This window comes from Lutra lutra, chromosome 2, assembly GCF_902655055.1.
Source record: "Lutra lutra chromosome 2, mLutLut1.2, whole genome shotgun sequence".
Taxonomy (NCBI): domain Eukaryota; kingdom Metazoa; phylum Chordata; class Mammalia; order Carnivora; family Mustelidae; genus Lutra; species Lutra lutra.
This window is the reverse complement of record NC_062279.1, coordinates 58,875,998-59,163,611: the sequence shown is the minus strand read 5'-3', so window position 1 is coordinate 59,163,611 and position 287,614 is coordinate 58,875,998. Positions and strand designations below refer to the sequence as shown.

Genomic DNA, 287,614 nt, shown 5'->3' with positions numbered 1-287,614 from the left:
CTTGAGGAATCTCCACACTGTTCTCCAAAGTGGCTGCACCAACTTGCATTCCCACCAACAGTGTAAGAGGGTTCCCCTTTCTCCACATCCCCTCCAACATATGTTGTTTCCTGTCTTGCTAATTTTGGCCATTCTAACTGGTGTAAGGTGGTATCTCAATGTGGTTTTAATTTGAATCTCCCTGATGGCTAGTGATGATGAACATTTTCTCATGTGTCTCGTAGCCATTTGTATGTCTTCATTGGAGAAGTGTCTGTTCATATCTTCTGCCCATTTTTTGATATGATTGTCCATTTTGTGGGTGTTGAGTTTGAGGAGTTCTTTATAGATCCTGGGTATCAACCTTTTGTCTGTACTGTCATTTGCAAATATCTTCTCCCATTCCGTGGGTTGCCTCTTTGTTTTGTTGACTGTTTCCTTTGCTGTGCAGAAGCTTTTGATTTTGATGAAGTCCCAAAAGTTCATTTTCACTTTTGTTTCCTTTGCCTTTGGAGACATATCTTGAAAGAAGTTGCTGTGGCTGATATCGAAGAGGTTACTGCCTATGTTCTCCTCTAGAATTCTGATGGATTCCTGTCTCACGTTGAGATCTTTTGTCCATTTTGAGTTTATTTTTGTGTACAGTGTAAGAGAATGGTCGAGTTTCATTCTTCTGCATATAGCTGTCCAGTTTCCCCAGCACCATTTATTGAAGAAGCTGTCTTTTTTCCACTGTATATTTTTTCCCTGTTTTGTCGAAGATTAATTGACCATAGAGTTGGCAATGAAGAAGTCAAACTCTCTCTCTTCACAGATGACATGATTCTTTATATGGAAAACCCAAAAGACTCCACCCCCAAGCTACTAGAACTCATACAGCCATTCAGTAACGTGGCAGGATACAAAGTCAATGTACAGAAATCAGTGGCTTTCTTATACACTAACAATGAAAATACAGAAAGGGAAATTAGAGAATCGATTCCATTTACTATAGCACCAAGAACCATAAGATACCTGGAATAAACCTAACCAAAGAGGTAAAGGAACTGTACTCAAGGAACTACAGAACACTCATGAAAGAAATTGAAGAAGACACAAAAAGATGGAAGAACATTCCATGCTCTTGGATTGGAAGAATAAACATTGTTAAAATGTCTATACTGCCTAGAGCCATCTATACTTCTAATGCCATTCCGATCAAAATTCCACCGGTATTTTTCAAAGAGCTGGAGCAAATAATCCAGAAATTTGTATGGAACCAGAAGAGACCCCGAATTGCTAAGGAAATGTTGAAAAACAAAAATGAAACTGGGGGCATCACGTTACCTGATTTCAAGCTTTACTACAAAGCTGTGGTCACCAAGACAGCATGGTACTGGCATAAAAACAGACACATAGACCAGTGGAACAGAGTAGAGAGCCCAGATATGGACCCTCAACTCTATGGTCAAATAATCTTCGACAAAACAGGAAAAAATATACAGTGGAAAAAAAAGACAGTCTCTTCAATAAATGGTGCTGGGGAAACTGGACAGCTATATGCAGAAGAATGAAACTCGACCATTCTCTTACACCATACACAAAAATAAACTCAAAATGGATAAAAGAGCTCAATGTGAGACAGGAATCCATCAGAATCCTAGAGGAGAACATAGGCAGTAATCTCTTCGATATCAGCCACAGCAACTTCTTTCAAGATATGTCTCCAAAGGCAAAGGAAACAAAAGTGAAAATGAACTTTTGGGACTTCATCAAAATCAAAAGCTTCTGCACAGCAAAGGAAACAGTCAACAAAACAAAGAGGCAACCCACGGAATGGGAGAAGATATTTGCAAATGACAGTACAGACAAGAGGTTGATATCCAGGATCTATAAAGAACTTCTCAAACTCAACACACAAAAAACAGACAATCATGTCAAAAAATGGGCAGAAGGGACGCCTGGGTGGCTCAGTTGGTTAAGCAGCTACCTTCGGCTCAGGTCATGATCCCAGCATCCTGGGATCGAGTCCCACATTTGGCTCCTTGCTCGGCGGGGAGCCTGCTTCTCCCTCTGCCTCTGCCTGCCATTCTGTCTGCCTGTGCTCACTCTCTCTCCCCCTCTCTCTGACAAATAAATAAAATCTTTAAAAAAAAATGGGCAGAAGATATGAACAGACACTTCTCCAATGAAGACATACAAATGGCTATGAGACACATGAGAAAATGTTCATCATCACTAGCCATCAGGGAGATTCAAATTAAAACCACATTGAGATACCACCTTACACCAGTTAGAATGGCCAAAATTAGCAAGACAGGAAACAACATATGTTGGAGGGGATGTGGAGAAAGGGGAACCCTCTTACACTGTTGGTGGGAATGCAAGTTGGTGCAGCCACTTTGGAGAACAGTGTGGAGATTCCTCAAGAAATTAAAAATAGAGCTTCCCTATGACCCTGCCATTGCACTACTGGGTATTTACCCCAAAGATACAGATGTAGTGAAAAGAAGGGCCATCTGTACCCCAATGTTTATAGCAGCAATGGCCACGGTCGCCAAACTGTGGAAAGAACCAAGATGCCCTTCAACGGACGAATGGATAAGGAAGATGTGGTCCATGTACACTATGGAGTATTATGCCTCCATCAGAAAGGATGAATACCCAACTTTTGTAGCAACATGGACGGGACTGGAAGAGATTATGCTGAGTGAAATAAGTCAAGCAGAGAGAGTCAATTATCATATGGTTTCACTTATTTGTGGAGCATAAAAAATAGCATGGAGGACAAGGGGAGTTAGAGAGGAGATGGGAGTAGAGGGAAATTGGAAGGAGAGGTGAACCATGAGAGACTATGGACTCTTGAAAAACAATCTGAGGGTTTTGAAGGGGCAGGTGGTGCGAGGTTGGGGGAACCAGGTGGTGGGTATTGGAGAGGGCATGGATTGCATGGAGCACTGGGTGTGGTGCAAAAACAAGGAATACTGTTATGCTGAAAAATAAAATAAAATAAAAATTTAAAAAATTTTTAAAAATTTAAAAAAATATTTAGGCATCATGTCATTTTCCCATACATAATGAAAGACATCCATAAAAATATGACTATGTAACTGTGATGCCATTAGCACACCTAATGATTAATAATCATCTTTTTGTTTCATGTAATACAAGTCCATAAAAAATTTTTCCCAATTATCTCAAAAGCATTGTTTCTACATTTGAATGGTTCAAATCAGAATCCAAATAAGGTCCATTCGTTACCTTTGGTTGGTATGTCTTCTTTTTTTTTAATGTTATGTTAGTCACCGTACAATATGTCATTAGTTTTTGATGTAGTGTTCCAAGATTTGCTGTTTACGTATAATACCCACTGCTCCATGCAATACCTGCCCTCCTTAATACCCATTGCCAGTCCAACCCATCCCCCTGCCCCCTCTCCTTTAAAATCGTCAGTTTGTTTCTCGGAGTCCACAGTCTCTCATGGTTCATCTCCCACTCCAATTTTCCCCCCTTCATTTTTCCCCTCCCTATAACACTGTAATTGCATTATTGGGTATTTACCACAAAGATACAGAAGTAGTGGAAAGAAGGGCCATATGCACCCCAAGGTTCATAGCAGCAATGTCTACAATAGCCAAACTGTCGAAGTAGCCAAGATGCCCTTCAACAGACAAATGAATAAAGAAGATATGATCCATATATACAATGGAATATTACTCAATCATCAGTAATGATGAATACCCAACTTTTGCATCAACATGGATGGAACCGGAGGAGATTATGTTGAGTGAAATAAGTCAAACAGAGAAAGTCAATTAGTGTATGGTTTCACTTACTTGTGGAACATAAAGGAATGGCATGGAGGCATTAGGAGAAGGAATAGTTGTTATGTCTTAAAACTTTTTCAATCTAGAGTTTTCCTTCCTTCCTCTTCTCCATGCCAGGCATGGACATATTGCAAAGACCAAGTCAGCCATTTAGAAAATGTCCTACAGAGGCACCTGGGTGGCTCAGTGGGTTAAGCCTCTGCCTTCGGCTCAGGTCATGATCTCAGGGTTCTGGGATCGAGCCCCACATCGGGCTCTCTGCTCAGCGGGGAGCCTGCTTCCTCCTCTCTCTCTCTCTGCCTGCCTCTCTGCCTACTTGTGATCTCTGTCTGTCAAGTAAATAAATGAAATCTTTTAAAAAAATGTCCTACATTCCAAATTTGCCACCTTGGGGTCTTAATTTGTTCCTCTGTACTTATGTTCCCTGTAAATGGGAATCAACTAAGTTTGATTAGATTTATTTTCAACTTTATTTTATTTTTTGCAAGAAAATTTATTGGTTGTGCTGTGAGATGATGTTTGGACTTCCCACAGTTAATGATGAGTGATTAATGAATGGATTCAGCAGGTGGGGTCTGATCCTACCCCACTCTCCATTAGAAAGCTCCCCACAACTTTCACCTAGTGCTTTATCTAATGGTGATCAGTAACAATTGCAAAATGATAATTTTAGGATTTTGTTATTTCTTCCGTCACATTTTAGCTGGTATTTCTCTATGATAAAGAGTTCTTTTTCTCATCATTCAAGGCTTTCTGATAACCCAGAAATATAGCTCATAAGAAAAGACAGCCTAAATGTCTCATTCTCTCCTTCTAATTTTCGGTGTTTTGAGTAAATTGTTTTTGCTCCAGTTACTTCCAGTGGTGTTCACTGAATTGTCCTTCTGGGTTTTTTGTTTTTGTTTTTGTTTTTTTAAGATTTTATGTGTTCATTTAACAGAGAGAGAGAGAGAGAGAGACAGGGAACACAAGCAGGGGGAGTGGGAGAGGGAGAAGCAGGCCTCCTGCTGAGCAGAGAGCCCAATGTGGGGCTGGATCCCAGGATCCTGGGATCATGACCCCAGCCAAAGGCAGACGCCCCGTCCTTTTGTTTTTTTAAGTGTCACTTTGAAACTCTGGGTTTTTAAGGGTGCCTGGGAGGCTCAGTGGGTTAAAGCCTCTGCCTTCAGCTCAGGTCATGATCCCAGGGTCCTGGAATCGAGCCCCGCATCGGGTTCTCTGTTCAGCGGGGAGCCTGCTTCCTGCTCTCTCTCTGCCTGCCTCTCTGCCTACTTGTGATCTCTATCTGTCAAATAGATAAATAAAAATAAAAATAAATTTTAAAAATCTCTGGGGTTTTTTATAGTCAATGTTTTCAACCAATTACATTCATTATATTTTCAAATATTCAAATGGTTCCATCTTTGGTTAATGGGAACCCCTTCTGGAAGCCCTATGTCTTTTGAACATGCATCGTTTTTAGTCCTCTGTGACTTCCTTATTTTCTAGCATAATGCAGTGTTCCAGGGTTGTGGAATACCTTTCCTTCCCCATACCTGGGTACAATGATTCGTCTAGGATCACTGATTTTTCCAGTAGGGATAGTGTTATGAGGTCAAAATCTCAGTCATTGCACTGTCATTTCTCTTAAAACTTTACAGTGAGCCAATCTATAAAAGGTATAATTGAATGTAAAAGATGTAATAGAAATTAAAATTTAAAAATTGAAATTAAAAAAATTTGAATGTTCATACTAATATTTCCTATTCAGATGTTATAGATTTTTTTCACATACCCTTTTTTATAACTGTACCTCCTTTATCTTACACTGAATGTTACCGTCAAACATTCTAAACATAATTACCTATTTTCATTCTCTTTCAATATGCACAAGAGATTAAAAATAATAATTCCAATATTACCACTAACAAACACGGAATGGAATTCAATATATTATAGCTCCTTTATGTCTCCTTACTATACACACTCTAAGAACATAGAGTGACAATACTAACCTTTAAAATTACATAAAATCTTTCTTTTTCTGTGTTTTCCTTTAATTATGTGTTTAGGTTGATTTTAGCTTCTTTTCCTTTCCATGGGTGACCGTTAAATCAGTGTTCTCTATGAGCTCCTGGACTGCAGTTGAGAGGAGCGGTAGCCTCTTCATGGCACATTCAATGTCCACAGCCAGGACCAAGATCTGTAGGTCTATTGCCTGACAAATGGATGGGCAAGGTGGCAGAACTAAAACCAAACAGGACTGTAGCTGAGTCCTCAGGGATATGGTACTGTTTTCAGGTCTAGAGCTAGGACCTGGGTCAGCAAATCCACCTCCTTGGTGCAGGCATGTGTTTTCAAAATGGCTCTCCTCATTCTTAGACCAAGGCTTTGCATCTCCTACCTGGATCCCACAGCTCCCAGAAAAGCACTTTTGTCCATGGATGGATGTTAGATTGATGTTTTTGAGAGGGAGATATGAGCAAGGGATGTCTTATTCTGCCATCCTGCTGTTGTCACTCCTGGATGTGCCATTTCTCTTTGATTGAACTAGTCTTCTCTGCTTTTGGTATTAAATATTGTTTCACTGCGCAACTGTGTGCATTGGTTATTTTACAGCTTTTCCCTATGTATCTTTGGGATAGACTCTCAGAAGTGAAATTGCAGAGTAAAAATATCAATGTCTGTTACCTTGCTAGGTGCTCCTCCTTAGGAATTGTACCATTTTGCATTCCCATCAGCAATTAATAGACTGCCCATTTCCCTGTAGCTTACCGACAAATCATGTTGTGAAACTTTGGAATCTTTAGATCTTACTAATAAGTGGCTTCTCATTGTAGTTTTAGTTCTTGCTTTGTATAGCAGTAAGATTGAATATATTTTTTCATATGTTAAAAGACCATTTTCATTTATTCTTCTATAAATTGTCTGGATATATCTTTTGATGATTTTGCAGAAGCTCTTTTAAAATATTCTAACTTCTATTTTGGTTCCATTAGCCCCCAAATTGTACTCTACCCTGGACTAAGAAATCCATCTACAAGCTATTTCCATTCTCAAGGTTTGTCACTATGTTGCCCAACAAAGAACAATAGAGAAGCTTGTAAAAACTACACCAATGAAGTCAAAACTACAATGTCAGCAGTATAAAATGCCTATTCTATTAAATTGTACCTTCATAGCATCTCTATGAAGAGAATATTACAATTACCTCCATAATAAGTTCAGGAAATTAAATTTTAGAAATATTATGTAACACATCTAAGATTACACAGTTAATAAAGGACAGAGCCAGGACTCAATTTCACTTCTATTTTGTGCCAAATCCTATACTCTTTGTTACTAGGCCTGGCTTTGTATCATCTGCTTTATTATTGTTTTAAACTCCACTTTCTAGTTCCATTGTTTTTAACCTTTTAAAATATTTATGTCTAGTTTCCCAACTATATTATACACTATGTAAGGTGGTATTTTATATGTAATTGTTTCATTCCATCTATTAAGTTTAAACTGTGCATAAACCATAAACATATGCTTTCTTATAGATAGATAGTAACATTCTGTTCTTGTAAATCCCTCTGTCTATATTACTAGGAAATGGTGTGTGCATAGAATGGTGAGTAAACAAGATAGTTCTGGAGAATTAAGAATTACAGTAAGACTACAGTAGGGCTGGCTGATCAACATTACTCTGTTATTGGGAATGAGTTTCAAAACATTGGGTTAATCACATATCCCAGGAGTGCAGTTGACAGTTTAAACTAGATCACACAATTCAAATGAGATGGAGCCTCTGAAAAACCACACCACTTTTGAGAATGCATAAAAAGGAGAGGGAAAACAGGTAATAACTCTGTGATCACCCTGTGAGTATTAGAGTAAATGAGGGGAGGAATATCATTGCAGGAGAGCATCAGAGAATGAAGAAAAGGAAAGGACAAGCGTGTGTTGTTTATCTCACTGAATCTAGGCCCAACTGGAAATGGTTACAAGCGCCATCAAGATGCAAGGGTCCAGATCCAGAATGGGTAAAAGTGAAAGTCATTTCTGAACTAACGAAGATCATAATCATAAGATACAGATATGGTATACACAATGTCACCTACATGTAAGTGAACTTCTTACCTTTAAAGGGATGGGGTGCTCAAAAATACCATTTTACCCAACTCTGAAAACAAGACATTTCAAAAATTTAAAATAGGCAGGTAAATTCTATTAAAAATAAAATCCAACTATAAATTTACTTAAGAGTAAATTTATAGTTTACATGTGGAACATAATGGTGTATAGTTTACATGTGAAACATAATGGTGTGAAAAGTGTAAAAGTTAAGAGTCTGGCAAAGGTCAGATTGTGCAAGAAAAGCTAAAAGAAAACAAAGATTGCATATTAATATCAGAGTTGAATATAATGTAAACAGCACTGAATGAACCAAGAATGCCACTTGAAATTGGTAAAAGGTATAAATCACAGTGAACACATGTCATGAGTGTTGTGTGCTGAACACGTCATCTCCCACTATTCTCTCCCTAGCTCCCTCTGCTCCAAGCACACTGGAGGACTTCTTTTGAACACACCAGGCATGCTCCTGCCTCAGGGCCTTTGCACTTCCTATTCCTTCTTCATGGAATGCTTTTTCCTCAGATAGCTACAAGGTGGGTTCCTTCACCTCCTTCAGATCTTTGCTCAGCTATCACTAGATAGTGAGGCCTTCACTGGACACCATATTCAAAATTGCAACCTTCCCCCTGACTACAGCTTGTCTTTCTTCCCTACTTTAATTTCCTTTATAATCCATATCCCTACCTAGAATGCTATTTGTTTTACTTATTTATCTTGCTTATTGTATGTCTCCTTCTACTAAAATACAAGGCCCAAGACAGCAGGGATTCTTATCTATGTTGTTATTAGTAGAGTTCTTCACTTGCTAGATACTCAGTAAAGAATGAATGAAGGGATGAATGAATGACTTAGTAAATTACATTACATTAGACATGCAAACAGAAATTTGTAGAAAACAGTAGTATGGGGCAATTTAACATAACAAAAAGATAGAAACAGAAAAAGATCACAGAGACTAAGTAATAAAATTGATAAGGCTGATTTAATCACTATACAGATATTCCTTGACTTATGATGGGGTTACATCCTGATAAACCCATTTGTAACCTGAAAATACCAAAAGTCAAAATGATTTTAATACATCTAACCTACCAAACATCACAGTTTAGCCTAGCCTACTTTAAACGTGCCCAGAACTGAGGTGCCCAGGTAGCTCAGGTTATGATCCCAAGGTCCTAGGATCGAGCCCAGCATCGGGTACCCTGCTCGGTGGGAAGCCTGTTTCTCCCTCTCCCTCTGCTTGTGTTCCCTCTCTCTCTCTGTGTCTCTCTGTCAAATAAATAAGTAAAATCTTTAAAAAAAAAAAAAAGAAGAACATGTTCAGAACACTTCCAGTAGCTTACAAGTTGGGCAAAATCATCTAACAAAAAGTCTATTTTATAATAAGGTATTGAATAGTGCATATAATTTATTGAGTACCATACTGGAAGTGAAAAAGAAGATCTCTGCATGGGTACAGAATGTGCTAAGTGCACAGTTGTTTACCCTCATGGTAGCGTGGCTGACTGGAAGCTGTAGCCCAGTATCAGGACAGAATATCACACCACATACCACTGGCCCAGGAAAAGATCAAAACTCAGACTTTGAAGTACAGTTTGTACTGAATGTGAATCACTTTTGCACCATTATAAAGTCAAAGAAATCATAAACCAAAGCATCGTAAGTCTGGGACAGTCTGTGCTGAGTAGCAAACTTCAACGATGTAATGGAAACTCTCCTTTGTCTTCAAACAACCATGAAACATATTAACTGGTCATATATGGAGCCCCAAAATAATTTCAACAAATTCAAAAAAGAAGACTTTTCACAAGATGTAGTTGTAAAAGTATTGTAATAAAAAGGTAAATTAAAAACCAGTACCTATTATGTATTTCCATTTATATGAAAAGCCCAGAATAGGAAAATTCATTGAGATTGTAGATTAGTGCCTAGGCTGGGAGGAGAGAGAAATGGGGAAACACTGATAATGGGTATTGAGTTTCACTTGAGGTAATAAAAATATTCTATGATTAGTAGTGATGGATACACAAATTTGTGAATAAACCAGTTGTTGTAACTGTACATTGTAAAAGGCTACACTTGATATTATGTGAATTATATCTCAATAAAGCTTTTATTTAAAAAAATATAAATAATTGACTCTCTCAATTACATGGTTTCACTTATTTCTGAAGCATAAGAAATAACATGGAGGACATGGGGAGATGGAAAGGAGAAGGGAGTTGGGGGAAATTGGAGGGGGAGACGAACCATGAGAGACTGTGGACTCTGAAAAATAATCTGAGGGTTTTGGAGGGGCGGGGATGGGAGGTTGGGTGAGCCAGGTTGTGGGTATTATGGAGGGCACCTATTGCATGGAACACTGGGAGTGATACAAAAACAATGAATTCTGGAACACTGAAAAGAAATTAAAAAATAAATAAAAACTTTTTAAAATATATAAATAAAAATATCCTCTCACAAATAATTACTGGATCAGGGGCACCTGGATGGCTCAGTTGGTTAAGGTGTCCGCCTTTGGCTCAGGTCATGATCCCAGAGTTCTGGGATCAAATCCTGAGTAGGGCTCCCTGCTCAGCAGGAAACCTGCTTGTCCCTCTTCTACTCTCCCTGCTTGTGCTCTCTTTCCCTCTCTCCCTCTCTCTCTTTCTCTCTCTGTCAAATAAATAAATTAAATATTTTAAAAAATAATTACTGTATCAAAGAATACATCAAAACTATAATTACCAATTATTTACCAAACACAGCAATGAGAACATGACATATCAAAACAAATGAGTTTCCACCAAAGACATACTGCTACAAAATAGTAATATTTTCATTACTAAACAAAAGAAAATGAAAATAAAATAACTGAAAATTCAATTCAGCGTTAGAAAATGGAACACAAAACAAATTTCAATAAGGCAAGATGATTTGCATTTCTCTGATGATGAGTGATGATGAGCATCTTTTTATGTGTCTGTTGGCCATCTGTATGTCTTCTTTGGAAAAATGTCTATTCCTGTCTTCTGCCCATTTTTTAATTGAATTACTAAAACTAATGAGATATCACCTCACACCTGTCTGAATGGCTAAAATCAATGACATAAGAAAAAACAGGTGTTGTCGAGGATGTGGAGAAAAAGGAACCCTTGCGCACTGTGGTTGGGAAGCAAACTGGTGCTGCCATTCTGAAAACAATATGGAAGTTCCTCAAAAAGTTAAAATCAGGGGCACCTGGGTGGTTCAGTGGGTTAAGCCTCTGCCTTCGGCTCAGGTCATGATCCCGGGGTCCTGGGATCAAGCCCCGCATCGGGCTCTCTGCTCAGCGGGGAGCCTGCTTCCCCCTCTCTCTCTGCCTGCCTCTCTGCCTACTTGTGATCTCTCTCTGCGTCAAATAAATAAATAAAAATCTTTAAGAAAAAAAAAGATGAAAAAGTTAAAAGTAGAACTACTCTACAGCCCAGCAATTGCACTACTAAATATTTATCCAGAGAATACAAAAATACTGATTCAAAAGGATACATGAATACTGATGTTTATAGCAGCATTATCAATAACAGCTGAATTATGGAAACAACCCAGAAGTCCATTGACTGATGAATGCATAAAGAAGACGTGGCACATACATACAATGGAATACTATTCAGTCATAAAAAAGAATGAAATCTTGCCATTTGCAATGACATGGATAGAGCTAGAGTGTATTATGCTAACCAAAATAACTTAGAGAAAGAAAAATACCATATAATTTCCCTCTTATGTGCAATTTAAAAAACAATACAAACAAGCAAACAGAAAAAATAAGACAGAGGTAAACCAGGATTTAAAAAAAATCTCTTAACTAGAGATAACAAACTGGTGGTTATCAGAGGGAAGGTAACCGGGGGAATGGGTGACTAGGGGATGGGGATTAAGGAGTACACTTGTGATGCACTGGGTGTTGTATGGAAGTGTTGGATCATTATATTGTATACTTGAAACTAATACAACACTTTATGTTAATTAACTGGAATTTGAATAAGAACTTTAAAAAATAAGGCAAGATGAAGTTGATAAGTATAAAATGAGAATTACTAAATTAGTTAGAATAAGAGTATATAAATAAATCAAGAGCTGATTCTTTGAAAAAGAAAACAATATAGAAATGTTTTTGGCAAGTCCATTCAAGATAAATATTAAAAACAAAAAAGATCCACAAATATAAAACCTAGGAAGCAGAAAATCAATGTATCCATAGAGGGAAAACTGAACACTATAATAAAATATAATACTCAATGCTTTTGTTTGTTAATGTTTACTGAGTCTTTCTATTGCCACTTTGCTTCCTTGCCTCACTCAGTTCTTTCAGTGGCCCAGTGGCATTGCAGATGGGATTGGAAAGGCTAGAGATTCACTAGGGGAAAAGACCTGTAGAGAAAAATGAGGAATAAGTTGTAAAAGGCTATGAGAGACTATGGACTCTGAAAAACAATCTGAGGGTTTTGAAGGGGAGGGGGTGGGAGGTTGGGGGAACCAGGTGGTGGGTATTGGAGAGGGCACGGATTGCATGGAGCACTGGGTGTGGTGCAAAAACAATGAATACTGTTACGCTGAAAAGAAATTAAAAAAAAAAAAAAAGGCTAGGAAAGTGGTAGGGTCAGACGGTAGAGATGAACAGAGAGCCAAGGAAGGAAAGAAGTCTGGGTAGAATGAGTCTTAGACTTCCTTATTTTTAATCCAATTAATTAACATACAGTGCATTATTAGTTTCAGAGGTAGAGGTCAGTGATTCATCAGTCTTACATAACACCCAGTGCTCATTACACCACACGCCCTTCTTAATGTCTATCACCCAGTTACCCCATCCTCCCAGCCCCCTCCCCTCCAGCAACCCTCAGTTTGTTTCCTATGATTCAGAGTCTCTTATGCTTTGTCTCCCTCTCTGACGCAGTAGGTTCTAAGAAAGTCTGAGCAATGTCGATAGGGAGTCTTCAAGGGAAAGAAGGGCACCCATCAGAAGACCCCCATTCATCTCAGGAACCAGACCATTTTAGTATAACTCCTGCCTCAGTCACTGCTGTCAGAGTGACACCAGTGGATTCAGAGCACAGCAGCTGGTCCACTGGCAGATTACCTTCCCTTTCCACCCCAGCAAGGGATCTGAGAAGAACAGTTTTGTGATTGCCATGGATTCTCATAGACAATTTGACAAAATTGAACATATTTTCTTGATTCTATTAAACTTTCATTGATCTGGAATGTGGTTATTTCTTTAAAATATGATAGATATATTTATGTATTTCTCAATCATATGACTGATAATTATACTTAATGTTGAAATATTGGAGGCACTTTGGCTAAAGTCTGGATAAGGATGCCCATATAATTGTTTTTAGTTAGTATTTTTTCTGAGGTTCTAGCTAGTGCAATGTACAAGAAAAAAAAGAGTATGATGTGTGTATGTATATACAGATAGAAGCAGGGACCAACCATCATTATTGTAAGTGATGTGATTGCCTAACTGAAAACACCTTCCTCTCTCACCAAAGTAAACATACTTAAGAATTAGTGAGCGCTCATGTTCAATTACAAAATAAAATATTTTTCCCAAATATTTCCAAAAACATTAGCAATAACAAGCTAGAAATAACAAGCGAAAATATAAACTATCCAAGCATTACATTAACAGAATATCAATAAACCAGTCTGAGTAAGATTACAAAACTTTACCGAGGGACATAAAAGAGATTTGAATAACTAGAGAAAAACAGCTATACTATCGCTAGATGAAAATATTTAATGAGTCCAGATTTCAGTTCTCCCCATTTTGGACTATTCATTTTACCAAATTCCAGTAAAATCTCCAATATAATTTTTAGGAAATTGCAGACTTGTTTCTAAATAATTTTTTCTGGCAAAAACAAAAAAACAAGAAACAACATCATGGATTGGCCATAATAAATTTGAACCAAAAACATTATCCTAGATTTATTCTATTCAATTTTAAAGTATAAAAGTTAACACCTATGAAAATATTGCTGGAACAAGCATAAAAACATAGATTGATGGGAGAGAAAATGAAATCCCAGAACAGCGATATATGATCAGGAATGTATCATGTGTTAAAGACATTTCAGAACATTCAATAGGGAAGAAATGGATAATGCAAAAATAGTATATAAACAACTGGTTGGAAACAACTTAAAATTAGAACCTTACCTCAATCCATACATCCAAATGAATTCCAGATGCAGTAGTTAAATGTAGGGCAGGAAATAAAATCCAAAAGATTCAGGAAAAAAAACAGATAAATATTTATATAATGTTGTGGTCAGGGAAAACTTTCTAAACATTAAACCAAAGGCAGAGACTTTAAAGAAAAAAAATTAACTAAATAAAAACTTAAAATATCTGTGCATTAGGAAACAATGAAAGAAAAACAAAAAAATACATAATAAATTAAGAGAAAATTTAAATTAAGAGAAATATATTTTAAAGATTTCAAAGATAAAATGGACTTGAAATATTAAGAACAAGTGTAAATTAATTAAAAGAAAATTGTTATTAGCAGGCAATTCACAAAATAGGAACTATGTTGCCAAAAAACCCTTTTTCTTAACCCTTAAGGTGCTCAATTTCACTAATAGTGAAAGAAATACGAATTAAACTGAAAAGTACAATTACTGGAATCTATTTGAGAGGATAGTTCTATCTTGGGATGGTCAGGTTAGAGAGAAGGACTCATACAACACTAGTGTGAGGGTAAAGTGGATTAATCTTTATGCAAAATAGTTCGGCAGTACATTTTAATAGTCCTAAATTTTTACACTTTCTTTGAGCTAACAGTTCTTTTTCCAGGAATTTATCCTAAGGGATTAATCATGAACGCATGCAAAAAAAAACTCTGCCCTTATAAGTAAACATACCATTTTTGGCCTTAAAAAACAGAAGAGCTAGTTATTTTACAGGAAAAAAAAAAATGAGTTTATTCAGGAATAACACAGGAATTGCAATTTGAAACTTACAAGCTATGGTAAAGATAGGCAAGCCCAGAGAACAAAAGTTAGGAACACTACTTTATAGAAAATAGAGGAAAAAGTTGTGAGAGGTGACTCTGAATGCAAGTCTAGTAGAAGAAAGCAAGAGTTCAGGGCAGTGATGACTTCTCATTGGCTGAGTTGTGTCACTTCCTCATTGGCTGGGCTGCTGCTAGACAAGAAGAAAATCTTCCTTCCTCCTACCCCAGTAGTATAGTGAACTTTTTCTGCCTGGAAACTCCAGGTAATCTGCCAGGGAAAGTTCATGCATGAGAGCTCCAACTTTAGGGCTTCCCAGCTCCATTCTAAACAAGCTTTTCCTTTATTAATTTTTACACCATCAGTGTTTTTGTATCAGATATAAATTAATAAATCTATACACACATTTTTATTGTTTAACAATATTCCCTGAAAGACTAGCAGGTGACAGACACTGTGCTAGGTGTTAGGTGTAATTTTAAATGTACATACATGTTTAAAAAAATAAAACAACCAAAATGTTCATTGTTAATCAAACAACCAAAATGTTCAAAATAAAACAACCAAAACTTAATTGAAAATAGTTAAATTAGTCACAAGGGATGCCTAAAACAGAATATTAATACAGTCATGAAAATTTTTTGTTGAAGAAGAAAACTTGATGACATGGAAAGATTTTAATGATACATTTTCAAATGGAAGAAGCAAATTACACAGTAGCATATGCTGAGTGATCCACTTTTAAAAATATATATCCAAAGATAAGTATGTATGCATAGAACAAAGATTGCAAAGACATGCAATAAATGTTAATAGTTTTAATCTGAGTGGCAGATAATTTTTAGTTACTTTTGGTTATTTTTACTTGCCAGATTTCATGGAATAAATGTCACTTTTCTAAAAAGTCCAGAAAAGTCACTTTAAAAATTTTTATTCGATTGAAAAATCTTTTTTCTAAAGATACTCCCTGTGACAAGAATAGTCTCATAGCAGGATGAAAAAGAACAAAATCTACTGCTTGTCCAAACTGATTTCTGTTTGAATATGGAATTAAGAACACTTTTTTCTCTTGGAAAACAGACATTTTCCAAAAATGGGATGTCCAGTCTCCAGGTCTCTTTGTGTAACCCTCACCTCCCCGACTCCTCCCATATTTTTGAACACTTGCATTTCTATTAGATTTATCTTTGGCTCCCTGTGTTCCAAGCATAATGAGTGTTGTCCACAATTCTGTCTGACATCCATGCTTGTAAATTGCAACTTTCCAAGGAAATTAAACACCACGCACCCTACACCCACCCTCTGAAGCTCATTTTCTGTAGTTCTTCCAAGGCTCTCTCAGTCCCATGAAGCTATTATTAAGTTTCTGAGACTCCTGAAAAGTATTTCCTCTGCCAGTTGCCTCTCCCTGGAGCCTTCCTGCATTCTCCAGAGCTTTGAAAGCCTTCTCTCCTGTTACTTCAGTACCCACATCCAGGAAGGATACCTTTTACCCAGCTGCAGCCGTATATACCTTTATTTCCCCTAGAGTATCATGTCAGTGCCTTAAAACAACATAACAGTTTGGGTAAAGGACCAATACCATCAAATCAAAACTCTTCATATCAAAATTCTACATGCTTAGAGGTGACCCCACCATAGAATTTAGAGGATTAATCAGTACTGAGTCCCACATCCTAGGATGGTCGATTCAGACTCACAATTATGCTTGCACCTTGAAGTTTTGGAGTGAACCTATTTTTCACGTATTCATTCAATAAATGTTTATTTGCATTTACTGTGACTATGTGCTATGCTAGGCACTGGATATACACAGCTAAAAATGATAAATAATAAAAAATGATTTATAATGATAAAATAATAATAAAACAATAAAAAAAATAAAAATTTTAAAAAAATAAATGAGGTCCCTGTTTTGCAGAATGCATAATCGATTAAAGGAGATAGGATAAATTCTCAAAATTGTTTTATCTATAATGCTAATATGGCTAATGGGATAATAAAACAAAGTAGAAAAAGGAATCTATTTAGATAGAGATATAGAGGATGCTTCTTTGAAGATTTACCATTTGGATCAAGACCTGAAATATAGAGAAGAATATTCTGTGACCAGGAGCTGATGTTGGCCAGTGCACACATGGTCATTTGACACCCATTCTGATTGTTTGCAGTCCATGCCAGATTGGAGGGCCTCTGCCCTATTAAATGTCAAAAATGTTTTAATATCATTTCTGGACACAAGCATGGATGTCAGACAAAACTGCAGACAATACTCATTATGCTTCAGGCATGAGCAAAAATTCTACAACAGAAGACTAGTCCACATGTTTGAGAAATTGATGAGCAGCCATTAGGATGGCTATTGAATGAGTGGGGTAATAAAGCTGGGTAAGAAAATTTGCTGGGGCAAGACCATGGCAAAGACTACAATTGTCTTCCATGTTCAATGGGAAGCTACTAGAGAGTTTAAACTCAAGAGGATGGCACAATATGTTTTAAGGTTTGTTAAAGGTGCCTGTGGCTACTAGATGAAGAATGAAAGGGAGGCAGGTCAGAAAACCATCAACTGATTGCAGTGTGTCTAATAGTTTAGCTGGGATATGCAGGAGAGAGGAGGTTGGCAATGGGAGAGAAGAAAAGTGAAAGTAGTGCACATAGACATCTGGAATACAGACCATAGAACTTGCTTGTGTACCTGCTGAGGATATGAGAGGAATCCATTTTTCATCCACATTTCTGGCTTGAGATTCTCATGGAGGATGTTTCTTTTTACACACTGAGTTGAGGGATCCTGAGGAAGGCTGCAAAGTTAGGAAGATGGGGAGAGAATGTAGTGTTTAATCTGTAATGGGTTAAATTTGAGGCATGTGTGACATACAGTCAAGAGCAGATAAATAGCCAAGGTGACCGGTGAACCCCGGAGTCTCTACGTAATGTTCAGTGTATTCAACAGGGTCTATCCTCCCTGTCTCAAGGGGGCATGAAGGATTCCCAGCTCCACATGAGCTCCAGACAGCACTCTCTGCCTTCATTCTTTTTTTTTTTTTTAATTTAAATCCAATTAGCCAACATAGAGTACATCGTTAGTTTCAGATGCCGAGTTCCGTCATTCATCAGTTGCATATCACACCGTCATTCTTTTCTCAAAGGTTGTTCTCATCAGTTGGTGTTTATTTTCTGGAAAATGTCTTCATGCATCTTCACTTTCTGGAGAACAGTTTCATTGTGTGGGAATCTACGTTGCTATTGCGTTTTCAGCATTTATGTGTTATTTTATCTTCCAACATCCCTCATTCCTGCTGGGAGGTTTTCATCAGATTTCCTATGATGTGTCTTCCTGTGGTTTTCTTTGCGTCTATCCCGCTTACAATTTAATTTTTGAATCAATGGATTGATAATTTATTTCCGCTTGGGAAGATGGTTTAGCCTTGAGATCTTCCACTATTGTTTCCACCTCATTTTTTCTATGTCTGCCTTCTTAGATTCCAAAAGATGCATGTTAGAACTTTTGCTACAGCCCTATATCTCTTACACCCTCTTATCTATTTTCCACCCTTTTTTTCTATTTGCATAGCTGTTTTTTACAATTTATCTTCCAGTTTACTAAGTCTCTCTTTATCTGTATATAATGTGATGTTAAACCATCGAGTTATTAATATTTTATTTATACATTTTCTACTTATTCCTTTTGTATAGTTTTCAGTTCCCAGAAAATTCAAAGCCTTTTTTCTTAAAACTCCTTGAATATAATCAAGATGGTTATTTAACTTTCTGTGCCTGTTAACTTTATTATCTGGAGCCCTATGGTCTGTTTCTGTTGTCTGTTTCTTAATCTTGGATTCTTATCATGTTGTCTTGTGTCCTTATAGGACTAGTAAGACTAGCTATTCTTTTATTATTTACCAGACATCTGGACTTTTGGATATCAGTATATTCCTCAGTATCTTATTTGCCATTGCTTCTTTCAAGCAACTAGGGTCACCAGCAATTCTGGATCATTTGAAGACAATTTCACTGATGGAATCATTTGAAGCTGAAGCTGAACTTTAGCCCAGCAAATACAAACTTGTTTCTGATTTGTCAATATTTCTAATGTATAGCTGTTTGAAGTCTCAATACAAATAATGTTTTCTGGGAGCCCTGCATTTAATATATAATAAATTCTGATTCTTATCTCCCTAGGTACTGGAGGCTATGAAAAGCTCTGTTCAGTTTCTCTGACACAAAGTCACCTCTTCTGAAGTTCAGATTCCCTAAAAGAAGAAAACCCACAGATGTTCACCTCTGTAGATTTTCTTCTTTTCCCAGATTTTAACCGTATTGTTTCTCACTGCTTTCATAATAGTGCTGTTCCTGTCTTTTATATCATTCCTGATTATCTGTCCACTTGTTCTATCAACTTCGAGTGGGGATGAAAACATTCAACATATCTGAAATGTTTATTGACATCCCTGAAGAAGGAAGCCTAAACATATCTGTATATTAAGCTGCTTGAAGTTGTTGCATAATTTACTAGTAATCTGTTCTTTTGCTTTTAAGTTTTTTGTCTTTTGTGTGCTTAATTTCAAATGGTGCTATTCTATGACTTCTAGTTCTCTAATCTTTTCTTTTTCAGTGTTTAATTCCAGTGGATTTTTCATCACAGAAATTCTATCTTTCATCTTAGACATTGTATTTTCATTTCCATGTGTTTGATTTCTGCTTTTTTTATATTTTTCATATCTCTACTTAATGTAATCCATTTTTCTCTACATTTTTCAACGTATGGAATATGGTTTAATAACTGTCTTATTATCCTTATCTACTAATTCTATCATCTCTGTCACTCCTTGGTCTTTTTCTATGGATTGTCTTTTCTCCTTTCCCGATTTTCATACCTAGTACTTTTTTCTTATATGTTAATTATTGTGAATTTTATCCTGCTGCATGCGGGATATTTTTGTATTCTTATAACTATTCTTTTTTTTTTAAAACTTTACTTACTTTTTTAATTTTTTTATTTTTTTATTTACATATAATATATTATTAGCCCCAGAGGTACAAGTCTGTGAATCGCCAGGTTTACACACTTTACAGCACTCACCATAGCACACACCTTCCCCAATGTCCATAACCCAGCCACCCCTATAAATATTCTTGATCTTTATTTTGGCATATAGTCAGGTTACTTGGAAATAGTTAGATTTTTTCAAGACTTGATATTAAACTTTCTTATGTGGGATCAGAGCAGTCTCTTGTCTGGGGCTGATTTTGTCTCACTATTGAGGCAATATTTTCCTGGGTATTTGACAGGATACCCAATGAATTACAAGGGTTTCCACTCTGGCTGGTGAGAACATGAACTATTCTCAGATGTTTAGGAGTCCAAAGAGTATCATTGTATTCCTTTGGATTGGATATTTTCCCAGTGTTGGGTAGTGTCTTCACATGCATACGCAGATCAATAGTTGACTTACTCTCCAAAACGGACTTACTGAAGCTCTCCCTATACATATCCCTCCCTCTAGTACTCAGCAATGCAAACCTAGCTGACTAAGCATATTCATCTCCCTCACTCTCTCACTAACCTAGAGAGACCTCTGGGCTCTGACTTTTTCCTCTCTACCTTGCAGTCTGGAAACTCTCCTCAGTCCAGGGAAGTTGTCAGGATCATTTATCTTTCCCCTTACTGTCTTGGGGTCCACTGTCTTGTATTGCCTGGTTTCCAATGCCTAAAAATCCCTGTTTCATATATTTTGTCCAATTTTTTAGTTGTCTCAAGACTGAAGGATAAATCTGATCTATATTACTCCATCTTGACCAAAAGTAGAAGTCTTCACGATTCCATTAGTTCTCCAGTGTCTTTGTGGATATATTTTTATGGAAGTATTCTAATTGTTTCCAGTGTGAAGGTTCACCCTGGCTTTAAATTCCCCTGTTTCATTCACCATGATACTATTCTCCCCTTGTTCTTCTTATTAAGTGTAACTTCCTGGTTTCTGCCATAGCTTAAACACATTAATTCTCATAAACTTGCTTTTATCTATTTATTTCTTTGTGAGTTTTATAGCCAAGAATTTTATCGATCCCATGGTTCCTCTCTCTGATAGCTCTTAGCCCTTAGCATCTACGAAAATGGCAATCACATTTATCCTCTTAAACTCCAGCCTTTGATTTTTTCAGTGTCTCACTTTTCCCTATACTATCAAACTAACTTTTAAACATGTGGGATTTGGGGGCACCTGGGAAACCCTGTTGGTTAAGTGTCTGCCTTTGGCTCAGGTCATGATCTCAGGGTCCTGGGGTCAAGCTCTACATGGGGCTCTCTGCTCAGCAGGGAGCCTGCTTCTCCCCATCCCTCTCCCTTTGTGCTTTCTCTCTCTCTCTCTCTCTCTCACACACACACACACACACACAAATAATTAAATAAAATATATATTTTTTAAATATAGGTTTTTTTCAGGGAAAGAGGGGCAGAGGTAGAGGGAGAGAGAAAATTTATAGCAGGCTCCATGCCCAGCTCGAGCACAGTACAGGGCTCAATCTCATAACCCTGAGATCACAGTCTGAGCAGAAATCAAGAGTCAAACACTTTACTGACTAAGCCACATGGGCACCCGTAAACATATTTTATTAAAATAATTTGTTACACCAATAATCTAATTTCTTTATGTGACATATCTGATTTTTATCTACTTTTTAATTCACTTCTATATCCCTATTATTATAAGTATTATTAACCCTATAACCTGAATTACCATCACAAAATCCCAGGAAATCTCCTAATTCCCAATTCCATGACACTGTACCCTCAACTGGAGACCATCTGAGGGAGAGAATAAAATGTATCGTTTTACTAATATCAGATAACAGTTTGAGAGCATCACTTAATGCATAAATCATGATCACTCATTTGAGATATCATATTATTTACAGTTATTGTCCAAGTTTTGGTTATCTATGTGATTCTTCTTCCCAGTGATCAGACCCATACTGCTTTGATAGCAGGCCCCTCAGTCTGCTAAATTCTTTCCTCAAATAATAGTTCTTGTATGAGGCAAAAGAGAACCATGAACTTAGTTCTGAACTAGCATTCTTCATAGCTACATACATCTACTAGGATAGTAAAACATGTGTATTTATATCTGTGAGGATATTTTTTAAAAGGTAATCCATGTTGGGACTTCGGCTAAAACACTTTTTATATTTCCGTATCATACTGAGTTAATTTGGACCACATTTGGGAAAATTATTTTTTACCTAATTAATAGACCTAAATAGACTGCCTCAAGACTACCTTCCTCTGGGCACCACGTTGGTTGCTACTTTGCCTTGCAAGAGATAGAGGGGGTCATTGAGTATTGTCTTTTTAAAAGTGGGAAGTGGTACCAGGCCATCTTACATTAGCCAAATTAGAGAAGAATGACAAAGAAAAACAGTCTTCCACAAAGAGGGGAAATGGACTCAAGAAAAACAAGTAGGAGCAATTTTTGACTTCGTGATTTTCCCCCTCCAAAAGCATCAAGTCCTTACTCAGAGGCTCAAGTGTGTCCGTTTGCTCCTGATGAGGCTTCTAGCTTTCAGTAAGAGAAGAAGGGTAGATAGCCAAGATATAGAAGCAACTGTAAGTATGGATGAATGGATATGGAAAAGATATGGGACACACACACAGAAAAATATTATGCCCCAAAAAGGGATGAGGTCTTGCCACATGAAAAACACAGGTGAACCTAGATGGTGTTATGCCAAGTGAAATAAGTCAGACCGAGAGAGACAAATACCATGTGGTTTCATTCATATGTGGAATCTAAAAATCAACACATGAATAAACAAGCAAAAAACAGAATCAGATTTATAAATACAAAGAACTGATAGTTGTCAGAGGGGAGTAGGTGGGGGGCGGGCAAAATGGGTGAAGGGAAGTGAGATATACAGGCTTCCAGTTACAGAATAAATTTAACTCACAGGAATAAAAGGCACAGGATAGGGAATATGATCAATGATATTGTAATAGCATTATATGGCAACAGATTGTAGCCACACCATAGTGAGCATAGCATAATGCATGGAGAATTCAGATCAGTTGATCAGTTGTACACCCAAAACTAATGTAACATTGCATATCAGCTATACTCAAAAAAAAAAAAAAAATTAAAGAGTGAGGGAAGGTAGGACAGAGAAGAAAGCCTTGAGCGCCCCCTAATGCTACTAAGGGCAATGATTTTATCTGATTCTCCAGTACTTAGAAAAATCTGTGACTTACTCCCTTCTCTCTCTCCTCTTCTAAGACATGAAAGAGGGACAAGTAAGGCATAGTTTTCAGAAATAGTCAAGAGACTCATTTATAGTCAAAGGGAAGAAAAGAAAGAAAGAAAGAAAGAAAGAACACAGAAAGACAAGGAGGAGGAAGAAAAGAAATGGAAGGAAGAAGGAAAGAAGGATAGAAGGATGGAAGAAAATGAACATTCCAGGATTACCAGTAATGTCTCTCAAAATGCATTAGGAGCTTTGCAGACATTATATGATTAATGCTTATTATCATTTTGCAAAGGAAAATCCTTTATCATCTCCACATCATAGAGGAGAAAATTGTGTCCTAGACAAAGAAAATAACAATAATTTTGTTGACGCCTACTTAATGTTTTCCAAAGACAGGCAATGGCAGGAAGGTGGTGAATGGATAAGTGACTCCCTGACAAGGCATCTGGTCATTCAGGAACAGTTGTTGGATGGTAGACTCTGAGAGGAAAAACATAGAAGACCTGAGAAAGTTGGAGGACCTGAGGCAACTTTAAGAGAGGAGGGGTGGAGGGAAGCTGCAAGTATAGTAACTGAATGGATTCTATGTGGGGAGGGGCCAGAGACGGGCTCTGAGTCAGTGAGCAGGTCCTGAGTACTACTGAGTGAGAGATTGGACCCGAGGAACAAAGGAGTCTAGAGAGATCTTTCCTTTCCCAGGACCCAACAGCACTATATCTCCAACCTTAGACAGCAAATAGGAACTTGTAACAAATGGTTACATGAATGTAACAGATGAATGGATTGATTCATTCCATTAATGTTTACTGCAGGTGTAACAACATGGGCGGGGCATCAGGATATAAAATGAGCTCCCGGAGTAACCTATCTAATTGGGAAACGAAATGAAGGGCGTAAAATTCATCCTACTAAAGATTAAAGGCATGTCAGAACCAAATAACATGAATCTGTATAAATCAAATTTCTTTATAGGATTTATCTCCAAATTCTTTCTGGCTGCAGTAAATTTGTTTCTGAAGTTGAAACAGCTAACTGAATTTGATCTCAGTTATATTTTTCCCTGACTTTTGAGGGGAATTATTTGTATAAAATTCATAATACATATGTAAATGATTATGTTTTATAAAACTAAATATTAATGACTTTGGGAAAAAACATCCATTATAAAATCAATTCTCCTTATAATCAAATAAACTGCTAGAATAGCTGAATGTGTGGGTCACTGATTTGTTTTTAAGCTGGTCATTAAAGCCATTAACTGATCTACCAGGTATAAAAAAGAGTGCTGTGTTGGACATCAGTGAAATCTCAGAAAAACATTCATGTGTAATTAAAACATCCAATAGAAGCCAATCGTCAAACTTCAGAAAAAAAAAAAAAACTTGCAGGTTTGATAAAAATTAACCTGTATATATTTTTTAAATTTTATTTACTTATTTGTCAGAGAAAGCGAACGAGGACAAGCAGGGGGAGCAGCAGACAGAAGGAGAATCAGGCTTCCTGTTGAGCAAGGTGCCAAATGGGAGACTCGATCCCATGACTCTGGGATTATGACCTGAGCTGAAGGTAGATGCTTAACCGACTGAGCCACCCAGACATCCCAAATCTATAAATTTAGAATGAACCTTTAAAACAAAACCATACAAAACACTACTGATAGACAAGTACCAGTCAAAAAGCTCCCTGACAAAAAGCCAGCAAAGCAAAATAGTAACTCAGTGAATGAATGCAAAGGAATGGGAGACCAGAGCTAGCCTGAAGACAAGTACACGTGGAAATTAATCACCTAGCAAAAACTGGCTAGTGAGCACGAGCTGCAATATACAAGCGAGCATGTTTCTATTTTGTGCGGAAATAAGCCCGGACCTATGCCCCTAGGGGCATTGCCCGCTGACTCCCCCTGCTACCTTCAGAGAGTTTTGTGAATCTAAGATACCGACACTTGTCAGTGCTGGAAATAAAAGACATAAAGCAGGTTGAAGGAGGTGGCAGGGCTCGTCATGTCTAAAGATTTATCCAATGGAACTTGAAAGAGTTGAGACCGAAAAGTGAAGTATTTAGGTGTAACTCCAGATGTGGGTGTCTGTCTTGTTCTTTTTGCACAGAATTTGTCTTTCTCACAGCTCTGGAGGCTGAAAGTCCAAGATCGGGGCGGCTGTGGGTTCAGGTTCTGGCGAAGGCTCTCTTCCCAGTTACAGACTGTGGACTTCTGGCTGTGTCCTCACATGGTGGAAGGGACAAGCTAATTCTCTGGGACACCTTTCATAAGAGAACTACTTCCACTGGTTTTCTTTTGTTGTTGTTGTTGTTGTTGTTGTTGTTCTTCTTCTTCTTCTTCTTTTAGCTTCATCAAAGTTTTTATTTAAATTCCCGTTAGTTAACATACAGTGTAATATGAGTTTCAGATGTAGAATTTAGTGGCCCGTCACTTATACACAACACCCAGTGCTCATCACAACCAGTGCCCTCCTCAATCCCCATCAGCTGTTTAACCCATCCTCCTCCCCTCTGGTAACTCTCAGTTTGTTCTCTACAGTTAAGAGTCTCTTACAATTTGTCTCTCTCTTTCTACCGCCCCCCTCTATGTTCATCTCTTTTGTTTCTTAAATTCCACATGTGAGTGAAATCCTATGATATTTGTCTTTTTCTGACTAACTTATTTCAACATATGAGTTTGGGAGAGACACAGACATTCAGACCATAGTTCCCCCCCATCCAGACCCCCAAAACTCATGTCCTTCTCACATATCACTAACTCAAAAGTCTAAATCCACAATCTCATCTAAATATCATCTAAATAAGATAGGGCTGAGATTCTGGTTGTGAACCTGGGAAATCATACAAGTTGCGGGTTTCCAAAATACAAGGATGGGACAGCATAGGATAGACATTCCCATTCCAAAAGGGAGAAATAGAAAAGAAAAAAGAAGGAACAGTTCCTAAGCAAATTCAAGCCCCCAAGACTCTCCTGGGTCCACCCCTGCAACTTTGCTGGCTGCAGCCTAGGACCCGGTTCACAAAGAATGGGCTCACTTACCACTGGTGGGCTCTACTGGTCGGGGGTCACAGGGATGGCCTGCCCCCATGGCTTTGCCAGCCACTGCCCTAGGGGTGACTTTCTACAACATCTCTGCCCTGGGGTTTCTCTCTGCTTGGGTCATGCACCTGTGACTCTAGACGGATGGAGCCAAAATGTAGCGCATGGGGCACCATGCCCCCCAGAGCAGTGCAAAGAGCATGGTGGACTGAGATTTGGGGAGCAGACCCTAAGAAGTGAGGGCCTCTCCTTGAAACCACTGCACTCACCAGGCCCTTCACTCTGGGCCTGTGATGGAAGAGGCAGCCCTTCTGACCCTCCCATGATCTCCAAAATGCCTTTGGGGTTACTCTTCCATGGTCTTGGATAGCAAGTCCCAGCTGACTAATATTATCAAAGCCTGGTTTGGCCATACCCACGTTTTTCTTCCAAACACATTTTCTTACTTTTCGTTCAATATGGATAGGTGGAGAATTTCCTAAATTGTTCCGTTCTACTTCCCTTTTGATGAACAATTCCATCTTTAAGTCATGTCTCCTTTCTTGCATTTGAAACACTCATATGGAAAACAGGCTGCTTCTTGGATGCTTGGCTTGGAAACACGCTCAGCCAAATCTCCAGTTCCGTTGCTTGCAAGCTCTACCTTCCACAGAACACTAAGACACAAAACACAACTCCTCCAGACTCCGAACTTTAGAGCAAGGATCACCTTTCTTCAGTTTCCAGCAGCACGTTCCCCACTTCCGATCGACACCTCACTGGAACACGTGTCAACCAACATTCTGTTTCTGACGACTTCGGTATTTCGTCAGAGGACTGGGCTCTCTCTACAGCTCACCTCCACCCATGAGCCGTCAAGAGAGCCACCGTGACAGTCAGTTCATGACAACACAGGCTTTTCTAGCACGCACCTGTTGCAGCATCTCTCCACCAGCCAGTTCCAAAGCCACATCCACATTTTTCGGTGTCTACAATGGTTACAGCAGCACCCTACTCTTGGCACTGATTTTCTGTCTGTCCATTCAGGCTGCTGAAACAGAACACCACAGACTGAGTGGCTTCTAAACAACAGGACTTTATTTCTGTTGTGGAGGCTTGAAGTCCACGATCGGGGTGTTTCAAGCATGGTGGGGTTCTGGTGAGAGCCCGCCTCTGGGTTGCAGACTGCCAACTTCTCTCTGTGTCCTCACACTGTGCAAAGAATGAGCTAGTCTTCTGGAGCCTCATTTCTAAAAGCATTAATCCCCTTAAAGAGGTCTCTGCCTCATGATCTAATCACCTCATAAATGTACAACCTTGTAATACCATCGCCTCGGGCATTAGATTTTCAATATATAAAATGTGGGGGACACAAACATTTAGACCAGGGCAGTGTCTTCTGATATTATTCCCACCCCACACCCTTAGATTTCACCAGTTTTTATCACCAGAAGAAAGAAAACAGTGGGAGGCTCAGTTGGTTAAACATCCGACTCTTGGTGTCGGCTCAGGTCACAATCTCAGGGTCATGGGATGGAGCCCCGAGGCCGGCTCTGGGCTCAGGGCTCAGCAAGGAGTCTGCTTGAGATACTCTCTCTCCCTCTCTCTCTGCAGCCCCCACCATGCATGCACTTACACACTCTCCCTCTCTCTCTCTAAAACAAGTAAATAAATCTTTAAAAAAAAGAAAGAAAACAATGGAAATCTTAAGAAGGTGAAGGGAGAAGTAACATTTATTGAGTGCCTACCTGTCTGACAAACATCTTACTTCTTCATCACATACCTTACCACATTGTATCCTCAAAGTAACCCATTTGGTGGGTTTCATTACCCCCATTTCACAGATAAGAAAATGGAGGCTCAGAGGTTATACACACCCCCAATCTTGCACAACTTACAAGTAGAAAAATATTTTGGAGCCTAGATCTATTCAAAGTTCAAAGGTAGCAGAGGCTTCATTATTTAGAGAAGAAAGCCCCACAATGGAAGCAGCAAAGAGTCTGCCAGAAGAAAGGAGTGAAGGGACCATCTGCCTGGTGTCCTAATACAGGTTTCGACAAAGACCATCCCCCCTTGTGTGCCATGGCTATTGTTCCTTTTCTGCTAGTGAGAGTCAGTTCACACATGCAAGGTGCTTCCAAAAAAGGCAAGAGGCACATGATAAACACACAATAAAATATTAGTGAGGATGACTCCCTTGGTAAGATAAAGCAGGTTTGAGCAAATACGCAGTGTTTTGCATGTCTGTGTGTTTTTTGGAGCTATGTTTTATGATCAATCACAAATGATTATTCACGAGAGGAATGGCATCTCCCTGAAAAATTGTTAGTAACATATTGATCTTAAAACATTGAGGAGATGCACTAAAATGGAAAATAAATGGTGTGTAGAGGCAAAAGTGCTTCAATCCTTTGCCCTTTCATGAGAATGTGGTCATAATTTGATGCTAAGTTACAGATGACTTATCCCCGACCCTGTTAGCTATGTCTCAGTGTTGAATTCATTTTCCCACTAAAACTGAGAGCTGAAGATCATTTATGAAGAATAACTGCAATCAATAGGATCTATGGACAGATATCAGTTCAAGAACATTTCTTAGGAGCCCATAAACAACAATTAACATTTATTGAACCTCCATTCTGCACTGAGAGATACCTAGCCTTTCCTGGGCCTGTGCCACAGGAAAGAACGCAACACCTCATTGGGGAAACCTACATAAACATGATCAATTACAACTGAATCCATTTTTAACAGAATATTTATTCATATCTTAGCAACAAAATGAGGGTAGATTCCCTAAGTGTTCATGAATATTCCACTAAGATGGATTCAGTTGTCATTTGACTTTTTGGAAATGAATGGGACTTTGCATTGATTTTAATATGCCAATGTACATTGTGAATCTCCAAGAGCAATAGCATCATAAGTCCTTCCCAAACCTGTTAGACCACGAAGACTTTCCTCATGGAGTACTTTTATGAGTACAAAACATTGAGAAATGTTGGGGATGGAGAGAAAACAAATATGGGAAAAATAAAAAATCCAATGTGGAATAAGAGACATGTTAAAAGGAGTACATTCTGTCACTCTCGACACCCTGGTTATAGCCCTCCAAATACAGAAGAACCTAGAAAGAACCTAGAAAGAATTGCACAATCTTAGGGGATTTTCATGACCTTGTTATACCAGCCATTATCATCAAAGGAAGCAGTCTGATAGCTCACAAAGCATTGGCGCTTACAAAGCCATAAACATCCCAAGACATCCCCCTCATCACCATAGCAACCCTATCCCTAATTACCAATTGTGTGAGCTCTGGAATAGCAATCTCTTTTCTGCAAGTCTATGTTTTTGCAGAACTATTGCTGGAGCACCCAGAACGAAAACAGCAAGAGCCAGGCGCGCCACCTGGTGGTCATCACTCTCTCCTCCGCACTCCAGGCCAACTCTTCTCTCCGTGCCAGGCAGTCAGGATCAAGATCTATGTGCAGCAAGTTATTTGTGGAGCATAACAAATAACATGGAGGACAAGGGGAGATGGAGAGGAGAAGGGAGTTGAGGGAAATTGGAAGGGGAGGTGAACCAATGGAGACTATGGACTCTGAAAAACAACCTGAGGGTGTTGAAGGGGCGGGGGGGGTGGGAGGTTGGGGGAACCAGGTGGTGGGTATTGTAGAGGGCACGGATTGCATGGAGCACTGGGTGTGGTGCAAAAACAATGAATACTGTTACGCTGAAAAGAAATAAAAAATTTTTTTAAAAAGAAATTTATCCATAAGCAAATAATAAAATATTATTGTAAAAAATAAAAATCTATGTGCTGCAAGTTATCCTCCTGATTTCCAGAAAGAAATGCATCTTGATCAGACAGAGCTTGCCCGGTAATACGTTTCCATTGCTACATCAATGAAAACAAAAGTCCCAAGCCCACTGGCAGGTTCTTAAAACATAAGAGGAAGCCAAACAGGAAATAGGAACTAGCATGTGGAAATAGAAGCACATTTGGTTTTTCTGTTAATTTCTGGAAAATGAGTCTCTCCATAGACTCTTTGCTGAGATCGACTTTAAATGCATTCAGTACTGTCAATGGGTAAATAAGTAGATAAATACCTCCTTTACAATGAATGTTTAGCTCAATGTAGTAACATTTTAGGGTTCACAATTACAGAACAGCAAGCGAGACACACTCAAAGCCAAAAGCACTGTGAGCCCTCGCAGTCATGGAAGCCCATAAATTCCCTTTGATCCTTCAATCTGTTTGAGATGAATTTCTATTACCCGAACCCAAAATAATGCATATCAACATATACTACATTCTATTTATTTTTTGTTCACTTTAAAAACTGTATTTCTCTTTTTCCCAGCCTTCTGGGAGAACTTTTCAAGTGTGTATGACACTTGGCTCAAATAATCTATTCATGGTGGTTATTTATTTGTTTTACTGATGCTAATGTAGAACTCAATTGTGTATGCATTTTTATTTTTCTTCAAGGCTTCTCAGTATCATAGGCATCTCCATGTTTCTTTCTTTCTCTTCTTGGTCCTTCTCTCATTAATCTTTTATCTTTGATTTGTTCCATATCTTCTTGAATTTTATTGAAAGATAAAGAAAACACTATGTAAAATTCGCTTCTCTTTTCTATGATAATATTTCTCAAAACAATCCCAAGCATTCATATACACAGTTTCAGATTGGTTTTGCCCTGTTTATATGTCCTTGAGCAAGGACAATTCTATCTGGCCCTGGAATTGATCAGTTCTCCCAGGGCCTTTTCATTGTGTTTCCGTTTATGGAAATGCCTTATCAGAGATCATAAACTGGAAGACCGGTTGGCAATAATCTACATGAGGACTTGGTGATACAACAGTCTAAGGGGACGAGAGAAAAATCCTTGGGGAGCCCCAGGAGGCAAAATTACCCTGGTGCAGTTTCTTCTACTTGTTTTGGTGTTAATGGCAGAGTGAATGAGCAGCTTTCTCCATTAAATCTCATCTTTGTTGTGATCTCACGCCACAGTTTCCAGGTGGCTGTTGCAGGTTCTCACCCTGGAGGAGCTGTGTCTGGGTCTGGGAAGCCCCAAGGCCCCCCTGGCTTTCTGCCCTAACAGAGCACCACAGAGACCCTGACCTCCCCATTCCTCCACTGCTCTCTGACTGTGTTGCTCTTCGAGGGCAGGAGGAATCCCCAGAGGCACGTGGCCCCTGGTGTTCCTCAGCTGGCTTTTATGCGTATCTTTTGACCCTTTCAATGAAGGTGTGTCATAGGCAGAATTCTGGTCCCTTCAGACAGATCCCAAGATTTCCATATCCCAGAAATGGGTTTCTTCAGTCAAACACTAATGTAGGTGCTGCTGCAAAGACATTTGGTAGATGTTGTTAAAGTTCCAAATCCGTTGACCTTAAGATAGGAAGACTATCCAGATACGCCTCGCCTAACAACACGAATCCTTTTTTTTTTATTTTATTTATTTATGTATTTAATTTTTAATTCCAGTATGATTAACATATCATGTTATATTAGTTTCAGGTGTGCTATATAGTGATTCAACAATCCCATAGTTTACTCAGTGCTCATCAAGATAAGTATACTCTTAATACGCTTTTCCTCTTATCCCCATTCCCCCCCTAGCACCCTCCCCAGTAACCATATGTTTGTTCCCTGTAATTAGGAGTCTGTTTTTTGGTTTGTCTCTTTTTTCTTTGCTCACTTGTTTTGTTCTTTAAATTCCACATGAGTGAAAACACATGGTATTTGTCTTTCTCTGACTGACTCATTTCACTTGGCATAATATCCTCCAGTTCCATCCACATTGTTGCAAATGGCAAGATTGCATTCTTTTTTATGGCAGAGTACTATCCCGCTGTATGTATATACACCACATCTTCTTTATCCATCCATCCTCCATGGACACTTAGGCTGCTTACATAATTCGGCTATTATAAATAATGCTACAATAAACATGGGCATTCATCTATCTTTTCAAATTAGTATTTTTATATTCTTTGGGTAAATATCCAGTAGTACAAATAGTAGGTCATAGGGTGTTCTATTTTCAATTTTCTGAGGAAACTTCATAATGTTTTTCCACAGTGATTGTACCAGTTTGCATTTCCACCAGCAGTGCTCAAGGGTTCCTTCTCCTCCACATCCTCACCAAAACTTGCTGTTTCTTGCGTTTTTGATTTTAAACATTCTGATAGGAGTGAGGTGATACAATAGCCAGGCTGTGGAAAGAGCCCAGATGTCCATTGACAGACGAATGGATAAAGAAGATATGGTACATCTATACAACGGAATAATCCTCAGCCATCAGAAAGGATGAATGGGGGCAACTGGGTGGCTGAGTGGGTTAAAGCCTCTGCCTTCGGCTCAGGTCATGATCCCAGTGTCCTGGGATCGAGACCCACATCGGGCTCTCTGCTCTTCGGGGAGCCTGCTTCCTCCTCTCTCTCTCTCTGCCTGCCTCTCTGCCTACTTGTGATCTCTCTGTCAAATAAATAAAATCTTAAAAAAAAAAAAAAAAAAGAAAAGATGAATGCCCACCGTTTACATTGAGGTGGGTGGAACTGGAGGGTATTGGGCTGAGCAAGATAAGTCAATGAGAGAAAGGCAATTATCATATGGTTTCACTCATATGTGGAATAGAAGAAACAGCCCAGAGGATCATAGAGGAAGGAAGGGAAATCTGAATGGGAGGTCAACAGAGAGTCAGGAAAACCATCAGACACACTTAACTATAGGAAACAAACTGAGGGTTACTGGAGGGAAGATGGATGGGAAGATGGAATAATTGGGTGATGGGCATTGAGGAGAGCAGGTGATGTGATGAGCACTGGGTGTTATATGCAACTGATAAATTATTGAAAACTACATCTGAAAATAATCTTATATAATGGCTAATTGAATTTAAATTTTAAAAAAGTTTTTTAAAAGGAGGGAAGTTATAGTTCATGTAGTTTTGATTTGCATTTCCCTGATAATGAGTGATGTTGAGCGTCCTTTGTCTGTAGTCCCTCCGGATGTCTTTGGAGAAATGTCTGTTCATGTTCTCTGCCCATTTTTTAGTTGGATTATTTGTTTTGGGGTATTGAGTTGATCAGTTCTTTGTATATTTTGGATACTAACCTTTTATCAGATATGTCATTTACAGATATCTTCTCCTATTCAGTAGTTTGCCTCTTGGTTTTTTTGGTTGTTTCCTTCACTGTGCAGAAACTTTTGATTTTGATGTAGTCCCAGTAGCTTATTTTTGCTTTTATTTCCCTTCCCTCAAGAGACATGTCTAGAAAAATGTCGCATCTAATGCCAGAGATATTACTGTCTGTGCTCTGTTCAAGGGTGTTTATGGTTTCAAGTATCACATTTAGATCTTTAATCCATTTTCAGCTTATTTGTGTGTATGGTGAAAGAAAGTGGCCCAGTTTCTTTTTTTTTTTTTTCATGTAGCCGACCAGTTTTCCCAGCACCATTTGTTGAAGAAACTATCTTTTTCCCGTTGTATATTCATTCCTCCTTTGTCAAAGATTAATTGACCATTAGTGGTGGGTTTACTTCTGGATTTTTTATTCTATTCCATTGATCTATGTGTCTATTTTTATGCCAGTACCATACTGTTTTAATTACTACCACTTTGTAATATAGCTTGAAATCTGGAATTGTGATGCCTCCAGTTTTGTTTTTGTTTTTCAAGATTGCTTTGGCTATTTGAGGTCTTTTGTGGTTGCATATAAATTTTAAGATAGTTGGTTGTAGTTCTATGAAACATGCTGGGGGTGTTTGACAGGGATTGCATTAAATCTATAGATTGCTTTGAATAGTATAGACATTTTAACAGTATTTGTTCTTCCAACTCAGGGATGTGGAATGTCTTTCCATTTCTTTATATCATCTTGAATTTCTTTTGTCAGTGTTTTATAGTTCTCAGAGTACAGATCTTTCATCTCCTTGGTTAAGTTTATTCTTAGGTATTTTATTATTTTTGGTGCAACAGTAAATAGGGCTATTTTCTTAATTTGACTTCCTGCTACTTCATTATTAGTGTATAGAAATGCAACAGATTTCTGTATATTCCCAATTGATTTTGTATCTTGCTATTTTACTAAATTCATTTATCAGTTCTAGTCATTTTTTGGTGGAGTCTTTAGGGTTTTCTAGATAGAGTATCATGTCATCTGCAAATAGTTTAAGTTTTATTTCTTTAACAATTTGGATGCCTTTTATTCCTTTTGTTGTCTGATTGCTGTGGCTAAGATTTCCAGTACTACACTGAATAAAAGGGGTGAGGATGGATATCCTTGTCTTGTTCTTGACCATAGGGGGAAACTCTGTTTTTACCATTGAGTATGATGTTAGCTGCAGGTTTTTCACATATCGCCTTTATTATGTTGATGTATGTTCCCTCTAAACCTACTTTGTTGAGAGTTTTTATCATGAATGTTTGCTGTGCTTTGTTAAATACGTTTTTTGTATCTATTGAAAGGATCATTTGGTTTTTACCCTTTCTTTTGCTGATGGGATCTATCATGTTGGTTGATTTGCAAATATTGAACTAATTGCAAATATTGGCCCATTTATTCCTTGTATCCCAGGAATACATCCCACTTGATCACTGTGGGTGATTTTTTTAAATATATTGTTGGATTCACTTAACTAATAATTTATTAAAGATTTTTGCATCCTGTTCATCAGCGATATTGGCCTATCATTCTCTTTTTAATGTAGTTTGTGTGGCCTCATAGAGTGAATTTCCTTCCCTTTCTATTTTTTAGAATAACTTGGAAAAAAATGAGTATTGACTCTTTAAATGTTTGATAGAATTCATCTGTGAACCTGTTTGGTCCTGTTCTTTTGTCTGTTGGTAGTTCTTTGATTATTGGTTCAAGTCATTGCTGGTCTCTTTTTCTCTTGCTGCTCTTTAAGATTCTCTCTTTATCACTACTTTTCGCCATTTTAAATACTATGTGTCTTGGTGTGGATCTCCTTGGGTTGATCTTGCTGGGGACACTCTGTGCCTCCCGCATCTGGATTTCTATTTCCTTTCCCAAATTCAGGAAGTTTTCAGCTATTATTTTTCCAAATAAATTTTCTGTCCATTTTTCTATCTTCTCTTCTTCTGGGATCCCTATACTGGGAATATTATTATGCTTGATGGTGTCAGTGGCTTTCCTTAAGTCTATTTTTATTTTTTATTTTTTTCTCTCTCCTGTTCAGCTTGATTGCTTCCTATTACTGTCCTCCCGGTCACTGATCCACTCTTCTCCTTCTAGTCTATTCTTTCTTCCATCTAGTGCATTTTAATTTCAGTTATTGAGTTCTTCATCTCTGACTGGTTCTTTTTTGTTTTCTGTCTCTTTATTAAGGGTCTTACTAAGGTCCTCCACTCTTTTCTAAGTCCAGTGAGTATCTTTATGATCATTATCTAAATTCCTTATCAGACATATTACTTATCTCCATTCCACTTAGGTCTCTTGCTATGATTTTGTCCTGTTCTTTCATTTAGGACATATTCCACTGTCTTTTCATTTTGTTTAATTCATGGTGTCTGTTAGGAATGTCAACTACATCTCCTACTCCTAAACGTAGTGGCCTTATGAAGAAGAGGTCCTGGAATGCCCTGCAGGGCAATGTCCCCTGTTCACCAGAACCTGGCACTTCAGGGAGGTCTCCTATATGTGTTGTGTGCTCCCTGCTGTTGTGGCTGAGCCACTTCTGCCTTCAGTCCAGTCATCTGCCATGGCTCTCTTGGTCTGTTGTGGGCAGGGTTTGGTCCCTGTGCTGTTAGTGCGCCAGTTTGGGGCCACTTTGAGTTTGCCCGGTGTTTGCCAGAGATACAATAGCACTGAACTACAGGGTGCTTTCCCTGTGATTGCCCCCTGAGAAGCTCTCATTGGTGGATGAGACCTATAGTCAGACCAGATGTCTGTCCCCAGCCCACAGCTAGGGCCACAGTCAGACAGGTATTTGTGGTTATTTTCCCTTCTCCCTGGGGCAGGAGTCACTGTGGAGTGGTTCCTGCCCCTGTCAGAGACCTTACACACTGCCAGGTTTGTGGCACCACTTTGGATGGGCTCCAGCTAAGGGTGGATTGGAGGGGGCAGGTCCACTGGAGAATGCGGGGGCAGGGCACACAATCTTAGCAAGATTTCCTCAGATCTGGTATGGGATGGGACCTGAACTTGAGACATAGCTGGAGAGGGCATGTCCACAGGAGAACTCAGGGGCAGGCGGTGCTGTTACCAACTTAGGTAGCAAGTGTTGGTGCCCTGCTGGTTCCCACATGTGTCTGGGTGTCTAGGATGGATGTGGAGAGGGAAATGGTGCCCACCAGCTCCTTTGTTCTTGGTGAAGTCTTCCAATGATCCTTACTCTTCTAATATAGGTTCTGGGATTAATAAAAACAATTGTCCCTCCTGTATTCCCCAGGAGTTTTTCAAGCTGCTGTTTCTATGCTGTCTCCTTGGGGCTGTTTGTTGTGCTATCTCCCTAAGGGCAGGGACCCAGTTTTCTATCACCTTCTGGGCTCTTTCAGAGCCAAGCCCACTGATTCTCAATGTTCCAGAGGTTAAGCCCCACTGTAAAAACTCAAGAAATTGGGCCCCTCTGGTTTTCAAAGCCAAACGTTACAGGGATTTGCTTGCTTGCTTGCTTTCAAATTTACTTATTTATTTAAGAGAGAGGGAACAAGTGAGGAGAGGCAGAAGGGGAAGGAGAAAGAATCTGAAGCAGATTGTGCACTGAGTGTACCACTGTGAGATCTTGACCTGAGCCGAAACCAAGAGTCAGACACTTAAACAACTGAGCCACCCATGCACCCAAGGATTTGTCTTTCTAAGGCACCTCTATACCTGAGGTGCCTGGTAGGAGGGTCTGTCTCTTTCCCCTCTCCCTGCTATCATTATCCCTCCCTCCCAAAAACAGTCCTGTGGGACCCTTAAACTCCCAACTGCATATCCACCCTACCTAATCTCTTCAATATGGCCTCTTCTCTACACTTAGCTGTGAAGACTCTGTCCTGCCAGTCCTTGGGTCATTTTCTGAGTTATTTACACTGATGTGGGTGTTATCTAGTTCTATCTGTGGGACAAGGTGAGCTTTGGAGCCTCCTACTCTACCATCTTCCCCAGAAGTCCTCAATATGGACCCTTTAAAACAAAAGGGAAGTCAGAGGAGTTTCAAGCATATGACGGATTTTATGTGTCCTCGCCAGCTTGAAGATGGAGGCCACACATGAGAAGAATGTGGGTAGCTAGCCTCTAGAAACAGAGAACAGACCCCAGCTGCAACTAGCAAGGAGATGGAACACTTGGATCTGCAACTAGCAAAGAAATGGGGACTTCAGATCTATAATTGGGAGGAACTGGATTTTGACAACTTCAGTAAGCATAAAATTATTTTCCATAATCTGTAGTTAAGAGTCCAACCTGGCCAACACCTTGGTTTCAGCAGTATGAAACACTGAACAGAGAACACAGCAGAGCCCATACTGGATTTCTGGCCAACAGAACTATGAGCTAATAAGTGGGTGTTGTTTTACACTGATAAGTTCCCTCAGCAATAGAAAATGAACATATTGTGTGTTAGTGGATTTCTTCTAGGATCTCCTCTGCTCTCTTCCTGGAGTTCTGCAGATTTCTTAGGAAAGGAGCTTCAAGTCAACCCTCATCTCTGCCTTCAGTCTGGTCATATCAACAGTAGATGTAGCAAAATTCCCTGAGATGGTATTTCTACTTTACGGATGAGGATAGCTTAGAAATATTAATTTGCACAATATCATACAGGTACTTATTTTTAGAGCTAGGATTTTAATGCAAAGATAAAGCTCATAGTTTTTCAATAATACTAAGTTTCAGTAATGTTTTTGCCTAAATCAGGGAAATCAAACGCATGGTAAGCTTTTCATTACCTCCTTCTCCTGCATCCATGTCAGACATCTCCAATCTATCATAGAGTTCTTGGTCTCAGTCTAGATGGGGTTTCAGAATCCTTCTTAAAACAGAGACCCAGAGCCTAAGGTTAGTTCCAGTGATTGAAGTTAGTATAATAAATGAACATAATTTGTTCATGAATTGAAAGAATTTGTATTGTTAAAATGTCCATACTATGCAAAGTGATCTATAGAGGCAATGCAATCCCCATCAAAATTTCAATGACATTCTTTACAGAAATGGAAAAAAAAAAAAAAACAAACCTAACATTTGCATGGAACTATAAAAGATCCCAAATAGCCAAAGAAATCTTGAGAAAGAAGAACACAGCTGGAGGAATCAGACTCTCTGTATTACAATGTTCCAGTAATCAAAATAGCCTAGTACAGGCATAAAAACAGACATAGGCCAATAGAACAGAATAGAGAGCCCAGAAATACAACCATACACATAGAGCCAACTGATCTTTGATAAAGATGTCAAAAATACAAAATGTAGAAAGGACAATCTCTTCAATACGTGGTGTTGGGAAAACTGGATATCCACACACAGAAGAATTAAATTGGATCCTTATTTCACACCATATACAAAAACCAGCTCAAAATAAAGACTTAACCGAGACCAGAAACCATAAACTACTGAAACCATAAAGCTACTAGAAGAAAACACAGGGGGAAAGCTTCCTGATACTGGTCTAGGCAATGATGTTTTGGAGATGACACTAAAAACACAGGCAACAGTGTTCCAAGATTCATTGTTTATGTACCACACTCAGTGCTCCTGGAACACTGAAAAAATAAAATTAAATTAAAGAGTGGAAAAAAAAGAAGGACTGATAAACCACTGACCTCTACTTCTGAAACTAATAATATGTTATGTTAATTAATTGAATTTAAATTAAAAATAAGTAAATAAAGAGAAAAACAATTCATTAAAACACACACAAACACAGGCAACAAAAGCAAAGATAGATAAATGGGATTGTATCAAACTAAAAAGCTATGCATAGCAAAGAAAACAAAGGCAACAGAGAAAACAAAGTTAAAGGCAATCTACAGAATGGGAGAAAATATTTGCAAGTTATATCTGATAATATCCAAAATATGTAAGAACTCATACAACTCAACAACAACAAAAAAAAAAAACCTGATTTAAAAACAGGTAAAGAATTTGAGTACATTTCTCCAAAGATAGTCTATAAATAGCCAACAAGCTTATGAAGAGATGCTTAACGTCACTAATCATCATCAAAATGAAAGTCAAAAACACAATGAGATAATCACCTCACACCCATTAAGATGGCTAATATAAAAAATAATAATAACAATTGTTGGCAAGGATGTGGAGAAATTAGAATCCTTGTACACTGTTGGGGAAATTATAAAATGGGGCAAGCACTGTAAAAAATAGTATATCAGTTCTTCAAAAAAGTAAAGACAGAATTACCATATGTTCTGGCAATTCCACTTCTGGGTTTTAGCCAAAATAATTGAAAGCAGGGTCTTGAAGAAGTAGTTTCATGTTCATGTTCATAGACACGTTATTCACAATAGACAAGAGCGGGGAGTTCTCCAGAGGTCCACTGACTGATGAATGGATAAACAAAATATGGTATACACATACCATGAAACAACGTTAAAAAGAAAGGAAATTTTGTCATGTGTTATAATATAGATGAACCTTGAGAAAATTAATTGAAATCAAATTAGCCACTCACAAAAGGACAAATACTGTCCAATTCCACTTACATGAGGTATGTAAAGTTGTCAGATTTATAGAAATAGAAAGTAGAATGGCGGTTACCAGGAGCTAGGAAGAGGGCGAAATGGGCACTTCTTGTTCAGTGGTTGTGGGGATTCCATTTTGACAAATAAAGAAGTTCTGGAGATCTGTTACTCAACACTGTGAGACTACTTAACACTATTGAACTGTGCAGTTAAAAATGGCTGTGATGATCAATTATAGATCATGTGTTTTTACCACAACTAAAGGTTGATTTTTTTTTAATCAGAGAGGAAAAAAAAGACACATTCCATATATCCAGAAAAGCTGCTATTTATTTATTTATTTATTTTTAAAGATTTTACTTATTTATTTATTTGACAGAGGGAGACACAGCAAGAAAGGGAACACAAGCAGGGGGAGTGAGAGAGGGAGAAGCAGGCTTCCCAACAAGCAGAGAGCTCAATGTGGGACTCGATCTCAAGACTCTGGGATCATGACCTGAGCCGAAGGCAGACGCTTAACAACTGAGCCACCCAGGTGACCTGAAAAGCTGTTATTTAGAAATACAAAATCATCTAAACACTCCAGTGAAAAGGTGGAAATAGTTAGATTGAGCAGAAAAACAGGACTCAGTTATGTGCTACAAGAAGGCCAGTCCAGCTTTGTTTGGATTTGCGTTAGCATGCATCTGTTTCTTTCTTCTTTTTTACTTTAAATGTTTTATGTCTTAATATTTAAAGTGTCTTGCTTATAGGCAGCATACAGGATTAAGAAATAATAAATTGAAACTTTTCCCAAAATAATAAAGAAAATCAAACCACAGATCCAAAAAGCTCAGAGAACCTGAAGCAGATAAGGAAAACAAATCCTGAAGTCAGCCAAAGAAGGAAGACACATACAGAGAAACAAAGGTAAGAATAAAAGACGACTTCTCATCAGAAAGTATGCAAGTGGGAAGATGATGCTAGAGATTTTTAAAGGACTGAAATATTTCCTTCCTTAGGTGCAGACAGAATGGAAAAAAGAGGCTAGACATGAAACTGTGAGGTTAGAACAAGTAAATCCCAGGTGCGAGAAAGCGTAGGAATAGAGAGGAAGCTAATAAGATTTCATGTTTTAAGTTTTTATTATATTTCTTGTACCATAATAAAGCTTCAGACGCTGTTTTAGTCATTTCTCATGACTATATGAAGTATTATTACTCTCATCTCACAGATGAGGTAAGGTGTTGAGGTAACTGTCAGTCCTTCAGAAAAGCTGCGTGTCCTGGTGTTCCTGAGACCCACGCGGGGCATTCCAGCTCTGCAGACAAGGCAATGGTAGAAAGCCGGCATCAAGAACCATGGGGATCTGAGAGCTGAGCCCCAGAAGACAATGGTTGGCAATGTGCGAGCAAACAGGAGACCGCAGGGAGTAGAGTAGGGAACACCGGAATGAGAATGTTGAGAGCAGAGCTGGGTCACCAGGAGGTCCCTGAGGAGATGGAGGTTTTGAGAGTCGTGCTGTACTCCCTGTTACCTGCCACGCAGCGGAAAGGGTAGGCTTTTGCCCCGGGACCTGTCAATCCTCCATCCTCACGTCCTAACCACCCATTAAGTGCTGGTGATATTCTCAAATAATTTAATCAGAAGCAAATAAATTAAGGTAAGGGATTAAAATGACATGAAACAGCAGACTTTGAAGTTCCAAGGGAAGGGCAGACTGTAAGAGCCACAAAACCTTCCTGGTAAAGTTGAGACTTGCACTGTTCCACGGAAGAAGAGCAGCCAGAGGTAAACAGATGAAAGAGAAGCACATTCCAAGCACGCTGGAAGGCACAGAGTTGGAAATGCGTATTTCATGATAAGTATCGTGCTGATAGGCAAAGGGGCTTTGCCAAAAAGAAATACCAAGGATTAGGATTGGAAAGATAAATGCCAGAATATGTGAACATTTGACTTATGGTCTTGAGGGCAACCCAAGGTGTTTCACTTTCCAGCCATTTCCCATCTCTACATCAGGGTCCCACAGTCTAATGAAAGAACTTTAGGCTCATAATACCGTATACCTTCACACACGTGACAATTCCATGAAATCACCATGGAGGCAGGGAAGTAAGAAAACTAAACGTCCATTACCATGAAGGGTCAAATACTTTTCTTGAATTTTGGAAGTTGAAAAAAACAGATCAATATCCTGTTTGATTTGACATATTCAAGGCTTATGAAACAGACTAAAAATAGCACATAACAAGGAAGGCCCATGTTCCTGTAGCTTCCCATATGGTTCAAGAGCCTTATACTCCTCACCTCTCAGTGAAGCATATGGTTTATGTGTGAAGAGAGGCAGTGATTCAAGGTGGCTTAGAGTTGCTCAGCTATCCCTCCTGTCTCACTAGGGCCAGAGCATCCTAACAGGCTTTAAAAGGCTTTTTTTCAAAGATTCAAAGGACCCAAATAAAACTGCCAACAGGAAGTAAATCGATGAGTGCGCTATTTCCTCCCCATGAGAAACTTAATCTGGAATCACGAGTGCACCGCATTTCCGGGTTCTCATAAGCATCGCCTTTGGGAATTCAGGACATAGCTTTGTTCACTTCATTACAGCTGTACAACAAAGCCCTAGTTCTCTCAGCTGGTGGGAGGCAGGCCACGATGTTCTTCGGGTTTCGAAAAAACAAAGACTCTACAGTCAAGCTGATTAAAATTCCAATCCTGGTTCTGCCACTTAGAAAGAACCTGGGCATTCTCTAAGACCATCAGCTCCCTCTGTAATGTGCAATCATGTCCACCTCTGGGGGCACCTGGGTGGCTCAGTCAGTTAAGGGTCTGCCTTTGGCTCAGGTCATGATCTCAGGGTCCTGGGATGGAGTCCCTTACCGGGCTCCCTTCTCAGCGGGGAGTCTGCTTCTCCCTCTCCCTCTCACCCAGCTTGTGCTTGCTCTCTCTCTCTCTCTCAAATAAATAAATAAAATCTTTTTTAGAAAGCTACTTCTTAGGGTTACGGTGATGGGTAAACCAAATGAGGTGAGGTAGACTAAGCACCAGCCATCGTCTAGGCACATGGGATGCAAGTCATGTCCGTTTTCTTCTCCTGTTTCCAGTGTGAAGCTTAATTTTAAAATTATAAAATTTCCCTTGGGTATTTATTTTTAAAAAACCCTGAAATTAAATAAGTATTGCATGAAACATGTCTAGAAACTGAATCAAAAAGGCATTTAACATCTATTACCATTAACCTGCAAAAAAAGCCACAAAAATAGACCAAGGCAGAAAGTGTGAAGATCTCATTATAAATAAATTTAGAGACAGTTTTCTCCTTCCCTAAGGCAAGACGTCCCATGCTCTTAATTAAACTTCTCAAAATTCATCTTCATTCTTCCTTCCATTCCTTTAAAATCTTTTCTGATTCGAGTCTTCAGGCTTTCTTCTCTCTCTTATCTACCATCTGGAGCTTCTATTAAACATGCACATGTACATACACATTGTGTGTGTGTGTGTGTGTGTGTGTGTGTCCCTCCCTCCCTCCTTTCCTTCCCTCAACTCCCAGTTCTTGTCTGAAAAATTATTTGATTCCTTGGGAATAAATTGTACTTATATTGTATTTCTATAGGAAACCCCTTCACTATTTTGCTGTCCAGATAGATGATCTGAAAAATGGAACTGTGTGATAATTGCCATGGCAGGCTGTGACTGGACTTCGTATCTTTGCAGATTATTAGATACTCTTAATTACCTCTAGATTAGGTACAAATTTCTTAGTTTGACATTAGGTTTCCTTCCTAGGTTTATCTTCTGTCAGTCCCACTGCATATGGCATTCTGGTCTTTCTGGATAACACACTGTTCCCTAAATACACTCTCCCTCCAGACAACACTTCCGTTAGTTGCACGTACCCATTGCCTTTACCCTTGCTGTATGATCCTTGAAATGCCCTCTCCCCACATTGTTTCCATACCTTCCTCCTTACATAGAGTGTTCAGCTCAAATGTCACCTATTTTCACTCTACCTGAGTTAATAATTCCCTCTTCTGTACCTCCAGCAAACAACAATGGGACCTATCACCTGTAGTTTGTGATAGTTGGTGGTGTGTGATTCTTCCCCAATAGAAAACAAGTTTTATACTCCTTTTATTCATATCCATCATCCCAGTGCTTTCAATGTGTCATTACAATCTCAGGGCACAGGGAGGACAAAAATTGTATGTAAATTTTACTAATGAAAAAAGAAATTATCTTGTTTTTATTTTTTAACATTTTTTTAAGTAGGCTCCATGCCCAAAATGGGGCTTGAACCCATGACACTGAGATCAAGAATTGTTCACTCTACAGGCTCTGAGCCAGGTAAGTGCCCCTGAAAATGGAAATTAAATTTGATATAATTAGATCCCATTGTTACTGACAGGAAGAAAAAAAAAAACACAGAAAAAGAAAGGGTTTATTTCTCTTTTATATGTCTGAAGTATTTTTGGTTCCCAGGTGTTAGGGACCCAGGCTTCTGCCCACCCTGTTCCGCCCCAAAGCATACCTCTTTTCTCATTTCCACCTCAGGATCCAAGATGGCTGCCCCAGCTCCAGTCATTCCACCCACATTCAAGCCAGCAGGAGGTAGGAAAGGAAAGAAAAAGGGCACATTTCTCCAATTAAAAACATTTCCTGGATGGGTGCCTGAATGGCTCTGTTGGTTAAGTGTCCAACTCTTGATTTCGGCTCAGGTCATGATCTCAGGGTCATGAGATCAAGCCCTGCGTCTCCAACTCTGTGTTTGGCGTGAAGTCTGCTTGAGATTCTGTCTCTCCCTCTCTCTCTACCCCTTCCACCATTTGCACATGCACATATACTCACTTGCTGTCTCTCTCTCTCAAACAAATAAATAATAATAAAATCTTAAAAAAAAAAAAACAGTTCCTGGAAATCATATGTTCCATTTCCTGGTCAGAAATTTATAAACTGACACCTAGTAATAAGGCAGGTTGGGAACTGTAGAGTGTAGTTATCTAAAGTTTCATTATGCAAACTAAACACGTACTTATGAAACAGAATCCCTGCAACTGCAATGACTTATGATAATTTGAAGTTATGCTCAAGGCAAGTTAAAATGTGCAACACATTTAGCATTAATTACTCTACATTCATGCATATATTTTCACATGTATTTATAGCTAGGATTTAAACTTAACCATGTAATGGGATATTACTGCAGTCTCTGTTTCTGAGATTGCCCACATCTAATCGTGGCAGAATTGTTCCCCCAGCTTTGGTTGTTAAACAGGGCCCCCATTACTCCCTGATGGTGTTAATGAAAAATTGCTCATAAGCAAAGTAGGCAACTTAATTGTAATCAAGAAATCAGCTTAGTGATATTACTTAAAGAAATCACATCTGAAAGTCACCATACCCCAAACCAAATCCTTCCCCTCCTCCTGTGCTCTCATCTTAATGATGGCACCACCATCTGCCCACCTGCTCAAGCCAGAAGCATGAAATCTCTCTGTACAGTCACCAAGTTCTGTTGATGCCTCCTGTTTCAGTCCCTCCCTCTACGCCCTCACCATCAGGTTCTTGAAGTACAGGCTCTCACCCTGCCTGCTCTTCTCCTGCACTTTTCCTACCAGACTCACACTTCTAGTTACAGCACCCTCCTCACTGCTGTCAGAATGACCTTCCAAATTACAAGTGTGTTGTTCTCTTGCCTTAAATCCTCCCTAACACTCACAGGATTAAGCCCACACAGGTTAATTCCCAACCCTCCTAACCACATGAGGAATCCTGCCAACCTCCCTATAACATTAAAAATTTTAATAAGCATCTATTATATAACTATTCCCTACTTTTTAAAGTATTTCCCTATTGCTAGACATTTACATTATTTGCATTTTTATAATTAATGCTTTAATGAGTATTAATGTTCATGAAGCTTTGGATTTCAGAATATTTCTTCAGATTAGATTTTTAGAAAGAATATAACTAAGTCAATGAGTATGGACTTTTTTGGGGAGGATGGACATTTTTAGGACCATCTCACATATTGCCAAATGGCTTACTAAAATGGCCAAACCCATTTGTATTCACAAAAGCAGTACCTGAAAGTAAGCATCACATTTAAAGAGATACAAGCCAACTAGAAAGCACCTGTAGCAGGAGGAAACAAATTTGAGGAGTCTGTAAACATCCCATGCAAATAATTATTGGAGACACATGGGACCTAGGTAATAAGGGTGAAGATAGGAGAGGATAGTTGTTCAAATAGGATGCTTCTCTGAAGAGAGAAGTAAGGGTAGGCCATTATACTTGCTAAACATGAGGACAATATTATGATAAGGTTACCATGAGGAAGAGGACACAGACTTTGGTGTCATTTACAGAAAACAATAGAATAGCACTAGCTACTACTGATTGAGCATTAGCTGTGTGTCAGGCACTGTGCTAAGCATTGTAGCTATGGTAGTTACTGACTTCATTTTACAGCTGTAAGTAAGACTCCCAAAGTTTTAGTCACTTACCTAGAGTCACAGAGGTAATTGATAGCAGATCTAGTATTCATAAATTCAGGGGTACTGATTCTAAAGACCATGTTTTTCACCACTACACCAGGAGTTCCCATTCTTTTCCATCAAAGTAAACCTAATGGTAGAGAAGAATGAAAGGGGATCCTTGGGATTTGTGGAATTGAGTGGACAAAGCTAACTCTCTATTGTGTCTATATGTTCATATCATCATCATCATCATTCACATTGGGCAAAATGAGAAAGTAACCCAGATGTCCACCAGTGGGTAAATGGATAAACAAAATGGTATGTTTGTACAATGGAATTCACAGAATTCTTTAGAGGAATGGAAATACTGTCACATGTTACAATATGGCTGAAACTTAAAAACATTATGCTAACTGAAATAAGCCAATCACAAAAAGATAAATATCGTCCAATTCCACTTATATGCCATATCTAAGGTAGTCAAACTCATAGCAACAGAAAGTAGAATGCTGGTTACCAGCGGCTGAGGGGAAGGTGAGTGGAGCTCTTTAATGGGTATGGGGTTTCAGTTTTGCAACATGAAAAGTTTCTATGAATCTGTTTCACAGCAATGTGATTATACTTAACACTGCTAACATGTACACTTAAAATGGTTAAAATGGTAAATTTTACATTATGTGCTTTTACTGCAATTTAAAAATCTAGGTATATTTTTGTATTGGATTTTATTTTTATATTTACCATAGCAAGATGTGCTGCTCCCAACTTTGCAATAAAAATGATCCTCTAGGAGCATGTGCAATTTTATCTGTAGTTTTGTATATCCCTACATGTGTTGTGCTCAGTTTGAGAAGCACTGCTCTGCACCACTCTTCCAAGGAAACCAAATGCAACATTATCCATAGGGCACTGCCATTTCTGTATCTTCATCCAGAGTAACAATTGGTTATCGTCTTTCTGTTTTTAATTCCATTGATGGTATCTTTCCTTTTGGCTACTTTGGGTTTAATCTGTTTTCCCTTTCTGAATTCTTAAGGTGGATCTAGATCTTTTTCTAACAAAAGCATATGAAGATATAAATTTCTGTCTAGGCATTTCAATAGCTGCTTCCTATAATTTTTAACACATTTTTGTTTTCATTCAGTTCAAAATATTTCTAATTTTCCTTGTGATTTGTGCATTCATCCACAGGTTATTTAGAGTGTGATGTTTAATTCCTAAATATTTGGGGATTTCCACCTCTCTCTATTGTTGTTTTCTACTTTCATTCTATCATGGTCAAAGAATATATTTTGTGTCATTTCCATCATCTTAAATGTTTTGACACTTGTTTTATGGTCCTGAATACAGTCCTTCTTGATAATTCCATGTGAACTCAGAAAAGAATGTACATTCTGCTGTTGTTGGATATAATGTTTTAGTTGGTTTTTCCTTTCAGTTCTATCAGGTCTTGTGTATTTCGAAGCTCTAGTTAACAGATACACATATATCCAGAATTATTATTTTCTCTTGGTAAATTGACTCCTTTTGTTATGATTGATTTTCTTTCTTTGTGTCTGGCAATAATCCTTGTTCTGAGAGCTACTTTGTCTGGTATGAATGTGGCCACTCCAGCTGTCTTTTGATTGGGTAATACATCTTTGTGTATTGCATGATACATCTTTATCATCCTTTCCCTTTTAACCTGTGTTTGTACTTATAGTCAGAGTGGGTTACCTTTGTCTAGCAAATAGCTGCATCTCGCTTTTTGGTCCAGTATGACAGTCTATGCATCTCAATAGGAGAGTTTAGAACTTTTAAATTTAATATGATTATCAATATGGTATATTTGACAGTTGTTAAGAGAGTAAATTCTGAGTTCTCATCATAAGGAAAAAGCCATTATTTTCCTCTTTTTTTTTGTATCTATAGGAGATGATGGATGCTACCTTAATTTATTGTAATCATTTCTCAATAGATGTAAATCCTATGCAGTATATACATGGTAAACTTTTTCTGTGCTGTATGTCAATCATATCTCAATAAAAATGAAGAAAATGAATGAAAAAATATTCATGTGGTTAGATGTAAATATACTACCTTGCTATTTGCTTTACATTTGCCTGATTTGGTCTTTGTCTCTTTTCTCTTGTCTTGTTTTGGGTTGGAATTTTTTTAATACTCCCTTTTATCTCCGGTCTTGGCTTATGAGCTACACCTCTCCGTTTTTCTGGTTCTCATCTTTCTTTTTATTGGCAATGCTGTTTTCATTGTTGTTCTAAGACTTATAATACACATCCTCAACCTACTTCAGTCTCTCATCAAACAACATCATACCCCCTCACCTACAGTACAAAAACCTCACCGCAGGATGCCTTCATTTCCCACCTCCAGTCTTCCATGCCTTCTTTAATACATTTCACCTTTATATGTGATAAAGCCCTCAATACATTGTCATTAATTTTGCTTTAAACTTTTTTAAGTGAGAAAAAAATGTGTTTATGCCTACCCACATATTTACAATTCTTTTTAAAAATATTTTTATTTATTTATTTGAGAGAGAGAGAGAGAGAGAGAGAGAGAGAGCACAAGCAGAGAGACGGGCAGAGGGAAAAGCAAACTCCTCACTGAGCAGGGAGCCCAAAGTGGGACTTGATCCCAGGACACTGGGATCATGACCTGAGCCGAAAGTGGACGAGTAACCGACTGAGCTACTCAGTCACCCCCATATTTATGATTCTTGATACTCTATAGTCTTTTAATAAATCTGATAGCATGTTCCTGCTGCCTGAAGAAAGTTTATCATTTCTTTTAGTTCAGGTGTGCTGGCAATGAATTCTCTCTGATGTTGATGATCTGAAAAAAGTGTCTACTTCTCCTTCATTCTTAAAGGATATTTTTGGTGCAGATATAATTTTAAACTGCCAGATTTCTTCCTTTCAGAACTTTAAAGATTTTGCTCCATTATTTTATTAGTTTTTTAGGGCTGCCATGCAAACTACCAGAGACTGGGTGGCTTAAACGACAGACTCATAGTTCTAGAGGCTAGAAGTCCAAGATCAGGGTGTTAGCCAGGTTGGTTTCTCCTGAGGCTTCTCTCCTTCTCTCCCAGATGGCCACCTTCTTGCTTTGTCTTGCTGTGTCTTTCCTCTGTATGTTTGTGTCCTTACCTCCTCTTCTTATAAAGATACCAGTCACATTGGGTTAGGGCCCACCACACAATCTCATTTGATTACCTCTTGAAAAGACCTATCTCCAAATACAATCACTGGGAGTGCTGGGGATTAGGTCTTCAACATAGGAATTTGGGGAGTGCACGTTCAGCCTGTAACAACTGTTTTCTGAGAAGAGTGTGCTATCACTCTTAGCTCTGATTCGCTGTATCTAATGCTTTTTCTCCCCAGCTGCTTTTAAGATTTTTCGCTTTACCACTTTTTAAAAAAAGATTTATTTATTCATTTGAGAAAGTTGAGTACGCATGCAGAGGGGCAGAAGGAGAGGGAGAGAGAAACTCCAGGCAGACTCTGCACTGAGCACAGAGCCCAATGGAGGACTCTATCCCAAGACCCTGAGATCATGACCTGATCCAAAACCAAGAGTCAGGCACTTAACTGACTGTGCCACCCAGGCACCCTCTTTATCACTTTTTTCAACAATTTGATTAGAGTATATCTTGGTATGGTTTTCCTATGTTTATCCTTCTTGAAGTTTGTTGAGATTTTTAAATCTGATGCTTACACTTCTTATAAAATCTCAAATATGTCAGCTATTATTTCTGCATATATTTTCTGTTCCCTCACTACCCCAGCATTCTCCTCTCTTTCTGAGACTCAAATTTTACATATGATAAAACATTTATCTCGCTCCACAGTTCATTGCTATCTTCTTCATTTCTTTTTTTTTTAAGATTTTATTTATTTATTTGAAACAGAGAGAGAGAGAGATCACAAGTATGCAGAGAGGCAGGCATAGAGAGAGAGGAGAAAGCAGGCTCCCTGCTGAGCAGAGAGCCCGATGCAGGCCTCGATCCCAGGACCCTGAGATCATGACCTGAGCTGAAGGCAGAGGCTTAACCCACTGAGCCACCCAGGCACCCCTATCTTCTTCATTTCTTTGGTCCTTTTCATCCTATGCTTAGTTTTAGATAGTCTTTATTGTTTTGTCTTTCTTTTAAGATTTTATTTATTTGTTTGAGAGGGAGAGAATGAGAGAGAGAGAGCACAAGAGGGGAAGGTCAGAGGGAGAAGCAGACTCCTCGCCGAGCAGGGAGCCTAGTGCAGGACTTGATCCTGGAACTCCAGGATCTTGACCTGAACCGAAGGCAGTCGCCCAACCAACTGAGCCACCAGGCGCCCCTATTGTTTTGTCTTTACCGTCAAGCTTTCCTTTACTGTAACTAACCAGCCATTAATATCACCCAGTGCATTTTTTCCCAATTGTGTTTTTCATTCTAGAAGTTGCATTTGGGTCTTTTTTATATCTTCCATTTCTTCTATGCTTTCCACTAGTTTCTTGAATATCTGGAGTGAATTTCTAGAAGTCTTAACATCTTGGTTAATTCCATCATTTTTGTCATTTCTATACTTGCACCTATAGATTTTCCTCTTGACTAAATGTTGTATTTTCTCATGTCTTTGTATGCCTGACAAAGTTTTATTGAATGCTAGACATTTTGAAGTCTACATTGTTGGTCCTGGGTTTTGTTGGATTCCTTTAAATTGATTGGGACTTCGTTCTGGCATGACTTTACTTTACTTGAAAGCAGTATGATTCTTTCAAGATTTGCTTCTTTTTTAAGAACTTATTTACTTATTTATGTATTTATTTATTATTTGTTTATTGTGAGAAAGAGAGCGGTGGCAGGGCGGGATCGGGGGGTGGGGGGGGTGGAAATACAGACAGAGGCAGAGGAAGAATCTCAAGCAGACTCTGTGCCCTGACAGGAGCCTCCATCTCATGACCCTGAAATCATGACTGAGCAGAAATCCAGAGTTCGCTGCTCAACTGACTGGGCCACCCAGGCACCCCTCAAGGTTTGCTTTTTAATGTTCTCAGTGTGGGTTCAGATTAGCTTTTGTCTTTGATAAGGTGCTGAGTGGGAAAGAAGAATCAAGTCCAAGGACAGAGTGAATGGACAGGACTAGGACTCAGGAGACAGAAAAGAGCAGGAGGAATGAGAGCAATCAAGGGACAAAGACCAGAGACAGGCAGACCTGAGAAGTTGCGTTCCTGTAAAAGTCAGCAAATATTTAAATTGTCATGGGGGGAGGGGGGCGGAATGTGTTTATTTATAAAACTGAGCTAGGGTCTGGACTGAGATGATCATAAACAGGTTTCTCCTTTTCATTCAGAAGTCCAGTGTGATGTGGGACATTGTCTCGGTGCAGCCAAGCATCCTTGGTCTCCCCCCGCTCAAAGGAAGCGCTAAGCCTGCTTTTTGTTTACCAAAATTGCAGCTGCACATTTCCAAAATGCCCTCTAGGGGGCATTATGGCCTCCATTGAAAACCTGGTTTGGGATCTAAGGATTTAAAATATGCCTCTCTTCCGTGGCCCCAGTTCCTCATCCTGCCACAACATCTTGCCACAATCCCAAGAGCCCTTTTCTTTGTACACTCTTCCTGGATGATGAATTTATCCACTTTTGCGGCAGCAACTCCCTCCCACTCTTCATGGTTCCCACCTCACGTGTACAACTTCCCATATCTGCCTCTTCCTCTCTGTTTAAAGTCTGCTCACCCTTGAGTGCTGCCCACTCCGTGAAGGCTTCTCCCTCCCTCTTACCTTCGGATATACTGCCTAAGGCTTAGTTCTCAATCTTACGGAACTCCTCAAGTTGTAGTCAGGATTGGCAGCTAAAAAGCTGGGGAATGGCTTTTTAAAATGTCGATTCCAAAGCAACCTCCTCAAAAAGGTAGTATTTGAGTAAGCCTGGTCAATTATTTTCATTTACAAACACCCACTGTTTGTAACGTACTTGGTAATGTACATTTTAACAAGCTCTCAGAGAGATTTTGATATAAACTAAAAAATTAAGATCTGCCACGTTGGACATTTCATTTGCATCCCAAGTGGTGTGTAAACCTTTCAATGTAGGAATCCTTTTTAATGCTTGGAAGCTAGCTCCATGCTGAGCACATAATTGGAGTTTTCACTTTTCAACATCAGGCACTGAGGATTAGTGGGACCCAGGGGTGTCTTGTTGACAGATTGTAGTTTTCTGCCTAATCTAGATCAAACCGTATTCTTTGATATGTGCAATTGAGTGTGTTTTCTGGGTCTTATATACAGTGCTTCAGTAAAATGCTGTACCAATGAAGCTTCAGGACAAGTGGCCTGGCCTTTCTTTTAACTAGATTGCTGCCCGTAATCCCATCCTATGAAGAAATTCTGGAGCAACCAGTGCCTAGGACAGAATAATAAAACTGGTTCCTGCTTTCAAGAAACTTCAAGTCTAATAGATGAGAGAGATAGGTAAACAAATAATTACATAGTAATCAAACCATGTAAAAGGTACCAAATATTGGTGAAGTCAGGGAACTTAATATCTGAGTTGAGTTTAAAAGAATGATTAAGAATTAATATTCAGCAAGGCAGGGAAGAGCAACCCAAGTAAGAGAATTGCCTTTGCAAAGGATGGCGAGGTGGATTCATAGGGTTGATCAAGGTATGAATGCTAAGTACAAGTGTTTGGTGAAAGAGAATAGTGAGAATGAAGCTTCCTCCCAGCCTTGGGTTTTCCCATGGCAGGATGAAGATGCTAGTGGGGTAGATTTGTGGGAATAGACCCTTGAAGCCATTCTTGTCTCCTTTTACTCAGAGGCAGACAGTTCTAGATGGCATCGCCCCAAGCCTCTCACTTTCTCAAGCACAGTAGCTTTTAAAGCCCCTGGGGCTATAAGTCTGGTCTCCACATTCACTGGAGAGCAGAGACTTTCAAGGACCTTGGATTGCAACTCCCATAAATAAATACATCTTATACTGTGACCTAGAACACACATGTGCAAATGTAAAATTGAAACACAACTTCTCCAAAACACTATCTCCATTGTTGCCTGCAGTCACTTTGATGTTTTGTTTCCTAGTATATTCCATTAAAAAAAAAAAATTAAGGTTAGGTGGCACCCACTAAGTTGATTTCACAGTCTAATGAGCCACAACTGGCACTTTGAGAAATACTCTCCTGGAACTTACATTCTAGTTTGGAAGTGTTGAGAAACAGCAGAGTACAGCTGCCAAGGGCTTGGACTCTGGGAGCAAATGGCCAGAATTCAAAGTCCCAATTCACCTATATACAGTCTGCATGACCCTGATCAGGTTATTTAACCTTTGTATGCCTCAGTTTCCTAGTTTGCAAAATGGGATAAGAGTACTACTGGGTAGTGTTGTTGTGAGGATGAAGTGATAGATGTAGAGATAAACGTAGATATATACCCAGAAAACTGCCAGGCATCTAGTGAGTGCTGCTTAAGTGTTAACTGCCATTATCTTCTTCCTCCTTGGCTCATCCTCATCATCAATGAACCTCCTGTCATCCCCTCCTAAAATGAAGAAGCCAAATGTGGTACCACTGGTGGTTTGGTGTAGGGGGACTTACCAAAAGGTTTATTTATAAAGCTGTCCAAAGCTATACAGAGTGTGGGCCTGCTTGCAAGGCTGTGGCCCTGTTTGCAAGGAAGAAGAAGGAAACTCCTTTCCCAGTCATGGTTTAGTGTTTTGGATAAGGTGGGTCTGAAATGATCCCTTTGCATTCCATTAACAAACATTTTATTTCCTTGCTCACTTTTATGACCACCTAGAATCCCACACTCCCAAAGAAAGGGGAACCTTCTTACTGTGTGTGTTGAGGACCATTGGAATGTCAATCCACAGAAGGCAAGCTGGAATTTCTTTCCTCATCAATTCAGTGAACTCAATCCAATAATGGGCAACCCACAAAGGGGGTTTAAAAAAATGAAGAAGAAGAAAAGCAAAAGCAAACTTTCCATTATGCCGAAGGCTGGCTGTTTAACCTGCCTCACCCAGCACCTCTCAGATGCTCTGATGGTCCAACTAAGGAAAAAAAGGGACATCAGCCACCCTAGGGGTAGAAACCCAAGAATATTCTGTCCAACACTCAAAGGACAAATTCAGAAAATAAAGAACAGGAGACCTGGAGTAAATATTTCATTGGTCATGATGATCAAAAGATGATGGTTAATACACACACACTCAGACCTCATCCCACCTGTTGCAGGGCAGAAGCAAGACCTCCGGGCCCCCCACCCACTCCCTGGGCTTCTCCTTCCACGCTCTGCAGCCACACCGTCACCCAGGACCCCACCCTTCACTTGGTACTTCTACTGCCCCGTTTGTAGCTTCCCTCGACACGGTGCCTGGATGTTCACTGTGAAGAAAAGCCAAGGACTTGACCTGAGTCTGCGGTGGGCAGGGTTGCAATGTCCATAAGTCCTTCTCTACCTCCTTTCCCAAATTCTCTCCTTCTCTCCCCTCTCCCACCCCATCATTGTTCCCCGGAAACAAATAGGATGGCTTCACTGGTCAATTCTTTACATGTACAAACACCAAAAGCAGAGGAAACACCCCTGGCCACCCCCCTCCCCCCAAACCCCAGTGCTGGGAGAGCAGCCGACGGCGGACGAGGCTGCCTTGGGAACTGCGGAGCTGCTGGAGCTGTCCGGCTGTTCTGGAAACTTCTTTGGCCTCTGGGCTTTACCTGGAGGCCTCTTCCTTCAGCTCCTTGTTTTTCCGCACCTCCTCTGCGTGCTTGTCCTGAGAAGGAAGGGAGTGAAAAGGGCAGGTCACACAGGCTTCCCCAGGGATAAAAAGGAAGCCAAGGGCTAAGAGAACCCAAAGTAAAGAATTGCAGCTGCAGGAAGTGATGAGGACCTTGGATTGGTCTGCAAAGATGTCCTGAGAAGGGGCAGAAGGTCGCAGGTAAGACTGGTAGGAGGCAGGTGAGTGAGCCGACTGGTGCGGCCCCAAGGAGCTCATTGACTGGGGCCAACCTCCCCGGGGAGACCCACCTCACAGCAACCTCAGACCCCACCAGCCACCTCCTTCACCTGGCCCTCCTGGGCCTGCACTGAGTGCATTGCTTGACTTATTGTAAGGAGCAGCTCAGTGTAGCTACACCGGAGGACCAGGTGGAACAGACAGGCCTCATTACAAATGTCCCCTACACAGACTTGCAACATGACCGTTGCTTTCACTTCTGTCCATCCCTTCAGTTGTTTTCTTCAGCCCCGTGGTGAAAGCTGAGGGCTCTTAAATATAAATTGACTGGGGAGTTTTTGGAAATGTCACCCAACTCCAAAAAGTGGACTCTTTTATAAGTGGCATATGAGAACCGTCTTCGCCGGACAACATAATCAAACCAAAAGATGGGATCTGACCTCAAAGTCCCATCAGCTGTGTGACCTTGACCAACCACTTCATCAGTCAGACCTTGGCTCTCTGGTTTTTAAAGATAGGGCCCTAAACCAGAAGTTCTTTTTACCTCTAGAATTCTGTGATTTTAGCTTTCCCCTCTAGGGCACATTATGATCTGCCTTACGTCACTGCTCATTGTGCATCTGTCTGTGTCCTCTATTGGATGGTGACTTTCTTGGAGGCAGGGAGCATTCCTTTTTCTTCTTTATATTTCCCAGTTCCTCCTATGGTACTTTGCACACGGCAGGTGCTTGATAAATATGGTCTCTGTCAGACCCTGGCAATCACCCAGATAGCATCATATTCAGATATCAAAAGTCAGCCTGGAGTAGGCCTACTGAGGCAGTTCGGGAGCCCAGGATAGACCAAAAACTATGAATCCAACCCTGAGAAGACCCTAGAACTTTCCACTGCCCTGGGAAGAGTGTGGGTAGTGGTGTGTCTAGGATAATGGTTCTAAACCCTGCTATGCATTACCAGCATGACCTAGGGAATTGGTTAAACTGCTGGGTCCTCAGGAACCATCCCTAGAGAGCCAGTGATGGTAGATCAGTAGGATCCCAAGGATCTATAGTTTTAAACTCTATACCCGGTAAATCTGATGTGGATGGTCAGTGACCCATGCAGATACCTGACACGGAAAGCATTGACTTGGAGCAGGCAGAAGCCACACACCTGTCTGTTACCACACCTCCCACCTTCCTCAGTGCCCAAGGGTCACAGTCCCCAAGGAGTGATGCCAACTCAGATTCTGACTCTAACATCTGCTTCTCTGAGTCTTATTCCACCTCCATAGTTATTACTCCAGACGGAGGGCATTTCTCAAACTCTTCACCTTGGAATCGGCCTCCATTCAGGTGAGTTCTCTGGGCAGAACCCTAGATTTCTGGGCTTTCTTTGGTCTCTGATTGTCCTCTCTCTGGCAAAAGGCTAATGGGATCATTGTGGACTGGTCCCCCTGAAACAGGGGTTGAAAGAGTCCCCTGGACTACATAGCCAGAGAATTGGGTTCTAGTCCCAGCTGCACTGCTTAGGGGTTGTGTGACCCTGGCCAAGTTATTCGACCTTCTCTGACATAGTTTCCCCATCAATTAAATAAGGATAACGTTGTTCTACTTACTTCATGGATTTGTTGTTAGGATGGGAGTAGGAAGAAGTAAAACTGTTTTTGCCATTTTTTAAAATACCATATCGTGGCTCTAGTCTCTAGTATTTCTTCTGGGTTTGTCCTGAGTGCCCATCCCCCACTTTATGGCAATCCCAGATTTTTTCTTTTTTCTTGCAAGAGTTTGTTCCTAGCCATCCATCAACAACTGGGGAAGACTGAAGTGAGACCCAGATCACTTCCCTCCCATCTGATACTTGGTGGAGGCCTTACTGCCCCATTAGGGCAGAGTGTGAGAGTGGAAGGGCTGCCACATGCTGGCTAGCTGCAAGGTCTATGCAACATTCAGATCCCCTGTAAAGAAACCAGTCTTTCTAGCAGCTGTTGCCAAGTGCCTGAGACTCTAGGTGGATGGGCAGGAAGGAGTGGGGACCACGCTGCTCACCATGGGACGAGGCCACCGATCGGGTCCCGGGAGTCACCGCGCAGCAGGCGGCTCCTGGAAATAAAACACAGAGCTGGAGCTCTCCCAGGAGCTGCAGGAGAAACTGGGGCAGCCTTGAGACTCAGGAAATGAGGCCAACGTGTTCTCAGCAGAACGGGCTGTTATTCTGCTGACACGTGGGACCAATCCCAGTCTCTCACGTTTCTCTTATGTAGGTGACACCATTAGGTTTATTGACAAAGGGCAGAATATTAGAAAGAACCGTGACTCACTCAGTCCAAATCAAGAGGTTTGGAGAGAATCATGTTTCCTGCTCAATGGTCAACTCAGCTTATCATGTCCTTGGCTTAGAGCCAAGAGCCCAAGTCATCATCTTTCATTAAATTGAATCGGTCCATTCAAGGATGAAGCCAAGAATGTACAACGGCTTGTTCGTCCTTACTCTCTTGCATTAGGCAGGCTTTCTCTAGAGATAAGAGGTCTAATCTCCCTAAGACAATGAGAAATTTCAATTGTGTAACTGCGCAAAATATCTCCCAAGGAATTCCAGAGCTCAGCTCATGTTTCTTACCTATGACTTCCCAAAACATCCCTTGAAGCCCTGTAAAGATCCAGTCTAACAGACATACCCCCTTTCCTACCTGAGGCTGTTTGCTACCTGAAATAATATGTAGGTCCTTTATACTTGCCTTGGAAGGAAGAGAGTGTTCCAGGAGTCTCCTCTCTCACCAAGAACACTTACCTTCTCTTGCAGCCGTTCCAACATGGCAGCAAGGTGGGCCTCCCGGTTCTCCTTATTCGATTCCATCTTCTGAGCCAGTTTTTCCTTAGCCATCTTGATGAAGTTGTTGTTTTCCTCAATGGCTTTTTGGATCACCTCTCGCTCATGTTCTCGTTTCTCTGCCAGGTGCTTCAGGAGCTCAGCTTCCTGGTACTAAGGCAGCACAAAGGGAGAAAGAGACCCTTGAAAGTGAACAGGCCACGGTGTGTTTTCACCACCAAAACTTAAGAGTTCTATACCCAGAACACATACCTCCCTGAGCCTGGTCCCTGGCCCATTGGCAAGAAACAAGGACACTTTCTGGATTCTCCCACCATTCCCTCAGTTGTTTTTTGTTTTTTGATTTTCCTCATTGCCTTCATTCATTCCCTCCTTCCTTCATTGATTCACAAATATTAGGTGACTATATACCATGTGCCAAGTACTATCCTAGCAACTTGGGAAAGAAAAAAGTCTCATAGAGGTTATATATATATATACATATATATGTATATATATTTAACTCTAATCCAGACTAGCATGTGACATATGCCTTAAAAGGTAGAAAGGAAAGGCCATTAAATCCAAGTGAGAAGAAGATTATTTTCTGCTTCAAAGATGGAAAGCTTACATAAAGATGGCACCAGAGTTGGGCCATTAAGAATCACTAGGAAACAGAGCGCACACAAAGGGATGAAAGAATACCACACCATGACCTTCACCTTCCCCCAATTAAGGAGCCCTTTTCTTGATTGTCTAGCCTTTATAGAAATCTTTAGTGTTTGTCAATGTCTTCCTCCTGTTAGTGTGCACCTCGTGGACATATGTCATGCAATGTCCTACCCCTCTAACAAGCTGTAAGCTCCTAGAGACCAAGGACCTTTACTTCTTTGTTTCCCTCAATGGTTCCTCATTATCTTCCCTGTATATGGGAGGTGCTACCTAAATATTTGTAGGTTGGTGGTGACCTGACCCCAGCTCAGAGCCACCTCTTATCTTATCCAGCTCCCTCCTGTCATGCTGAGTTGGAAGAAAGAAAGGACGGCACTTACCTTCCTTCGTTCCTCAGCTGCTTCTAGTTTCTTCTGGATCTCTTCCAGTGATGGGTCTCGCCGCCTGGGTAAGGAGGCATTGAACTCGGGAACCCCATCAAAGGACGGTGGCTTCAGGATGACTTCAAAGGACTGGCCCGAGGTACATTTGTTCAGTTCGATGACTTCCATGTCAGAAATTACACACCAGTTCAGGTCCACTGTATCTGCTGAAGAGAGCAGAAAACATGCTGCTCACTCTCTAAGACTAGATTGACCCTCCAAAAGCATGCACACGTGCATACATATATGGGAGATCTGGGGTCCCCAAAGCAAATCAATGACCAGGGTTCTGGATTGGCCCTGAACCTGGTACCTAATAGTCAGTGGGCTCCAATGGGGCTCAAGGAATTGGTAGCCACAGTAAGGGCCCAGGCTCCAAGAGTAGGTGCCCCAGGATTTGTGGCTTCTAATAATGGCTGTAGCAAATGCTTTTGCTTTTGCTTTTGCTTTTGCCACAAGGCTTCTCCCACACTTGAGCTCTTGCTCAAATTGTCCTCAGTGGTGGCCAACAGTGGTGTATTTGCCCACCACCCACCACCCCACTCCTTGTCCCACTACCAATCTGATGGCTCAGCCTGTTGCCACCTCTCCCCTGCTCCCTCCTACCCTGCTCTCTTCTTTCTCTCCAGTCAGCACTGTCTTTCCGCTGGCTTTGATCTTTCCTCCTACACTGTCTCCCACACCAGCCTAGACAGAAAGAACAATCTCAGGTAACCCAAGCACTCTCATCTCTCATTTCCAGAACAAATCTGTCCCTTCCTTTTAATCCCTGGAAAATTAAAAGGTGTCCTGTTCCCCGCCCCTCCCTGGTCAGAACATGGCCATTCAGTGCTCCTTGCCAGTGTCCTGGAACCTTTCACAAGTCCCAGTCAGCATGGTTACCCTCATTGGGTGACTGCAGGTAGAAGCCCTCTCTCCATTTCTGGACTCTCAGAACATTCTCCACCATTCCCAGAGGAGACCTGTCAACCGTGGAATCTAGTGATTCATACTGCATCTTGTCTTCTATTCTAGGTGCTCTCCAAGAGTAGAATCTCTGTCTGCTTCACTTCTGTATTCTCCACAGCATCCATTTGTTAAATGAATAAAGAAAAGCTAAGATCAAGATTGCTCTGCAGAGGGTCTGATTCAGATTTTCACCTGCTGTCTAATCCCCCAGCAGCAGCCCCACACTTGCCCTCTCAAGGTGTTTAGACCCTCAGAATAAGCTGTGGTGGTTTTACTGGCTCTGGGAAAGAGAATGTGACATGGGAAGGAGAGTTTCATGAAATTGGGACAGGAGTGTGGTACTCATGGATACAAGCCCAGGAACCCTCCACAAGTTATTCTCTCAACGGTGGCCCTCACTTACCTTCATATTTATAGGATGATTTATTCAGGGGATCGGCCAGAAAACAGGAGCAGAACAAGGACACCAGTGGAAGCTCCTTCATCTTCTCTTTGTAGGCTGCAGAAACACCAGTAGGACAACATGGTGACCCCCTTCTAGACTCAGAAGTCAGCCTTCTTGTGACTCTGCATACCCGAGCACCCAGGGGTGACCAGTCTCCACAGAGGTATCTAAACCATCCAGACCCATCCCTTGACTGAGGCTCCAGCCCCCTTTGCCCTGAGCAGCCTGGTTTAGGATTTTCGTGTGTGATTATGTCCACTTCTGTCCATCTTATCAGAACCTAAGCCTTCCAAAGCACCCAGATGATCCCATCTTCTCCTCAGTGCATTGTTTCCCTTCTTAGCACTGAATGCAAAATGCCTTCAGGTAAAGACCACAAGCACTAATGCCTTTGCCCCCACCTGGCACCCTGGACCTAGTTCTCTCTTTCCTCACATTTGCCAGAATAGTTCATTTACTTTGCTCCAAGATACAGGAAATCCACACTCCATATTACTCAAGGTACTCAGCAGTGCATCACTGAAAGGTAAAGAAGCTCACCATCATCACTCTAGTCTTGCCCCTCACTGAGAGGCAAGGTCAGGATGTGAGTCTTCTCTGACCTTCCCAGTGCAGTGGTCAAAGCCAAACATGCTGGCATCCATGAGGGCTGAAGGAGTAGCCCCACCACTGCCTAGCCTCTTTGTGTCAGAAGAGGATTTGAAAACCAGGAGGTCACAGGTTAGAGCTGATACGGTGAAGTCCAGCCCACCTCTGCCCTGGGCCTGGCATGTGCTCCTGCCTGTACCCCTACCACCCTAGGGCCAATGCCCCTTGTTTTAGGCTCCACTATGTTCAGGCTCTCTCTGTTCTCAGCTAAACCCAATGTAGTGCTTAAGCACTCTCCTCCTCATTCTCTTTTACAATTTGAAAACATAATTAAGTGCAAAATAATATATGTACATTGTAAAAACTTCTTAAAAACATACACAGATGAGTAAAAGGAGGAAAAGCTCAATGGTGATCCCACCCATCTTCTAGAGAGAACTTCCTTTAACCCTTAGTTCTACTTCCTGTCAGTCTTTTATCCTTCTTTGTGCCTATGTAAGTACATATATGTGTGTACAGAAATACCCTATGCTGTGGTGCCCCATCACATTAAGAGTTTTTGTACCTACCAGCGAGGGTCATGTTTTCTGGACGGTGAGGGCTGAATCTGGCTCAAAGTCACAAAGTAGGTCTGTCACCAACTCAGGATGCCGTCACAAATCTGAAAAAGAGAGTATTCTACCACTGACATGTTATTTGCATACGAAGTTTCTTTATAAAATTGGGGAGGGAATCCCAGAAGGCACCTGGTCTGCTCCCACCACCAGGAACTCTACACACCCACTCTCCGTTTCCCAAACCCAGACCCTCTCTTCAACATCACCACAATCAAGTTCAGTCTCCATGTACTAATGATAGTTTCATAATTGGCTTTCTAGTCTCAAGTCTCCCTGAGTATCAGACACAGATTTCCCAAAATTGTATGTGTCAAGAGGTGTTCATTTATCTCTCTGTGAAGCTTAATGGCTGGCCCAAAACAAAAGCTAGGGTGAGAGACAAATCTTAATTCAGAATCACTTGGGAATTTTCAAAAAATAACTCTGTGTCCTGAATTTCTCCCTATTCCCACCCTCAGACCTCCCTGCCCAGCCTGTTCTGATATGAGATCAGAAGGAATTGGACAGAGGATGTCAAAATACTACTCCAGATGGCCCCTTGCTCACTACCCACCAAGAACCTCTTGTCGTAAGCACTCCTTGACCCCATTTAACATAACCCTGGACTATGAGAGAAAAAAAACATTGTTATAGAATAATGTCATCATAATGTGGTTGGTGCAGAGTTGGAAATCAGCATGCAGGATCATTGTGGGAGTACAGAGTTGGGGCTTCATATTCAGCACCTGGGAGACCCTGGGGAGCCAGGCGGGGGTCTTGGTGTTAGCAGTACCTGAACTGAGTCTTAAATGATGATTGGAATTAAGCAGGGAGAGCATTGTGCCAAGGAAGGAACACAAGCAAGGTGGGGGTGGGGTGTGAGAAAGCTCTGTGTCTGTGGTTGATGCTGGACCAGAGATTGTGAAGGAGGAGGGAGAGATGAAATAGTAGGTGACAGGGCCCCACTGAAGGCTGCTAGCCAGTGAACTGAGGAATAGCCAGTGGTAAACAGTCGTCATGGGGACCACTTGATCTTTGGTCACTGTGGTGGTTAATTTTTGCGTCAACTTGACTGGACTAAGGGATGCCCAGATAACTGGTGAGCATTATTTCTGAATGTGTCTTTGAGGGTGTCTCATGGACAGGATAACATTTGAGTGGACAGGCTGAGGAAAGATGACTGTCCCCAATGTGGGTGGGCCTCACCCAATCTGTTGAGGGCCTTAAAAGAACAAAAGGTAGAGAAAGAATGAATTCACTCTCTCTGCTTGAGATGGACATCCATCTTCTCCTGCCCTCAGATATGAGAGCTCTGGTTCTCTGGCCTTCAGACTTGGACTGGAATTATGCCACCAGCTCTCCTGGGTCTCCAGCTTACAGGTGACTGATTGTGGGATTTCTCAGCCTCCCTAACCACATGAGCTAATCCATCATCATAAATCTCTTTCTGTATGCATCCTATTGGTTCTGTTTCTCTGGAGAATTCCAACTAATGCAATCACCCTCAGTGGTCACCGTGCCAGCAGAGGTTGGTGTGAGCCAACAGCTTCACTGCCTGCAGCTCACAAGGGGAAGGACTCTGAGACTGATGTAGAGCCCCTTTCCTTCCTTAATGAGGTGTTTTCCCTCTGGCAACTGGGGTCTGTACTGGCTATGGATGAGCAGCAGATGAGTGGGGGAGCCATGGGGGGCAGGAGGGGAAGGCAGGGGGCTCAGCTTTAGGACCAGACCAATGCAGAGTCAAACTCAGACTTGATCTCACTTACTAGCTGTCACTCACATGTCTAATTTGCTTTCTCCATCTTAATTCTGCACCAAATTGCACAATTGAAGTGAGAAAAGCATATTACAGCATCCAGCAAAAAGGAGGTACTTAATGAATGTGAATTTCCCTTTCTCTGCCTTTTCCATCAGGGTAGCCACCACCCACATCCCTGCTTCAGAGTCCCTGCCCTGGTCCTCACCAGCTCGGCAATTAAGGACAATAATCTCCATTTGCAGATGAGGAAACAGAGGCCCAGAAGGTTTATGTGGCTTACTCGGGGTCATGAGGTTAGAGAGGTATAAAAGCAGAGATTTAAAGCCAGGTCAACTGACCTTGAAGTGCTCCTCCCTGAAGCCTTTGTGTTCTTTGCCAGGCCTCACTCCGCTTGCTATGCAGCACAATGGGCCTCTTTCCTCTGAGCCAAGCTGATCCTGACAGTACCAGTGGGTCCCTGAACAGGGCCTGGATGTGACATCCCTGGTCACGAGGCTCCATGCCACACAATTTTGGCTCATAGCCAAGTTGATTAATGAGGTGACTGGCTGGGCCAGCAGGCCCTTGCAGGAGAGGGCATGGCATCAGACTTAACCTAGGTAATGGATCTAAAGCTGGAGGTCCAAGTAAGTGAAGTGAGGCAGAGAAGGATACTCTAAGAAAGAAAGGGGACTGAGCTGGACTTCTTCTGTAGGGTAGGTACCTGGAATGAGGGACCATGCCCTTCAGCCAGACCTGGGCAGGACAATTAAAGCCCTCTACTCATGGAGCACAGATTACGACTCCTGTCACCTACATGATCCCAATAATCTTCATGTGAAGAATCAGATTCTGCAGGTGCCTCTATCCCTGCCATGGCTTTGGAACTTGACAGTGTGTGAGCATGTGGACTGGATTTAATGGGAAACAGAGAAGGCCCAGTGGGCTGCATGCAAGGCTCATTGGGACCAACTGGTAGACCAGCAATAAGAAGATGAGGAACCAGCCGACTAGGGAAAGCATTTGCTCTTTATATTCTATTCAGCAGGAAGGCGCTGACATCTTTGGACTAAAGGAGGAGAGAGGACACGGTGATGCTGATGATAATGGCCAAAGGAATAGCTACCACATCATGAACACCTGCTTGGTACCAGAAAATTCACAAGCATTATTCCAATTTGTTCTCTGAGGTTATTTGTAAGAAGGAACTTGAAGCTCAGCAGAGTGAGTTTAATGACACAAAAGCCTACAAGTGGGAAAGGCAGACCTTGGGTGTTCATTCTAAAGCCATTTCTGTCATTAGTTGCTACTCAAGCAAAAAGATTCTTCTGACAGCATCAGCCTTGGGAAAAGATAAGGAGAGGAAGTTTGGAAGCCAGGACTAGGCACAAAGTGACGAGGACCCACCTAGAACAAGCCCTCGACTATTTGCATCCCAGCCAGTACCGTTTTCCTGCAAGCCAATCTATACATTCACTCCAGCTCCAGCATCTAAGTCTATGTATAGAAAAGAAAGTATCACACATTTTTATTGATAGATGGAACCATTAACATAATTGGTAGAAGTAGTTGGTTAGCAATAACCCAAACGAGAAGAGACCCAGGCCATAAAAACACGAGACGCAGAATGAGTATGTTTTGATTGGCAGACAGGGTGGCTGAGAGAGAAGGTCTGGAAATTAAGACTGTTGACTGAAGGGGGATCTCGTGTGGCATGGTGGGGGGAAAGATGTCTAAAGCAAAGAGGTCAGAGTCCCCCGTTTTCCCCTTGAACGTCAGAATATCAGCTGCGGAGTGGAGTGAATTTCTGACCACTAGACAGAAGTTCCCAACTAGGTCAGCCTCACTCCCAGGAATAAACGTGGGACTCTTTGATAGTCACTAGACTAGAGGTGCTCCACGCCTTCAGTGGGCAACAGCTGGATAAACTAAACACTGAACGGCACATATCCATCCCACACAACCAACAATTGTCCATTCCAAAGTGCCAATACACTCCTCCCCGGGGATCAAAGATCCTAAGGTCGCCCTGAGATGGGACCAGGGTCCAAACCTTTGAATTCCAGCACCCTTACCCTTCTTCTTGATCCCTTCCCTCCTCCCACACACCAGAACATGAGGGGAAAACCCATGTGGGGGCCACCTGAGCTGCATGAAAAGATGGGGATTTAAAGGACTTTTTACATGACCAGAAATGGCGCCCCATGCTCCCAGGTGTTCTGTAATGTAGTTGATGCCCAGGAGCCCATAGAGATGCACACCAGGCTCTCTGATGCTCTAGCATCATGACCATTTACTAGGTGCATGCCTGATCCCCTTGAGGCTCCTCTGACAGCCCACACTCCCCAAGTAAGACTGTGTTTTATTTGTCACTGCAAGGAATGCCCACATGAGGCTTTCAGGATATGCCAAATCCTATGTGGACTATTTTTGAAGGGTAATAATCTAACGCACATGCCAGTGGTTTGACTAGAGTGGTCCCTGGTGAGGGTGTGTGGAGATGATAGAGGGACTCTGGCATGGAATCAGGGCATGGACACAGTGAGCTCTGATCTGGGACGTCTAAACATGTTCGGTACAGGGAGGTGGCTTTTTAGGTCTGTGCCAATTACTAGTCCTGTTGAAGTTATGTATGTGCCTGAAATCAGCTGTACATGTGACCTAAATGTCATGGAATCCTATCTCGGCACGGTAACCATGGTTATTTTGTGCCGATCAAAGGACTTTGACTGAAAGCTTTACATCTCATCTGAGGTTAAAAAAAAGGGATATAAATTATTTTTTCATGAATGTGGTTCTTTCCGCGATACTTATTGAATATTTAATTTTGTGCCAAGCCCTCAGCTGGGTCCTAAAATGACCACAGGGGTTTTGGGCGATGAAAATGTGAAACAGGTCCCCAAGGTGAGAATTTGGAGTCTCAGAAAGTTTTGCAGATGCCCTGCGGGTCCACAGCAATTCTCCAGCAGTAACATGGACCATGTTATAGAGGGAGAAGGAGCAGCCAGTAGAGCACAGGCCAAGACCGGACCAGTGAGACCCACAAAAGGCAACAGGGTAAAGCGTAATAGCGTGTGATTGGCTGGCTTTGGGGAGCTAGCGTTGTTCAATCACCACACCCGCAGGGATTGCTTCTAAGGGCTTCAGGAAGAAGAGATGGTGGGAGCCAGGGTCAGAGGGAACTTCCAGACAGTATCTAACAGGCTCAGGAATGCAGCTTCCGTCGTATTTCTAGGAAATAAAGAGGAGTCACCTGTTGGCAAGCACAGAGTCTAGGGAGCCCCTCCTCGTTGTAACAACTTTGTTGGGAGGCCAGCCAAAGAAGGAAAATTAAGTCTAGAAAAATGACAGCCCCAAATAATCTACAGTGATGGCACTTTCTGGGCTGCTCGTATTTTCCATTTAATACATACGGGAGAATCAAAATATTGGAAGCAAAATTCCATGGCACGGACTTCCATGCAGGGTTGCTGGATGGAGGGCAAGGCATTGCGAACCCGGTACCCTGGAAGATGCTGGACTCAGAGTACTTAGGAGCATTGAGTATGGAACAAGCCCTGTAATTGGAGTCCTAGTCATAACAGTAGCAATATTTTGGAGTGCTTTTCAGTTTACTTTCAAGTGCATGTACGTGCGTATATACATTTTATATGTAATGTTTTAATTACAAACATATTAATATCCTATTTCAGAAAAGAAATCCCTGTCATCTCGCTACACTTTGCTGTTGGCATTTCCTTCTAGTTTTTTTTTTCTTCCTAATGTCCATGATTTCTAGATAGTTGTAAATTGGGCATATATATTTTATCATTGCATTCTCTCCAAATCCTATAAAATAGGTTCTATTATACCCATTTTACTGATGATCAATTCAGGCAAGTGACTTGATTTGCCCAAAGTCTTACAAGCAGAAAGCAGAAAATGATATAGATGGGATTTGAACGAACGTCTTCAAGTTTCCATGGTACTTTCTCATATCCAAGACCAAGTGTAAATATAAGTAGGGTGGATGACTGCCTAGGGCATGTGGATGAAGGGTGCACAAAGCCTTGCGCACCCCAACCGTGGGCAGACCGAGGGCTTAAAGTTTTCACCACTGAGTTCTCTCCTACAACAGGCATTGCCTCAGAAAGTCCTGTTCAAACGCCCTACCAAGTGTAATAAATTAAATCATTTTCACATCAGCAGAGAACAAACAATAGATTTGTAGGCATTTCCACAGGTCAAGCTCTCTGCCCATAGATGGGAGGAGCCATGGTGATCTCTGGCATCTTCATTTCCCACCCTTTTCAGATGAAGAGACAGAGGGCCCAAGAGGGTCGGTGCCTTTCCCAATACTACGTAGGAGGGGCAGAGCCAGGTTTCCAATCCACACTTAGCTACAATCAAGAGAGATTCTCATCTTTTACAATATTATTCTTGTTTTCTTTATTCTTTCATTCTTCCCCAGTGCTTTGTAAGTTTTACATCTTGTTTTAATCTCCAAGTTAAAAATCATTTATATCTATGTTTTATTATATTAAGAAGAAAACAGTATCTAATGGTTTTCTCTGTGAAAAATGAGAGCTTTTACATACATCTATTTCCTTTCACCACAAACCTTCTGATTTTGTCACAGGGATCTGTATTATCAGGTCTGGATTACTATTATTGATTTCTTTCTTAAATTACTTGTTCAACACATATTTACTGAGAATTGACTATACATATCACATTAGGAAGGTGCTTGGAAGTAATACAATGATAAATTTAATAGACATATTCCTTAGCCTTCAATATTTGACATTTGCATTCAGCTCTATAAATATGTTGATTATATTAGACAAAGACTTGGGGCATGCATGTGGCTCAGGTTCAGCATCTGACTCTTGATTTTGGCTCAGGTTGTAATCTCAGGGTTGTGAGAGCCTCCTGAAGATTCTCTCACTCCCTCTTCCTCTGCCCCTCCCCCCAGCTCCCTCACTAATAAAGAAAATAATTAGACAAGAAAAATAATTAGACAAACCATCTAAATTCTAGTGTTTTCTTGCCTTCACCATTATCAATACCATATCTGTTTTGTACCCAAGTTCTTTAATTTGATAAGTTGTGGTTAGCTAGACTACTTCTGGGGTAATACATTCTTCAAGCAGGGTTCATGGAATATTTACTGAATCCTTACATATCTGTTTGGTGCCAAGTGATGAAGACAGATAGGTCTGTCCCAGGATCAACAGTCAGGTAAGTTGTGTTAGTGCTAATAGCTAATGGAATCTATCCACCTGCTTCCTCATTCTCGGTTTCAACCTTGCTTTCTACCTGGGCATTGACACCCAAACGATCCCCTGGAACTCTACACCCTGCCCCACCCCCTCTCTCACCCTATAGTCTGCACTCAGCTCCCTTCTCCGGATTCACATTCCCTGATTGGTTCTCTGAACTCCCGGGATGCCTGTTCTCCACCATAAATTAGGCCAATCATCCCAGAGCTCCACCCTTTCCCATCTGTTCTGTCCTCTTGCCTTCAACAACCTACCTCTGAAAGAAGGACCCTAAGGGCATGGACACATGGCAACCATCAGTTTGAATGGATAGAAAAGACCAGAGAGCATAGAGGAGGAAGGGGGATGTGTAAGTGTGTATGGGGAAGCAGGGGTAGTGGACCTTTATCTGTGTATTTTCCTGTCTTCCTAGTGGAACTAAAGATGTAAAAACCTGCAAAATGCTTTTTAAAATATCAGAAGAGATTTTTTTTGTCCATACTCTTCCTCAAAAAAAAAAAAAAAAAAAAAAACCAGAAAAAAAAATAACCTTTTTCCAGACTGTCACATCTCTAAATACAGCAAATTCTAACTTAGTAAGCAAATTTAATTATACATGATGAGAGTTTATTAGCCAAGCCAAAAAAAGGGGGGGGGGGTGGAAATAGAGTTTGGATCTCTACAGAGCAATATAAAAAATTACATTTTGAATGTTTTATAGTTTTCTCCCAAATTTCTATACCCCTCCCCCAAATAAATGGCTCATTTCTACCTACCTATGATTTCAAAATCTCTGGGAATTCTGTACCTCCAAATGATAGTCTCCAGTTAAGTGAGAAATAATATAAAGAGATCAAGGGGGTCTGCAGAAAGGATCTTAAGACTTCAGGAAAAATTAAGCTTTTCTTGGATTATGATATTGATTTTGAAAACATCCCATTATTTAAAATCAATAATACAAAAAGATCTGAATTTTCCCGTTCTTTCTGTATGGTTGGTTTAATGCAGACACTGTCCTTCTCACTTTACCTTCCTCTTACTTTCCTTCTCTGCCTTCTTTCCTGTCACACTTTACTCTCCAGATCTCAGTTTATCAATCTTTATTGCTCTACTTGAAGTCGTATCGGTCAGCACACTCATGTCCCATCAGGCGAATGTGGTTTAAATGGCCTAGAAGGCAGCCAAACTTGGTTGGCCCTGGGATTTCTTTTATTGAGCCAAAGTGAAATCTAAATGTTAAGCAAAAAAAATTGCAAGACACCCCCACCACCCCCTCGGCCAATAGTGTGTCTGTTCAACACTCTGCTCAGGAAGAACAATATTAGACCAGACTTCTCAATTTTTGAGAATGCCCCCCTACAGAAACACAGTTTTCCACTTAACACGGTACTTGGATTTTGGACACCTATTTGGTACGTGGTCATTGGGACATGTTTGAGCAAGACAGTTCTCTTTGCAAGAAGTTCATAGTCTATGATATGGATGAATCTTGAGGACGCTATACCAAGTGAAAGAAGCCAGTCGTAAAAACACAAAGGCTACATGATTTCATAAGGTACCTAGAGTAATCAAATTCATAGAGACTGAAAATAGAATGAGGGTACCAGGGGCTGGGGCGGAGGGAGAACGAATGGAGAATTAGTGTTCAACAGGGACAGAGTTTCAGTTTGGAGAGATGATAAAAGTTCTGGGGCTGGATGGTGGTGATGGTTGCCCAAAAATATGAATACCACTGGACTGTACACCATAAAATGGTTAAAATGGTAAATTTCGTGTCACGTGTATTTTACCAAAATTAAAAATTTTTTTAAAAAATTCATAGTCTGTTAAGAGTTATCCACAGGCTTACAGTCTTAGAAAAGGTCATAAGGATCACTGAGCTTGTGTTTTTTTCTTACTGGGACCAACAACAAAGAACTGCATTTTGTATCATGACCCAGGATATACCCGTCATAACGCTGACAGACACACATACCTATAGTCACTGATACAACTACATACACAGAAATGTACACATAACTGAACTATAAACATAAATATGTAAATATATGCTTATTTATTTGTAACTATAGTAATATTTCTAAAATATGTTTATAAATATAACATTATTTATATTTATAAATATTTACATAACTGAAAATACATAATTAAGAAATTGTGATAAAGACATTTACTATATTATATGGAATATGTTTTGATTTTTTTCCATTCTCATTTATCCCATTTTATTTGAAAAAAAAAAAAACAGTTACAACCCACAAATCAGACTTCACAATACACTATTGGATCTCAGTCTGCAGTTTGAAAAACACTAACCTAGACCCAGCCCCCAACACAAGGCAGAAATCTCTATAGCCACCCTGTGGATGGTCAACTAACTGCTTGAATGCCCTCAGCGGTGGGGAGCTCACTCTCTACAATGCTCTTGGTGGATTCATCTAGCAATTAAAGATCCTTGTCCAATCCAGATCTATTCCAGGAGTGGCCTGGGTGGAGCTGGTGATCCCAGGACAGGGACCTGCTGACAGGTGCTCCGGCGATGGTGGTAAGTGGATTTTAAGGAGGGTGCAAGCACATTTCTAGCAGCAAGGTGGGGGCTTGGGACAAGCTGAGGAGAGAGTGCTGGCTGGCCCTAGAGGACAGGGCAGGGTCTCTGGAGGCTCTAGCTTCATTCAGTGGAGCTGCTAATCAGACCTTGCCCCTCTGCCTCCTCACCTCTTGCTCCAGCACTATGATTATCTCCTCATCTGGTGGATGATCTCATTCCCCCTGGCACCCTGACTCCCTGCCAGTGGGAGAGGTTTCCTCCCCCTAGAGGGGGCCTCAGCCTCAGTAGAGAAAGATTCTCCCACATTCCCTCTCAACCTGCCACCCACCCGACAGAACTCCAGTAGTCCACCGCTGGACATCCCTTCCTAATGTGTTCTCTTGGTCTTGAGACACGGAGGTATCCCAGCCCAGAGGGTTCGAACCTGGGCTGCCTCAATATTTCTGAATCCCTCCCAAGGGGTTCAGGGGACCTGTTTTTGTTTGACTTTTTTTTTTTTTTTTTTTTTTTTTTTTCAGGACAATGGGACTCCTCCACACCTAACTGTATCTTCCTGGGAGGAATGAAACAAAGACAGCACGCCACGTGGGGACGGAGCTGGCCATTGGACAACAAATCCCTGGTCCTGGTCCCGTGGATGAGAAGAGAGCATTGCCTAAACTCCTGGTGAGGGCAGTGGGCTGAGCAAGGAGGGGCTGGCTCGGCCACTAGCAGGGACCAGGGCGTGGCAGTTGTGGGTTCCCGCAGTTTGCTGCCTGACAGCCCGCTGGCCCTGCCCAGGTAGGAGCAAGTTGACCTCAGGGCGGGGCGGGGCTAGGAAGAGGTGGTGATCTCATTGTATCCTTAGAATACAGGAGCAAAAAGTAACCCAGTGCAGATAAAGGAGAAAGAAAAGGATGAAACACACAGGGAAAGGGAGCCAAGAAAAACTGTGGCTGAGAAAGGAAATGTAAAACCCAGAGCAGCTGCTAGCTTGAAGCGGGTCTGGGCATCAGAGCCAGCTCAGGGGAAGACAGACTCAACAAAACCATTCTGCCTGTGCAACAGAACATTTTTATGCAGGAAAAAACTCACCATGGACATCCGACCCAAAAGAAACCCTGGCAATTCCCGCCCGCCCTCTCTCTCCTGAGCTCTGGAATAGAAGGACTGCCTCTAGCCATCCCCTTACCCCTGGGGTAGACCCATTCTTTTCACATCACCCCATTTCCCCCAGGATTTGACAAAGTTGAATTGATGGAGTGAAACCAAAGGCAGCACAACGGTGCCAGATCTTTCGCTTCTACTCTCTGCCGCTGCTAATTTTTTCTTTTGTCTGAAAAGCCTCAAATAATTTGCATTTCATTCCTACTTACCTGCAGTCCCGTTCGAAGCGAGCTGCTCCCTTCCTCACTCCCTCAATTAGTGGTACCCTGGGCTTCTCTCCACATCAGCACCACTGCTCGCTCTCGCCATGACATCACCTCTGAGCTCAGTGATTGGCCGACAGTGGGTTGCTTGGCAATTGGACAGTCTCTGGCGGAGCAGGGATTGCCTGAGTGAGTAACTCTTAGCAGGCCAGGGAGTGGAAGATGATGTCAGACAAATAGCCTGCTTTCCATGCTGCCTACGGAGCCAGAGCCGGGGTGGGGTGGGAGGGCAGGGTGAGGGTGGGGATCCAGAAGAGAAGGAGGGAGTGGTACTCGAAGGTGGGGGTGAAGGCCCAGCTTGCAAGCTGAGCTATCCAGCCAAGGAGAGCACCTGGAGGGGGGAATGATGAATGATGTCCAGAATCTTTAGCTTTTTCAGATCTGGGGGTGGGAAAATATGGAATCTAGAGGAGAAATCAGAAAGAACAGATGAACCCTAAAAATAGCTTCCAGAGGGCTCGATGCCTGTTTCCAGCTCTGTCAGAAGGGCTGGTGGGTTTGAGCGGTGACTCAGAAGGCAAGAAAGGGAGCTGCAGACACCCCAGGCCCGGGAGCTCGTGAGGGTGTGGCACATGGGCCCCAGGAGAGCAGGGTTTCCCTCTTGCCACCTGGCTGTGATGTTGGCCATGCCTCTTCTGTGGCAATGTGACTAGCACTGGTGGGTCCTCACAGTCCACCCAACTCTCCCCTCCCCCCGGGCCTTCCAGAGGGAAGAAGACCATGACTGATGCTGAGGAGCATCACTACCCGGGTGACTCCTCAAACAGATGGACCCCTGAGGGGAGAGGAGGGGTCATCCATGGTGGCTTCCCTAGTTCCCTCAGGAAATGAGGACAGGGAGCCCCTGATGTCACCTTCTCAGCCTGCTGGTCCACCGGAAGTAGCAGGGCCAGTGGAACAAGACCCCTTAATGCTTCTCTGTTCAAAGCCTCACTGAATGTCTTCTCCCATCCCCGCACCCCAATGGCCATGCTCCAGCACCCTGCCTCACCTCACCTCCTTTTTTTGAGGGGGGTGTATTTCTTTTATTGTGGTAAAAGGCACATGACACAAAACTTAACCATTTTAACCATTTCTCTGCATACACGTCGATGGCATTAAGCACATCCACGATGTTGTGCAGCCGTCAGCACCATCCAGCTCCAGAACTCTTTCGTCTTCCCAAATTGAAACTCTGTCCCCATTAAACGCTAACTCCCCTCCCCCCCAGCTCCTGGTAACCTCTAATCTACTTTTTATTCCATTGAATGTGCCTATTCTAGCAAATTCATTACCTCATGTATTACCTCATGTAATCGGGCTCATACAGTATTTGTCCTTTTCTTTCTGGCTTGTGTCACTTAGCATCATGTCCTCAAGGCTCATCCACATGGTAGTGGGTGTCAGGATGTCCTCCCCTCAGCCTTCCAGGGGAGGGTCTGTTCTACCACAGTCAATGCCACTGACCATTACCTTCTACCTCCACCGCCCTGCTGACTGAGAACAGACAAAAGTCACCTTCGTTCAGCCCATGCTCTTAAATCGTTTTTGAATTGCAAGAGCACCAAAGAGTATCTGCATATCCCCACATGTGCATGCAGAAGCCATGCTGTGTGCCTACTCTGCAAGCGTCTCATGTCGGGGAGGAAGCAGGTTCTCGGACCTTGGCATGCACCCCACATCTGGGAACCACTGGTTGGCCGCTCCCTGACCAGTGCCCTGTGCTCTTCTCCAGGGGCCCCATGTGGATTTTTATCTCCAACTCCCACCCCCCTCACCAGGACAAGAAAGCACCCATTAGTTGCCCAGCTCTGGGCAACCCACAGGGTTGGGGGAGGGGATGACCAGAATAATGAATGACCCCTGACAGCCTTTGGAGTCCACCAAGCTCACTCTCACTGGTCCTGTCATGTAACCCCCAGCAACACGGCAAAGGCAATGGGACGAAAACCTTTCTTCTGCAGGAATAACATGCTTATCATGTATGCCACATGCCACAAAACCAAGACCCTCTGGTCCTGGGCTGGCTCAATTCAAAGGCAGTCAGGAATGCCTAGGGATATCGAAATGATTGCCTGAATGTGCAGAGAGAGTAGAGGTCACACTGCCTGCCAGAACAGTATCAGGAATCCAAGTGAACCTGAACCATGGGGCTGCTTTACAGTCAAGGGAGCCTCTCCCCTCTTCCCTGGCTTCTCTTTCCTCCTCCCTCCCAGTGCTGAGAAGTCTGGAACTCCACAATCTGCTGCTCTGGAAAGGGAGTGGGGTGGAGGGAGGAGACAGTGAGTTGCCATGGTGATGGCAGCCAATGAGAGATTCTCTGCTCCTAGGGGAGGGGAGCACTCTGTCTGAGTCCCCTTTACTGACTAATAGGAGAGGGGGGCTGAGGCAGAGGACAGGACATCACAACCTGAGAGCAGAGACCAAAGTAGGGGAAATGCAGAAAGCTGCCTTATTTCCAGAGTTATTTAGCTACTATTTGAGTACTATGCAGTGATGGTTTGTGTGTGTGTGTGTGTGTGTGTGTGTGTGTGTGTGTGGAGGGGAGGAGGGGACTCACCACCCCATTTATACAAGAAACAGAGTCAAGTGGTAACTTGCGCACAGCCTCCCATTAAGGGATGAGACCTAGATTTGAATTGGTGGGGCCTGATATCGGGAAGAGGGAGAGTAAGCAAACCACATAGAGCTCCGCCCGCCCAACCTAACCAGATGCCAGTGTCCCAGAGCTTCCCCAAGATGGCATAAGACCAGAGTGATGGAACAGAGAAAGAAATATAGTTATTTTATGGAAAAGCATCAAGCATGGAGTCCAAAGGTAAAAGAGTGAGGCATGCAATCACCAAGGTCAAAGTCAGGAGGTTAAGGGAGGCCTTTATTTTAGGGGTGAGACTAAAGTTTGGGAGATCTCTTCTATAGAAGGTATTGAATTGAATACTGTCAGGTATTTACTTAAAACAAATACAAACGTGTGTACTATGTAACTTTTAAAAATGTGAGCAATGTTGTTTCCCTTGAATAGTGGCTCCTGTGATTCAAGCACGCTCATGACACCAATAGCTTGGATTTATTTCAGTCAACCAAAATGCAAATAAAGCTTAGCCAGTTCAAATCTAGGCAATGTTGGATTGCTGAACCTGTTTCTTTATGCTGATAATTAGGTTTGCAAACTAACTTATAAGGATGGTTCATATTTAGAACAACAACATATAGTGATGTTTATGAAAACAATATGTATCAAGGGGGCAGGGCACCTGGGTGGCTCAGTCATTAAGCGTCTGCCTTCAGCTCAGGTCATGATCCCAGGGTCCTGGGATCGAGCCCTGCACCAGGGTCCCTGCTCAGCAAAGCCTGCTTCTCCCTCTCCCACTCCCCCTGCTTGTGTTCCCTCTCTCTTGCTGCCCTCTCTTAGTAAATAAAAATTTAAAAATTTTATATATATATATATATATATATATCAAGGGAGCTACAACCTGTAAGTCACTTAGAACAGTGCCCAATGCAAAGTATGTGTTCAATAAATGTTAGCTTTTATTTCAGTTGAATTCAAAAGTAGACTACCCATGAGTCTGCAAGTAAACAGAAGTTGGTCTCGAACTTAACAAAACATGAGCATTTACATCAAAACTGAACACACACACACACCCATTAGAGAATGGGCACGACAAGCAGTCTCCTCCTGGAGGAAGGCATTGTGGCTGAGACGGTTGCAGGAGACCTGAGCCAAACAGTCACCTTCAGAAAGTGGGCAAAGTCCCAGGGGAGACCTCTTCCTCGAAGGTGGCACATTCCATCTGGAAGTCTCGATTAAATGGAACGAGACAGGTCAAAACCTCCCAGAGAGACAATGTGATGCCTTAACACCCTGATTTCACCAGACCCTCAAGAAGAGGGCAGAGATCAAAATGTAAAGAGAGAAGCTGCCCTTACTTGCCGAGGCCACATTCACAGTCCGAGGGGCTTGGGCACCCACAGTTATCCACAGTGTAAGTGGAGCCTGAGTGAAGTTCCCGCGAGGAAAATGCTGCAGGTGATATTTTGTATTTGAACATCACCGTGAAGGAACTGACAGTTACAAACTGACTGGTTTAGCCAGAGGTGGGGACCATGCCTCTGAATTAAAGAGGAATAATGCCCAAGCAGTAGGAGCAGCTTCAAGGCAGACTTCCTTTGCTACTTTGGATGAAGCTGTTAAGATAACAACAAACAGGCGTGTAAATCCCATTGAACATGACAACCTTCCCCGGACTGGACATGCCCTTGCCTGTAGCATCACAGAGCTGGATACTAGACAATGAGACTTCTAGACGTTAAAGAAAATACAGAAGAAGGAAAAGATTCTCCAGGAAAAATCTGAGCAGGACTTGGCACAGCGGAGGGTATCTGGAGACACGAGGGAGCCCACTGATGGGCTGGCTGGAGAGAAGCACAGAACTCTTCTGTTCAGATAGTCTTTCCTGCTCTGCTTCATTCAGAAGTCCTCACACGAGCAGGTGATCTTGCCGAGGTACGGATGGCTCTTTACTGATTTGGGCTAGGAATTTCACAGGTTGGAAACATTCCCCTGGTGTCCATTTATGGCATTCCCTTCGCAGAATCATAACTCCGCTACCATTTGTCACAGAAGAGATTCGTAGAACCTGCCCAGGGAATTTGTAGAATTTATCCTGTGCAAGTTTTACCCCACTCCATGTACATCTGGGTTTCAAGTGACCTGCTTCCAGGCACATGAGATTGCCCTTGAGAAACAGCAGTGGCCTCGGGGCAACACACGTCCACCAACTACCATTGCAGCACCCCTGTCCGCACGCGCGCCCTGGCACCACCCTCTGAGACTCCTGCAGCCATCTTTGTATGACCGTGACACTTTTCTCTCCGCAAGCCTTAAAAAACCTTCGTTTACTTTCCCTTGCATAACAGGTCTCTGCCTTGTCTGTCCGGAGGCGGTTCTGCCAACTTAAATGTGACTATGGTACAGACAGTAAAATCATTTAAAAATGACTTCTTCTGGGGGCCCCTGGGTGGCTCAGTCAGTTAAGCCTCAACTTTTAGTTTTGGCTCAGGTCATAAGCTCAGGGTCCTGCAATGGAGCCCCGAGTTGAGACTCTGAGCTCAGGGGGAAGTCTGTTTGAGATTCTCTCCCTCCCACTCTGTCCCTCCGCCCACATGCATGCCAACGCACACGTAGGTGCTCTCAAAATAAATAAATAAATCTTTTTTAAAAAGATGAGTTCTTCTTCTTTTTTTTTTTTACTAACTTATTGCTAAGATTAACAATCAATGAGCTTATGCTCAGATCTGCACAGGGGATTGTCATCCAAAAAGAGCTTTCTCTGCAGACATGGAAGAAGGAGGTGGTAGCCTTCCCTCCCCACACTAACCACCCCCCTCATAGATCAGTGTTTCAGACAAGCTTAATGAGATGGTTGTTGAAATTTCGGAATAGTAATAAATGCATGATTGCCAAGGGAAAAAAAAGGAAATGGGCAAAAATTATGAAGAGACATTGCATCAATGAAAATATACAAACAATGAATATACACATGCAAAAATGTTCACTACCAGTGATAATGGAGACAGAGTTCAAGAACACAATGACATTAGAACAAGTAAAATAAAAAATGACACTACCAAATGCTGGTGATGATGAAGAGAAACTGGAACTCTCATGCATAGCTGGTGTGAATGCAAAATGGCACAGCCACTCTGGAAAGGATTCTGTTAATTTCTTTAAAAACAAAAACAAAACACACACTCACCATACAACCCAGCAATTCCACTCCTGGGCATTATTTCCAGAGAAGCAAAAACATGTTTACAAAAAAACGGGTAGTACACAAATGCTCGTTGCAGCTTTATTTGTAATAATCCCAAACTGTAAACAACCCAAATGTCCCTGGAGAGCTGACGGGTTAAACAGAAGTAGTACACCAGCCGTGGAATACTCACTGGCAATAACAGTTGATGAACAATTGATACATAATGACTTGAATGCATCCCAAAGAATTACGCTGAGTAAAAGAAAGCCACTCTCAAAAGACAGTATGACTCCACTGGTAGAATATTCTCCCAATGACAAAACTACAGGGGTGAAGGACAGACCAGTAGCTTCGGGGGAAGAGGAACAGTGGGAGGAGGGATGACTACATAGGGTTGGCAGTGAGTAGATGCTTATGGATGGACTAGCTCTGTATCTTGATCGCAAACCTACACATGTGATAAAATGACACACATTATAGCAACGTCAAGCTCCTGCTTTGATGTTGTGCTGCAGTTATGTAAATTGTAACCATGAGGGCAACAGTGAGGGCTTCATGGGACTTCTCTATACCACCCTGGCAACTTCTTCCTGATCTAGAATTATTTTCTCTATCTCTGTCTCCGTCTTTCTCCCCTCTCTGAAATGCCGCTTCCTTCTTTGTAGACTACTGTCTCTACTATTCCATGCTTGTGGCTGCCTCACAGCCATGAAGGACCCCACTGCCTTCTGGTGGAGCTGGTATGCTTTGCAGATACCACTGGATATCTGATCAGGCCATGGCCATCCCGTACTGACTCCTGCAGGCCCCTGGTTTTCCAGTGGGACCACTCCACGTTCTGCCCCTTAGTGACATACCTTGTCAGGGACCCTCTTAGAAGCACCCCTGGGGGGAGAATGGGGATGACCTGGCTGTGGGGCATGAAAACCTTCTGAATGGAGCCAGCAGCCTCTGAGCTGGACCTGGGCTTGCCTCAGGGACTGAGAAGCCCTGCGGAATGGATTTGTGTTCCTCTAAAGACCCTGTGAGGTTTTCCTGTCAGCATAATGCCTTTAAAGCCTGGGTGGCTCAGTCTTTACGCATCTGCCTTGGGCTCAGGTCATGATCCCAGGGGCTCAGGTCATGATCCCAGGGTCTTGGGATCAAGTACCTCATCAGGCTCCCTCCCCAGGGGAAGCCTGCTTTTCCCTCTCCCACTCCCCTTGCTTGTGTTCCCTCTCTCGCTGGAAACTTAACGCCCCTGGCATGTCCCAGGTGTCCTCATTCCAAGTGCCAAGACCTCACTGTTTCAAAATCAGTGTACCACATTTAGTTGTGGATGTCTGTCACTGCGGAGTGTTAGGGCTACAGCTCAGAAAGTCCACTTCCGGAGTGGACTCAAGGGCTCTCAGCTCCTATCCAATCAGCAGAAAGGACTCCACGGAGCACAGGTGCCTAACCGACCTGTTTCCCCCCTCCACTGTAAGCGGGACAACCACGCACTCGGTCACATCTCCATGCCCCTTACTGAGGTCCCAGAGAGGAGCCAGCACAGTCGGACAGCCTTCAACGTGGCCTTTCAAGCCTGCTCAAGCCTCAGCCTAAGGAGGAAAATTGTCCGAGTCCCCAAAATGGTGACACTAACCTCATCAGCTACTTCAGTCTATGCTCCACTAATATTCCTCCCTGTCCCAGGGTGGTGGGATCCTCATTGTTTCCAAGCCCTGCAAAGGCCCACTTTGGTGGTGCGTGTGGGCAATTTTATTTCTCAGATACCAGGTTGCATCTTTTTCAGTCTTTTGGTTGCAAATGAATAGGAAACTACTCCAAGTCACCTCATGAATAAACAGGAAGTTCATTCAAGTTTATAGGAATATCACATGGAAACCAACACAAAGGGACAGCTGGGCTGGAACTTGGAACTGGAAGCCAACAAAATCTGAGCAGCCTCCTGCCTCTTCTCTCTCTCTCTCTGTCCCTCTCCTCCCCTCCCTCTTCCTTCCTCCCTCTCCCTCTCTCTCTCCTTTCCTTTCCTTCTCTCTCCTTCTCTCCCTCCCCCCTTCTCCCTCCTTTTTCTCTCCCTCTCACCCTCCCTCTGTGTCTCTATCCCTCTCTCCCTGCCTCCCCTTTCTGTATGTGTCTGTGCCTCCAGCCTCCATTACCCTGTGCTCACACAGGCCCACATCTGCATCCATCTACAAGGATATTTCTTCCATCTCCATGACAGACTCTGCCTTCTGAGCACTGGTCATCCCGTGTTTCTTAAGGTGAGAGATGGACGAACCCCTCTTTCAATCCCAGTTTCAAATATCCAGGCAAGAGAATCCAGCTAGCCCAATTTCAATCAGGTGTGCTTGTCTGGTGTCAAGGGTGGGCTGGGGGCTGGGCTGCATAGTAGGCCTCTGCCTGGGCTCTGTTCTTAGTGCATGGCATTGCCAAAAGCTGAGCAGACGTTCCACGAGGGAACTCGGCTGGGGTTAGCGACCAATCATAACAGCAACATTGTGCTCACTGCAAAAAAGGTCTTTGAACGAAAAGGTAACGGGCAGGGGCAACTGGGTGGCTCAATTGTTAAGCATCTGCCTTTGGCTCAGGTCATGATCCCAGGGTCCTGGGATCCAGTCCCACATAGGGCTCCCTGCTCGGCGGGAAGCCTGCTTCTCCTTCTCCCACTCCCCCTGCTTGTGTTCCCTCTCTCTCTCTGTGTTTCTGTCAAATTAATAAACAAAATCTTAAAAAAAAAAAAAAAAAGGTAACTGGCAATGGCAGAACACTTACATTGGATTAGGCAAAAAAGAAAAAAAGCTGGGGACAAGAGAATAGTTGCTTTTTGCATTTCATTGCCCCTCCCTAGAACTAGAGCTATTTCCTCCCCCAATGCAGGACTCTCAGGACACGCCCCCCAACACCTTGGAGGGATGCCTCCTCTGGCATCACAGCAGGGAACTAAGAGATGCACCTCTAACACACGCTGTCAGATGGGCTGGGGGCTGGGAGACGAGGGGCTACAGCAATCACTCATCCAGTTTCACCTGCTGCATGCTTGTCTGTACATGGAAGGTGCTGGAACCAGGAGAGGGAATCACCTCTGGGGTCATTTTGGCAGATTTCCTCCTGGCTCTCCTTCAAGAATGCAGAGAGAACGAATGAATGAATGAGAGAAGAATGCTGGGAGGGTGGGTGGGCAGCTCATATCTCCTCTAAAAGAATTTAGGTTTAAGGGACAGTAGGGACTAGGAAGGCTGTAAAGTTAGGTTAAAAAGAAAGGCAGAAAAGGAAAAAATAGACCTACAATCCTGCCACAATAACAAAAAGCCATGGTAAATTTCATTCATGTAGTTTAGAATCTGTTCAATGTCTTCAAAAATACAGTAGATCAATGAATAGTCCAAACTCAAGCAAAGTAATCTTGAAGATGTATGAGCCCATGAAAAATCAATTTGTATCCAAATCCAAGGAAATTTGAAATACCCATAAGCAGAATGCCAATAACATTTTTATATTCTAGCAAAATAAATAAGACATCAAAGGAAAATGGAAACAGAAATTGGAGGAGAGCGATGGAGAGTGAGGCTAGAGATTTTGAGCTAATCAGAAAATATAATCAGAAAGATATTTCAATGTGTTTACTTTCCAGAGAGAATAAATATTGGTTCAGAAACAACCCCCATTTTAAACTGACTTTCTTATTCTCTAGAAAGAAACTGGCTTTTTCTTATGTAGACAGATTTCTCTTGATTAAACTTGAATTGTCATGTACAATTTCATTTATATGAAGCTCTAGGAAAAACAAATCTCATCCGAAGAGATAGGAAGCAGAATGGGTTGCCTGGGGCTGGGCAAGGGTGGGGTTGATCTGGGGAAGGAATAAGGGAAATTTGGGGTGACAGAGATAGTCCATATCTTAATTGTGATAGTGATGGGCGTGGGTTTATATATTTGTCAAAACTCACTGAACTTAAGTTTATTTTATTGTTGGTAAATCATACCTCAATAAATCTGATTAAACAACAACAACAACAACAACACTGTGCAGTAATGGCAAGAAGAGTTATTATAAATAATAGCATCTTTCCCCGAAGCTGGGACATTGCACTGGAGGTCTGTCCTCCTGCCACCAAACAGGTGTGCCCCTTCTCTCTCTACAAAGGAAAGCAGGGACAGGGAGGGGTGAGAGAGACTCTCTGAAAGAGATGGTGATGGGCTTGTGTTTGGATGCGGGAACAGGAACAGGCGTGGGGATGGCATTCTAGGTTAAGAGATCAACACGGGAAGGCCCTGGCTTTCCTCAGTGGTGTATTTAGAGAACTCTAATAGCAAAATCAAAATGCAGTTGAACAAACACAATTTATAACAGGCAACCAATATTCCTGATGAAAACCCAGGACTTCCTTATTTCTTCTCACTCTTCTCAGTTCCTAAAGCAGCCTAAACTCAAGACTTAGTGTGTCCCGGGGCACCTGGGTAGCTCAGTCGGTGAAGCAACCGACTCTTGATCTCAGCTCAGGTCTTGATCTGAGGGTTGTGAGTTTGGGCCCAGTGTTGGGCTCTATGCCGGGCGTGGAGCCTACTTAAAAAAAAAAAAAAAAAATTAATATTTCCCAAAAAGATTTCCAACTTTGTTAGAAGTTACCCCCTCTGTCTCCGTCCATCCTGGGGGTGTTTGGGGCTGCGGTGAGCTCCTCTTCAGAGCTCTGCCTTCCTTTCTTCCTCTCCTGCCAGAATGCAGGTTGGGGGTGTGAGGAGAAGGGTCTTCTGAGGATGCCTCAGTCATGATGATAAATTGGGTCTTCTCTGGGCCTTGCAGGTGTTCAGAGCTGACTTTTTCCCTTGGAGCATTCTGGAGGGTTCCTCAAAGAGCCCCCACCCCCATTTCTGTCCTTTCTTGTTTGCATTGTTCTAGCAGCCCCTAGGCAGGGAGTTACACATCTGCTTCTCTGTGTTAGGGTCCCTCTCCGCTCAAGGCCGCCCCCTTGGGTAGAATCTAAGATAACTGCAGGAAGCTCGTCACACAGGCCTTAACAGGAGCTAAGACCTTCTGGCCTGCCCTTTGTTCTGACAATCCTGTGGGTTCAGGCTGTCCCTGATGCAGCGGCCTCTCTCCTCTGCCCTCAGAGGCACCCACCAGGTGCTGACCGTCCCAGTCTGACTCTGCAACCATTACTGAGACACCAGCCCACCATAAGAAATATTCTAGGTGGTCCCCGAGAAGTTCCTTTCCTTGGCCTTGGGATAAGAGAAAGGCACATCTGTCATTGTCCGTGGTGGTGGAAGCATGTGGAGGAGGGGAGCTGGAGGCATTGGAAGGCAGGATGGAAGCCACTGCATCCCAACAACACTCCTCAAAGAAATCCTCTCTCTAACTCTGCACCATCTTTTGGTTTCCCAGCTTCTCCTACAGGTTGAAAGAGGGTGGCGAGCGGAGGATGGCAAAACAAGGTGTGGGTCCCCTGTACTTTAACTTTCATTTGGGTCCACCCCTCACCTTAGAATGCCAGAGTGTTTGGCCCTATTTTCTTGGGATCCCAGCCTGAAACAATACCAGCAACACTGCTATGTACTGATTCTACATGGGTCTGATACTCTGCCAGGTTCTTGCCATAGGTTATCTCATTTAATTTTCAGAATAAATCTATAGGGCAGGAATGGCTATTATTATTTTACAGATAAAGAAACGGAATCTCAAGGATGGTAACGAACTTAACCAAGATCACATTGCTACATACAGGAGCCAGATGAGGAGCCAAGGTCTTCTGGTTCCAACACTCTGTGCTGTACCAAATGTTTTGTGTTGGTTGATATTATGGAAATAAAATCCACAAATCCAAAAGGCTTCAAGTAGATTACAATCCAGATAGTGTAGGTAAGGTAATGACCCCATTCTTCTTCCAGGCCACCCTCTCCTGCTCATCCTTCCTGCCCCCTTAAAACCCCCACCCCCACCTCCCCCATCCTCCCTACTCCACTCTGGCCTCCAGCAGAATGTTGACACTAAAGGTTCACAATGTGTTTTCCTTCCCTGTCTCTGCGTTAGACTGTGAGCTTCTTGAGGGCAAGGACTGACCAACGTGTTATCCTCAGTGGGTCTCACTGCTTGCCAGGATCTCAAAAGCTATGGGATTAAGGAAGGCATGGATAAATGGTGAACAAATGACAAGGGCTGTCTTCAGAATCCCGATCTTTGCCCAAGAACTTGGCCCCAGCACTTGATGTAAGGGGTTTGTAGGTTTCTCTGGAAGGGAGAAAGGAAGTGGAGATTCAAGCTCCCAGCCTGTAAGATGATGGGGATGAGCTGGGTCACATCTAAGACTCCTTCCCAGGGTTATTGATGTGGCTCTTTTTTTTTTTTGTTTATTTATTTGAATGAGCAGGGGAAGGAGGAGCAGAGAGAGAGCAACAAGCAGACTCCGTGCTGAGTGCAGAGCCCTATGCGGGGCTCAACCCAAGACCCTGAGATCATGACCTGAGTTGAAATCAAGAATCTGTCACTGAACCCACTGAGCCACCCAGGCGCTTCTCACTCTTAAGGAGTCCAGAGAGAAGAAAGAAGGAAGACAGTACACTGTGTCTGCTCCCTTCTTTCCTTTGACTGGATGGTACATTCCAACAAAACACAGGTACAGGTATTGGGGATCAATCTAGCAGGCTGAGAGCCCAGGATGTACCAGGAATGTCCCAGGAAGAGGGAAACAGAGAAGGAGGAAGCTTTTGGGGACAGAGGCAGTAGATGGATTCATTCTAAGGCAACAGAAGCAAACTTCCACTATGTTAATGGGTTATGTGTTTCAAGTTCTGAACAACCATCCTCCAGATGGACTGTTGGATCTGTCAGAACTTAAGGCCTGCCTTCATGGATTGTAAGGAAGACTACAGAGGAGTACACAGGGGAGTCCGACAGGCCAAAGGGAATAGGACCCATTTCAGAGGTCTTGCACAGAAGGACTCATCACTATCACGTCACTTCTCCATTTCCCGAAGAGAGCTACTCTAGAAATGGAGAGATCAGAAGCCACAGATAACACCATGTTTAATGTTCAAAAAACATCACAAGCCACGTCTGGGTATTTTCCTCACTGAATCTCAGCTCACCATCTTGGGCCTTCTTCAGCCCATGGGCATGCACTGTCCACCTGGGGAGAGGCTTACTTGTAAGAGACACAGTGAATGCTGTCCCTGGAGGAAGGAGGACTCAAGTCACAGAAATCATGACATCATCCTGGCTGCTGAGAGTCTGTCCTCATACAGAGAATAACCTCAAGGGGCTAGCGGCTGGGGGAAGAGAAAAGGGGAAACCTGCCCTTGAGAGTACCTTGTCCCTCCTTTAAAACCTTCAGTAGCTCCCCAGCACCTACAGGACAAAGTCCAAACCTCTCCACGAGTCCCCAAGGCTTTCCATGCACACCACTCTCACCTCCTGCCTTTCACCCCTGACACACATGTGCACATGCACACACACACATACCCTGCACACTGAGCTCCTTTCAAGCTGCAACAAAGTACAACTGGCTCCCCAAAGGTGCCACACAATTTCCAGCCACTCGTCTTTGAATACACTGTCCTTCCTCGTGGCTAGGGTGACTTCCCACCATCTCTCTGTCTAGCTAGCTCCTATCTGTCTTTTAAATCCCAGCACACTCGTCATCCCTTCTGGGAGGCTTTCTCTGACTCAGGGTACAGTTGTTTTCACCCCTGTGCTTCCCAAAGCACCTGATAGAGACAACAATTTAGAACAGCTAACAGGAGAGCTCAATAGGAATCTAGAATTTTTAAAGGGGAACCCATGGGGAGACTGGAATTCTTCAATGATAGAAAGCACATGATACAATTTCAGAAATGGAAGTATGAACGTAGATGAGACATTGTGAGTGCAGGTGGGGTTGTACTGTTGTCCTCATTTTACATCATTGTACAGGTCACCCTGCTGCTCTGCATTTTTTTATTCTAAGGCTCAGGATTTTGTTTTCTAATTTTAAAAATAATACATGTTCATTAGAGCATTTTTAAAAAAATGGACTTATAAAATTAAAATCATTTATAATTCTTTTTTAAAAGATTTTATTCATTTATTTGTCACAGAGAGGGAGCATAAGCAGAGGGAGCAACAGGCAAAGGGAGAAGCAGGTTCCCCAATGAGCAGGGAGCCCCATATGGGGTTCGATCCCAGGACACTGGGATCATGACCAGATCAGAGACAGACACTTAACCTACTGAGCCACCCAGCCGTCCCAAGTCTTGTATAATTCTTGCTCCCAGTTACCTTAGTAGAGCAGAGAGCAGTGCACCACCCTAGAGACTGGTGAGCTGCCACACTTGTTCCTGATGGGCCAGTTGCACAAAACACTGAGCAACGACACCAGTGCAGAAGCAAAATTCCTAGTTGTGACAAATGAGGGTTCTGGTTCCCTCCTAACCATCTCACCCCAGGCTTTTGGTTCTCTGGACTGGGAAAGAATACATATGGCAAATGAAATTATTTCTTTTGTCCTCCCATTTTGGCCTAGGTTTTAGAGAACTATACTAGAGCCCATCTTTACTTATTCATATATTCTGAATTCAAGCCCTTTGTTGGATTATATGTTTTACAAATATCTTCTCTTACTCTGTGGCTTGAATGATTACTTTCTTAATGACTTCTTTTGATGAACAGAAATTCTTAATGTAGTCAATTTCATCAACCTCTTAATTATAGTTAAATATTTCTGTGTGCCTTGTTTATTTCCCTACACAAGGCCTGAAAAATATTTACTTATTAGATCTTTTACATTTGAAAGCATTACTTGCTTTTTGCATTTGACTCTACAATCTACCCAATGTATTTCTATAAATCATGTGGAATTTTGACTGGGGTTGTGTTGCTTCTTTAGAACAATTGGCGGGGAACTGACATCCTAGCACTATTGATTGAATATTACAATCCATGAACATGGTATATTTGTTATTTATTTAAATCTTCTTCAATTTTTTTCAAAATGCTTTTTTTCTAATCATAAGGATTTATTTATTTTTTCAAGTCTCAAAATGTTTTATCATTTTCTGTGTGGAGTCTTCAATGTACTTTTATTTATTTCTAAATATTATTTCTAAATATTTAATTTTTCAATATGACTGAAAAAATCTTTTGTTGAAAATGCCATTTGCTAAATTTCATATTCTAGTTTCTTGTTAGACTCAATTATTTATTAATAATTTATGTGTAAATTGTTTTGATTTACCTACACAAATAATTGTACCATCTACAAATACTAAGTTGTATTTTTTTCTTTTCAATTCTCATGCCTTTTATTTCTTTACCCTACTTTGTCCCACTGCTTAGGGCCTCCAAAAATTGCTGAATAGAAGTGACTGTGAGGCGCCTGGGTGGCTCAGTCAGTTAAGCATCAGCCTTCAGCTCATGTCATGATCCTGGAGTCCATGATTGGGCCCCGAGTAGAGCTCCCTGCTCAGGAGGGAATCCGCTTCTCTCTCTCCCTCTGCCGCTATCCTGCTCATGCTCTCTCACTCACCCTCTCTCAACTAAATAAATAAAATCTTAAAAAAAAACAAAAGTGGTGACTGTGGACATCTTTGTCTTGTTCTTGACTTCAAGAAAAAAACTTTTAACATTTCATCATTAAGTATGCGTTTCCTCTAAGTTTTTGCATATACCCATTATTAGAGTGAGAATTTTTTTTCTGTTCCCAGTTTTCAAAGAATTTTTAAATAACTAGCTGTTGAATTTTATCAGATGATTTTTCCATGTCTACTGAGATGATCATATACTTTTTTCCTTGTTAATGTGTATACACACACACACACACACACACACACACTATTTTTAGATGAGATTTGGTTCACTATTTAGAAATTTTGTTTGGGATCTTTGGTTATAAATGAATTTGGTCTATAATGTCCCTTTCAGGCATTGATCTCTAACACTAATTTCATAAAATGAGCGGGGAGTGTTAGTTATGTTTTCTAATAGAACTGAAGATAGTAGGACATCTGCCTATTTCAGTGGGTGGAGAGTGTGACTCTTGATCTTGGGATTGTAAACTCAAGCCCCACTGGATGTAGAGATTATTTAAATAAATAAAATAAATCTTAAAAAAAAAAAAGAGCTGAAGAGAGCTACTAAAACCACAAATAACATCAGCACTTACCAAATTCCTAGACAAAAAAAAAAAAAAAAAGCAAAGAAAATATACTGTACACAGCAAAATAGGGGGAGAAAATAAAACAAAGAAGTGTAAAACACATAAGACAGAGTGACAATAAAAATAAATTTTAGAGGGATGCCGGGGTGGCTCAGTTGGTTAAGCAGCTGCCTTCAGCTCAGGTCATGGTCCCAGCATCCTGGGATCGAGTCCCACATCGGGCTCCTTGCTCATCAGGGAGCCTGCTTCTCCCTCTGCCTCTGCCTGCCATTCTGTCTGCCTGTGCTTGCTCTCTCTCCCTCTCTCTGACAAATAAATAAATAAAATCTTAAAAAAAATAAAAATAAATAAATAAATTTTAGATTTTTCTATTAAAAACAACATCTAGAAAAATAAGTCTCATCTTACTATTTTATCGCAAATACATCTTTAAAAAATGACAAAGAAAGTTAAAACTAAAAGAATGAACCAATGTATACTAGACAAATGTACACAAAAAATAAAATGAGAGCAGCAATATTATGTCAGATAAAATAGAATTCAATGGGACACATGAATAGAGTGCACTAGTTACCTATTGTGAAAAATATTACTTCAAAACTTAAAATGACAAACATTTGTTATCTGACACAGTTTCCAAGAGTAGTAACCCAGGAGTGGCTTAGCGGGGTAGTTCTGGCTCTAGGTCTCTTGAGGGGCTGCAGGTAAGGTGTGAGCCAGGGCTGCAGGCATCTGAAGGTTTGACCAGGTCTGGGGGATCTACTTCCATGAATGTCCTGGAGACACAACAGAGCAAGTGACCCAAAGGGGGAGGGTGACTAGATGGAGGTCACAGTGCTTTTATATGCTTTATCTTTCAAAGTTGCACACTATTATTTCTGCTTCAGAATTGAGTTACTGAGTCTGGGATACACTTAAGGACGGGAGCATTAGGTCCCTTCTCTCAAAGGAGGAGCAACAGAGAATTTATGAAACATTTTTAAAATCACTACGTGGAGCACAGAATAATTTTACAAATGGTTATACACGAAACTACAAAGAAAGCATCAACAATGACAAACAGCAGAAATTATACAGGCCCCATTTTCTTTAACTCAAAGAAAAAAAAACAGCTTAGCAGTGCCTGGGTGGCTCGGTGGGTTAAGCCTCTGCCTGCGGCTCAGGTCATGATCTCAAGGTCCTGGAATCAAGCCCAGCATTGGGCTCTCTGCTCAGCAGGGAGCCTGCTTCTCTCTCTCTCTCTGCCTGCCTCTGCCTGCTTATGATCTCTGTCTGTCAAATAAATAAATAAAATTTATAAAATCTTTAAAAAAAATAAAAGAGTAAAAACAGCTTAAATGAAGTTTATAGTTAGAGATGACCTAAGATAAAGTACTTCCAAATTACAAAAAGAAACATAAACATGCATATAGATACAGATACATAGTAAAATATTAAAATTACAAAATTTTTTAAATTATAAAATACAAAATCATAAAAATTATAAAAATTCAGAAATCATAATATAAATTTGATGACAGTTAAATCTAAGCTTATCTGTTATGCCAACTGTTACAAATGGCCTAACCTTGCTTAATAAAGGGAAGCAACTCACAAATTCGATAGTTACGTGAAAGGATAGTTACTGTAGCATCATTTGTAAAAGCAAGTATTAGAAATAACTTCATTTTTTGTTCAAAAATGATGTGGGAAAGTAAATTATAAGTTCCATACAATGGGACAATTCTTAAAAAGAATGAGGTAACTCTTTTTTTTGTTTGTTTTTTTTTTGTTGTTTTTTTTTATTTTTAATTTTATTTTTTATAAACATATATTTTTATCCCCAGGGGTACAGGTCTGCGAATCGCCAGGTTTACACACTTCACAGCACTCACCATAGCACATACCCTCCCCAATATCCATAACCCCACCCCCCCTCTCCCAACCCCCCTCCCCCCATCAACCCTCAGTTTGTTTTGTGAGATTAAGAGTCACTTATGGTTTGTCTCCCTCCCAATCCCATCTTGTTACATTTATTCTTCTCCTACCCCCTTAACCCCCCATGTTGCATCTCCTCTCCCTCATATCAGGGAGATCATATGATAGTTGTCTTTCTCCTATTGACTTATTTCGCTAAGCATGATACCCTCTAGTTCCATCCACGTTGTTGCAAATGGCAAGATTTCATTTCTTTTGATGGCTGCATACTATTCCATTGTGTATATATACCACATCTTCTTTATCCATTCGTCTGTTGATGGACATCTAGGTTCTTTCCATAGTTTGGCTATTGTAGACATTGCTGCTATAAACATTCGGGTGCACGTGCCCCTTCGGATCACTACGTTTGTATCTTTAGGGTAAATACCCAGCAGTGCAATTGCTGGGTCATAGGGTAGTTCTATTTTCAACATTTTGAGGAACCTCCATGCTGTTTTCCAGAGTGGTTGCACCAGCTTGCATTCCCACCAACAGTGTAGGAGGGTTCCCCTTTCTCCGCATCCTCGCCAGCATCTGTCATTTCCTGACTTGTAATTTTAGCCATTCTGACTGGTGTGAGGTGATATCTCATGGTGGTTTTGATTTGTATTTCCCTGATGCCGAGTGATATGGAGCACTTTTTCATGTGTCTGTTGGCCATCTGGATGTCTTCTTTGCAGAAATGTCTGTTCATGTCCTCTGCCCATTTCTTGATTGGATTATTTGTTCTTTGGGTGAGCCAATTCAATTAATCTGTTCTTAATTAAATTCATGAATGAGGTAACTCTTAATGTGCTATATAAGATAAAATCTTCAAAATATGTTTTTAAAAAGCAAGATGAAGATATTTACAGTCTGTGACTATTTTGTGGTTTAAAACAAAGGTTTAAAACAAAACAAAACAAAAACAAGGATTGCTTTTGTTATATTAGTATGCCTCTGGAAAGATCTATAATAAACCTAGTAATAGTGCTTGTCTATGGGAAGAGGATGTAGATGGTTGGGGGCAGAGAAAACAGAGAAACTTAAATTGTATCCTCTTCCTTTTGAATTTTGCATTTGTACCCAAATGAATACTACTAATTTTTAAATTTTTGATAAAGAAATTTTAATGCAGTTTTATTTAAAACTTTAATTGAACTAAAACAATGAAAATTTAATTAAGAACAGATTAATTGAATTGGCTCAGAATTATGTAAGATATTTTAAAAGCAGTTAAAGAATTACATCCAATAATGGCTTTGGTTCTTTAAGCTTTCCAGGAACATAATACACAAACTATTCCACAGCACAGGTAAAACAGAAAAGTTGTCCAGATGCACTACAAAAGTACCTGGACATTGAAACAAAAGCCTGACAAAATACCATAATAAGAGAAGACTATACACCCACTAGGTCCCTATGAAAAAAGATTCAAGAAAATACCGTCAACTTGAAATTAGAGATCTTGCAAATGGATTAGAAAAAGACAAACATCCTGATATAAAAATAGGCAAAGAAGATAGATAATTCAGAAAAGAAACATAAAAGACCACTGAATATGTGAAAACATGGTCAACATCACTAATAATGAAGGAAATGAATTAAAAGATTCATGAGCTATCATTTTGTACTAGATTATCAAAGATGTAAGACATTGGAAACATCCCAGTTTGTTAAGGGTGTTAAAGAACTAGACACTCCTATAGACTGTTTACATTTCTGGAGAGCAATCTGAGAACATGTATTTTAATATTAGACACAGGAATTTCACTTCTAGGAATTTATCCTAAGGAATTCATTGGACAAGCATCCTACAATACAATGTATATACAATAGTGTTCACTGCAGCATTATTTCCAATAGTGGCCTGGACACTTTCAAAATAAATTATGATATATCCATACAATACAGTTCCTTGCAGCCAGTAAAAAAAGTGATAGCACAGATTTATATACTGGTGTACTTATGGAATGTCCATTTAGTTGAAAAGTTTTGCAGCTATTAAATACTATGCATTTGAAGATTAATAACAAAGGAAAAGTCTCACAGCAAGTGAATTTTAAAAGTTACAAAGAAAATGTAGCATGACTTAATTTCTACAAAATCTCACACTTTTGAGTTTAAAAGTACAGGAAGAAACTACATCGAAATGTTTAAAAGATGGTGGAATCTGGGGTGATTCTTTCTACAATTTTCTGAATAAACATGTTACTTCTATACCTTAAAAAAAATGTATCTATGCCTTTCTCTACAAACCTGGAACTTCTGTTCTTACTGTGTATTTCCAACTCCACTTCCTCAGTCCCCTATCCTGACAAAGAGCAGCCAAAAATAGCAGGCTTACTGGTTTTGTGGGCTCCATCCGTCTACCAAGAGTTAATTCACTTCTTAATTAACTCCTTAGCCGAGGGGGGCGGGGGGGGGAGCTCTACTGACTTTGGATTGGTTGATGGTGACATCATGCCGGCAGCAGGAGCCAATAGCAGCTTCCCTGCTTGGGAAGTTTCCCTAGGCCCCGGATGCCGTAGTGAGAAGGGCTGAGATTTCCACCCGCCCTGCTGAATTGGGCCTCCTGCGCGGTCCCGGTGTGGGCGCGCACCACGCGGGGTCTCCCAGTCCGCGGGGCAGCCCTTCGCAGTGAAGTGAAGCCCTGCCTTCACTTTTGTTTTTTGCTTTTTTTTTTTTTTTTTTTTTTCCTGGACACGTATGCCGCCTATTTATCCCTGCGTCCTGCGGAAAAAAAAACAGGATTCACCGCGAGCCTCTGCGGTTGCTTCTGTTTGTCCCCACGTCCCCATCTTCTCTCTGGGGACCCAGTCCAGCGTTTGTGCTCCCGCTCTCTTGTCTGTTCAGGGTGCCTCTTCCTGGCCTCACAGTCCTGCAAATAAAACCCTGCGTCGGGGGCGCCCGCTGCCACCGAATTGTCTCCTCTACCTAACAGAATCTTATTTTCTTACTGTCCCGTTTTCCGATTTTAAGTGTAATGCTTTCTCTTTTTAGAAAACAAAGGAGGAAGAGGAATAAGGGAGAAGGAAGAAAGCAAAAGTCACATGTAAACACATCATCCAAAGATACCCATTGTTCACAATAACAGGTATTCGTGTCAGAAATACGATAGATTGACAAGTTTGGAATTGCACTGATTATAATTTGCTTTTTTCTTTTTTTTTTTTTTAACTTTGTCTTTTATCATGTAGCATAACCTCATGTCTAAATATTGTTGGGGGGGGAGAGAAAGGGAGATACATTTTTTTGGTGTTTTTTTTTAGTGGCTTCATGGTGTTCCAGCTTTTGGAATAACTTATTTCTACGCCCCTTATGTATATTTAATTTACTTCCACTATTCCATATTTTAAATAATTCTGTGAACAAGGAATCTTTGTACATAATTTCTTATGTCAATATCTGAATATTTCCTCGGGATGCAATCTTGGGGATATGACCACTTCACAGATTTCTTTTGCCCCGAAATATTTTGATTAACCTTTCTTGTTATTCCAAATTAAATAAAAATCACTTGGTCTCATTCCAGAACCAAATCATAGGTATTCTTATTTATGACTGCTTATTTGTCAAGTTTTCTAGTTCTGTTTTAAAATTCAATTCAAGAGGTGGTTTTACATTTTGCTAATTTTGTGAAGTGGTTTCTTATATCTACCATATTCCCGAGGTGGCATAAAAAAGGTGTTGATTTTTATAAGCTAACATCATTTGGATTCACCTTACCACATCTCTCAGTACTTGGGCTTTTCATTGATTTTCTTGGGTCTATAGGCAATTATGACCAGCAGCAAACTTACAGTGTACGCCCAATGACTTGTCATAAAGGTCGATGTTTTTGTCGGTGTGAAATAGCTCTTCAAAGCTCACTTTGTCCTTTTCCTCTGAATCTCTATGTGCAATTTTTGGTGCCAGTCTTGTTTTCTTTTTATTGGGGTGTGTGGTTAGAAACCAGTGGTTCATTTTCTCATTTCATCTAAGATGTGTTAATAAGCATTTGATTGTGGGTTTTCAAAATCTTATTTGTTGACTATGCTGTTGAATTTTATGGCTTCGCGTTCCCTTTGTTTTCTTTTTTGCTGCGTGCACTTTTTTTCTTTCCTCTTTGTTCATGTTTTGGAAGGAATATGCACTGTTTTAAATGTCTCCTAGTGTTTCAGCAACCTTCCAATACATACTTATTTCAATATCAAAAGCACAGAATAGAACAATGTATTATTTTAATTGTTCTTTCCAGTTCTTTTTCCTCATGTGAGGAATTTAAGAAACTACTTCTCTTAGCTCCAAATTTCCTGGTATTGATTGGTATAACCTGGAGTTATATAATCAGATTATTGTTGTTAAGTAATATTATATATTATCTCTTCCAGGAATAATTTTTGACATTTGCAGACTACTCCAACTTTAGCACAATTAAGTAACCAAGCAAGCAGGGTTTATAGATCGTATATTTTCTGTATCCTTATGTTTTTGAAAATGTCATTTTTTACCATCATGGAACGTGTGTGGGTTTAAAATTCTCAGACAATTCAGAATTTGCTCAAGATTCTATACACATGCCTCCATTGTCTTGGGAATATGAGGGGATTTTAATTCCTTTGTACATAACTGGGTGTTTGTTGTGTTGTTTTCCTTTGGTGTCATGGATATTAAAAGAGTTGATTTTATGTCCTTTAAGTCAAAGTATTTGCCATGAATTTATCCAGAATGTGATACACACTTTCAGTCTCCAGTTATGCCAGTCATTTTGTTATTATTGGTTCTGATTTTTTCCTGTAATTCTTATGTGGGATTTCTGTTTTCTATCCTCCCTATCTTTATTTAAAAAAAAAAAAAAAAAAAAAAAAAAAAAAAAAGCCCCTTACCTCTATCTCCTGGCAGGGTTTCCAAGTCCATCTTAGTTACAACTCTAGTCTTCGCTCTCTGTTCTCTGGGCTGCAAGTCTGCAGTTGCTTTTCAGTTTTCCTGCAAATCTGCCCCCCCCCCGACCCCGCCCTCTCCCACTCCAGGGTCGCTTGCTCCCCTCCTGTTCCTTCTGCTCCTGTTACCCAGACAAGACTCCTTGTAGAGATGCCACAGGTTTCTCTTGGGTGTTGCAGATAGCCTTTGAAAGGAGTATGTGCTCCCACTGAGTCAGGATGACTCTTTTCCTTTGTTCTGTGGTATTTTCTCATGCCCCCCTGTTGCTCTGAATCAATAAACTCATCCTCAGGAAGACTGTATCTAACTAGACATGTGGATTCCCTCGACCCCACCCAAGGTTCGCTCAGGCAAGAATGTGTGCACAACTGAAAGCCATCCTGTGGCCCAGCTCCCAGCACCTGCCAGCTTCGGGAGACACTCAAGTCGGGTAGCTCTGTTGTGAGGGGTGGGATCTTCTGGGCCTGCAGCTCTCCAGAGACTATGGGAAAGTGGACTAATACAAACAGGAACACAGCGACAATCAACTATAAAGCTGTGTGCACCCTGGTAGGGCGCCCTCTGCAGCCCCACACCCCCAGTTTTGTGGGGACATCTCCCTGGCCACATGATGCTGCAACCCCTCCCCGCTCCTTTCCTCCTGCTAGTTTTCTGTGCTGTACAGTCACTGAATGGGTATGGCAGGATGAAGGACAGAAGAAAACAGTATCTCTGGCCACTTCAAAGAACAGCTTGGGAACGGCAGAGGGTTAGGATGTGTAAGAAAAGTCCCTTGGTTAAAATGATGTCCTGATCCTCAACCTCAACAGTGGAAGTCATGATTTCCAGGCTAGGGGAATGGCTGGATCTCACCATCTCAAGTCTTGTCTCCCAAACTGACTTTCTCCTTGGGTACTGATTCATTCCTTTATGCATTTATTTGCTCAACAACTATTAATTTCAGTAAGCTCCCCGGTCACCGCTGTGCTGTCCCCCATGGACCCACAGCATGGTATTCCTCCTTTAATTCCCACAGCTGAGACCAGGTTCACGGAGAGCAAAAGCTAAGAAAGCAAGGAGGAAAAAACATTAAAAATAAAGCAAGAGGGACTCAGGAACGTGACCTTGTAGCTCCTACATTAGCACCTCCTCTGAACTCCAAAGCCTAACACCAGAACCTTCATAGTGTCTGGTCCTCACAGTATGGATAGGGGAGAAATAAAGGGAGAGACAAAGTAGCTTTAGAGGTTTCTTGGGTGAGTATTTCAAGAGGCAGTCAGGGTGGGTGCTAAAAACCCCACTGCCGTGGCTTGGGAGTTAGGGGGCATTCCTCCTGACTTCTGCCAACAGGTTGTTGATGAGGTGAGTTTTCATCTTCTTTTCTGTCCTCAATGATACTGGGAGATGCTCTGCCAGGCACCATGATTAAACTGGAGTTGGAGATTTACTTTCCATTGTCACGTTACCGGACTCTCTGGGTCTTTGAACACTTGGTCATTCCCTTCTAGATCTTTTGTTTCTGTCTCACCACCTTCCCCTGGTTCCGCTTCTGCGTGCACTCCTCGTATGTCTACCCGGACACCTGGGCCCACCTCAGAAAGTGTCAGTGCTCCCTGGGATTCTGCCCCTGGCCTCCCCTTTCATTGTAGACAGCCCACGTGCGAGAGCTCAGACTCCAGCAGCTCCCACCCGACACCTGGGCCGGAACTCCGGACTTGGTCTCTCCCGCGCACAGCCTGAGCTAGAGCGCCCTCTGATGGCCGCCTCTATACTTCCACCCCGTGTCCCGTCCCACCACACTGAACCCACTGCTCCCCTCACCCCGCCCCCGTGACTACACTCCAGCAAGCCCGAAACTGGCGGCCTTCACCCCCAACCTGCGTGACCTGCTGCACTCCTCCCCGCCGCTGCCTGGCCATCCTGCCCCCTCCAGCATGTCTAAGGCCCATTCCTGCCTTTCCCCACTGCCCCCGACCCTCCATTCACAAACTTAACTGCCTCAGTTATGCCACATTTACTGCCACAAACCCGAGCTATATGGGGATCTGGGAACGGGAACCAGACCCGGTACTGAGGTCTGGCTCTGCTCCTGACGAGTCACAGGATCTGCGACCCCCGAGCACGTCTCACGTGGCAGCCAGGATTCCAGTGAGAGGGCGCCTCCCAGATGTTCTGTAAGTAACAAGGGCGCTCCCACAGGCTAGGTACAGTTACTCAAGGACCCCTTCAGGCAAGAGCTGAGATAAATGGGGAGCCCAAGAGCAGGGACGTTTGTTGAACCCACGGTACAGACCGTGCCTGTGGGGCTCTGTGCACACACCACCACCCTGGATCTTCAGGGCCCCTCCTGGTTCCTCTCCAACGTGTGGGGTGGATCCCAGGCTCCCCTTCCTGGACGAGGGCTGAAACGGAGCTTGACTTCCCATTTCTGTGTGCCTTTATGTTCCTCCTGGGTCCACATTGTTCCCAGACAGTCTGTTCTCTCAAATACATTATGCAAATCCCAGCTAGCCCAGTATCCATAGTAACCAGAATCTCCCATCTTCCTCAGGCTGTTCCCTAGCAAAACGATCCCACCCAAACGACACCCACGAACAAGGACAAAGAGCATCCAGAGCAAGGAAGCTTCCCTCTGCCCTGGGGCATCAGGCATTAGCCATCCGAATGCTCAAACCATCCTGCCCAGTCCTCCAGCTGTCGCTGGACAAAGGGAAGGGCGGCACAGGCCAGTGTGCTGCATTTTTAGAGTCCCTGAAGGCAGATGCCACAATCCCCACCAGGGACGGTCATCTCGTGCCGGATCCAACCAGCTCCGCCACCACTAAGATCACACTCACAGTGGATGTTGAGTCTATACTTGACATCGTCAAGCACGCGAGCCATCTCTGGGACAGGGCGGTAGTTTTGTTGTGCAGGACTGATTACTATTACTGTAGCAACAATTTTTCAAGACCTGCCCCTCTCTGGAATAACCTTGATTATGCTTCCAACATTATGACTCTTGTCCTCTTTCTCTCAACTGGAAATGTAGACAGAGCTCCTGGTCCCTAAATACTTCACCTGCAGTGGCAGTTTCTACCACGTGCAGGACACTAGGCTTCTGCTGACACAGATTGTGAATCACAGGACATTAGAATCGGAAAAGGCCTTGAAAACAATTGTGCAAGTGTCCCAGTTTCCCTTCCTGCAGAACACCAGCTGAATGGTATTCTCTAAAGTCTCACAGTGATTTAGTGGCAGAACCAGGTGAAACAACAGAAAACGCTCAACCTCGGAGCACATGCCAGACCTATCCGAAGCCTTTTACACATTTGCTCCTGTAGTCCCATAACCACCTTATGAGGGGGCTTATGATCTCCATTTGTCTTAAGGCATCTTTTTTTTTTTTTAAGATTTTATCTTTTTACGTGATTGCTACACCCAATGAGGGGCTCGAACTCACAACTCCGGGATCAAGAGTCATACACTCTACTGAATGGGCCAGCCCGGCACCCTTAAGGTATTTTATAATCTCCATTTTTCACATGATGATGCTAAGGCACAGAGAAGTCAAGTAACTATCCCAGGGTCACACAGTGGATAGGTCACACTTTGAATCAGGTTGTCCAACCCCACATCCCAACCTGGTGACCACTAGGCTATTTAGGTCCCTAGAGACCTTTGTGAGAATTGAAATTTTGAAAACATATGTCGAGGTCTCAGGTTTATTTTCTGATGTCAGGAGTATCTACATTCCATAGTGTTTCCCTGTTTTAAAACCTAGCGTGAAATACGTAAACACGAGTGAAAGGCTAATCCACCAGTTAGGGTGACTGCATGAAAACAGCCAAGGCATACCTCCCCCTTGACAACACAAAATTACTTTAATAACATCCTTTGAGTATTCTCCTCTTGGTTGGGCTGCTTAGGGATACCGATCTGCAGTATAGTGGGGGAACCAGAATATACTCACGAACAGAACATGTGCTATGCATTAAATTTCTCTGGGAGGATTTTTTTTTTTAATGGTAATATGGATTGTCCACAGGAGGGGAGCTGAGTATGTGGGCGGAAGTGGGAGACCGTTCTAAGTATCTTGTACTTTGAAATTTACAGCCATTAAATGATTTATCTACTCAAAACAATACACACGAATTATAGACAAGATCCTGCTGGTCTTTTTGTGGGTGTTGCAGGTCTGTATGTCTAACTCTGAACCCTATTTTTCTTGGTCACCACAATATAACCATTTTCCCACAGTCCTGAAATTCTTCATAAGCCTATAGCCTGTATGTACAGATCCTCGTTAAGAAATCTCACAAAAGGGGCGCCTGGGTGGCTCAGTGGGTTAAAGACTCTGCCTTCAGCTCAGGTCATGATCCCAGAGTCCTGGGATGGAGCCCTGCATCAGGCTCTCTGCTCGGCAGGGAGCCTGCTTCCTCCTCTCTCTCTGCCTGCCTCTGCCTACTTGTGATCTCTCTGTCAAATAAATAAAATGTTTAAAAAAAAAAAAAATCTCACGAAATTTGAGCACTCCCAAGATCCAGAAGTTGTATTTCTCCATTTCTTCGGGGATTCATTGATGCACATCATTATGTCAACATTCAGAATCTCTCACTTCCTGAAGAATTGGCCATTGTGTATTAGGGCTGTCCTATGTTTAGGATAGAACACATGGCATTTGTACCCTCCAAAATTACCTAATTTATCTCCACGACAGTCTGAAGTAGATACCCTAATCCTCATTTTAGATGAGAGTGCCGTGTTCAAAATGTTTGGAGAGCTAAGAAATCACACAGTTGGTACTTGGATCCAGGAGCCTAGATTCCGGGTGCCAGGCCAAAAGATGCTGCTAGCCGTGTGGAGCTGTCCTGGACAGCTTCCCTGAGCTCCAGTGTCCACATCCAATGATCCTGGTTACCCTGACATGTGGCGGCAGCCAGGGAAGCCCTGGGCAGGTCTCAGAAGGTAGCAAGAAGCTCAGGATGACTGAAGGTAAATGAAGGAGGGCAACAGGCCCTATGGGCCGAGGAAACAATGGGAAGCGGCTCCCAGGGAACGTACAAGTCCACGGGGGCCTGGGATGTCTGGGCAGTCTGGGAGGAAAGGGGCAGCAGAGGGGGCAAGAGCTGCCACCGAGGGCTCTCAGACATCACTCTGAGGAGCTGGGTAAAGCCCAGAATGACAGTCACTCTGTTCCAAGTACCCTGGCACGGCCACTCCACAAACCACGGGAGTTGTAACAGACTTCCACTATTTGATCCACACACACGGATGATGAAACTCTGTTGAGAGAAATTTCATCCTCCACTAGCGGAAGGAAGGAAGGAAGGAAGGAAGGAGAGGGCCAATGTGACTAAATAAAACATCGTGACCTAAAAATAATCAGTGGCTGACATGGCAGGGACAGGAAGCCAGGGAGAGCAACCAGGGGACCTTAGGTTAGCTCCTTCGGTGTTGGCGAGCACGCTTCCAGCGGCTGCCATCCCCAAGTGCTCACCGTGGGACCGCCCTGAGGTGGGGATGATGCCCATTTTTACAGATGAGGACATGAGCTCAGGAAAGTAAAGTGCGTGCCCGAGGAGACACAGCACGTATGCGGTAGGGCCAATGACACCAGAATTGGCAGCTTAACAGATGCCAGGACATTCCAGCTAAAATGGCCAGCTGAAACACAAATCAACCAACCAACCGACCCGGCCAGCTGTGTGAAGCCAGGCAGTGGGCTGAAGATGTCACAAGAAGCCTGAGCTGGCAGGAGCTACATGTGTGTAAAGGTCGGGAACTCCAGGTAACAGAGGCAGAGCTGGGTAATGAGGTCCTAACTGCACCCTGGAGAAAGGGCCTGGGGCAGGTTGGAGGGGGGTGTCACCCGGGTGAGAGGCAAGACTGAAGGATGGCGCTTCTGGCATCAACACACGAGATGGACCGAAGGTGAAGAAGCCAGAGAAGGGGAGGCTGCCTAGTGGACTGCTGTCTTCAGCCTGTTTACAGTAAAAGGAGGAGACTGACACGGGGACGAGTGAAAGTAGAAGGCAAGCGAGGGAGAGGGTTCAACAGAAGAGGATGTTTGTGCACTAGGGTTCTCTGTCAACAAGTGAATCGCCTCATTCCTGAGCCAAAACCCCCAAACTGAGGTACCTGGGTTTAAGGGAAGTAGATTTCTAGGATGTACAGTAACAAGAGAAAAAATAAGACTAGACATCATCAAAGTGAACAACTTTTGCGTTTCAAAGGCCATCACCAAGAAAGTGAAAAGACAACCCACAGAATGGGAGAAAAAAAAATTTGTAGATGATGTATTTGAAAAGGGACTTGTATTTTAAATGTATAAAGAACTTTTATACTCAATGATACAAAGACAAGCAACCCATTCAAAAATGGACAAAGGATCTAAAGGCAGTTCTCCTAAGAAGATACAAAAATGGCAAACAAGCACATGAAAAGATGCTCCGTATCATCAGTCATCAGGGAAATGCAAATCAAAACCACAAGGAGGTATCACTTCACCATCATAAGGATGGCTGAAAGACAGTAACAAGTGTGGACAAAGATATGGAACAATGGAATCCTTGTGCACCTCTGATGAGAATACAAGATGGCACAGCTCCCTTGAAAAACAGCCTAGCAGCTCCCCAAAGGTTAAACAGATTTCATGCATGCACAACCAAACCCACTCCTAGGTAGATAGATACCAAAGAGAATGGCAAACATACATCCACACAAAACATCCGTCCACACATTATTTGTAATGGCCAAAAATGGAAACAATGTAAATGCCCATGAGCTGAAGAATGGATAACTAAAACATTGTATGTCCACCCAATGGCATGGTACCTGATCATAAAAGGGAATAAGGTCACGTATATGCTGCAACCTGGATGAACCTTTGTCATGGATGAACTTTTGCTTACTAGAACATGGAAAGGAAAATGTCCAGAGAAAAAGTGAGTTTCGGCTCAAATATCATTTTTATTTTTTTAAAAAAAGAGGTCCAGGCTATCCAAATTATCCTCTTCAGAAACCCCTTTTCAATATCCAAGTTGGAAATAAAAAACTTTTTAAAAAGTTTATTGTAACTAACAAAATAATTTCAGATCAGGATTATCCTAGAAATTGTATTTGATGGGCTAGATAAATATTTAGAGAATGCACACTGGTCTCTGACATATTGGCCGCCGAAGCGCCCTGAGCGCCCTGAGCCCGAGTGCCTTCAGACAGGACCTGCGCATACCAGTCTACCAACATTCCGACCCGGTACCCCTCATCCGGTGGCATCTCCTACTGTGTCCCTCCCTGTGGCCCCTACCAATTGCACATATCAAACCGCCTCACAGTTTTGAATCATCCTTTCTGTTTAAAATGTCCTTTTCTGTGAACCTGGGGCACAGACAGGAGAAAACATGAGCCCGCCGGATGGGAACATGCCCCCATGAGAACACCGCCACCCCTACAGGCCGGTATTTCCTTTCACTGTGCTGTTTCCTGGGGCGGGATGGCTGACAATTAAAAATCCTCTTCAGGCAGATGGGAGGAAGAAGAGGTGGAGGTGGAGGTCCGTAGGCATGGTAGGGCGGGGGTAGAAGAAATCAGGGTGAAAACACACAGGGGAATAGAGCAAGGAGCAGGCTGAGGCCAGCAAGGCTAAGCGAGGGACCCCCCCACCACTCCCCAGGACTGTTTCCTCCCTTTCCTACGTCCTCACTGAAAAGGACCCCTCTTTCCTTCCATTCTCATTACTTTATAAGAATGAATCCGAGCTGTTTCTTTCATAGCATCTATAGGACGTAATTTTCCAGTCCTCCTATCTCATCTATAGCTGAGGAAATGGAGGCCCATAGCAGGAACGGGTCTAAACTGTGGTTTTTAAAATCGCGTTTGAAATAGTCCAAATAGTCACTATTTGGAAATAGTCCAAGAAAGGTAAACAGATAAATCAGAGCTGACCTGCAGGCAGCCTTGCCTCTGCCCTGGGGGATGCGAGGGGACTCTGTGGAGAGGTCTGAACATACTGGTATAAAGTGACAGACAAGTCTGGGGCCCCGGGCCTGCTCCAAAGCCACAGCAGCAGTGCTGTATGAACCAGATTTTCTTATCTGTATTGTAGAAACTCTGACCACAGGGAAACTGCTCCTTCTGGCCCTAGCCAATTTCCCGAGAGAGCAACCAACTACTTGGAGCAAGCCTTTCATATGCAAACCGACCACTAAACCCCCAACCACTTCCTTTACCTGGCTCTCACAGGACTCTAACCCGCAGGGCCACTGCTTCCTCTCCAGATTGTCCCCAGTCCCATCACCCCCAACAACTGGGGGGCGGCCCCTACGCCCCAGAGCCTGCCAAAATTAATCCAACTAGCAGATCCCAAACCTGTCTACTCAGAGCCCCTGCCAAGCCTGTTCTTGTCACTAAAACCGTAACAAAGTCTCCCACCTCATGCTCCCTCAACTCCCTCTGCCTCCTCAGTGGCTCTGGTGCTTCTTGGGAACTGTAAATAACAAACTCTTTCCCACGGTAGGCTCTCCAGGTCTGCTGGCCTCACCATACCCAGATAGTAAGACCCACATGCTAAAACAGGCCCATCCATAGAAGTCAGTGTTATCCCCAGACATCCTGGAATTTGGGTTTAGAAAATCCACACCCGGAAGGTGCCAGGGCTCTGGAATGAGGTGTCCCCTGGATGGCTTCAAAAACGAAGGAGGCGGCTTGGGGCCTGGAGCTACAGGAGGAGGACAAGACTGATGGATAGGGAAGATCCTGGCAAGGAGGCTGACAGTTCAGAGGTACGGAAGTGAGCGCAGCTTGAGAGGGAGGGACAGAAAGAAAACAGGACCACGACGCAAGTCCCTGGCAGCAGCGGCCAGGCTCCTGGTAGGTCTCAACCATCCAACTCCTCCCTGATGGTGATGTGCAGGGGACAGATGCGTAAAGGCTCAAGGGGGCCATCCCCCCGCGCGCCCCCCAGGTAGAAGTAAGGCCGCACCTCCCCGAAGCGGGCGTGGAAGGTGTAGAGGTGGCAGTGGCTCTCGGCGTCGTAGAAGGACAGCTCGCCCTCCTCACACTCCAGCTCCACACGCAGGCGGCGAGGGATGGCCGGGACGAGGGGTGACGTGGCTGGGTCCGAGGTCATGCAGTGGTCCCCATCCACCCCCTGTGTGCGGCACACGTACCAGAAGCCCGAGCGAGTGTCGTGGTAGCAGCTATGTGAATGGCCCTCAGCACCGGCGTCCTGGCGCAGCCGCACCACACCCACCCGCCAGCTTGGGAGCCCCCCCAGGTCCACCTCCCAGGTGTGGGAGCCCTGGGAGAAGACGCAGGAGCCCAGCAGGCAGGGCGCTGAGGAGAAGCGCTCCGGGTTCTCCACCTGCACTCGGTAGCCATGGTTGGTGACGCTGGTGAGGTCATCGGACACAGATAGCCAGCCGGCTGCGGTGTTGGGATCGAAGCTGAAAGGCACTGAGAGCAGAGGCAGGAAGTGGGGAAAAATCAGCAAACCTCATGGGCCGCCCTTCTGCCATGCCAGCAGTGCCTCCATTCCCCCCAAAGTGACCCCCTGTGTCCCACCTGGCCCCAGCGCCCAGAGGGAGCTGTGTGGGACCGAGAGGCCGTGTTTTGGGTTGAGCTGTGCCCCACCAAAAAAGAGGCTGAGGTCCTAAATGTCAGTACCTCGGAAGGCACGCTTATGTGGGAATGGGGTCACAGACGTGATTAAGATGAGATCAGAGAGGAGTTGAGTGGGATGGTAACCCAGTATGACCGTTGTCCTTAGCCAAAAAAAAGGAGACACAGACATGTGAGGGGAGAAGGCCAGATGACGACAGGGACCAAGATCATGGGGCTACAGCCACCAGCCAAGGACAGCCAGTAAACACCAGAAGCTAGCAAATGGCAAAGAAGGCTTTCCCTATAGGATTCAGAGGAAGCATGGCCCTGCTGACATCTTCATCTTGGACTTCTAGCCTCTGGAAGTGTGAGCAAGTAAATTGGTCATCTGTAGGCCTCCAGCGTGCAGTCCTTTGTTACGGCAGCCACGGGAAACCCACAGAAGCAGGGACCCCGGTGCTCACACAACTCCCTCGATGACTGAGAGAAGCATGTAACATTCCTCTGGGTCACTGACAGCTCTCCCTCTAAAATCCTGAGGTCTCCGTCAGCTTGGGTTGCTACACAAAAATACTACAGACTAAGTGGCTCAAACAACAAACACGTCTTTCCTACAGTTTTGGAGACCAAAGTCTGAGATCGGGGTGCAGCACGGTTGGGTTCTGGTGAGGCTCTCTTCGTGGCTCACAGACGGCCACCTTCCTGCTGTGTCCTCACAAAGGGGAGGGAGGCAGAGAAAGCCAGCTCTCTGGTGCCTCTCCTCATCAAGGCACTGACCACATCCTGGGGCTCCACACTCGTGACCTCACAGGTCCCAATCACCTCCCAAAGGCCCCCATCATCTCCGAATGCCATCACATCAGAGATTAGGGCTTCAACATATGAATTAGAAGGGGACACAAACACTCAGCGCTTTCGTCATCCATACGATACAGTTCTGGAGAGAGAGGGCAGCCAGCTCCTCTTTCTGCAGAGGTGGCCAAGTGTCAGGACCCAAAGAGGAAGGGGTCTGCCAGGAGAGCTTGAGTGGTGGGGCACCAAGGGAACTGTGTGTGAGAGGGGCTGGAGAAGCTCCGATGGGGTGGGAAGCTGGGAGAAACGAGGCTCGTAGGAAGTACCGCCCCTGTCTGGAACCCCTGTCCACACTCCCCACTCACCAGATTCTACAGAGGTGACCATCTTCCGCCAGACGCGGTACTGCAGGGAGTCCAGATACTTGCAGATGTCGATGAGCATGCCCGGCTGCATAGGCTCTGGCTCCATGGTGCAGAAGAGGCTGGGAAAGGAGAGTTGGGCCAGGTGGGCAGGGCCAGAGCCATGCATCCTGGGCCTAACCAGGTCAGCCGGAAACAGGCAACAGGACTCATTCCTGGCCACTCTACCCAAAACAGACCTAGGCTGGGCTCTGATGGGAGAGGAGCCAGAGGCCAACCAGGCAGCTCACGGCTCCTCAGGACTGAGAATGCAGGCCCGACCTGCCCGCACTGGGATAAATATAAATAGGATAGGAGGTTCTCAGACACAGGGCCCATCCTTGTGGGGAGAATCTGCTCATGGGATGTCTGAGAAGGAAGGGACCTTAAGGGTCCTCTAGTCCCAATGTCTAGAGGTAACACTGGTCTTTGCTTGAACACCTCCAGTGACAGGAAACTCACTACTCTCCTAAACATTCTCTTCCATCTTTGTGCAGCTCTGACTGGGATAGAGTTCATCACCGTGAACCCAACAGACATCAACAGAAACTGGTGTGTGCTGAAGCTCTCGGAGGTAGGGGCTAATCAAGAGATAAGCCTAGGTGTTGGGAGGACCCACTGAAAAACACAAGCAGTGTGCAGGATGACACATTTTCTCCCCGCATAGTGGGTGGTCATTTTCCACACTCAGGAGAACAACACCTCACCAGTGCCAATCCAAGTGGAAGGCCCTGAAAGAGGGCTCTCTCACCCTGGCCAGTCCCCCCCCACTCCCACTGTATTACACCCAGCTGGCTTCATTACCTGCCTGGCCCTGGAGCCACTGGAGCTGGCTGGCACCCCTGGGATTTCTGCCTGCTCTTCCCCTCCCCTCCACCAGCCTTGGCAACTTACCGGCGTTTTCGGCTTTTGTGTTTCTAACAGAGAAAAAAAGACAGAGACATAAATACAGGGAAAAAAAAAAAACAGAACAAAACAAAACCACATATACACATAAGTTTCTGACCTCAAAATGAGTCCTATATCCCATGTTCATGGATCAGAAGATTTAACATTGTTAAGATGGCAAAACTCCCCAAACAGATCTACAGAGTCAATAAAATTCCTACCAAAATTCTAGCTGGCTTCTTTGCAGACACTGACAAGCTGATCCTGAAATCCATATGGAAATTCTAGGAACCCAGAATAGCCAAAACTGTCTTGGACAAGAACAAAGTTGGTGGTTCACATTTCCTGATTCCAAAATGTATTAAAAGCAATAGTAGTCAAGACAGTGTGGTATTAACATAAGGAAAGACACTGGAAGTCGAGAAATAAACCCTCATATTTACTGTCAACTGGTTTTCTATAGGGTGCCAAGGTCATTCGATGAAGAATGGTCTTTGGCAAATGGTGCTGGGACAACTTGATATCCACATGCAAAAGAATGAACCTGGGATTTCCACCTTCCACCATATACAAAAATTTTTTAAATTAACTCAAAGCCTTAATTGTGGAGCTAAGCCTATAAAACTCACAACCTTGGATTAGGCTATGGTTTCTTAGGCATGACACCAAAAGCACAAACAGGAAATAAGACACAGCTAATCTGGACTCCATCACAGTGAAAAGCTTCTGTACTTCAAAGGAAACTACCAACAATAACAACCCAAAGAATGGGAGAAACTATTTATAAATCATGTATCTGATAAAGGTCTAGTATGCAGAATATATAAAAACTCGTGTAATTCAACAACAAAATGACAAGCAACCCAATTTTAAAAATGGCCACAGGGCTGGAATGCACAGTTCCCCAAAGATATACAGATGGCCAACAAGTCCCCAGAAAGGTGCTCAACAGCATTAGCCATCAAAGAAATGAAAATTAAAACCACAATGAGATACCACTTCACACCCTGCAGTGGCTAGTAAAAAAAAAAAAAAAGAAAGAAAGAAAGAAAGAAAGAAAGAAAGAAAGAAAGAAAGAAAGAAAGAAAAAAGAAAAAATGGCCAGTCCAGTGTTGGCAAGGATGGGGAGAAATTAGTCCTCATCCACTGCTCAGGGACTATAAACACCAGTGGAGTCGCCTGGAAAGCCATATGGCAATTCCTCAAACAGTAACACTTACTAGTTACCATGTGATTCAGTGACTCTATTCCTAGGCACATACCCAAGAGAAAGGAAAACCTGTGTCTACACAAAAACTTGTACATGCATGTTTATGGCGGTGTGATTTGTAACAGCTCAGAAAAACGACCCAAACGTCCATCAATTGATGAATGTACACATAAAACGTAATATATCTGTACAAGGGAATATTACTCAGCCATGCCTGATACACACTGCGACAGGATGGAGTTTCAAAACATGCTGAGTGAAAGGAGCCAGTCACAAAAGGGCTGCGATCGGATTCCACTGATGGAAATCATTTACAGAAGTGTCCAGACAAGGCAAATCCTTAGAGGCAGAAAGGAAATCAGCATTTGCTGAGGGCTAACGGTAGCGGGTGGGGGGGTGGGGGGCCGGGCACAGGAGGGCAACAGCTTAAGGGTATGTGGTTTGTGTTTCTGGAGATGAAACGTGCTACAGTTGATCATGGTAATGGATGCACAACTCTGTGAACAAAGAGTAAAAAGCACTGGACTGTACAGTTTAAGTGAGTGAATTATACAGTGTGAGAACTGTATCTCAATAAAGCTGTTATATTATTTTTAAAAAGTCATAAAAGCATCCCTGAAAGCACAGTGGGTCCTGGCCGCTCCCAATTTCCTAAACAGAAACAGCAGAGAATCAGCTTTTAGAACCCACCAAATGATTTTATGATCAGGGGCCTTTTGGAGACAGGAGACACCAGGGTTCAAAGCTTTGTGTGAGGCGGAAAACCCACAGGAGTCACCAGCCAGGATGTGACAGCTGGCCCGAATGCAGGCTGTATCTGTCCCTTCTCAATCCACTCTACAAAGTCTCCCCTTTCCAGAGAGTTCAGCTGTTCTCTAAGTGAAGGAGATAGCTCACTATCCTGACAGATTTCCAATTTCCAAACTAGCTTTCCAGTTACAGGACATATCTCCATAAGACTCATGGGCAGGGGGCAGGAGGGGGGCAGAGGTGTGAGAAACATAAAAAGTAAAAAAGAAAATAACTAAACATGCAAGTTTAAAAAGAGAGAATAGAGTCATCCTTTTCTTAAGAAAGCAACAGAGAACATAAAAACATATTTAAATTAAGAATTAAAATAATTGTATAATTTTAGAATATTCTAGTTTGTCTTCTTTCTAAAATCCTATAACCTCCATCTAATCATGAACAAAACATCAGGCAAACCCAGAGTGAGAAGAGTCTACAGGCTACCTGATCAGCAGTCCTCAGGCCTGCCAAGGTCATGAAAAACAAGAGTAAGACACTGTCACAGACCAGTGGACACTGGGGCATGGGACAACTAAGTGCGATATGGGTCCCTGGACTGGATCCTGGAGCAGAAGGAGGATATTAATGCAAAAACTGGTGGGCTCTAAGTAAGTCTGGAGTTTAGCTCATTATAATGCACCAAGGTCGGGTTTCTACGGACGAATGTGCCAGGAGGTGATATAAGGTATTAACAGTGGGAGGACCCAGAGGTCTCCAGGGCACCCAGCATTACCTCTGCAACTTTTCCACCTTGTTTACAAGGTACTCAGCTGTACTGAGGTGCAGCGAAAGAAGAAACAGAGAGAGAGCGAGCAGGAGTACGAGAGGCAGGGAGGGGCAAGGAAAGGAGAGAGGCAGAAAGAAGTGAGAAGGCCCCCAGAAACTCTGTCCACTCTGCTGAAAGTCCCCTCGGCCTCCTGACAGGCAGGGGACCTCCTCCGGGGACTCCTCCAGCCCAGCACCCCAACACTGCGGGAAGACTGGGGGGATGGCAGGGGCCGGTGGTCTCCGGCTCCCCATGGGCTCCCAAACACCTGCCCGCTGTCCCTGAAGCCAGACGGCGAGCCCCTCACCATGAGAAAAGAAACATCATCCTCCTTCATCTCCACCTGCAGCCGCTCGATCTCCTGGGCTAGAGCTTCCGTGTCTTCTGCCAGCCGCTTCATCTTCTCCTCCACCAGACGCTGCTTCTGCCTCGCCTCCTCGGCCATGGCATCCAGGATGGCTTGCTCCTCCACGCGCAGGAACTCGCGGAGTTTGTCGAACTCCTGCCGGATTCGCCCTTCCAGCCAGGCAGCCTCCACCTACAGCACAGAGCAGGATGGGGCACGGAGGCTCGGAGGGAACCTCTCAGGCAGCACGTGGCCTCAGGGCTCTCAGGAGTCGAGCAATGGAGCTCTCTTTTCAACAGAAACCAGGGGTGAAACCCCAACAGGTAACATACAGATGCAGTTTTATTAGCATAAATCTGTAAGTATAAAGTCACACAGCATAATGAGATTGTCTCGATAAATTAAGAAAATCAAATCAAATCTGCTTATCGATGACACCTGTTGTCTAGATCTTCAACACACAATATTCTGTACCTTGGTTCTGGGCAACATAGCAAGGGAAATCCTGAATCACAGAAATGAACTGTTGAAAATAACAACAACTTTTAACAATTATCTGCCTTCCCATCTCAGGACTTCAAATCTGTCTGATCCAGAGACTTACCAAAAGAAGAGTAGAAGTATTTATTTTAAAGCTGAATCATTCCCAATATGTGTACCCCTAATCATAACTACAAAAACCTTTAAAAAAAAGTTGTAACGGGTGCCTGGGTGGCTCTTAGTTAAGCATCTGCCTTCGGCTCAGGTCATGATGCCAAGGTCCTAGGATCGAGCCCCACACGGGGCTCCCTGCTCAAAAGGGAGTCTGCCTCTCCCTCTCCCCACTCATGCTTTCTCATTCATTCCCTCTCTATCAAATAATTTTTTGTTAAGAAATTTTTTTTTAAAAAGTTAAAATAAAACCATAAATGGACTCAAAGAAAAAGCAGAGAAATAGTACTCATCTTGGAATGAAAAAGACCTTTTCTAATAAAAAACTGAGAAACTGTGGGACGCCTGGGTGGTTTAGTTGGCTAAGCATCTGCTTTTGGCTCAGGTTATGTTTCCAGGGTCCTAGGATCAAGCCCTACATCCAGCTCCCTGCTCAGCGGGAAGCCTACTTCTCCCTCTCCTGCTCCCCCTGCTTGTGTTCCCTCTCTCAGTCAAATAAATAAATAAAATCTTTTTAAAAAAGAAACAAAACTGAGAAGCCTCAAAGAAAAATGAGATCACTGAATAGACATTAACAGAAGTAGTTTTGAATGGTAAGAGACTACTAATAAAGTTAAATACATAAATACAATTCCAAGAGGACCACTGTAAAAACAACTCAAAATCTGTGCTGTAGCAATCACAAATCTCATCTTCGGATTGAAAGTTCAATATATGTTCACAGCTCTCACAGTGTGATGACAAAATAGTCACTGAAAAAATGAAACTGACCCAAAAAAAGTAAAAATGATTCACTGGAAAAGAGATGACAAACTGGGAAAAATATATGTAACATGTAACGGACTGTTTTTCTTCATAACATACAAAGCACTCTTACGAATCCACTAGGGGAAAAGACAGATATTAAAAAAAAAAAAAAAAAAGCATTCACAGAAGAAACACAAATGGCTTTGTATTTGTAAAACAGTATACAAACTAACAAAGAGATTCAAATGAGAAGAGATGGCACTGTCGAAATACCAGGCTCAAGAGACTGATTGTGCATGGTGGAAGGCAATGAAATCCAGGATGATTTTTGTCGCACAGGAAGATAAAGACCAGCAGGCAGGAAAACCTCACCAGCGTAAAGTCAAGTTCAGCCACCCTTCCTGCTGGCAATCTGGAACCTCGCATCAAAGGGGCAAACTCAAAGTCTTCACTTCCCTCATCAACCTGCACTGACTGGGTTTAGGGGAAAAGCAGGGATCACTTGGGAACCCTGGAATCTTCACATGGGGCCACATCAGAGTGCCACAGTGCCTGGGCCGGGCAGACAGGGGCCATCACCTGGCCATACAGACATGCCCCAGGCACCACCACTGCAGTCCAGCACAAGGCCAGCCAGGGGAACAGGGCTGACCACAAAAGGAACTCGAGTGACAGAGGTGAAGCTCCATGATTCCACGGTGCCTACAGGTAAAGCAACTTGCCATGCGGAAGCCAGTCACTAAGTGTCTGGACCGGGAGCTCAACCGTGCAATGGCTCTGACAACATAACATAAGGTTTCACTGAAAAAGTGAAAACCGCCGCTCACAGCAGTTCAATGGTCCATAAAACATGAAAAATGGTGAAGGGCTTTTCTCTGTTGGGCACTTCACATGCATTATCCCAACTGAATGTTTATAAACTTCCTAGTAAGACAGAATTGTCCTCTTTTTACAGATGGAGGGATTAGCTTAGAGGGGGTGGGGATGGGCCTGGAGACTGGGGTCTGGCTTTGAAAGCAGTTCTGCTTTGCAGTTACTGCCCTGGTCACCAACATTTCACAATCTTTCCTTCTGCTGTTCCACCAGCTCTGCAGCTCAGGGGACAGACAATGGCCAGAGATTAGCGAGGCGCCTTCCAAGCCTGGTCCCCTCCCACGGGCACACGGGCACAGGCGGGGAGTGCCAGGCAGCCCAGGCCGGGGGTGGGGGTGGGGGCTCTTAGCTGAGCAGTACTTAGCAGAAGCACTCACCCAGGGAGCGAGAGAGCAAAGCCAGCACAACCTGACGGAAACCCAGCTGCCCATCCACACAGCACTCAGAGGGAGAGAGGATGATATGTATAAACAAGGAGGGTGGGGAAAGAAGGAGACAACTCCTTCACTCAATTTACAAACATTTATTGATCACCTACTGTGAGCCAAGAACTCTCTCACATATTAGTGTAGCCTTCATTATATTCTATTGGAAGCAAATAAAAAAAATAAGTAAAAAAAGTTAACTGCAGGTAACGAAGTATTCTGAAGAAATCAAAAACAGGCAGACATGAGTGCAAGTAAAGCGGAGAATTACTTGGGGAGGGTGATCAGGGAACACTTCTCCCAAGGGATGTCTGAACAGAGATCTTAATGCCAAGCTGCTCCTTATGGGAGGATCTGAGAAGATGTAGTTCCCTGGAGGGACAGAAAGAAGGCCAATGTGGCTGGAGCCAAGCATGGGAGGAGATGAAGCCGAGGGCCAGGCTGGGGTTGGACGAGGGCCCTGGAGGCCACAGTGAGGAGTCTGGACTGCAAGGGTGATAAAGCCTCTCGACAGTTTTAGGCAGAGGAATGATGCAATCCATGTATTTTTCAGAAAGATCAGTCCACTCTGTGGAGATGGACTGCAGAACAAGAGCGAAAGCCTGGGGCCCAAGTAGGAGGCCAGGTGAGGAACAATGGAGACACATCCAATACTGAGGGTGGCAGGGGAAACAGAGCGTCCAGTGGACGTGATGTATTTTCAGTTAGAGAGGCCAGGACTGCCGAGGGAGAGGACCCAGGGAGGAAGAGGGGAAGAGCCCTCTTCCTAAAGAGCCCCAGGTCATTGTTGGCATGAGCAACTGGGTAGATGGTCAAGTGCAGCACGTGCTAAAGTTCCCCCTTCCCACAGCTGATGGCATGGCCACGCCCAGCCACTTAGGCCATGGCAGTGCCACCACAATCAGTTACCTAGGACAGGACTATGCTAGATCCTCAGGGTTAGAGAAGGCTGATTCCATGTCAACAGCCACAGTCAGGGCCCGCCCACCCTAGCCTTTCCCCCCACCAATTCCCCCAAGGCACCAGGTATCCCTCATCTCCCGGCCCAGCCAGAGCACTCACCTGATTGTGCTTGGCAATGGCCTCGTAGGAGCGCCTCATGGCCCAAAAGGCCTTGGCTTTTTCCCGCAGCGCGTGCTCCATGTTCCTGCACTTGGCCTGCCATGAGGAATGAGAAGGAGCAACATCAGGGCTGGAGGCCAGGCAGGGGGAGGACATACTCCATTTACAGCTGGAATCCCACTTCAGTGTGGGTACAGCTCAACCACATTTACTCAACCCGTCCGTCCACAGGCTGCAGGGCGTAACCCTAATCTTGACTCTGGTTTTTAGCTTGAAGGCTCTCAAACCCTTCTAACCGGCCCCTTTGTTTTATACCTGGTACAGATGGGGAGACATGGTGGAGGAGGTAAATGACCCATTCCCTTTCAAGCTAGCCACAGTACAGCTCAGGAGGGCATCCCACTCCGGCCTACAGCCAGTCCAGGCTGTCCATGAACCCCTGAGCAGTTGCCACTATACAGACCATGTGCTCACAGGCTCTCTTCATGACTTTCTAAACTGGACAGATCTGATTCCAGGTCGATCCAGTTATTCCTACAGGGCCTTATCTAAACTACCTGTCTCCCCACTTCCCTACCTTATTGCAATATTCCAACAGTGCACGGGACACGAAAAATACTTTAATCACTGCTTTAATCAAATCCTTTTGGTTTAGTAGTTTTGTTTTTTTAAACTTAACTGTTAGTGCTCTGATCTCCTTGGACTCCTTGAAGAACCACTACCAGTTTGAGATTGGATTCCTCCCTTTTGTATTCAAGGTCTAGCCATTTCTTTCCATCTTTATCCTTTTCTCTCGTAATTCTGAGAAAGCTTACCAAGTTTTCCTTTGGAAAAACAGTAACAATTCTAGTGGCATTAATTACAAGTGACTAGCATTTATTGAGCATTTACTATCTGCCAGGGAATATGCTAATTACTTCACAAATTATGTCACTTAATCATCACATTATCCCTATTAGTTAGTAATATGATTAGCCTCATTTTATAAATTAAAAAAAAAAAAACACCCCAAAAGCACATAAAAGGAAGTGACTCGCCCATGAGCACACAGCTAGTATGTGGCAGGATAAGGACATGAACCTAGACAGTGGTAGTAGGCAGCCTCCAGGATGGCCCCTGGTGATCCTTCCCTCCTGTAAGATAGGAAAGTCTATTGCTTGAAGCTTCCAAATTTGGGGGACATTTGTTATACAGCAATAGGTAACAGAGATTTGTCCTCAAAAGCCTCATCCCCACCTGGACCTGATTCAGATGACAAGAATCAGGAGCTGATGTTGTCACAGGGTAAGAAGTTTGGGGATCTTGGGAGGGAGTGAGTGTATTCTGAATGCTAGGGGAACAGGAACCATTGGGGAACAAAGGGCAGATTGAAGGAGGCAGCCTCTAGAATGGTCCCAGTGGTCCCCACCTCTGGGGATTCATGCCCCAGTAGAATCTGCTCCCCATGGGCTGGATGTGATGACCTGCTTCAAACCAGCACAATGTGGCAAAAGCAGCAAAGGGATATCGCCTGAGACGAGGTGACTAAGCCTATGCACATCCTTTCTCACCCCCCCACTGCTTGCTCAGCTGGATGGAAGCCACCTGCCACGTTGTGATCCAGTCTGTGGAGTGGCCCACAGGGCTAGGAACTGAGGATGGCCTCCAACCAGCAGCCACTCGACTGAGTGAGCTAGAATGGTGACCTTGGCCTACTTGAACCTTCAGATGAGACCAGAGCATCGGGAGAGATCTGAGGCAGACACGCCCAATTATGTCTTGCCCAGATTCTCGACCCACAGAAACCATGAAGTAATAGCTGTTTGTTTTAAACCACTGTTTTTGGAGATAATTTGTTTTGCAGCAATAACGAGGCTGTCTGTCCTGCTCTGCAGCCCATTCTTTTAACTGCCGTACTCCAGAAAATAATGATGTCTATCTTCTGCAGGTTTCTTCTTTTCTACTCATTCTGGCCACTTTCATGATCTTCTTGAGTATACATAAAAGATCTTTTTGTTTTCTGTAGTATGACATCTCTAAAGTGTCTCCTCAAAGCAAAATAAAATCGGTATGAATATCCCACAAGGCCAGTGAAATATCATCCTTATGTTTTGTGGGAAAAGATGTTCTGTTACAAAGTCATATAATAAATTTTGAAACAATTCTTATTTGCCAAATAAGCATGGATGAAAGGAATGAAGTAACTGCCCACACACATTACCCAGGGGGTGTGCTGGCCCCAAAACAATGCAGCCCAGAACTCTGCCTTCAACCCTGACAGCTAGGGATCTACAGGTGGATAAAGACAGTGGTGGTGCGGGAGGTAGGGGTAGGGGGACAGTCCCTGTCCTCTCCCGAATTCTTGAAGCACCTGGACAGTTCTGGTGTAATGCAGCAAAGACCAACCCCCAAATGACCCTTCTCTGAGGCGAGTTGATGAGATCCACCACTGATTCCATTAGTAACAAGCTGTTACTACTGCACATGCGCTATGCCATCCGGCACTAAATTAAGCACTCAGGAGAGATGTTACTGAATTCTTACATTCCTGTGAGGCAGGCACTACTCGCTTCTTACACAGAGGAGAAAAGAGGGCCCAGAGTTGTTGAGTAACTTGCCAAAATTATACAGTTAGACTTCAGCAGAGCCAGGATTTTTACCCAACAATAAAGGCCATGTTCTTAGCCACACCACACATCCTATCTCATGAGGAAAGCTGGTACTATGTTTGTCTGCCTACCCTTAATGTTTCTGAAAGTGTCATCTTATTCCCAAATGTGTTGTCAGTTTTTAGTTCTAGAGTAAGTTTATAATTCTGTCAATACTTTGCCCAATACCTTCAATAACCTAGCATGTTAATGAGTTTCTTCCCATAAATGTCAAACTAAACAACACATTTTAAAGACTAATGGCTACTACTAAACTGGAAGCTAACCAAATATCCACTGAAAAATGGATAAATTATGGTATATTCATATAATGGAAAACTACTTAGCAATACAAAAGAACTAGTGACTCATATAACATTGACAAATTTGTATATATATATATGAATTTATATACTTACATATATAAATATATACATACATGTACTTGTATATATTAACATGTTTATACGTATGTGCATATACCTATTGACATAAGTTTACATATATGTAAATATATATAAATATATATATATAAATTTTGCCAGAACGAAGTCAGATACAAAAAAGTATACATGGTATCGCTCCATTTACAAGAAGTTCAAGAACAGCAGCGCTAATATATGGCGACAGAAATCAGAAGGTGGGTTGCCTCCTGGTGGACTGGCTGGGAAGAAGGGAGCTCTCCAAGGTGACAGGAATGTTCTGTATATCCTTTGGGGAGGCAAGTACCGTGTTTGTGTAACGCTTACAACTCTTCAAATGCAACAGTTAAGATCCCTGCCTCTTATTGTATATATTATACCTCAAAGATCTTAAAGCCTATAAAATGAAAACTTTAGAAGTTTTAGCCTTTTCTTGTCACTTATCTAGAGCGTTCCTTCCTCAATGAAATCCCTTCAATTTCTCTCAGGTTCAATGAGTTGTTTTTTACCTTTCATTCTCTTATTTTTAGCAATTTATTTGCTTTGGCATAAAACATAAATGTGCCTTAAATATACATAAATGTGCCGTAAGTAGTTATAAACAGAACACCTTTGAATCACAGCCAGGACGTGTCCCTTCTCAATCTTATCCCCTTCTTCCTGTCAGAGGAAACAAAGGTCCTAGTTTGTATAGCATTTCCCTGCCTTTCTTCAGAGTTCTATCACCCATGTACACATCCCTAATCTGAACAATATACTTTAATTTTGTGCGGTTTTTAACTTTGTATTAATGGAGCCGTTCTGTACGCATTCTTTTGTGTCTTGTTTCCTTTACCTTGACATTAAGGTTTGTAGGATTCAAACACATTATTGCATCTGAGTTTATCGTTCATTGTTGCACTGTATGCCACTGTATGAACACACCACAATCATTTACCCATTCTGGTGTTCATGGAGAGCTGGGCCATTTACAATCTTCAAGTAACACAGATAGCATGAACCTTCTTAGATACATCTCCTGGCCCACACGTACACTTGTCTCTGTGCAAAATATTCCTGGGGACAGGAATGGGCCACAAACATGTGTATCTTCAACTTTAGTAGATCATGCCAAACTGTTTTCTAAAGCAACTGTATCAGTTTATACCACACACGTGATATTAATGAAAAATGTTTATTAACCACTTGGATCTTTATTTCTTAAATACCTGTTCAAACCTTTTGACCATTTTTCAATGGAGTTGCCTGTCATTTTCCTACTGGTTTGAAGCAATTTATTATAAATGTGCAATATATGTCTTCCATGGGTTAGATATATAATAAGTACACTCTATTGTATCATTTATATTTCTTAATTTCAATATGGTCAAATTTATCAGTTTTTTTCCTTTAGAATTAGGGCTCTTTGGTTTGTTTTAAAAATACCTCCTCCCTTCCCAAACTGCTTAAAAAAACAAGCCAAACAAACAAAAACAAAAAAACCCCTCCATATCCTGAGGTCACAAAGATTATCTCCTGTATTATTTAAGCTTTCCGGCTTTCTTTCTCATTTAGGTCCAACGTGGATAACCTGCGGTTTATCCTGTGAATGATGTGACCCGGGAGCTCGCCGCCTCAGAACCATTATTTAGAGTACTAAGCCTTCCCCACTGATGTACAGGCCACCTCTCCATACATCAAACAGATGTTTCCAGTTCTCTAGTCTCTTCCCCTGACCCACTGTCTTCTGCCAACATCACACAGTCTTAACTTTGACAGCTGTTAAGATAAACTAAGAGCTAAATGTCTCCTAAAGAATGTTTTGGCAATCATTGGCTGAGTTATCTTGTTTTTTTTTCCCAAGATTTTATTTATTAGAGAGAGAGAGTGCATGCACACAAGCAGGAGGACTGACAGGCAGAGGGAGAAAGCAGCCAGGTGAGAGACTTGATCCCAGGACCCTGGGATTATGACCTGAGCTGAAGGCAGACTTAACCAAGTGAGCCACCCAGGTGCCCAGCTTTCTGAGTTTTCATACAAATATTGGAATCAGCTTGCCAAATTCCACAAAATGTCATGTGGTGATTAGCACAATCCTGACTCTATAGATCAGTCTGGAGATAACCGACATCAAATACTGATTCTCTTAATCTATGAACATGGTATATTTTGCCACTTAGTCTTTGATATCTCTCAATGAAATTATGTACCTTTCTCTGTCAGATGTCTGCACTGTTACATTTATTGTTAGATACTAACAATATATATTGTTTTATACTATATTTTTTTATGTTTGCTGATGTACGGAAATACAATTGATTTTAAAGGTGATTTTGCAACCAGCACTCTTCTAAACTCATTTATATACATAATTTATCTGTAGCATCTTTTTATATTCTCTGCAACAGAAATTCCTATGCAGATATATGCAATTATATCATCTGCACATCATGCCATTATAGTTTCCCTCCTTCCTAACCTTATACATTTTACTTGCGATTCCTATCAAAGCGGCACAGAACTGGGTTGTTTTCTTATCTAGCTGACTTTTGTCACTTAACTGGAAGAGTTAACATAATTACCAGGTACATTTGCACTTAAACCTACCACCTTGTTCTGTGCTACTTGCCCCACTTGTTCAGTATTTCCTTCTCTTCCCCTTTTTTGGGATTGACGATGTGTGTTTTATTCCACTTTTTCCCTTTCCATGCATTTAGTGGTTAATCTAGGAAATACTGTATTTAAACAGTATGAATTCAAATGAATCTAAACAGTACACTTTTCTTTTTTTTTTTTTTTTTTTTTTTTGGTCTTTAGTAAACAGTACACTTTTCATGTTTGCTTTAGATACTCTGATTTTAACCCTAAGCATACGTGTATCCACTCAAACGGACCATTCAGGGACTGCATGTAGGCCAGAGCATGCGCTGAACAGGCAGAAGCTGCCCGCTGACTGGAGGGGGCTCTACTGTGAAGCCTGGTCTGGACGAATACGGGTCATCCCCAGCCTGGATGGAGCTAACCGGCTCAGGACAGATGCAGAGCATCACCCAGACCCCAAGCCCAAAACAGCAAGTGAGCTGTGATTTTAGTTTCAAATTACAACACTCAGGATTAGTTATTTATAAACATGCAAAACAGGAAGTTTTTTATTTACACTAAAGGATTCAGAATGTGATTCTATAATCTACATCGTTTATGTAAAAAAATTACAATTTGCTTAAGCAACACATTTCAAGGGTGTATTTATTACCCTAAGGATTTTACAAAATTGTTTTGCCCAAAATATCCATTAAAACAGGTGCTGTGTGGTGTAACAGAAAATGGGAAAGGCCCAGGTAAGAGAAAGAATAAATACTATTTCCCACGATCATCACCACACACCTGCAGCCAGGGCTATCCAGCCCAAGCCAGGTTTTCTGACTTCCAAGGCCCTATATATGCTGTTGCTTGTAATTCCTGTCTGCACCACCCAACTATCTCAACAAGGCTTAGAAAACGCAGCTCAGGCCCCCTTCAATTCCTCCAGAGAGCCATTCTGATTTCCCCAGTAGAGCTCGGGTGCACCCTGCGGGCTCTCATAGCTCCCAGGTACACCTCTACACCCCACTCATTACCGCTAGATAATCAATCACCTCACTTTCCCGGAAAGGCTGCGGGCTCCAAAAAAGGGCAGGTCCTCTGGCCCAGCACAATGGTGCTCAATAAACCTTCGCAGAAGCAAAGGACGCCTGCCCTGCAAGGGTAGCAACTGTCCTATCCATGCATATCCCCACGTTCAGCACAAAGTGGACACTCAGCTACCAACCTGCCCAGTCAATGAGTCCACTAAACCCTTATGTTCTTTCCACTACGCCACACCGCCTCCTGGACTGAAAGTTAGGAGACCTGATTTATACCCTTGTCTTTGTCACTAACCACTGGTGAGGACTTTGGCAAAAGCTTGCTCTTTCATTGGCAATCAGGCTCCAGTCCTTAAAAATGAAGGCATGGAAGCGTCTACAGACTCTCCAACTTCACTGAGAAAATGATGAAATGCAGTTTTCTGTCCATGCTTACCTAGCTCATCGCCAGGGTTTCTAGGCCTCTGCTCTTGTCATTTTCCCCACGTATATCAAACACTTGTTTTCAGGCAGACAGACATAGCAGCAAAGAGCTCTGCCACTGGGCCCTCAAGTTCAAATACCTGCTCCGTTTAGCAGCAGATGATTCTGAGTGAATTCCTTCTCTTCTCTGCACCATCTCCTCCTGTGGCCAAGAGGAATGAGACTACCTCGCTCGCAGGACTGTTCTGAGGCTCCCACTAGTGAATCCATGTAAAGTTCTCCAAGAGCGTGCCAGGCATGTGTTGGCTCTCACCACTCTTAGGTGCCACTCAGGGGTGGGTAATTTAACTCTCCTACTGTCAATTCCTCAGGTTTCTTACACGGATAGCATAAATGCCTCCAAGACAACTTGATCTCGCCCAGATCCCTTTCTTATCTAATCCCAACCCAGTCTCCTGATCTTCCTTTCCCCTTGGTGTTTGTGTCCTCCTCATGAAGCAGGGATCCACAACAGTGCCTAGTGCAAGGGTCCCATGACTCAGGACCCTCACTGAGCAGTGTTTAGTAAGCCCCCAGCCCTGGGTACTTGCCTTATCAAGCAAGCAGTAAATGTCCACGCAACTTGAACATGGTAGCGCCTGGCCCATAAGGGGGGATCCAGATGGGAGGGCACAGTTGGGAAAATGGTGGGAAGAATTGCAAGGGGAGGCAGACTTAAGGACAACATGGAACATTCCTAGGTAAGATTTGGCCAGACTGATTCTAAGAAGAACCCCAGATGGGGAATGGATTGGGGCTGGTGCAGGAGGAGCCTGGAGGGCAGAGAATGGCTCTCATGTCAGAGCCATGGGACGGATAAGAAAGTGATCTGGACAAGGCAGGGACCTGGCAGGAGATCAGGGCAGGCTTGCTTTGATGATGCAAGGCTGAGCAAATGCCAGACAGGGAGTCAGGAAATCTAAGTTTTAATCCTAGACGTACCTTCCCCATTCCCTGCCAATGCCAGGAACTGCTGCATTTCTCCAAGTTTCTGATTTCTCACTAGTAAAACAGCATCCTCTCCTCACAGTGCCCCGTGGCTCTGGGCCTGTGTTTAGGGATCTTCTAGTTTTCCACAAGAGTTTTCAATTAGGGTTTTCATTCAATGACCACCACCCCTCCAAAAAAAAAACTACAGTAAACCTTTTTCAAGTCGCCTTATAAACAGTGCTGACACACGCTTTCAGTTCCTACAACTTTAGTGCCAGCATCCGTATTTGTTAACAACTTCCTTGATGCCAAACTACACGACTTTCACTGCCTCATAAGGATAGAATGAGCAGAAGCACACTGAATGGGTGAAGGATGTGCCAGGTCTGAATGAAGTCTGGCTGATCACAGGGAAAGATTCGGATCTGCAAAGAGGGAAATTTAGACCGGCACATCAAGTAACCACTTAGAAGAGGGTTAGGGAGTATTGTCAGCCTGACAAGTATCGTCAGACAAGCCTCACAGCCGCCCAGAGCAGTGCTTTCGTTTCAGCCAAATAAGGCCCGGTGATGAATATTTCAACTAGAATTCAACGGATTTTCTTTGCACTTTATCTGTAAACCGTTGCTATTGTCGTTTTACTGCCTCTACGTGCAGTAAGCAAGAGGAATTCACGCTAGCTTAGCATTTGTATGTATGGCAAATATTTTAAGTCACAGTGTTGCAACAGCCTTTCCCTGTTCAAGTTTGATAAACATGGGCCAAAGGCTGTCCCTTCAAGCTCCAACACGTACCTCAGCATTCTGGTCTCAACATTTCCAGCCTGTCTGGTATCTCAGCGGTTCCTTCCCTCACACCCCACTGTCCTTAGGACAAAATCTTAGATCTCTCACATGCTCCGGATGGCCCTTGGGACCTGTCCTGGATGCCCTCATTCCTGGCCCAAACGTCTCTGGCTTCCTACATACCACGCCCTCTGCCCCACTAGCGCTGCTTGGGACCCCGACACTCAGTGAACTTTTTGGAGCCTTCAGGTCTCTGCAAAATCACTCCCCACCACACAAGAGCAGGTGCCTTGCTACAGCCACCTGTCACCTGCTGTATTGTCCCTCCCAGGAATGTCCGTGTGATTAGTATTCAATCATGACTCTCTGACTCCAAGAAGCCAGGGGCTAGGACTCCTCAGTCCTCTACTGAACACACCATGTGCCTGGCACAGTGCAGGCACCCACACGCAGGACAGTGGTCCTCGTCCACTCGAGCCTCTTAAATATCCACACATGACCCGCTGCCCCACAGCTCCCAGAACAGACAGCCAGCTCAGAAAGTTGTACCCGGGGACCAGAGAAGTTTCTCTCAAAGTCCATGACCAGAGTAGGGGCTGAACAAGGCCCCAGGTGAACTCCATGTAATATGCTCTGGGACTCTGGACAAGTTACTCAACCTGAGACTCAGTGTCGCTGTCTGTAAAATGGGGAGAATAGTACGTATCTGTGGCAAGCTGAATAAAGATGTCCACATCCTAGAACTTAGAAGCTGTGAATGTATTATTTATATGACAAATTATTTATATGACAAAGAGGACTTTACAGATGTTATTAAATTATTATTTTAAGATGGATGATTATTATCCTGAACTGTCTTGGTGGGCTCAATGTAATCAAAGGGTCCTTGGAAGAAGGAGGAAGTTAGTAGAGTCAGTCAGAGAAGACAACGGGTAACAGAAGCAGAAGTTGGAATGATGTGCCTTAAAGGTGGAGGAGGGGGCCTCTAGAAGCTGGGCAAGGCAGGGAAATAAACTCTCTCCTAGTCTCCAACACCTGGATTTTAGGACTTTTGACCTCCGAAAAGGTAAGAAAATGCATCTGTACTGTGTTAAATTGCCACGTTTGTGGCACTGTACTACCACAATGATAGGAAACTAATACACAGCCTCACAGGGGTTTTGTGAGGATTAAATGAGCGCATGGCATACAGTAAGAGCTCCGAAAGTGCTGGCTGGAATGGTTACTCCTTTCATCCAACTCCTCACATGGTTGTCAGAGTGATCTTTCTAAGCACACATCGCACCATGAAATCCCCATCTTCAAGCTTTCAGAGCTCCCCACGGCATGTGACGGCAGCTCCTTCAGCCTCTTCTCCCAGCTCCCGCCTCCCAGACTGCTCTGCGCCCAGCCAGCCAGCACAGCATGTCTACTGACTGTCTGACTTGCCTGGATACGCTGTAAGCTCCATAGGGCAAGGGCTCTGTCTTATTCTGCGGCCTCAGCTCCCCTCACAGGTCCCAAAACACAACACAACACAAAAGCCCTTGATACACAGCTGTCTAACACACTGATGTGACACTGAGCAGGACACTGAGCACACCTGGGCTGCATTCTCCTTAGATCTTTCCAGACTGGACTCCCTACCTCCTCGTACAGCACCCTGGGTGCCCATCAATCTGACTGCATCATCCCTCTGCTTAAACCCTTCTACTGCTCCATATAGTCCTTAGGATAAGGGCCAAGCCTCAGGCCTCATGGGTTCTTCTGCATTTCCATCCTTATTTTAACTACTCGGAAATTCTCTTAGTGCCCAGAAAGCCAGGCCTCCCAGCTTTTGGACCCTTATGTATGCTGCTGCCTCTGGCTGAAACACCCTCCCTTACTCTCTTTGCCTCGCGAACACCTCCTCATCCCTCAGGTCTCTGCTTGAAACTCCTTGAAGGTATGAATTGTTGTTTAGCACATGCCTTGCAGTATCCCTGGGACCCAGCAATACAAGGCACCTGCTGAAGGAAAAGGAAGTTGTCATTAGACCCTATATGCTTTCCGGCACCCGACTCACTCATCTTGAATCCTGGATTAGCCCAGACCTGGGGGTTCTGCCTTAGTGCTCCTGGCCTTGACCCCCTACCCATCTTCCTGCTCTGTACTTGTGACAGCCCCAGGCTGATTGGTCATGACTTGATCCATGGTGCCCCCCCTACCTCGACCCCAGCCCGCAGAATGCCAGCACTTACTTCAGGTGTCCCAAATCAGGACCTGGCACTTCCACCAGTGGAAATGGGGAAAAGCATTGTTGTGGACCACTGTTAAATAAGGTAACAGGAGTTATAGGCTTATCCTTTTGGCAAGCTACTATAGTATTCATACATGCATACGGATGACATTCCCCTCCACCTGAACTCTGTCTAAATGTGTATGAAAATCTAACCAACTCTCAATATTTCTTAAGAAAGGCCTTAAAACAAAACAAACAAAACAAAAACAGTGTCTGGAGACCAAGCATTTGGGGTACTTACAGTGCCTCCTTTTCAATACACTCAGCTTCCCACCAGCTAACCAACAGGTCTGACCCATGTGTTAGCAGGCGAGTAAATAAACTGGTGTTTCACACCCTCTGCAATCTTTTAAATAAAACAGTAAATAAAAATAACAGAAAATGCCACAGTACAACAGACGTTTTCACAGAGCTTTTGTTTCAAGTGATACATACACAGGACCGTACCATCACAATGGAAAAAATATGGGCTAAGGTCAGAACACGGGCTTACTATGGGCTAAGGTCAAAAACTGAAAATTCCTAAGCTGGCTAATCCTTGTTTTCTGATCATTTTTCCTTCTTATACCCAAGTAGTCTCCATGTTACTTCTATACCAAAATATTTCCTATGTCACTTTATAGCTATAAGAACGCTAGGCGCTGAGGTGCTGAGAGGGACCCAGAATAAATCAGCCAGCCAAAGCCAACAGCCTCTCCACTCCTACACAACACATAGGGCCAGCTCCGCGAAGTATGTGACCCCTTTTGGAAGACCTTGAGTCTCCACATGTCTGGCCAGGTCTTGGGACTCCCACACCTCTAACTTGAATGAGCCAAGCTTCAAGACTCTTGGGCGGTACCCACACCTGTCCTCCTCACCCGGGCCCGGGCCACACCCTGCCGGCATAGAGGGTACAGAGCCTCAGTCCTTCAGAAGTGGGTCAGGGGGCATCTTGGGAGCACCGTATACCCCCAGTTCCCACACTTCCTGTTTACACTCCCTCTTCACCCATCCCAGGCGCCTGGGTCGATCTGTCTGTAGGTGAGCCGGAGCGCCGGGGGCTCCTGGCCGCAGGACGAGGGGCTGGCCCGGGCGCACAGGTCCGGCAGGCTGCAGCGGCTGGGGACGGGGATGGGGGGTGGTCAGAGGTGCTGAGTTGCCTTCCGGACCCGGCCGCCACGTGCGCGCTTGGCGACCTCCCGCACACTGCCGCTCTTACCCGAAAGTCGTGGGCAGTGTCCTTCACCGGCTGCACGCGGTGCCCCTGGTGCCGGGGGTCGGCCTGGCACGAGCAGCACAGCAGCTCCTTGTCGTCGAGGCAGAAGAGGCTGAACTGGCCACGATGCGGGCGGCAGAGTCGCGGGGAACGGTGGCCCGCCCAGCGCGCGCCCTCGGCCTCCTCGCGCAGCAGCTTCTCCACCAGGTTGTTGAGGGTGTGGTTGGTGCGCAGGTCGGCGAGGGCCGCTCGGTCCTTGCACACCGGGCAGGTGGGCGCCACCTGCACCTCCCAGCAGCGGGTCACGCACACGCGGCAGAAGTTGTGCCCGCAGCGCAGAGTCACGGCGTCGCGGAAGGGGTCGTAGCAGACGGCACAGAGCAGCTCCTCCTTGAAGGAGCGGGAAGGCCCGGGGGACGCGGCGGGACCCAGCTCCATACCTACAGTGGCGGGATCCAAACCTACAACTTTGGCCCCACCCCTCCCACCAGCCAGGAGGCTCCGGGACCCCGCGGAGAGCGGCGCCTGGCCCCTTCCGTTCTGAGCGCTGAGCGACAGCAGCGCCGTCCAATCGTGAGGGGCGCGCTCTGGAGGCTCCGCCTCAGTTCCGATCGACGTAGGAAACCCCGGAAGAGCGGGGCGGACCCCTGCGTTCTGCGGTCCTCGCCGGCCCCCGCCGGTCCCCGCTAGTCCTCTCTGCTCCTTGCCGGTCCTCTGCGGCCTGGCCGGGTTTAGGGAGAAGGAAACGCCCCAGTTGTGCGGCAGGGCTTCCGTGTCATCGGAAACCTATTTCCGATTTGAAATACGAAATGAAGTTGAGGCGTCTCTTCCTCAGCCACTCCCTGGGAGTTTCAGGTCCGCGAGGTCGGAGAAGAGCGAGCTCTCCCGGTCCTGGTTCCGAAGTAGAGGCTGAGTCTCCTCTGTGTCGCTGCCCTTGCACTCTTGTTCACTTAGGTTGGCCAGTCTTAATCTTGTGCCCCGGAGTAAAGAGGAACCAGGTGAGAGAAGGGGGTCCGGGAAGACCTCTCGAGAGACCTGTCTCGGGGTTGCAGAAGTGGGCAGGTCACAGTCTTTCGGAATCTGTTCCTCGTGAGTAAAATGGTGATCCTGTCACTTGTCTACGTGAGACGCGAGGACTGAACTGGACGAATCCCGGAAAGCGCTCACTACGTGAGGCGGCCCCCGTTAAAGCAGAGTGAGGATCGCTGCGACCTGAGCGGTAGAAATCGAGCCGCGGCTGAATGCCTGCCTGCTGTAGCAAGCCTGGCTCTCCCAGCCCCCCATTCCTGCCTCAGTTTGATCACTTTACAGCCTCTGGACGCAGGATTCCTTTCTCCTGACACACGTCCTTTTCCCGGTTTCTGTTGTAAGACCATTCTCCCTCCATGTGTCATTTTTCTGTATTTGAGCAGAGGCACTGACTGCCTTTTTTTGGGAATATCTTCAAGGATATTTCTGTGGTGAATAGCCTTGGACAACAAATAATGTCTCCCTCCAGGCAAAGATCTGGCAGACTTAGTCTCCATTATGAGAGATTCCATTTCCCCGAGCTTCTGAGTCCTCTAATGTAAGGCAGCCTACCATGGTCCTCATCACAGAGGCTTCTGGGAATCGGGGCCCAGAAAAGGGGCCCAACTGTTAATTCTCCGACTATTGTTACCAACATTAGTAACGAGCTGCCCTTTGTCTCTGATCCAGGACTCTCACCTACCAGCGTTCTTCAACCTGCTACAGGGTAACTTGTTAATTTGCAAAAAGGCCAAAATCTCAGTGCTTTTATAGTTCTTGACAGTTGTCTTCCAAACTTTTCCTCAGAGTAGCCTGTTTCCCATAGTGCCAAGGGGATGAATACTGCCTTCTGCAGTGTTTCTTAAGCGCTCTTCATGGTCCTCCTGCCTTATCTGGGGAGCTTTCTAAAAGCAGACTCCTGGACCCAGTGTGAGCTGCTTGCCTCGCTGAGAGGAAGGCCCAGATACCTGCATTTCACATGCTGGCCAGGTGATTCCCAGGCACACTAAAGCTTGAGGCCCACTGTTCTATATCAAATCTGGAGTTACAGTTAAAGATCCAAAAACTAACCTTAGAGGCAGTCTCTGAAAAGGCCACAAGATGGTGCTAATAACCCTACACTCCAGGCACCCTCCAGAAAATCTTGTTTTCTAGTTTTTCCCTTACCTAGTGTTCTCTTACCTGTGTGCCCCACTGTTCTGTCAGTCTGTTTGCTGTCTGTTATTTCATTCTGTTCTTACAGGGTTTTCCCTGTTTGTTTTGTCGTTGTTGTTTTTCACAGATAAGAAAACATCTTACTTTCTTTAAGCAGAATACAAAAGTCAGCATTCAACCAATAAGGTTCTCCAGGCTTTCTGGAAATCCGGAAAGGACTTGGTGTTATGCCAAGCCCCACCACTAGCCAGAGGCATGCAGGGCTCTTTTCTGACTTCCTTTTCCTCAACCATAAAAGGAAAGATCCAACTAAAAGCTCCAAGTTCTCAGCAGCCCAGACACTCTGAACTTTTTTATGCTTTGCATAATTTCAGTGAAGAGAATGACTAATACTTACCCAGACACCAGAAAAGAAAAATCCGTTGCCAACTTCTATATCTTCTTTCAATAGAAAGAACTTTTCCAGAGGACGTTGAAGTTCAGGCTTTCTGTTATACCTATTAATCTAATGCAAAAGTCCGCAGACAGTTCTGGCTGTTTCTAATTTGCCCCATCCCAAACCCCAGGCATTCTTGCTGGGCACTGCCACTTTCCAAACCCCTGCTATATCCATGAAGATGTATGTAAGGAATGATAACTGTTTTTCAAATGTTATGTTAGAGAAAAAAAATCCTAGGTGCAGAAGATGGGTGGATTTTTTTTCCTTTTTTTTTTAGATCAGCATCCTAGAAAGTGACTTGTGTAAATAAAAGGCAGAGATTAGATTAACTGTATTAGATTTGAAAAAAAAAAGCAAGACCCAACTGTATGCTGCCTAAAAGAAGCCCATTGTAAATGTAAGCATACAAATAAGTGAAAAGGATAGGAAAAGATATACCGTGCTAACAGGTGTCAAAGCTGGGTTGGCTCTGCTAATATCTGAAAAGCAGATTTCATATCAAAGACTATTATAGGGATAATATTCTATAGGATGGCCATAGAGTGCAACCATTGCAGAGCTGGCTATCGCAAGAGCAACTTCCAGAAACAGGCAACCAGGGATGCAAACATGATGGAGAAATACTAGGGAAGTCTTCAAGGAAATCACTAAAGTCTGGTGCTTGATGTGGGACATAGAGGTGGCCAGAGCCTTCTCTGAAGCCTGAACCATGGGGGAAAAAAGAGGGTAGGGCCTCTGATTTGGTTTGAATAATGCAGGGAGATAATAATGTTAATGTAAGTGGTTAGGAATACACCTAGTAAATGGCCTACCCCTGGGTCAGATTTGGTTGAAGACTTCTTTTATTTGATCCATGTGTTCCTCCCCTCCCCCCGTATTTGAGCAGAACATTTATGATGTTCTGGGTTTTTTAAAAGATTTTATTTATTTATTTACTTATTTATTAGAGAGAGAGAAAAAGCATAAGAGGAGAGAGGTCAGCAGGAGAAGCAGACTCCCGGCTGAACAGAGAGCCCTATGTGGGACTCAATCCCGAGACTCCAGGATCATGACCTGAGCCGAAGGCAGTCACGTAACCAACTGAGCCACCCAGGTGCCCCCTATCATTTATGATGTTCTAAACTTCAGCTTTTATCTTGAATTTTTTTGGTTTTGTTTCAAGTTTTTATTTAAATTCCAGTTAGTCAAGGTATAGTGTAATATTAGTTTCAGGAGTAGAGTTTAGTGATTCATCACTTACATAGAACACCCAGTGCTCATCACAAGTGCCCTCCTTAATGCCCATCACCCGTTTAGCCCATTTACCCCAACTCCCCTCCAGGAACCCTCTGTTTTCTATAAGAGTCTTTTTTAAGAGTCTTGAGAATGGATCATCTCATATCATTAAAAGTCTAGAGGCAACAAGATGGGATCAGGAGGGAGACAAACCGTAAAAGACTCTAATCTCACAAAACAAAATGAGGGTTGCCGGGGGCGGGGGGGCGGGGTTCGGTAGGGAGAGGGTGGTGGGGTTATGGACATTGGGGAAGGCATGTGCTGTGGTGAGTGCTGTGAAGTATGTAAGCTTGGCGATTCACAGACCTGTACCCCGGGGCTAATAATACATTATATGTTAATAAAAACATTTAAAAAAAAAAGTCTAGAGGCAAGAAGGCTATATCCAGCACAAAGACACTGAGACCCCAGATTCTTTCCAACTTGCAAGTCTGCCTATGGCTTCCTTTTGGCTGGAAAATTACAGCAACAGCTCTAGGCATCTTACCTGACATCAGCCAAAGTCCATAATTGGAATAGAGCCATTTCCCTCTACTATGTCTTATCTTCAGTGCCAAGAAACCTTATCTAAAACCCTCCAGAAGATTTCTCCTCACACCTTATTAGTCAGAACTGGGTCACACTCCCACGTCTAAATTCATCATTGGCAAGAGGAATAAGACCACTATGATTGACTTGAACCAGTCGGAATTTACCTGAGTCATGGAAGTAGAGGGATGGTCATTGAGATACGTTTGGGACTTGGCTATTTATTATGAAAGAGAGGGGAATTGCCATTAGGTAGGCAACTATAGGTTTAGGACAGTTGCCAACATTTGCAAATTAGATTTTACATTAAAAGTCAAAATTTCTACCTTTGCCTTTTTTTCATTAAAAAAATTTAATTGTGCTAAAATAAAATTTACCATCCTGAGCATTTCTAAGAGTACAGTTATGTTAAGTATACTCCCGTTGTTGTGCAACCAATACCCAGAACTTTTCCATCTTGCAAAACTGAAACTCTGTTTATTAAACAAGTCTTTTTCCCTCCTTCCCCCAGCTCCTAGCAACCACCAGCCTACTTTTGTCTCTATGAATTTGATTGTTCTAGGTACCTCATGTCAGTAGATCATGCAATATTTGTCTTTTCGTGCTGGGTTATTTCACTTAGTATAGAATGTCGTCAGAGTTCATCCGTGTTGTAGCCTGTGTTAGAGTTTCCTTCTTTTTTTTTTTTAAAGATTTCATTTATTTTTTATAGAGAGAGGGAGTGAGGATGAGTTGCGGGGGAGGGGTAGAAGGAGAAGCAGACTCCCCACCAAGCGGGAAGCCCAATGCAAGCCCAATCCCAGGACCCTGGGACCACGACCAGAGGTGAAGGTAGACACCCAACTGACAGCCACCCAGGTGTCCTCCTTCCGTCTTTAAAACTGAATAATATTCCATCGTATGGGCAGAATACATTTTTGTTTATTCCCTTACCCATCGATGGACACTTGGGTTGCTCCCACCTTTGGCTCTTGTGAATAATGCTGCTACAAACACAGGTGAATAAACACCTCTTCGAGACTCTGCTTTTAATTCATTTGGATATATGCCCAGAATTGGAATCCGTGGATAATAATAGTAATTCTACTTAATTTTTTTGAAGAACTGCCATACTGTTTTACACAGTAGCTGCACCATTTTACATCCCTACCAATAATGCAGACAGGTTCCAATTTCTTCACATCCTGGCCTCCACTTGTTCTTCTTTTCTCTTCTCTTCTCTTTTCTTTTCTCATTGTAGACAGCCTATTGGGCATGATGTGATATCTCCTTGTGGTTTTTATTTGCATGTCCCTAATCATTAGCGGTGTTGAATATCTTTCTATATACTTGTTGGCTATGTGGATATCATCTTTGGAGAAATGTTGATTCAAGTCCTTTGCTGATTTTTAAATTAGGTAATTTTGTTGTTGTTGACCTGTAGGAGTTCTTTTTATCTCCTGGGTATTAACCCCTTATCAGATATATAACTTTCAAATATTTCCTCCCCTTCTGTGTTTGCCTTTTCGCTTTGTCAATTTCAATGCATAGAAATTATTTACTTTAGGGGCACCTGGGTGGCTCAGTGGGTTAAGCCGCTGCCTTCGGCTCAGGTCATGATCTCAGAGTCCTGGGATCGAGCCCCGCATCGGGCTCTCTGCTCAGCAGGGAGCCTGCTTCCTCCTCTCTCTCTGCCTGCCTCTCTGCCTGCTTGTGATCTCTCTGTCAAATAAATAAATAAAATCTTTAAAAAAAAAAAAAAAGAAAGAAATTATTTACTTTAAAAAAAAAGAAAAGAAATTATTTACTTTGATGTCATCCAATTGATCAGTTGCTACTTTTGTTGCCTTTTGATGACATATCCAAGATACCATGGCCAAATCCAATGTCATGGAGCTTTTTCCCTAAGGTTTTATAGTTTTAGGTCTTACGAGTAGGTCTTCAATCCATTTTAAATTAATTTTTTAAAAGATTTATTTGAGAGAGAGAGTGCGCAGTGAGGGGAGGGGCAGAGGGAGAGATGGGGGGAAGCACCCTCTGAGCAGGGAGCCAGATGCTCCCAGGACCCTGAGCTGAAACCAAGAGTTGGACACTGAACCAATTGAGTCACTGAGGAGCCCCTCCATTTTGAATGAATTTTTACATATGGTGTAAGGGTGGGGTCCAATATCACTCTTTTGTGTGTGGATATCCAGTTTTCCTGACACCATTTGTTGAAGACTGTCCTTTCTTACATTGAATAGCCTTGGCACCCTTGTTGAAGATCATTCAACCACATACACAAGAGTTTATTTGGTAGCTCTCTGTTCTATTCCATTGGTCTATGTGTCTTTCTGTCAGTACCACATTTTTTTCCATTACTGTAGCTTTGTAATAAGTTTTGAAATCTAGAAGTGTGAGACCTCCAACTCTTTTCTCTGTAAAGATTATTTGACCATCAGGGTCCCTTAGGATTCCATATGAATTTTGGGATGGATTTTTTTTATTGCACTAAATATCGTTGGGATTTTTATAGAGATTGCACTAAACCTGTAGACCATTCTGGATAGTATTGACATCTTAACAACAAAGCTGAGTATTCCAATCCATGAACACAGGCTATCTTTCCATTTACTTATGTCCTGTGATTCCTCCAGCCATGTTTTATAGTGTTCAGCGGCCCAAGTCTTTTGCCTCCATCATGAAGTTCATTCCCAAGTATTTTATTCTTCTGGATACTATTGCAAATGGAGTTATTTTCTTAATTTCCTTTTTGGATAGTTCAGTGTCTGTGTTTGCTTTTAGAAAAAGAAAACTCTTGCTGCATTGCTATAGGAAGCTTCCTCTTCCGCACAGCAGTAGACTTTTGAGCTGAATAGCAGGTGCTTCCTGTAGAAGGGACATTTGTTCTCCAGTTTGTCCCAGACCCCATCCAGCTAGCTTCCCTCACCTCCCCTGCCTTGCCTCTGTGGACCTTCAGGCTTTCAGGCCCTTGCTTGGATGTGCCCAGTAAGGGTTATACAGCACTGCTCTTACTGTGAAGGAGGTAGGGTGGTAAGATACTCCAATACAGACAGTTAACTTGGTACTTGACAAAATGAAATCTAAGTGGATTGTCCGTGTTCCTGATATTTCTCTCTAAGCCCCAAATTATTTTATTGTAAATATTTTGAATAGACTTTAAAATATATATATATGTGTGTGTGTATATATATATATATATATATATATATATATATATATATATAGTGATTTTTTTCCCCTCTTAAAATAAAGAATGCAGAACATAATGTGAACTTTCCTTCCTGACTTAGACAATAATTACTGTGCTGCGCTGGACATAAAGGGGTGCCCTCAGGAGATCGTGCACTATGTAAGGTTGTCTGTCTCAGCCCTGTAAGTGGCCACAGATGCCTATGATTTAGAGGTTCTTCCATTTGCTAGGCACTTGGTGTTTCTTTCTTTTTTTAGAGGTGCTTCTTGCTGCTAACAGCCATTCTGCCTATAGCAGCCTGCTTGCAATGCCTCTTGATACTTCTAGTGTGGGCTAGGCACAGAGAGCCAGCCACATTTGTTAGAATTGCAGATGTCAGTAATGGCAAGACAAGGTTCATAGGGCCATGCCATTGCTTCAGAGCTTATCCATAGGGTGTGGGGAGCCGGCAAGCTCACTCACATGGTGGGTGAGGGATGGAGAGCCAAGAAGGCCAAAGTCACAGGAGTCATGGAGCTGACTCAAAGTGGGCGGGGCAGCAGGTGGGCTCCATTTCCACACAGGCACTCTGCGTGGGCACCCTGCCGCCCACTGCCCTGCAGCCATCTTGGGGAGCCACCCAAGGCCAGACAGCGGTGCCTAGAGCTGTGGAAGTTGCCAGGCCTCTGTGGCACTAAGACTCTGCCTATTGTTTTTAAAAGGGAAGTGAAAACATTCTACTGACTTCTCCATCTGCCCTCCCTCTTGAGTCCCCAAATTAATTTCTCAATGGATTTAATATGGTTTTATTTTTCCCAAAGAGATTGACTTGGGATTACATCCGGGAATCCATTTTTTTTTTTCTCCATGGAAAGATTTTATTTATTTTAACTTTTTCACATTTTCAAACACAAAATGAGAGAGAACAGTTTAATTAACCCCCATCTACCCATCATTCAGCTTACATCAGTAATCAAATTTTCTTTTTTGTCTCACTTTTCCCCTCTAATTTGGGGGGTTGGGTATGGTGGAGTATTTTAGGTAAAAAATATAAAATAAATACATTAGGTAAATCCTTGCCCACCTTTTTTGAAGTAGGCTCCACACCCAGCATGAAGCCCAACACAGAGCTTAATCTCATGACCTTGAAATCATGGCCTGAACTGAAATCAAGAGTTGTACACTCAACTGACTGAGCCACCCAGGTGTCCCAGGGATGGAATATTTTAAAGTAACCATTATTTTTATTTCAGGAACACATTTTTTAAAGTTGCAACAGGATAAAAATATCTTCCATTTATTGCCAGCTATGAGCCATGGTGCTGGCAGGAAAATTTATTTCTAGTCCCTCTGACAACCGTATAGTAAGTTATTCCCACTTTACAGATGAGGAAATTGAGGTTCTGCCTTAATTTATAGACAAAAGAACATAGATTGACTGATAGTATATTAGTTAGGATACACTTGAAGCTATGATGACAGAGAAGCCCCAAGTGCAGCAACCTGAAAAATTTAAGTAAATTTCTCATGTAAATGTTCAAGTTGGCCCAGGCCATATCTAGGGCTAGCATTGTGGCTTGATGGCACTAGGGACCCAGACTTCATTTCTCAACACCATAGACCAGGATGGCGGCTCCAGTTTCCATCATTCGGTGCAGGTGGACAAGGAAATGTTGGAGGCTTGCCCATTGACGGGCATGATCCTAAAGCTCACTCACCAAACATTGCCCAGAACTTAATCACTGGCATACATGCAAAGGAGACTGGGACGTGCAGTCTTTATTTGGAGCAGCCTAGGACCAGCTAAAAATCAGGGATTCTATTATAACGGAAGAAAGGACAACCAGCTGTGACTTCCTGAATGGAATAGAGCCCTTTTGAAGTCAAGGACATGGTTTTGAAGTTTGGGGGTTCTTTTGTTGTTTTTTGGGGGGGTTGGCTTCAACTGTGGTCCATTTAGCAAACCCAGTGGTACCTGGTTTATTTAGAGGTAGATGTCCTTTGGTGATGAAGGATTTCAGTTATTTAATCCTTGTGCCCATGACTTTTTTCTTTGTTCATTTCTTTTTTTTTTTGCTCAGAACACTTATAACCATATTATTCTTTTAAAATGAAATGTATTCTGTTTTTTTTTTTTTTTTTTTTTTTTAAGTAGGTTCCATGCCCAGCACAGAGCCCAATGTGGGGCTTGAACTCACAATCCTGAGATCATGACCTGAGCTGAGATCAAGAGTCAGATGCTTAGCCAACTGAGCCCTGCAGGTGCCCAAAAGTGGAATATATTCTGATAACAAACTTACATTATATGATTTCCTTCCATTATCCCATAATAGACTCCAATGACATATCATTACGTAACAATAATGGGTTTATATTCAGCCTTGCTCTTTCCCACCTGGGTGACTGTGGACAAATTATTTATCTTTTCCAAGCTTCCTTTCCCTTTCTATAAAATAGGAATACTATTATTTACCTCAATAAATTGTTGTGAAGACCCATTAAGTGATGGGTGAAAATTCCATTCATACAGTGAACACCTGATAGATTGTATCTGTATAACAGATAATCTATATAATCTCTCCCCACTAAACCCACCGTATTTAATTCCTATTCTTTCTTTCTTTCTTTTTTTTTTAAGTAGGCTCCACAGACAACGTGGGGCTTGACCTCATGATCCTGAGATCAAGAGTCGTGTGTCCTACCAACTGAGCCAGCCAGGTGCCCCTAATTCCTGTTATTTCTAAAACTAAAATCATAGCATATTATATAGCACAATACCATAATAATTGCCATAGTGTGGATATTTTCATACCTATCAATTGGGTCATCATGATACCCTGTGAAATAGGTAGGGAAGGTAGTACCTATTCCTCTACTCTCCTAGATTAGGAAATGCAAACGCAGAGAGATGAATTTGCTTGCCCAAGGTCACGTCTTCCCTCTTGAATGGCTCCTTCCCATGTGCATCTAAACCCACTCCACTGGCTACCATCTTAAACAAAGCTTAGAACACACAATGAGCCATCGACAGATTTTTTTAAAGACCATTCATATAGAATCCTAGGCTCCTGGAAGCATTTCTGATAGGTTTTTTAAAAGGCAGATAACAGGCTGACATATGTCACCTGAATTTTTCATGACCGATACTGGACAGAACATAGGGAGACCTACAGGCAGAGAGTTTCCATCGCAGGGAGTTTTCCCAGGTCTCTTTCATAAACAAAACCTATTATCCTATGATGCTAGGCTTTAGGTTTCAGAGCTTTAAAGAAACATCTCTGAAGAATTCAACATCCTCTGAAAATTTTGAAAATCTGGAAACCTTGCTTCAATTAGGGCCTGGTGATATTGTAGTTTATGGATTTGGCCACAGGGAGGCAGCATACACAAACTCACCTTTCCTTAAACCTGTTGGATTAGTTTTGCTCCTTAGTTCCCACTGCCTTTGGCCCAACACAGACCCTCAACAGCTAATGTAAGTATCTAACCTTCAACTGGTCAACATTCATCTCCTCATTCCCATGCACAAGAACATGGAAGGGGCCCACATTTTCTGAAGCCCTCTGACGATATCCTTGTGGGGCTGTCAGTTGGTCTGTTAGTCTTCCCCCATACTTGGCCTGTGAACTCCAGTTTACCTGTCGCTCTTGCCTGATCACCCCAAGCCCTACCCACAGTCTCCCCTGACACCTGACTGCTCTGCAGGTTGCCAGCATTACCTGGTGCTCGGGACATCATGAACAGGTGAATGGGGTAAACCAGAGGGAGCTCCTGCGGCTGTGGCTATGAGCACCCACCCAATGGGTTGTCAGCTGCCTTGGTTGGGCAGGTCGGCCCTAGGCTCAGAGATTCTGACTGTCAGTAGACCGCAGTGCCATCCAGGTATCTGTGTTTTAAAAGCTACAGGTCATCTGTCCTCTGGTCACAATTTGAGAAACATAGAATTTCTGGCTTTGTGGACAAGTTAAGGAATCTTAAGTCTTGGTTTTCTTTTCAGAAAATGGGGGAAATTAAATGAAATGCTGTCAACTGAATGCTTTCTTAGCAATAGTGGTTGGCATTTAGACATACTCACCAAATGCTATATTTCCTGTTGTTCTCCATGGAGTTCTGGGTTAGTGGGTGCAGTGGTATGGGGTGGGGGGGCATCATGTATTCTGGGCGGTCATGTATGGCAGCACAACTCCAGGGGGCGCCATCCTTAGAGACCACCCTATGAATAGCATGTTCTAGAACCGTGGGAAGTCCCAACCCTTCACAGGACCCAGAATGAAGAAATCTGGGGCAGGGGCTCTAGAGAGGAACTTTGAGGATGTGCAGGGACATTGAGGACATACCAGCTTTCTGACCTTATGCTAAGTCCTGTTCATCTTCTCCTACTTAGGGGGAAAGTCTGGAATCCTTCTAGCAGAAGGGGAAAAAAGGGTTTCTAGGTGCCCTTGAGTCACTGCCTTGAATTTCAGGCCCTGCTCACCTGAGTAAAGAGGTGAACCAGCCTCTTTGTTTGGCCAGCAAAGTGAGCCGACATGGAGATGAGGCTGAGTAAAGGCTGCTGGGTTTTGGTGACAATTCTTGTGTCGCCCTCTGGGCCTGCCCTATCATAACACAAGCACCTGGATCAGTTCTACCAGAGCCCCTGGTGATATTAACCTGATCTCTAGCGTCCCATCAAGGGCTTGGGGCTACTTTAGGACATAAAGAGACCTAGAGGGACCCAGCTGCTGAGATTCTGGGAGCCAGATAACTGGCTCCCACTCTGAGCCCTACCTTGAGGCTAGAGAGGAAACACCAACCTCTAAGCCTAGCCTCCAGAAGTCTGCAATCGGAGTGGGAGGAGGAGGGCGGGGTGGGAGGAGTTGGGCGAGGTCAGCCGCTCCCAGGGACCACCAGGGCAGGAGACCCCTTTGGGGCTCCGGAGATGGGTCCGCAGGTGGGCACGTGCCGCTCAGGGAATTGGTGGCGGCGTCTATTTCAGGGTTTATGGTAAGAGGCTGGAGCGGGCACACACTCAGCGCCACAGACAACACACCCCACCCTTTAAGGAAGTGAGGAGGAGAGCAGCAGGGGTGTGGTTAACTAGGAGGAGGAGAGGGGAAAACACAAACCTGTCAGCCCTGTTACTCAGTAGAGGCCTCGGGAGCGGCCGCGCACCCCTTACCTGCCGCAGCTCCCCGGACCCACCTGTACCTGCCGGCCGCGCAGCCCGCGCCTCACCTGGCTGAGCCAAGGAGCCGTCGGAGTCGGCGCTTCTCTCTGTGTGAGTCCCCTCCCGCCATCCGGGCGGAGCGCCCAGCCACAAGTTGGAGGCAGGCCGGGGTGGTAGGGGTGGGAAGGGGGTGATTCCGAGACTGCCGGTACCTGGACAGGAGCGGGAGTTCCTGGAAAAGGGACTCCGGTGTCGGAGCCGCTGGGGCGCTGCACGCCCAGCTGGCTCGCCGTCCCCCCGGGGCAGAGCAGAGTCTATTTTGGGAGTTAATTTGAGACTGAGGGGTGTTTCTCCCTCTTTGTCATCTGAACGTATTCTGGGAGGGGAGCCTGGGGGACGATGAGAACGCACAAAATCGCCACCTGCTTCCAAAGGTCGGATCAGAGAGCGACAGACCAGGGCTTTCAGAATGCAACTTCGGGCGCTGCCTCAGAGCCGCTCCCTGCCCTCCCCCCTTCCCCTCTCCCTGTGCCCTTCAGCACCCCCACCCTGGTCATGTTCCCAGCACACCCCTCTGCTCTGGCAAGGACTGCCTGCACCCCAGAGGGCATTTTCTAAATCAAGCCCGGACTGGAAGCAAGCAGGGCTCTGCGAGGACCATAGAGGCAGAACTCCAGGGTGTCTGTGTGTGTGTGTGTGTCTGTCTGTTTGGGGGTTAAAGTTAACACTGGCTGCTCACTGGTTCTTTGTGAAACTACCTTCTCAGTTGCAGGAAAGGGTTAAGTTCTGTGCTGCCTTCTCTTGCTGTCAGGCTGTGCGTGGGCAAAGCCTTGGGTGGGTGAACAGGGAACATATGGGTGATGTTCTGAGCCCACCGAGCCCCACCACCTGCCCTAACCCTCAGCCATCTGACACTGGCATCTCCCTACACCCCAAACTTGGGGCTCAGTCCAATTAGGTTCTCTTAAAGGGGCCAGGGGGAGAAGGGGAGCAGAGTTTGTCCCCAGAGGGGGCATGTGCCAGGAGGATTTGGAAGCCAAGGAGAAGTTTCTGCTGACCTGTAGCTCGACTTGAGCCCCCAGGGACAGTTGGTATGGCATGATCTGGTAAGGGGCACGAGGAGACCTCTCCATGCCTTGACTGCTCTCTCCTCACCGGAGTCCAGGCCAGGACATGCCTTTGAGGACCTGAGCCCCAGCCTCTCACAACTCTGAGAGAAGGAGAAGAGACAGAGATGAAAAAGTGAGTAAGGATGGGAGGAAGGAAGTAGTCACATTCAAGAGATGCTGCTCTGCCTGGATAGTCTCCATCCATCCATTCATTCATTCAATAAGCATCTGCTGCTTCCTACCTGAGGCTATGTGCTGGTTCTTCATGTGGGGACACAAGGATGTTTGTGCCCCACCTCCGCTCTCTGGAGCGGGATGGTGGACATCGGATGCTGAGGGCTGCAGTGGGAAGGGGCAGGGATCAGGGTGTCAGGTAAGACTTCCTGGCAGAAGTGACTCCAACAGGAGACCCTAAGGATCAATAGAAAGCGGCCAGAGAGTGGGAGAGAGGGACAGAGGCAGGCACAGAACACAGCAAGTGCTGAGACCTGAGGCCAGAAGCAGCATGACACATTGAGGAAACTGAAAGTAACACAGCATGGTTGGAGCATGGAGAGTGCAGGGGCGAGGTGAAGCTGGGGAGGTAAGTAGAGACAGCTCCAGAAGGGCCTGCTTAGGCTGCCATGGCAACTCCCGTTGGAGCAACACTTAGGACCTAGAGCCAGGCAGGAGACTTCCCAGCATGCCTCTGAGTCTAGGGTGGGGTTGCCAGATTTAGCGAATAAAAACACAGGACACTCCGATTTGAATTTCAGATAAGCCATGACTATTTTTCAAGTATAAGTATAGCCCTGCAGTATTTGGGACATACTTATACTAAGACATTATGTATTGTTTATGTGAAATTCAAATTTAACGCATATCTGGTATTTTATCTGGCAACACTCTTCTAGAAGGAAGGCGAAGATGCTCCCGGGCTGGGAAATGAAGGATGGACCGTGCCCACGTGCCAGGAGAACAGTCTTCAGGGCATATTTATCTTGTCACCAATCCTCCTGGATGACAGCTTGGGACTCCTTCACTGACTGACCATGTTATTTCTTTAAAAAAAAAAAAATTCCTTGGTTTTCATGTTTATCTACAAGCTGAGGATTGTGATACCTCAGAAAGAGATTGGGCTTTGGAGGCTAATGGACCTGGATTCAAATCCCCGCTCGGCCCCTTGCCCACCGTGAGGCTCTTGGGAGCCCCCGAATCTCTTTTCTGAACGAGTACAGGAATAACATGTTGTTGGAAGGATCTCTGATAATGCACATAGATTCTCTAGTGAGCGCTCAAGAAAAAGTGGCAGATATTAATTTTTGTGACCCCTTTGCCAGGGTGACCAAAGTAGCATCCATAAAGTGCTTGGGGCTCATTGATTTCTGTTTATATTTAGTGAGGACTCAGAGGTTCCCCAGGGAAATAATGTGGTAGGTGTCCAGCTTCTAGCAAGAGAGTGTGCCAGCTCCTGAGCAAAGAGGGAGAGCCTGAATTGTTTTTCTCAGCTCTACCCTTCCTTTTGCAGATCACCTGCTTCCAGGGGAGGAGATCCCCAGCTCTCCTCTTGGAGGAGGATGGGTGGGAGAGAGGTGGTGGCTCAGGGCAGAATTAACGGAAGGAAAATGTGAATGAATTACAAGAGAGAACCCACATAAAACAGCTAGCGCGGTATCTGGCATAAACAAGTGCACTGCAAAATTTGGACTGCCATCCTTCCCGTTTTTACAAGTACCTTAGACTCGTAAAAAAACATAGACACATAGACACGTAGACACACAGACTCATTGCAGGGGTAGATGAAGTAGGGGGTGCCTTGAGAACCATGTTTTGACTTTAATGAGAGCATTGGTGAGAGCAGTTTAGGGACCTCCTAAAAGGGAACTGGAGGGAGTTAAGAATTAGTTAAGAGAAAGAGGAAATGGAAATTGTGTTCCCTTGTGCGGACCGTGGAGTTAAAAATGGTCCCTTTCCAATGGCTGAATCTCCTCCTCCCCAGTGGTGAGTGTTTTGTTCCCAGCTCTTTTGACCAGCATTTGCCAAACAGTGTTCAGAGAAACTCTATGCCATGAGAGAGTTATGGGTGTTCCCTTGGAGAAATGTTCAGATGAGCTGGCTCTCGGAGAGTAGTCACGTGTCCTTGCACAGTCAAGTTCCTGCAGAAAAAACTTCTGTATCCCTGGGTCTTCTAGCATTCTGTGAATTTGACCCTAGAACCCTGGAAGGGTGGGGGGGGCTGTTGGGGAACCTATTATTGTCTCAAAGGAAATAGCATTTCCTATCTAGTGACTGTTGATGTGGGCACAGTTCTGGGACCAAGCAGGTCTTTCAGAGGACATTGTTCATTCCCTAACTCTAACCAGGAGAGATCTAATTGATCCTAGACTCAGCAGTGTCCAACTTACAGAGGATCTCTGGGGACTGAGTGCTGGTGCACAGCTGTCCCAGCATCACATCTCCGCCATGGACACAAACCCCTACCCGTGTCAGCCAAAACCTTCCTGTAGCAGCTTACGCCCCTTTCTCATAGGTTAGAAAAGCCTGGGAAGAGGATGTCTCTTAGCAAGTGTCCATCCATGGTGATAGCCATTGCTCCATGTGTCCTCAGTACTCAGGCAAGCACACCGATGGTGAGGGAAGGAAAGGGAGAGAGCATGCTCTAGGGTAGATCTTGAGTGGTAGGTCTCTATCAGCCCCTAGCTTTCCCCCTGCCCAGGAGTCATGGGCTCTGGATCATGTGGCCCTGGCCTCCTGGATGAATGGAGCTCTGAGGTGGTCACACACCGGTGGCTGGAGATACCCAAGGGTTATCATATGGTAATTATGCACATATGATAATTAAGAGAAGTTCTTGCTGGCTTGGTGACTGAGGGTTTCTCTTAGACTCTGCATGGGTTCCGGGGTAAAGGGGGAAGAGCAAGGAAGGGGTCAGTGGCCTGGAACATGAACAGGGCTAGTAGTCTGGTGGTCAAGTACAAAAGCTTGGAGTCAGTCAGCCAGGGTTCCAACTCCAGCTCTCAGACTTACTTCTTGATGTGAGGCAAATCCCTTGGCCTGGTCGTCCTCATCCAGAAGACAGAGGTGACAGAGGAGGCAGACAGGCAGCGGCCCGGTAACAGGCCTGTACCCAACCCGCATGGCCTGTTTCACTGTTTTAACATCCCAGATGGCCTTATGCACCAGCTTCCTAATATCCTTGACTGTGCCCAAAAGTTTGGTCCTTCAACAACAGGCACTTGGTCGGCGTTGAATAAGTGTGGCTCTTCTTATCGTTGTATTTTTATGCTTAGGATTAATCTGAGTGGGTGGGGAGTAAGCCCCTGAGGAAAAAGGCCATCCTGTGAGGAGTGGCCCTCCCAGCTTCTGTCTCTCTGACAGGCATCAGGTCTCCAGCAGTATTGGTTTCTTGCCCCACACCGCACCCACGTCCACTGGATTCGATGAGCAGCCAGCCCTAATGAGCTCTTTGGCCCAAGAGACTTTCTGCGACTGCCTATCCCTGGAGTCTGAATGATCGCTTAAGGGGACAGGTTTCACGAGCTGGTGGCTTTGCTCTCTGGGGTTCTTGGCACCCTAAACAAAGCTCTGAGCTATGCGAGGGGGTGGCAATAGGGGAGGGGACCACTTTTTGAGTCACTGTGCTGTTTCCCAAGGGATAATTATTACTCACGATGACAGTTTGATTAAGAGAACAGGCTGGAGGCTGCAAATTCCAGTGCCCTTTTTACCTAGACACAATGGCAGGTGGGTGGGAATGTAGGATTTGTTTTCCAGGTGGGCTATGGGTGGGCATCAGGAAAGGACTGTCCTCTGCTTCCCAAGACCTTCTCCCCAAGCCCTTCCCTTTCCCCAGCACTAAGGGAACTGCTGCTTTCATAAGGCAGCTGGGCCACGTGATTAAAGCGAAGATAAACCACTGCCAGCATCCACGGAAGGCTGATCCTTCCCCACTTTCCTCTCTCGGCATCAAGTTCACCAACATTTTCCTCCTCTGCAGTGCCCTTCTTGCCTTTTCTTTCTCAAAATCCATTCTTTCTCAAAAAGAATCTGGCCACATCGCTCACTAGCTGGGGGGTTCACAGGAACACGCCACACCCATTATTTAGAACATGGCACTGGGTTTAATTGTTGTCTCCCTTTTGGTTAGGTTGATTCTCTCAACAACTTTGAGGGCATAGGACCGACCCTTCCCTGTGCCCCTTCTTTCTCTGAGGGTCTGCCCACCACTTGGCTCTCTCAGACTCCCCCAGCTGCTGCATCCTTACTGGGACACCCGAGGGTCCAGGCGCCTCCTCGAAGTCCTTCTGGGAATTCTGCTCTGAGTTTGGGCTTTGCTCCTGGGGGACGTGGAGGGGCAGGAATTTATTTCCCACCTGTGAGAAAACAGCCCCTCCTGTGGTCCTGGCCCCTGACACATCATGTCTTTTCCTGGCTTCTAAATCATGTAGTTGACCCCACCCCCTACTTCCTCCCCAGCCTCAAGCACATCTCCGTTCTCCAGGTGCATTTGTGGTGGGACCCTGGCTCCTCTCTCTGACGCAGGTTTCTACTCTCCCCACCCCTGGTTCCTGTTCCAGGCAGGTTCCCGGAGATCTGACACTCAGAAGGCACCCTTACTAGCAGCCGGTCACCTTCCCTCCACTATTTACAGGAACATGGAGCACTGATGTACAGTGATGCCCCTCTAGGCAGTCCTGAGGGGCTGTCCCAGGCTTGGGTTCTGAAGCCCCCAGTGCAAGCACACTGGGAGCCTGGGTTAGTGGAAAGACGATCAGGAATCAGAAGACATGGCCCCCGTATAGATGCTGCCACTTGCTAGCAGTGTGATTTGGACAGGTTGCTCGACTCTTCCAGACCTCACTTTTCTCACTTGAAAATGAAGAAAAAGGACAGCATCCCTGATGAGGTCCTTGAGAGAAATTCTGGACATATGTGAAAATGTCCCGGAAAGCACCCCAGGCACCATTCCTGGAGAGATGAGGAGTGGCAGGTTAAAGAGATGTGGGTTTGAGCCTTGACTCAGTCAGTTTCTATCTGGGTGACGTTACCCCACAGAGCCCTAGTTTTCTCATTTGTAACTTGTTCTGGAGATTTGTGTGTGCTTTCTCCCCTCTTCACCTCCTTCACTCTCGGGGTCAGTCTTTCTTTACGTGAGAAGGACTTTATCTGTTCTCAGTAAGTCCACAGCCTGGTTGGGGAGGTAATAAGTAAACATATTGAACTGTAAGATGAGATGGGGACTTGCTGTGCCATAAAAGACACACCCGTAAAGTGTGATGATGTCAGAGGATGGAGAGGGTATTTCTGTCTGGGGAGTCTGGGGATGCTTCCTGGAGGAAGTGGCATTTGGAAAAGGTCTGAAAGGATGGGTAGGGATGACCGTGGAAACTTGGGATGGTGCTTGTGGTCAGAGAAGAGTGTAAATAAAAGCAGGGAGGTGGGAAGGCCTCATTTGAATGAATCATTTTGGGTGGAGCTGAGGGTGTCGAAGGACCATAAAGATAAAGGGAAGAAAGTAGGATAAGGCTTGACCTGGCCGCTGAAGAGTTTGGACTTTATTCTGAAGGCTGCAGAGAGATGGGGAGAATGAAGTGGTAGAGGCGCTGATCAAATTTGGGCAGCAGCAAATAAAGTGGATCCGAGAAAAGAGGGTTTGACGTTTCAGGAGGAGCAGGTAGGACATGTTATAACGGTTCATGTCTTGAGAGTTTGGATACATTATGTAATTCAGGATGATTTGGGGGTCCTAGAGATATCTGCTAGTTCACAGGAGGCTTCTGCATTCTGGTGGAGATTGGTCTTTAGCTGAATTGAAAAGTTGTAGGGTTGTGGTGCAGTCAGGTAAGCGTCCGGCTCTTGGCTTCGGCTCAGGTCATGATCTCCTGGTTGTGAGATCAAGCCCGGTGTCGGGCTCCTTGCTGAACATGGAGTCTGCTTGAGATTCTCTCTCCCTCTGCCCCTTATGCTCGTGCTCTCTCTCTCTCTCCTCTGAAATAGTAAATAAATCTACAAAAAAAAAAAAGTAGATGTAGGGTTTATGGGAATATCTATAATTTGCCATTCTCCTTAATCCTCTCCTTTCTCCGGGTCATTGATTCAGAGATAAGCTGCCCCCCCACCCCTCACCCTCACCCCCACCCGCAGACTTATCTTTGCTAGGTATGCACTAAATGTTAGCCTGTCTCCAGGCCTAATGACACTCTCTATACGGCAGCCCCCTGCAGAATCGGGACAGCATGCCTTTAGATCTGCTGTCCCCCTCTGCCCTCATCACTTCCCATGACCTGGTCTCTGCCTCCAGCCAGAACCTCCTCCCTTCAGCCCCCCACTTCCAAGAGTCTATCAGACGTTTCCACTCGAGTAATTCACCTTAAGTGCTACATGTTGGAAACCAAATTCATCAGTTTCTCACACCAAACCATCTCTTCCTCCAGGCAACCCTTTCGTTCACGCGGTTGTCATTCTCCTAGACACCCGGGCCAGAAACCCTGATGTTCTCTTCCCTTTCTCCTCTTCTCTGCTTTTCTCTGCTCATATCTTACTTATCACTAATCCTACAGACTCCTTCTTCATGCCTCTCATTCCTCTCTTCCCTTCTCCCGAGGGTGCACTCAAGCCCAGGCGAAGCTGACTAGCTGATACCCTCTAATATTACCTAGAAGCCTCCAGATACCCTCCTGATACCCTCTAATATTACCTAGAAGCCTCTCCCCTTCCTCCAGTTCCTTTGGAAGCTCCCATGCCTCCAGACACACCCCAGTCCCTTCAATGTTGATGCCATCTATAATCTGACCTCTGTCTACCCTTCTAACTCAACCCCCGTGTACTTTCCAAGTAAGCCCTTCACCCTCACTAGCATGATTTGCTCACTGGGCCCCATCAAACCTTTGCTCAGTTCCTGTGTTCCTGCCCGTGGTCCTGTCCACCTGCCCCAGCCCAAGTCCTCCCAGAGGCTCCATGCTCAACCCAGCCCCTGGAAAACCTGTTGCTCCCCCCCCACCCCCTTCACTGCCTCAGTGCTTCTTTGCACTCCCTGATCCGCTAGAATTTATCAACTCATCCCAGCGTGAAATGCTGGGGCAGGGAGGTGCTTTCCCTTTTGTTCTTCTTAACTACCTCAGATGCCCATGATAGGAGATTCTGTTTCCCTCCTTCCCTGCACACCCATGCCTGGCTCTCTGGGCCAGGCGGGGTCTTCCTTATTCCCTGTGCTGGCATCACGACAGCCAGTTGTAGCAGCAGGAACCACATTCTCCCCAGGGGTCAGGATGTGCTCCTAGCCTCTTCTGAATGTGGAGGTTTCCTAGAGCCTAGGGAGAGGAAGCCTGGGATTTAGATCAGGAGCTCAGTAATCTCTTTATAAGCTGCTCCATGTCTCTCTAATCCATGGATCCTTGCCTTTCCTTTCTCCCTTATCCTCCTATGTATTGAGCTCATGTAGGCCAGACTGAACGACAGGAGAAGACAAGGTGTGGGGGGAAAGGCAGGGAGCCTTGGTCAAGGGAGAAATTGTTGTGGGAATATGGAAGAGAGATTTGCAAGGCAGAGGTTGGCAATTTTTAGTAACCCGGACTTTGACCTCGCTGTGCACAGGCATAGGGCTTGCCATGGTAACTGCTCTCAGAGCTTTCTGGATCCTACAGTCTCAAGATTGGAAAACACTTAGTACACACCAGCTCCTTTATCTCCAGAGAGTGACCCTCCCTCCATTGGTCTGGGTGTACCTCTGAGCCCTCCACTCTTTCTCTACCTGACTCTCTGTGTAGAAAACCCCTCCCAACCTGTGTTCCCTCCCTGGGAGAGTCATGAGGGATGACAGAGGGAGCCTTGCCCTGGGACGGGGAGACCTGGGTCTGGTCCCTGTCTGCCTGGTCACTGTCTAGCCACATGATCCTGGGTGAGTCACCTGGGCCAACCTGAAGAGTTTTAGGCTCCTCATTTGCTCATACAATAAGGAGATTTGGGGACTTATTATCTGCTGAAGAGCTTTCTTCAAAATGGATCTCAGGCAGAACCCTCGTGTTAAACCAGGTAAAAGTAGACCCTCTGGGGTCAAAGTGGGGAGGCAGGTGCCTGTTACCTCCTCAACCCTCTTACACAGTGGTCCTGGGGCCCTCTCTGCATCTCTTGGAGCTCGGATCATCTTGGATCCTTTCCGGGCCTCCAGTTTTTGAGGTCCTGATTCTTATGTGTTTTGGCACCCAGAAAATGGGTACAGATTCAAGTAGATTCTGTACAGAATGATCTCAAAGTAAGGAATCCAGCCTGGAGCGTGGCATGTGTGTGCACGGGGTGGCAGGGTACTGTATGCGTGAACAGCCTGAGACAAGGTGCAGAATTGTCCCCTCTGAGCAAATGCACATGATTATGGGGAAAAAGTACAGAATTTTCATCTAGGTCTCAGGAACTGATGGCACCCCCAAAATATTAGGAATGACCCACAAGTTTTTATAATGAGTTTTACAAACTTTTCATAGAAATTACATCAAAATTGAGCTCCATTTTAATTCGAATGAATGAGGCCAGAAGCTCTGTTGAGGTCAGAACCATGTCGGCACTGAAAGTCGGGGCTCTCTCCCGAGGACAAGGACGCAGCTGGTGCCTGACACACAGTCGGCATTTGATACGCGCGATATGTGCCTGAAACTGACCATATGTGTGCATCCCACCAAGGATAGTTGTTTAAAAAAAAAAAGGTGATGGGAATATGTGAATGTTAGGGTAATATTTAATATATTATGTTAGTGACATGTTTCAAATGACATACTGTATAAAATAACACATTAAATTAAAATAATGGTTTTTTTTTCCCAATTCCCCCCCCCGCCCCCGTTACAAAACATTCAATGCTTCACTCTCATCTTTGACATCAGTGTCCTTTTGCCACTGGAACCCTAACCACATTCTAGCCTTTATCATTGTCCCTACAGTCTAAAGAGAGGTGGTTAGTTCTTTTTAATATTTATTTTTGAATAACACCTTTCTTGAGACCTAATTCACGTACCATAAAATTCATCCTTTTAAAATGTACATTTGATGACCTTCGTATATTCACAACTTGTACAACAGACACCCCTATCTAGTTGCAAAACATTTTTTTTAAAAACTGTATTTATTTATTTGAGAGAGAGAGAGAGTGAGCACTCATGAGCAGGGGAGGGGCAGAGGGATAGGGAGAAGCAGATTCCCTGATGATCAGGGAGCATGTCCTCTAAGGGAGGCTTGATCCCAGGACCCTGAGATCATGACCTGAGCCAAAGGCAGACGCTTAACCCACTGAGCCACCCAGGCGCCCCTAATTACAAAACATTTATATCACCTCATAAGAAAGCTCATACCATCAGCAGTCATTCCTCATTCTTCTCTGCCCCCAGGCCCGGCAACCACTAATCTGCTCTCTGTTTTTATGAATTTACCTATTCTGGACATTTCATCTAAACAGAATCATGCAACACCACGACATACTTAACTGGTTTCTTTCACGGAGCATCATGTTTTCAAGGCTCATCTAGGTTGTAGCATGCGTGAGTCCTTCATTCCTTTTTTTGCTGCCAAATAATATTCCGGTGTATGGATATGCTGCATTTTGTTTATCCATTCATTAGGTTTTTTTTTTAAGATTTTATTTATTTATTTGACAGAGACACAGTGAGAGAGGGAACACAAGCAGGGGGCATGGGTGAGGGAGAAGCAGGCTTCCGGCTGAGAAGAGAGCCCTATTCGGACCTCGATCCCAGGATGCTGGGATCATGACCTGAGTGGAAGGCAGATGCTTAATGACTAAGTCACCCAGGAGTCCCTATCCATTCATTAGTTGATAGACATCTGAGTTGTCTCCATTTTTTGATCATTAGAAGTAATGCTCCTATGGAACATACGTGTACAGGTTTTTGTGTGGATATGTGTTTTTATTCTTAGTTATCTACCTAGGCGTGGAATCCTGGGTCATATGATCTATGTTTAACATTGTGAAGAACTGCCAAACAGATTTCCGCAGCAGCTCCACTGTCTTACTTTCCCATCAGGAACATATAATGACTCTAATTTCTCCTGATTCTCATCAACACTTGTTACTGTCTGTAATTTTAATGTTAGATCTGCTAGTGGGTGTGAAGTGGTGTCTCGTGGTTTTCACTTGTGTTTCCCTAATGGCTAATGGTGTTGAGCATCTTTTCATGTACGTATTGGTTATTTGTGTGCCTTCTTTGGAGAAAAGTTTAATAAACTCTTTTAGAAGGTTTTTGTTTGTTTTTGATGTTCACAATAAAACCATTTCCTGTATTGCTTTTTAAAAAAGATCTTTTAAATTTTTTTTAATAGCAAAATTCAGCTCTTGTAAGGTGGGCCTGTACCCTCAAGAAAAGTTACTGAATCTATATTTTGATACCGCGATTACTGAAGAAAAAATCTATCAGGTGACCTTTGTAAGCCTCCTTTTGGAGGCACTGATTGAAGTGGTAACCGGCTAATACTTTTTCCCAAACAGTGTATTTTGGTTCAAAATAGGTAACTGAGAGAGCAGTCCATACCATGAAAAATTCTCTAAGGGCTAGAATATATACTTCCTCTTTTCTGACAGATAATTTGGGGAAGGGAAGAGCTTTACCTTATATTCAAGCCTGTACAATATATGAAAATAGATGTATAAAAATGGATGGATGGATGAACAATGACTTTAAGAATGAATGAATGGGGGGCACCTGGGTGGCTCAGTAGGTTAAAGCCTCTGCCTTCGGCTCAGGTCATGATCCCAGGGTCCTGGGATTGAGCCCCGCATCGGGCTCTCTGCTCAGTGGGGAGCCTGCTTCGCTTCTTCTCTCTCCCTCTGCCTGCCTCTCTGCCTACTTGTGATCTCTGTCTGTCAAATAAATAAATAAAATCTTAAAAAAAAAAAAGAATGAACGAATGGACAAAAGAAGGACTGTACGCTAGTGATCCAGCAGCCACACCAACCCGTCCCTCTTTTTCCTCACTTAATTTCTGCTGAGAAAACCAGCACTGGTCTTTAATTTATACTACCTAGAACCATATATAAAATAAGTGGAAAAGCAGGCTTGCGGTTACAAGCTGGAAAGAAGACACTGTATTTGCTGTTGCCTGGAATGTCTTTATCGACATCCTTTATGATGGGAGAACCTGAGTCTGCCCAGTATCCTGGACGTGGTTGAGAACCCCAAAGATCGTGTAACGTGACTGCAGGATGTGATTCGGGGCCATAAGTCACTGGAGCAGTACCTTTAGGGAGGTGATTGTATATGGCAGGATTTCTTCGGTTCTGGAGTCCTCCGCTGCCCTTCCCACCAGCATGAGGCCTTCAGGGTTGCTGTGGCCTCAGGCATAGGCCTGACCCTGGAAACTTTGTGCCTCGTCCAGTCTCCGGGATGGAACCAACCACAAACCACACTCCCCAGTGATTCACCAGCTAATTCCACAGAGAGAGACTACCCCTTCCATCTTTCCCCTTTGGTCCCCTCTCGAGAAGACAGTGTGAACTGGAAAGGACTACTCTGGAGTTTGGGGTAAGCATGAGGCGTGGAAAGAGGAAGAAAAGCAGCCAGGAGAACAAGAACAGAATGGACCTTGTGGCCAGACCTATGAAGAAGTGACAGAGATGGATGAAGCCTAGAGAGATGGCTTTTAAAGACTCAGACCCTGCAGAGGGGAAGTAAGTGACAGATGATATTGCTCTTTAGAAAGACCTTCATGGGGACACTTGGGTGGCACAGTCGGTTGAGCATCTAACTCTTGGTTTCAACTCAGGTCATGATCATCTCAGAGTCTTGAGATCGAGCCCCGGTCAGGCTCCCTGCTCAGTGAGGAGCCTGCTAGTCCCTCTCCCTCTGCTCCTCCTCCTACCTGTACACTCTCTCTCTCTAATAAATAAATAAAATCTTAAAAAAAAAAAAAGGACCTCCATGGCAGCCACAGAAAGGTGGCTCCCTATGATACTTACTCTGAAGTGAGTGTGGTTAGAATTGGGGTCGGGAAGCGAAGGACAGTGAAGGGAGGTGTTGACATGGTGACATGGCCTGGAGTTCCTGCTGTAGGCTTGGCTGTCACATCTGTCCACACTGCTAGTGGCCTGAGTGGGTGCTGGGAGGGCTGGCCCTCAGGAACAGCCCACTTCCCACTTGCTTCTCCTTACTTCTCGGTGCAGAGAAGGAGTGGGGCATTGAGGATAGAGAGAGGCTTGGCCAGATGAGCAGGAACCAACTTAGCCTGGGGGTGGGGTGGGGTTCAGAGGATGAGATGGTGCTCAGTCTGCAAGAATGGGCAATCTGTAAAGAGGACACCCACTTGGAAGGCAACGGGGCAGGCAGACATTGGTTTTTGCCCCAACGGCATAGAAAGGGAATTTCACAGGAATTATGGAGCATGTAGGATACTCAGGACTAGAAAAGGCTGATGGAGGGAAAGGAACTGGGCATAGGACAGAAGTTTGCATTCCACCCTCCCTGGGCACCCCTCCTCCGGAGTTCTTGGCTGTACCATCCGTGTCTGCCAGGCACATGTTATCTTGAGATAAATTTATTTTTCACAAGTACATGCCTTGCTAATGGAATGGTGGAAGGCAGAGACCTTGTCTTGTGGCTCTTTGTCTCTGGTCACATTCCAGCGAGAGACAGGATGTGAAACCTGTACGCAGGAAACATTTGTTCAGATCTGAGTGGGTTTTAGGAAGAAAAATTGCTAATTTAGAGATGCTGTCCAAAAACTGTGGAGTTGAGGGGCAGCAGAGGGATTCAAATGAAAGCAAAATGGTCAAAATCTCAGCAGCTGCTTCGAGATGAGTGGGCAGAGGACTTCCTGATCCCAAAACGAACACGCTTTGGAGAACACTCCAAGAGGAAGCAGCCTCGCTCCTCCGGGCTGCACAGAGTTGTGCTCCTCCAGCTCCCCTGTCATCAGAATCCCCTGGAGGGCTTTTGAAAACGCAGACCACGAGGCTCCAACTCTACAGTCTCTGATGCAGTATGCCTGGGGTGGGGCCCAAGAATTTGCGGTTCGGACGGGCTCACAAGCGCCATCAATGCTGGGGGCCCAGGGACCCCACTTCGACAACCACTAGTGTGATGCCACTTTTGTCACCAAGGGGTGTCTGTTAGCACCAGCTTCTGTCCGCAGTCAGAGTCGGGCCGCTGTTTCTTCCTCTTTAGGTTTTGCTTTGCTTTGTTCTTAACAGTACAAACATGGTTTCATGCTCATCCTGGAGGAAATACCCATCATGTCTCCATGGGCTCCACCAAGAGCCCACCCTTTCATGTGCACAAGGCTCCTTGAGAGCTTGGCAGACTTTGCCAGCCTCTAACCTTTGTCCATGGTGTTCTTTCAGTCAGGACTGCATCTCCTGGCCTTGCCAAACTCCCATCTCTTGGGCTCCAACCTGAGCACCACCCCTGCCAGGCCCTTCTCCTCAGGGCCTTCAATCTGCCTTTACCTTCCACCTTGTCTGTTCCCACAACCCTCTTGCTGACTTTCCTTCTGCCTTGTGCTCTCATTGATTACATGTGTGCCCTCTGCCTTCATCAGTGCAGACTGCCATAACAAAATACCATAGCCTGGGGGGCTCACACGACAGATATTTACTTTCTCTCAGGTCTTGGAGGCTGGAATTCTTAGACCAGGGTGCCAGCATGTTGCGTTACTGGTGAGGGCCCTCTTCCTGGTTTGTAGACTGCCGTGATCTTGTTGTGTCCCCTCATGGCCTTTCCTCAACGTGTGTATGCAAGGAGAGAAAGAGAGCTCTGGTTGCTCTTCCTTTTCTCATAAGGACACTATAATCTATCAGGTCAGGTTCACCATTATGACCTCATTTAAGCTTAATTACTTCCATAAAGGCCCTTTCTCTAGACACCGTCCTATTGTCCTATTATCTTGGAGGTCACTGAGTCACAGTGTCTGAGTCCCCCCTCAGTGGGTGTTGTGGAGAAAGTGTTCAATCAGGGTCTACAGGATCAGTGAAGGTATGAAAAAGCAAAACAAACCAAGACCTTTGGCCCTTCCCAGCCTCTAGTTCTTGAAACGTGTGTACAAAGGCCAAGGAGCTGGAGAGGAAAAGGCATTTGCTAAACCCCATCCACGGGGTGATGTGGCAGGGTGCCAGAGCTGTCATGGGCTCCTCAGCCTTGAAAATAATTTGATTACTAATCTGTATCACTCAGGGAACTACCACCCCCAGAGCTGTATTAAGAATGTTTTCCTCAGGCAGAAAATGTGCTGCCTTTGGCATCCAAGTCAGACTCGGGAATTTCATTTTATGATTGATCCCCCTTTCTCCTTCTTCTTCTCCTTCTTCTCCTCCTCCTCCTCCTCCTCCTCCTCCTCCTCCTCCTCCTCCTCCTCCTCCTCCTCCTCCTCCTCCTCCTCCTCCTCCTTCTTCTTCTTCTTCTTCTTCTTCTTCTTCTTCCTCTTCTTCCTCTTCTTCCTCTTCTCCTTCTTCTCCCTCTTCTCCCTCCTCCCCCTCCTCCCCCTCCTCCCCCTCCTCCCCCTCTTCCCCCTCTTCCCCCTCTTCCCCCTCTTCCCCCTCTTCCCCCTCTTCCCCTTCTTCCCCTTCTTCCCCTCCTTCTCCTTCTCCTTCTCCTTCTCCTTCTCCTTCTCCTTCTCCTTCTCCTTCTCCTTCTCCTTCTCCTTCTTCTTCTTCTTCTTCTTCTTCTTCTTCTTCTTCTTCTTCTTCTTCCTGTACTTCTTCCAGATTTGGTTCCTCCCAGGCCTCTCAGCTGATGCACAGCCAAGCTTGTATTCTGCCCTCTTCAACACTCAAATAATTTCCAAATGTAGTTTCTTCTTCCCACCCCAAGACTGTCTTTTAGTTCTTGCTTTTAACCTCATATCTGTCCAGTGAAACCACCAGGCTGATGGTGTTCTCATAGAAACCCCAAGGGACCCAGGTACTGGGAACTCCCGTCCTTTGCCATTTATTTATAGCTATTTAATGACAGGGTCACCCTGGAGGAGAGCTGCAGCTCCCTGATGGGCCTTGAACAGGTCACAGCTTATCTTCCCAAAAGTGTTCTTGATAACCCTTCTCCAGCCCTTACCATAATCATGAATGTTGCCTGCCTTCTAGCTCTCTTCCTTGTGTGTGTGTGTGTGTGTGTGTGTGTGTGTGTGTGTGTGTGTTCCCCTGAGTCCTGTTACCAAAGGAAGATCCCTAAGGTTGGAGAGAGGCCCTCAGGACTCAGTTCTTGATCCCACCTTTCACTTTCCAGGAAAATGGCAACCACCTCAGCTTTTTCAGGTGCCGTCCCCCAACTCCTTATCCTTCCTTCACCCACTTCTCTCCTCTCTTCACAAGCTTGGGCCTGATGCGATTGCTCCTTTGACGATGGGGCAGTCCAGTCTCCTGGTGGAGGCAGAGGAACATCCGGCCTGCACACAAACAACTCACATCACAATCTATCAGTGGGCAGTGTTCCTCATGGTTGGGAGCCAGCACTGAAACTCAAGGTGTGGCTCCTTACTTCCCAGCCGGCTGGCCTTGAGCACATTCTTAACCCCTCCACCATGTGCCAAATGGCAGTAACCCTAGTGCCTTCCTTAAAGAGACACCGTCACGATTACAAAGAGATCGTATATTTATGTATATAAAGCACTTGGCATTGGTGCCTCGCACATAATGAGCACTCAGTACATTCACCAGCTATTATCAGGACAGAAGTATATGTTAACTGCAAATTCACATGGGGCCCCTGCCCCCTTGTCTTCTAGTCAAGCTTGGCCAGGACCCCACTCCACAGCCCATGGCAAGTGGCCCAAGGTCCTGTGCCAAGCTCTCTGCCGGGCCAGGTTCTAGACTTCCTTGTGCTGCCAGATCTTGCTTGATCACATCACCCCAAGGCACACAACTCAGCTCCTTCACCAATTACCTCGAGAAGTCTAACCCCACAGAACGTTCATGGCAGAAATGGAGGGAGGAAGAAGAGTGTTATGAAGAGGGTCCAATCCTGCAGCTTTCCACTTTTCCTCTGGTCTCCTCCCCATCCTCCTTCCTGTCCTTTTCCCCTTCCTTTTCCAAAGCAATGAGCAAATACCTGCCTGGGCTCCTGGAGCCTCATCGCCCTTCACCAGAATATTAGCTTGGCTCACTTGGGCTACGCTGACCAGATACCAGAGACTGGGTGACTTAAAAACAACAGAATTGTATTCCTCACGGTTCTGGCAGCCGGAAGTCCAAGATCCAGGTACCAGCAGATTCAGTGTCTGGTGAGGACTCACTTCCTGGTTCATGGCCAGTCTTCTCGGACTGTGTCCTCACATGGTGGAAGGAGAGAGGGACTCTGGGGTGGCGGGGGGGTCTCTTTTATAAGGATAGTAACCCCATTCATAAGAGCTCCACTGTCATGACTGAATCACCTCCTCAGGGCCCACCTCCTAATACCATCCCCCTGGGACTTAGTATTTCCACACATGAATTTGGGGAAGAACACATACATTCAGACCATAGCAGACATAGTCCTAACCAAATACAGTGTTCTTCCTGGAGGAATTCTGTTACCCTCTCCTAAGGGAATAGAAACCCCATCATCTTCCACACGTGTTTCAGGAAAGAGGCTCCCTCCTGGGGATAGGATTGCCCATGTTGATATTGGGGTAAACCTGAAATTGAGCAGTGTGGAGAAAGTGGGGAGCTGCCCACCACCGAGGGGACCGAGGCTGTTCTGCATGAGGGTTTGGATGGCTTAGAATACAAGGTCTGTGGGAACAGATGCCCATTTCCCTGCAAAGGCAAACTGTGCCAGGGCTAGGTTTTTTACTGCTTGTGAGGGAAGCCGTTGCTTTCCAAACTGCAGACCTCTCTTTCTGACCCAACCAGGAGAGGTGGACAGATTCTATCACACGCAGTTGCTTCAGCCATGAAAAACAAGCAGAACCTATGACAGGGTTGACACACACATGGGAAGATGAGTCAAGTGGAAACCCATCCCCTGCTCCTGTGGAGGAGACCGGGAGCTCGTGAGCCTGGGGGCACGGTGAGGGGTCCGGGTTCCAGAGACCAAGCTGGAGAACCAGAAGAGGCTCATACCAAAGGCTACAATGTGACCAATCTGTCACATGCCAAAGGTGTCCAGACTCCTCACCCCCGAAAATGAGGTTCGCCTCTCACACCTTTGCCAGGAGAGCTGTGTCTTTCCACTCAGAGTTTCTTCCCTCCCTCTTGCCTCTTCATGTTTTTGTTCTTCCTCTGAGACCCCCCTCGGCATTCAGAGCTCAACCTTTGTGAGGCCTTCCTGATCTGCTCTTGCCTGCAGTGGGAGTGAGGGCTCCTGTTCTTGCTGCTGTCCCAGCACACTGCCGTGGGTGACAGTGGGTGCCCTCCTCCTTCCACCTCTCAGCGAGCCCTGTGAGATAGTCTTCCCCATTCTCAACCCTAGCCAGTGGCGCGGGCAGTCTCTGGCATGCAGTAGGTCATCTTTAAAAATCCATTATATGTGCCATTAAGGACAGTTCACTACAGTCCAGATGCAGAGGAGAACCCGGTTCAGCAACAAGTGTGGCTGCTCAAGACCGTGGCAGGTGCTACAGGTCGTTTGCATTTGCAGATGGGGAAGAAAGAACCCAAGAGAGAAGTTCTGTGGATTCTTATTTTTACTCTATTCTCATAGAACTACTTGGTCTCTACTGACCTTGCTGCTTGAGTAACGCAAGAGTGAATGGGGAGTCTCTGAGAGTCACAGAAAAGTGGAGTGTCCCAAAGGACCAGATATACCTCCATGAACAGAGAATGATTTGGGGGAGGAGGAGAGGGTGAACAGCTGAAATGATCTAGTCCAAACTCCTTTTTATGGAGAAAGGTCTTCTTTGGGCACCTGTGAACCATGTCTTGCACAGAGAACTCATCATTGTTGGAAAAATTTAATTGCCAAAATGTTCTTCCTTTCACTGAACTGAGCTTTGAATCCTGTCAGAAACTCACCCACTGATGCTAGAAATGCCCTCTGGGAACAGCTCAGAATAATGACTGGTTTTCAGTATGATAGCCCTGAGAGAGGGACTGCCTAACCATTATTTTCTGATCCCGGCTCAACATAAAGACCAGTGTTCCCTCTTCCTTGCGTGACATGGTTTCCAGATGCTCTGCCCCTCTGGCCCTCTACTTCTTCATCAGTGGTTTTTGTCACCATCTTCAAATGTCACGGCCAGCAGTAGACATAACATTCCACAAGAAACTAGGCCCCTCAGCTGTGGTCCCTACCTTCTTCATCACCATGGGCTCCTATCTTTCCCCTCTACAGATGGGCCTTCTGTTGAGAAAGATTTTGCTAGTCAAAATTACTATGTAAAATCCATCTACAGATGCCTTGAAGTTTGAATTCCTCAGCCTGGCGCTTGTTGTCCTAGGATTCCTCTGCATTGTATCTCTGGTCTCCCCCCAACCCCTTGCCATGGTTCTCATTTTTCTTGTGTTCGTCTGCTTAGGCTGCTGTAATAGATCCCACCGACTGGTGACTTCAACAGCAGACATTTATTTTTCTCACAGTTCTGGAGGCCGGAAGTCCAAGATCAAAGTGTGGACGAGGTTGGCTTCTTTGAAGGCCTCTCTCCTTGGCTTGTAGATGGCCCTCTTCTCTCTGTGTTCTCATGTGCTCTGTTCATGCCTGTGCTCATTTCCTCTCCTTGTAAGGTCACTAGTCATATTGGACTAGGGTTCACCCTAATAACCTTACTTTATGTGCCTCCAAATCCAGTCACATTTTGAGGTACTGGGAGTTAGGACATCAGCATATGGATTTGGGGGGAACACCACTCAGCCCATAACATTCTACCATACCTTCATGTAGTAAAGCTGATTTTACCTCATCTTCTCAGAACCCTCCCTTTACTTTCATCCCTCATGCCTTTGTTCCCCCTGCCTCTTGCCCTGCTTTACCTTCCTTCTCTTTTGAGGTCATTCTTCCAGGAAGCTTTCTTGCTGCCTGGTGTTCCAGTCCAGTTTAGACCCCCACAGAGATGGAGAACGTCCTTTCTCCCAAGCAAGCCCATTCTGCTTGCTTCAATAGCATTCCACCTAGCAATGTGGACCTAGAAAGGCCTCAGGTGTCACACACACACATCAAGGGCATTTTTCCTTTCATTTCAAATAAAATGATCTCCAGATAAATCAATTTATCTCCAGATAAAATGAGCCCTGAGTAGCATATGGGGGCGATAAAAAAGCCCGCAATATCCCTGAAGTTGGAAACTAGTGAAACTAGATAGACGCCTGAAACCTGTGTACTCCGAGGTACTGTTCCTGGGGAACAGTTTGAAACCGAACTTGGTCCTCTTCTGCTGTTGTAAATACTCAGATGTTTCCTCCCTTGCTCCTCACAGTTCGGGAATACTGCCGTCTCCTCCTTGTTCCCTCTGCAGGACGGGGTTCTTCTTAACCTCACCTGCCGAGGTGTCTCAGTCCAAACAAAATCAACAAAGCTGCGTTTCTTTCCACTCCACTCTACAGCTCTTCCCAAGTGCGCCACGCACACTCCACCACACACACCTCCCAGAACTTCAGCCTCGTACATTGGCTTAATGCTGTTGCTTAGCAACCGGGAAGGGAAGTGTGATCACACCTCCCAGCACTGTCCATGGAGCACTGTAGACAATACAAACAGTTCCCTGGCTTCTTTCTGCAACTGAGGAAGGTAACTGTCAGGGGTGGCCAGCATGATGCTGCAGAGATATTGGCTCATCATCTGGGGGCCCAAATTGGTTGCTGCTTAGCTTTTACTTGGCATTGGGTAATGTCTCCGTGGGGGCGGCTGGGTAGGTGGTTCTGGAAGGGCCGGATCTCTCTGCTTGCACTTGTTCTCAGGATGCCTGTGATGCAGGCAGGGCAGCTTGCAGAATCCTCTCTGCTCCCACGCAGCCCTGCCCTGCACCGAGCCTGCATCCTCCCAGCTGCTACCTTCCCTGCAGTCTCTTCCATTTGAGGGTTGTTCTTTGGTGTTCTGGCACTGTCCTGCCCACCCCTCCCCACTTTGCCCTCTTGTTCTTCCAGTTCCTGGGCCCTCGGCCTTTCAGATGCTCCTCTGTGCTGCTGGACAGCCCCAGCTCCTCAGATCGGCCATGCCTCTGCCTCACCTCAATCCTTTCCATTTCTTCCATCCCAGCCACAGACCACTGGGCCACAGGCCACACAAGTGGACTGAGGCCCACCTCCTGCTCTCAACTGGTGTCCTGATCAGAAACTGTATGATTGTGACTTGGAATCCCCAGGTGTCATGGAACACGAAACGGTAGAGAAGGTGAGAAAGTCTGCAGTCTGAAGTCATATATCCCAGATCCCTATTTTTTTTTTATGAGATCTAGGGAAAGTTTCTTTCATCTAAGTATTTCCTATGGGGATTGGAATATTTGCCTCACTGGGCGATTATGGCAATTACATGAATAACCAATAGAAAGAACCCAATGAGATGCATAACATGTAGCTGGAACGCTCCTAGGAGCCTTCTAGGTCTACAGTCTAACTCTTCATTCTTCCTTGTGGACCTGCTTCTTCTTCAAGTGAGAACCAGTGTGCCCGTTAGATTCTCAAGAAGCAGTGGCCTGCAGTGAAAAGAAGGCTAGGCACTCAGTACCTCTGATCTTGGGTCCTGTACTCCACAATCCTGAAGTTTCTTTTGTTCACCTGTAAAATAGAACCCCTAGGAACCCCTACTCTGTCTAATGCACAGAGTTGTGGTAAAGCTCAAAGGAGAAACTATGTGTCAGTATCTTTTACACATTTCAAGGTGGTTTACAAATCATAGGCGTAAAAGTTATCTTGGGGGTGCCTAGGTGGCTCATTTGGTTAAGCGTCTGCCTTCGGCTCAGGTCATGATCCCAGGGTCCTGGGATCAAGCCCCCTGCAGGGAACCTGCTTCTCCCTCTACTACTCCCCTTGCTTAAGTTCCCTCTCTCGCTGTGTCTCTCTCTGTCAAACAGATAAATAAAATCTTAAAAAAAAAAAAGAATTATCTTGGACAAAACTGGTTCTATTTCTTCCCCTATAAAAAGAAGGAGTTCAATTTCAAAATGTCTAAAACCCCCTTGATGTCCTAAAATTGTAGCAAACTGAAATATGACAGTCACTTGCCATCCAAAGTTCTCAGTGGACAGAACGGAATCCTTTTTCAGAGAGACTATGTGTCTTAGGGCCGTAAGAATACATTGACCTAATATTGCCACTCCCTTATCCCTGGGGCCCTATGACCAAGATGGCTGCTCATCACCTTGTCAAAAACCCCAGCCCAGGAATGTTCTAGAGCCTTCTTCTAGTTCTGGCTTGGGAATGTATATAGCTCTGTCCTTTCAGTAAAGAAAACAAGTGAGTCAGAGCTTGCCCAAGGCGTGATAGAGGTGCTGGGGAAGCAATCCTGGTGTAGGTGTTTGAACTTTATGTCATGGGTACGTCGATGGTGCCTGTGTGTTTAATAGTGGCCTGGAAAAGAGCTGGATTTGCAAACAGAGGATAGTTGAAGCAAGAGCTATTGGAGTGTGTAACGTCAGGACTTCACAAGTACACTAAGTGAAAGTGTGACCAACAAATGGAGTTCGGATGTTACTGAAATCTTAAAGATTGGGAATCTCACCAAGGATGAACGAACCGTTCGTACACATTGGCACTGCCTTCAGTGAGACTCCTTTAGGCCATTAGAAGGTCTCCCTCTAAAGGGGATGCCAACAGGAAAGATGGCTGATGTAGCTCTCAAAGCTCTGGCTTTGCTTGGAAGATCTATTCCCGAGCCCTGTGGGGAGAAGGGTGCACCTTCACTCGGGGTCTCCGCTGTTACCCATCCTCCAATCCCATGAGTTCAAGGGAAAGATGAATAGAGCCTTTTATTATCTGTTAAAAAGTTGGAAATTCCTGCTTCATAATGAACTTGCAAGAGGTCAGCTCTAAGACAAGTGTCCATGGTTAAGCACATCACCAACTTCTTAAAAACATAGGTGTTTGGCGGGGGAACACTGGGAGGCAGATTTGATCTACGGTATGTCTGGACCCATGGACTAACTAGTCACAGAATCAGAGAATGTTAAGCCAGAGGGACCTCCGCTATCGCCTAGTCGAACCAGTTGGTTAACAAATGAGAAAACAATCTGCAACCTGTTAACAGTGGTTGATTTGGAATTGTGGACATGCGGGTGATTGTTATTTTCTTGATTGTTTCTTTTCCTTTTCAAGTAAAAATATGCCATAAGAAAGCAGGAAAGTGACTTGCCTAAGGTCCTGAAGCCATGTAGAGACAGAACTTGCCTCGCTCCCAGATCCATTGGCTCTTTGTCCTCTGCTTGTCCCCGGACATGGTATCTGAGACTAGGACCAGGTTTCAGAAAAGATCTCTTGCAATAAGAATGCAATCATGCTGCTTATCAGTCTTTACCATTTAACACTTAACTCTAAATGATCTGTATTTTACAATTTCCAGGATGATTTCATGAACACTTTTCTCCTTAATTAAACCTAGACCTATTCTCTGGGGAATGCTAAAAAATAAAATGTCAGTTGTAAGCCAGTCTCTCAAAACACACCTGGTTCTAGAGAGTTAAAACCGCCTGCTGAAGGATAATGTGAAAATGGAACCCGTGTTTGATTTTCTTAACCCACATCCCACGTAGCCCATGCACTAGAGGAAAGAGAAACGCTGTTAATGGAGTGGTAAAAGCAGTGTGAATGTCATCCCCCGCAGAGGTTCCTGTGTACAGCTTTTGTTCCTGTGGTCTCTTCAATAAATATGACTCAGTGTGCTGTTTGGGCCCCACTTCCCCTGGGCAGGGAGCTGACAGCAGCGCTGAGCTGTGCCCATCATGGGTGACTCAGGGGACCTGCTTGGGCCCCGATTGGTCCAGCCGCCTGTCTCCCCTTTGTTGACCACGCTCCCTCTGCTTTTCTGAGACTGAGATCCCTGACCCTTCCCAGCTTGCAATGAATATGGGTGGTGGCTTCCCACTGCCCCATTCTTTTTGTTTTTTTTTTTAAGATTTTATTTATTTATTCGACAGACAGAGATCACAAGCAGGCAGAGAGGCAGGCAGAGAGAGAGAGAGAGAGGAGGAAGCAGGCTCCCTGCAGAGCAGAGAGCCCGATGTGGGGCTCAATCCCAGGACCCTGGGATCATGACCTGAGCCGAAGGCAGAGGCTTAACCCACTGAGCCACCCAGGCGCCCCATGCCCCATTCTTTTTAAAGAAGTGCCATACACTTATCTTGACAAACTGCCGAAGGGCTCTTTACACCCACCCACTCATCCATAGAATTTGTGGTCTCCGCATAGGCATGAAACACAGGAGGCCTCCTAAAGGTCAGAATGTGCTCCCCGTGAACAACAAAAACAAAAGACAGGAAAGGCCTCTCCTCCTCTAAATGCTTGTTGGAGGGGTTCCTGGGTGGCTCAGTTGTTAAGTGTCTGCCTTTGGCTCAGGTCATGATCCTAGGGTTCTGGGATCAAGTCCCGCATGGGGCATTCTGCTCAGCGGGAAGCCTGCTTCTCCCTCTCTCACTACCTGCTTGTGTTCCCTCTCTCACTGTGTCTATCTCTGTCAGATAAATAAAATCTTTTTTAAAAAATGCTTGGTAGAGCAAGAATATTCTATACTTCATGTGTAGAAGGGATGGATCGTCTGGGCCAGCCCACACTTGTGAACCAGTTTTGGCTTAAACATCAAGATGGGAGCTTGGATTTCTTTGGATACACGTTATTCAAAGAGATAATAAAATGACCCCAGCATTTTCTATAACAAGAACAACAGAAAGTATTGAATAAGAAGCATAGAGTCTCCTTCCCCTAAGCCAACAGAAGCCACAGCCACCTCAAGGAGATGGAGAAGCAGAGAACTGTATGCTCCTGGGATTACCGATCTAGTCTCAGGATTAAGTAGGATTTGATTCCAGAAATACTTACTGAGCACTACAGAAGAGGCCTAGAGGTCTAGAGCACAAATTCGCTATGGGCTACACATCAGCGGGGTCGTTAATGTTGGAGGCTGTGTTCTAGAAGATGCCGAAGATAAACGCAGTGGGGCAGATAGAAAGTCACCATGTCAAGCCAGTGAATCACCCTTAGTTTAGAGGGTGGTACGCCCCGTCCAAGAAAGTGGTGCTTTTGCCAGGACACCTCAGATGCAATGCCTATTGCTTGCCAGTCTGCTATAGGATTTTTCTCCCTCCTTCTCCTTTCCTCTCATGGGACAGAAGGACCCAGTTTGACCTAGCTGTACATGTTGGCCTATGCCTATGAGTGACAGAGCTCCTAACTCATTCACTCACAAACGCCCCCTCTCCCTCATTCTCCCCGTCTCCTGCCACATGAACATACACACACACACACGCACACGCACACGCACACACACACACACACACACGACCATACTTTGGTTGCCACAACACATGCCCCCATATGATGGCAGATCAGACCCAGACCAGTGCTGAAACAAATGAGGCACCATAGTGATGGGATTGTTCTGAGGGGAGAGGAGGCTGCTGGGGCGTGGCTTCCCACTTGGCAGTTGCTTAATGAAGAATAGCCTGGGAGTGCCCGTTCATCAAGCCTTCAGTCACTTACGCCCGACTAAGTGTGGCTTTGGAAGATGTTTCTCCAGAGCAGGAAAAAGCAGCAGCAGCAGCAGCAGAAGAGAGCCTATTGTTGAGAAGGAAATAAAAAGAGGAAGGGGTCACCCACCTGTGGTTGTCCTAGTGCTCTTGTCATTACGGGTGACAGAAAGCCAAAGAGGGGATACACTGGCTCACCACATAGCCATAGTAAGGAAGAATCAGGAAGCAGCTGAACTCAGGAACAGCCGGAACTGGGAACTCAGACACGGCCGAGTGTCTCTGGGTCTGCCCTTCTGCCTTTCTGGCTCTCACTGCACATTGGCTTCATTCTTTCAGAACAACTTCTTTAAAAGTCAGGGGGCATAGCTACTCATGGCATCCAGGCTCTCACCTACAGCCTTCTTACCCACAGGAGAAAGCCTGTTTCCTTAGGCTAACATTTAAAAAATGCCGAAGAACTCAGATTGGTTTGGCTAAGACCTCATGTCCATTTGACCCAGGCCAAGAGGACAGGACGCCATGTTTGCCCCAGCTTGGGTAATGGGTTCCATGTCATGGTCCAGAGCAGGGGGAAAAGATAGAAAAGATAGTCCACCATGCTGGGCAGCCCCCACTAGAATTATTCAGTTGCTGTGGAAGAAGGAGTAGTTCCTTGCAAAGCTGGTGAGTGAAATTCTCTGAAGAAGAGGTAAGAGACATTGCAGGTAGGCCAAAAAGTTTGCAAGGTTTGGTCCTATACCAGCTTGTGCTCTGTGGCTAGCAGGTCTGCCTTTGGGAGGACCATTTAACTTGAAAAACAGAGGGAAATGGTGATATCCATAGTGCTTGGGAGTTGACAGGGCATAATTTGTTATGGCTAGGATGAAAAAAACTGCAGAAAGAGGAAGCGGCGAGGTCATGAATTACAAGTCAGTAAATCATTTTTGTACTGCTGGACTGTTTGACAACAGTTATTATATGAAAGAGATAACTGAGCTGGACTTCCTGGTCATGCTGCCCTGTCTATAGGATTTAACAGACCAGTTCACGTGGTTACTGGTTGTTCTTTCTTTCCTGGGCTTGAATGCAAAGTCAATATCAGTGGCAGTCTTCTCGCAGAATCATCCCTGATTTTTAAGAATGATATTTTTCTTGTACTGTGTGTGCCTAAAATTGGAAGCCCACCTTACCCTTCAGTCTTGAGTAAATGGTGTTCTTAGAGTAGATGGCTATTTTTTATTCTGCCTCTTCACTTTACAGGTGATCCTTTTGCTCAAAAAGAGTCTCAGTGCTTTAATACTCGGCAGGTGGGTACGTAGTAATGGCCTCCCAGAGATGTACCTGTCTTAGTCCAAAAAGCTGTGACTCTGTTAACTTACAGAGCAAAGGAGACATTGCCAATGTGGTTAAGATAAGGATCTTGAGAGAGGGAGATGCCCAGATTATCTGGAGAGGTGACGTGACAACAGAAAGGAAATGTGTCCAGAGAAGCAGAAGTCAGAAAGAGAAAGAGAGTTGAAAGTGCTATGCTGCTCACTTTGAAGGTGGAAGAAGAGACCAGGAGCTGATGAATACAGTTTCTAGAAGCTGGAAAAGTATTCTTCCCTAGAGCCTCCCAAAGGAACACAGCCCTGCTGGTACCTTAATTTTAGGCCTTCTGACCTCCTGAATTATAGGATATATTTGTGTTATTTTAAGCCACTAAGTCTCTGGTCATTTGTTACAGCAGCAATAGGGAACTTAACACAACTACCTTTCTGGAAAGCAATTTGGCAGCGTGCACTGAGAAATAGAAAAGAGTTGATGCTTTCTGACTCAGTCATTCTACTTCTAGGACTGTCTCTGATGAAATGATCAGATATGCAGAAATGTCCTTACATATTAAGATGTCCATTACAGGATTATCTCTAGTAGCGAAACCTTGGAACCACCTGAGGGCCCTTCTGGTGGCCTTATCTTTATTACGGTTCCAACAGTGTTTGAGTAAGGAATACGGCCCACCTGGTGATGACCGTCCTCCTTTGTGTTGTAGCTTCAGGAATATGTTGCAATCACAAGAAGGGTTGGCCTGTGTTAGAAAATGACCATAGTAAAAAAAAAAAAAAAAAAAAGAAAAGAAAAGGAAATGACCATAGTTGTGAAGAAAGATGGAAAGAAAAAAGAAAGAAGGAAAGGGAGAAAAGGGAGGGCGGAAGGAAGGAAGGAAGGAAGGAACAGACCATGGTGATAGCCTTGCAGTAGATCTACTGATTCAACAATGCTCTTTGAGCATGCTGGTCCTGAGCCACAGCTGAGGGTACAGAGGCAAAAGACACAGAAAGGCTTATGGAGAGCTGCAGGAGCCTGGCCCAGCAGATGGTTTTCAACACAAAAACTTCTCAGAAAAGGTGATGTTCCACTTAAAACTTGAAGGATCAGTAGGAATGAGCCAATTCATGGAATGCAGCTCTTCCCCCTATCTGGGCAGGCACATCACTGAAAGTGGAGGTAGAGCCTGGCTGCTCACCAGGAATTCTGAAGGTATAGCCACCCTCTTATGAAAGAGCTATAATCAACAGCCAAGAACTGGAAACAACCCAGATGTCCTGCAGTGAGGGACTGGTATATCCATACAATGAAATATTACTCGGCAATAAAAAGGAACAGACAATGAATGGATGGTTCTCAAGGGCATTATGTGTCGTAAAAAAAGTCAGTCTCAAGAGGTTTCCATCTATTAAATAACATTCTTAGGCTAAAATTAACAAGTCAGGAAATGACAGATGTTGGCGAAGATGCGGAGAAAGGAGAATCCACCTACACTGTTGGTGGGAATGCAAGCTGGTGCAGCCACTCTGGAAAACAGCATGGCGGTTCCTCAAAAAGTTGAAAATAGAGCTACCCCGTGACCCAGAAATCGCACTACTGGGTATTTACCTTAAAGATACAAATGTAGTGATCCAAAGGGGCATGTGCACCCGAATGTTTATAGCAGCAATGTCTACAATATCCAAACTATGGAAAGAACCTGGATGTCCATCAACAGATGAATGGATAAAGAAGATGTGATATATATATATATATATATATATATATATATATATACACAATGGAATACTATGCAGCCATCACAAGAAATGAAATCTTGCCATTTGCAATGATGTGGATGGAACTAGAGGGTACTATGCTGAGTGAAATAAGTGAATCAGAGAAAGACAATTATCATATGATCTCTCTGATATGAGGAATCTGAGAGGCAGGGTGGGGAGCTTGGGGGTAGTGAAGGAAAAAAGATGGGATCGGGAGGAAGACAAACCATAAGAGACTCTTAATCTCACAAAATAAACTGAGGGTTGCTGGGGGGTGGGGAGTAGGGATGGGGTGGTTGGGTTATGGACATTGGGGAGGGTATGTGCTATGGTGAGTGCTGTGCAGTGTGTAAGACTGATGATTCACAGACCTGCACCCTGAAACAAATAATACATTATATGTTAATAATTTAAAAATTAAAAACTAATATTCATAGAGTAAAACTACAGAGATGAGGAACACATTAGTGGTTGCAGAGGTGGGGGTCTTTGTGACTATCTTTGTGACTATCAAAGGCTTCTTTCGTTGTGATGGAACTATTCTGTATCTTAAATGTGGAGGTAGTTTCACAACCATATACATGAGATAAGATGGCATAGGACTACACACACACACACACAGACACACACACGTCCATGTAAAAGGTGGTGAAAATGGACTCAGGTGTGTCATCTCGTCCCAGTATTATAGGGATGTCGGTTTCCTGGTTTTGATATTACACGGTACCACTAGGGAATGGTGGGTCAAGAGCACAGGGCACTCTATGTGCTATTTTCGCAACTTCCTATGAGCTTATAATTATTTCAAAATAAGAAGTTAAAATAGCCACAGACAAAAATTCCTCTGCCTGATGACACTTTTTTGTCCCCAAGAATTTTTTCACCACTCAATAGTTCCAGGTCAACTTCAATTGGTGTTTGAAGACCTCAGTTGCCCCCAGCATTATAGACACCTGCTAGTGGCCACGTGGTATAGGGAGGTAATGCAAGTCACTGACAGCAGACGATTCTCCCCCAAATCTCCAGTGCCTTGGACAACCCTGTGCCTGCCTTCTCCCTCAGCAACTGTCAGGAACATCACTTCCCAACCACCAGCCTGTGAGGAAATTGTCCATGTTTGCGAGACAATCTGGATATGTTGTGAGAGCCTGGCTTTCTTTTCTCTCTTTTGCCAACTCTGAATGAGAAAGGGGAAGCTGGCCAGTGAACAGGCTGGAGAAAGGAGGAGGCTTTTTTGGAGGAGACCTCAGGGTGGAGTGAAGAGAGATCGCCAAGACTAAGGGAATTGGTAGAGTAGGTGCTCTGGCCGTAATCGGAACACACAGGCCAGGAGTATCTGAATTCATTCACTCAGTCAGCATGTGTCTTTGTCTCTTCAGGCTGCTGTAACCAAAATACCAGACACATGGCTTAAACAACAGACATTTATCTCTCACAATTCTGGAGACTGGAAGTCCAAGAACAAGGCTCCAGAAAATTCTGTGTCTGGGCAGAGCCTACTTCCTGGTTCATAGACAGTCTTATTTGGCTGCATCCTCATGGGGTGGAAGGGCTGAGGGAGCTCTCTGGGGTCTTCTCTATAAGAGCACTAACCCCATTCATGAGGGCTCCACCTTTGTGACCCGATCATTCCCAAAGGCCCCACCTCATAATACCTTCACATTGGGGGTTAGGATTTCAATGCATGAACAGGTTGGGAGGGAACTCAAACATTCAGTCTAGAGCAGTGGGCATTTATCAAGTACCCAATCTATGCTAGGCCTGGTTTGATGTATTGGGTTGACAGGATGAAGAAGGGTCCCTGGCTTCACAGAGATTATATCAATGGTCTGAACTCAATCTCTATCACTCACTAGTCTTGTGACCTCTGAAAAATTCCTAAATGTGTCTGAATTTTGAGTTTTTCTCTGTAGATTTGCGTTACTAATCCAACCTCTTTGGATTTCTGTGAGGTTGCATAAGATGTGCGTAAGTGCCTAGCACAAGACCTTAAATGTAGTGGGCTTTCAGATTTTCCATTAGTTCTCACTGTTCTCCCTCTTTGCTCACCTTCTATAGAGACTGAGTCCCACCAGGCCCTCCTAGGACTGTAGGCATGGCTCAGTCTTGTAGGTTCAGTTGAATTGAATTCACTCTACAGTTCTGTGGAGTGCAGGCCAAGTGAAGTTGGGAAAGAGAAACTTCTTGCTTGCTTCTGTTAATCTTTTGCTTTATATTTTGAATTTTTTCCATTTGGGTTAATTTTTCCTTTTTAAAGTCATTTCCCTATAATTGTATTTTTTAATTTTATTTTTTCAAATTGAGTTTGTTTTCTATCTCTGTATCAACTCACTTTCATTTAGTGATTGTCTGGTTGATACTTTTCTACCCCCTTATTTTCAACTGTTCTGTGTCTTAATGTTTTAGGTTTGTCTTTTGTGAACTACATAGAGCTGGATTTTTTTTTTTTTTAATTGAGTCTGAAGGTCTTTGTCTTTTAAGAGTCAATTCAGGCTTTTTAAAATTTGTTAAGAGCTCTGTTTACTAAGATATTTCCGCTGTATTATTTCACATTTGCTTTTTTCTCACCTTATTGCCTCTCAGAAGATTGACAGTGTTTCTTTTATTTCCTTCTTTTTCACCCTCCTGATTTAGAAGTTACATATTACAATTCTATTACCCTAATTGTTTTGTTCACTTTTGGCACATGACTTGAAAATCTCCCATTGGCCAATATTGCTGCCCTTCTCCCCAAAGTGGAAAGACCTTATGAGGCTCTGACTATAATCTTTTTCCTTCCATTTTCCAAACTACTGTCAACTCATGTTTTCGTGTTTCCAGCTTTTAAACGTCCTCCTTCCCGATGTGGCCTTTAGGATCATTCACTTGGACTTGTCATAATATTTTTTCCCCTATTTAAAGATTTCAAGCATACTCCGTATAGTCCTGAATTTTTCTATTAACTCCAGTCTTGATTGTCTAGTCCATAATTTGCATCTGCTGAGCCTCCCTCAGTGTTGGTTGTCTGCCTGCATAGCTTGTCTGTTTGAATTGTGTGTGTGTGTGTGTATACGTGAGTGGGGAAGGGAGTCCTGTGTATTTCTGATTCTGCAAGGGTCCTGCAGAGGTGTGCTTTTTCAGAGGAAACATCTGAATCACTCGTTACCACTTCTGGCTTTGTTTTTAGTTTAATTCCTTGGATTGGACTTTGCATCCCACTTAGGTAGAATGGCACAGGTTTGGGGATTTTTCATTTCTTTCTTTTTTTAACTGGGCCCAGGCAGAAGTCAAGCTCTCTCACCTCCGCGGGCTGGTGAGCAGTTTCTGGTGCCCATCAAATCATTAAGGCAGCTGTTCATTCTCTGTGCTCAGTCCCCACCTTCCAGCCTCTGCAGTGTGATGACACCACTCACGCAAACATCACCCCCCCACCCCGCCCCAGCTCCCGAGGTGTCCACAGCCTCAGTTTCCCCTCAGTGCTCTGGACATGAGCCCCCTCTATTTCTGATACCTGCCAATTTCTTCTTCCTAGCTTGGGTGAGATCACATTTGATACATTTTATCCAGCATCACTACACATTTGGAGTGGGATGGGCCTTGGCCACATTAGGTCTGTTTCTCACAGTTACTGTAAACCACACGCTCACACCTTCCTACACAGGTGGCAGGCCGACCTTCATTTTATCCATCATCAGATGTCATCAAGTCCACTAGACTCCAGGGCCACAGGGCTGAGTGAAGAAACTCCATCTTCCCTGCCCTCCCAGAACTTAGCATCCAAAGAGCTAGGCTGACTTGAATCAGGTGATCTAAGGAGTCCGTGTAAATGTGCAGTTCTGGCAGATGCTGCTAAGGATGGGCACGTTGTTCTAAGGTAGTGGATGCTCCTGTGGGGCCTGACTCTGCCAGCGGTAAGGAAAGAAGAAGCCAAGATATCACAAAGGCCAGAGAACAGCCTAAGGAGGAGTTCAGTACAAGGCGCAACGTTGTCCTGAAGGCCCTCCCTAAACCCCCTGCCCTGCCATTGCTGTGTCAGTCCGGTGATCTGGGAGTCCACTTTCTCTCTGACAGGTGGCAGGAGCTCAGGGTGATTAAACCCTACAGGTACAGGCTACAGAGGTGGGGGTAAAAGGGTGGGTGGGTGGTAGGGGCAGGATTTCCCCTGGCAGGCTGTCCTAAAGTGCTGGGAACTACCTCAAAATTGTGCCATATATGCTGTGAACAACAAGAAAAAAAAGGATGTGAAAACCTTGTGTGAAGACCATCGTGCCTGGTATATTTGGATTAGCAGGAAGGAGGGGGGAAAAAAGGTCAGAACTGTGTTTCTTTTGCCCTCTGGGTCTAGAGCTGGGGATTTCTTCTTCCAGATGATAACCAGGACAAAGGGCCCTTGCTTATTCTCTAGATAAAACTTCTGGTCGTTCTCATAGCCAGTGGAGTGATGAAGGGAAGGGTGATGAGGATTTGGCTTTTTAAGGGAGGAGCCCTGGGCTGGGAGGGCTGGGTGCCCTCTCTGTCTCCCATTGCTCTGTGGGACTGTGCATAAGGGGCGTGGGGGAAACAGGCCCCTGCTCTGTAAAATTAGGAGGTTGCTTTAAGGGACCCTTCTATCTCTGGCACCTAAAATGGGCTCCCCAGGGGAGATGGGCTGCTGATGAGGCCCCAGCTCCCCTGCACTTCCAGGGTTCCCAATGAACTACAGTCTCTTGGGCCTCTATACCCAGATTCCCTGGGCTTTGGAGCAACCCCCTCTTCACCTCCCCACCCCCCACTCCCACTTCCTGCCACTGATAATACCCAGAATCCAGCACCCTCCCTCGGAATTTTCCTCCTCCTCACATCCATCTCTGCAGCCAGCTCTGCCCAGTTGTGCCAAGAAAATGCAGTCTCTGCTCACAAAAATTCACTAACCTGCCGGGGTGGGAGGGGGTGGGGAAGGGGAGGCCCTGGTCTCTCTTTGGAACTTCCTTTTATGGACATGGATTGCTGTCCAGTGCCTGGCAGTCCTATTCTCATCCAGGTCAGGCCCTGAGCCTCCTATGGATTCGCTGACCCAGCTCATCATCCCAGAGGCAGGGCCAGCGGAGTCGAAAAGTCAGAGCCTGTGGCAGGGCTGGGAGCTTGTCTTTCCCAGGGTCTTGTCCCTCCTCCCCTCTTCCACCCTCCTCTGGGCCCACCTGATCTCTCCTCTCCACTTCCTGGGCATGATTCACTCTCCGGCTCCCTGTCAGCATGGTAGGTATGTGTCATTTCCTTCTGCTGGGGAGACCCAGACTTGCAGTGCACCCCCTCTCCGCCATGTGACTGAAAGGGTTGGACCCTCGAGCCCACCGCAGCATCCCATTAGGGGTTTGTTGTTGGGGTGGATGTATCACCTGTGGGAGGCGGTCTGTGTCTTGGGAGGAGTTGGAGCCTTGGACTGCCTGTGTTGTCCTGTTTTCTTCCACCCCGCCACTTTCCCGCAGAACTCTTTTGCTCTCCCCTCACCCCTCCTCCACCATCAATGCTTCCATAGGATGCTTTTGCCTTGCAGGTCACCCCTTTGTGGCAGCCTGCCCCTCCCTGGGGAGCCTGGTGGGAGGAGGCTGGGCCCTGGACTGAGGCAGGAGGGACCCACTTCACAAGGGCCCCACATCACTGCCATCCAGGTCAGTGTTTCTCTGTCAGACCAGTGGCAAGCAGAGCCATCCCCTTATGAAATCTAGAACCTCTAGGTGGAAATGAGGTTCAGTAAGTGCTGGCACTGACCCACTTCTTTGTGACAACACGCCCACAATGCCCGCATGGCCAGAGTTTGGCTGGGAATCCTTGTGATATCAGCTGCTGAGGCAACTTATCCAAGGATAGCAGACTCTCCTGGTCCCCTAGTGGTGGCAAATGGGGAAAAGTACAGAGTACTGCACTGGCCCTGGGAGAGTCTCCCTGTGGGGTAGGGACTGGGATAAGGGCCAGCTCATCCCGTCAGACCATGGTCCTCCTGTGGGCTCGGAACCCACTCTGAGCGCCCTGTCTTGAACTAGTGGGACAAACCTTGCTGGAAGTATTTAGGGAGTGAAAGATCGGAAGATTTTGTCTTGTGAGACCTGTTTGAAGGGCTGACACACTTTAGAGTTGGAAAAAACCAGAAGGAGCAGAGAAGCTGTTTCCTCACATTGAGGGCTCTCAGGTGAAAGAGAGAGGTATTTTTTAATTTGTGTGTCAGAAGGCAGTCCCAGACATTACAGAGGAGTGTATTGGGGCTGAATATAAAAGAAGACTTTCTTATTTTTTTTTTAATTTTTTATTTATTTATTTGACAGAGAGAGATCACAAGCAGGCAGAGAGGGAGGAGGAAGCAGGTTCTCTGCTGAGCAGAGAGCCCGATGCGGGGCTCGATCCCAGGACCCTGAGATCATGACCTGAGCCGAAGGCAGCGGCTTAACCTGCTGAGCCACCCAGGCGCCCAGAAGACTTTCTTATAATTGGAGCTCTGAGCAATGGAGCAGGTTGCTAGCATTCTGAGGTAGCGAGTGCCTTATCACTAGAAGAATTCAGGCAGAAAGTGGCTGAGAGGGACTCTCCTGCATACTGCTCAAGTCTGGACCCCCCTGGCCTCTGACAGCTCTTCCCACACCAACTAAGCCTGTGGAGTCTCTGATTCCCAGCGAGTGCTGCCCTCTCTCCCAATGCCACAGTGTTCCTGGAGCACGTCTTCATCTTTCTCATCACACACCCAAAGGGATGCCTGGCTGGCTCAGTCAGAAGAGTGTGAGACTCTTGATCTCGGGGCTGTGAGTTTGAGACTCACATTGGGTGTAGAGATCACTCAAAATCTTAAAAAAAAAAAAAAAAGGAGTTCCAGAAACTTCTACCACATGCTGAGCTGGTACAACCACTGGGGGAAGTGTTTCTGTTACATGTTTCTGTGGACTCTTACTGGTCCCTCCACCCACCCCCAGTCCTGCAGGTCAAGATTACTCTCCCTCGTGCTGTGGAGGAGGAAGTAAGGAAATACCCAGGCCACTGCAGGGCAAAGATTAGACCCAGAGGCTGCCTTCCTGTTCCCAGGCATGGAGCATCTGGGAGCCAGTCCCACGTCCCCAGACATCCTACGCGTGGCCTCGAGCTGAATCCTTCAGGCAACTCAAACAGCTGCCCATCATTGTCCCGTTTCACAGAGGAGGAAGCCAAGGTGCAGAATTGCTGTAACTAGGGCTGGCAGGCTGGGTCCAAGGACCCACAGGGGTTCCCGCAGAACCAGGCAAGAGTTCCCAGTGGCTATGCAAAGGATAGAAACCAAATTCGAGCCAGCAGGAGGTGAGAGCAGAGTTGACTGAGAGGAGAGAGATAGAGAACGCAAGTACGGAGTGTCCGGGAGACTCAGAAAGGGCAGAGAGAGTCTCATCTTTGTTTGGAGTCTGGGATTTTTACTGAGGATTGTGGTCTGGTGTCCTTACCTTCTCAGGCCTCCAGAACCAGTTCGAGCAAGGACAAGGGCCCAGGGGTTATTCCTTGGAGCACAGTGGTCTTAGTGTTGAGACATCTGTGCCAGTGGTCTGCAACAGGCATATGATGGCTTCTTCTGGTCATTCTCCCCGGGTCCTTCCTTAGATGCTGTCTGTCCTAGAGAAATCGTTAACTTCTTGTCATCTCTTACAAGGACGACATACACTGTTAGCATTATGAGGCATGTATAAAGTGGGGGAGCATGTCCTAACAAGAATAGGAGCAGGAAATGGAGCAAAGAGCAGATTTTTGTGGAGTCCTTCAGTTTCCTTTGCTGAGAACGGCATCTGTGACACACTAGGAAGGGGCAGAGCCATCCTGTAGCTTTTCCACTGTGAGCTTCAAGGGACAGCCCACAGGCATGCAAGGAGGGGCCCTGTGTAGCTGCAGAGTGTGTAACCTGAGGGACTGGGCCATGGCCTTTCAGTTCCATGCTCCTGGGTGAATGATGGTCAACTCTTTATAGTCCAGTCCTGTGCTCGATACACCTGGGACCGGGGCAGGGCGGAGTGTATAAGGTACTATTCCCCATCTACAAGAAACCTACAGTCCAAAGAAGGAGCATAGCATGGTCACAAGAAACAAGATGTGCTTCAGGAAGGAAGAGCTCGTCCTATTGAGGGATGAGAAGGAAGCTTTACGGCAGAGATGGAACTGGAACGGGGGTTTGCAAAAAGGAGCCTCAAAGAGGCAGATACGGGGACCATGGAGATGAGAATCATTGCATTCCATGCCATAAGCATCAAACGGAATTGGGCCCATAAATTCTTGAGCTATTGTTAAGCAAGCGTGATTAGCCCTCCCACTAACTCTACCCATCCAGGCATGGCCCCAGTCCCAAACAGAACTCTCCAGCCCAACCTTCTCATCCTCCAACTAGATGAATAGCCCCAGCAGGCTCCCGTCGCCTGGAGAAGGTTGCAGGCAACACAGGTTCCCCTTCCAGTGGCTACCAATTCCCTGTGGATTCTGCTTCTGACATCTCCCTTTATCTCCCTTCATTGTTACTTCCCATCCTGGGCGAGACTCTACTTCTTCTTACCCTAATGGATGCATCAGCTTCCCAGTGGCTGCCCCCAGGTCTGTCTCTGCACAACTGTCGGGTAGAGTCGCCTTTATAAACCTTGGCACTCTCAATCCCCAGCAAGCCTTCACTTTCTAGCTGTTCGCCTGCATTCCTTCTGCGTTTTGCTGACCACGCTCCCCGCCCACCTCCTTTGTTGCCTGGGTGGCTCATCCCCTTAAGCGTCTGCATCTGGCTCAGGTCATGAGCCCAGGGTCCTGGGTCTGGCTCCCTGAACAGCGGGGAGCCTGCTTCTCCTTCTTCCCCTGCCCCTTCCCCCTGCTGATTCATTCTCTCTCTCTCCCTCAAATAAATAAATAAAATCTTAAAACAAACATACAAACAGAGCTATCAAACACCCACGCTGCCCTCCCCGGTCAGGTGAGGGTACCCCTTTCTCTTTGGCCGCTCCCGTGTCTGATTTGATCTGTGCCTCTCTTGTAGCACTTACCACACTCCACCCTGTGGAATTCATCCACGGACGCGTCTGCCTGTCCAACTAGGTCGTTAAGTTCCTGCCTCACACTTCGCTTGCCTTTCTATTCTTTGTCCTGTCTGCCCACATGGCGGGCACTCTGTGATCTTTGCTGACTGATGACAATCACAGTCCCTGGGGCCCAGCCCCAGGCCGAGAGAGCCCAGAGGAGACCCTGGGAAAGCAGCTGCACACAGAACTGGCCCCTGGTGTGGAAAAGCACATGCTGTCTGTGGGGGAAAAGAAATAAAACAGTTTTGCAAGAACAGGGACCAGCAGAAGCCCAGGTGGATTTCTCCTCAATGTAATGAAGTCCCATATGTTTCCGTGAAAGTTGGTGTGGTGTACGGGCTCGGGAAGGAGACAGAGCTGCCGTGTCCTAGCTCTGTGTCATCGAGAGAGTGATTGTAACCTCTGTATGCCTCAGTTACCCCACATATAACACGGCAGGAGGACAGTAATTCCAACCTTTCTGCTTTGTATTGAGAATTAAGTTCCTATTTGTGGCTGGCAGATTAAAAAGTCCTAGTAGATGTCTGTTATTTTTAAAGTTATCACTAGTATCACTAGTAGTAGTCTGTGCCTCCCTGAAATACATCTTTGAATGAGGGAGGCCAGAGATGCCACTCAGGATGGGGACTGTTGAGCCGAGTGGTTGGAAATCGACCTTCCTGTCCAAGGCCACCAAACAAACCCCTGGAGGGTTGAAATACGGGAAAAGGTAATGAGAGACTGCAGAGTCCAGAGAGACAGATCCCAAACAACCACCCCAAACATGCCTTCCATTTTTACAGCACTTCCCATTGATACTGCCCCAGAAGTACGAGAAGTCTGGCCCTTGGTCCCAGCAACAATTCCCGCATGTCTTCCTTACACTGCCACATTCCAGACGTACCAACGAAGCTTCTCAAATGCTTTTTCAAATACAACAGTGACCCACCTGATATCCACTTCCCGTGATCCACAGAAAATGTGCAACCCAAAGGCAAGTCAAGACTAGGAACTTGAGTCTTACGATGACCCAAATCCTATTCTAGAATATCTCGGGGTACTCCATCCCATCCCTGACCTTAGGGTTAGTTCAACCTGCCTGAGGACAGGCACCCTCTCAGCACCTTCTACCCCATCAATCTCTCCATCTGCCACAATCTGAATATGTACCCCCATGAACTCATATGCTGAACCCCTGCCCCCCTGGGGTGATGGTGTTAGGATGGGGTGCCCTTTAGGAGGTGACTAGGTCACTATAACAAACCCTCGAGAATGGGATCAGTGCTCTTACAAAAGACAGGCGAGCAGGCTCCCCTCCATAACGTAAGACATAGTAAGAAATCTGTACCCCTGGAAGGGGGCCCTCACTAACTGTGGCGGCACTCCAATCTCAGACTTCCAGCCTTCAGTGAGAAATAAATGTCTGTCATTTATAAGCCACCCAGTCGTTGGATTTCATTAGAGCATCCCTACCAGACTGAAACACCAATCCAGTGTGCCCCCAGTGCAAGTCACCTGCCCCCAATGGGGAGGCTGTCTGCTTTGTCCAGGGCTTTGGACTAATTCCCATGCCTCCTCCTTCCCAGCTTGCAAGTTTTATGCTAATCTAGTTTATTTCCTAGTAAAGGTAACAGTCTCTGCAGACAACATCCGACTTCTAGATTTGGGTGCCCCGGGTCTCAAGGTGGTGGGCCAGTCCTTGCCTAGTTAAGCTGAGGAAGTCTTTTGGCTGCCTAGACCAGGATCTGCCAGAAATCCTGCAGGGTTTGTTAAATCATTCTAGGTCAAGATCAGAGTAGGCAGAGGTTTCTAGCCTCCTGCATTTCCCCTGGTTACCTAATCACACTCCTGGGGAGAGAGTTCCTGAGTGGGGTTCCTGTGCTGTTCAGCCTTTGCAATATGCAAATAGCTTGTGACTGAGCCCGGGTCCCTTGGGCAGTCAGGAAGTCCCCATTTAAAACTTCTGAGTTTGTAGAGCTGAGGCCAGGAGAGGATCTTGCCAGCTTGGGGGCTCCAGCTCTAGTCTGTCAGGGGGCTTTGGTGTTTGTGGGTCTGAGTTTGTGGAGAGGAAGGGATAGTGCTGGACAGGAAGAGAGGTCAGGGACTGTGCTAAGAAGTAACACTGGGTGCAGAGGAGAGGAAAGGGGAGGCTGGATGCGGGCTTACTGGCATTTGAAGCCTCTGTTCAAAGAGGTAGAAGTTTGCTGAAAACAAGTTCTCTAAAATTCTAGAAAGGTCTGGGCCTTTCCCATTTTTGGAGGTTCTCTGGATTAAAAGAGAAGAAATATCAAAATAAGGCAACAAATATCTGGATGTATTCTAAGTATTTACCTTCACTAATTATTAGTTTTAGACACACACGCATGCACAAGCACACATACACACATACACGCACACACAGTGGGACTTCACGAATGGACTCATTTGGAAGTAATATCAGGGACTGTTTCTCCTGTGTGGCCTGAGCCCAGAGGCCCTCTTGGCTTTGGGAGTGGTCCAGCCTTCCCTGAGAGATCCCCCTCCCCTCCGGAGGAAGCAAGGGGAGGCAGGTGCAGGTCCCGTAATTCTGGGCAGTTACGAAGTGCAGGGAATGTACCCTGGAAGGTGGTGATGGGGAGGCACGGGACAAATCAACCATGTGAGTGTCTGGGCTTGTCTGGATGTCCCTGCTCGGCCAAAGATCTAGCTAGGCAGGGATACTCACCCCCGCACATACAGTAGGCATTGGTGGGGAATCTCTCGTCAGAGTCTTGTTGAGTTCTCCTCTGGAGAGAGGGGAAAAAAGCAGGTCCTATTGAATGGGACGTGATGGAGTCAGGCCCCGGTCAGGCCTGCTTTGTGGGTGGGATTGACCTTTCTGTGGGCCCAAACTCACACTGTTCTCATTACTGGATCTAGGGAGCTGGGGAGCATAGTCTCACTCTGATGGTTCTTATGAGGGCTAATGCCCATGTTGGCTTGTTTCCAAGGGAGGTAAGGGAGGGGAAGAGCTTTTCCCCCAAACTGCTCGTCTCTCTGCTCCCTTCCCATTGAGCCCGCTTCCCAATGAGGCTTCACTCTTAGCCTTTTGCCCTTGGTCTGCCATGCTCCGTTCAGCAGGAATCCCCCATCCTTGATACCCAACCAACCTCTTGATTTCCATCCACTGATTCCCTCACCTTGCCCCTTGGCCATAAATCCCCAGCTGGCCCTGCTAGGTCTGGAGATGAGTCTTCACTCTCTCCCCATTGCAACAGTCCTGGATAAAGTCTTCCTTGTTGGGTCAACAACATCTGCTCCATTGCTTTTCTTGTGACCGCACCTGTATACACGCAAACTCTTAACAGAGCATGCGTAACAAATCCGCATTTGTTCTGTTGCGTTGTTTCATTATCTCTCCTGTGCTCAGAGAGGCTGCTGGGAAAGGCTGTTCAGGTCTGGGGACAAGAGAGCCATCTGTCACCCCTGGCCATGGGACCCCCTGTCAGGAAAGAGTTGAACATGGTCCCTGGGGCTGCAAGTGACTGAGGGGCCCCTCTCTTTGCTCTGCAGCTGGTCAGCTATGTATTATGTCCTGGGGGCTCTGGAAGGAGCCACTACTGCCTCTGGCTGGGAGGAAGGAGGAGGGGAGCTGGCAGGGCAGCAGGAGAAAGGCCACCAGGAGTGTCTCCCTTCTAGGCTCTGCTCTTTTCCCTTGGAAAGGACTGTTCTAACCTTGGTTCCTGCAGAAGCACTCTCTGTCATTAGAGGCGGTTCTCAGCATATCTATTTTGGAGCTGCAGCTGGTTGTTTCTCAGAATAAACAGAGCTGTGATATTGGGATAAAAGAAGAAAGGAGTATCTTCTCTTTACGCCCTCCCTCTTCTCTGTGGTTTCCAACCTGCACTGCCCTCTTCTCAAAGGCCCTGCCCTAAGACCCCTTGCCCTTCACTCCCTGCCCTGTAGCTCCCATACTGCGATCTTGTAATCATGGGTCCCCTCCTAAGCACATAGGGGCCCCTGTTCTCGCCAGTCTCTATGCGAGGCTCAGGGGCTGTAGGGCCTGCCAAGAACTCAATGTCAAGCAACACAGAGTTCATAGAGTAGGGACTTCCGCCAAAGAGCATAAGAGCTGATCCAGCCTCCAGGGTTTTGCCGGAGCAACTGAGGTCCTCGCCGGGGATGTGCTGTGCTCTAGGGGTCAAGGAAGGAGCTGGAACACGCTGACCGTGCACCCTTCCTCTTACCTTAATGTGTCATGGTGTGGATGGTTGTGTTGTACTGCGGTCATTGACAAGGGAGCTTGGTGCTTCAGGGACAGAAGGAGAGTCAGATATTGTTTATTTTGGACAAAACAGATGTAGGGGTTCCCTGGTGTATTTTTTGGACTGAAATGGCTTCCGTGAGGGAGCAAGCAATCAGGGATGTTTTCCAGATACTTGGGTTTGGGAGGGTCTGGTTGTTAAGGAGCAGATGAAGAGACTTGTGTATGTGGCCCCATTCGAGGCCAAGTTACTCATTGTCTGTTGCTGTGCTTTCCAGCCCGAGTGGGTCTGACAGCGCCCCCATGATTGTGCGAGCTCTCGCCTTGTTTTGGTCTGTCTGGAGCGCTTCCTTCACCACCTGCATTTATCTGTCAGGCCGCTGTGTGGTTTGACCCACATGGGGTTACAGAGACAGACCCTAAGGAGGTGGTAGTCTCTGCAAAAACTCCTCCGAAGTTCTTCCTACTTGGGGCGCAGAGCGGTCAGCCTCACCTCCGTTCCACTGGCCTCGATGCGTAGATGCCAGACCAGCCCGTGTGTCGTATTACCTGCAGCAGCCCTGGGGAAAACCGGGTGAACCAAGACTGCTGCAACAGGTTTCCTCTCTTGCTTTTGTCTTTATTTTTAAAGACGAAGCTGTGGTTAGACTCTCAAATTAGTCTTTAGAAACCTTGGTGGATGGTTTGGTGGCAAATCTGTCAGTGTGCGTCTGGGTGAGGGGTACTGGGCCATGAAGGAGCTGCCCTCGGGGGCATCCCTGTGGGTTGAGAGGAGCTGTAGGTGCGAAGGTCAAGGTCAAGCACTGGAGAGGGGCCTGTGTCTTCCATGTGCAGTTAGAGGGGCCCAAGGATCAGGAATTTGGGTTTTGAGCTGAAGTGAACTTGGGGTTGTGTCTCAGCTCCACCATTTCCTTATCCTGTGACCTTGGGCTGCTGATTTAGTGCCATGGAGATTACATTTCCTCATGTGTAACAAGGGGCTATTAATAGTATCTATTTAAAAAAAATTCATTCCTTAATTCCAGGTATAAATTACTGAACACCTCCTCCTTGTAAACACTGGACCTGGCACAAACTACAGTGGTGGGAAGGCCTCTGTCCTCATGACACTCATGTCTTCTGGTATATTGATTATATAGGGAAAAAATTTTTTAAATATATATGTAAAAATACAAATAATTTCAAGTATATTTTAATAAACTTATATATAAATATATAAAATTTATAAATATATGTTGCATATTTATTAATACATATTTGTGTTATGTTATATATAAGAACATATAAATTTATACAATTTTCATATATATAAATAATATATAAACAAATATATATAAAATATATAAAAATTTATATACATTATTTTTCTTTTTAAAAGGTTTTTTTATTTAAGAGAGAGAGAGAGCAGAACAAAAGAGAGAGCAGGAACAGGGGTGAGAGAGGCAGAGGTAGAGGGAGAAGTGGGGCTCGATCCCAGGACCCTGAGATCATGACCTGAGCCAAAGGCAGATGCTTAACAGACTGAGCCACCCAGGCCCCCCATAAATTCATATATATATATATACATATATATATATGTATATATATATAAAACTTAACACCATGCTTGAAACACAAAAAGTGCTTGATAAATGGAGTTGTTATTGTTATATTCAACACTGGAAATATGGTATAAATGATCAGGCAAGGACAAAAAAAGTGGTTTTCATATGATACAATGTTTAGTTTCTTCCTGAGATTTGTAGCTGTCTTTTCTTTCGGTTAAAAAGAGTGTCTTACTCTCCTGAAGAAACAGAACCAATAGTATATATGGATCAGCAACAGCAAGCTGGAGACCCAGGAGAGTCCACAGGATAGTCCCAGAATGAAGGCCAACAGGCCCAAGACTCAGGAAGAGCTGAAGTTTGCATTTGAGTTCAAAAGGCAGGAATCTGTTCAATGCCACACTTGAAAGGGTGGCAGTCAAGAAGAACTCTTTCATGTTCAGAAGGAGGTGAACCTTTTTAATTCTAGTAGACCTTCACCTGATTGCATGAGGCCCACCCACATTAGAGAGAGCAATCTGCTTTACTCAATGTACTAACTCAAATGTTAATCTAATCCAAAAACTTTACAGAAACACCCAGAATAATCTTTGACCAAATATCTGGACATCCCATAGCCCAATCTAGCTGACACATAAAATTAAGCAGCACAGGGAGCCATGGCTAGAGAATGCTATAGCTGAGAAAGCCCTTGGGTTGCCGGGGTACTGAGTGACCACCCTGTCCTGAAGGGGAGAGGAACCCTGGCTGGGGTTGGCTCTCTTGATGGAATGCAAATAGTTGTCCCGGGGCTCAAGCCATTCCAAAGACATGCTTTTGTTAGTTTGCACAATGTTTTGTAAATTTATGCCAACATTTAAAGATTAAAAATTCACATGAGAAATCTGAATATCCAGCTTCTCATGAAATACTAGAAGTGCGCCTATGGGGCTCAGTCGTCCATTTTTCCATGGCAACCATCAGCAGAGGTGCCTTGAGTCTTGGTAGGAAAACTCGTTCCCCTCCAGCTAGGGAGTCACTTCCTAGACCATGTCACCCTGTCTGGACGCTCAGAATGAAGACTCAGCCTGCTCCTTCCAGCCCCTTCCCCCTCACAGGACAGCCATGCTCCACTAACCCCAAGACTGTGACCAAGTCTGCCCACCTCTCTGAGATTTCACATTCAAAATCTCCTGAAGAACTAGAAGTGGTCACATGGAATTCAGGCATCTTTTTAGGTCCAGGTCCTATCTTCTTCAAGCTTGACTCTCAGAGATGGGCCTTAATTGAGATCTGCTAGAGCCATGGAATTGCAAAAAGCTTAATTCTCAATTTCTGGGGCACAAGGAAGGAACTGGAGTTGTTTAGACAGGAGAAGACATGCCCCTAAGGGAATCGAGAACTGATTTGAAAATAGATAAAGGGTTGTCATATTGAAGAAGGAAGGACTGAGCTCATTTTGAATGTCCCCAGAGGCCAATAGCTGAGAGAAGTCAGGTTTGTGGTGAGCACAACACAGACTTTTCTAGCTCCTTAGAAGCAGAGAAGACTGGTGCCTAAGGCAGTAAGACCCCATGGGCTGAGGGGGCCATGGGGGTCTTGGGGGGCATTCGTTTGCCAGACTGGAAGTTGACCAGGTCAGGGGTTCCAAACCTTTCCTGTGGGAGGTACACACAGACAATGAATTATCTGTACCTCACATGGGAGATAGACTGCCGGGGATGTGAACCCCAGAAGGGGTTGCCCACGGGCCTGGAGGTAAAGACCATGGCAGATCCGATTTGAGGAGACTCAGGATTTGTTTTAAGCAGAATTTGTTTGGTACAGCTCAAAGACACTGAGATGATTCTTGGAGGAAGTTTATACTCCTGAGTCCCAAGAAACAGGAGGCAGAGCATGCCAAGCAGAGGGATCCCATTGAAAAGCCCCAGTGTAGATCAGGGGGCACAGGGAGAGGGGAGAAATGTGGCCATGAGCCTCTAAGGTGTTTTCCTTGGGAGGGGATGGTGAAGCAGGGAAAGCAGGTCTAGAATTATTAGCTGGTTGGAGTAATTTCAGCAGGCTCTGGGGCACAGGGACTGTCCCTAGTTGTGTGGTACCTGTTCCTGGGGTGATTAGAACAGGTGGCTTGGCCGAAGGAGCGAGAGTCCAATAAACAAGGTGATGGGTGGTGGAGCTCCAGATTGGTTGGTTTGCGAATGAAAGTCATGCTCTGGAGAACTGGCTAGCACAAATCCCTCCAGACTCAGCAGGGCCCCAGAGGTCAAAGCGCCAAGCACAGGAACTAGGAAACATGGTTAGGATAAGGCCCAGCCCACACGCCCTGAGGGGATCCTTCTCTTCAGGTGCACCAGGAAGAAGTTTCCATGGCCTTCCAGCCCCAAGGTGCTATGGTCAGCACCTCCAGCCAGAAACACCCTGAGAGTCCAGGCTTTCTCTCTGTCTGTACATAGGGGACTCTAGGCTCAGAGAGGTGAGCAGATTTGTTAACAGTCTCAGGGTTAGTGGAGCATGGCTGTCCTGTGAGGTGGAAGGGGCTAGAAGGAGCAGGCTGAGTTTTCATTCTGAGCGTCCAGGACAGGGTGACATGGCCTAGGAAGTGCCTCTAACCTGCAGCATTGGGGTTCCCATTGGGGGCAGTGGGAAGAGGGGAGCACTGCAGTCCCTACCAGGACAGTTCTCCTGGTTCCCCGTACCCTGCCCCAGATGCACAAGGAAGACTTAGAGCCAGAAGCAGCCTGGACAAGGACACCACAGCTCAGTCCCAGCTTTGTCTGCCTGGCACAAAGCATCGGACTTGAGCAGCTCATTTCCCTCCTGGCATCAGCCTCATTGGCTGTGATGCATTCCTTCTCAACCTGCAATATAACACCCTTCCTGCTGGAATGAAGATTCCTGTTCCATTGTGCCCTCCCTGCCCCAACACACCATTGTTTATTCTGATGGGTAGATCTCAAATAGGCCTCCTGTGTTTGCATACCCCTGAAAAGCAACCAGGGTTTGGAAACCACCAGACCAGGAGATCTCCTAGACCCCCTCCAACGCGAGATCCCACACCATCCTGATCCTCTGGGCTGGTCCCTGTGGGGCCATTCAGAGCACCATACTGGGGAGGCAGTGGAGCAGAAATGACTTCTCGGAGTTCACAGCCACCAGTTAGGGGAGAGGAGGAACCAGAAGCCAGATCTCCTGCCTGTGTCAGACTGACAAAATACCACCACCTCGGTGACTTCAACAACAGACCTTTGTTTCTCACTGTTCCAGAAGCTGGAAGTGCAAGATCAACGTGTCCACAGGGTTGGTTTCTCGAGAGGCCTCTCTCTTGGCACACAGATGGCGGTCTTCTCACTGTGTCTTCACCCCGGTCTTTTCTCTGTAAGCAGCTAATGTCTCTCTGTGAGTCCAGATTTCCTCTTTTTACAAGGACACCAGTCATCCTGGATTAGGACCCACCCGAATTAGGGTCTCCATTGACTTGAATCACCTCTTTAAAGGTCCTATCTCCAAATACAGTCAATTCTGCAGTCTTGGGAGTTGGAACTTGAACATGCAAAGCCTGGAAGCCTGCCTGGTGGGGCAGCATTCTTTCCTCTGCTCCTCATACCTCTCCCCTAGTGGGCCTCTTCTCCCCCACTCCATGGGATGCGCTCAGCGTTGCTCCCCACCTTGGGTGAGCCCTGCATTTACTGAGTGTATCATGCCCATCCACATCCAGGGCTGTGTTCTACCCATGACCTGTTGGTTCCCAGCAGGGCCATGGGCCATGGCAGTGAGCGGGGCAGCCTGTGCTCGGGGTACATTCCCCTCACCTGGCACATGGCCATGTGCCATTAGACACATGACAAACAATGGCGATGCTGATGGCAGTGATGCTGACAGCTGCGAATAGAACCCAGGAGTGGGAGGTTAGTCTGCTCCGCCCATGCTATGGGGACCAGCCAGCTCAGCACAGGGATGAGCAGGGACTAGAGTTCAAAGCAGACTCAGTGGTCAAAGAGGAGGCACAGATTATAAGACTCTGGGAGAACATCTTAGGGGATGCACCTTCAAAGCCTGTGTACAGCTCTAAAGTCCGAGGAACCTGAGACCAAAGCCAGAGAGCTGGGAACTTCAGGGCCAACCTGGGCCAGCTTGACAGCCCCCCTACCCAGTGCCCCTGCCGAAAGACTGAGTGGCCTCTGGGGGTGTCTGCTTGCCATCACTGATGTCAGCCTGGCTCGTCCAAACTCATCCATTGAGGTGGGCATTAAAATGTGTATGGACAGCAGGCAGTCCTGGTATGAAATGATCTAGGAACAGCCCACCCCACCTCAAATTGTCATGTGTCTCTGTAGTCCTGTGTTGAGAACGAGGACTGGCCGTGCAAAGAAGGAGTGGGGGGGTGTGCAGCTCAGGTGAGGCAGCTCCCTAGGCAGCACCGGCACCTGCCAGGAACAGCTGTAGGAAAATTCCTTGACCAGATCATAGAAAGGGACTCTCCGGTACTAAAAATAGCCCCAAACTGGAACCAGCGGGTTGCCTTTGACAAGACTGAGTTGCTGTCTTCGAAATGTTTGTGTAGACACTTGAACCAGAGGAACATGGATGAGTTGTGATTATGACCAACCCTTGACGTTAGGGTTCCAGGTTCACCAAGTGTGGTTCTATACGTTATTTGTGTTAATATTCATAACGGTTCTAGGCAAGATAGGGTTCTCACGTCCAGCTTGGGTGGGTGAACTCGCTGAGGTTCAGGTTGGTAACAGGATTTGTTCCAGATGTGTTGACTAGGCAGGAGAGACCTGGAAGTTGTGCTTTTTCTGCTCCCTAATGTGGCACAAACCTGCCCCTCCTGGAAACCTCCTTTGGCTGCCAGTTGAGAGGCCATTGTTCTGACCCTTTTTCTGCATTCTGTTGAGTGTGGACCTGCACCCTTTTGGAGCCAGCATCCCCTGCCCTGTAAAGGGACCAGCACCCCCTCTAGAGAAAAGAGAAAGGAGACTGGGCAAGTGCTTTGTCAACTGCCACTCAGTCCTCCATGTGTGAGGAAAGAGTCCCTGTTTAAGGTCACCTTTGAAATTAAACACCCTGGGTATTTAATTTCACATTCTGGAAAGGCAAGCACCTAGGCTCGGGTTGGAAGAAGCTTCTTCCTCATGGTGGGCAGGGTGAGGTAACCACCAGAGAGGTATTGGGTATGGGTGTGGAAGGTTCTAGAGAACAAAAGCTTCCACCCCTGTGTGACTCTGTACCTGACCTGGCTGGTGTCATCTGCATGGTCGGTCTGTAAGGCATCGCTTGGTCTCTTGTACTTGCCAGGGCGTTCACCTGGGTGACATGGGCCTCCCAACAAAGGTTTCAGGGCTGTGGTTTTACCCTTCAGAGAGCCTCTGTGCTCGTTCCCACAATCAAGAGTCCAGCTCTGTGTCTTTGGGGAAGTCACTCTACATCTCTGGCCTCATTTACAAAACAAAGGAGGTAAAAACCCGATTAGTTATAAGGCCCTTCAGAGCTGATTCTCATCACTGGTGAGTTTATCATTTTAGTTGATCTGTTTTCCCTGATATCAATATCCCAAGTCATTCCTTCTTTTTTTTTTTTTTTTTTTTTTTTTGGTCTCTCTATTTTCCCACCCCTCGTAATTATTTTTTTTCTCAGCCTCTCGTTTCTCCTGCAAAATCCTAGGAGATTTCCTGTAGCTAATGATTTTAGCTCCCAGAATTTTAGATCCAAGAGGGCACTTTGGGAAGCATCTAATCTGGTCCTGTAGCTTTACCCTGGAGTTCAGGGCCCCTGAGAAGTATTTTGGGGGTTCCGCCAACATTGAAGTATTTTCCGCCAGACAGTGAGGAGTTAAACCGCCTCAGGAATCGGGTTATCACTTTTAACAGTTTGAAATATTCATGCTTTAGACTTTGTTGGAAACATGTTCCTGTCCCCTAATCTCTTCACTTTCTCTGATGAGAAACCTGAGGTCCCCACAGGTGAGGTGAGTTGGCCATGTCATCAAAGGATCATCCTGGCGCTGAAGTTGAATATGATTCAAAAGACTTAAATATTGTTTTTTGTGTGTGCATGTAAAGGATGAGAAAATTCTCAGTCAATAGAAGGAAAGAATAGAATGAGGGGTGGTGGGGGGAGCTCTGGAGGCTCTTGAAGACCTCAGTGTGGACAGAACAGCCACCATGAGGGGAAGGGCCCCAGGGCTCACTCCTCTCACCCCCTGCCACAGAGCACTTTCTGGTTTCTGCTGTGCTCTCTCTTCCTCCCGCCTCAAGTCTGTGGTGAAGCTGTGGAGAAGTGGGTTGCTGTTCTTTTTTCTGACTTCCTGTGTGCTTCGGAAACCTCAATGAAATAAGAGCTAAAGGCAGAAAGGGTCAAGGACTGTTATGTCAAACATAGACTTATCCCTGGCATGTGGGGTGGGGGGGCCAGATTTGTGATTTTTACAGACCAGAGCCCAGGATTGTAGCCCCTGGGCTCCCCACTGGCCTGCTAGGGAAGTCGCCTGGGGCTGGAAGTAGGTGGTGGGCACCTCACTCTTTTCAGGCGTGGCTCCAGTAAAGCTATACAGATAGCCCAAGTGATTTTTAAGAACTATTCATCATTGAGGCCAAACCCATTAAAAAGGAAAACTCAATTACCTTTCCAGTACACTTGGTGCATTTTCTCCGTGTCTCCCTTTCTGCCTACAACCTCCTTGCAACCATGGCAGCGTGTTTGTGTAGCGGGTATGTGTATAGTCTTCCGAGTTTTTAATACGACCTTGATTGCAGAAGCCTAAGTGGGCTCCTTATCAGTTACCTTTCCGGGCAGACAGGAATCAATGAATGAGTGCAGCTCTGTACCTCCGTGAGGACAGAGCTATGGGGAAACACCCTGCATTTCTTTTCTCTTTCTATTCCTTTTTTTTTTTTTTCTTTTTAAAGATTTGTTTATTTGTCAGAGAGAGAGACGGAGCACAAGCAGGGGGAGCAGCAGGTGGAGGGAGAAGCAGACTCCCCACCGAGCTGGGAGCCCCATGTGGGGCTCGATCCCAGGACCCTGGGATCATGACCTGAACCCAAGGCAGCAGACATGTAACCAATTGAGCCACCCAGGTGTCTCTCTATTTTTTTTTTTTTTATGACACATTGCTGAGCCCATAAACCCCCATTCTCAGGGCCTCCTATTCAAAAACAGTGTCCCACAGCAGACCCTATGGGTAAGTTCTTTCTTGGCCTAGCCTGGACACCTGGCTTAGTTTCTATGCCTGACGTGGGATCCATGAGACCTTTCCCTTCCATAGCTCTTTTAAAAAGGTAACGGTAATTTTGCCTTCCTTTGGGCTCAGAAAATTTGGGGTTGGGTTTTCCCTTTGTGTTTTATTTTGTTCTAACCAGGGAAGAAAAAGATCCTCCCCCAGTTGGAGTAGTGTTTGGGAAGATGACTCTAGGCTGGGGGGGTTTCTCACTGCCACACTCGGCATTCCCAATCATGGCTGGAGTTTTAAAAGACCCGGGTTCCCTCAAATTTTCTGAGCTCTGAATAACTAAAACCACCTGTTTCTTCTCTTTCTGTCCATTTCCCAATAATGGGCTTGGGTAACAAGAGACTGAAACAGAAACCACTCCTGTGCTCTGAAGTAAAGGCTCAGAGACACCCAGGAAGTTCGCATGTTTGAGAACGAGTTCTAACTATAGGACCTGGCCTGGTAATGAGAGGCCTCCAGACAGGGAATCAGGAGACCACAGTCCCAGCCAAGAGTCCTCATGTGTCAGCCTCTTTGAAACTCAGGTCTCTCCAGTGAGACAAGGGCCAAAACCGCTGTCCCACCCGCACCTCTGCTGCCTGTAGGTGAGTATCAGAATCACCTGGGATGTCAGTAAAAAGTACACGTGGCTGGACCCAGCCCCAGAGGTCTCTACTCAACTAGGGTGGGACTGAGCCTTGCAATGTGTCCATCTGTTTATGTCTACATTGTTACCGAAAAATTATTCAGATCCTTGTTAAAGATGGTAAGGAGGACTTTATTTAGGAGGATATAGCAATGGAGTTTTGCTGTAGGGGAAAGTCATGAAAATAAAACGAGGAAGAGTAGGGATTGATAGCTAAGAAGCAGGGTAGGGGATCAGTGGATGGAAAAATTGCTCAGAGTGTAGGGTAATTCTTTTCTGAAGGGACGTAATAGGATTGCTGCTGAAGGCGGGCCAGGGCAATCCAATATTACCTAGGTGATGGGGATGGAAGGGGGGCGGTGGGAAATTCAACCAGATATCAAGAAAAATCAGCTGTGGAAGGTGGGGAATTCTGGTTAAGGCCACCTAGCAGGAGTCTTGCTGAAGACGGACTTCATGAGGACAGAGACGGAAGCCGAAGCTCAGGGCTGGTCGAGCGGAGTGCTCAAAGGAAGCCGACTGAAACGTGGTCAAGGAGAGAGTCTGTCAGTATACATACTGACACGTGTGCACACAGCCAGGGTGACGCAGCCGTGGGACCAGGTGCTGTCTGAGACCGTATTGTAGGTCCAACAGTCTGGCCTTGTCACGATTAGGATCTAGAACCCAAAGGACAGTACCAGGAGGTGTCTGTGGGCCGAGCGAGGCTGCCTTCACGGGCAGCCCAGGGCCCTGCATCACTGCAGGGTGTGGGAGCAGAGAGCCCCAACTCTGCTCTCTACTTGCTCTGTGGCCTTCCGGAAGTCACTCGGCTCAGCCTCACCTCCCTCATCCGTAGGATAGATGATAACAGTGTGTTATGAGCACCGAATGGGCTCACTGTGCATGTGAGGTGTGGGCCTAGGGTCAACCTAAGGAAATGCTATTAGTTCTAGGAAGTGAGCCCCTTGGTGTGCATGCAGCGGTGGAGGAAGGAAGAGGACACGCAGTCAGGGTCCCAGGGGCATGGGGCTCCCTGCCGTGTGGCCCACGCTCTGCTCTCTCAGAGGACTGTCTGCAGTCGCCAAGAACTGTCTAGTCCTGGGGCTCTCTCCACAGATTATACTGGGCTATCTCTCCTCCCTATTCACCCCCGATCCGAGTGTAGAGAAGATCCAGAAATCTGGATTTCCAGGGCCTGTTTGCTCTCTCTAGTCTCGCTTTTGAGGCCAGGGATTGGCCCCTGCTTCGGGGCTACATGCAGAGCTCAGAAAGGAGGGTTGTGTCACAAAGGCAGGTTGAGGTGGACAATGGAGAGAGGGCTGGCTCCACTCCTGTGGAAGTCACTGATTTTTTTCATATAGTTAAACAACTGAACCGTCGAAGAACTTAAGATCCTTTATCTGTATGTCATTCTAAATGTAGATGCGTTTTTATGTCGTTATAATCAGGATGTGAACTTTGTTCCCTGTCACTTCTCATCTTTATACAAATGTCTTCATGTACTACCAGTGCTCATATTTTTTTTTTTAAGATTTTATTTATTTATTTGACAGACAGAGATTGCAAGTAGATGGAGAGGCAGGCAGGGAGAGAGAGAGAGGGAAGCAGGCTTCCCGCCGAGCAGAGAGCCTGATGCAGGACTTGATCCCAGGACCCTGAGATCATGACCTGAGCCGAAGGCAGCGGGTCAACCCACTGAGCCACCCAGGCGCCCCCAGTGCTCATATTTTAATCGAGTTTATCATTATCGATAGTGCCTAGAATCCCCGCACCCCCCCAGGCAGTGCTCTGAGGATTTTGTTCTGATTTTACAATCTCCCTGCTATAAATAGTCCAGGTGTGAACATCTTTGTGCATATGATCCATGCTCTCCCCCGTTGGGGGTATGGGATGCGTTTCCCCCAAGTTGGGGGACCAGGTCCGTACATGGGACTCGCTTTATATTTTAACCAGCTTGCCTTTAGAAAGCCAGTTCTGAATCACCTGGCAATTGTCCCGGTTTCCTTTCAAGGCCGTAAGCCTAAGATTTTATTCTTTTTCTCTTGGCTTCTTGGCTTATATAGCCGATTTGTAGTGGTGCCTCAAAGTTGTTGTCATTAGCGTTTTTCACTGCTGAGGATTTTTCCATCTATTTTTAATTTCCTCAAGCCTCACACACAGGTGGCATCCTGTTTGCTTGACGGGGCGTCTAAATTGCCGTTTCATCCAATCCGCATTAAAATGAAAGCTGATGGCTGCAGGGTGCACGTGGGGGCCCATGTCATGTTTAATGGTTTTGATATCTGTTTACATAAAGCAAATTTGTGTCCGGGATTTGCGAAGAGGAGCAGATCGGGGATTGGCAGGTGGGGAAGCTTTTTCAAGAGGATGTTTTGGCTGTTTTCAAGGTGGTACTAGACGAGGGGGCCAACTGTTAGCACTGACTTTGTACTTTCCCACTGGAAAATAATGTCAGTTTTTTTTATTGTCGATGTTTATGGCCGATTTTTTTTCCTGTTTATTAAATGTGTCCTAACTTAACTTAAAAATAAAACTTAAAAATAACTTAAAAATAACTTAAAAATAAAAGTGGATGTTGCCATCACTATTATACATATTAATATATCAAATGCTGGTGTTCCTTTTGGTGCTGCCTGGCTAGAAGGTGATAAGCTTACGTGTAAGTTTCTGTTTGGGGTCACACAGAAAAGCAGCGTTCATCAGAGCTGTCATCTCTGGGACAGAAATACCCTGGATGTGAGGAGACAAAGCCAGAGCAGGGTGGGGAGTGTGGGCTCCCGGGTGGGATTGGAGCTGTCAGCGCCAACTTGCATTTGTTGGGTTAAAATGGGAAATCCGAGTTCTTGTCCTGCCTTTGCCACTTAATAAGGGTGAGCCGAGGCAAGCTGCCCAGTCGCTTTTCCTCATCCTCAGAATGGGAATGACTTCTGCCTTGCGAGATGTCAACAAAATAGCAAGAGTGCAAATACCCTGGTGCAAATACTTATGTCCTCTGCACACACAAAGACCCTTTTCCCTCCTGTCTGTCTGTTGCACGTTTTTTAATCCTTGACTTGGATAAAAGAGTGGGGTCCCTCTTTTGCATTGGCAGCCCTACAACCATTTGAAACCAGCAGTCCTGTCCTCACTTCTCAGGACTCTACTCTCCTGTCCCTCCTGTGTCATGAGACAGAATTCCCAGGCTCCCAGGGCTCTGAATGTTCTTCTTCTAGAATGTGGCAGCCTGTCAAACCTCAGGGTCTCTGGGTCAGTAGTGCTATTACACTTGATCTTAGCCAAAAGGCCGAGAAGCGATGGGCCAGTAGTGCTATTGATGTGGTCATGTCTATGCAGAGCCCCAGGGAAAATCACCGTCCTTATTTTAGGGATTTTTCTAGTAGCCCCAAAACTGCATTGATCTTTCTGGCAGCCGTATGTATCATAGTGACTAACCATGAGTTCACAGACAGCTTAAACCCCATTTTTGTTTAACCCATGCTGTTGCTAAACCACATCTTCCTCACCCCAGATTGGGGAAGTTTTGTTGGTTTTTTTTTTCAAATCTACGCAAAGAACCTCACATTTATCCCATTTCGCCACTTGTGTTTTGTTACACTTGGCGTGTCTTACCAACCTGTTGCAGATTTCAGGAGTCCTTTGTGGCCGGCATTTTTAGTCATAGTCTCTCCCCATCCTGTGCTTCACTTGGTGCTTCTTGCCTGATGACCACAAACTCTTTAATGCCAAATTAACAGGGGTGAACAAAGGCCAATTAAAATAGCAGTCAGTCCCCAAGTGAATACAGACACTTGATCAGCAGTCGATGGAGAAACCGCTTATGAATTCAGCTGCTTGTCATCTGCCCCCCTCATTAACCTCTCAAGAAAATGGGGAAGAACTCAGTCGAATGCCTAACTGAAGCATTGATTCGTCACGGCACCAAATTTCCCTGCTCAACAACCAACTCTGTAATGCACCCAGCCAGGGAAATGAGATTAGCTGGCGTCATAGGCTGGGAGAAAAGTATTGAGTTGAGATCATGACTCAAAAATGGAGAAGCTGGGAAAGAATTTAGTTTGGGGTTAGAGATGACAAAGAATGTGGTTTTGAAAATTACAACCTTTAGGAGATTGGAGAATAACAGAAGCTCCTTGGAGGGAGAAGCACATCTTAAAACTCCAGGCTTCTGGGCACCTTGTATGTTGCCATCTTCAAGTGCTGGATGTGGGTGGGGGAAGCCTGCAGGACCAGATGTGGAGGGTTGAGGGTCAGGTCAGAGCCGGGCTGGAGGCAGGTCCTCAGAAATGTGTCCCCCCAGCCCCTGCCCAACCAGCTCTCACAAGCTGATGGCACCCATTTCTCCCCCAAAGGCGCTTTCAGCAAAGTCACATTGGCAGCTTGAAATCAGCCTTGGAAGCATTTACACCAGGGACATTAGCAAAGCCTGCAAATCGGGTCCCCCTACCCTGCATCACCAGTTGGGGGTCATGGCCCAGGGGCTGTATCATCAGAACTGCCCCGCAGCCTCCCAGCTCACACCTGCGATCTGTCCTCTAGCCTGAAGTAGATCTTTTTTTTTTTTTTTAAGATTTTGTTTATTTATTTGTCAGAGAGAAAAAGCACAAGCAGGGGGAGTGGCAGGGAGAGGGAGAAGGTGGCTTGCTGTTGAGCAAGAAGCCTGATGTAGGGCTTGATCCCAGGACACTGGGATCATGACCTGAGCCAAAGGCAGATGCTCAACCACTGAACCACCTAGGCGCCCCGAATTATATCTTTTTTTTTTAATTTTTTTTATTTTTTCAGCATAACAGTATTCATTATTTTTGCACCACACCCAGTGCTCCATGCAATCCGTGCCCTCTACAATACCCACCACCTGGTGCCCCCAACCTCCCACCCCCCACCCCTTCAAAATTCTCAGATCGTTTTTCAGAGTCCATAGTCTCTCATGGTTCACCTCCCCTTCCAATTTCCCTCAACTCCATTCTCCTCTCCATCTCCCCTTGTCCTCCATGCTATTTGTTATGCTCCACAAATAAGTGAAACCATATGATAATTGACTCTCTCCCGAATTATATCTTTTAAATGAAAATCTGCTTCCCCACAGGGTGATGTTCAAATTCCTTAGCGTGTTGCCACTGTCTTCTCATTTCCCAATACCCCTCACCACCCTCCTCACCAGCCTTATGCCATGTCATGTGGTTTCTGATCTTGCTGTGTCACCTTCTCCTGAGATCCCGGGGCCCCCTAAGCCAGTGCTCTTCCATGCTCCTCAAGCACCAAGCGTGGACCCCTGTTAGATCCCATCCCATGCTGTGGCTATATTATGTTCATCTTTTTCCTCTTTTTTTTTTTTTTTTAAGATTTTATTCATCCATTTGAGAGAGAGAGAGAGCACAAGCAGGGGTAGAGGCAGAGGAAGAGAGAGAAACAGACTCCCTGCCGAGCTGGGAGCCTGATGTGGGGCTCGATCCCAGGACCTAGAGATCATGACCGGAGCCAAAAACAGATGTTCAACCAACTGAGCCACCCAGGCGCCCCTCATCTTTTTCTTCTTTACTGAATTATGAGTCTCTGCTGGACAGGGACCCACTTCCCTCTTCTGTTTAGCTGCATATCTCTGGAGTCTGGCATGCCTCCTAAAACATAGGAAGTCAGAAAGGCAGGGGAGCGGGAAGGAGAAGAAGGGAAGAACAGGAGAGGGGAGGGAGGAAAGAAGGAAAGCTGGGAAAGGAGGGAGGAAGGAAGGGCAAAAGCAGGTCAGCAAAAATCACTCATGAACTGGCAAATAAGGAGCAAGGGTCTGGGGATTTTCTCAAGGGTTGGGGGAGCAGTGCAGCCCAGAGGGCACGCAGGAAGTCTGCCTAGCTCTAGTAATCAAAGTCCTTGAACTAGTGAGGAGAAGAGGAACAAGGAAGGACGCGCTCACGCATCTCCGTTGCTCCCCTTCCCCCCCCCCCCAGCCAGCCCCATGTCAGCTGGCCTCCGGGTTGGTAGGTGCTAGCAACAGAATGATCCTGAGTGGGTGATGTGCGTGGGCGTGGCGAGCTGAAAATGTGCTAGAGTCTCAATAAATGCTTTTTGAATTACATTGAATTCTGGCTGGGAGATAATCACCACCTTTCTGGTTCCTTCCTTCCAGAGGTAATGGGGAGGGATGCTCGGAGTGGAGGGGAAGGGATTAACCCAGTGATGGACTGGGGGGCCTGGAGTGGGCACCATGCTGGCCCTGTGGGAACTGGGGGCTGAGAGGGCTTGGGCTGGCGGGTGGGGTACACCGCGTGACCCCAGCAGGGCACAGATCTCCCAGAAACACAGGCCTGGCTCCCTGAGACGGCAAGGTCACTGCCAATTAGTTAAGTGGCTGCTCCCAGCAGGCCTTTGCAAAGGAAAGGCATGTGTTCCCCATTTCGTTGGTGTGGAAACAGCAAGAGGAAGTGAGTCAGAGACAGAGTGGAAATAAAGCGTGTGTCTCGTGACATGCCAACTTCTGCTAGATCCAAAAGGCTTATATTGTGGCTGTCTCGCGTGAGGCTTCCTTCCACGCTTCTGTGATATTCTCAGGACAGATGATGGCCCTGTGTGTGTGTGTCCAGAGTGGGAGATAGGGCTGTGCTTCCCAGTGGGCAGGCGGGTGGAGGAAGGTGGATGTGGGCCCAAAGGTGGCATCAGAGAAGCGGGGACGGAAAGAGCCGATCCCAGACTCACTGGGCCGGTCTAATGTTTGGCAAGTAGGGACTGGTATGGAGTTCCTGGTTCTTTCTTCTGCCAAGTCACAGGCACTTAAAAAATACATGTGCCAGGGAGTTTACAGAAGTAATCTCTGATTCTCCAGAAAAATCTGCAGGCTAGATAATGTTAGCCCCAGTCTCCTGAGAGAGGAAACTGAAGCTTAGCACCGTGAACTTGTCCAGGCCACACGAACAGTCAGCGGCCGAGGCTTGAAGGCCACCATGTTGCCTGACCCTGAAGCGCACGGTGGGGAAGGCCCCAGACTTATGTGACAGGGCAGCCTGAGGACACGAGTTTGAATCCTGGGTTTGATGAGTCAGGTGACTGACCTCATCACTCAGGTGAGCGCACCTTCTCCCTGACAGTGCCACCTCTCTGAGTAATGGTCCCTCCCCAGGCTCCCTCAGATCATGGGCGGAACTTTCAGCCCTCGAGACAGTATGTTTTATGCCCAGGATGCCCACCTCCGCTTCCACATCTGACTCTCTGAGAGGCCCAGCTTCAAGGTCATTTGCCAAAGACAGTCATTGTCGCTTGATAAACAAAAGAGTGCTGGAAAACCCACAAAGGTCGAAAGCCATAATGTTATAGTAAAAGCCTGCCCTTCAAAAAGAATACATTGAGCTTAATGACAAATTCCCTGTAGCGTCTGTATTTTTCCCATTTTGCCGCAATCACTGGAAAATATCAGAGGCCATCATCCACATACCAGCCCCTGTTCAGGAACTCTGACCCACCTGGCCCAATGTCTCCAGGCCTCACAGCCAGTTGATGGCAGAACTCGGTACAACCCCCTAAGCATGGTGGCAGGACACATCACCAGCCCCCTCGTCTTTGGCAATTGCTTACGCAAATTCCTGGCACAAAGGATGTGTTCAGTTAAGACATAACATTACCCGACATTGTCTTCAAGTGCAAGATTGTACTTTTCTGTGATGTCGACGCCCGTGACCCTGTAATCTTCCTCTGCCGGGAACCCAGCCCTAGGCCCAGTGGTAACCCAGAGGATCTGAATGGGACTTAATTCTGTTTTAGGACCCCCTCCTTTCGGCAGGTGAACATCTTGCCATTCAGGAAGAGTGTCATTTATTTTCTTCCTGAAGACCTCAGGGACTCTGAGATTGTACAACCTCCCTTATTACCCTTTCCAGGTTTTGGCTGAGACATTCTTATAGCCAATCAAAACTCTTCCTGTTTTAATTTAAGCCCATTTCCTTGTGTTTGTTGTTCTTTGATTTAGACTTGGGCAGACCTGGGTTGGGAAGCAAGCTGGAGCCCACGATGGCTCAGGGCCAGGGTTTCCACTGGTGCTGTGAGACCTTCTCTCCTCTGACACTGTTTGAAGGGGCTGGTGCACGCTGGGATGCAGGAGGGATCCCTGGGCTAGGGGTCATGGTCTTGACTGGAAAAAGGGGCAGCACACTTGGCTCACAAGTTGAGAGTCAGAGGATTTAGGGATCATCAAATACAGAGACAAGCCAGTGATGAGAAAATCAAGTCATCCAGCAAAATATGGAGAAATAGACAAGTTCTGTTGTCAGAAACAGGAGCTAGAGGCAGCAGATTGTTCTCCTATCCTCCCATCTCTGTGTTCAGTGATGGATGTTGGCAGTTTGAAATCAGCCATAGTGGGAATATTTACACCACAGAAATTGGCAAATGCTGCAAATCTGACCTTCCCCTGCCCCACCCCCTCCTCCAGAGGGCCATTGGCAGGGGGCACAAGATATGGGGAATATAGATGGTCAGACAAGATTTTGGAAAATAAGCAAGTGCTAACCATGATGATAAACCCTTTCGTTGGTGTTCATCTTTATTGCTTATAATGAATTTTCACTTGCATTTTTGCCCTTCGTCCTCACAAACTTTCTATAAGGAAAACAGGGCAGGTATCATTACCCCCATTTTACAGGTGAGGCAGATGAGACAAGAGAGGTTAAGTAACTGGCCCAAGGTTTTAGAGCTCACCAGAAAATGAGCTGGCAGAGGGACAGTGAGAGAAGCCTGTGAGTGAGGTCAAGAAATGTGTACTCCTTACATCACACCTTTCAGTTACTCTGCTCCAAAGAGTTGGCGGGGGGGATCCCTTGGCAGTCCATGGCAGACCAGTGCTGACAGGTGGGAGTTCGGGAGTGCCCTTGAGGAAGTTGCTATGTACCCTACAGCCCACCTTTCTGGGCCCTTGTCTTTGGTGGGCCCTCATCTTTTAACCAAACACATGAATCCCTCCCCAACAGCACCCTCCTTCCCATGACCAAGTCCTAGCGTGGGGAGAGTCATACTCCCTAAACCAGAAGACCTTGGGATTCTTCACAGACTGGGGATAGTCAATGCCAAGTTGACATTTTCTTCCTTCCTTGGAGTCTTTGCCAACCTCAGTAGTATCAAGAGATACCACCTTCTTTGAAGGCAAATGGGAAAGTGGGAAAAACTTGGCACTTGGATTCAGATCTGCTCTGGGATCCAAGCTGACTACTCAACAAGCAGGAATCCTTGACCAGATGGCTTAAACCTTGTTTTCTCATCTGTATAATGGGCATACTCATCCCTGCCCATCTCCAAGGGTGGTGGTACAAAGCACTTACGTTTTTGGAATAAATAGCCAGAGGTTACTGCTGCAAAGGATTAAAGACAGATCTACAGGTCTTACCTCAGGCTGAAGGTGGAAGTCCAGCTGGGGTGCCTGGGTGGTGCAGTTTGTTAAGCAACCAACTCTTGGTTTTGACTCATGTTGTGATCTCAGGGTCGTGATACTGAGTCCTCTTTTGGGCTCCACACTCAGCATGGAGTCTGCTTAAGAGTCTCTCTCTCTTTCTGCTCCCCGCCACTCCCACCCCCACACATGCACTTTTTCTCTCTCTCTCTAAAGGAAATAAATAAATCTTAAAAAAAAAAAAAAAAAAAAAGTAGATCCTGAGTGAGCAAAATGGTTTTGGAAAAATATTTCAACTGGAGTCGGTCATGTTGACCACTAGGAATGATGGCCCCCGAACCAAGGGCCTGGAAAAACTGATGAAGATAAGAAACCAGGGTCTGCCAGGCATGTTGACAATGGCCAATGCATCAGTTTGGCTGGGCTGTGCTCCACTCCACTACAGACGTAGACTGTAAATGCTTTATTTGCTCAAGGTAGAGGTGGGTGCTGGCTCCTGAGTTCCTGAGTGGGCTGGAGAGGGGATCAATGATCCCACTGTGGTTTCTCATTACATTTTTTTTCTTTTTTTTAATTATTATTTTTTATTATTATTTTTTTTTCTTAATAGACTTTATTTTTTGGCCCAGTGTTCTGTTCACAGCAAAATCCAGAGGGAAGTCTGGAGCTTCCCCATATACCCCCACCGACCCACATGCATGTCCCCCCACACTGTGGACACCCCCCATCAGAGTGGAATATTTACTATGATAGATGAACCTACATTTCACATCGCTATCACCCAGAATCCATAGTTTACGTTAGTGTTCAGTCTTGATGTTATACCCTCCACGAATCTGGACAAATGTGTAATGACAGGTATCCATCGGTATAATATCACACAGGGAACATTTACAGTGCCCTAAAAGTCCTCTGTGCTCTGCCTATTCGTCACTTCTTTCCACCCCCCCCCCACCCAGTCCTTGGAAACCACTGATATTTCTACTGTCTCTGTAGTTTTTCCGGAATGTCATGTAGTTGGAACCATATCGTGTGTTGCCTTTTCAGATTGGCTTCTTTCAGTTAGATGCATTTAAGTTTCCTCCCCGTCTTTTCATGGCTTGATAGAGCATATCTTTTTAGCACTGAATAATATTCCGTCGTCTGGATGTACCACAGATTATTTACCCATTCACCTACTGAAGGACATCTTGGTTGCTTCTAAGTTTTGGTGTTATGAATAAAGCTGCTATAAACATCCATGTGTAGGTTTTTGTGTGGACATAAGTTTTCAGCTCCTTTGGGTAAATACGAAGGAGCACTATTGCTGGATCGTATGGTAAGAATATGTCTCGTTTTGTAAGAAACCGTCCAACTGTCTTCCAAAGTTTGCACCAACAATGAACGAGAGTTCCTCTCACTCCGTGTCCTCATCACATGCTTACATCGTCTTGGCTGCTCAAATCTGAAAGCGCCACGTTTCGTGGTGCCACCGGCTGAAGCTGCTGAAAGTACCGTGGGGACCTAACCCCTTTCCCCCTGCCAGAATTGGCCCTGGCCTCTGTCCCCAGCAAAGATTTCTAACTCACCTGCTCTATCTCTGTCCCTTGCTCTGCCTGCCAGAAAGGGCTTACCTGCTTCACTCCTAACTTCAGCCAATGGCACACAGAATTTGGGCAGATGGGGGCTCTTGGGTTGCCCCAGATCTTTTGACTTTTACTGACATGTTATTTCTACTTAACTCTTCTCTCTCAGACTCTTCCCCAGTGTGCGTGGGATGTCCCGTGTGTACTCACTGGCACCAGCACCCTTCGGATGAGAATGCGGTCTGGGTGGGGAGCATTTCACCCCATCCCCTTTGTCATGGATGCCCAGAAGCCATGTGGTGTAACCTATAGATGTGGGCATAACTCTTCTTCCCAGCTCTGAGTCCACGTCCCCGCTGGTCAGCATGACAATACCGATTGTGCCCCTGGTTTCTACATGCCTTTGGAATGATGGGCCCTGTAACTTCCATCTGGTATATGGGGACGGATGCCATGTGCTACTCCATTTCCTTCCTACCCCAACACCTGTTTTATAAAACTGTTTCATGAATCCCCTACCTGAAAGTTAGTTTATACCAACAGATCCCCAGGGGTCGTGGACACTTGGCTCAATAGACACAGCAATTCCTAAATCTGGGACTGATTTACGTGTATGTCTGGTGCAGTGCCCACACACACACACGAGTGTGTGTGTGTGTGTGTGTGTGCACGCCTGTCTCTACAACTGGAGTGTATACTCTTTAGGAGCAAGACACCCTACCCTCATCTTCATTCATATCCTATAGCAGATCTGTCATTGTCCCATCTATTACCCTTGGGGCCTTAACATTCCAATATTCTCCTGCTTACTTCTACTTGCCAGCATCAGCATCTTTGTGCCTGAGGACTTTCTCTGGCTCCCGAGTCCAGTCTGCCCTTGTGTGGAACTGGCTGGTAGTGCTGGGAATGATGGCTGTAAGAGGGGCTGTGTAAATACCCCGGCATGCAGCGCATGCTGATTCCCAGAGTTCCCAACAGGATGGCCCAACAGCTGCCCAAGCAATAAGTCTATTGATACCCCTCCTTAGGCTGTCTTCCCTTCCCCGTCACACATCTCCCCCTCCCTCAGTGGGCTTCCTGGGCTTGCTTCTCAAGCTCTTTCCTCTAGACTCCTTCTTGAAGGTGTGGGGAAACTGAGGTACACGCTCAGCACATAGCAGAGTATTGGTGCACAGAACATGTTCAAACGATATTTATGGGAAAATGGCATGGATGCTTCTAGAATATACATATTAGCCTCTAAACTAGAGCAGGATAGATATTCTTTTCTCCATCTGTCTTGTCCCAAATTCTGGACTCAGACGTGCTGTGCCCCTTGTCTGCCTGCCCCTGATGGAAGGGCCTTGCTCCTTCCCTGGCCCTCATAGCATTTCCTTTGTGCCCTCGTAATACATACTGCTTTTTGAAAAGGAACAGCTTCTTAGGCCAATGACTGTCTCTATCTTCCCTTCTAGTGTCCAGCACAGTGTGAATGGGTAAATGTAACTTTGGTTCCACTTCTAAAATATTTGCCTCTACAATAGCCAGCTCCATCCTTTTTGCTCCCAACTCCTGGTCTAACAGTGTCCCTCTAGAAACTGAGTCTCTTGTTAGAAAGGAGATCATTTTCCTGTAAGAATGGACTCAGAATGAGAGCTAAGGTTAGCCTAGAAAGGTGATCCCCAGGCCATGGCTATATGTTAGAAAAATCCTTGGAAACTTAAAAATACCAATACCAAACCTCCCCAAGGGCAAGTCAGAGGCCATCTCTTGGCACAGGGTCTGGATTTATGCTTTCTTAAAAGCTTCCCAGGGGGTTCTAGTGGAGCCAAGGTTGACACCACGAGTCATCAAATAAAACTTCCTGTTGTTTCCTTGGGGTGCTCCTGCTTCAGACCAGTGGGAAGTAAAGTCCATGGGGTTGTGTTGGATCAAGAAGACAGGACCCATTTTGTGGAAACTCAAGGAGAACTGAAGTTTCCTGGGATTCTTTTTTTTTTTTTTTTTTATTCATTTTACAGACAGAGATCACAAGTAGGCAGAGAGGCAGGCAGAGAGAGGGAGGAGGAAGCAGGCTCCCTGCTGAGCAGAGAGCCCGACGTGGGGCTCGATCCCAGGACCCTGGGACCATGACCTGAGCCGAAGGCAGAGGCTTTAACCCACTGAGCCACCCAGGCGCCCCAGTTTCCTGGGATTCTTAAAGTCTATGTAAGTGTCAATCAAACTGTCTTCCAAACTGGGCTGGGTGTTCTAGGGGCCCAACCCAGCCCTCTCCCACCTGGCAGAAAGACCTCCCAACTGGGCTGTGAGAGTGCTGTTCTTCTCGAATTCTCCTGTGCACCATGAACAATGTGCTGTATGATGAGTTCCTGTGGGACTGAGGCCTCCTGCCCAAAAGTTAGGGCTGGCAGCGGCAGTTGGGGTAGACAAAGCCATAAGCTGATGGACTGGCCCCCCACCTGGGCCCTTTCCTGCCTTGTCTGTTCCAGCTCCCTCCAGGCCACCCATTCTCCCCTTCTGCTTCTTCCCTTGTCCCTGTTTCTCTCCTGCTATTTTCTAGTGTCTAACTCTTTGCTTTTTCTGCTCAGCTGTGCCTTGGAACCATGCTGCGGCCGCCCCCTCTCACAGCTGCCTTTGCAAAGTGTGGGCCTCTTGCCTCGGAGCCCAGTGTGGGAGGAGAAATGTGATGGAGAGAGGGGGCTTCTAGAAGAGAAAGCTCACAGCCTGGGAGCTCGAGGGCCGGGTTTCAGACCCGGATGTTTATACGAACTGCTCCTTTGTGCTTCTGTTTCCCCCAGTCCCGTAAAGCTGGATGCCTTGAAGGGGAGTTTTTGAGAATGGGGGGATGTGTGGTTTGCTAGGTCCTGGAGCTCAGTGGGAGCCGTCCCTGGGGCACGAGGCATGTGGGCCTCCTTGGACTCATTTTTGGGCTGTCCCTCTGCTGTCTCCACAGGACTGCGATGTGCCGGTCCTAGCTGCCACCCGAGAGGATGTCTGGGGTGTCCGAGCCCCTGAGCCGAGTGAAGGTGGGCACATTACGTCGGCCTGAAGGCCCCCCAGAGCCCATGGTGGTGGTGCCGGTAGATGTGGAAAAGGAAGACGTGCGGATCCTCAAGGTCTGCTTCTACAGCAACAGCTTCAACCCTGGAAAGAACTTTAAACTGGTTAAATGCACTGTGCAAACAGAGATCCAGGTGAGTGTGGCAGGCAGGACCTGCTCTCTTCATGCATCTGTCTCTCCCTCTCCTTCCTGGGCAGCTGAGCAGCCCTCCTTCAGCCCAGCAGGCTCTCCTGTAGCCACTCCCTGGGCTGGGGACACCTGGGAAGATGTTCTCAGCCTGCTGGGCCAGGCCTCCTCTCCAGGGCTCTGCAACCAACCTCCTGGAGGGTGGGGGGAGGGATAGATTTCAGGGGCTTCATGTGAACCCCAGATCATTTGCCTTGTCTTGGATTCAACTCATTTCAGCTCATTAAAGATTTATGGCATTTGGAGCTCCGCAAGGGATGTAAGAGCCTTCACCCTCAAGGAGTATATGCTCTGATAGAATTGGGATTCGAGATATACACAAGTGATTGCATGGAAAACAGCGCAAAAAATGTTGTAATACATGTGCTTGGCACTTAGAGAAAGGAGGTGGGAGGATGATAATGAACTAGAGATGCCCTAGACCAGGTGGATGGTCACCAGGTCCTTTATGAGGCAATACTTCCATTGGCTTTTTCTCGTCCAAGGCTATGGAATCTGTTTTGTGGGTTGGGTGGTCAGTATCATCCCAGCACCCAGACACCAGGAAGCCAGTTCACTTTAAGCAAATGTGTAAGAGCTTTTCATTAAAAGCAGAGTTACAATACACTGGTTGTTTTTATTATTATTTATTTGAGAGAGAGAGAGCATGAGTGGGAGGGAGGAGCAGAGGGAGAGAGACAAACAGACTCCCTGTTGAGCAGGGAGCCCAACATGGGGCTCAATCCCAGGACCCTGAGATCATGACCTGAGCTGAAGGCAGATGCTTAACCAACTGAGCTGCCCAGGCACTGCTACACTGATTGATTTTAAACACTAATTGAACAATTACTCTGTACAGCCTAGATCCATCCCTCAGCACACATTACCTCCTTGACTCCTCCCAATAGCCCCATGAGATAGATACAATGAGGATATCCTTTTCCATTGCCCAGAGTATCCCTTTCTGATGATGTCCAAGAAACCCAAACTGGTTTTCAAAGGGTGGCTTTTTCATTTGAACAAAAGAAGGAGGGGACTTTTGGGAAAACTAACCACATTGGAGAAAGCTGGATGAACCATTTCCAATCCCTTCATCACCAATCCTTCCCCTGTCCCAAAAGTCAGTATTCCTCAAACTGAGTGAGTGTCTCTTCTAGTTGGTGCTGGCAGCAGCCTCTCCACCTGTCCATCTGTCTCCTTAGCCATCTTCCATCTATTAGAGTGCATGCTGGACTTCAGTACACTAGAGCAGAATGTAGTTGATTATGTCACCGCCTTGGCCTGTCATCACTATTGATCGTGGTTTGGTTACTCCCTCTGTTTCCTGTCACTGATTTGATAAGGGTCTTATTTGTGTATCTTATGGTTCCAGATATGTAGGTAGAGTTGTGCCCTGAGGGTGAGCTCTGGACACCTTCTTCCTCCCTTCCAGGGAGGTGTTTTCATATCTTCTTAGATCTCTTCTTCTTCTTGAGACTGACTTTGAGTGTATCATCTTCACAGATAGCTGATGGCATCCACTGTGGGTTTTACTAGTTTAATTTTCAGAAGTTATACTGCTTTCCAAGTTTGGCAGCACCTCCCTGACCTTTTCTGCTAAAAACCTGCGAGCATGCGATTGGTCCAGATCAGGAGTTGTTCAACGGAAATACAGTGTGAAGGGACCCTAAAGGATAGGTCCTTTCCAAGAGGGGGGAACAGCAGGAACAAAAGAAGGAGGCTGCTAAATGCTGAGTAGTTCAGGTGGGGTAATACGAGTAATATTTATTTTTTTTTAAGATTTTATTTATTTATTTGACAGACAGAGATCACAAGCAGAGAGACAGGCAGAGAGAGAGGAGGAAGCAGGCTCCCTGCCGAGCAGAAAGCCCGACGCGGGGCTCGAACCCAGGACCTGGGATCATGACCTGAGCCGAAGGCAGCAGCCCAACCCACTGAGCCACCCAGGCGCCCCGATGAGTAATATTTAGAGAAGTCTCAAAGTCAAGATCAGAAGGGAACATTGAGGGCAGATAAGAGAAGGCCTAGAAGATTAAGCTAAGAAATTTGGCCCTGGATAGGCACTTGGGAAAGACATAGTTTTTAAGCAGGAGAGAGGCTTTTCTGGAACTGATGACTTGCTCAATGCATAAAGGGGAAAAAATACAGTGGGCCTCCAGAAAAGCCAGTGAGACCCAAGCTTAGGAAGAATGGCTATACTCAAGGCATTATCTGGGCATGAGAACAAAGGTGAAGAAGAGCAAAAAAAGAAATGATAGCCTTCTAAGAATTTATGTCCAAGCCTTAGACTTTCCTACTTCCTATCTGTCCTGCAGGCAAACAGCCATGGCTCTAGAGTCACCTAGACCTTGAGCTGGATACTGCTCCATCCTCATTGGCTACATGACTGTAAGACTGATAGTTGGCCACCCTGGCTTCAGTCCCCTCACTTGGGGATTATGCCCACCCGTAGCCATGTTGTAAGGGTTAGAGGTGAGAAGCACCTAGCTGATTATAGAGCTGGATCATTGAAAGCTATTGATCGCCTGAATGTTAGGTCATTTCCCCACTTAGGAATCTCCAAGGATTTTTCATTGCTCATAGAATAAAGTTCAAATTATCTTCCATTAGTGTTTAACCACATATCTGTCCTATTTTCAAATAGAGCAGTAAGATGATCAGACTGGTGTTTTCAAACAGTATATAATGTTCTGCAAGATATTAAGAAGTATGTCCAGGAGAATGGGTTTTAGGGTCAAGGAAGTTTGGGAAATATGAGCTTAAACAATTCCAAACAGATCCTTTGTGACAGGACTTCTCAGAGCCTTAAATATGCTGATATGCGTGGGGGACCTAAGAAAGGGCTACAGAGGGGATGTTTTCAGAACTAAGCCATTTCTTATTTGGCTAAGAAACCCCTAGTCCTCTGGAAAATCATTCAAGACTCTGTTTTCCCTAAACTCTGATAGCCATACAGAAAGGGCAAGAGAGAGGAAAGACTGGAAACAGGAGATGGATTAGGGAGCTGTGGCCCTAGTGCAGGCGGGAAATGATGAGGGCCTGAACTAAGAGAGTGGCATTGGAACAAAGACAAGTCAACACATCTGAGTGCATCTAAGGAGGCAGAGTTAAGAGAATTTGATGATTAACTGGAGGTAGGGAGGGAGAGAAAGGAAGGAGACAAGAATGACTCAAGCTTTTGCTGGGGTAACTGACTGGGTATTGGGGCCACTCACTGAGATACCAACAGAGACAGGAAGGGTGTTGTGAGATTTCAGCTTTACAAGTGTTGTGTTTGAAGTGTTTGTGAAACACCACCTTGGAGGCACATGGGCCTGGAGCTCAGGAGGGAGGAAGGACCCAGTGAGAAGGATTTGGAGCCATTATGCAATGGATACCATGTGAATGGATGGGATCACCCATAGAAGCATGAATAGAGCAACTGAAAAAGAGTTGCAGTTTGGAAACCCTGGGAAAGCATCTTCTGAAAGGCTGATAGAGAAAAAGGGGCAGATGAAAGAAAAAGAAGAATTATCCAGGGAAAGATGAAAAGAACCAAGAGAACAGGCAGCAGACACAACGGCAGAGGAAATTTTGAGGTAAGAGTGGTTAGTAGTGTCAGACACTCAGAAAGGTCAAGTGAGATAAGGCTAAAAATAGGTTCATTGGCTTCAGTAACAGGTGCCATGATCCTTTGCTGGACAATTTCAGTGAAAAGATGGGGGAGGGGGACAGAAGCCATTGTAAAGTTGGTTGGACAGTGGAGATGGAGAGTATAACCAACACTCCAGAGAGGTTTTGATCATAAAGAGAAGGAAGGAAGAGAAGGAAAGAGGAACAGTGTTCGCGGCGGAGGGAACAGCAGAGGAATATATAGGCAGATAACCAAGAGATGCCAAGGTTGGCTATTTTAACTAAGCTAAAAATTTTTGGTTTTATCCCATCTTTTGTGGGAAGCTAGTGACATAGTTTAAACATATGAGTGACATGAGACTGCATTTTTAAAAGATCACTTGAGTTACATAGTGGAAAATAGATTGGAAGAAGGCAAGAATGATTGTGGGGAGATGTTAGGTGGCTGTTGTGGTGATCCAGATAAGAGATGATGGTAACTTAGACATGAAGGTAATGATAATGATGATCTTAGTGATGATGTGTTGATGGTGATGACGGTGACAGTGATATTGATGGTGGTGGTGACAGTGAGGATTGATGATGGTGGTGGTGATGGTATCAATGGTGAGGGTGATGGTGATGGTGAGGACTGATGATGACAGTGGTAGTAATGATGATGATGGTGGTGGTGATGATGGTAGTGTTGGTAGTGGTGGTGATGTTTGTGATAGTATTGGTGCTGAGAGTGGTGGTGAGGAGGGTGGTGGTAATGATAATGGAGATGATAGGATTGATGATGGCAGTGGTGGTGGTGACGGTAATGTTGATAGTGATAATGATGATAGTGATGATGATATTGATGGTGAGGGTGGTGGTGATGGTGAGGACTGATGATGATAGTGGTGATGGTATTGATGGCGATGGTGGTGGTAAAAGTGAGGATTGATGATGACGGTGGTGATGGTATCGATGGTGAGGGTGGTGGTGACAGAGAGGACTGATGATGGTGGTGGTGGTAATGATGATGATGATGGTGTTGGTGATAATGAATGGTGGTAGTGATAGCAGCTAGAACTTTTGAAAGCACATCACATGTACTATGTCAGTGACTTCTCAAAAGAACTCTATGAAGCACATACTAAATTATCTCCAGTTTGTATATAAGGAAACAAGGTGCCAAGTAGTTCAGCAAATTGCTAGTACGTAGTGGAGGCTATATTCAAACCCAGTCACGCCACCTTCAGAGCCTGCACTCCTAACCACCATGATCTATGGACAGAATGATTATAATCCAGAGAATTTGGGAGGTGTAAATGAAAGGTTTTGCTGATGGACTGGAGATGCAGGAATGAAGAGGAGGGAGGTGTCAAGAACTGGGCAGCCCTGATTCAGTCGAACAGGGTCTCACTCCCTAAGATGAAGAATATTTGAGGAAAAACCAGTTGCAGAGGGGTAGTTCACAAGTTCAGTTTTGGACCTGTCAAACACAGTGGAGATGCTCTAACATTTTCACTTGAAAACATGGAGTAGACTTCTTGATACATAATTCTGGAAGAGAGAACAGGGCTGGAGATGGACATTTGAGTGTTGTCAGCCTCTGGGTGGGGGTTGGAGCCCCAGCAATGGGTGAGATCATTAATTCAGCATCCCAAATAATGTCATTTTCCATTCCACAAATATTTGTGGAGTACCCCATGTACCTGGCACCATGCTGGGTATGCCCTGGAGTTATCATCATACTCAAACCAGAATAAGCTTAACATTGACTCACACTAAAGAATGAACCTTTACAAGGGGCAAGTGCTCTGACAAGAAGAAGGAGGGCCTGGGAGAGCATAAAATACAGAACAGTTTGGTCTAGATGTCCAGGAACAGCCTTGCTCTTCAAGGCCCGTTTGTGGACTCTGTTTCCAGCTATATACAGGTCCAGACCCAGCTTTCCTGCCTGAGACTCTTGGGCCCCTCTACCCTCTGCTCCGACTCCTTCCTGCACCCTTCTTCCCTAGGGGGGTTTTGTGCTTTGAAGGGTTTTTCTACTTCCAGCTCCTTCTTCTCTCACCAGCCTCCCTGTGCTCAGCTAGCCAAGCACTTGTCCTTCCATAAGAACACGTCTGAAACGCCGACACCCCCACTTAGCTGTGTCTGATTCAGTAGAAGCAACGGAGAATCACTCTGGCACAGTCCAGAGATGGTAACACCCCTCCCAAACAGAGTTACTGCATGGGCACTTGCTGATTTCATGTTTTCCTTCTTATTCTCAACGGCTTTCTCTGAGACTGTAATCGCCTAGTGATGTGTTCTCCAGGCTGTTAAAAGCCCTGTAAACAATGTTGGCCCTTGGGCTGAGGATCCAACAGAAATCAGGCAGGTGTTGAAGGGAACTGAGCAAGTGCTGGATGAGAAATGTATTTTGCTCTTCTTGATTTTCCATTTCCCCTTTGTTTGATATTCATAGGAAATTGTGTTTGTTTGGGAGCTCTGAATCTCTGTTGCAAGTGGAGGCTTATATCATTATATCCTTCTCTAACATGCTAATTTGCTTGTCTGGGAAAGAGGTTAAGATAACACTTCGTAAACAACTTAGCAGAGTGCCACCCAGACGTGCCCACACAGGGTGTCTCTATTTGACTCTTAATAGCTTCTCCTTCATTCCCATTCTCCCTCTCCCCCCACCTCTCTCCCCTGCTCTCCCTGTCCCTTCCCCATTCTCCTTCCCCCGCCCCCATTGTTTTCCATGTAGGTTGACCTTACATGCTGATTTGTCAGACAGTCCTGGTTTACACACCCTGTCCAGAGATGATTAAGGACGGTTCCCCTGCCAATCTCAAGAGCATCGTGATTTGGAGGATAAATTACATGGTCACCTACTTCTAGGTGCCATATTCACTCCTCTCTTTGCCCGACATCCTGACTTGCTGGCTCATGGTGTTTTTCTCTCTCTGGCTGATGTCAGCTGACCCATTCTGTTCATGGGCTATCTACTCATCCTGGGATTTTTGTGTCTCACACAAGAGGCCTCAAGCAGAGAATTAGGCACTTGTCTGTGATGGGGTGTGATTAAGAGTGTTGGGGGGTGGAGAACCCCACATCCAAAATCCTCTTCCTCAGCTGGACTTTATCCTGCTGAAAAGCCATGTTCAAGTTTCATCCTTGTTCTGTCCTGAAGCATCCCTCTACTAAGAATCCACATTGACATCTCCAGGAAGGAGAGAGCCTGAGCCAACCTTTGCCCTGCCCTTTGCACCTGGTCCGGCTGAGTCCCCTCCCTTCAAAGCAAGGCTTCCGGGCTGTGGAGTCAGCCTGTGGTGCTTCTTGCCTGGTGTGTGAGCAAGGCAGAATCCAGCCCCAAGTGCAGCCTGCTCTGCACACACTTGTACTCACTGACCTCCGCTAGAAGTCCAGGACTCATTTTTTTTTTAAGATTTTATTTATTTGAGAGGGAGAGAGTGTGTGTGTACACAAGCAGGGTGAGGAAGGGCAGAGGCAGAGGGAGAAGCAGACTCTCCACTGAGCAGGGAACCCCCTGTGGGGCTTGATCCCAGGACCCTAGGATCACGCCCTGAGCAGAGGGGAGATGCTTAACCAACTGAGCCACCCAGGCACCCCAACAGTGGTCATTGTATATACAATACATTCGAGAATATTCCCAGAAAGGCACATTTCAGATATTGAGACCCATTGTCCCCGCTGACACTTGTTAGTTTCAAGTTTGAACCCATCCCTTAACCAGACACTCAGTGCTGTGGACTGAATGTTTGGGCTCACCTGCCCTCCACACATCCATATGTTGAAGCCTTAACCTCCAGCAGGGTGGTATTAGGAGATGAGGCCCTGGGGAGGTGATTAGGTTCAGATGAAGTCAAGAAGGTGGGGCCCCAGGATGAGATCAGTGTCCTTTCAAGAACTGGAAGAGAGCAGACCTCTGCCCACCATGTGAGGACTCTGCCCTCCGTCTTCGAACCAGGGAAGAGAGCTCTCACCAAGAACCAAATCTGCTGACACCTTGATCTTGGACTTCCAGCCCCTGTGGAACTGTGAGACCTGAATGTCTGTGGTCTGCAGCACTCGGTGATATCAGCCCACACCGACTACCACACAGAGCCAGCCGCTCCATGCAGCCGGAAGCTCATGGTCTCGGTTCTTCGTTTCCAGAACAATCCCTGCTGCCCTCCTTCAGATGTCTCTAGAGGCAAGACCACAAAGTTGACATGAGAGAGGAAGGGAAGGCATGATTACCTGTCCTGGGAAGTTGCCGTTTCCCAAAGAAAGGTTGCCCTAAGAAGAAGGAACGAAGCCAAGCAAGGCGAGCCCGTCATGTGTGAGGACTGTACCTGAAAACCCGAGGGGAAGGAGTTCAGTCGGGAGACCACAGATGCTTCCCACAGAGCCACTCATGGTGCTATAAGAAAGAAGGCAGGGACACCTGGGTGGCTCAGATGGCTAAGCCTCTGCCTTTGGTTCAGGTCTTGATCCCAGGGTCCTAGGATCGAGTTCCACATTGGGCTCTCCGCTCGACAGGGAGCCTGCTTTTTGCTCTCTCTCTACTACTCCCCCTGCTTGTGCTCTCTCTCTCTCTCTGTCAAATAAATAAATATAGTCTTAAAAAAAAAAAGAAGAAGAAGAAGAAAGAACAAATTTGCCTCTTTTATAAAAAAAAAAAAGGAAGAAAGAAAGAAGACAGTTGGACAAGCCCGTCCCCCTCTCTGCACCCCCTCCCCATTTCCTGTGCGGCAGGCCTACGGGGGGGGGGGGGGGGGGGCCCTCCCACCCACCACAGACGCCTGCAGAAGTGAGCGCAGGGCCAACACACGGAGTTCTCAGCCTCTCTGTATTTATCTGCAGGCCTACATTCATTATATCGACAAATTAGCAGGCAGGTGCCTGTGCTTACGTTTCTATTTTTAATCTGCAGTTGTGCTGCTGAATGTCCCTGTTAGAGAGAGGCTTTTGTCGCATCAGAATGAATGCTCTCAGAGTGATAAGTAATGTTAACTTTCGTTATTTTGTTCTTCAGCCCCTCTTTTAAAATTATCCCTTAGGTGTATTGAGAACTTGGGACTTGTAGAGCTATTGTATTTGTTCCCAAGGGCCGAGGCAACAGATCACCGCAAACTCTGGGGGCTTTAAACAACAGAAATGTGTTTTCTCTCTGGAGGCAGGAAGGCGCATATCAAAGGGTTGGTGGGACTCGAAGGCAGACCCTTCCCTCACCTGTTGGAGATTCTGGGGCTCCAGGTTTCCTTGGCTTGGGGCTAGAGCACTCCAGTGCCTGCCCTGGCCTTCTTTATCCCTTCTGTTCTCCTCTCCATGTGCTTCTCATCTGTGTGCCTTTTAGAAGGACACCTGTCATTGAATTTAGGAGCCACCCAGAGAGTCTAGAATGATCTCCTCTTGAGATCCTTAACTTAAGTACCTCTGCAAAGCCCCTTTTTTCCAAATGAGGTTCCATTCACAGGTTCTGGGGAGCAGAACAGGGACATATCTTTTGAGGGGTCATCATTCAACCCTGTGCATCAGGTAGGATCATAATGTCTGTCACTGGTACCTCCAACCCATGTGTACAGTACGTCGTTGACTGTGAGCAGTTGGCACGCATACACACATGCACGCTGAAGCAGGGCTAGTTGTCGGGAAATGACACAGAACATGGACTGATGCCACCTCTCCCCACTGCTGTCCGGGGTCCTCAATCTCTGGGCATACTGTGGCCAGCCTGTGCCCTGGTGGGATATTTCCTGTGACACTGTCAGGCTATGTGACACCACAGGCTGGTCGGTTCCTCGCCCGGATCTCATCCAGTCACATGACTTGAAATTGGGGACCAACTTTGTAGCACTAGCTCCATGACCTCCTCCCGTGCCTCCAGCTTGAGTATCCACCTGGCTCCTTGCTGTCTCCCCAGACAGCTGACTCCCACGTGGAGGCTCACACTCATAATCTCCTCCTCAAACTCTGCTTCCCTTCCCGTCATTCCCAACCCCTGTAACTGCTACTCTGTTCTCTTAGTTGACCGTGTCTCAGGCTGTAGATCTCAGAGTCATTCTTGAATTCTTTCTTTCTCTCACCCTCTGTATTTAGTCCATCAGGAAGTCCTGTCAACCCTGCCATCAAAACACATCTGGGTTCTGACCACTTCCTTCCCAGCACCTGTCACCTGGAGTGACACACTTGCCTCCTGTCTGCTTCTGCCCGTATGTAGCCCGTTGTCGTCCATTCTGCAAATAGTGACAGCGGGGAGTCTTTAAAACATTGCTCAGCTAGAGAGATATATTTGAGGTCTAAGTTAGAGCATATTCACTGCTCTCCTTTATTTTTTTCCCACCACTCTCCTTTAAAGATTTGTTTATTTTTGAGAGAGAGAGAGTGAGAGCGTGTGTGGGGGTAGGGGAGAACAGAGCAGGAGGGAGAGAATCTCAAGCAGATTCCCTGCTGAGTGCAGAGCCTGATGGGGGATCAATCTCATAACCCTGAAATCATGACCTGAGTCAAAATCACGAGTCCAGTGCTTAACCAACTGAGCCATCCAGGTGCCCCTCACTGCTCTCCTTTAAACTCTCCAGTCTCTGGGCTCTCCAACTTTACCTGCCTCACTCATAGTAGAATCCATAGTCTTACATCAGCCTACAACAGATGTTGGCAAGTGATGGCCTGCAGGCCAAATATGGCCCACCACCCATTTTTGTAAATAAAGTATTATCGGGACACAGCCACACTCACTTGTTTACATAGTGTCTACGGCTTTTGAGCTACAACAGCAGAGTTGAGAAGGTGTGATAGAGACCATGTAGCCCTCAAGCCTAAAATATTTACAACCTGGACTTTTACAGAAAATGTTTGCCAAGGCCTGGCCTAACTCTCTCAGGCCTTTCCTCCTGTCACTTTCCCCAGGCCTCTCCACCCCGGCCCCCTGGCCTCTTCACAGTTGCTCAAATGCAAAGCCCTCTAGGGCTGCACATCTTAGGGTGCTCCATGTGGTACGGTTTCTCGGGCTACCCCTCTCTCTCTCTCTTATTTCCTTTGGGGATCATTCAAATGCTCTTTATCAAAGAGGACTTTGCTGGCCATCCCCATGTAAAATAGCAGCCCCCTCTCATTCTGGTGCCTGTATCTGCTTTGTCTGTCTTCTTAGCACTTAGTAGAATCTGAGATATTATTATATGTATTTTTTGTTTAACACCACCCCCCCCAGTAGAAAATAAGCTCCAGGAGAGGGGGACTTGTTTTTCTTTCCCCAGATAGAATTAATTAATGAGTAGTTGTTTAACAATGGGTGGATGGATGGATGGATGTGTGGATGGGTGGATGGATGGATGGATGATGGATTCCAGTTATAAAGCCAACAGAGATTTACTGGCTAGAATTCCACATCTCACTTCCAAATTTCAACAGAGGAGAGAGAGTTTCTCATTGATCTGGTATCTACAGGGGGTAATGTCGTTGGTCTGTGGCAGTAAATGCCCAAGAGGTCCTATAAATAGGGCTGGAAGTCTGGTTTATATAACCACTACCATGATCTTCCTACATGAGAGATGATCTGAGTCACAAGGGAGTTTTAAGTACCAGTTTTCCAAATCCCATCCCAAATTCACTGAATTAGAATCTTGGGGTACTGGGACTGGTCACAACCTCAGAGGACCTCTGCCAGCAGAATACCCATCTGGCTCTCATTCCCTAAAGGAGGATTATCAAAATCACTTGGATGGTGGTGAGCCCCAGGGTATGAGGTCATGTTACAGGGTTTGAGAATTCATAAGATGTTCAGCGTGTTAAAGGATCTATGAAATAGTGACAGGAGACAACTGGGTGGGGCAAAAGAGAAGAGAAAGCCTTTGAGTGTGCATCAGGTGGTTGGAGGTGGCTCCATAGCACCCATTTCCCCTATCCACACTTGACAGGCTATGTAGTAACTGCCTCTTGTCCATCCCTAAGGAAAGGTAGCCTCTTGGAGATCAGGGACTATGTCTTATTCACCATTTTATCCCCAGTGCCTAAACAGAGCCTAATACAAAGTAGATGTTTGTGGAATGAATGAAGGAAGGAACAAATGAACTAATGCCTAGAGAGTACTCAAATGAGATCCATAATCTTCCAGATCACTTAAAATAGAGACCAAGTAGGAAGTAGACTAGAAGGAAGATTGGCATTCGTAAATAGTAATGTGTAGGAGGGGTAATAGAATTTCAGCTGGCTTAAAACGGAATTCCCTGTATCATCTTGGGCAAGTCTCTTGACCTCTCTATGTCTCACTTTCTTCATTTAAACACAGAGACAAAGTAAGTGATCTCCAAATTGACCTAAGGCTCCAGAGTTCCAGCCTAAGATTTATAAGCTTAGTCATCATTTCAACTTTTGAGTGTCTATATAATTGGAGATTATATTTTTGTGGCTACATCAGTGAGGTCTGCTTTCTAGGATCTAGAAGCCAAAATACCTATTCAAATTCATTTTCATCAGGACCTGAGTGAATTTTGGTCATTCTTCTTCAGTCTGGCTCTGTGGCATTTACTGTCTAGCCAGCATTTTAATTTTAGAGTTTTATATTTTACAAGAGTTTATACATAGGCCATGAGGTCTCCACTTAGTAATGCATGAGCCAAGCATGTAGGTACACACTACGGCATTTGTCTCAGGCTAGAAGATGATGTCTGCTCTCACCATTTAAGTATGACTTTGTTATGCCTAATCTGCACGACCAAGTCTATTATAACAGTGGAACTAAAACGTTTATTTTTTTAAGAGATTTTTTTTTACAACTCTATAATGAATTTATGAACAATATATATGAAACGAAAGCCACTGACCAGCACCATTCATGAACATAAATGCAAACATTTTCAACAAAATGTTCGCAGATGGAATCCAACAATTTATAAAATGAGTGCACATTCATCCAATATTAATAATAGCTTTTTTTTTTAACACTACTGTGCACAGGCACTACGCTAAACTCTTCATATATATTGCCTTGTTTAATCCTCACGAGAACTCCAAGAGATAGGAAAATATTTACATTTTACAAATGGGAATCCAGAGCAAAGAAATTAATTTGTCCAAAGTAGCAAAGCAAATCAGAAATGAAACAGTTTCTGACACTCCCAAGGCCATCCTCTGAACCACTACATTGCATACAAAAGTTCAAACACAGGAAACATGGGAGAATAAAAACATACGTGTGGACATGCTGATATGCCTCACCCCAAGACAGCACTGTTCACATTTTGATGTACCTCATTCTGAATTTGTTTGTTTCAGTTTCTAGCTGCTACCATTCTTTGTATGTGATTTCGTATCTTAAACCTCCCTTTTATTACAATGGAAACATTTTCCAAACGTTTTCCAAGCTCTTTAGACAATTTTCCTAAAGATTTTATTTATTTATTTGACAGAGAGAGATACATCGAGAGCAGGAAGACAAGCAGGGGTTGTGGGAGAGGGATAAGCAGCTTTCCTGCCAAGCAGGGACCCCCACACAGGGCTTGATCCCAGGACCCTGGGATCAAGACCTGAGCTGAAGGCAGACGCTTAACATCTGAGCCACTCAGGTGACCCTCTTTAGACAACTTTGAAAACCAGCAAGAAACCCTCTGTGGTCCTCCCATTATTTCCAGGGCTCTTTTAAATTATTTCCACTGGATGCTTGCTGGGGGGATTTTGCTACTTAAAAAATGTCCACAGTGAGTTTCTTGGTACAACAGAATTTTGAGTCATTTCTTCAGTACCTGCTTTTTCATGATCTGCTCTAGCTACAGTAACAAAATACCACAGACTGGGAGGCTTAAACAACTGGAACTTCATTTCTCACAGTTCTGGAGGCTGGAAGTCCAAGCCTGTGGTTGGGCTCTCCTGAGGGCCCTCTTCCAGACCTGCAGAAGGCCACTGTCTTGCTACGTCCTTACATGCCAGAGGGAGATAGAGAGATCTTGTCTCCCTTTTGTCTCTTTTAAGGGCATTCATCTCATTCATGAGGGTTTTCAGGAACAGAATCCTTTTTGGAGTGTCACATTGTCATCATTGTCAGGATGTCTGGGCCATGGTGGGGAGGCGTGCACTGGGAGGCAGCCACGGGTGATGAATGGTACCACACCGCCCAGAACCATCCAGCCCCGAGGGCCAGCTGCGCCCGCTGAGACTCACAGACGTGAGCTATGAAGCATTACAGTGACGTGAACGCCTGGGGCCCGTCCCCCTGTATGAGAAGTAAAATGTCGTCAGTCATGCTGAAGTGACCTTCGTGACGCTACGTGCCACAGACGTGAATCGTAAATCATTCCTTAAAGGGGCATTTTAAGGGGGATGTTTTTGGGGAAGTACGTGAAATACTCCTGGTCCTTTCCTGTCACGCTCTTCACTCATCCTAGACCTCAGCTGGGCACCAAGAGCCCTTCCTCCCTTGTGGCTTATTAGTAAATCCAAACATTTGACCCAACAGTCTTCTTTTTAACAGAATATTTTCATTGCCCAGAGACACCTCTTATGTTCTGTTCAAGTCATTTAAAGAGAAGGTCTCTTGTTGCCCTTTTGACCTGTTCTGTGCACTTCCCCAGAGCTTTACTTCCGGCTCTACCTGGAGCAGGCAGGGAAAAGGAAGGAGCCCGCTCTAGTGAGCTCTCGCCCCTGGAAATGTAAAACCCTCCGTGGCTTTCTTGCTCCAAGTAGAAGGAAGTCATTTTTCTCTGCATTACTTCTTCCCAGCCAACTTCTTCATGGCCATCCTGCAAGGTTCATTTATCACACATCAGCCTCTGGCTGCTGCTAATACTGGCTTCAGCTTGGAAACAGGATCAGATCCCTTTTCCAGAAATGACTTTCTTCAGTCACCTGTGCTCCTTGTACAGAGCTTAATCATTGTTGGCATAGTGGCAACCATGGCATCCTTCTCTTCCCTCCGCCATTACTGTGGAGGTGGGTTTCCAAAGGCCCCAGTTCCCATTCAGGCAGGGGGGATCTGAGGAGCCTCTGGCCCATGCATCTTTGGACTCCAGTTCAGTCTCTCCAATTTATATCTCAGTTACAGACTTCTTGAGTTAATTAACTCAATTCTCCAGGTTGGCTTGCCTCTTCTGATCCCATGCCTCTCCCTTCTCCTTTGCCTGCCCATCATGATCATGGTCACCAGCTATTAAGACCTACTATGTGCCAACCGCTCTGCCAAGCTCTTTAACCCACATAAAGCTGGCCAGCTTGCTTTTTCCTTGAGGCCAGGCTCAGTGCAGTGTCACATTCCAAACGATATTAGTCTATCCTCTGAAAAGAATTGAAAATCAAGTAAAAATTTTATTCTCTTCAGGAGAAAAATATCATTGGGGTTTCACTTTCAAGATAGCAAAATTTCTTAAAATTCTAACACTCATTTCTTAATATCCATTTGGTTGTCTGCTGTCCAGAAATACCTTTACTTGCATTTTCGGATTCCTGAATTCTGATCCATGCAGGCTCTTCTCTTCCTCCCCTCTGTTGTTCATTTCAAGATATTCTTGTTCTTCCTTCAGTCATTCTCTGCTTCTTTCAGTGTAAGTCAAATCCAAATGGATTGAGACCTCTCCACTTTTACCCTCCCCATCACCAAGTTTATGCTACAAAGGTGTAAGAGTTGGGTGGTGCACAGAAACCCCTTAGAAGATGAAGGAGGGGACAGTTAGCATGCTTATAATTTAATATCTCCTCTTTTTATTTATACCACTTTCTATCTTATCTAGTCCCACCCAAAATCCCACAATGGAAGGGGTACTTTCCCATTTTACAGATAAGGAAATGAGGTTAAGCGACCTGGTCAAGACCACACAGCCATAGCGAGATCCATGGCCTGATCCAGACCATGCTCCTCATCTCTCAAACATTTTTAACCATGGGTCACTGTCCTTTGTAACCCCAGGTTGTTATCCAGAAAGCTGACTCCTGTTCATTTACTCATCCATCCTTTCTTCAAATATCTGTGCCAAGCACTGGGCTTGGAGCAGGGGATGATATTGCATGTCAGATTTGGCTTCTGACCTTGGACTTGAAAGGCTAGGAAGGCCGACATGGACAAATGTTTGAGTTGTAACTAGTAAATGTCGGTGTCTGTTTCTTAGGACTGCCATAACGAAGTCCCACAAGTGTGGTAACCTAAAACATCAAAAAGTCATCATCTTACAGTTTTGGAGGCTAGAAGTCCACAGTCAAGATGTTGGCAGAGCCATGCTCCCTCTGAAACTTGTATGTTCCTCTTTTTAGTTTCTAGTGGTTTGTGGGCCATCTTCTGGCATTCCTTGGCCTATATCACTCAAATCCTCCCCCTTCATATGGCCTGTCTCCCTGTGCGCATGCCTCCCTCTATGTCCAAAATTCACCTTCTTATAAAGACACCAGTCCTGTTGGATTAGGGCCCACCCTAACGACCTCATTTTAAACTTGATCAGTCTGTAAAGACCCTATTTTCTTTTTTTTTTTTTATTTTTTTTTAAGATTTCATTTTTATTTATTTGACAGACAGTGAAAGAGGGAACACAAGCAGGGGGAGTGGGAGAAGGAGAAGCAGGCTTCCTGCCGAGCAGGGAGCCCGATGTCGGGCTCGATCCCAGGACCGTGGGATCATGACCCGAGTGGAAGGCAGACACTTAATGACTGAGCCACCCAGGTGCCCCAAGACCCTATTTTCAAATAAAGTCACATTCTAAGGTATGGTGGTTAGGATTTCAACATATCTTTTGGGGGCTACACAATTCAACCCATAACAGTATCTGACTATATGTGTGTGCACAGTTCTTTGGGGACCCAGGGAAGGAAACAAGCCCTATCAATGCAAGTCAGGGAAGACCTCACAGTGCTGACTGTCCCCAAAAGCTTGCCGGGAGGAGAGCATGGAGACAGGGGAGCCAGGGGTCCTCCAGATAGGAAGAGCGTGCTGTGCTTGACAAGGGAGGCTGGAGCTGACAGCACATCCTGGGTGAGGGAGGGAGATGAGACTTCTATGCCTCAGGCTAAAGAGTTTGGTTTTAAACCAAAGTCATCTGTTTAACTCTGCCCTCAGTCTCAAAGTGGAGACTTGATAAATAGAATTTAAGCAGGATTTTTCCAGACTAAGGCTTTAATTTATTAAAACTGTAAATTCAGTCATCTTTAAAAAGAGGAACATTGTGCCTTCCTTAGGAAAGCCTGGGTGGCTCAGTAGGTTAAGCGTCTGCCTTTGGCTCAGGTCATGATCCCAGGGTCCTGGGATTGAGCCCCACGTTGGGCTCCCTGCTCAGTGGGAGTCTGCTTCTCCCTCTCACTTTGCCCCCCCCAGCTCGTGCTGTCTCTCTCTCTCTCTCAAATAATAAATAAAATATTTAGGGGAAAAAAAAAAGAGGAGCATTGTGCCTTCCTTAGAACAAAGAGTAAGGAGAATGAGTGAGGTCAAGGTGGGAAAGCAGCTTGGAGGCCAGGGCCCCAGGTGGGGTCCCGTGAAACTGAGTGTGCCCTGTGCGCTTGCACGCAGGAGGTGTGTCAGTGTGTGCTCTCATGAAACTCACCTGGGGAAGTGACCAAAACTGGATTGGGCAGAAGGAGAGAGGGTGGGCTGCGAGTTGGCCACGGTCCAGGGAGCTCTGGTGTTCAGATAAAAAGACAGGGCCTTGAAGTCCCTGAAGTGACCAGTCACCAGATATGGGCTGTGACCCGAGACGGGGTGTGTGTGCTTTGGATGGGGGCGCCAGGCTGTCTGCTCAGTTGTTTCTAAAAACCCAGCCACTAGTGTGAATATATTTAATAAGCTCAAACAACAACAACAAAAGTAGGTATTTTGTGTAAAAAAAAAAAAAAAAAAAAAAAAAGGTGAACCTGAGAAAGTCATTGGACTACTAAAGAAGTGATAAAAACCGTGACTGAGGTATAAAGATAGACCTTTAGATGAAAGGAACAGAAAAAGACACAAGAAACAGCCCAGCACATACAATCACTTAATGTTAGACACCCTTGTGAAAACAAGTTAACTTCAAGCTGTGTACCTCACACTATATACAAAAATCTGTTTCAGATAGAAAAAAAAAATTGTGACCAAGGACCAAAAAAGAAGAGAGAAAGTGGCCTGAGTACTCGATTGCTTGGGTGACTTTTTCTCTGGGGATATAAATGCTCCTGGACATGGGACAGCATTCAGTCTTGTCCCTGCTTTGTTGATGACTTACAAGAGGAAATGCCAAAGAGTCGAGAGGCAAAGGTGATTTGGGGTCTTCACACCTATTTGATAAAGCAAATAAGTCAATGGCAGCCAACCGGGAAGAAAAGCCTCAGCAATTCCAATGTGCGCAAGAAGGTGTGAGCCAGCGGCAGTCTGAGGCCTTGTTTCTCAGTCACACTCAGAAGGGCAGAGGTAACGTTTTCCCTATCGCAAAAAAAAATGTGTGTGTGTGTGTGTATAAATACATCCTGGGCTTACATCAATAACAAGTGATAAAATTAAGACAGCTTTTTTTTCCTGTTATGTTACATATGGCGATTTAGTGACTAGGCAAACATCTCAAACTCTTGTTCCTAAAAAGCGATTTATTAATAGAGAAAAAAAATACTGACTCATTAATGGCAATTTATGAGCTGTGGGCAGAGGGTTGCTTTTGCCGCTCTCACCGTTTGCTGGAGAAGCCGTGTGAAGGGCAGAGGAGAGGCAGTAAAGGGGAGGGCAGGGCTGATATAAAGGCCCCCAGTGTGAGATCATGTCAAAACTTGAGTTTCCTCTTCTTTTACACTGATTCCCCACCCCAACTCTGGGTCCCCTCAAGTGAAGCTGCTTTCTTCCTCTTACCCTAAAGAGAAGCAAGCTCCTTGAGTCCGGAGTTGGAGGGTGCTCTGTGTGTGCACTGGGGCTCCCCACAATGCTTTGCAAAGTGAGTACGTCATAGGAAGTTGCTGATGGTTTGAATGAAGGAAGCGTTCTGTGGCTTCATATGACAAGGGTAGTGAAAAGCAGGAAGGAGACTGGCTCGGGGAGCTTGTCATCCTTCTAGAAAATGTATGTCAGAACCGGGTTGTTGTGACTTCAGAATGCGTGCTCTGTGTCCCCCAAGGGTGGGCAGCCGTGTTTCTCCTGCCTGATGGATCTGCACACTTTGCAGTGCAGTTTTGACACGAGGCAATTCTGGACCTGGCACAGACTTGGCAGGTTGAGAGCCTGGTGCCCCCACCAGACACCCCTCCTCAAAACCCAGTCACAAGCTCCCGGCTCCCCAGACCACCCGCACTTTGGACCAACTGGCTACCAACTTGGGGGTCCCTGCCTCCCACCCTGCCCCAGGTTTGTTAATTTGCTAGAATGACTTGCAGAACTCAGGAAAGTGCTATCCCGATGATGACAGCTTTATTATAAAAGATGCAAACCAGGATCAGCTAAATGAAGAGATTCATGGGACGGATTGTAAGAGGATCCCAAACGTGAAGTTTCCATGTCCTTAGGATTAAGCGTCACCCTCCGGGCACATCGATGTGCATCACAAACCAGGAAGCTCATGTGAACTGGAGTTTTTATTGGGGTTTTGTTACATAGGCAGTCAGTTGATGAATGGATTGGTTGAACCATTTGCTGTGTAATTGGACTCTCCAGTTCTCCTCCTGTCCCTGGAAACCAGGCTGATATCATGTGGCTCAAAGTTCCAAACCTCTAATCACATAGTTGGTCCTTCCAGCAAAGTGGGCCCCCACCCTGAGACTATCTAGGCGCCCCCCCCACTCACCTCATTAGCGTAAACTCAGGTGTGGTCCAAGAGGCCCACCATGAACAACAAAGACTCTACAACTGAGAAAATCCCAAGGGCTTAGAGGCTCCCACCCCAGAAACAGGGACAAAGACCAGCCAAGTTCTTTATTATCTAACATACTTTAATTAGTAACCAAGGAGGTGATGGTGGTGGTCGATGGAGGTGCCTCTCTCTAGGACCTTCTGGTTTGCCCCCTGGGAAAATTGCTCCCCCCATAGGAATCTGCCAGCACCAGGCAGCCTCACAAAATAATGCACTTTATGTTTAGAAAACACCCAACTTCTTCCTTACCACAAGATGAAATCTAAATTCCTGTGAAAATCTGTTGGACAGAGCTTCAGTGAATTTCTACCCCAAGGACCTAAAATGATCCCACCACACTTACAACAGAAATTCGCTGCTTTTTAGAAAGCAAACTAGGCAAATGTCTCGACATGCTGTGTCCTGGAGAGTTTCACCCACCACAGAGCAAAGAGCAGGATTCAGTCCGGCCCCTCTCAGAGACTTTGAGTGCAAGAGAAGGGGTGAGACCTTGTCTGGGCTGAAAGAAATCTTACTCATTTATTTGAGGTGGTCCCTTTACTTCTCATCTGCCTGGGGGTCGCCCTCACCAGAACTTCTCTGTTTAGTCTGAAATTATTTCAAACTTTAAAAAATGTTGAAAGAACAGTACAAAGATCTCCCACAGTGCCTTCACACAAATTTCCGCAGGAGTTGTGTAGCTGGCATGCCTGGCAGCAGAAGCACCTGGCCCCGGGGGCCCCACACAGACCAGGTTTGGTCCTTCACCGCCCACTGACAATATCCAAAGGCGGAGAAACAGTGGTGGTGAAACGAGGAAGGGTTTTATTTCAGGGAGGACAACACAGGGAAGACAGTGGACTAGCGTCTCTCAGACTGCCTTCCAAAGTGCTGAAAATACTCTGGGTTGATGTAAGGAAAATGTGGGGCAAGGTGAGTGGGGACTGTGCAGGTGGACAGTGAAGGTCAAGTGGATCACTGTCTTGGGGTCAGTTAAGGGTCTGGCTGGCTCAGGGCAGGTCCTATTGCTTAAAGGAGGTAGTTTCTCTTCCCATCAAAGAATGCTTTGCCCACAGAGTCTTTTGCCTGAGTTAAGAGATATGCTGGGGTGGGGGTGGGGGGGGCCGTGGGTCGAGATCAGCTGGGAAGAAGGACTTAATTAAAAAGTTTGGAGTCACAAAGAAGGAAGTCCTCTCTCAGTTCGGATCTATCACATGCCTTATTTAGTAGCTCTGACTTTTCCGACACACACATGTCCATTGTCATTATTCTTTTTCTGATTTATTTGAAAGCAAGTTGCAGCAACACTACTGCCTCACCCCAAAATACCCAGTATTTGTTTCACCACAAGGACACTCTCCGACAGAACTAGCCTGCAGCCATCCAAAGGAGAAAGCCAAGACTGCTGGGATACTTGCCTTTACACCAGAATATCCATTCAGATTTCACCACCTGTCCTCCCAGTGTCTCTTTTTCCTATCTAGCCCAGAAGCATATGCCGCATTTGGTTGTCACGTCTCTGTGGTCTCCAGTGCAGAAGAATTCCTCAGTCTGAAAGATGGCAGGCCTTTTCAAGAGGATGGAACAAAGGGGACCCCCCCTCCCACCCTCCATAGCACTATTGACAGGAATGCAAGCTGGTGCGGCCATTCTGGAGAAAACAATATGGAGCTTCCTCAAAAAGTTAAAAATAGAACTACCCTATGATCCAGCAGTTCCACTCCTGGGCATTTATCAGAAGAAAATGAAAACACTAATTCAAAAAGATATATTCATCCCCATGTTCATGGCAGCATTATTTACAATAGTCAAGATATGGAATCAACCCAAGTGTCCGTCCATAGATGAATGGATGAAGAATATTGTGGTATATATATACAATGGAATATTACTTAGCTGTAAAAAATGAAATCTTGCCATTTGCAATGACCTGGATGGACCTGGAGTGTATTATGCTGAGTGAAATAAGTCAGAGAAAGACAAATACTATATGGTTTCTCTCATATGTAGAATCTAACAAATCTAACAAACCAAACCAAAACAAAAGGTCAAGCTTATAGATACAGAGAACAGACTGATGGTTGCCAGAGGGGAGATGCAGTGGGGAGTGGGCAGAATGGATAAAAGGGGTCAAAAGGTACAAACTTCTAGCTATAAAATAAATAAGTCATAGGATATAAGATACAGCATGATGATTATAGTCCATAATATAGTATTGTATGTTTGAAAGTCACTAAGAGATTAAATCTTAAAAATTCTGATCACAAGAAAAAAAATTTTTAATGATGTGTGATATTGTGGTAACTATATGTGGTAACACCACTTTTGTGGTGATCATTTTGCAGTGTGAACAAATACTGAATCATCTATATGCCTGAAACTAATATAGTGTTATGTCAATTACACCTCAGGAAAAAAAAAAAAAAGGTAACAGTTACCAAAAAAAAAAGAATACAGACCTTTTATTCTAGAGGTCTCTGGGAAGACCCCTTACCTCGGGTCGTATAACTAGACTTGGCCAGGAACTCTTGGCAGGAATCTCAGAAATGATTCTGCACTCTTCTTGGTGCATCAAGGTGGGAGACATGCTTTGTTTACCTGTCCTACCGATGATGTTAACCTTGATAACCTGATCATTTGCGTCTGCCAGGTGTGTGTGTGTGTGTATGACTAGAGTCTGAGGGAAGATACACTGAGACTATGTCAATATCCTATTCATCATCAGACCTCCACCTCCAGCTCTGTCATCCATTAATGAATCATGCCTAAACCAACCAACACTGTTTGTTGCCAAATGGTGATTTCCCATTTCCATCCTTTCTTCTACTACATTTTTAGTAGTTGGCATTCTACTTTAATGAAGAATAGTCCCTTCTGCCTCATTTATTTATTTGTCTGTCTCAGATTCTGTTTTATTCAGTGGGATGTAATCCATTCCTATCATTATATTATATTATATATTTTTGGTTTTAATTTTATTTTGTTTACTGTTCTTTATTTAAATTCAATTAACATATAGTGTACTATTAGTTTCAGAGGTATAGTTCAGTGACTCATCAATCTTATATAACACCCAGTGTTCATGACATCACATGGCCTCCTTAATGTCCATCACCCAGTTACCCCTTTCCCCTCCAGCAGCCCTCAGTTTGTTTCCTTTGTATTCCTATCATTAGATATTTTTATACTTAGGTGTCCCAGATCTGTCCTATGCCAGCCCCTTTAAGTTAATACTGTTTCCTTGTTATATATCCCAACATTCTCTAAATACTTCCCTTTTTTCTAGGACAAAAATATATTCCAGGCTTATTTTGTACTTTCTTTGCCTCAGCCTCAGCCCTGGAATCAGCCATTTCTCCAAGGATACCTTGATCTTCTTCTTTTTTTTTTTTTTTAACATTTATTAATTTATTTGAGAGAGAGGGAAAGAGAGAATGCACCCAGAGGGGAGGGGCACACCCCCCCCCCCACTGAGTGCAGAGCCTGACACTTGGTTCCAGCTCAAGACCCTGAGGCAAGATATCATGACCTGAGGCAAGATACAGTCAGATGCTTAACCGACTGAGCTCCCAAGAGCCACCACACCCCCACTGTCATTGTAGTGGAGAAGAGTATTTGGAAACTAAGACTCAAAGTTTGGTCTGCAAATGACCATCTGGATGTCATTGACTTCAAGCCCTTTCAGTACACATAAGACTCTGAATGGTGCATGCTCACGTGCTCTCTGTCTCCAGCCCTTTCTAAAACCATGAGTCCTCACCAATTCTTTCAATTCCAATCCCTCACCCAAGGGTCCACTTTAGCCTTCTCCTCTCCATATTTGAAGTACTTTCTCCATCATTAAGAAGTTCATTTCCCATTATCTTTAATATATTTACTTTTTTGCTGGATCGCCCTATAGGTAAACATGGTCTTCACCACACCAGCATCTCTACCCCTGGCTCCACCTCCTCCTTTACTCTGTTCCTGGCTTTGCAGCCACTGCCAGCCCCTCTGCCTCTTGACTTTGGCCTTGGTCATACCATGTGTTCCAAGAGGAGGAAAAAGTAAAAGATACAAAAAAGTAGAAGAGGACATCAGGGTTTTGTTCTTCAAAGATTTCTTTGTCTTTACAAAAGCACCAGAATCACCAGTGGAGGTCTAAAGGGAGCTCTCTGCCTCCTCTCTTTCATTTGCAGAAAATACAGATTTATTCATTCATTTTATTTTTAAAATTCATTTATTTTATGTTACTCATTTATTCACTATTTTGTACGGATACTTCAAAAATGGTGGAAGCACTTAGCTGGACTGATCTTCCTGCAGATGACAATGATGAATTCTGGACAAAATAACAAGGAAATGATCTTGAAAGCCCTGAAGAGTGACCATAACCAGCTGAGACTAGAGGGAAGACTGCTCTTGAGAGATGAGTGTCTGGCTTTTTGCCTGAGGGCACTTTCCAGTCTGGGAGGGTTGGGAGGCCAGAAAGCTTCAGCCTTATGGGCTTGAGGCATCAGAGGATATAATTTAGGGCTGATTGAGCAGCCAGAAGATGTAGGAAATTCCTGGAGAAGAGGGAGCCACCAAAGGAGTGAACCCTGAAATAGAAAATTAATTTTAATTTTTAAAATTTTCAGAAATATCAAAATACACAAACTATTTAGAAATAAATGTAACAAAAGACCTGCAAAACTATACAATGAAAAGTGCAAAATGCTGCTGAGAAAAATTAAAGAAGAGTAAAATTAAGCAGAGAGGTATACCATGTTTGTGGTTTGGAAGACTCCACTCTAAGATGTCAGTTCTTCCCCATTAAGCTATAGATTTAACACAGTCTCAATCATGATTCAGTAGGCATTTTATTTTATTATTTTTTAAAGATTTTATTTATTTATTTGACAGAGAGAGCTCACTAGTAGACAGAGAGGCAGGCAGAGAGAGGGTGGGGGAAGCAGGCTCCCTGCTGAGCAGAGAGCCCGATGTGGGGCTCGATCCCAGGACCCTGGGATTATGACCTGAGCCGAAAGCAGAGGCTTTAACCCACTGAGCCACCCAGGCGCCCCTCAGCAGGCATTTTATTTTTTTTTTAAAGATTTTATTTATTTATTTGACAGAGAGAGATCACAAGTAGACAGAGAGGCAGGCAGAGAGAGAGGGAAGCAGGCTTCTTGCTGAGCAGAGAGCCCAACGCGGGACTCGATCCCAGGACCCTGAGATCATGACCTGAGCCGAAGGCAGCGGCTTAACCCACTGAGCCACCCAGGCGCCCTCAGCAGGCATTTTAAATAGAAAGTGACAAACTGATTCAAAAATGTATATGGAAGTGCAGAGACCCAGAATAGCACAATAATCTGGTAGAGGAGATCGTAAAAGTTTTGTGCTATTTGACTTTAAGATATCCTCTAAAGCTACAGTAATGCAGGCAGTCTGGTAGTGGCAGAGTAAAAACAAAGATTAGTAGATCAGGAGTGAGGGTCTAGAAATAAATCTAAACTTATATGACCAATTGGTTTTGACAAAGGCAGCAAAACAATTCAATTGGAAAATGAAAGTCAACAACCACTGCTGAACAATCATAGATCTTTAAGAAAAAAATAAATGTTGACCCCTACCTCACACCACATATAAAAATTAATTCAAGATGGATCACAGACCTAAAAGGAAAAGTGAAAACTATAAAGTTCATAAAAGAAAATAGGAGAGTAGCTTCATGATTTAGAGGCAAGCAAAGATTTCTTAGACAATATGCAGAAAACACTGACCATTAAAGAAAATTTTGGTAAGACTTTACCAAAAGAAAGTGACAAGGAAGTTAATAATAGGCACAGTACAGACCTGGAAAAAGTATTTATGAAACACATACAAAGTACTTTGATGTAGAATCTATAAGAATCACCTATAATTCAATAATAAAAAGACAACACAGAAAAATGGACAAAGGTTTAGAACAAACACTTCACAAGAGAAGATACATGAATGGCCTGATGAAAACATGCTCAATATCATTAGTCATCAGGGAGATGCAAATTAAAAGAACAATGAGATACCATACATAACCATCAAGGTGACTAATATTAAAAAGACATCCAACACCAAATGTTGGTGAGGATTTTGTGTAATGAACATCTCATATATCCAGTAGAAATATTGAACAGAATGATCGTAGCAGCTTCTTAGAAAGTTAAACATAGGGGCACCCGGGTGGCTCAGTGGGTTAAGCCACTGCCTTCGGCTCAGGTCATGATCTCGGGGTCCTGGGATCGAGCCCCACATCGGGCTCTCTGCTCAGCAGGGAGCCTGCTTCTCTCTCTCTCTCTCTCTGCCTGCCTCTCTGTCTACTTGTGATCCCTCTCTATCAGGTAAATACATAAAATCTTTGAAAAAAAAAAAAAAGAAAGTTAAACATACATCTAACTTTGACACAGTAATTTATACTTCTAGGTATTTATCCAGAGGAGATGACAATGAATGTACACCAAAAAACATGTACAATAATGTTCATAGCACTTTTATTCACAGTAGCAAAAAATAAGAAATAGCCCAGGTATCTAGAAACAGGGGAATGAATTATATATACTAAATGTTTCCATCATATGGAGTTCTAGAACAGGCAAAACTAAGCAAACATGGGAGGAAAATTGGTTGCCTGGAATTGGGGTGGGCATGGGCATGAGAGTTGACTGAGAAGGGATAAGAGGGAGCTTTCTTGGTGTCTTGGAAAGTTCTGTATCTTAATTACTGGCATGTGGATTACACACAAACTGTATAATTGACATGTGTGCATTTTAATGTCCATAAATTTTACCTTAAAAGAACTGTAAAAAGTGGTAATAGTTGAGTGGCGGTTGGGTGTCAGAGGCAGAATAGATGAAGCAAGAATGGTTGAATGTTGATAATTGTTGAAGCTGGGTGTTGTGTACATTGAGATTTATTATACTCTTCTTTCGACTTCAGTGTACTTAAAATTTCCAATAATTGCAGAGGTTCCCAGTCCTGGAGAAATTAGACATAGGCCAGTAAGTTTCATGTGGGGCAGGGAAGGCTCTACATTTAAAAACACCAGAGGTTGGGACTCCAGGTGGGGCTCAGGAGTGACATAGGGGCTCTGGATAATATAATCATATGAGTGGACAGAGCAGTACAGAGGGTGAATGGCAGGAGAAATGGGTGGAAATAATGACAAAATGGTCAACTTCCCATCCGTGAGCTCTCCCTTTGCCTGTGTCCCTCTTGCTATAGGTCCCATTGATCACAGCCTTCTTCCCCATCCCAAGACCACAGTTCTGATTCCTTCACTGACTTGTAACAACTGTTACCGTGTGCTTTCTGTGCCTCAGTTTCCTTATCTATCCCACAGAGTAAGAGCTGACTGCTCTGATGGTCATTTGTTTCCCTAATGGGGAAGGGATCTTTTAGCTTGGGGTCATTTAGCCTTACCACTGCATAAAGTTGAAGAGGGCTAGGAGGCAGAGTTGGACCAAGGCATGTGGGTGCCCAAGCAGACTAATAATTTGGCATTCCTTCAAAACAGTACTATTTAAATATGAGTTTAACATTTTATTAGTGAAAATTTGAAGAGTTTTTAAAAATCCGCCTTTGATGGCACTTTCTGCTCCATTGGGAATGGGCTCAATTCACCAGTTACATGTGCAACCATACTAGAAACCTGAATTAAACTGAAACTAATGTGATTTCAGAATGAGGTGGGACCTTATAGATGGGCTTCTAGGTGGCTGCCCAGTGGGTTTCTTCTTGATCCAGCTCTGTCTTGAGGCCAGGAAATGATGGCCTCAGGCTATGGGCAGGTGACTTCTACCAACAGGAAAGCAAGAATAGTAGGCTTCCCAATTTCTTCCCAACACCCTGTTTCCTGTGGCCATGCTTTTTATGTGTAAATTGGGCCACTTAATCCATTAATGGAGTCTCATGTTCTGGCTTGCCCAACCCCAGCACCCCATGAAGCATCCTGGCCTAGTAGAAATCCTCAGAGTCCACTGGCCCTGGGTTCAAAACCCCAGGTTAATGCCATGAGCTGTGTAACTCACATTGGTTTGATCATCAGCCAAAGGGAGATGTAACGCCTACTTCCCTGTGTTGTATGGGATTTCATGAAATAATAATGTATGCAAGAGGTCTGGAGTGCCTACCACAGACCCTCAATTATGCTGGCTAAATCGGAAGCCATTCTGAGGGCGATTTTACATGGTGGATGCTCATTAATTATTCATCGGTTTGGTTGGAGTGGGCTGCAGAAGCACAGAGTCTGTGCTCTTTGCCTCAGCTGCATTTTCTCCCACCCTAGAGAATCATACTTCCGGGGACTGCCTGAGGACTGTGGGAACCTAGCAGGGGGCATCCCTGAATCATGTCTCTCTGTTCTCCCCACCAGGATGTCATCGCCTCCATCCTGATGAGCGGACGGATTGGGCCCAACATCCAGCTGGCTGAGTGCTATGGGCTAAGGCTAAAGCACATGAAGTCAGATGAGATCCACTGGCTGCACCCGCAGATGACAGTGGGGGAAGTACAGGACAAGTACGAGTGTCTGCATGTGGAAGCCGAGTGGAGGTAGGAGAAGAGCCCTGGGTTCTCAAAAGGGGGGAGAGGAGTACGGAGTGGGGAGGCCCTGGGAAGTCCTTCCTCAGAGCACTTCCCAACCTCTAAGAATCTTCTAGAAAATCTGAGTGGCATTTTAGGCCTAGTCCTCTTGCAGCCTCCAATGCAGTATTGGCCAAGGCCTAACATGGGCTCATAGCACTCACCAGGCAGATATCAGGAACAACCCCAGGCAGGATGCTCTTGGAACTATGGAGAAGGAGGAGCAGTAGGGCAGGGAGGATAGAGAACCAGGTCAAGTGCTGATCAGCAAACCTAAGGAAAATAATTGCCACGAAGGGGAAGAGTTGGAGAGTCAGGACTAGCGTTGACTACCACCTGTTGGGCTCCATGGTCCTCCACGCTCCTCCACCCAACCACAGAGGAGGGAAAGAAGAAGCAAGTCCTAAATGGGTGGCCATCAGCCTCATGGGCAGACCCATACATGACCAGCTTCCCTGTGTCAACCAGAGAGTCTGAACTTCCCATCCCAGGTATGACCTTCAAATCCGCTACTTGCCAGAGGACTTCATGGAAAGCCTAAAAGAAGACAGGACAACGCTACTTTATTTTTACCAACAGGTAGAAGTATTTTATCTTTCTGTTCCCAGGGTCCTATTACTCATCGTCTCTTCAGGAGATAGAAGAACAAAGCCCAGATTTGGGAGGTCCCAGTCTAGGAAACTTCTCATGGAGACATACATGCCTTGGTCCCTGGTCAGCAGTTCCAACCCTAGTTCTCTCATGGCTCCTTGAGGGCTGGCTCACCCCTCCCCATGTGCACAGCTCCTTTTGGACTTTGCTGGTGGCTATTTACTGCCCAGGAGACCTGGTGGTGAGCAGACAGTGTAGGTCCAAAGAGAAGGGGTAGTCTTAGCACACAGATTCTCACACACCTGGCTTCTAGCCCAGTTCTGCCATCTACTAACCCAGGATCCTCCCAGGGCTTAACTTACCTGCCTGAAGCTGTTTCCTTTTCTAGAAAATGGAGGTGATAAGAATAGCATTTACTTTATAGGGTTGTGGGGAGGGCCAAATGGTATCATTAGCAGGGTGCTAGTGAACCAGCTCTCTGCAGAAAAGAATCTCTGATTTATAGCATGTGCCAATTTCCATGGTATAAATATTGCCCCACCATGGGTGGCATTTTGAAGCTATCGGTATGATCATACAGCTTGCAAAACTTCAGAAGCTTTAATACCTGGCTTTCATGGGCTGTTTGGAGCTGCTGTAACATACCACTGCCTGTAATAATGCAGGTAGCGTGCCTAGTACAGAACGGGCCACAGTGAGCACTGAGGATGTGTGAGCCTGCTGCCACCATCGTCTGTCTGGTCCCTGGTTTGCTGGACACAAAGCCAGACCCTGATTGTAGAGTGGATGACATCTGTCACTATTTACCAACAAGTCGTGGAATAAATGATTGGCTCATGCCTGAATTCCAGTTTCTTTATCTCTAAAGTTAAGAGTGGAGAGGAGAATTTGAACTCCAGCCTCATAAAATCATGAGAGCATGTATCTGGAAATGATTCCAAAAATCGGAAGGCCTTGGCCTGTGGGGGCATGATTCTAGAGGGCTCTGGAGGGATGCAGAGGCTACACGTTTGTGCATGGTGGGGGGTGTGTGTGAGAGAGAGGGTGACAACTTGGGGCTGCAGGATTGTATTCAAAGCCCCCACCATCTCCTGGGGCCTCTGTTCAGGGAAACAGGGAAGGAGGGCATGACTCTCAACCTTGGCCTTTCCCCTCACCAGCTACGGAATGACTACATGCAACGCTATGCCAGCAAGGTCAGTGAGGGCATGGCCCTGCAGCTAGGCTGTCTGGAGCTCAGGTATGTGGCCTCAGGGATCCCCCAGGGACTGGAGTTCTTGGCCATCTTTGTCTTGCATCCAGGTTGGGAAACAAGAGTGGGTACATGGGGGTGGGGTGACAAATAGTGGCTGACATAGGGTAAAGTGCTCACTGTCTTGTCCTTAGAATAGAAGGGCCAGTCCCATCTCTGGTCAGGGTCCCCTGCTTCCTTTGGCTGCCACTGCCCTTGCCTCCAGGCTGCCTGTTTCTTCCATCTATCTCCTATTCCAGTGATTCAGTAAATGTTTCTTTGAGCACTAGGCAAGGTCCTGGGAGATATTCTAATGTTGGGTTTCCATCTGTGTTGTTCACTGCTATGGTCTCAGTGGCAGTAAACACCGATAAATATGTATAGAATTAGCAAGCCATGCAGAGGTGCCCTCAGACTTCTGGGTCTGGTCCAGGTAGTGACAGGTGTGTCCACGGTTGCTTATAATACAGAATGAAACAGGTGCCAAATATTTCTCTCCTTGGTTAAAGCTTGCAGGATTTCTCCATCTTAGCACTAGGGACATTTGGGGCTGGATAATTCTTTGGTTGGGGGGCCATCCTGTGAATTATAGTATATTTAACAGCATTCCTGGCCTCTACACACTAGATGCTGGTGGGACCATCCTCCTCCTAACCAGATGTGACAACCAAAGATTTCCAGACATTGCCGAAGGCTTCCAGGCTGGAGAGGGAGGTGTCAAATTGCTCCTTGTTGAGGACCACTGAATTGGGCCATATACCCGAGCTACTGAATGCTAGACATTCCAACAATCAGTGTTGGCTGCCTTGGGTCATTTATTTTTAGAGGACACAGATAGAACTGCCATCTTCCTCCTCTGCCCCAAAACTGGGCAGTCCCAGAGCTGGGTCCCCCAAAACATAGGGTAGGAGCCCTTGTTAGGAATGAAATTTGTGGGTTTTCCTTTTCTTCATGGTTTAGTAAATAACATTTTTTTAAATCCTCATAATGTTCTCCTTCCCATTACCACATTTGGCAAGGGAAAGAGAGCTTCTAGACCAATGTGTGGCATTAGGTGGCCTTGTACTCCAGCCATCAACCTATTTATGACTTCTCTCTCTCCAGGCGGTTCTTCAAGGACATGCCGCACAATGCACTTGACAAAAAGTCCAACTTCGAGCTCTTGGAGTAAGTTTGACACTGGCCCTTGCCTCTCCTGCCTTCCTTGCTGCCCTGCTTCTCCTATTCACTCCCTACCTTGTTCATCTCCAGAGCAGAGCCAAGCAGGACCCATCTCCCTGGTCTTCAGGCCATCTTGCCTCTTCCTGATTGGACTAAAGTCCTGAGTTGGGGGTGAGGGGGAGTCAGATGTCACTTTTTCCCTCCTTCTTTCAGGAAAGAAGTGGGGCTGGACCTGTTTTTCCCAAAGCAGATGCAGGAGAACTTAAAGGTGAGGCAACCACTGGCAAGAGGCCCAGAGCGACCCCCTTTGTGTTGGCCTCCAGAACTGGAGCTAATGGCACCGGGCTGGGGGTACTCGGGAAAGCCAGGGTATCTGGTGTCTTGGGCCATCTGGGCATAGGGCCACTAAAAGCACCTAGTGGGTCCTTTCTGTGGCTGGCCATTAGGAAACCAGGCTCTGTTTCCACATCAGAGGCCAATTAGCTTTGTGGCCTGGGAATGCTACTTCCCATGCTTCCCTGCCAGGGCTACAGTGAGCCTCCCTTGACACAGTAGGTGTGGTCTTACTCATAGATCGCTGCTGCTCTCATGGCAAAGGCCTGAGGACCATCCTCTGGCAGCAGACAGGCTCTTGGTGAGATCAGGGAAGGCATCAGAGCCTGGAGGAGCAGGGCCCGCTCATCACTGGCCATCCCTCACCCCTCCCCCAGCCCAAGCAGTTCCGGAAGATGATCCAGCAGACATTCCAGCAGTACGCCTCACTCAAGGAGGAGGAGTGCGTCATGAAGTTCTTCAACACCCTCGCGGGCTTTGCCAACATCGACCAGGAGACCTATCGCTGTGAACTCATTGTAATGACATGTCCTCTTTATTCTCTCCCTGACCTGAATTCCAGGCCTCTCAGGGAACGGGCCCATGAGGCCAACATGGGGGGCATGGAAGGGTGTGCTTGCTCATAGCAGCCCACATACGCCAAGCTCTTCAGGCAGCTGGGCCTCACCAACATACCATCAAACACAACCAATGTTGACCTACTTGCCGGAGGCAGGGAGCGGAAATCTTGGCCACAGATCTTGGAGGTGGGCAGAGTAGGCAGGGTAGGCAGGGAGGAGGGTAATCTGTTGGCAGGCTTTTAAGACTGAAGGAGCTGGAGAACCCAGGAAACAGTGGCCTGTGTCTGACTCAATGAGCTGTTTTGCAGATTTCTGAAATAGTAGGGAGACAGAACTGAAGCAGCAATCTTCTCTCTCTTTTATTCCAGCAAGGATGGAACATTACTGTGGACCTAGTCATCGGCCCTAAGGGCATCCGCCAGCTGACGAGTCAAGATGCCAAGGTAGAGGGAGGCGGGGGGGGGGGGGGGGGGGGGGGGGCGGGGGGGGGCAGGCTGCACCCAGCCCCGGGCTAAGCAGTCTTCCCCTCTCTGCTGCCTCCTACCTTTCCCTGCGTTTCAGTTGCTCTTGCCCCTTGCTGAGAGCAGAAAGGCCCTTGATATGAGAAGCCTTAGAGAGAGTATTTGGAGCCTGGGGCAGATGGTTCTTTACTTTCCTGTGACAATCCCCTGCACGGAGGCTGGGGGGGTTGGGGTGGGGAGAGAAGACAGGACACTATCACTGCACTTCTGGCTTAGATAAAATTGTTGCTCTTGTAATGGCAAGATGGGGCAGTCATTCCCCTGGGAGTCAGAAGACCTGGGTCCGGTCCTGGCCTTGTCACCATCGTGGCATATGACTTCGGGCCAGACCCCATTCCTAGACTCATCTTCTCTTCTGCAAAGTGAGGAGCTTAGACCAGACGATGCTTTCAGTCTTCACTGTCTTTGATTCTGTCTTCATCCCACGGAGAGGCTGTCGGTGCTTCCTTGCAACCCCATACTGACCAGTCTTCACGGCCCCACCCCAGGAGTGAGAGTGTCTGAAGGGCCCCCTCCTTTCTTACAGCCCACCTGCCTGGCAGAATTCAAGCAGATCAGGTCCATTCGGTGCCTGCCCCTGGAGGAGGGCCAGGCAGTTTTGCAGCTGGGCATCGAAGGTGCCCCCCAGGTGAGCATCTCTGGGCACCTGGAAGCTCTGAAACAGCCAGACCACCAAAGGACAGTCTTTCTTGCTTAGATCAGCCTGGCTTTGGGGATCTTGCTAAGAAAACTGTACCTATTTCTCAGACAAGGTACCAGGTTGACAATAAAATTGTAAGGGAAATGCATCAGGAAGCAAAGCTGTTTAAAAATGTCAAGAAATAAGTTGGGGGTGTTTTTAGGGTGGGTGAAGTGCCCTTAATTCAAGGTACATAGGAGAGGTCTAACTTTGAACAAGTGAATGATGACTCAGTAACAGGATCTCTGGGGACCTGGGTGGGCTTTTTGTGGGTGGAAGAATCAGATAGAACTCAGACAGCAAACTGATTGTCTATATCCCCTTTTATCTGTCTGTCCCCTGCTCACTGCCTCTTCTCCTAGTTTTCTGCTCTTACCTATGGAGCACCTACGGGGTACAAAGCATTGTGCTATGCACTCAGAGACCAAAATAAGTCCCACCAGAAACTGGCCTTCCTAGGGTTTAGGGTCGCCAGCCGGGGCGGGGCGGGGGGGGGGGGGGGGATGACAAGTGCGCCCCCTGGTGGTCGTGGGGGAAGGCAAGCCAAGCCCCAGGACCGGCGCTGATGGATTCCAGGCTGGAGATGGGTGGCCCCTTCTGAGGCAGTTCCTTCTCAGGTCTTGTGGGGCAGACTCTAGCCAAGGCTCTTGGGTCTCATCCTTGGCTGGTCTCTTCTCTGCAGTCCTTGTCCATCAAAACCTCCTCTCTGGCAGAGGCCGAGAACATGGCTGACCTGGTGGATGGTTACTGCCGGCTGCAGGGGGAGCACAAAGGCTCTCTCATCATTCATCCCAAGAAAGGTGAGTTTCCATTCAAAGGCACACAGGCCCAATGGGCAGATGTGGCACAAGCCCCCAGAGGCCGAGCGGAAGAAGCGAAACCATTGACCAAGGTGGAAAGGAAGAGGCCCGGGAGTGGGACCAGGTGCTCGCCCAGCCCTTCTTGGGTGCTCCTTGGGGACCTGTCCTGGGTCCATCGCTGCAGGCCCTGGCCGAAGGCAGCTGGGGGGCTGGCTTCTGGAGTGGTGGTGTTTGTAGCCCCAGGAAGAGCAAAACTATTGCTAGAACACGACTGGTCCTTCCTGTTAACATGTGTCTGTTTGGGGATGGGATCAGGAAGCAGAGGTCCAGGTTGGAACATGTGGGTGGTGGCAGAAAGAAACTTGAGAATTTCTTCCACTAAGAGAACTCTAATTCAGGCCAGCTTCCACTCTGTATTTCGAGGATACATAGCGGGAAGGGGGTCTCCTTTGTGTTGGCTCACAGGAGGTGTGAGGTCAGCCATCCATCCAGGACTCTGTGTCCCCTGGCTCCAGCTCCCCCTCTTTCTGCTCTCTCCCCAGATGGTGAGAAGCGGAACAGCCTGCCCCAGATCCCCATGCTGTGAGTACAATGGGAAGATGGGGAACAAGGACTGCACTCAGCCTATGTCTTCCTGGGAGGAGGCAGAATGAATAGGGAACCCCACCGCCATGGTTCCTGGTTTCCAGGCCCCCCGGGGAGAAGACGGGAACCCTGGCATTTCACAAGTGGCAATTTCTCACCAGTAACTTTCACCCCATCAGTTCCTGCAAGGGTAGTCCTGCGTCCTAATGCCATCTGGCCTCATCTTAGGGAGAATGGCTGCTGTCCCCTCTTCCCTGTCCCCTGGCAGCGTGGGCTGTGCTCCCAGGCTGGTGTCATCGGGACTGTCTGCTCCTCCCTGGGCCAGGCACGGGTACCAGGGCACCTGGCCTCCGGGAGAGGCGGGTGGGAGAGGGTGGGCTGCCAAGGCCATCTCAGGGCCATACTGCCAGGCTCTGAGTTCACCAGGCTCCTTCTCATCTCCTCCTACAGCAACCTAGAGGCCCAGCAGCCCCACCTCTCAGAGAGCTGCAGCATAGGTAAGACTGCGCGTGTCCAGAGTCTCCCTTCTGCCCGCTCTTGTGCCGTTGTCAAGGATGCCCTCAAAGCTACGCAAAGACAGATTTCCCCTGTGGCTTCGCTGTGACAACTTAAAGCGTCATTAATCCTAATAGCTAATGTGTATTCGCCAGTTATAATGCTGGGCGCCATGTTTATCTGAGCTTGGGCCACCCTAACAAACACCACAGCCAGGGGGCGCCCTACTCCTGACCTCATCTAACACTAATCACATACCCACAGAGGACAGGCCTCCAGATACCAACCCCGGGGGAGGGCGGGGGGGGGGGGGGGGAGAAGCTGGGATTTCCACATAGGAATGTGGGGGAGATACAAACATTCAGTCCACAGCAGGGTCAGATATATAATAGGAATTCTTTTATTTGATCTTTATAACATTCCCTGGAAACATTCACTTCACAGAAAGAAAAACTGAGGTTAAGGGAGACTAAGGAACTTGCCCTAAATGATGCAACCAGGCAGTAGTGAGCAGGAATTCCAGTCAAGATGCCCTAGACTCTGTGGCCACACCAGAACGTGGGATGGGAGCTCTGTTCTTGCCTGGCTCCCCCTGCACCCCCAACTCCCCTCCCCGGGACATCAGGCTTGGTTTTGCTGGCCTGCATGTGGGACCCCTGTGCCCAGTTCCTGGAAGTGCCCACTGAGGCATCTTACCCATAGGATGTTCTCTTTCTGTCATTCCAGAATCAGACATCTATGCTGAGATTCCCGATGAGACCCTGCGAAGGCCCGGAGGTAGACCTCTGGCCCCACCACGTGGCCACAGCTAGGGCCCTATGAAGTGACATTGTGGGGACACCTGTGACACCCTGGGGGGACTTTCTTTCCGTCCTTCGTCCTCTCCCATGTGTGCCTCAGACCGGGACAAACTGAAGCAAACCACCTTTGATTTGAAAGCTGAGACCATTCTTTTATCCCCACACTATGGACCTTTTGTGTGCCTGTGTTGTGGGGGGGATCCTAAGAGTTTGGATATGAGGCCTGGCCTTCCGAGGGAACAGGGTGATGGTTTTCCCCCAGGTCTGAGATGATGGAAACTTCTAGAACCCCTTCTCCAGGCCAACTCTTAGATATCAGCTGAGATGTTGTTGAGGGGTCTGGTGGTGCCTGGGCAGGAGGGGAGCAGAGCCTGGCACTGGGGCATGCAAATACCCAGATGCCTAGGGGCAGCAGTGGCTTCTGCGCCCTGAGACTATCTGCTCTCTCCATCTGCCCAGGTCCACAGTATGGCGTCGCACGGGGAGATGTGGTCCTGAATCGGATTCTTGGTGAAGGCTTTTTTGGGGAGGTCTATGAAGGTGTCTACACTAATCACGTGAGTTCCAGACTCTTCACGGAAACTCCTCTCCCGCTTTTCCATAGGACAAAAGGGGAGTTCGTATATTCTGGGTTTGGAGCGGCCACCATGATATGTGGCTCTTCCCCCACTTGGCATTTGCGGTATTTATGAAATACCCAGGGAGTGACGGAAGCAAGAGTTATTGCCCGAAAGGCTAGCAAGCCCAGGGAGTAAAATAGAGGCAGGCCCTGGGGAAGGGTTGGCTGAATCTTGAAGGGCAGAAATGTGGGGAAGTGTGAGAAAATGCAGCTCTGAGATGAGGACGAGCAGGATCTGGGGCAGGGACGGGTTTTGAGTCCCCAGTAGGGGCAGGACCCACAGAAAGGGTAGAGCCGGAGAAAAGAGGCAGCAAAAATGTAAAAGCCAACAATAAAAATGGAGAACAATAATAAAAAGAGAGAAAGAGAACAGAACGCTGCGTTGGATGCCTTTGCACACACTCCACCATGTCCACGAACAATGGGCAAAGCACAGGCGCTGAGCCTCAGTGTCCCGATCTGGAATGCCAGAGCCTTTCGTCTCAAAGGTCCCTTCTGGTCCTGACATACCCCAATCGAGAAGCAATAGAGTCAGGGAGAGCCTGGGTGGCACAGTCAGTTAAGTGTCCCAACTCTTGGTTTCGGCTCAGGTCCTGGTCTCCAGGTCGCGGGATCAAGGCCTGTGTTGGGCTCTGCACCCAGCATGGAGTCTGCTTGAGATTCTCTCTTGCTCTCCCTCTGCCCCTCCTGCTCATGCGCACTCTCTTTCTGTCTAAAATAAATAAATAAATCTTTTTTTAAAAAAAGAAAAAGAAAAAAAAAAAACAATGAAATCAGGAGTCAGAGAGGAGTGGAGAAAGAGTTGGGGGAAGAAGGAGGAAAGGGCAGGAGGTGCCTTGTAGAGACCAGGAGGCCCAGATGTTGCCTGTCTTCCCTCAGCTGTGAGCCACGCCTATGGGATGTCCGTGGCAATGCCAGCCAGGGGACCCTTTATTTTGAGCCCTGTGCTGGCCCAAGGGGCTCTGAACAGACTTTCGTTGCAGAAAGGGGAGAAATTCAATGTCGCCGTAAAGACCTGTAAGAAGGACTGCACTCTGGACAACAAGGAGAAGTTCCTGAGTGAGGCAGGTATGTGTCCCCAGGAAGGGACCCGGCCTCTGTGAGTGGTAGAAGACCCCCCGGGACGACACAGACCTCCAAGATGGGAGAGGGGCCTGGAACCCGGGATGGGAGAGTGCCAACAGCGCAGGGAGCCCTGTCAGGAGAAGGGGTTTCCCTCCATGTTTCTCCCACGGGGGACAGCCCAGCCTGTTTCCCCCATGTTGGACCTTAGAGCCACTCGGGCCCACATCCCTCTTGCCCCCAATTTCAGTGATCATGAAGAATCTCGACCACCCGCATATCGTGAAGCTGATTGGCATCATCGAAGAGGAGCCCACATGGATCATCATGGAATTGTATCCCTATGGCGAGGTGAGCTGGGGATGGCAGAAGGGGAGCTCTGTGGCGACAGCTAGGCCACGGTTGAGCAGGGCCTCTGGCTGGGATGGCTTCAGAGCCTGGGCCCTTAACTCCCAGCTTCCCGCCCCCTGTATTCAGCCCAAACAACCCCGAGATAGGTCGTGGGGGAAATTTCTGGAACGTCTTGCTAACCTGGGTTTGCCGGGAAGGGCTTGGCAGCTGCCTGCAGAGTCCATGTCAGGGTCTTGAAGGCATCTTCCCCCTTCCTGCAGCTGGGCCACTACCTGGAGAGAAACAAGAACTCCTTGAAGGTGCTCACTCTCGTCCTGTACTCGCTGCAGATCTGCAAGGCCATGGCCTACCTGGAGAGCATCAACTGTGTCCACAGGTGGGGCTGGGGAGGAAACTGAGCTCCTCGAGCTGACCCTGACCGTGCAGAGGCAGGGGTCGTGCAGGTTTCGGAGTAGCACAGATGAGTGTTGAGACTGAAGCGTTGGTCCTGGCTCCTGTGACCACTCAAGCACCTGCTAGGAGCCCATTGTTTCATCTGAAAGGTGGACTCCCCATACATACCTCACGGCGCTGTTATTAAAACTAAATCCAAAGTGCGGGGCATCTGATTGTAGCTCAGGGCAGTCCAGCCCGCTTCGCAGTGGGGTCCCCCACTTTCACGGACCTGGCTCTCCTCAGGCTCACCCATTCGGTGGCACACAGCCCAGGCAGGGGGACTGGACTGGGGTGCACTGGAAACATCCTGGGGGCTGGGCCCTTCCCAGCCTGAGCAGCTGGCCCCTCACTGGTCCCCAGCACCCCTGAACTCTCAAGTCCTCTCTTCCCCCGGCTGTGTAGTGGGCCCCTTCTTCACCTGGCTTTGTTCCCATTCCCTGAAAGAAGGTTCCAGACACAAGGGATGGGATCCCCTGGAGGAGACAAAGGGGTGCTCCCAGAATATCGGGGTGACAGGTGAATGCTTCCATCCAGCACCAGGGACATGGGATATGTGACCTTGTGGGCGATACTAGCAAAGCCGTGGGTGGGGATATAAATGTTCATTCATTCATCCCAGTCACTCATTCAGCACATCTGGAACTTCTATCCTGTGTTTCCAAGTGCTGTCTTCAGCTCTGGGATCAAGTCGTAGTCAAAACAGACCCAAACTCCCTTTCCTTATGGAGCTTACTTCTAGCATCGGGGTAAAATTTGAGATATAAACAGTCATGAGGGGAAGGTGGTTGGATAATCTGTTTTCCTTGTTTATTTGGGTAAAGTTGCCTTGCTCTGAAGTCAGCTTTTTCAGTAACAAAGACAAATGATAGGGAATGGAACCTGCCTGTGAGAAGGGAGCTGACGAACCTGGGGTTAGAAATGATGCCAGGAACATGAGGTAAACTGAGTCAGTGAGCACTTCCCCAGAGAGGGGTGAGAGCTCAGCTCTGGATTTAGGCTGCCTGAGTTGACCCCAACCCCTGCCCCCACCCCTGAGGAACCTACTGGACAATCTCCTTCAGCTCTCTGTGCTCCCGTCTCCTCTTCTGTGGGAGTCTGAGGGTCTCTCATGTCACAAGGCAGAGTGTGTAAAGTATCTGGGTGATCCTGACCATCCTAGTGCCCCCTGGAGGGTTTCTGGGAGCTGTTGCTCTTGGCCATGACAGAAGCCTACAGTCCAGTGGAGTTGCAGAAGCAGGCGAGAATAGTGACTGGGAAAGTTGTTGGGGCTGTCCCTTGAAGAATCAGCAGGGTGACAGCATGCCTGGCAGAGGGGAGGATACAGCCCACAGGGTAAGCATGTGGAGCGAGCCCTGGGAACCTGAAGTTGGCTTCACATTGGAGAAGGGGTGATGGGAGTTAGAGCTCCCCCAGGGAGGTGCGAGGAGGTGGCCTGGGGCAGGGGGACCTGGACGGCCAGCCCAGCCTCCTGGGGCCCTGGCCAGCACTCTTCTCCTTTATTTCTCTGTCCATTTGTCTGTCAGAACAAAACATTCTGAGCCTTCGCATCTCTCTCCCAGGGACATCGCCGTCCGAAACATCCTGGTGGCCTCCACTGAGTGTGTGAAGCTGGGGGACTTTGGCCTTTCCCGGTACATTGAGGATGAGGAGTATTACAAAGGTGAGGGATGTTCAGCCGAAGACCTGTCCCTGGAGGGGTCGCTGCAGCCTCACCCCACCCCACAAAGAAAGAAGAAAACACTACAGTTGGTCAAGCCCAGGCCAAGAGTCTCTGGAGAATAGGCTGTAATTCTGGATAATTCCGGATCTTTCTTCGCTAAATAACCCCTGTGAATCTCTTTGCCCACCCAAAGCCTCTGTGACCCGTCTCCCCATCAAGTGGATGTCCCCTGAGTCCATCAACTTCCGCCGCTTTACAACAGCCAGTGACGTCTGGATGTTTGGTGAGTGGAATTTCCCGAGAGCATTGGAAAGAGTTCTGATTCTGGAACCCACCCCTCAATGGCAAGGGTTCTGTTTTGCTCTAGCCACTGCTCAGTGCTAGTCCCGGAAGTAGGGGGCTGGTGGTGAGTTGGGGACAACATGGGATAAGGGCCTGCCTGAGCAGTATTGGTTAATCTTCCTGGCAAAGGCTCCTGAGGGGGGCATGCTTTCCAGCAACCAGTCCTGGGGACTGACGTGGGGTCCCCCACCCTAGAGGGGATCAAACTCTGAGGTTGGTTCTGAGAAGGAGGCATAGGAATAGATGACAGGTGCTAGATGGACAGCCCCTTATAGAACACACAGCCATGTAGATTACACCCCTCAGTTCTCCACAGCCAGCCCAATAAAAATTCATTATTATTATACCCATTTTCCAGATAAGGACACTGAGGCTCAGGCAAGCCAGGGGCTTGTGAAGGCAGCAAGTTATTGGTGCTAGGCTTCAAACCCCAGCTTTCCCATGGTCTTCACTCCCTCTTGAGGGAAGGCACTGGTGGTCCCAACAACATGCCTTTGACAGCCCTTCCTCCTCATCACACAAAACCTAACAGCTCCATGTGGAAGGGGTCTAGGGAGGGGAACCTCTATTCACTTGCAGATGCAGGTGATGGGTCCCTCAGTGGACCCCCCCACCGAAGTGGGCAAGTCCCCAGGGATGGTAGGGGTGAAGGCTGGAGAACTCAAGAGGTCCCTGGCAGGGTTTTCACCGGGGAGGGTGGGCTGGCGTCTCCAAGCAGGTGTCCTCCCCAGTGCGGGTCCTGAGCCCTCTCTTCCTGCCCTCAGCTGTCTGCATGTGGGAGATCCTGAGCTTTGGCAAGCAGCCCTTCTTCTGGCTAGAGAACAAGGACGTCATCGGGGTGCTCGAGAAGGGGGACCGGCTGCCCAAGCCCGACCTCTGCCCACCTATCCTCTACACCCTCATGACTCGCTGTTGGGACTACGACCCCAGTGAGCGGCCCCGCTTCACTGAGCTCGTGTGCAACCTCAGGTGACCATGGAGCAGGGGTGGGGGGCTGCCAGCACCAGGACCCCAGGCAGCAAGTCTCCTCTCCCACTGCTTTTAGGGTCTTACAACAAGCGTATGTCCCTGAAAGGGAGGCAGTTGGTGTCCTTGTGGCCACCATAACAATGGGAGAATTCAGGCTCAGAACTGTGGCTGTGACGGGGTGGGGGTATGGGCCTTGCACCGGAACCTCCCCTCTGACCAACACAAAGCCATGTGTCCCAGTGGAACTGGCTGGTCCTCCCAGCAGAAGCACGGTACCCTGCGTGTCACAGAGGCTCAGCGGCTCAGTCAGAGGACAGGGGATTGAAACCGAGCTCACTGTCACATAAGAACACACAGACAGCGAGCCTGCATAAGCCTCACCATCTTGGTATCTGTCAACCTGGAGCTCAAGGTGTTGCTCCTAGTATGCACTCCAGAAATATTTTTCAGGTTAGAGCCCAAAGTCTAAAGCAGACTTTCACCGATGTGCCTGTGCTCTTTCCACAGAGATTGGGGGTGTGCCTTCCAGGAGGGCCAGCTCGGGCGTGGGACCCGAATTCCCAGCAGGACCCTTGAGCCTCTGTGCCTTTCTTTGATCCTTCCTCCCAGATAGCAGGGAAGGGGTGATTGATGTTTGACCATTAAGACAGCGACCCAGGGGTCACCTCTCCCTTCTGAATGAAACATTGGCAGCCTGAAGTTCTGATGTTTCATCCAAGAGCCATTGTTCTCTCCTGGGTGCTGTCAGATCACATTTTAGACAGTCCCCCTCTTTCCTTGGTGGCTTACATGCCAACAGCTCCTCCTCGGGTGGTCTGACTTTCTTTTGGCCTCCTTTAGGGCAGGAATCAACAAACTTTTTCTGTAAAGGGCTGCTAGTAAATATTTGGGGTTTTGCAAGCCATATATGGTCTCTTGTTAAAACGACTCAACTCTGCTGCTACAAGTTAAGAAACATCCATAGACAATACATCAACCAATGCGTGTGTTGCTGGGTTTCAGTAGGACTATTTAGGACTATTTGGGGCAACAAAATTTGAATTTTATATAATGTTCGCATGTCATGAAATTTCTTCTTTTCATTTTCTTCAATCGTTAAGAAAATGTAAAACAATACTCTTAGTTTGGAGCTACATAAAAATAGGCAGAGGGCTGGATTTGGCCTATGGGCAATAGTTTGCTGACCCCTGCATTAGGGAATCGAGTGCTTATTCAATGTTAAAAACACTAACTTTAAACATTGCAGTCAATGTGTTGGCATTTTTTAGAGAAAGAAAAGAGTCCCTGGCAACTGCTTTGCAGGGAGGTACCCCAAGGGGCAAGCTGGAACTGGCCACGCTGGGGCAGTGAGAATGATACTGAATGTGCTTGTGGAGCCAGGGTTCCAACACAGTCTGCAAGGCTTCCAGCTTAGAAGACCTCTCTGTTCCTGTCTATCCCTTTGTTGGCCCCCGATTAACTCTAGTCTCATCTTTGGTCCTTTGTATGGGAAATTTGAGAAGCTAAAGTGTTCCAGGAAAAGTATTTGAAAGATGTAATTTGAAAGGGCCGAAGCTCTGGGGTGCTAAGGGGGAAGAGGGGGACCTTAATTCATTCAAGGGGCTTAAGAAACATGGGGAGTTGTGATAGGTGTTTGTCTGTGGGCTGAGAAGGATGCCCATTTAGAGGGGCCAGACCAGCCCCCACCATGGATGGAGTTAGGAGCAGGCTTTCTGTGTAATTGTAAAGATATCCAAAGACCCCCAAGGAGCCCAGGATATCCCCCTCAAGCTATAGCCTGGCAGTCCTCCATTAGAGCTAAGACGGGATTTGATGAGTATTTCCTAATCATGTAGGCATAAGAAGGGCCCTTTTAATATCAAACTTTGAAAATTCCTCCCTGTGACAATAGTTACCTTTTCAGAATTCATTGACTGGAAAAATGTATTAAGCTATATAGTGACTTTTTTATATGATGTACAGTGTAATTCATGTACACTTGAAAATCTGACACAAATATCGTATGTTCGGTAGCATAAAATATTTGGTCCACAGACAATGAATACATGTGAATACAATACAGACTATGAGCAGGTGAATTCAGGGACCCCCTGTGATCATTCCAGAGTCCTCTAGGGTCTATGATTCCCAAGGTGGGAAACATTGGATTGAATAAGAAAGGCAAGAAGCACATAAATAGCTAACCCCGGGATTTGAATCCACAACCATTACTCATTAGTACACATGAGGAATGTGTTGGTGGGTGGTTTAATGAAAAATAGGAGATGCAGAACACAGGCCTTGGTCATGAAGTTGGCTGGGATTTCAGTTATCTCCATAGGGGGATGGTGCCAATAGCAGGCACAGGAAGGCAAGATGCATGGGGAGGTGGTGGGGGACACACTTACACTACCCTGTAGGACTGACTCTCCAAGGACTTTTTCCCCACCATAGATCCATTCCTGTGATTCTCCCAACTTCACTGTTGGGGAAGCAGCCTCAGGGTCCATCTTTTAGCCTTGTCAGGGGGGTCTCCCCAGCCACTCTTCCAAGGAGACAGAAATGGGACCCAGCGGTCCTTCTTTGGGCCTCTCTAGGCTTCAGAGGAAGGAGTACAGAAAAGAGGCTCCAGGAGCATCTTTAACTTTGTTCCTGACCTGACTCCTTGGCAGTGACATTTATCAGATGGAGAAGGACATCGCCATAGAGCAGGAGAGGAATGCTCGCTTTCGACCTCCCAAAATCTTGGAGCCCACAGCCTACCAGGAACCCCCACCCAAGGTAAGCCAACCCCGGGTCTCAAGGATCCTATGAATCAAGCAGAGCTGGGCCTCCATGTGGCCCCCTCCCGGCCTGACTATGGAACTTCTCCCTCTTCCTCCAACAAAGGCAGGATATGTTCCTGTGGTCCTTTTGGCCCTCAACCCAACTGTCCTTCAACATTAAATTCAGGCCCCATCACCTGGGTGCCCTGGCAGGTGTGATCTGAGGCCCCAAGAGAGCAGACCCCTCAGAGGGCAGCTAGGGCAGGGAATCACCCTGAAAACTCTTCCCTTGAGGATCTGGAACACTTTTCTTTCTGGTGTTTTTCACGAACAAATTAGATGTCCCTGAGGGCACATGAATGGGGAGTGTCCCACAATCCCTTATGTCCAGCCTCTATGTCCACACCCTCCCCGGCATCTCTGGACTCAGAATCCAGTGCCCTGCTACCATGCCATTAGGTGGGTGGGACCATATCCATATTAGGGAGCTCATACTGCCATAACAAAATCCCATAGACTGAGTGTGGAGGCTGGGAAGTCCAAGATCAAGGCACTGGCAGATTCATTGTCTGGGAGGACTATCTTCTTGGCTTGCAGATGGCCACCTTCCAACTGTGTCTTAGCACAGCAGAGAGATCAAGGGCTCTGGTGTCTCTTCGTATAAGAACACTGATCCCATCATGAGGGCCCCAGCCCCATAACCTCATCTAACCCTAATTATCTGACAAAGGTCCTACCTCCATATGCCATCACACTAAGGGTTAGGGCTTCAACATACAAATCTGGGAGGCGGGGATACCCAGACAGTCCATAACAAATTCCTATCTGCTCCAAGGCCTTTTCTCACTATCCCTCCTTGCTTGGCATGCCCTGATCCTTCCCTCAGTCTGGGCCCACCTCAGTTTTCACCTCCTCCACGAAGCCTCTACACATGCCTGAGCCCTCGGTGACTTGTTACCTCTGGAAGTACCTCTGGAAGTTACCTCTTGAGAGCTGATTTGACAGGTGTTCTCATATCTAAGGAGGTTACACACCAAAGATCAGTAAACCCCTCCATTGGTGATGTCCCCCAGGAAGCCAGAGAGACTGGTTTCTTGTACCTTCTCATCACTCAGCATATAATGGGTGCTCAGTAAGTGAATGCAAATGATTTCAATGATCACTTTACCCCTCATCTCTCCTTCATTCTGAATAAGCCTGACCTGTGTCCAACCCAGGATTCCCCTCGGTGAGCTATGCTCACTCAAGGAGAGAGCATGGCCTGACTCATCTCTCTGTTTTCTCTCCAGCCCAGCCGGCCCAAGTACAGACCCCCTCCACAGACCAACCTTCTGGCTCCCAAGCTGCAGTTCCAGGTAAACATGTGACCAGAGGGCTGGGAAAGTTTGGGGCCATTCCTCATCTCAGACCTTCCTGAATTTCCATTCTTGTGCCTTTGAGGACTAGCAATGACCTGCTTGGGTTATGGAGATGGCCTGCATTGACTCTTTCTTGGTACCTACAAGCCAATTTGAACTCAGAGTGCCCAGAGAGCAAAAAAATCAAAATGTAATTCTACCAGGCTGTCCTCAGCTAAGACTCAACTTAAGCTCAGTCCATCTGTCCATAGTGTTTGTTGCTTCGTGTGCCTGCCTATAGCTACTTCTCTATGCCAAAGGCCTTCCTGGCCCCCCACCCAGAGCAGAGCTTTCTGAGAAGGAATTTCAGGCAGCTGGGGACAGTTGATGTTCTCCAGAGAATGGAGCTGCTCCCCATGGAGACTTTAGGCAGGACCCAGATGGCCAGAAGCTGAAAACAAGTTTCCATCAGAGCTTTCCTTGTGCCTCCATCGTTACCAACCATGGAATCTTCCCAAGATGTTGGTCCCTATCTGAGAATGTCTCTGTCTTGTGTCTCTGTCCTGCATCTCAGTCATATGGAGCCAAGGCCCATCTCTTTTCCCTTACAACCCTCAGTTCAGAGTCAGTGTTCAACAGTGGAGCATCTCAACCAACAGACACAATGTCTGTTCATCTGGTACTCCTTATGGAAAGGTGGTGTCCCATGGTCATATATTTCTCAAGGAAATGCTCCAGTACCAAAATAAGGCTAACCAAGAACTAAGAGCTAAATCCTTGTGTGTATGAAGAAGAAAACCTTGATGCAGAAGATAGAAGCAATATTCCTAAGAAGAATCATACCTTTCTATGATGTTTAAAACAGTGATTAAATACAAACACACACACATTTCTGTGAGCTAATCATATCTGCCAGTTTGCAACATGCTTATGAAATGGAACCCCTTTCTGAAGAGTCCTGATGGACAAGACATGGACTCAGTGGGTCAGTAATGTATGTGGACCCCATTGTATGCAGAGCTTCATCTGGATGGCTGTCAGATGAATGAGAGGCCACAGGACCCACAGGCCCCTACAGGGGCTGCGCTGACTCCCAGCCAAGAGTCATGTGTGTCGCTGTGCCGTGTCTCCCAAACGAGACCAATGAAACACCCACATCACATTCTTTGTGAGCTCCTGAAGAGCAAGTGCTATGTCTCCAGTGGTGCCCATTATTTTTTCTCTGTGCTCATGTTTGTGGCAGCTAATTGTCCACCTTCTTGTCTTGTCCCTGTGCTGGTGCTTCTTTGCTTCTCCTGAATAGGTCCCTGAGGGTCTGTGTGCCAGCTCACCTACGCTCACCAGCCCTATGGAGTATCCATCTCCCGTAAACTCGCTGCATACCCCACCTCTCCACCGGCACAATGTCTTCAAGCGCCACAGCATGCGGGTAAGAGGGCTCTGCATGCTGGGTCCTAGGCCGAACTCAGGAGGCTGCTAGAGGGAGGTGTCTGGGACACCAGGTACCCCACATCCTCCAGCTCAGCAGCCCACCAGGAGGCTCTGTAACTTCCTCTCCTTTGCAAACGCATTGGAAGTTGGGGGTCACATCAAGCTGTGCTCCCAAGGACACTGGTTGGACCTGGACCTTCCCTGTCCATACTTTGGTGCTATGTTTCCTGGGGGGGTAGTGTGGCAGCTCGTGGGCAGAGGGCAACCAAGCTTGATGGTGCCAGAGAATAAAAGATCCTGGAGGCTCTGCCCAGTTCTGCCCTTCCTGCCTCATTGTTTCGGTTGCTAAATGTCTCCACAGTCAAAGGAAGGGTTTCCTTGTGACTGGACTCCTGCTGCTATTGTAAAAGCTGATGTTGTGTGGGAAGGAGCTTTGGGGCTAGTGTGGGGCTAAGCCACTCTTCCCAGTCATGTCTTTGTGTAACTGCCAGTGAGGCCCTGAGTACTTCATGGACTAGCTTCTCATTGTCAAGTTTTGGGGCGGGGGGAGGAAGGCAGCTTTTCTTGTAAAAAAGATACCTACTTGTCGCTTCTCAGCACCCATCTTCTCTTTCAAGGGAGCACCCATCTTTCTTTCATGCCAGTGGTCATCTGGCATGAATATCTGATATACTTTACTAAACTGAGTCTTGATATGCGCCAAAACAAACCAAAGGCATTATTTTAGTTCTAACTCTAAATATATAATATATATTTATATGTATATAAATATATATAACTCTAATATACTAACTCTAGTATATATGCATGATATTTCAGGCTCAGTATACAGGCTCTAAAAGCTTTTGGAAAACTCCATGTTTATTATAAAAGATTTGAAAAATATGGGAAAGTTGTGTTGATATATTCTGTACCATTATTTTTAATTTAGTAAAATTTTGAAATGCGTAAGGTAACTTTGAATTCTAGGCAGTGAGATCTATTGTGGGCTAAAATTTCCCCTAACCTAGATCATTTTCCTCTTTCAAATTAATTTAACCAATTTATATCTTAACATATACTTAACAATAATAAAACTGCATTTTAAAGTACACACTATAATTTAGGCAACATGCACTTCCTCCACCTTCCTGTCCTTGACTCTGTTCGTAATTGAGTTTTAGTGAGTTTTGCTTTAAAATGTGTCCTTTTAGAAAAAAGCAATTTTGCACATTTCCAGGGTGGCACTGCCTTTGTCTAATCCCTGCTTCACCATAAGACTTTGTTCAGTTCCATAAAGACATACTGTGCAGCAGGAAAAAAGGATCTTTTGTGTCAGGGATTTAGAAGTACTTGTCGTAAGGAAGGTCTGCCTAAAAGAATATAATGAATGTTTCTTTAAGTAAACAAAAAAAAAGGTAAAAAATATAAAATCCATTTTATGATGTACATCAGAAAGACTGAGAAAACCTCTTTCAGGTAAAATGCTGAGGAAAGGTATAATAGGCTTCCTACAAAGTATCTGAAAACATTTAACAAAAATCAGAAATGGTTTCCCCACAAAAACAATTTTTCTGCTGACTGACTCTCTTGCCTGACTCATCTGGGAATCTGGCATTCCACACAAGAGTCAGGATGGCAGCAATCTCCCTCTTGAAGACCTCACAACTGAGGTTTAAAATAATAATAAAATTTAGTGAACGACCTTGTGCAGGAATGCTTTTCCCGGGCACTGTCCTAGGTGCTGAAGAGAGAACAATGAGGTTCTGCTTTCAGAGAGCTTCAGGCAGCTAGAAGGAAAAGGGCAGGTTCACACTCACCTGTAGTGCAAGCCGTAGAGCTGTGAGTGGCACACAGAGGTAATACGAAGGTGCGATGGGAGTTCAGAAAGAAGAATAGCTCTTTCTAGCTTCTGTTTTTTCAGCAGGGCCTCAAAAGATGGGGAAGATTTGGACAGGAAGAAACTGGGGTATAGGGGATAAAAGAGGCAGAGGCATTAGTAGGAGCCAAGACTGAGTGACGGGAAACCACAGGGCAAGTGTAGGAGCTGTTTGGCTAGCAGGATGCATTTGGAGGTGGAAATAGAGCTGGCAAGATGGGAGAGGGATACTCAAATTACGGAAGGAGTCACAGCTTGCGAGAGTCATTTTAAGACACCACAGAAAGTCGATTCCTTTTTAAAGTGACCGACAATCTAAGTATGCATTGCCTGATAAGAATATCTGAGGTAACTTATAGACAAGTAAGCCCTAAAGTGATCAATTTTTTAAAGTCTTAATTTCTCCTTGAGTTTTAATATGAAATTGTAAGACATAGGAAAACATTCCCCACCCAATACGTGTTAAAATATCTGGTGAGATGGTGATCGGGCCTGGGGCATCCTAGACAGTTGAGTAGCAGGAATTTTCCTTTAACACTTACAAAGCAATACAGTGTTTTCTTTTCTTTTCTTTTTTAAAGATTTTATTTATTTATTTATTTATTTATTTATTTATTTATTTATTTGACAGAGACAGAGAGACAGTGAGAGAGGGAACACAAGCAGGAGGGAGTGGGAGAGAGAGTAGCAGGCTTCCTGTCAAGCAAAGAGCCCAATGCGGGGCTTGATCCCAGGACCCTGGGGCCAGGACCTGAGCCCAAGGCAGATGCTTAGTGACTGAGCCACCCAGGTGCCCCATATCAGTGTTTTCTTGAGTCTAATAACTTCTTCTACCAGTGTTTAATCTTCTCAGTCTGGTCTAGTCTCACCTGGAGATTCCTAGCTCGGTATTCAGAATATTTGACCCTTAGTTCTCGTGTGTCACCATTTGTCAGTAGCCGTACCGTTGTGTCTGGAGGTTGTCGACATTCAGCACCAGGTATTTCTAACCCTCAAACGCCCTCATTTGGGAGCATCAGCCTCTGGGAAATATATCTTGTTCTATAAATTCTATGGTTGTAAAAGACTCTTATGTCCTGCAACTTTTTTTTTTTTTAAATAAGATCTAACTCAGTAGCCTTCAGCTGAGAAGATCTTGCCTCCAAGAGGACATTTGCTGAAGTCTGGAGACATTTTGTTACAACTGGAGAGATACTAAAAGCCTCTGTTTGTGGACCTGCTGCTGAGTATCCTACAATTTACAGGAAATCTCCCCCAATACAGAATGATCGGGCCCCACGTGTTCATGGTGCTGAGGCTGAGAAACCTGGTCTAACTGTTGCTTTCTTCACCCCATGAGAACAGGGACGTTGCATATTTTGCCATCAGTGCCCTCCCAGCATCCAGCCCTATGCCTGCCACATGGTAGCTGCTAAGAAGTAGGTGTTGAACAGAGTAACAAAGAATATTTCAGCAAGAAATCTAACTTGTGGGGGGGGGGGGCGGGGTGTATTGTTAGAAATCGAGAGCCGTGATTGAAGCTCAGTGAGCACTAGGCAAAACAGCCCAATATAACTAATTTGGAACGGTGTTGTTATAGTCAAGTGTGTTTTAAAGGGTTTGGTGGGGAAAATCTTTTTTAGAGGCTTGGCAGAGATTATGGCTTGCTAAAGTAGAGAGAGAATAATTTTTAGCATTCTGTGCTAGTGACTTGTATGTAAAATGCCCATTTTAAAAGCAAGGATCTGAAGAGGCTGCTGGTCTGGATGTCACAGAAGGGTCCTGCCCCTGACAAAGGTCACCCAGGGCTTTATGCCATCTAAAGAATGACAACAGCCCTCTTGAGTCCAGGAGGCCAAGGTGATCGTGTGCGGCAGAAAAAAAAAGCCAGAGTTTGAAGGGACAAGCAGATACTGATATAAATGAACTCTGGGGAAGACTAAGGGAAAGGAGGAGTAAGAAAACATGTAACACCTTCTGTTTCAGAATCCCCAGAGGAAACTATAGCTCCAGAGCCCTTCAAATGAGTTAAAAGGAGGGTTAAGTTAAATAAAGCTAGGGAAGGCGAGTGTATACTGCACATCTATAGATCCATATGGCTTTAAATTTCATTCTTCACTCTGCTCTTAGCTTATGCATTTCTTTTAGCCTTTGGTTCAATCACGGACGCTCCTACTAGCTTAATAAAGAGTACGTTTTCATAAAAAGGCTCCATCACATGGGTGCGTGCTGTCGCCCCTTCCCTCAGCCTGCATCCCATCCCTCCGTGGACAGCTCTGCGGGATGGCACACCAGGAGGCTAGAGGGAGCACCGCGCTCCTCAATGCTCCTAGACACCCTACCGCGGAGTTGCGGTGGTGATAAGCACCCCAGGCTTTCCAGGGGGCTGGCTTTGCGTTTTTAAATGTATGAAGTGACCATAACCATGACGTGCCAACTGAGAAAATACTGTTAGGGCAGGAATTTGAAAATGAAATCGTAGGAGCAGATCCTGGAATGGCTTAAATACGATGCATATCCAATGCTGTGCTCTTGGGTTTGACACGACACTGCGGTATGGCCACGTGCTCAGGGCTGGGGGACCCTGTAACCGTCTGCGTACAGGGCTGCGGATTTTGGAACAAACCTCACGAGAAACCAAGCGGCCCATGGAAGCCGAGGCCCATGGCTCCCCATCCTCTTTGCAGGAGTGCCCACCTGGGTCTGGGCCCTGGACTCATCGTGTCCTCTCCTCTCTCCCCACGGTCCTCTCAGGAGGAGGACTTCATCCGACCCAGTAGCCGAGAGGAGGCCCAGCAGCTGTGGGAGGCTGAGAGACTCAAGATGCGGCAGATCCTGGACAAGCAGCAGAAGCAGATGGTGGAAGATTACCAGTGGCTGAGGCAGGAGGAGAAATCCTTGGTGAGCAGACCTGAGCTGTTGGGTACGACGGGACCCCACTCTGCAGCACTGCCCAGCACTGTGTGGTAAAAGTGCTTGAATGGGAGAGATGTCCACACCACTGTGTCCTCTTGTGTCCCCAGTTGATGAGAGGGAATGCTCTCCGTGCATCCTTCAGGTTTTCAGTTCTAAAATCCTAAGTCATTTGCTTTGATTTCCTCCCCTTCAGGACCCCATGGTGTACATGAATGACAAGTCCCCGCTGGTGAGTCATCGGGAAAGACCTCTGCCTTAAAGTCAAGGCCTGGGAAGGCGTTGGAGACAGCGGGACCCCAGTGTGGGGGGGCCCTGCCTGCCCATTCCTTCCCTTTTTGCCTCTCCTCCGGGAGCTCGACTTCTCCCTTTGCTTTTAGCTCCACGAAGCTCTGCTCCTGGTTCCTGAGCTCCTGCTGGATCTCCAGCCATAGCGCATGCCCCCTCTGCCACAGGGCCCTTCAGGCTCTGAGACGGGGGTGCCTCACTGGCCCCCTGACCTCCAAGTGCGCAGCTGAGGGTGTGGGGAACAGGTCAGGGTGGGGAGCGGGGTGCCTCCAGAGGCGGGCCGGTGACAAGTTCTCTTTCCTGCCTTCCAGACCCCAGAGAAGGAGACCGGCTACAGTAAGTGTCTGGGCCCTCCCTTTTAGTGGGAGCTTCCCCTTGACCTCTTGTGCTGAACTCACTTGTTGCCTACCGCAGAGGCCGCAGCGTCTGTTAGCCGTTTTCAGAAACTCTGCCTGTTCCAGTTCAGAGGGTGCAGGGAGGGCCCTTTTGGGAAAGGATAGCTACCCTCTGCTCCGTCTGCCACCCCCGCCCTCTCCCTCCCTCCGCCTGTCTCGCTCATCTCTCCCTCTTGCCTGGTCCACAGCCCTTGCCTCAGTGTATCTCCTCTTGCCTTTGGAGACCTTGGTGGCTCTTCCTTCCTGTCCTCCCTCCGTCTGTCGAAGGCTGTCTGTGGGGGACAGTAGCTCCACCTGCCTCTCCCAGCTGGTGCCTGTCTTCCCTACACCCCGGAGATGGGGGAGAAAGGGCAGGCAGGGGCAGCTGAGACCACAGGGCCTTTCCAGAAACTGCTGCTAAAAGGGGAGCAGGAAAAGCCAGTGGTGAGCCAGGCTCACCACCCTCCCTGTAGGGAGGGTGCAGCTGATGGTGTTGGCGATGGGGATGATGACAGTGATGACAAGAACAGCGACCAGTGACAGTGACAACAGTCACAGGAAACTGAACACTAGACAAGCATGGGCCCAAGTTGCTTGCAAATGTCAGCTCCAACCTCCTGCAACTTGATCGGGTAGATACAATGAATCATGTCCATTTTACAAAAGACGTGAAACTAAGGCACAGAAAGGTCAAGTAACTAATCCAAAGTCACACAGCTAGTAAAGAACAGAGCTGTGATTAGAGCCCAGGCCATCTGGTTTTAGGGTCCCTTCTGAGTGAACCCTGCTGTTTAACAGATGAAAAGGGTGGGCCAGGGAGTGTAAGTGAGCTGCCCCAGGTCACACGGCTGTCTGGTGGCAGAAGGTTAGAAAGTAGAACCAGTCTTCCGGCTTCCATTCCCTCTCAGTCTTCCAGCAACTCCACAGGGCTTGCGCGTGCCTTTGCTTTTCAAAATGTGGAGTGAATAGTGTGGCTCCTCTGCTGTTTCACTTCCTGGACCCCCAGATGCTCCAAGTAGACCATCAGCCCCCTTAGCTGCTCTGGCACTGCTGAAGTTCCTTCACCAGTGTCAAGGCCAGAGTGTGTGCTTGGGGGCCACTATGAACCCTGCAGAAGCTGGAGCACCTCCTGTAATCATCCCATCTCCACTGCAACTGTAGCTTTTTCTGTCTATCAGATGGACGGCAGTGCTTAACTGTGGGGGGGGGGGTGGCAGGGAGCCCAGAGGTTATTTTCCGGAAACACCTTCAATCTTAGTTTCCCTGGGTCTCCTGGTAGCTTAGGAGAAGGGGTTGGCTTGGTTATCAGCCAGCAGGAAGGGAAGGGTCAGGGTGCCCAGACCTCCCCACCACACTCACTCTCCCTCCCCCTTGCAGCGGAGTTCACGGGCCCCCCACAGAAGCCACCACGGCTGGGCGCGCAGGTATGTGTTGGCGGGGCCGAAGTTGGTAATGACTTTGAACCAGGGCTCCCCAAGACACAAGGCCAGGGGCTGTGAAGATTTCAGAGGCCCTAAGAAATAATCCAGTCCAGCACCCACATTACATAGCTGAGGCCCAGAGAGAAATACCTTGTTTAAGGGCATATAGTGAATTCATGAAAAAGCAAGGGGAAGCCCAGTCTCCTCATCTCCTGTGCCCCCTCCCTGACCTGGAGGAAACCTGACTGATCCAGCCCTAGGAGCAGGAAGTGTGGACTCCCTTCCTGTCTCAGGCTGTCCCCTTGGCTTCCTGCACCCACACTGTTCTTGCAGTAGCCTGGGACCAGGTGCTGGCTTTTCTTACTTTGGAACAGTGGTTGTGAGCCTGGGCTTCCATTAGAATCATCCAAGAAGTTTCGAAAACCGCCCAGCCCCCGAACTCAGGAACCCAGGTGATGATCTCATTGGTCTGGTGTGAGACCAGCCACCAGTACCATTTCAAGGCTCCCTGACTGACTTATCTGAGAACTACTGCCCTGAAAGCAGAAGGGAAGGATGCACCCCCCAGGACAGGGCATCATTATTTCAAAGAAGAGTCTTTTCAGATTTGGCTGGTGGCTGTGTTGACACCAATAGTGTCTGCCCAAGAAAGAATCTCAGTGTCCCCCAAACTCACGACCCTCCCCTCTGGCCACTTGCTTTCCCCCCCCCCAGTCCATCCAGCCCACAGCCAACCTGGACCGGACAGATGATCTGGTGTACCTCAATGTCATGGAGCTAGTGCGGGCTGTGCTGGACCTCAAGAACGAGCTCTGTCAGCTGCCTCCTGAGGGCTATGTGGTGGTGGTGAAGGTGACAGCCATGGACAGGGCGGGTGGAGGCTGCCCCTTCTGGCCCTGAATGGGAGGGGGTGGCGCTGGGCTCCCTTGTCCGCCCAGCAGGTGCCTTTCCCAGAATTTCCCTTTAATGCAAAGTGGCTGGTGGGAATTTAGTGCCAGGGAGTTGACGGGGGCAGCTGCTGTCCTAGGAGGGCTCCTCCCTGGGGAAGCACAGCTTTCTCCAAAAACAAGAGGTGATTGCACCCCCACCCCTCTCTCCCACAGAATGTGGGACTGACCCTGCGGAAGCTCATCGGGAGTGTGGATGATCTCCTGCCCTCCTTGCCATCGTCCTCTCGGACAGAGGTTGGTGTACTTCTCCCAGACAGCGTTGTCGGCAGTCACTTCTGCCCTTCGCCTTCACCTGCGCCAGCTGCGTTTCACACAGAACACTCAGGAGGATCACAGGGCGGCCTCCTGTCTGTCTCCCCACCTTCCGTACACGTGGCTCTGCACAGCAAATCTGAGCGGGACCACGGGGAGGGCGGGGGAGGGGGGAGGGTGGAGAGCCGGTGCCCAGGAACCCAGCCAGCCTCCTAGGGGGAGTCTCCCCGTTTAAGTCTTAGACAGTTGCGGTGAATCCGTAATGCACAAGGGTGTGCAAGGGAGGACAGACCTTCCCTTTGCCTTTTCCCTTCCCATGACCCTTTATCTAATCACCTGCCACACTAAGGCTAAGTGTGCTACAGTACTGGGGTCCTGCACTTTGCAGGTGTGATTAACTTAAGGATCCTGAGATGGGGCAATCGGACTATGCTGCCTTATCCAAGTGGGTGCATTGAGGCCCAAGGGTCCTTGTAAGAGGGTGTCGGAAGCGGACATCCTTTAAGAGTCAGAGAAGGAGATGGAATGACAGAAGCAGAGGTTGGGATAACATCACTGCTGGAAGGATCCACAAGCCAAGGAAGGCAGCAACCTTTAGAAGCTGGAAAAGGCAGGGAACAGATTCTCCCCTTGAGTGTAGGAGGAGCATGGCCCAGCCATGCCCTTGACTTTAGCCCCATAGGACCCATTTCCAGCCTTCTGACCTCCAGGAGCAGAAGAGACTAATTTGTGTTGTTTTGAGCCTCCCCACTGGTCATGGGCTGTTACCGCAGCCATAGGAGACTCTGAACATAGTCAAAAGCTGAACACTAGCGTCTTGGAACATGGGTTGGTTGTCTGCCTGGGAAACCAGTCATGGGGCTCAGCAGAACCCACGCCCTCCCGCCAGGCTGTGTGAGCCACCGACTCCCAGCAACACAGCTCAGGGGATGGCCGCATGACATCACTGTCCCCACAACATGTGACTGTCCGAGACAGGATGCAGGAGGGCCTGGGCATTTCCCCTTCCTCTGGGTGACAGCAACAGCCCATAGAGGAGCCCCAGCTGGTGCTGTCCCTTCCCTGTTAGAGGTCCTTACCCTCCACGTGATGGCTCCGTTGTTCATTGCACTGGGGAGTATCTTGGGTGCTGAATCTGCGCTCTTAGCAGTGTGCTAGGCACTGGGATGTGGTGGTAAGCCAAACCCTACAGCTCAAGCCACGGTCCCCGGGCTCTTGAGTTGAAGGTAGACAGCTAACTAATGAATAAGGGCACCTGTCGCCCGACGTTCACTCTACCCTTGGGTCAGCAGGAGGGGGTAGAGCAGTGAAGGAACGGTCTGTGGGGCTGCGTCAGGTGGAGCTAGGATGGAGTGGGCTAGGGTCTGGGGCATCTGCAATGTCTGTCTCCAGGCCACATGGGGCCTTGGATCAAACTTGTCCCCCAGAAAGCTTGTGATTGCCTCGGCCAAGCCCAAACAGGATACTTGCACGGCTTCCCCATTCTCCAAGCTTAAACGTCACCGCTGCTCAGGCTCCCAGCCTCTCAAGCATTCTTTTCTTACAGATCGAGGGGACCCAGAAACTGCTCAACAAGGACCTAGCAGAGCTCATCAATAAGATGCGCCTGGCCCAGCAAAACGCCGTGACCTCCCTGAGTGAGGAGTGCAAGCGGCAGATGCTCACGGCCTCCCATACTCTGGCCGTAGATGCCAAGAACCTGCTGGATGCAGTAGACCAGGCCAAAGTTCTGGCCAATCTGGCCCACCCGCCCGTAGAGTGATGGAGGGTGGGCGCCACCTGCCTGCATCTTCTGCCCTTGCCTGTAGTGTTCCCTCCCCTGCCTCCCCCTGGCCCCCGCCTTGCCTTCGGTCATGTGGGTCTTCTGGGGAAAGGCTGTGGGGAGGCCTCCCCTTGCCACTTTGCACGACCCCCTCCCCCCACCCAACCCCAGACTGTGCTGCTCAGGCTGCAGCTGGACAGAGGGGATTCAGGGCTCTAGATGCCTGAGGGGCGGGGCAGGGGTGTGTGACCAAGAGGGCTCAGAGGGAGCCCTGCTGCGGCTGGCCGCTCCCTCCTCACACCCACCTGCTCCGCTGTGGTCACACTGGTGCCCCTAGTGGTCACGATGGCTTTCTGCAAGGACATGGCAGGTCTACTGGAGCCAAGCTATTCCTTCCTGTTCTGCCCATGGAGGTCCTCGGATGGACCGAGGGGCTGGGGAGGGGCTTTCCTTTGGGGTTGGGCGGCTGGCGAGATGAGGGATGGGCCTGGCTTTCTTGTACAGTGTATATTGGAATTTATTTAATGTGAGTGTGGTCTGGACTAACAGCCATGTGCCCCCTCCGAGGTGGGGACCTGGGACCCAGTCCAGGAACAAGCTATTGGGAGTCTGGGCACAAGGCGCTGTGTGGTCTACACACCAAGCGTTGCGGGGGAAGGGGAGAGATGAGGCCAAAACAGTACTCGGACCACAATCTGCTCTCTTCCCTGTGCCCTTTCTCTCTTCCCTGACTTCGCCCCTTCCTTCTCTCCCTCTTTTCTTACTTCCCCTTCTCTCCCCAACCCCCACCCCAACCCCCCCACCTGCCCAATCCCCCCCCACTTTCCCGTCAGCCCCACCCCTCCTTTGTGTTTGTGCAAAACACTCTTCTACCTTCTTTCTATTTGACTTGTGGATGAATTAAAATTGTACCATTTGCTTTGTGGTTTGGTTGTTTTGTTTGCTTGACCTGCTCTTTGGAAGGGTGACGTTGACCTTGGGCCACTGCCCTGGAAGAAATTGATTGTGTTCTGTTGGGCGTAGGTCAAGAGCCGACACCAGGCTCGAGCACGGAGGGGTGCGTGGTGACACCAGGGGGCTGTGGGGTAAGGTGTGGGCTCCAGGCCCTTCTCCCCTGCGCCTGACCCAAGGGTGACTTTCCAGTGGGGACCAAGGGAAGACTCTTCCCTCTTGCGCTGCTGTGTGAGGAACACCGATGGCACTCTCCCAGCTGGCATGCGAGCCACTGGAGTTCAGGGGGCTTGAATGGTCCTGAGAATGCTGAGGAGGGGTCCCACAGCTGAACGAGCACCAGCCTTAGCTTTATTTCATCTCTTTACTCACATGCAAGGTGGGTGGGAGATGGAATAGCATGAAGGAACAACACTGCACCAGGAGATGGGGTCTGGGAGAGCCAAGATGGACCAGAAAGGAGGCTGGGGGACTGCCCCTGCAGGAGTTGCGGGGGTGGGGGGCGTGGGGTAGCCAGAAACCAGATGGGCGGCTGAGCAGGGGAGTTTGGGGAAGAACTGAGGAGTAGGGGCCTGGCCTGGGTGTTGCAGGCTTTCTCTGTGTTTGTCAGGGAGAAGTAAGTGGAGTACCCCAAGGCCCAAGGAAACCAGAAGTTCACCCCCTTGGCTTCCTATCTGGGGTCCGCACACCATCCAGAGAGCCAGTGTCTGCTTCTGTTAGTGGCTGAGGTTCTGCTCTCTGAGGGCTGGACAGGTGGGGTGAGGCCTGATCTGGGAGCAGGAGCTACCCCCAGGCTCCAGCGTGTGGCTGCTGGCTGTGGATTGCTAGATTCTGAGGTGCAAGGACTCCTGGGCTATCCAGAGCGGCTCAGAAGCCACTGCGGGACTTCAGGAGGGACTGGGAGGCCAGGCTGGGAAAGGAAGCCGTCCCGCAGCTTCTGCATTTCCACAGCAGTCGAGGTGCAAAGCAGCCCAGCTCACTCCCTTCAGTCACTCCGAGCAAAAGTCCTGCGGGCTGGCCATCACCTGCCCCGTGAGTGGGTGGGAGGAGCAAGCTGCAAGCTTGAGTCAAGGATGACCCAGGATACCTTCCTGGTTTGTCAATGTGCATTCAAGGACAGATGGCAGGGACCACAAAGTGGCCAGACCTCTTGGGGCCAGCTAGTGCGGAGCCCGTTTCCTGCGGGAAGCTGAGGGGGTGTTGCTACAGGTGAGGGAAAGCAAGGGGTTCAAGTGAGCTTCTAGGCAGGTGGGATGTCCCAGCTACTTGCATCCAGCCACACCTCCCTCTGCCACCCAAAAGGTCTGACCTGTACCTTTTACCCCACTGGGGCCCTGCTTCCCCCTTTCCTTCCAGGGAGGGTCAACCAACGCTAGACCTGCAGGATCAGACTCAAGATACCCGAACCTGCCTTTCCAACCTCCTCCCATGGCTCCCACACTGGAGCCCCATCTCAGCCTGCCTGTTCCAGACACCTTGGGCTCATTCTTGAATCCAAAATGCTGTTCACAGTCCTTCCACCCCCTGAAGCACCCTCTCCTCTCTTCCCCATGCACCCATCCCTGGAGGTCTGTGCATCTGCCCCCTGGATTGCCCCTCGTGGTCCTCCTGTTACTCAGCGTCTTCAGGGCTCCTGTAGGAGAAACTTACATGGTTTCACATTGTCATCACCATATTGTAACCTTCTGCAGAGCAAGTTCCTCACTTCCTGGTTGCCCAGCATCCAAAACTGGGCTCTGTGCCTGGCAGATTCTCGGCACATAGTACAGTAAGTTCAGTGAATTGACCCAAGGAGTCTTCGATGATGGGGCCAGTGTAGGGACTCCACAGAGAGGCGCTTGCAGTCGGATGGCCTTGAACCCGAAGTTGTACTAGAGGGGGTAGTGGTTAAAGATGGTCAGCAGTGTCACCTTTGGGTCCAAGCAAGGGACAGGAGATCAGATCATTCCAGCCAGGAACGGAGGCAGAAATAGTCCAACTGTCCCCAGGAAGCAGACGACGATAAACAACCAGAGGAATATCCTATCAATGACCATGGCCACATACTTCCAGTCTTCCTTGACCTGCACGTGGAAATGAGCTCACTGTGACAGAGGCCAGGCCTTGGGAGAGGGGAAGTGTCCCACCCATGCGCAGCCTCTGTAAGGATGACACTGGGGGCAGCTGTGGCCTCACCGAGACCTGGGGAACCTAAGGTGCTCTCAAGACCCAAACAAGCCTCTCCTAGTGATCCCTGCCCTATCTCACCCCTATTACGTGAGCCAGAGCCTTTCCATAGACTCTCAAATTTCAGATAAGGGAGGCCAGATGTTCTAGAACCACCAAAGGGCATGGACCTTCCCGGCGGGGGAGGTGCAGCGATTTAAACTCAATCCCCTGGCAGTTACAAAATGGCGGAGACTGTGCCCCCACCACAGATGGCCTCTCCCTCACCCCACCCCCAATCCCCCACCCACTGCAGGAGGTGGAGCCACGGAGGTAGGTGAGGATAGGTGTGGCCCTGGGGAAGTCTGGGCAGGTCACAGGGGGCAGGGCTTTGTGGAATTTGGCCTCACCACCCAAGCAAGCAGGCGGGGTTATCTCCCTGCTCACCGGTGAGATAACGATTAATTTTTCCTAACCACTCAAAACGGCCACCCACAGGCCTTCCATCCTTCCCTAGTTTGGTAAGAAGAAGTCTGTGATCCCAAGCGGTACCTGCTGACCTACCTACTAAGGATGGGCTTGACAGGGGCTGGGGCCGGGAGCCCACCGGGTACAACCAAGGTTCCTCAGGCTTTGTGGGTGAATAGTGACTTCTACAAAATGCCCAGAGCCCACAAACGAATAGAATTGGGAGGAATCCATCAGGACAAAGGAGGAAGGCTGAGGATGCAGCAGGCTGACTTACTTGGTTTATCGTCTGGTGATATTCCCTTCGCCTCCCTCTGTCCCCTTCCCCCACCACCTATAGGGTGACTGTGCCAAGAATGGCACGGGGAATTTCAGCCTCTGAGATTCCTCCCTCTCTGGCTTGTTATTCCCCAGATAGCCTTAGCTGGGGTGTTCTTGGCTGCCGTTCTGCCACCTGCCAGCTAGACGTCTTTTATCACAGTTTAGTTCAGACTCCTGAGGGCCACAACAGAAGGAAATGAGCCCCCATGGAGGAGACTGGGTGGTCTAAACACCTTGAGACGAAGGACAGCCACCCAGAGGAAGAGCCCCTCTCCCGGCCCCAACTCACTGAAGAGTCAGCATCCTCAGATCGCAGGTGATCGGCGATATAACGCACACCTTCCAGCGCCTTCTGTATGCGAGGTGACAGCAGAAGCCCACCCTGCTGCCACCGGGCGTCTGCCTTGGGACCCGAAGCCCCTTGATGCCGACAACCATGGCTGCAGAGGACACCCAGGCGGGGCAAGGACTGGGCTGCCCACACCCATCTGTCTTCCTCCTCCTCTTCCTCCTCCCTCTCATCCGCATCCACGTTGGTCTCCAGCCAGTGGTAAGAGGAGCCGGGCTTCAGATCTGGGGGGTGCTGGGGCTCCAAGGAGGGCAGGGGCCGGCTCATTAGCAGCCACCGGGGCACACAGCCCAGAAAGGCCACCCGCACCCAGTGGGGCATCGTGTGGGTGCTGGGGGAGCGGTGGTGGACATTGAGGACAAAGACCGTGATGACAATGGAGAGCGTGACAAAGACCATGGTGAAGAGCAGATACTCGCCGATGAGCGGGATGACCAGGGAGGTGGAGGGGATGATGTCAGTGATGAGCAGGAGGAAGACAGTGAGCGAGAGCAGCACAGAGATGCAGAGCGTGATCTTCTCGCCACAGTCCGAGGGCAGGTAGAAGACGAGCACGGTGAGGCAGGAGAGGAGCAGGCAGGGGATAATGAGGTTGATGGTGTAGAAGAGCGGCAGGCGCCGGATGACAAAGTAGTAGGTGACGTCGGGATAGATCTCCGCGCAGCAGTCGTACTTCTTGGTGTTGTAGGTGCCAGTGGCGTTGATGATGGCCCACTCTCCGCTCTCCCAGTAGTCCTTCAGGTCCACCGTCTGCTCCATCTGCTCCAGGTCGATCTTGGCCTTGTCGTAGGTCCAGGAGCCAAACTTCATCTTGCAGTTCTGCTGGTCGAAGGGGAAGAAGGTGACGTCGATGCTGCAGGAGCTCTTGTAGATGGCGGGGGGCACCCAGTGCACGGTGCCCGTGGAGAAGACGTGGGCCTTGGTCATGTGGGTCACCGCAAACTCCCCATCTGCACTGGGGAGAGGAGAGGAGCTGGGGGGCCCGGCTCAGCCCACCTGCCAGTGCCAGGCACCCGAATGACAAAGCCGGACCCGGCTCAGTTGTCGTGATCTGTGCAAGTGCGTGAGGCTCTCCCAGCACACCCACACTCAGAGCTACCTGCGTTGTCTTTCAAACACTATCGTTTTAACGACAAAAGCAGGAATTTTGAAGAATATAGGAAAAGAGCAAGAATTTTAGAAACAACCGCTATTAACATTCTGATATTATACATATATATGTCATCTATATTTGAGTGCCACACACATCATATATTTAATTTTCTACATATTTATGAACACATGGGACAGATAGTTATATGGCCTGTTTGTGTTCACTTAATATTTTAGGGTGATTATTTCTATTTTCTCCCCACAGCAGATGGGGAGCAAGGCCCTCGTCTAGGGTCACGTCTTTTCCCACCTGAGATCCTTAGCTCCTGGCTCAGAAGAGACCTAACACCTTTGCTGGTGAAGGAAGCAAGTTCCTCGACTCCATCTGTGTACTGGGCATTTCTGCACCAGCCTCATCCGCTAGGGCCTCTACACGAGCTGTGGGGGATGGAATGTGAGGCACAGGCCTGCCCTTAAGGAACCACAAGGAGCCACGAAGAAATGAGATGCAGCCCTTAACACCTATAACCCAAGGGGGTGGCAATAGCACCCCAAGGCAGTCCACTTGGGGTGGAGCGGGGCGGGGGTGGACATCCCTTCTGGCTGGAGTGAGCAGGCTCACCCTTAAAGTTGCCAGTGGGATGGGTGGAGAGATGGGGTGGAGAGCACACTAGTGGAGAAAAGGCAGGGAATAAGGAACAGAGGAGGGGAGAGACAAAACTCAGTGTGTGCTCAGGCTGGGGGTGGCAGGGGCAGGGGGCAGGGCATAAGAAAGGGTGGTGGGAGATGACACTGTGGCATCATGGCGCTAGGCATCCAAGGGCCCACCAGGGCTCTGGGAGTACTGGAGGAACAGTGGCCATTTGCTGGGACTTCCTGAGAGCCTGATGGAATGGTGCTGTGGGCCCTGGGTCCTAGTGTTCAAGGAGCCTTCCTTCTTCCTCCAATTTCTTAAAGTCAAGGGAACCAGAGGAGTACACGGGAAGACAGACTTCTTTTCTATGGAGAAGTGCCAGATTAGGGATTGGAAAACGGGAAACTCAGAAGGTTGGAAACAGGAACTTTGACAAACAGGTACAAGTCAGGCCGAAGTTTAACCTTCTTTTTTGGTCACCACACAGAACTACCACTAGATGGCGAAATGTGCCCCATTTGGAGGAAAGGCGCAATTTCCTTGATCCTCCTGTTTAACCTGGAGTGGAATGTCTGGATGAAGGAGACCCTTCTTTAAATGTCTGCAAGAATTTGGTTTGGACTTTTGTCCTAGCCAAAGAGTCTCCTGTTATTATCAAGGGACACTGGTCGAAGCTTTATTGACGGTCCAAACTTTAGGTTGTATCTGACGTTAGGACTTTGATCCGGACTTTCCTGCCAGGTGCAAAGGGAGCACAACTATAAGGATCTTGGGTGCTGGCTCGGGGTTATGGCTCCGCATAAAGATATGCAGGAAGGGGTCCGTGAGTCCAGTGACAGCCGCCAACACCAGGCACCTGCAGCTAGACCTTCTGGTAATCCGTGCTGATCTGTGTGTTTATGGACGCAGCTCAGGAAAAAGGGCTTTGGGTCTGACCAGGACTGGGCGATATAAAGGAATCATTGTCATGACTTTCTCTGAAGACACCAAAACTCAAAAATGGATCTGTCCCCCTTTATTTTTTTGTTTCAAGATAGTTCTTCCAAATTCGGGTCAAATGAGTTAGAAGACCTAGACTGCATGTGTATCTTGGCAGCACAACTTCCAACAACATTGAAAATGCTATCTTGTGCTCACAGCTCCCAAAGGACTGGGGCTGGGGTGGAGGAGTTATGGACACACAGTTCATATCTTCCAAAATTATTTGACCATACGACTGTTTTTCGTATCTATTTGTATCTCTGAGAATGGGTGCTCCTTAGAGCTCCACATTAGAAAACACCGTTAGACAAGCATAATGTCAAATACTTTTCAGGTTTTGCTTTCTAAGTGAAGAATTACCTGACACCAAACAGACAAATGAAAGACTAGGTCTCTATCTTTTTTTTTTTTTTTTAATTGTGTTGTTGGTGTTCAGTGGGACTCTCTTTCGACTCCCCTGCCTTTTATCAGTGTCTCATCATTGTGCTCAAAAATGGCTCCTTTTTTGGTCCTGAATGCAAGGCAACTATAAATAATGTGAGTTTTACAAAATACCCACGCCAAGTGAATTCGCCCCTTGAGGGTGCTCCCCGGGGATGCTGCTCACGGTTCCAACAATACCACCATCCTGCAAAACGCCCACCCTTCGGCATTGCTTTCACAGTCTACACCACCCGATTTTTCAAATACCACTTGGTGTGGGCAAATCCGTGTCCCATACACACAGCACCATGTGCTAATTTAGACTGGGTGCTCAGTAAGTTTTGGTGGACGAGTGTGAGAACAAAATGGAAGAAACTAAGGAATCAAGAGGAAAGGAGGAGGGGATAGGATGAGTGAGAAGATGAGTCGAGAAGGAGGCAAGGAAGCTGAGACACGAGGGGGGACCACCCACGTCCAACCCAGCCAGGCTTCACGATACCCGCCCTTCCCAGGAGCCTCCACCCGGCTTCCTACTTGTTGTAGAGGACAATGTCAGGGATCCAGATCATCTCCGAAGGGACCCGGAGGGATGTGATGTTGCCGAAGTCAGCCGGGTTCCAGTGCAGCTTGTAGTCGTTCCACTCCTATATGTGGGAAGGGAAGTCCCATCACCTGGCACCGCCTGTCTTCGGGAGCACCCCCCCACACACAAGGGCCTCCCCATACCCACAGAGGAGAAAGGGCCGTGAGGCCGGGACAGGGGTTGGAGCTGGGGATCGGGAGTCCAGCCTGGGATAACCAAGCCCGTTTTGCCCCAGCTCTGGTACTCAAAGTCCTGGGCACAACTGGACAGTAGGTCCCGCTCGTCCCACCTCCAGTCCTCCTTCTGCCCCCCTAGTAGGATGATGCTGGAGAGCCACCTCACTCATTTGTAGGAAAGACGTTTTTTTAATGCCTCACAGTTTACAAAGGATTTGTACACCCTCCATCTCAGAAGAGACTCCATGGGAGAGCTGGGGAGGGAATGCTGGGCAGGCCGAAGTATTTCCCCATTTGAACAGGTAAGGAAACTGAGGACCAGAGAAGTGAAAACACCCAGCCAAGATTATGTGGCTGAGACTGGGGAGTCCAGACCGGGAAGTCCACAGTGACTTATAAACTGCGTTCCAGAGCACCCCCGCCCCCCTGGCTTGGGAGACCCAGCAGGAAGGGGAGGCTCTGGGCCCCAGCCTTGGTTCCAGTAGCAGGTCCAAGCGAATTTCCTCCCCAAAACCAGGATAATATTATTCATTCTCTGAAATGTTCCTTCTCGGCATCATCACAAGTGGTGATCAATGTGGATTTGCCTACATATTTATTTAATGCTTCTTTAAGTTCTACCAGCCAGGGACAACAGCTGGTTCACTCTGGCTCCCTAGCACTAAGCCCTGGGGAAATGCTCAGGAAACGTGTAGCTCAGCAATGAAAACAATGCCTTCTCCCTCTAAAGTTGTCTGGTTCTAGCTCTGGGAGGGAGGGCTTCCCACCTCCCTTCTGGACTTGAAAGAAACAACCAACCCAACAGATAATGACTGGGGTTGCCCCACAAGGCTGTCTTTGCCTCCCAGGGCCTTTTCATAATTAAAATAATAGCTACTAGCATCTATATACCTAGTTTTGTCATAGGCCCTTTAGATGGTTGTTTCCAATCTTCACAACAACCCTCTGGATAAGGATGAAGAGAGTGAAGTGTGGAGGGTACACTGCTAATAAGTGGCAGCATTGCTACTTGAATCCTGGCCTCCCCGACTCTGAGCCTGCCCTCGTTCCAGGGGCCATTTTGCTTTTGCACATCTTCACTAAAATAGTGTCGTAATGCACCCTTGAATAGGATCCCACGATGGAAGGCTTTTCCCCTCCAAGGATAGTTGTGTGACGTTTACACAAAGCATCAACCTGGTAGGGGTCCAGGAAGGAGTGAAGGGAAATAGCATTTTCAGGAAGCAGATGCATGAAATGAAGAGCACTGGTCTAGCTCAGTGGTGTGGTTCCCAAACTCCAAGCACCCAATTCCCAGGTTCATAATTTTTGACAATATACCTGTGCTGTCTGTATCATCATGTACTCAGTTTTTTCCTTCAAATTTGTTCATGATTTTTAAGATCACCTGAATTTTGAAATTTTACATCAGGGACTTCACTAGAAAATCCACTAAAATATAAATGTAAGACGATTACAAAAGGATCAGCAAGGCAAGTAAAACCATCTCACGGAACATTGTTGTTGGTACCCAAACCAGGCTTGGGGAGACACTGGCCCAGCAGTGGTATTGATAGCTCACCTGTAGGGGAAGGCTTAGGTGCACAGAGGAACCCAACTTGCAAAATAAGGAAGGTTTAAAAATTTGTAAAATTGTCAGGATTTCTCAGGACATTGACGAACAATTTTGAAAGGGATTGGGCCTCATCGTTGTATTCCCTTCCCCCCAAGTCCATCATCTCTCAAGCTTTCAGGCTTCAACCAACATTTGGAGGGCCTCTGTACCCATGGGTTATAGTAATTGGCAATTAGTTGCCAATGCAGGCAACGGAGGACACTATCCCCATTTAACAGATGAGGAACTAAGATTCTGATAGGCTGAATAACTTGCAGAACATCACAGGTTAGTCAGAGGGGCTGCTGGTTGGCCTGACTCCAGCTCTCACGCTCCTTCCTCTGCTCTCCATCCCAGTCCTTGAAGCCAGGGACACCAGCCCTGGAGGGTGGGCGGCAGGATAATAACCTATCCCAGAGCTGGTCCCTGCACTGCAGAACAGTGTGGCTTCCCAAGTCCCGTACCGCTCTGGGCCTTGATTTGTAAATCTGTAAAGATGAGCCGTGTGACCTCCTGGCAGCTGCAGGGTGAGCAGTGTCAGAGCGATGGACTCCATGGCTCTCTCCTAAGATTTCAACTATAAACTCCATGGCCAGTATACAGCCCTGGGATCATGCGAAGCAAGGCGTTCATTCAAAAGACTCAAAATAGTGATGCCAATCCCAGTTTCGATTGTCGTGGGTTTCTGAGTGCCAGCCTCTGAGAGAGGAGATGGTCAGTTTTCTAGTGGGGCAGGAAGAGGGAATAGCGGGGGGTCAAGGAGGCAGAGGGCTAGGTCCTCTTTCTCATTTTCTCCCACCTGTCTACACTTCTGGGCCTAGGGAGGGGCTGGGCAGAGCATGAAGAGGGTCAAGTGGAAAGGAATATATTCAGCCTCTAATAAAGCCTGTGCCCCCAAGTGCTGCCCCCGAGAATGGTACATCAAAAAGGGCCACACATTCTTTGCCAGGAGTGATGCTGGGCCAGTTTTCAGACCTTAAGAAACCAGCAGCTTCATTTCCTATCTCTTGGGACCCTTGCTCTGGGGTCTCTGAGCTTCCAGGTGAGGCAACCAACTCCCCTGCTGGAGAAAGACCCTGAGTATGCCTGAAGAGGGTGAAGGGCCCAAGTGGGCCCAGCTTCCAGAACCTTCCAGAGCCTTCCAGACATCCCCACTAAGGAATGGACATAAGTGACACTATCTTAGACCCTCCAGAGCAGACCAGCCACGGGTTAAATAGCACCAAGTAACACCAGTAGTTGCCATGCAAAGCGGAAGAAACCACTCAAACTCCTTGCCATAAAACCATGAGATATGATAAACTGTCACTTTATGCCATTAAGTGTTGGGGTGGTTTGTTAAGCATCATAGACATGGAACACCCAGCATTCTCCTGCAGAAGGAGCCTGGGGTTCCGAGTTGAACACACCTGGGGCCCCCCTTTTCTAGCTGAAATGCACTCTGCTTCAGGCTTTCCTTAGCTATAAGTGGGCAGAATGAAACCTTCCCTGGGTTTTCAGTGACTACTCAGAATGAGCTGATCAGCAAACAATGGCCGGCATGCAGGAAACGCCTACCCCCAGGAAGGGGACGCCTAGGTTCTTGTAGGTGACCTTCTCGGGTGCCAGACTCAGAGTCTCAGTGCACACCCCCTACCAGAAGCCATCTGCAATCAGCCAGCTTTGGGAGCGTCCCAAGCGGCAACTCTCCCCTGAAACGTGAAACGTGAATTCAGAATCCCTCTGTTTGTGAGACAGTCCTGGGAAGGTCTGGGGTCCATGGGCTCCCACCCCGACTCTTGCCTCAACCAGGGAAGCGGCTCTCACCTGCTTTAGCCAGACGTTGGTGGTCATCATTTGGTTCTTCTCATCCTGCCCAGTGGAAAGAGTAAGAACAATAGAGCAATGGAGCCAGCCCCCCAAAACAGGGTGGAGTGGGATGGGCTGATGCAGATCCCCTATGCCCCAGAAGGACCTCTCACATGACACCCCAAGCCTAGCCCAACCCTCCACCCCCTCCTGACACTGCCATCCTTATAGATCCTTCAGGAGCACACGGGCCCCTTGGGTCCTCTGGGTTTGTGTTGAGTGGAACAAACAGGGCACCCAGACAACCCATTGCTGTGGATCAGCGCCCTCTCAGGAGGGTCTCCAGGGCTGGCATAGTGGGATGGAGAAGGGCTGGAGCTGGGAAGGGGGGAGGAAGGACCCCGGGAAAGGGACCTGTGGTCTGGGGGCTGATCCCAAGGGGGAGAAGCATGGGGGACAGGCGCACCACATCGATGAGCTGGGCAATTGACAGCCCGAAGCGCACGATCACCACGTCCGAGGTGTTGGGGACCGGCCGTGCCCAGCGGTTGTAGCCCCTGAAGAGGTGTTTGAAGAGGCGGTCCTCAGCTTGGGTAGGGGAAGTTCGCTGTGCCAACCCTGTGGACGGGAAGGAAGACAGGGGTCTTCGGGAGTCCATGGTGGTGAGTGCCTGGGTCCTTCTCCCGTTGAATCAAAGCCACTCAATCTCAGTTTCCTCATCTGTAAAATGGGGATGCTATCCAGAACCTATCTATCTCTAAACACTGCTAAGAATTAAATATAACAGTGTCTAGTGGAGCTTAACCAAAGCAAGCAAGGCATGCTTGGAGCTCAAGAAATGGCACTTACTCTGTGACTGTTAGATAAGAAGGCAGGGGGAAAAGTGCTGGAGAGGGAGGCAGAGGAGTGGGGTGGACCTGACCTGGAGACAAGATGCAGCCTTGAACTAAGGAGCCCCAAGGACAGCAATATGGGGGAGACACCTGGTCCATGTGGGGTGAGCAGAGGGAGAAGGGTTTCACACGTCTCTGTGAGCCCTTCACTCCCATGCACTTGCCAACAAACTTCTGGCTAATGCTAACCACAAAATCTTCTGCCACTTCAGGCATCTCCCCCATTTTTGCTGAAGCTGGGGAGCTTCAAGGCGACATGCTCAGACCTGAGATTGCCCCGTCACCTTCCCTCTCTGCAGCGAGCTGCTTGGAAGTCCCCCGTGGCTTTGGCAGCTGCCATGAGGTCCCTGCCGGAGATTCCGCCATGCTGCCTTAGAGCCCTCAGGTGTGACATGATGTCCTAGTGACGACACCCACTCACCTGCCAGGATCAGATGGAGCCACCACAAACCAAGCTTTATCATGGACAGGACCGCAGAGTGGGAGGGGCCCATGGCTTCCGAGGACGAGGTCTGGCTTCCCTTGGACATCAGAAGGAGGGCAGGCAGGGCTGCGCTGGGGCTTGAGGCTCCGACCCGCTTCCCCAGGGAGAGTTCCCGGTGCTAACACGGCAGAGCTCCCGCTGGATTCCACATAGCCCCTCTCACTGTGGAACCTGAGCAAGCCAGGGAAAGGGTCTTAGGGTCCTGCCTCCTTGACACACACGTGCTTTTTTTCCTCAAGCTTCATAGAGCTGAGAAGGGCGGGCAAACAGGCCTCCCAGGCGTAGAGGGCTTGGGGCTCACTGAGGAGCTAACATCTCCCTCTTCCTCTGGCCTGACCTGCTAGACAGAGGAAGGTGCAAGATGCGAATGGAGTCCCCATCGTTCTGGCCTTGGAGCGGGATCTCTAAAACGGAGATGATCGTACCACCGAGGGTGGTCAATGGAAGAATTCAGGTGCTGTTCACAGCAGCCCAGATTTGAAAGCAGCCAAATGCCAATCAGCTGATGAACACGCACGTGACAGATGGCACGTTCATATGATGGATGCCCAGGTCATGAAAAGGAATATAGTGCTGACACCGGCTACAGTACGGACCAGCCTTGAAAACCTGCCAAGTGCAAGATGCCAGACGCACAAAAACGACACATTGTGGGATTCGATGTGTATGAAATACCCAGAGTAGGTAAATCTGTGGGCTCAGAGGGCAGATGAACGGTTGTTGGAGGCTGGGGGTGGGAGGGGATGGGGGAAGGGAGAAGAGGGAGTGATCGCTAATGGTAGAGGGTTTCTGTTTTGGCAGGGGGGTGGGGGGGGGATCAAAATGTTCTGCCGTGATGTAGCGGTGTTGGTTGGACAACTCAGCAAACATACTAAAACTCACCAAAACGTACATTTTTCAAAGGACGACGTTTATGGTAATGTGAACTGTCTCTCAAAAGAGCGGTTATTAACAAGATAAATAGACACCGTCTGGATTAGTAAAATAAATAAATAAATAAATGGCCAAGTCTCTTTAGACTCTAGGGACAACGATGAAGGCCAGAACGTGAATAGGTAGGGTTCCAGTGGCAAGAAGGACAGTGACATGGAAGATGGGAGGGGAGTGTTGCATGTTCCGTAGCAGGGAGAGCTGGAGGAAAGGGTAGTGCCCTCATGAATGGGATCAGTGCCCTTACGAAAGAGATCCCAGAGTACTCCCTCTCCCCTTCCACCGTGTGAAGATGCGGCAAGAAATCATCATCTATGAACCAGGAAGCAGGCTCCTATCAGACACCAAATCTACCAGCACCTTGGACTTGGACGTTCCAGCCTCCAAAACTGTAAGAATAAATGTCTGTTGTTTACAAGCCCCCCAGTCTGTGGTGCTTTTGTTACAGCAGGCCCCATGGACTAAGACAACCAAATTGCTCTTTTCCTATCTTTTGTTCTGTGTATATACAGATCACCTGTGTTATCTCCGGGTACAGAAATTAGAGGCAATTTTTCCTCTTCCTCTTTTTTAAAAAATTTTATTTATTTATTTGTCAGAGAGAGAGAGAGCACAAGCAGGGGGAGCAGCAGGCAGAGAGAGAAGCAGGCTCCTTGCAGAGCAGGGAGCCCCATCTGGGACTCGATCCCAGGACCCTCAGATCATGACCTGAGCTGCAGGCAGATGCTTAACCGACTGAGCCACCCTGACTCCCAAATTTTCTTCTTTTTCATACGTCACTATATTTTCCAAATCTCCTACCATATGTGTCCACTGGGTGTTTTATGTGCCCTCCCTGTATCTCATGGTGGGGGGTGGGGGAAGCAACTGTCATCCCCAAAGTATGTATAGATTTAAGACTCCATTTCTCTAGCACTGGGTGTTGTATGTAAGTGATGAATCACTCACTGAATTCTACCCCAAAAGCCATTATTGCACTGTTAACTAGCTAAAATTTAAATTAAAAAAAAAATTTAAAAGACTCCATTCCTCCAACTGAGTGGAGCGCAAGTCATCAAAATCATCTGTGAAAAATGTGGAAGCAACCCACATGTCCATCCGTGGACGGATGGATAAATGAATGTGTTGTATACATATAGTGAAGTATTATTTAGCTTAAAAAGTGAAAAAAAAATCTGACACATCCATTCCGTAGAGGACATGGATGAAACTTGAAGACATTATGCTAGGTGAAAGAAGCCAAACACCAAAGGACAAATCTTGTGTGATTCACTTATTTGGTTACTGGAGTAGTCAAACTGATAGATCCAGGATAGTGGCTGCCAGAGGCTGGGAAGAGGCAGGGAGGAGAGCTAGTGTTTAATGGGGGCAGAGTTTCAGGCGGGGAAGATGCAAAGCTCTGGAGACGGATGATGGTTGCACAGCAAAGGGAATGTTCTCAATGTCACTGAACTGTGTACTTAAAAATAGTTAAAACAGGAGCGCCTGGGTGGCTCAGTCATTAAGCATCCTTCTTCAGTTCCGGTCATGGTCCCAGGGTCCTGGGATTAAGCCCTGAATAGGGCTTCCTGCTCTCAGCGGGAAGCCTGCTTCTCCCTCTCCCACACCCCCTGCTTGTGTTCCCTCTCTCACTGTGTGTGTCTCTGTCTGTTAAATAAATAAAATCTTTTTTAAAATAGTTAAAACAGTAATTATACATATTTTGCCACAGTAAAAAAATACTTGGGGAAGAAAAACAGGTAATAAATATTCAAAACTCATCCCAAAAAAGAGTCAGCTGTGTTCATGGGAATCACCTCAGGGCTGAGACAAAAAAGAGAACAGGAAACAGATCCTAGCACTGAACTCCTCCCATGGGCCCGGAAGTTGAGATGAAAGTTGATAGGGGCTTGGGAAGAGAAGCAGAGGTCACTACTGTGAGCTCCTTGTGGATGGGAAGCTGTGTCTCATTCACCTGTTATCTCAGCCCCAAGCACAGACCTTAAAACAGGGGTTTGCTTTGTGAATGGTGCCCAGGAGTGGAAGAGGGTTCTGGAAGAATGTATGAGGGAGACCTAGGCTCATGGCTTAGTTTAAGGAGCAAGATGACATTGAACACTTTTTCCATAATCTGATTATTTATTCTTTTCTTTCCTAGTTCATCTTTCCACTGACTCTTCCATGATGGGGACAACAATGTGCCGGGCATTAAGGATGAAGAATTGAGAATGTGTGGCTTTGAGGAGGACACAGTAGAGAAGAAAGGACAGAAGAAAACTTCTGGAATCTCGTCTGCTCATCCACCCCTGCTGTAAGTCATGACTTTACTCATTTTGTCCCATGGGTTTCAACGCCATGCAGAGAGACCCCAAGTTCCCAGAAGTCCCTTCTGAACTCTTTCCAACTGCTCACACTGGGAAGCTCTTCCTTGAGTCTAAGGTTGTGTAAGCACCTGAGAGCCACTTGAGTTGAGTTGGGTTGAAGACCCTGGTGTTGCCAGCAGAGAGGAATTTCATCAGTCCCCAGGGGAAACTGCAAAAAAGGTGTGTTTGTTTGTTTGTGTTTGTTTGTCTATCCTTCTACACTCATTCAAAACCTGACAGTCACTGAGCTCCTTTCCTGGTTCCTTTTCTCTTTCATCCTCTGCCACGGGTGCTTTGGGATTCTCACGTGTCCCATGCCTCCCTAACTGACCTGGAATGTCAGTGACAAATTATTACAACACCGTCTCCAACATCTAGAAGTTTCATTTGCTTGTTAAAATGAAAGGGAGCTAGAAAATTGAATTGTTCCTCTCCACCAGGACATATCTATGAAGATTCACAGCTTTGTTTTTGGTTAGGGGTGAGAGAACAGGACAGGCAAGCACAGGGAAAGAAGACGCCAGGGTCCCCTGTGATGTTATCACCTAGATCTTTCTAAGAACAATTTGCATGTGTGCGATTTTAAGGTTTAGAAAGCACTTTAACACCTTTGACCTCATTGGAGTCTCATATCACCCCAGGAGGGTAAGGGGAAGAGATTTTATTATCTCTTTTGTATAAATAAAGGAAATAGTGACGTTCAAAAAAGATTTGCTCAGGGATGAGCAATAGTTCAAAAGTGGTAACAGTTGGGATTCAGACTCAGGTTTCAGCTTCTAAACTATAATCTGGTAAAGTGTTACCCAGTGCCACTAACTAGAAGGGCAATTCGTATGGGCAACTTATGCCCATACTTAGATCTACAGATCCTTGCACTATTGACTGTCACTGCTGAGCCACTGTCAGGACTGAGGTCGATGGCAGGGAGGTGGTGAGAAGGCAAAGGTGTCCCACTCCACACCCATGTTTGCCTGGATCTAGGGTTCTGAGAGTTTCCTCTATATGCAGATCTACTCACTCCTCCTTCCAACCCATATCATGGTCACAAATCCCACGGCTAGGTATGATCTGTTCCACCTTTCAACAAAGTGCACTAAATAAAAGATTTTCTTTCCCTATTAGTGACAAGAGGAGAAAAAGAAACAGAAATCCAAGCATGCTGAAATTGCATCATATAAAAACCAATCAGAGATTTGTCAGACCCTCTGGAAGAATGCACAAATAAAAGTCAATCGATCCTAGAGGATACAATCCTACAAGATGCCTCAAATTTGCATCCTTTGTAATTAGCCCACGAAGATAATTTCATTACTTTGTCACTGGAAACCAAAGGAGAAATTATCCCAGTTAATTGACAGTAATTAGAGATACCTTCCGCCTAAGAAAGATGTTAAAAGATAAAGAACCCTGGAACCTTTGATCTTTTAAGTAACTGGATTGGCAGGTTTGGGGGAGGGGATGGCTGTGGTGTGACTGTCTGTTTGTAAAGTGGGTCTGGTGAATGGGACGCATAGGGAAATCTACCCAAAAGACACTGCGTATGCAAAAGGCTCAGACACTAACATCCCCACTATTGTTGCTGATGCAATCAAATAACCAGACCACCCCCACCGACCCCTGAGTCCAGGTCCCCTGAAGTCAAAGGAATTTGGCCTCTTTGTCCAACTTCCTACTGCAGCTGACTTTCGGCTTCCCACCCACCAGGTCCTGTTCTAGTCTTTTCACAAACATCACCTTCTCCAGGAAGCCCACTTAGACCCCACCAGCTCCTCTCTGCCATCCAGCACCCCGCCCCCCACATGAGAGTCCCAGCTCTCTCCCCTCTGTCAATACCCCCAAAAAGGCCCCTTGATTAGAGGAAATGATATTGTTTCTTCTTCCAAATAATTTCATGCCAGGGGCTTAGGGGAAAGAGACCATATTTCTAGCTTGTGTATCTGCTCTGCTCCATACCCTGATCAACCACAGAAGCCTAACATCTCAAGGTCAGGTAGAATCTTAAAGGTCATCTGGATTAGCACATCAGCCTGTGTAGGAAACCTCGCTGACAAAGTCCAGCCTCAGAAAAACCCCGGCAATGAAGCACTTGCTACTTTTCCAAGTCAGTGAGTACCACTGATGTCTGTTAGTCTTTACTGAAAGATACAGAATGTTTGCTTCATCAGTAAATAAAGGAAGGAATAGTACAGGGAAGCAGATTTGATATAGTAACACCACTAACCCCTAAGACTGAGCTACCCCGGTAGAAGGGGTTGACTGTCACTGGGCTGTGAACTGCCCTCGCAGGGATAACCGGAAGATGAAAATTCTTCTAGAAGCAGGTGACTTCCAGCATTCTGACATGCTCCCCTCCCAAAGTACCCAGAAGCCACTCATCTGCTAGTATCCCCCTGGACCCCACCCCCACAACGCCCTACCCCCGAATTCCCCGATGCAAGCTTTGGAGGCACCTTTCTTACCGGTGGTGACAGAAGAAGAAAGGCCTTTGAGAGAACACAGAACGAGCCTGGCTTGGAAGTCCCAGTCAGCTGACAAAAGTCCCCCCTAAATGGAAAGGCAGGTGCAAAGCAGAGCAGGGTGACTTCATTTTATGGTCACACTGATGCTGGAACAGGACCCACGTTGGCGGACGAGGGTGACCTGACTCTGAGGGTCAAGCTGGCTTCCTGGGGAGGGCTGGGTAAGTTCTGCAGGCTGGTCAGTTTGCCTGGGCTTCCCGCTCTGGCGGCTGGAGAGGCTTCCTGCAGGTGCTACGGGGGAGGGCGTCACGGAGAGCCAGGCACAAAGGCTTCTGCAGGTAAAAGCCAAAGCCAGTCCACAGGAGGGACTGCTGGCTTGGCCAGCACACAGACTTATGCTCTCGTTCTCTCTCTCTCTCTCTCCCTGTCTAACACACACACACACACACACACACACACACACACACACACACACACACACATCTTCTCTGGAGGGAAGGAGGAGGAGCTTGTACTATTCAGCCTGTGTCCAGTGGGGACAGACAACAGATTTGCTCTTCTCTGTCCAGTACTTAAGATGCGTCTCTCTTTGCTCCGAAGGACCCTGTGCCCCGGGATCACTGCCTGGACCCCCTGACCTCACAGGTGGGGGGATCTCCTGGGTCCTGGGTCTGGGGGTCAAGAGAGCAGCATAACTGCCAGTTGAATAGGAATGAGGATAGAGCCCTCAGCAAGCCAGTCTATGGATCTCTCCTTCCCCTTCTTCTCTGGGGGAAAACCCCTTTCCCCCCCCCCGCCAACTGTCTGCAGGACCCCCCGCTCACTCGTGCCCCTGCCTGGTGTGGTTGCAGCTTGCTTGTCCCCTCCTCAGCCTCCTTGCCAGTGACTTTGCCTTCAGTTCCCAGAGAAGCAAGGTCATCCTCCAAACCATACACAGACCCGTTGCCTCCTTCTCTGATCAGGAGTCGTGTTCTTCCTCCCCTTCCTTCCCGCGCGGAGAAGCTTGGCCCCTGTGATCTTGATGGAATCCCCATCTATTAAATAACCCCAGGTTTTCTCCTATCTTCACCACCCCTCCTGCTGGATCCTTTCCCTCAGCCCATAAATAAGCTCATCCTCCATCCTAAAAACACCCTTTGAGGTCTGCCTCCCCTTCAAGTTACTTGTTCTCTCACTCGTCTCCCTGATTGTTAAAAGCAAAGGCCCCTAAATAACCATGAGGGTTTGATTTCTGATTTTCTCCTTAAAAGCTGTGTGGGTTTTTTTGCACAGTAGAAACCATCAACAAAATGAAAAGGTAACCTACTGAATGAGAGAAGATATTTACAAATGATATATCTGATAAGGGATCCAAGATAGATAAAGAACCATACAACTAATAGCAAAAAATAAACCAACAAAACCCCCCACAAGTAATCTATTAAAAACAGAAATCAAATAGAAATTAAAAACAGAAATCAAATAGAAATATTTTCAAAGAAACGTATAAATGGCCGACAGACACATGAAAAGATGCTCAGTATCACTCATCATCAGGGAAATGCAAATCAAAACCCCAGTGAAATACTACCTCACACCAATCAGTATAGCTAGAATCAAAAAGACAAGAAATAACAAGTATTGGTGAGGATGTGGAGAAAAGGGATCCTTTGTGCACTGTTTGTGAGAATGTAAATTGGTGCTGTGGAAAATGGTACGGAGTTTCCTCAAAAAATTACAAATAGAAATAACTTACAACCCAGCAATTCTGCTTCTGGGTATTTATGAGAAAAAAAAAAGAAAACACTAATTGGAGAAGATACATGCATCCCTTTGTAGCATTACTTACAATAGCCAAGAAATAGAAGCAACCTCAGGGTCCATCAATGGATAAAGAAGATGTGATATATACATACGATGGAATACTACTCAGTGATTAAAAGGGAATAAAATCTAGCCATTCACCACAACATGGATGGACCTAGAGGGATTAATGCTAGGCGAAATAAGTCAGAAAGAGAAAGACAAACACCATGCGATTTCACTTACATGTGGAATCTAAAAAAACGAAACAGACGAACAAGCAAATGGAAAACAAAACAGAAACAGACTCACAAATATAGAGAAGAGACTGGTGGTTGAAGGAGGTTTGGGATGGGGGATGGGCGAAATAGGTGAAGGACTTTAAGAGGTATAAACTTCCAGGTATAAGTCAGTCACAAAGTACAGCATAGGCCATAGAGTCAATAATTTTGTAATACATTTTATGGTGACAGATGGTGACAGACGGTAACTACACTTACTCTGGTGAGCACTTTATAATGTATATAATGATCTAATCATTATGTGGTTCACCTAAAACCAGTATAATATTATGTGTCAAATATATTTTTTTAAATAAAGGCTGTGTAGTTTTCAATAGGACTCTAGAGCTTTTTACTTTAAAAAAAAAGGCTATGTAGTTTTCAATAGGACTCTAGAGCTTTTCAGTTTCCTTATACGTAAAATGAGGATGTGACTATTGGTCCCCACTTCACTGGCTTGTTGTGAGGAGTGAATAAGTTAGCATAAATAAAGGTTTAAAATAGTGAAATAATGCATGATATGTGTGTGTGTGCGTGTGTAAATAAATGGGACATATATGTGTATAAATATATGTATTTATACATATATGCATGATTGTTAGTATTCTAAGAAAATTAAAAGACATAAAATACAAAAAAAAAATTCTCTAAACACCTATGTTCTCACTACCCGTAATTAACAAAGGTTAGAATTTCACCTTATGTTCTTGCATATGGAGGGCTGTGTGTGTGTGTGTGTGTGTGTGTGTGTGTGTAAGGAAGGAAATAATCATAGCTTATACCAATAGGGTTCTTGGCTGCAAGCAATAAAAACCTATTAATGAATTTAAGCAGAAATGGCTTTTATTAAAAGACAATGGGTGGTTCATAGCAGCGCTTAGAAAGCTGGAGAACCCGCTCAGGGCACAGGTGAAAACAAGGAAACATCAGCCAGACCAGAGCCAAGATCACAAGCCATTCACCTACAGGATGGACCCGGGGCTGCTGTGGGACTGGAGGGAAAACCTCGCAACGTCTGTAGCTGGGACTGCTATCACTGCTGTCCACGGAAACCAGCCTCTCCTCCTGCTGCCAGAATTAATCCTCCTCTGTCCCTGCTTCTTTGTGTCACTAGCTCCCAACACAAAGGTGGGGAAAGGTGCTTCAGATTAATCATGGGCCCATGAACGAAGTGCAAGGAAGGTTGAGGAAGCAGGAATCTGGTGTTTTGATCTCCTGGTAGAAAGCTGGCTCTGCCACCTTCAAAGTGGGAACATTCCCAAAATATTGGAAAGGAGTTTAAATGCTGGAAAGCTCTCCCAAATCTAGCTTTTTGGCTTCTAACATCAATGCACACCCAACTTTCCATAATTACACTTCCCCCCCAAAAAATTGTTTATATCTAACTGTTCTAGAAGTTGTCCCCAGAATTTGTTTTAATTCAGCATGGCAATACATACGGACACAGGAATGACTGTCGTGAAGGAAGAAGTTTATCCTCACAGATCCCTGGAAATAAAAATCACAGTGGGTCATGCAGGGCCACAGAGTGAAGCACCAGGGCTTAGCCAGGGTGCAGAAAAGGCAAAGAAAAAAACATTGCCCAGAGTATTTTTTTTTATTTAAGATTTTATTTATTTATTTGTCAGAGAGAGAAAGCACAAGCAGGGGGAGTGGCAGGGAGAGAGAGAGAAGCTGGCTTCCTGCTGAGCAAGGAACCTGATGTGGGGCTCGATCCCAAGATGCTGAAGGTGGATGTCCAACCCACTAAGCCACCCAGGCACCCCCATGGCCCAGATATTTTTTGGGGTTTCTGCAAGAAAGGCAAGGCAGGCCAGAGTAAGCCGCTTAGAATTGGATAGTTTGAATAATTTTGGCAGGCTATGGGTATAGGGACAGTCTCTAGTTATCCAGTACATGGCCGTGGGGTGTTTTTGTGCAGGGGAATGTTGGCTTGGTGTGCGAGAGATAAAGGACATGGTCGGGGGTATTGACTCGGGACTGTTTGGACGGTTTGTCATATGATCTTTGTACCTCCTTGAAAACTGGATCACAGGGATGATGTAGGTAAGTGTGGCCATTAGTTTGGCCCAGTGAGTATTGGTTGCCAACTAGACAAACACAGAATCTAAGAAAACATATTTAGAACACTAACATGAGGCAGCCATTCCTCACAGAAAGAAAAGTGCTCGTCCTCACCCCGTATCCCTAGGGCTCATCAGTTACTCCCTCCAGCTCCATAGCTAGCCTCCCTGGGCAATGCCCATCCTTGCTCTCACCCTGACATGATGCCACCTTGAAGTTCTGTCTCCTATGGAATAAATCATAAAGCTCATCAAAAGCATACTGCATATAAAATAATAGGGTGGTCAGAAAACAAAATAAATTAACCAAGTAAAGAAGAAAATGTTGGCTGGTACAGCCCTCATTGTTTTAAAAGATCGTTAGGTTAGAGTTGGTATTTACAACTTTCCCCTTCCCCCATTCTCCAAAAGAAGCATCTATTCCATAAACCACAAATTGCTACCCTCTCTGTTACGGAAGGAGCTCAATGTAATCAGATTGCAACCAGGGAACTAATTTGAGCCTCTGGGCTCAGGCACACTATCTAGAGCTCAGGATTTGTCACTGCTGTCGGGAGCTGGGCATTTGGCGATGGTAGCAGTAGGAATCACAGCGGGAATGGCATTTGCAATGAGAATCACCTAATTAAGTTTACAGCGATGCATTGACACTTGGCAAGACCCATCCATCTTGGGTAGTGTTTGGTGGTAACAAAAAGTCCCTGTGTAATTCTGGTCTTCCATGGTCTTTGATGGTGGTTCTAACCCTTAGGATTCTCCCAGAGACATGTTAGGGATTTTATTTATTACTTTGTTAAAGAGGCTTCTTCTTGGTTCTTCCTCTCAGGACTGATAATGATGTGTTATGTACGGAGAAGTTGCCTTAACTCAAATCTCATCACCCAAGATCCAAACCACTTTCCACAGCCCCTATAATCAAGATAATAGTCTTCCCAAACAGGAGGCCTATCTAGGACTAAGTAGGAACACCAATGTGTTTCTCAAGGCCTTGGAGGAGTGTCTCCTGAGTTCTCTCACATGAGGAAGAAGGTGGAAGGTCAAACATAAAAAAAATCCATTCCAACATTAGTATTTTGCCAAGTCTTCTCTTCCCCTATACTAATGTCTGGTGTCTCATACTAACTTTGCATGGGCTGCTTGAACAAACTGTGAATACCACCCTGTGATGGTTAGTTTTTTTTTTTTTAAAGCTTTTATTTATTTATCTGAAAGAGAGAGACAGAGAGAGAGCATGAGCAGGAGGAGGGGCAGAAGGAGACGGAGAAGCAGACTCCCCACTGAGCAGGGAGCTAGACGCAGGGCTCGATTCCGGGACCCTGAGATCATGACCTGAGCTGAAGGCAGACATTTAGCCTACTGAGCCCCCAGGTGCCCCTGACAATCCATTTCTATCTATGATCACCAAATTGTGGATATCAACGAGTAGAATCTTGCAGTTTGGGAGTGTGTTTTTGTGTCCTCCTAGGTTTGTCCCTGGAACCTGCTTGCTGGGACATGTGGAGACCTAAACCTGGTTCAAGTCTAGAGGCAATGAGGAGGGGTAGGGTGGGGCATGAAAAAAGCTGGCTTATCTGGCCCGTGATAAGCCCTTCAGGTGAGGTAGTTGTAGGAAGTTCAGCGCTGGTAGGAGCAAGTTTCTCAGCTATGGAAAGAAAAACATCTTCTGCTTTCTGGTTTTTGTCACGGGACTGTTCCCAGTTCTTAAGAGTCTCACGTTTTCCCCATCAGTGCTGTGAATTGAACTGATGCAATAATGAGGCAAATCACAGGATTTTGAAATCAATTTATTTTGAACTTGGATTGGAGCCATCTTGTCAGTTAACCATTGATTGCCTGTCAACTTCGACTATACCCTCAATACATGCTTTTCTAAGCCTTTCTTCTTCTTCTTCTTCTTTTTTAAAATAGATTTTTAAGGGTTAGATCACAAGTAGGAAGAGGCAGGCAGAGAGAGAGGGGGAAGCAGGCTCCCTGCTGAGCAGAGAGCCCGATATGATACGGGGCTCGATCCCAGGACCCTGAGACCATGACCTGAGCCGAAGGCAGAGGCTTTAACCCACTGAGCCACCCAGGCGCCCCTAAACATTTCTTCTTTACAGTGCACACAATAATAAACTTTCTCAGTGAGGAACACCAGAGGGACACTGCAGGAGGATGAAAGAGAGGTTTCCTGTGATTTGTAGCACAGGTGGGCGCACCTTTCAGCCTCAGCCTGGCATCTCTGCAGCCATTTTGACACAAACCAGAGCCCCGGGGAATCTGCGTGGAGCCACCTGTCCAGATTCCCCTGGCAAGCCCCTGCAAGGGCTTCGTGCAGCCGATTATGGCCAGAGGATCCCACGTGAGGAAGACGGCAGAACAAATAATTTCACGAAGAGAAGGCCAGTTGAGATAAGCAAGAGAGCGGTTGTAAAGAGACCCAAGGACTGACTTTAATTTAGAGATGAGGAAAGCGAGGAGGAGCTAGGAGGAAAAAAAACAAGCAAGGGCAGTTTGTAGAGTGAGGCCCTGAGGAAGCTTGGAGAACCGAACTTGGAAAACTAGCAGTAGAGAGGGCTGACACCAAAGTCATGCACCAGAACCAGACTTGGGAACACACCACTGTTGCTAAATGCTGTTGCTGAATGCTGAGACCTGCATCGCCCCAGCCAGCTGGGAACCTTGGATACTGCTGCTGTCCTCAAACTGTCAACCCGAACTCTCTCCTCTGTCCCTCCTTCCTTTACCAGCTCCCACTATCACGTCTGGGCTGGGTGCATCTGATTTGCTGAGCCTAACTCGCAGACCTTCACCCTAGCTCAAGGTAGGCTCACAGAATCTCAGGGAGGAAAAGAGAAGCAGGCTTGGAAACCACACAGCCAAGAACAACGTGGTAACAGCAAACAATGTCGTGGGACAGTTTTTATGAAGCCATACCCCAATCTCAGGCCAGGGGCTGATGGGCAGAGTCCAGCATCAAGGAAGCCCAGGAAAAATAGTGTTTGTGGAGTCTAGCTTGAGAAGATAGTATTCCAAATGTGAGAACTATCAACATAGATGTTCGAATGACGCTGTGCATCTCTGAATGACGGCTGTCCACTGTACAGTAGAATTTTTCAAATATACAAAGAAGTTATAGATGTTTGGCAGTCAAAAAAAAAAACCGACTAAGAATGACAAGTAGCCTCCATAAATATTTCTAATGTCATTCTTATTGCCCCAGAAGCAACTAGAACTTCCTTGATTTCATCATTCTGCTACAATGGAAGCTTCTTAGTCCCTATTTTTGTCTGTTGCATTTACACAACGAATCCCAAGTACCCAGAAAGTGCTTAATACATAATTTTCTGATTGAATTGAAGAAATTCATTTGCTGCACTACAGAAAGACAAAGCTTCAGGTGGAATGTGGGTTTAGAAAACTGCCAGAGACAACTTTAATTTAGCTTGATTCAAACACCTACAGCAGGAGAAGCAACCATGTTGAGATCCTTTCTCGACCACCAGGAATTAAATAGAGTTTTAAAATAGGGTTGGAAAAGCAAGGTCTAGCAGGTGGCTGGAAAGGGTGTCAGTGGCAGGAAACCCCAAACAAAACCAAGGTAAGTTTACTGTTCATTGCAGATTACAATGGTTATAATCTGCAGATTGTTCATTGCAGTTACAAGTTCATTGCAGATCTAGCGATTGACCTGAGGTGTCTTTCTGCATTTGGACCCCTACATTCACCATGTTTTCATGATTCCTGCTATCACCTCAAATGCATTTTATAAATATTAAGATTAGCAGACATAAGGGTTGTGACTTACATTTCCAAAAGATACCCCATTTCCCTAGCCCAGCTGAGTAAGCTCTTACTTTCCTCCAAGTTGGCTGGCAGAAAACCTAGGGGAAGCGTGACCCATGAGAAAGAGCAGAGCACAGTCAAATGCGACTAAGACCTCTAAACCTTGCCTAAGCAGTTCAGCTAGGAAGTTACGTAACTGATAAGGTATTATAAAATACTCCAGACTAGGTCAGGTTCCTGTTATGCCCCAATAATGGGTCCATGATTAAAGGAGTGAGACTGATACAAAGTGAAGGTCAAGCAAAGCTTTATTTCGTGCCAAGCATCAAGAATCTAACCGAGCATTCGGGGACGCACCTCTTACAAGAGAGGGTGACCCTTCTCTGTTTCACAGACTAGCTTTTAAGGGCAAAGGCCATGTGGTTGGGCCTGGCCACGTACAGGTGGCCAATGAGATTGTAACACACACAGGAAACTCCACAGTGATGCTAGGTGACCAATTGAATTACAATTTATCCTAGTAGACATTTGAACCAGCCTACTACACCTTGATTGGGATTGGCGCCAAAGGGCAGTGCCCATACTCCTTG

General features: G+C 45.9%; 4 protein-coding genes across 14 annotated transcripts; 1 reads left to right on the top strand and 3 right to left on the bottom strand.

The window, feature by feature from the left end:
* Positions 1–54,360: 54,360 nt before the first annotated feature.
* On the bottom strand, positions 54,361–72,616 carry STMN4 (stathmin 4). 4 transcript variants are annotated; one of them, XM_047717522.1, is made up of 8 exons: positions 72,497–72,616; positions 61,589–61,680; positions 60,390–60,485; positions 59,645–59,725; positions 58,997–59,205; positions 57,927–58,118; positions 57,185–57,238; positions 54,361–54,974 (listed from the first exon to the last, which is right to left on the bottom strand). In XM_047717522.1, the coding sequence occupies exons 2-7, from the start codon at positions 61,599–61,601 to the stop codon at positions 57,218–57,220; spliced, it is 612 nt and encodes a 203-aa protein (XP_047573478.1). In that variant the 5' UTR covers positions 61,602–61,680; positions 72,497–72,616; the 3' UTR covers positions 54,361–54,974; positions 57,185–57,217. The 4 variants fall into 4 exon arrangements, with proteins under 4 accessions (XP_047573478.1, XP_047573477.1, XP_047573480.1 ...); XM_047717521.1 differs by lacking the exon at positions 57,185–57,238 and having other exon boundaries at positions 72,497–72,608; XM_047717524.1 differs by lacking the exon at positions 59,645–59,725 and having other exon boundaries at positions 72,497–72,607.
* A 29,554-nt stretch (positions 72,617–102,170) lies between these two features.
* On the bottom strand, positions 102,171–127,531 carry TRIM35 (tripartite motif containing 35). Of its 2 annotated transcripts, XM_047717519.1 has the most exons (6): positions 126,062–127,510; positions 113,773–113,868; positions 109,976–110,206; positions 106,910–106,932; positions 105,980–106,098; positions 102,171–104,675 (listed from the first exon to the last, which is right to left on the bottom strand). In XM_047717519.1, exons 1-6 carry the CDS (start codon positions 126,494–126,496, stop codon positions 104,098–104,100), a joined length of 1,482 nt encoding a protein of 493 aa, XP_047573475.1. In that variant the 5' UTR covers positions 126,497–127,510; the 3' UTR covers positions 102,171–104,097. The 2 variants fall into 2 exon arrangements, with proteins under 2 accessions (XP_047573475.1, XP_047573476.1); XM_047717520.1 differs by lacking the exon at positions 106,910–106,932 and having other exon boundaries at positions 104,478–104,675; positions 126,062–127,531.
* Positions 127,532–138,598: 11,067 nt separating this feature from the next.
* On the top strand, positions 138,599–261,439 carry PTK2B (protein tyrosine kinase 2 beta). Of its 5 annotated transcripts, none has more exons than XM_047717510.1 (31): positions 138,600–138,871; positions 203,843–204,083; positions 231,809–231,987; positions 232,509–232,596; positions 233,769–233,848; positions 234,944–235,006; positions 235,214–235,268; positions 235,711–235,851; positions 236,262–236,336; positions 236,941–237,042; positions 237,776–237,893; positions 238,436–238,475; positions 238,929–238,975; positions 239,700–239,750; positions 240,233–240,330; positions 241,376–241,460; positions 241,705–241,805; positions 242,066–242,181; positions 243,800–243,900; positions 244,094–244,183; positions 245,007–245,211; positions 247,863–247,971; positions 249,245–249,310; positions 250,596–250,721; positions 255,315–255,461; positions 255,670–255,705; positions 256,073–256,097; positions 257,513–257,559; positions 258,271–258,408; positions 258,660–258,740; positions 260,305–261,439. In XM_047717510.1, the coding sequence occupies exons 2-31, from the start codon at positions 203,880–203,882 to the stop codon at positions 260,518–260,520; spliced, it is 3,030 nt and encodes a 1,009-aa protein (XP_047573466.1). In that variant the 5' UTR covers positions 138,600–138,871; positions 203,843–203,879; the 3' UTR covers positions 260,521–261,439. The 5 variants fall into 5 exon arrangements, with proteins under 5 accessions (XP_047573470.1, XP_047573466.1, XP_047573471.1 ...); XM_047717512.1 differs by lacking the exon at positions 138,600–138,871 and adding an exon at positions 185,485–185,495; XM_047717511.1 differs by lacking the exon at positions 138,600–138,871 and adding an exon at positions 189,812–189,958.
* Positions 261,440–261,492: 53 nt separating this feature from the next.
* On the bottom strand, positions 261,493–279,412 carry CHRNA2 (cholinergic receptor nicotinic alpha 2 subunit). Of its 3 annotated transcripts, XM_047717516.1 has the most exons (7): positions 279,134–279,412; positions 273,340–273,573; positions 272,492–272,643; positions 272,044–272,088; positions 268,419–268,528; positions 264,695–265,709; positions 261,493–263,534 (listed from the first exon to the last, which is right to left on the bottom strand). In XM_047717516.1, exons 2-7 carry the CDS (start codon positions 273,446–273,448, stop codon positions 263,409–263,411), a joined length of 1,557 nt encoding a protein of 518 aa, XP_047573472.1. In that variant the 5' UTR covers positions 273,449–273,573; positions 279,134–279,412; the 3' UTR covers positions 261,493–263,408. The 3 variants fall into 3 exon arrangements, with proteins under 3 accessions (XP_047573472.1, XP_047573474.1, XP_047573473.1); XM_047717518.1 differs by lacking the exons at positions 272,044–272,088; positions 272,492–272,643; positions 273,340–273,573; positions 279,134–279,412 and having other exon boundaries at positions 264,695–265,573; positions 268,419–268,520; XM_047717517.1 differs by lacking the exons at positions 272,044–272,088; positions 272,492–272,643; positions 273,340–273,573; positions 279,134–279,412 and having other exon boundaries at positions 264,695–265,704; positions 268,419–268,505.
* Between the last annotated feature and the right edge of the window lie 8,202 nt (positions 279,413–287,614).

Excerpts from the sequence above, each read along its gene's own strand:
- CHRNA2 (XM_047717516.1), bottom strand. The coding sequence starts at position 273,448 with ATGTCCAAGGGAAGCCAGACCTCGTCCTCGGAAGCCATGGGCCCCTCC. Across the intron at positions 268,529-272,043 it reads CCAACGTCTGGCTAAAGCAG|GAGTGGAACGACTACAAGCT; the intron begins GTGAGAGCCGCT and ends TCCCACATATAG. Across the intron at positions 265,710-268,418 it reads GACATTGTCCTCTACAACAA|TGCAGATGGGGAGTTTGCGG; the intron begins GTAGGAAGCCGG and ends TCCTCTCCCCAG.
- TRIM35 (XM_047717519.1), bottom strand. The coding sequence starts at position 126,496 with ATGGAGCTGGGTCCCGCCGCGTCCCCCGGGCCTTCCCGCTCCTTCAAG. Across the intron at positions 113,869-126,061 it reads ACACTGCCCACGACTTTCGG|GCCAAGTGCAGGAACATGGA; the intron begins GTAAGAGCGGCA and ends TCCTCATGGCAG. Across the intron at positions 110,207-113,772 it reads CCATTGCCAAGCACAATCAG|GTGGAGGCTGCCTGGCTGGA; the intron begins GTGAGTGCTCTG and ends TCTGTGCTGTAG.
- STMN4 (XM_047717521.1), bottom strand. Across the intron at positions 58,119-58,996 it reads CAGCTGAGGAACGAAGGAAG|TACCAGGAAGCTGAGCTCCT; the intron begins GTAAGTGCCGTC and ends GTGCTGCCTTAG. Across the intron at positions 54,975-57,926 it reads TGGAACGGCTGCAAGAGAAG|GACAAGCACGCAGAGGAGGT; the intron begins GTAAGTGTTCTT and ends CTTCCTTCTCAG.
- PTK2B (XM_047717510.1), top strand. The coding sequence starts at position 203,880 with ATGTCTGGGGTGTCCGAGCCCCTGAGCCGAGTGAAGGTGGGCACATTA. Across the intron at positions 249,311-250,595 it reads CTCCCAAGCTGCAGTTCCAG|GTCCCTGAGGGTCTGTGTGC; the intron begins GTAAACATGTGA and ends TCTCCTGAATAG. Across the intron at positions 255,462-255,669 it reads GGCAGGAGGAGAAATCCTTG|GACCCCATGGTGTACATGAA; the intron begins GTGAGCAGACCT and ends CCTCCCCTTCAG.